The sequence below is a fragment of the Salvelinus fontinalis genome, chromosome 10, assembly GCF_029448725.1.
Source record: "Salvelinus fontinalis isolate EN_2023a chromosome 10, ASM2944872v1, whole genome shotgun sequence".
In the NCBI taxonomy this organism is placed as follows: domain Eukaryota; kingdom Metazoa; phylum Chordata; class Actinopteri; order Salmoniformes; family Salmonidae; genus Salvelinus; species Salvelinus fontinalis.
The window spans coordinates 26,236,140-26,524,497 of NC_074674.1; the positions used below are offsets into that span (position 1 = coordinate 26,236,140).

Below are 288,358 nucleotides of genomic sequence, written 5' to 3' on the forward strand. Positions count from 1 at the left end.
ATAACATAACTTGATGTGCTAGTATTATTTATTTAATGGATGAATTAAATTGTAAATGAAAATATACACACGTGGTGCTATAGGATATAAACATATTTACATTGTAATACGCTACCCCTACATGCCATTGTGTGATGGGGGGTTTATTTTTCCACTGTCACTAGGCCTACACATTCACACTCGAACTGAATTGAATGGGGGATGCATAACTACTTTTCACTGAAGAAGTGAATGAGGTACGACATACAATTTCGATCGAAGACCTTAAAATCATGCCTGACAAGACCAATGAAATCATAACGGTATCCTAATATAGTGTGTGTGTGGTAGCCTATTCTACAATAATGTTTATTATTAAAGTATTATTTATCTAATTGATTAATGAATTTGTAATTGTGGATGGGTAGGCTACTTCATTCAATGATTACGGTATTGTACAAGGTAGATACAGGAGTAGCCTATAGTCTACAATAATAATGTCATTGAATGTGCTATAGCATAACTTATTTCATTGATGAATGAAATTGTAAATGGGGATGTATAGGCTACTTCATTCAGTGAATACAGAATGTCTTGCTATCTCTGGGTGTATGTTAATGAACGCTTTTCAGCTGTTGAACTATTGCAAGGTCGAACTAATTTCTAAATCTATCTTTCTTTATTCAAGAAGTGATGAGCCAGAGCAACCAATCTGTCCCATCCGTCGTATGAATAATTGGTCCAAGGCACAGCGTGAGTAGAGTTCCACATTTTAATGATAGTGAAACTTCCAAAACAACAAAGATATAACGATCGTGAAATACGTAGCGCACATAGGCACTCATCCAAAACAATATCCCATGTAGCAGGTGGGAAAAAGGACACACTAAGTATGATCCCCAATTAGAGGTAACGATTATCAGCTGCCTCTAATTGAGAACCATACACACACACTAACATAGAAATATAATACCTAGAAACCCCCCTAGTCACGCCAGTCACACCATAGAGTCACACCTAGTCACACCATAGAGAACCGCGAGAGCTCTCTATGGTCAGGGTGTGGCACAATCAGCGTCATTGTAGCTGTTCTACTCACCACGACACTGCTCTCCCTCCACAAGCAACCACATCCTTTTCTCCTGTTCAATTAAATTGCCGCCACACTGAAAAGGACTGTACATAAACACCTCTGTGCCCATCTCATTGCAATATGATTCAATCCATCCTTAAAATGTGAAAAATGTAAACAAGATGCTACAGTAGTGTGTGTGTGTGTGTGTGTGTGTGTGTGTGTGTGTGTGTGTGTGTGTGTGTGTGTGTGTGTGTGTGTGTGTGTGTGTGTGTGTGTGTGTGTGTGTGTGTGTGTGTGTGTGTGTGTGTGTGTGCTTCATATGCACATTGGTTGAATAGCGAGGTATCGTCAGTGTTCCCTTCCCATTGCAAGTCCAAAAATCCTCCATTTTGTTTATTTGTGTGTGTTTTTATTTATTGTGAATATGTCTATTTATCTGCATACCGCTATGCTTCTGACTTCAAGCCTGTCATGAAGTTTATAAGGTCTCTGAATAAAATCTGTTATCTGATGAGCAGAAAAAGACATGAGAAGATGGCAATGGAGATAGTGATGAAAGTGAGAGCATACAGTATACAAATAAAGACCCCTTGGGATCTAAAATGAGTGTGGGGTGCCCACTTGTGTCTCCTTTTTGTCCGTTTGAGGATCCTACAGTCACCCCTGGTAGAGGTTCTTGGAACACTGCTATTTAAGTCTGAGCAGAGTTTAAAGAAAAACTTCAAAGGTGGTGGTGCTATTTTGTGTGTTATCCTGAATACCAGGCAGATGTTTGAGTACAGAATGAAATGGTGTAAACTTAACAGGCTAAACTTGTTACGTACATTCTTTGAGAAGGGGGTTCTAACAGGGTCCTTTGGCTGTCCCCAAAGGAGAACACTTTTTTTGGTTCCAGGTAGAACCCTCTGTGGAATGGAGCCCAAAAGGGTTCTATCTAGACCAGGGGTGTCAAACTCATTTCGCATCGTGGGCCACATACGGCCTAGGGAGATGTCAAGTGGGCCGGACCATTAAAATTATACCATACTCTGCTATAAATAACCAAAATATCATGTCTTTCCTTTGTTTTGGTGTAAAGAAGCACAAGAACATTAGGAAAATATTGAAATTTAATGAACTATCCTTTTACAAAACATTTCATGAAACACCTCATATTTCCTTAGACAAATGTGCAATTTACTTTTATCATTCACAAATATGCATTGCAACTGATCCCACTGATTGTACAAAGGCACAAAACTTTAATTGGTACTGAAAAATATAGTAATGCACTTTAAGATTAAATGAGACTTTTAAAGAAAGGAATTTTTAAACCACTTACACATACGCACATAAAATCTAAATGTAATCCCTGCGTACACCTTACAAACTAAGGAGAGTGATTTTAAATGTGTAATGAAGAAAGTGTTCGCCTGTCCTGTAAATCTGTAAACTTCATACATGAAACATACATACACATACAATACATACTGAAAATTTATGGAGTTGTATGAACAGTAGAATTCCATCACACAACTTTTGTTTTGAAGCTGCTGACTAACATTAAAGTGCACATTTTTTAAATCACCACAGTAAGGATTCATCTTCACAGAGCTGTATTCTTTCAATGCAAACAGTATCTAAGGCAGCATTTTAAAGGTGTTAGTCCAGTCTGGACTTGTATTTGTTCCTGAAACTTGGCATCTTTTGGCCTGTACACGTGCATCAACACCAGGTGTCATGTCCCGACTAGCTGTCACTTTCAGAATGTCATTTAAGTGCTTGTTTGTGAGCCTTGAACGCATTTTTGTTTTATTGATATTCATCACTGAGAAAATTTGTTCACAAAGGTAGGTTGTCCCAAACATGCACAAAATTTTAGCAGCCAGGGCTGTTAATTTTGCATCGTTTAACAAAGTCACCGTCGGAATACGGCTTCGATGCTAATGCTATTTCGCTAGCAATTAGGTAGCTGGCTTTTACCGCTGCTTCACTGACTTCTCGGCTCTGGATGAAAGTTGACTGCTGTTTCCTCAGACCCGCCAGCAATTCGTTAATCTTATCTCTTCTCAGTTGTCCTTGCAAGCCGTCATATTTTTCGCTGTGATGAGTCTCGTAGTGGCGTCGAATATTATATTCCTTCAATACCGAAACTTGTTGCAAACACACCAAGCACGAAGGTTTTCCGTGCATCTCTGTAAATAAATAGGACGTGGTCCATTTTTCTTTGAAAATTCTACAGTCCTTATCTACTTTTCTCCGTTTGAAAAACGACATTTTGGCTAATGAGGGTGTAGCGGAGAGGTAGAGACCAAGGTATTAACAACGTCGTAACAAGCAGCAGATGGCGCATTGATACCGTCTGCTGTTTTCAGTCTGTCTCAGTGATGCGGCTTGTCTTCTACTCTGATGGAAAGAGTGCGCCCCTTAGCGGATAATCCATGAATTGCAGCGAATTAAAAATATTAATTCCATGTCTTTTATGCATTTTTTCCACTTTCAAATTATCCTGCGGGCCTGATCGAACCTCCTTGGGGGCCGGTTCCGGCCCGCGGGCCGTATGTTTGACACCCCTGATCTAGACACAGAAGGGGTTCTTCCCTGGAACTAAAATATGTTATCCCATGGGGACAGCGGAATAATCCTTTTAGTTTATAGATAACACCTTTTTATCTGAGTGTAGGCCTATATTGCAGTGGTGGTTCTGTGTTTTCCTTTAAAAAAAAAAACATCATTGGTAGTGGGGAGTTAAGATAATCAGAAATACTAAGGAATTTCCCCACTTTTAGCACATATTTGCAAGCAGGCAAAGTAACATTCTATGTGTGCTGAGGCATGTGACCACTCAACATTGATAGGACTGACAAAAAACAGACATGCTCACATGCAAACAAAAGATAGCGTGTCTAACTTGCACCGTTATGCAATTATTAGGAGACGAGATACAATTAGCTAATCCTGGCTACCAATGTTCTGGCATTAATTTATTGAGGCAAGCAGATCAGAGATGTCAAGGTGGTACCCAAGTATATGCCATGTGTATATATGACACACACATATGTAAGGTCATATTTTTTATGTTTTATTTATTTTGTTATCTTATTGAGCCATCCCTTGTATAATTTGAATAACTCCAGGTTTGGATGGGCAAGTCTCTTGACGGGTAGCAGGAATGGTAGGAGGACAATCTAAAGGTAATTCTCTTTGCATACAACAGCAGCGTCCAGGCCTCCAGAGTACTCACCCTATCGCCTGCTCTATGGACAAGAACCACAGCTGTTAAAACCTCGTGTGGATCCCTTCACGCACCAATCCCTTTAGTGGGATCGATATGACAACATCCAGTGAAATGGCAGTGCGTCAAATTCAAACTACAGGAATATCAATATTCAACATTCACGAAAATATATGTGTAATACATCAAAATAAAGCTTAACTTCTTGTTAATCCAGCCGCTGTGTCAGATTTCAAAAAGGCTTTACGGCGAAAGCAGACCATGCGATTATCTGAGGACAGCGCCGCGCATACAAAACACATGAAAAAAAAAATTCGACCAGGCAGGTGCGACACAGAAGTCAGAAATAGCCATATAATAAATGCCTTATCTTTGAAGATCTTCTTCTTTTTGCATGCAATCCCAATGTCTCATTGACACAATGACTGGTCCTTTTGTTAAATAAATTCCTTCTTTATATCCCCAAAATGTCAATTTATTTGGCGCGTTTGATTCAGAAATACACCGGTTCCAACTCGCCCAACAATACTACAAAGTATCTAATAAGTTACCTGTAAACTTGGTCCAAACATTTCAAACAACGTTCCTAATCCAACCTCAGGTATCCTAAAATGTAAATAAACGATAAAATTTAATACGGAATAAACTGTTTCTAATAACGGATAAAAACAACATGAAGCGCGCTCCAGTTCACGAGCAGCAAAAGACTAAAGCCCTTCAGAGTGACACATACAAAGAACAACCCTACTTCTTCATTTCTCAAAAGATAAACATCAAACAATTTCTAAAGACTGTTGATATCTAGTGGAAGCCATAGAAACTGCAACCAGTTTCCTAATAATAAGGGCATCTCATAGAAAGCCATTGGAAAACACAGTGACCTCAAAAAACAAATTCCCTGGATGGATTGTGCTCGGGGTTTCGCCTGCCAAATCAGTTCTGTTATACGCACAGACATTATTCTAACAGTTTTAGAAACTTCAGAGTGTTTTCTATCCAAATCCACTAATTGTATGCATACCCTAGCTTCTGGGCCTGAGTAGCAGGCAGTTTACTTTGGGCACGCTTTTCATCCGGACGTGAAAATACTGCCCCCTATCCCAGAGAGGTTATTAACTGAGATAAACAATATTGCGTATACCGTGGTATAAAAAACATGTGATTGACTTAGTGTTTGTCTATTGCTATTTTTGTATGACGTACTTTGAGATCACTGAAACTCCACCTGATGTGGTGGAAGTTGTCGAACCAGATCAGAACGCCTTCGAGGACCACCTTTAGGCATGGGCTGGAGGTTTTTGACCAGGTAAAATGTATTGTCCGCTGTAAAAAAAAAATCTGGCCTTCCAAGAGATATATAAGAGATGTATTTGTAATAATATGAAATATAATTGCATTAATTTCTGTTATCAATCAAGGTGAGACTGAACATGGACAAGGCGCAGAAGAAACAGAAGGAGAGCCACCGGAGGAGAATCAAGGGGACCAAGTACTTCGAAATCTGGGTTAATTATTTGGCTTGGAAGAAGGACAAAAGGAAAGCTAGACCTGGTAAATCTTGCTGCTCTTTCGCTCCTAGCTGGGGTCACCATCCGTTAAGGTGAATATAAAAATCTTATATGATAACTGTTTGCATTTGCCTCCTCGTGGTGGTGCTATCAGCAGTACCAACACCGGCCCAGGGGTTTCTCCAAATAGCCAATCTCAAGGCTAACCATTGGGTCACATAACCGCTACTTCCATGTAGGTGCTGTTAAGGTGTATTACTCCAGTGGTTATGACATCACCCTGGAGTTTCTCTCATCTCATCTCTCTATCTTTTCCAAGGACCATCCCTTACCTCCCTCATCAACCCCACTGACATAAAACATTACAGACAGGTATCCTTTCTTTTCTGTCTGCCATTAACATTATTGCATTTCTAATCAAACATTTAAATGAAATCATTCAATAATTGTATTTTTACATACCTGATAATCATTTAACATGTGTGTTTGCTTGTTATGGCTGTTTCCTACCATGTTCCCTTTACTGTGCTCCTGTTCTCCAGGACCTAGGGGTTCTGCCTAACACCCAGACATGGATCCACCTGATGTCCTCCATTACCAACCACCCTCCAACTTTTCATTACATCAGCTACTGTTATTGTCATGTTGTCATTATCTGCTAAGAAAGAGCAAGAAAACTATCATAATGGGCACATAATGTGAGCTGCACAGATTAGCTAAAAACACTAGCACTGCAAACACTCAAAACAAAGAGAGCAGCAGCGCCTGGACTTTGCAGTCTCCTTCTTCAAGTCCCCCTTCTGAGACTGACTGCCTGTTGAAAACAAGTGACATGTAGAACCTCCCATTCACACAGCACCCACCTCCTCTCTATTCCACACACCAGAATTTAGTTTTTCAGTCTATGATTGCCATCAGAGTCTACAAACAATATGTGAAAGTAGATTGACACACATGTACCAAAAACATTTCAATGTTTATATATTTAAATCTAAAATATTGCCAGATTGGTTTTCACAGCTGTTTCATAAGATGTTCATTATTGTAAATTGTAACGTATCCCTTGATGGTATTTGTTAGTTCAACATTATTCATTGTTGTATCAAGGACATACCATAGATATATATTCAACAACAAGGGTGTACTAATGAGCCATGATTTAAAAAAAAATCATAATAGAGGACTATTTAAATAATATTATTTCAGAAGATAAGGGAAGGCCTGTTTAAAATTAAAACATGCCAGCCAGGAAATTAGCTGACTTTGTGATCTATAAGGTAAGTAACATTAATGTGGGGGGGGGGGGGGGGGGGGGGGAAATTATATATTTTTTTACCCCGATGCCTGTTTATTCATAAAAAGCAGTAAATGATAAATAACATTCATCGCTATGGTTAGCCTATACAAATTAATAGGAAAACAAATGCTGATTAATAGGAATACATTTAGCCTAATTGGTAACAAATATGACATGGGGAAAAGTCAGGATCCTAGTCAGGCTATTAATTGTCAAATCCAGATAAAATATAGGTCTTCATGTGTATCAAATCTGTAGGTAATTGTGGGCTAAATCAATGACAAACAGCTGAAATGTTCAGGCTTCATCATGATCTGTGATCATAACGGGCTGGGGTGTTTTTGGTTCTATTTAGGCTAAAGTTATTCTTAAGAAAGCAACTGCACTGAAATGAATAGCCTGATTCAATGGGGTTCTATGGAATAAAAAAGTTTTATCTTTTAAGCTGTTTGGTCTATGCATATACCCATACCGATTCTATATTGTTGGTATTTTGCGGTAGGCATAGCCTGCCACTAATATTCTATATTGCAGAGCATTATAGATAATAAACCAACCAAATGTTCCTGTGATGTTGAGGCTGAGCAAGACATTCGATAGGCTAGTAGACTATGCGGAAATAATCGTGGAATTAATCATTGTTATAGCCTAGATCGCTTTATATAATCTTAACCGTTGTTATTTCTAAGGCTGAGCAAACAAGGGGTAGCATATGCTTTATGCCAGTCTCTATAACAAGGGTTAGGCCTATATCCTCACATACCCCCTCAATTCGAGCCTTGGTTTTAACCATAAGACATCTCCACAGAAATGTAATAGCCTAAGGATTGCATGGTGACAGTGATTGTGTCTGTTAAACCAGTAAACTGGTTTACTGGGGGGGGGGGGGGGGGGGAATGAGACAAATCATGACATCAGTGATTTTCAGGTCAGAGAAGGAAGTCAGAGTTTATGAATTGGAATTTCGAATTGGATGACCCTTCAAAACAAAAAACAATCCCAGTCTGAGCTTGTTTTTCAGTCAGAAGTCAAAGATTGCCGAGTTCCGAGCTCCAGTGGCACATTTTTTAATGTGCCACTGGAGACCTATGCTACCTCTTATTTCTGAATAAGGCTACCTCTAACAAAAAGGCTCTTGTGTCTGTATTGATGTGAGAAATAGGCATATCTACACAGTAATAGTGACTTGCTGCGATATCAACTAGCCAAATATTTTTTTTGTGTTGAGGTGATATGCCTATTTTAGCTAAATCGACAAATGAAATTGATTAGGTTTCTCTGGCTATTAAAAATATGTTTTACAAAATCATGTACATTTAGACGTTTGTAAGGCGTTCATGGTGAGATCTTTAATAATGAACTAAACAGACACTTCAACTAACACGTGACATATGGTAAGATCTTTCATAATAAACTTACAAGCAAACTGACACGTTACGTGTCAGTGCCACATTACACCACATGAACACTCCTAAACACTACTTCTACATGACGTGTACGTGTCACGTGACGTGAACACATGTTGGCACTTTAATGCCTTAGAAAAAAGACGTTAGGTGACTTGGTGAGAGGTATTAGTAGCGTCACGAGGCTTAATTCTGGCACTTATCACCCCCTATAGGAACCTGTAGAGCACGCTGCTGTTGATGTCAGCAAGGTAATAGAACTCCACTCAAGCAGGCGTGGCCTAGCGGGTCTCTGAAATTCGCCTTTTTGTTGAACGCTAACTATTTTTTAAGTCGACAAACTGCTAAAATGAATAACGTTTTACTATTATCGTGAACATTTAAACGGGAGGGGAATTTATATGGTATTTGAGTCTACTTACGGAGCTTTAGCAAAGTCGTTTTCACATGCTCTGAACAAATTAATTGTTGAAAGGGCGTGATGAGGGACCGCCTGGGCGATTTGACAGCGGTGAGTATCACTATCAGAGAGAAGGGAAATAGCTAACGTTAGTTAATATTTCTATCTAGAAACTAGGACGTCTGCTTTGCGTTTCTTTTTCCTTCTCACGTTAAGTTTCAGTTAAATTGTTCGTGAAAATGTGAGTTGTTTCTGGCGAGTCATTTCGAGTCAACTACGACTAGTCTGTTACAGTACAGTAGCTGTAGGCTTTATTGAACTTTAGCATAAAATTAGGGAACTATTGTTATTGTCGGTTTCTTCGATGTCAACAGGTGTAGCGTACGATAACTATCTAACGTTACGGTATATATGTTAACCTTTTAATCCGTGTGCCAGCCGGGTAGGTTAGTCTAATGTTGGCCTACACCTAGCTACTATTGTCAATGTTACATTTGAATTTATTATGAAATGTTCTATTGTGTTTCTTGTCCCTATAAATGGGTTGGTCAAGGTTATTGATGCCTATGACTCCAAAGGTTGTCTCCTTTAAAAATATATATATATTTTTAAATTAACTTTGTTACCCAAGGCTATTCTATTGTGAGTAACGTAATATTTTAGGAATTATTGTATTCTCCCTCTGGCATTACACTTCACAATGGTAGGACTGTACAGTTCATTTTTCACAATGGGGTGCTGAAATAACATGTAATTGGCATGGCAGGCCTAGTATTTCCTTCCACTGATCAGACAATTATTTTCACAGAACAGCAACAATAACCCCTTTAATGTGGATGATGATGGCGCCATCACAGTGGATAACAATTCCCACAGGGACGACTTCTTGAAACAGGTAGTCTACTTGGAGCTTTAAGTTTGCATAGTCATGCGTCTTCTCTAGCTCTGTTTGCCAAAGACTATAGCCAATGTGTGTTAAAAAAATGTATTCTGTTTCTTGCTGACTGTTGATTCCTTTCAAATGTCACTGTAACCCTCAGTGAGGGTAATACAATGTTTTGATTATAAAAGCCTCTTTGTTGTGTGTGAACTAATGTGACATGTTGTGTTTGAAGGTGGGGGAGGTGCGACGCCTCATTGATAAGATCTCTTCCCAGGTAGATGAAGTGGTGAAGAAACACAGCGCTATCCTCTCTGCCCCCAACCCTGAGGAGAGTGAGTATGGCCTCCTCACAGCTGCACACATTCATCCAAATTGTCTTAAAATGTGAAAAGTACAGGAAAACCACATTTTAATGAAAATGGTTCCTCTCCAGGACGTTGTCCAGTCTGGGAAAAGTCACATATTAAATACAAATGAGCCAGGCAGGAAACACTGCCTATAACTCCAGCCCAACCAGCCTGCCCGTTTCCTCTAATAGTCATCTGTTATTACTGGATTAAGGAAGTGCCAGACAACCTTTGGCTGCCGATGACATAATCTTTTTTTTATTGCTTAAATGCTTCATATGTTTTCTGATGGAAATGGACGTCGATTTCACATTGAGAAATCTGCAGTCATATCTAGGCATGAACATTATATTCCACGATGGCTCCAACAGAATAGCCTGCATTGGACTGAATGATATGAATATTAATATTATACAGCACTGTGGTGGAAGGCCAGGTCAATATGCCACCAACAGATTATAGATGTTCCCAGAACAGTTGTAAAAGGCAGCATGTAGTGACTTCAATTGGCAACTCTGACCAGTCACTCGCTGCCTTTGATGTTCTGTCTCCATGTTTCTCCCTTCAGGCACCAAAGATGAGCTGGAGCAGCTCACCAATGAAATCAAGAGGAATGCCAACACAGTGCGGGGCAAGTTAAAAAGTGAGTTAGACTGTTAAGGTAGGGTATGAATGAAATAAATTGTAAGCTGGAGAACTAGAGAGAACTATATAATGAGCTTGGGAACACTTCCCTCAATTCAGAGGGAGTTTAGTTTATAAGGGAGATTTGACTTGCAAATTAGCTGTATGTACGGGAAAGCTACTACTGCACACCTGGTCATAGGTAAACACATGGCTGGAATAATTTGAGCCCCACTGCTAACAATATAGATAAGATATCTGTATGTAGAGGTGTGTGTCTAGCTGCCTCTGCGTGTATGGGAATATGTGAGGATGATGCATATGTTTGTAAGTTGGACTAATTGTTTGCATTCATCTGCAAGTGATGTTTGGGGTAAGTTTAAGGAATGTATTTATGCATACAGTATGTGTGTGTGCATTAGGTAATACACTGAGTGTTCAAAACTTTAGGAACACCTGCTCTTTCCAAGAAAAGACTGACCAGGTGAAAGCTATGATCTCTTATTGATGTCACCTGTTAAATCCACTTCAATCATTGTAGATGAAGGGGAGGAGACAGGTTAAAGAAGCCTTGATAAAATTGAGACATTCTGTATGTGTCATTGAGGGTGAATGTGCAAGACAAAATATTTGAATGGGGGATGTTAGTAGGTGCCAGGCACGCCAGTTTGAGTATGTCAAGAACTGCAACACAGCTGGGTTTTTCGCACTCAACAATTTCCCGTGTGTATCAAGAATGGTCCACCACCCAAAGGACATCCAGCCAATTTGACAAAACTGTGGGAAGCATTGGAGTCAACATGGGCCAGCATCCCTATGGAATGCTTTTGAGACCTTGTAGATTCCATGCCCTGTCGGCTGTTCTGAGGGCAAAAGGGGGTGCAACTCAATATTAGGAAGGTGGTCCTAATGTTTTGTACACTCTGTGTATATTGCGTCATGCTGACCGGGCCTTGCTGTGTGTTGGCAGCCATGCAGAACAGCCTGCCTGAGGATGAGAATGCAAACGCAGCCTCTGTGGACCAGCGCATCCAGACAAACCAGGTCAGAACTGGACCACATGTTAACTACAATACATTTGTTTGTCAGACATAGACCCTAATGGAGTCCTCTGTGTGCCGTTTGTCTCCCCACCTTCAGCAGACACATCTGATGTGCTGGTTTGTGGATGTCATGACAGTGTACAATGAGACCCAGATGTCCTTCAGGGAGAGGTGCAAAGGACGGATTCAGAGACAGCTGGAGATCAGTGAGTGCTGGGGTTGCGCGCACAGAGAGAGAAACATTATTACCTTCTTAGCCTAGACAGCCACCTGTTTTCTGTGTGCTGTACACCTTTATCAGCAAACAGGAGTGTTCTGAGAGGGGGAGGAATACCCTGGCCACGCCCCAGGATTACAGAAAGAGGAGCTTGCAACAGGAGACACCTGTGTTTAGTGTTGCCTTAGCAATGGTTGTCTGGGGGAGGGGTTGCAATATATGTAGTCGGGTGACCAGAGGAACAGGAGGTGTGCTCTTTAGTAACTGGTCTGCTGTTAGTGAGCCCTTGTAGTTAAATTGGAAAACTTATTTCACAAATGTTCTTTCTTGAAGCTGGGAAAGTGACCACTGATGAGGAGCTGGAGGAGATTCTGCACAGTGAAAATCCTGCCATCTTCACTTCTGATGTGAGTGGCATATTCTTAGAACACTCATGTATCACTTTACACTAATAAATCAAGAGATAAAAGTGAATTGATTTCTTGCACTCATTTCCTTCTACACAGTTACAGCTTTGTGGATTATTTTGCCACATCATAAATGTCTCCTCCTGTACTTCTTCCTCCCTGTACAGATAATCTCCGACTCCCAGATCACGCGCCAGGCTCTGAATGAGATCGAGTCTCGCCATAAGGACATCATCCGCCTGGAGTCCAGCATCAGGGAGCTCCACGAGATGTTTGTTGACATGGCCATGCTGGTGGAGACTCAGGTGAGATGGATGTCACAAAGGGAAAAATGACTTGGAACAAAACTGCCTTGTGTATAAATCCTCTATCCGATATAATCACATTTGTCAATGTAATAAGCATATACAAATTGAAATATGGTTTCAAAAATCCCCTGTATAACCTCTGTATTGTGATCTGTGTGTCCAATAGGGGGAGATGATCAACAACATAGAGAAGAACGTGAGCACTGCAGCCGAGTACATCGGCGTGGCCAAAGTGGAAACCAAGAAGGCAGTGCGGTACCAGAAAGCGGCGCGCAGGGTAAGACTTTTCCCCCGTTTCCCCAGCCTTTTCAAGAGCAACACCACCGCCGTCCCCAACGAACCAAAACCCACCGCTGTCAAATGAGCCACTATAACCGTAGCTTGTCCTGCTGCCACTGAACATGCCATTCAAGGTAGCACTGTGAATGAAGCTAACGTCCCGTTCAAGGTCAGCCAATCATTTGTAACGCTGTGAAGCTAATGTCGCACGCCTGAAATTTTTATTAGATTTATCACCGAGCACCTAATCTCTCAGGAGCCTAACGTCACATTTGATGAAGGGAAGATGGTATCACACCATAGAGCTTCCCGATAGGTTAAGCACTGAACTGCTAATCAAAACTGCCTGTAGAAGTGTACAAACTGTGAAGTGTTAGCCATGGCCCTTGCCTCTGTTTCTGTGTGATGTTTGTGCTGTTAACATGTAATGACCGTTGGAAATAAATGTGACTTGCAATTAAAACAGACAATAATTTGAATATTTTTATTAATGCATGTTTGGCCTAGTACACACTATTTTGACATAACGCCTAACATTGTGCTTCTTGTTTGTTTTGGCAGAAGTATGTCATAATTGCCATAGTCGTGGTGATCCTGCTTGCTGTAATCGCTCTTATCGTTGGTTTGTCTCTGGGTCTAAAACTGCCCTCAACCGCACAGCCTTAGGTAATTACTACTGATCTACACAGACAAACACTGTCATGATTTAACATGCACGTAGACAAATACTGTCATGTCCTATAGCAGTTTGCATTTCACTCTCTAAATGCAGTCCCATTAGTCAAATACTGACCGGTTTATTACTATGGCAACCTATACATAAGACTGTCCACCCCTGGCCTGTGGGCTATAGGATGTAAGGGCCCTGAATTTTTCCTTTTTTTACATTTGTCTTTTAGTTCTTAATTCATTGCTTTTTTTAAATGAAAGACTGTACACTATGTATTTGGACAATGCGGCTGATTCAATTTTCCTTTTGTTCCCCACTCCTTTTCCTGGACAGCTCTTCTTTTTCACAGAAAATGCTTTATCTTGCTATCGGTGGGGTTGTTGGTGTCATCGTTTTAGCCATAATTATGGGGTTGAGTGTCTCGTAGTGATTTGTCTAAGCCCCCCCCCCCCCCCCCCCCCCCAAAAAAAACAACCTAAAACAAAAATAATCAGTGTATGTTCAGTCTCAACCTCATTCTTCCATCTGAAATATCTACCATGACGACTAATGCCTTGCTGGGTGAAGTGACTCCTCTCTCATGGAGTGAGTAAAGGCTCCAATGAGGCGTTTCTGCTGTACATTTGAGGAAGAAGACAACTGCACCTGCAGTATCAACCAGAGGGTGGTGCTGAATCTCCTGATTCACTCCTAAACCTTTTCAACCAGACATGCACTATGCACTTTTGACAGAAACGCACATACACACAGCATATGTTTTTCTATCCTTGTGGAGAACTAAAATTGATTTCCATTCTATTTCCCCTAACTCCTATCCTTAATTCTAACCCTAAACGTAAGCCTAAAATAGCCTTTGTCCTTGTGGGGACCTGGGAAATGTCCCCGCAAGGGAGAATTGTCCTTGTTTGACTATCCTTTTGGGGATTTCCGGTATCCATGAGAATATATACACAGAGCCTACACTCAGTTTACTTATAACCTCTGGTATTCTTTGAAATGGCATCAGTAAATCCCAGTTACATGTTTGTATTCCCTCTCCTGAATTGGTTGGATGTACTCCCTACTTGAAGATGTGTTCTATCAATTAATGTATGACTGTTTCTTCGTGCCTCTTATTACATTTCGAGCTCCAGAGCTTTATCAAATATCTTTACACAACTGAACATTGCACATTTATATTTAAGTTTTGTAGAATTTATTTTTATATTCACCTGAACATGTATCCAATGTTACTCGTTATTTATTTGTGCTGTATTTTGTTAACAGCTGTGATAATGAACTTGATAATGATATGACATTGCTGACTGAGTGCTTGCAGAGTTGAGACAAACATCATATTGTACTACTGCACCTGTTTAAAAGATTATAGTTCCATGCACAAAACACTAAGCTCACACTAGCTATTGAGCACAGTGGATGTAATTTAGCCAAGTGTTGCAGTTGTCAGAATTAATTTAGGAAGGTGGGAATGGTGTCAGGACACACATTTTGTTATGCCTTTGGCCTGTGGTTTTGTTCAAGTGCTTTATGACAAAGTTAACCACAGCACTGTCCAACTCTGCAAGAGATGACATCACTTGTCTAAAGTGAATCCAGCTGATATGTAAAGTGTCTCTTTCAATGTTCTTTCACTTCAAAAGTATCTATGATAGCCAACCAAGAGAGAGCAAAAATAAAGCGGTGTAAAAAAATCTTTCCTGTATAGTTCATGTCAATCCTGCTGTTTCATTGAAATCAAATAACCTTAATTCGAACATGTTTTGAGAAAAGTGAGGTTGATATTGCTACTCATCCTTGTTTAACTTTAACAACTCCTTCTGCCTCAATGAAAAGCTGTTTGTCTGTTGGTCACTGAAGAATCAAAGGAGCTGAACAATTATCCATTCTGGCTCCTGTCCTGGCTTTTACACTATCCAACCATCTCCCTTACCCCCTCGCCCTCTTTAGAGGTATCAGCAGCTCTAGCCCATGTATCCAAACACACTTACAAGAGGAGAGAGGGTATTTATCTGTGGAGGCTGGTGGGAGGAGCTATAGGAGGACAGACTCATTGTAATAACTGAAATGGAACTAAATGTTTGACTCTGTTCCTGTTATTCCATTACAATGAGCCTGTCCTATAGCTCCTCCCACCAGCCTCCACTGGTATACAGAGCCAGAACCTGCGCAGCTAAGTCTAGTGACTATTTATAGATCCCACCTCATTATACCAATTCTCATCCTATATCCTTGTAATTTTAAGGTGTGGAACCTTTCTGCTTGAAATAGGACATGGTGTTATGAACAATAATTGAAGGTGCCACTTGTTGTACTGAATGTTGTTACGGCCCATGTCTATGCTTTTGATATTGTAGAAGATGTCAGTAGGGATCACGATGACTATCTTTGACTATGACCTGAAGCTTCATGAGTTCTGGTGATACTGGCATAGGGGCAGTTTCTCTACTGGCTATGATCACAGGTGAGATTCCCCTCTAGAGTCACTGTTTTCCTTTTCTCATTTTCTCATCCCTCTCTTCTGCTCCTGCTGTATATGTGCCATATGGCCACACAGCAAGCAGCTCCGAGTGCAATAATGCTGGGACGGGAAAGACAACACATTGGGCTGTGTTTCAAGAATACAAATCTAATGAGAATCTCCTGCATTAGCACGTACCAACACACACCATAGGAACCATGGAAACTACTGAACCTGCTGTGTTATCTCTGGAGGCACGACACATTCAGACATGCAAATATTCACTCATTTGTATTTAGCTGGATACATGCAGCGATCTGCACACTACATCTTCTTACATTTGCCCTTTCTGCCAGACAGCTACCTTTATTACATGACTAAGGAGGACCAGATCAACTGATATCAAAAGAATACACTGCCAAGGAATGTTGGGTCATCTGCAGCAAAGAAGGGAGGAGAGAGTATAGTGAAAAAGAGTTGATTGACACTGTCTGAGGTAAGACAATTTGAAAAAAACATGGGAATCCATCCTCTGAGGTAATTATTTGTATGTCTATACTGAACAGAAATATACACGTAACATGTAAAATATTAGTCCCATGTTTCATGAGCTGAAATAAAAGATAGCAGAAATGTTCCATATGCACAAAAAGCTTATTGCTCACATTTTGTGCACAAATTTGTTTACATCCCTGTTAGTGAGCATTTTTTCCATTGCCAAGATAATCCATCCACCTGACAGGTGTGGCATATCAAGGAGTTGATTTAACAGAATGATCATTACACAGTTGCACCTTCTGCTGGGGACAATAAAAGAGCATTCTAAAATGTGCAGTGTTGTGTCTTAACACAATGCCACAGATGTATTTTTACGGGACTTGTCCACCAGAGAATTGAATGTTAATTTCTCTACCATATGCCACCACTGTCATTGTAGAGAATTGTAGAGAATTTGAATATTTGTTTTTACTTTTATTTAACTAGGCAAGTCAGTTAAGAACAAATTCTAATTTTCAATGACTGCCTTGTTCAGGGGCAGAACAACAGATTTGTACCTTGTCAGCTCGGGGATTCAATCTTGCAACCTTTCGGTTATTAGTCCAACGCTCTAACCACTAGGCTACGCTGTCCAACTGGCTTCACAAACGCAGACCACGTGTAACCTCACCATTCCAGGACCTCCACATCCTGCTTCTTCACCTGCAGGATCATCTGAGACCAGCCACCTGGACAGCTGATGAAACTGAGGAGTATTTCTGTCTGTAATAAAGCCCTTTTGTGGGGAAAAAAACATTCTGATTGGCAGGTCCTGGCTCCCCAGTGGGTGGGCCTATACCCTCCCAGGCCCCCCCATGGCTGCGCCCCTGCCCAGTCACGTGAAACCCATAGATTAGGGCCAAATTAATTAATTTACTCAGTGAAAATGTTGCATGTTGCGTTTATATTTTTGTTCAGTACATGTTACCAACTACACGGTTGGAGAACAGTCAACACAAAGTGTACATGAGCATTTATGTACACTACATGACCAAAAGTATGTGGACACCTGCTCAAACATCTCATTCCAAAATCATGGGCATTAATATGGTGTTGGTCCCCCCCCTTTGCTGCTATAATAGCCTCCGCTCTTCTGGGAAGGCTTTCCAATAGATGTTGGAACATTGCTGCGTAGTCTAGTGAGGTCGGGCACTGATGTTGGGCGATTAGGCCTGGCTCGCAGTTGGTGTTCCAATTAATCTCAAAGGTGTTTGATGGGGTTGAGGTCAGGGCTCTGTGCAGGCCAGTCAAGTTCTTCCACACAAATCTCAACAAACCAGTTCTTTATGGACCTCGCTTTGTGCATGGGGACATTTGTCATTCTGAAACAGGAAAGGGCCTTCCCCAAACTGTTGCCACAAAGTTGGAAGCACAGAATTGTCTAGAATGTCATTGTATGCTGTAGTGTTAAGATTTCCCTTCACTGGAACTAAGGGGCCTAGCCCGAACCATTATTCCTCATCCACCAAGCTTTACAGTTGGCTCTATTCATTGAGGCAGGTAGTGTTCTCCTGGCATCTAACAAACCAAGATTTGTCCGTCGGACTGCCAGATGATGAAGCGTGATTCATCACTCCAGAGAATGTGTTTCCACTGCCCCAAGCTTTACACCACTCCAGCCGACGCTTGACATTGCACATGTTGATATTAAGCTTGTGTTCGGCTGTTTGGCCATGGAAACCCATTTCATGAAGCTCCCGACGAACAGTTATTTTGCTGACTTTGCTTCCAGAGGCAGTTTGGAACTCGGTAGTGAGTTTTGCAATTGAGGACATACGATTGTTACATGCTTCAGCAATTGGTTGTCCCGTTCTGTGAGCTTATGTGGCCTACCACTTTGTAGCGGAGCCATTGTTGCTCCTCGACGTTTCCACTTCACAATAACAACACTTACAGTTAACCGGGGCAGCTCTAGCAGGGCACAAATTTGACTAAATTACTTGTTGTACCGGTGGGATCCTATGACGGTGCCACGTTGAAAGTCACTGAGCTCTTCAGTAACGCCATTCTAGTGCCAATGTTTGTCTATGGATATTGCATGACGGTGTGCTCGATTTTATACTCCTGTCAGCAAAAGGTGTGGCTGAAATAGCCAAATCTACTAATGTGAAGGGGTGTCCACATGCTTTTGTATATGTGGTGTATGTATGAACATCATTGCTGTTCCATTCTTATTATCTAAATGTAGAATGAAAATATACATGAATCAGGGGTAGGTATCATTGTTTTTACTATTTTGTGAAAATCCTGCCTATAAATAACAACACAAGTGCTAATTGGTGGGTTGTAAAGGAGCAAGGGCTGGGTTGCTGAGGGGTCATTCATGTCTCATGCCTACAACAATAGACCATGGTCGTGTTCAGCAGGCATAACATGGGGACTAATTTGAAATGTAATGAGGTACGCATTTCATTTCCTGCCGTTTGAAAACAACCCCGTGCTCTCTGTTTCTTCTTCTCCCTGCAGCAATACAAAAGCTCTCCATGGTGAGTCATTAAGAAGCTGTGAGGTGTGTATGAATTTGGCAGAGTATGCGTGTTTGCGTGCATGCACGAGTGTGCAGTGTGTGTGTGTGCGTGCGTGCATGCATGTTCAAGGTTTAACGGGAAGGCAGTCTGCTTTGGTTTGGGATAACAGGACAGCTCTCCTCTAAGGCACCTTTTTTTAAAGCCACAAAATATTGGCATCTATTCTAGGCTAAAGAGTCAAATGATAGAATGTCATTATTCAGTGAGAAAGTAGAACATGGAAATGTTCTAAATGACTAATAGGGTGAATGCATAGACTGATGTTTGCTTTCTCACCAGGTAGGTAAAGCCCTGCTGTAAGAAACCCCAGCAGCTGGAGAGAAAAAAAGTTAATGGGAACATCTGAGGATATGTGTGTGAGTGTGTATGAATAAGAGCAGTATTTCAGGGTTATCTGTGCAATCAATCAAAGTTAGGACCTGGAATGAAAATTCTCAGAAATTGTGACACCATGCTGCCATATAGTGTTGTCCTTGTGGTAGTGGAAAAAAAGGTGCTGACCACAATACATACAGTACTTTAGCATTTAGGCAGATAAATACATTTCTCATTTCAAACAGCTATTGTAAAGAACCTTACTCTATTATCAACAATAAAATACACCATTATTTTGAGATTAATCCAAGGAGCATCTGAGTACTGATAACAGATTATATAAAACCTGCGTGAGAATCTTCCATATCATCGTGTTTCCTGGGGTTTTTGTAGCCTAATCTGTATAATTCTTCCCGGGATCTAAGCAGTATTAGCGTTGTGCCTAAGAACAACCCTTAGCCATGTTATACTTAAGCAATAAGGCACGAGGTGGTGTGGTATACAACCCTGAGACGTGGTAAATTGCCAATATACCAAAACCCCCCGAGCTGCCTTATTGCTATTATAAACGTTTTTACCAACGTAATTAATGATCATTATAAACCGGATGGTTCAAGCCCTGAATGCTGATTGGTTGAAAGCCATGGTATATCAGACCGTATACCATGGGTATGACAAAACATTTATTTTTACTGCTCTAATTACGTTGGTAACCAATTTATAATAGCAGTAAGACACCTCTGGGGTTTGTGGTATATGGCCAATATAACACGACTAAGGGCTGTGTCCAGGCACTCTGCAGTATATTGGCAATATACCACATCTCATGTCTTATTGCTTAAATATACCACACTCCCTCGGGCCTAATTGCTTATTTAACCCCTTTAACACCGTCAGTCACCATACAATGGTGTTTGTGATGGCTAATGACAGTGAGTGGATGGAAGGAGGAGGACAGGTGCAGAGCGGAGGGATGGAGAGGAAGTTTTAGTTGTGGCTGATAAAAGCTGACCTGGCTCCAGCGGCTCCTCCTGTCATTGTAGTGCTGTGATACAATAATCCCCCTGCTGCCTCTTATGTAACAGACTAGAGAACACATTAATAATCCCAGCCTGCCTCTGTTTCTGTACACACACACACACACACACACACACACGCATACACAGTCAGTCAGTCAATGAGTGGGCGCAGCGAGCAGCAGAAGCGGCCTGTTGTGGGGATAGCCAGGGAGCTCTGGCTGCATGGCAGCAGCACTGGTAAACTATGGACAGGTATCTGTGTTACAGGGAGGTGAAAGGCTTGAGCACCAGGTCATTGGATTTACACCTAATCCAGGGATGAAGCTGTATTGTGTTTGTAATGTGAGTAGAGTGTGCATATGTGTGAGCATGAGTCTGTTTTTAAATATACAAAGTCTAAATTTGTAGTGTGTCTGTGTGCGTGCCTGTTTTTTTTACAGCATCCATCTCTGTGTGTCTCTGTAATTTACGATGTGTGTGTGCGCCAGACTGCCAGGACATCATGCGAGGTCACAGATCAAGTGACATTGAGGAGCTTCTGAGACAGTCTCACTCAGAGCTGCTGTGGATCCAGAGACAGCTGTCAATCATCGCTGCCAGGAACTCCCATCACCTGCAGGTCCAAGGGAAGGTAAGGTTCCACCCACGTGAGCTCACTTTTGGCCTTCTGACCTTGCTTGATCTTTTATGTTACCTTTTCAGTATAACCCAAATTGTATGCATATCCTTGTTAAAGGTCCATCTGTTCATATGTTGTACAATAAATCAATTGTCAACGTGTCCAGGAGAGGACAGCATAGTTCTCTGAAAACACCAATGACTCTATGGTAAAAAGCAGTGTCTGGATTCACCAATCAGAGGAAGAAAAAGGGTGAAATCCATGTTGACGTGTTATTAGCATCTTTAGTGGGTGTGGCCCGAATGTCTTGTCAAATGGCACCTTTCTTCCTCAGACTCATTTACATTTTGAAGGGAGTGGTTGGAATTTGGCTGTCCAATCCCAACTAGGTTTTGCATTGTGCCTGAAAACCAACTGGCTTATAAAGAACTGTATCTAAGTACAGAGAGAAAGAGCAAGAGAGGGAGATAGTGTGTACACTCAAAGCAGTTGGTGTTGCTAGGCAACAGAATGGAGGAGATTCAGTTTTATCCTCTCCCGCACCATCCCTGTAACATAGAGATCTGCTAACCAATACCTGCAGCTGTTATTTTGTAATCTCCCTAAAAACACCACTCTGCTTTTAGAGGTATGATCTGGAATTGGGGGAGGGCTGATAGGGCACTGATGCTTATTGGTCTGTCAATGTAACGGTTAGTTTTGATTGGTCTGTCCTGGGGGTTTTGGTTTTTCCATTGGTCCTTGTCCTCCAGTACTTTAGCATAAGTGTCTTTTAGAGGTTACGTAGCAGTTAAGAAAATAAATGCATAAAGGAATCGAGATTAAAAAGTGAGGGATGTATGTCAGTGTTTGAATGGGAGGGGGAGGGGAGAAAGGATGATGAATCATGACTAAGAGGATGGAAAAAGGAGCATTGAGCAAGGTTACGTGTACCAGGGGAGGAATCCATTGACGCAGTGGGCTCAGGTCATGCATTTCTCTGTTTTAGAAAGAGAGAGAGAGAGATGGTGAGAGCGAGACGGGTGTGAGGGCTGCTCAGGGACGGCTGCAGGTAGGAGATGCGTGTAAAGGAAACGCTCATCCATGATGCAATCATTTAAACAGGCCAATGATATGAATGCTGACACACTTCAGTGGGTTTGTGTCTGTGAATTCTTGTGACTGGGATGAAGTGGAAGGATGTGGACTGCACTGAGCATGTGCGTGCATCTGTGAGAGAGGGGAGCGAGAGAAAGAGAGATGGAGAAGTAGAGTAGGTGAGGGAGGGAGGGAGGGATTGAGTGAGTGTTGTGGTAGAGAACCTGAGAGAGCTACTAAGGAGGAGAGAGCGCGAGAGAGAGCGGGAACACAAGCAAGTGACAGAAATGGTGTGTGTGTTAGAAAGCACTATTGTGTATCTGACTCTCGGAGGGTGTGTTGTTGCTTGAGTTTTCCTCTGAGAGGGCTGAGAGGCTCTCTCACTGTCTGTCTTTTGGCTCTCCGTTCGGCTACAAGCTGCAGACTGGACCAACCATTAAGCCTGGGGAACGCTCACGCTGCACACACTCGTAGGCACACACACACACACCACTGGGGTGTCAGCCCTGCCGGCCGGTGATGAGAGGGAGGATACAGTCGTTTTGACATAAAGGGTGAACTGCCTTTGAGGTATGGAGCTTTTTTACCCTCTGCACCATAGTGTTGTACCACTGTCTCAGCGGGAATTGTTATTGCCATATTCCTTAGCAAAATGCAGCATACACATTTCTGCAAAAGCATAGGCATATACATACTTGGTTACACTAAACACACACACACAAATCATAATCAAAATGTATTGGTCACATATTTTGCAGATTTTATCGCAGGCGCATCGAAATGCTTATGTTTCAAACTCCAACAGTGCATTAATACATAACAGTACAAAACAATACACACAAATCTGAAAAATAAATGAACTAAGAAATATCAGCACGGGTAATGTCAGAGTCCGGAATATAAATATATACAGTATGTACACTGTATACAAATAAATATGTGGACACCCCTTCAAATTAGGGGACTAGGCTATTTCAGCCACACCCGTTGCTGACAGGTGTATAAAATTAAACACACAGCCATGCAATCTCCATAGACAAACATTGGCAGTAGAATGGTGTTACTGAAGAGCTCAGTGACTTTCAACGTGGCACCGTCATAGGATGCCACCTTTCCAACAAGTCAGTTTGTCAAATGTGTGCCCCGGTCTACTGTAAGTGCTGTTATTGTGAAGTGGAAACGTCTAGGAGCAACAACGGCTCAGCCGCGAAATGGTAGGCCACACAAGCACACAGAACGGGACCGCCGAGTGCAGAAGCGCCTAGCGCGTAATAATCGTCTGTCGTCAGTTGCAACACTCACTACCGAGTTCAAAACTTCCTCTGGAAGCAACGTCAGCACAAGAACTGTTCGTAGGGAGCTTCATGAAATGGGTTTCCATGGCTGAACAGCCGCACACAAGCCTAAGATCACCATGCGCAATGCCAAGTGTCGGCTGGAGCGGTGTAAAGCTTGCTGTCATTGGACACTGGAGCAGTGGAAATGCTTTCTCTCGAGTGATGAATCACGCTTCACCATCTGGCAGTCTGACGGATGAATCTGGCTTTGGCAGATGCCAGAAGAACGCTACCTGCCTGAATGCATAGTGCCAACTGTAAAGTTTGGTGGAGGCCTCCAGAGTGGCGCAGAGGTCTAAGGCACTGCACCGCAGTGCTTGAGGCATCACTACAGACCGGGGTTCAATCCCAGGTTGTGTCACAACTGGCCATAACCCGGAGTCCCATAGGGCGGCATACAATTGACCCAGCGTTTACTTGGATCATCGCGCTCTAGCAGTTGTCAGTTGAACGGTGTTTCCTCAGACACATTGGTGCGGCTGGCTTTTGGGTTCAGCGGGCGGGTGTTAAGAGCTGCGGTTTGGTGGGTCATATTTTGGAGGACGCATGACTTGACCTTAGTCTCTCCCAAGCACCGATGAGACAAGATCGCAATTGGATATCATGAAATTAGGGAGAAAAAGGGGGTAAAATACAACAATAAAAAAAGTTTGGAGGAGGAATAATGGTCTGGGGCCGTTTTTCATCGTTCGATCTAGGCCCCTTAGTTCCAGTGAAGGGAAATCTTAACGCTACAGCATACAATGAAATTCTAGAAAATTCTGTGCTTCTAACTTTGTGGCAACAGTTTGGGGAAGATGGCCCTTTCCTGTTTCAGCATAACAATGCCCCCATGAACAAAGCGAGGTCCGTACAGAAATTGTTTGTCGAGATCGGTGTGGAAGAACTCGACTGGCCTGCACAGAGCCCTGATCTCAATCCCATCGAACACCTTTGAGATGAATTGGAACGTAGACTGAGAGCCAGGCCTAATCGCCCAACATCAGGGCCCAACCTCACTAATGCTCTTGCAGCAATGTTCCAACATCTAGTGGGAAGCCTTCCCAGAAGTTGGTGAGGCTGTTATAGCAGCAAAGGGGGAACCAACTCCATATTAATGCCCATGATTTTTGAATTAGATGTTCGACAAGCAGGTGTCCACATACTTTTGGTCGTGTAGTGTGTATAATGGAGTGTGAAGACAGTATATGAATAGAAAAGTTCTGTGCCGCAGTAGTTATATAGGATGAGCCTTGACTAGAATACTGTATATACATATAAACTGGGTAAAACAGTATGTAAACATTATTCAAGTGACCAGTGTTCATTGACTATGTACATAGTTGCGCACTCGCATCATCAACCAGATGTTATCCGTGACTTCCCTTTTCAATCCACTGAAGAGGAATATTTCACGACTAACCAGGTGTGTGTGTGCTAGCACGCTTACGTGTGTGTGTTTGTGATTTGTACACGGTTGCCCATTGACTTGTTTGCGTGGGCGATAATTCTGTGTTGCAGAGAGAGCGACGTGTCTGTCTGCTGTGAGCCCCTCCTCAGCTCTACTCTGCTGTTATGAAAACTGCTATGGCTGGGACTGCAGAGGAAACACTCTCGCCTAGGCTGGGCCAGCCTGAGTAGCTACATTAGACAGGACCATGGCTCCATGGAGCTGGGAAGGCCTGTGGAGAGCTTGGCTAGGCTACATGCATGGGTCTAAACATGTTAGTCTGTAGGACCGTGCAGGCTTTTGTGCTTCTGTCTAGGGCTAAATGGAGCTAGCCATGGCAGGGCAAGGCAGTGTGGGGTTTGCCAGGGCCATATGCCATTTAACTGGGTTGGCCAAGTCCTGCTGGCACCAGCATGGGCTGTGGAGGGAGTGGGAATAATATAGGCTGGGTGAGGCTTCCTCATGGTTAGGGAAGTAGGATGGGTGGAACTGGGTAGGTAAAGTAGAGTTGAATATACCTGTGGAGATTTGACCAGGTAAAAATATAATATTTGTGGACGAAGCCATTGAGTGTGTGATGACTCCGAGTGAATATCTGTGTGTGGTAGCATGTGATTAGTTGGTATTGCTTTCAAAAGATAAGAAATGGAGAGAGAGCGAGAGAGAGAACGCCCCCACAGGCTGTGTTAGTATAGTAGTGTCTCAAGGTCACAGTGGGTGCTAAAGGTGGCGTTATTGAGGTTGACATTTAGCACATTGGATGTTGCGGCTAACAGACCTCAGGTTTTTTCCAACTCACTCCATTCCAGTCCATCTGCGCTGAGGTTGGCTTTCGCTGGGTTTCACTTCATTACAACCTTCACAGGCTAGTCCCAAATGGCACCCTTATCCCGATATACTGCACTACTTGGGCTCTGGTCAAAAGTAGTGCAATATTGGGAATAGGGTCCCGTTTGGGACACAATCAGACTCCTGAATGCCTTGATAGCACTGTAGTTCCTCCAAAATCAATCTCTGTGTGATAGACAGAATAGGCTTCTAGCCTCTCATAGGGATGTTGAGACTTCCAATTATATTTAGGCTAATTGGTAGACTAGTTATCTCTCTGAAGTAGTAGGCCTAGTGATAGAATGGCTGCCTGGCGTTGTGTTGAAGCATCTGGCTACATTCATTGCTAGCTAAAATTCATGGTTAGAATATCTGGCTATCTGAATGGTCTTGAAGCCTGTTTCTTCCAGCCTGGCAGGCTGGTTTGCTGATTGGGTGTTTGACATATTGGTTTCCTTGCCCTGTATGCAGTCTATGGACAAGGTTCGATAGCAACCCTTATTTTGGTTTTGTTACTCTTAAAAATTGTTTAGTGTTCATGTTTCCCCATATATCTAGTAAGTAATTTATCCTACATGTATATTAATTGTTTGTTTGTTGTCCACTGTTTCAAACCTTTTTAGCATTTGTGGCACAAATCCAATGCAAGTTAATGGTACCAATATTTGCATTGTCACGCTTAATGTTCAAATCATCCCAAAGTATCTAAAAATGGATTGTGTCACTGTATGTTACCTGAGATGATTTGGATATGAAGCGTGAACATACTTATATAGACATGCATTTGAAACAGTGTCCAGGTAAACAAAATCAAAGCACGGGGTGCTGTTGTACCTTGTCCATAGACTGCTTATAAGGTAAGGACATCAATAAATCATTTTGTAATTTGGGTTTAGGGGCGGTGGGGAATAAAAAAAATCACACCTAATAGCAAGAACAACACCATCTTTGGTCAGAACCTGGTCATATCAGGATGTAGGATGGGACCTAAACATAACAACTTCAATTACTAATTTCTCTGAACAGGGGAAAAAACATTTTTATTTTAGTTTTATTTCACCTTTATTTAACCAGGTAGGCCAGTTGAGAAGAAGTTCTCATTTATGACTGCGACATGGCCAAGATAAAGCAAAGCAGTGCGACAAAAACAACAACACAGAGTTACACATGGGATAAACAAACGTACAGTCAAAAACACATTAGAAAAATCTGTATACAGTGTGTTGAAATGAAGTAAGGAGGTAAGGCCATAAATAGGCCATAGTGTCGAAGTAATTACAATTTAGCAATTTACACTGGAGTGATATAGGTGCAGATGAGGATGTGCAAGTAGAAATACTGGTGTGCAAAAGAGCAGAAAAACAAATATGGGGATGAGGTAAGTGACGCTTAAAGTTAGTGAGGGAGATTTAAGTCTCCAACTTCAGTGATTTTTGCAATTTGTTCCAGTCATTGGCAGCAGAGAACTGGAAGGAAAGGCGGCCAAAGAGGTGTTGGCTTTGGGATGACCAGTGAAATATACATGCTGGAGCGCGTGCTACGGGTGGGCGTTGCTATGGTGACCAGTGAGCTGAGATAAGGCGGAGCTTTACCTAGCAAAGATTTATAGATGACCTGGAGCCAGTGGGTTTGGCGACGAATATGTAGCGAGGACCAGCCAACAAGAGCATACAGGTCGCAGTGGTGGGTAGTATATGGGGCTTTGGTGACAAAACGGATGGCACTGTGATAGACTGCATCCAATTTGCTGAGTAGAGTGTTGGAGGCTATTTTGTAAATGACATCGCCGAAGTCAAGGATCGGTAGGATAGTTAGTTTTACAAGGTTTGGCAGCATGAGTGAAGGAGGCTTTGTTGCGAAATAGGAAGCCAATTCTAGACTTAACTTTGGATTGGAGGTGCTTGATGTGAGTCTGGAAGGAGAGTTTACAGTCCAGCCAGACACCTAGGTATTTATAGTTGTCCACATATTCAAAACCGTCCAGAGTAGTGATGCTAGTCGGGCAGGCAGGTGCGGGCAGCTATCGGTTGAAGAGCATGCATTTCGTTTTACTAGCATTTAAGAGCAATTGGAGGCCACTGAAGGAGTGTTGTATGGCATTGAAGCTTGTTTGGAGGTTTGTTAACACAGTGTCCAAAGAAGGGCCAGATGTATACAGAATGGTGTCGTCTGCGTAGAGGTGGATCAAAGAATCACCCGCAGCAAGTGCGACGTCATTGATATATACAGAGAAAAGAGTTGGCCCAAGAATTGAACCCTGTGGCACCCCCATAGAGACTGTCAGAGGTCCGGACAACAGGCCCCATTTGACACACTAAACTCTGTCTGAGAAGTAGTTAGTGAACCAGGCGAGGCAGTCGTTAGAGAAACCAAGGCTGTTGAGTCTGCCGATAAGAGTACGGTGATTGACAGAGTCGAAAGTTTTGGCCAGGTCGATGAAGATGGCTGCACAGTACTGTCTTTTATCGATGGCGGTTATGATGTCGTTTAGAACCTTGAGTGTTGCTGAGGTGCACCCATGACCAGCACGGAAACCAGATTGCATAGCGGAGAAGGTACGGTGGGATTCAAAATGGTTGGTGATCTGTTTGTTCACTTGGCTGTCGAAGACTTTAGAAGGGCAGGATGGATATAGGTCTACAACAGTTTGGTTCTAGAGTGTCTCCCCCTTTGAAGAGGGGGATGAACGCTGCCGCCTTCCAATCTTTATGAATATCAGACAATACGAAAGAGATTTTTGGGCCAGTTGCTTCGGGGGGTGTAGAGCTGTTGGCCGGGGTTGGTGTAGCCAGGTGGAAAGCATGACCAGCCGTAGAGAAATGCTTATTGAAATTCTCGATTATCAGGGATTTATCAGTGGTGACAGTGTTTCCGAGTCTCAGTGCAATGTGCAGCTGGGAGGAGGTATTCTTATTCTCCATGGACTTTAGTGTCCAAAAAACGTTTTGGGAATTAGTGCGACAGGATGCAAATTTCTGTGTGAAAAAGCTAGCCTTTGCTTTCCTAACTGACTGTGTGTATTGGTTCCTGACTTCCCTGAAAAGTTGCATATCGCGGGGACTATTCGATGCTAGTGCAGTATGCCACAGGGTGTTTTTGTGCTGGTCAAGGGATGTCAAGTCTGGAGTGAACCAAGGGCTATATCTGTTCTTAGTTCTACATTTTTTGAAAGGGCATGCTTACTTAAGATTGTGAGGAAAGCACTTTTAAAGAACAACCAGGCATCCTCTACTGACTGGATGAGGTCAATATCCTTCCAGGATAACCGGGCCAGGTTGATTAGAAAGGCCTGCTCGCGAAGTGTTTTAGGGAGCGTTTGACAGTGATGAGGGGTGGTTGTTTGACCGCGGACCCATAACGGACGCAGGCAATGAGGCAGTGATTGCTGAGATCTTGGTTGAAAACAGCAGAGGTGTATTTAGAGGGCAAGTTGGTCAGGATGATATCTATGAGGGTGCCCATGTTTATGGATTTCGGGTTGTACCTGGTAGGTTCCTTGATAATTTGTGTGAGATTGAGGGCATCTAGCTTAGATTGTAGGAAGGCCGGGGTGTTAAGCATATCCCAATTTAGGTCACCTAACAGTACGAACTCTGACGATAGATGGGAGGCAATCAATTCACATATGGTGTCCAGGGCACAGCTGGGAGCCGAGGGGGGTCTATAACAAGTGGCAATAGTGAGGGACTTATTTCTGGAGAGATGGATCTTTAAAAGTAGAAGTTCGAACTGTTTGGGCATAGACCTGAATAGTATGACAGAACTCTGCAGGCAATCTCTAGAGTAGATTGAAATTCCGCCCCCTTTAGCAGTTCTGTCTTGACGGAAAATGTTGAAATTGGGGATGGAAATGTAAGAATTTTTGGTGGCCTTCCTAAGCCAGGATTCAGACACGGCTAGGACATCAGCGTTTGCGGAGTGTGCTAAAGCAGTGAATAAAGCAAACTTAGGGAGGAGGCATGTATGTTAACATGTATGAACCCAAGGCTTTTACGGTTGCAGAAGTCAGTAAATGAGAGCGCCTGGGGACACATAGGGCCTGGGTTAACCTCTACATCACCAGAGGAACAGAGGAGGAGTAGGATGAGGGTATGGCTAAAGGCTATAAGAACTGATCGTCTAGTGCTTTGGGAACAGAGAATTAAAGGAGCAGATTTCTGGGCGTTGTAGGATAGATTCAGGGCATAGTGTACAGACAAGGGTATGGTAGGGTCCTGGTACAGTGGGGGTAAATCTAGGCATTGTGTGAAGATGAGAGAGGTTGCATCTCTGGAGGCACCAGTTAAGCTAGGTGCGGTCTCCACATGTGTGGGGGGTGGGACAAGGGGGCTATCTGAGTCATGTTGAGCAGGACTAGGGGCTCCGCAGTAAAATAAAACAATGTGAGCTACCATAAACAAAAGTATACAAGGCATATTGACAAAAGAGAGAAACATAAAGCAATCACAGGTGTTGATTGGGAGAGCTGAGACAATAATGGGTGAGACAACAACAGGTAAACAGCTAAGACAACAACAACAGGTAAATGGCGATGAATGGGCAGAGAGGGTCAGTTATCTACACACAGGGCCTGAGTTCGAGGCTGGAGCCGACAGAAATGGGTCCGTGGGTGGCTTTCTTTGGAATCTTTATATCTTACTCATTGTTAGAATTGTGGGAATTCAAATCAGATGTTATGCACTATATTTATTGAATATATGAATCCTATCATTTAAAGTGGCCAATTTCAGTGCAATCAATTAGCTTAATTTCCCAGAGATCAAATACATTTCAACAAAATAATGTTGCTTGAGTGCTAATCTTCTCCATTTATAACTACAGAAACAATTTCAGAACAATCTGAGATTGGGGGTGTCATGGCTTGCTGAAAAGACGTGGAACAACCCTCTCTCTGGTCTTAATGGCTTGTGAATCAGATGTCTCGCGTATGTGTCCATCTGCCACTTTTCTGCTATATGAGCTGGTTGGCTGATCCACCCTCCAGTGGAGGTTTGTCTGGCTGGCTTCCTGCCTGGTTTCCTGGTTGGTGTTGTGGCTGTTGGTCTATCTATCAGGGGGGCTGTTGTGTCAGGGGGGCTGGATGCTTGACAAACAGTCTTCCATTGGTAAGTGTTAGTGATTTGCACAGCAGCGTGTGTGTATGTCAGGATTAGGAAATCCTCCCCTGGAAGGTTCAGTTTAAGATCCCAAACACATTCATATCTTAGGAATTAAATAACAAATAGCCCAGATAAAACACACACCTGCGGTCTTGGCTCTTGGTGTTTTCGTGACTTGGTTCATGTGGTTGGAAGACCTTCTAATCAGAGGTCACTGAGGGACCAAAGCTATTTATCTGGAAAGCTTTTAGAGAGACTAAATGGATGTTCTGACAAGCTTGTCTTTCAGACACATTTTTCTCATTATACACTATGGTCATTAAACATTTCAAAGAGAAAGATGTATCACAGAAGAGTGGGCATGAGACAGAACAGGAAGACAGAGCCATTACATCGTACAGGGAGGCTTTCAAAGTAGTGCTCTACAGGTTGCTTTTGTCTAGGTGGATACGTTGCTTTTTATATCTCTCGATATTGGAGTGCCTGAGCCGGCTAAGTGCCTCGCTTAGGGGCTCAACAGGAGCACTACACCTCACTAGGGATTTCAAACTGCAGCTGACCAACTTTCAGCCCTATATCATTCCCCCATAATGCTTTGTGAGAGGCCTGGATGTCTCTTCGGCCCGGCCGGCCCTCTCCCTTTTTCCTTCCACAGAGCTATGTGTGGGGTGAACGGGTCTGAGGGGTATATCTGTTTGCTCAACTACCATTAACACATACACACTACACACACTACACACTACACACACACACACACACACACACACACACACACACACACACACACACACACACACACACACACACACACACACACACACACACACACACACACACACACACACACACACACACACACACACACACACACACACCTCCCTCCCACCCTGAGGGGATGGAGTGTTTAGACGGAGTCATGGGGGAGACGTGTCCACTGAAGGGTGGCTAATTTCAGCAGACAGGGACAGAGGCAGCATTAGTGTTCCCTTGAGTCAGCTGTCCCGTCAGACTGGCCCTGGATCCCTAGTTCCATGCAGTCACAGCCACAGTCACAAACCCTCCCTGCTGTATGACAGTTTCTGGGGAGGACCTATGCCTGGGCACACATGTCATCATGTGAGACTGGCAATTATGAAATCATCTCATCTCCTATGTCTTCCTGTACAGTTGTCTTACAGAAATCATTTGCACTGTAGCACTGGGGGATGCTAAAAACGTTCATTTGGGGTAGGGTCCTGTTTTTGGATTGCATTTATTATGTCCTTGGTTTAATGGATAGCACCCTTTGCAGAGCAGTGTCCCCATCATTGCTCTTGGGCAATGGGGTCTCCTTAGACCAGATGGAGTAGTTTGTCACTCTGCATTAGTGGCCCTCTAAATCTAGAACACCCCACCCTGTTTTTCCCCCCCAGGTGATCTCCCATTCAAATACTGACCAGGCCCAAGCCTATTCAGCTTCCTCTTTCAAAAGCCTGCATGGAGATTCAGGATAAGACTGCTGGCTAGCGTATATCTTTCCCTCCTTCTCTTGCAGCTGAGACATGAGGTTACTCCCCTGCACTCCACAGTTCTTTCATCCCACAACGTCAGTCTCTTCCGCCTTCTGGAGGATAGAAACCGAGCCCTAAAGCTTGAGGTGGCTACCCTTCGCCAGGAGAAACAGCAGTACAGAACACTGGTGAGTCTGGACTCTCTCCTCTCTCCTCCACACAACTAGCCCAGACAGCGCTCAATCACTAAAAGGTGTTTTGTTATGGGCCATCTATTCTCCAGAGTACAGCATATTACACCATATTTGTGTTTTTGATCAGTCTCCATCTATCCCGATAACCCTCAGTTTGGGCCTTCAAGGTAGTGATTTATCATACTCTTTACTGCATTTATTTTGATCACAATATTTGTTCTCAGAGTATATCTATTGTATAGACTAGCGAGTTTATGTTTCGTTCCTTTATGGCAAATAGGTCTTTATGGCAAGCTCTCATGCATAGAAGATGTTGTGCGGTTTGTCGTGCCACTGTGTATTGTGCAGTCAGGTTAGTGTGTAAGATATGGAGGTGAAAAGAAGAGCAGAGGAGAACAGAGGAAGGGGAGGAAGTCCTATGGGGCTCACCCTGGTCCCAGGGGTGAAGGTGCAAAAGCCGTTGTCCTGGCAACAGGGCCACTAGCACGATTGGGACAGATTGGTAAAGGGAAACTGACAGGCCGTAATGGCTGCTTGCTGTTGCAAGCCTCACTTGTTCCAAATCAATTTCACCTAATGGAGATGTGAGGTAGAGAAGGCAGAGATGGGTACTTACTGTACACACAATATTGGCTTGTCATTGGCCAACACACACATAGGCCTAAATCCCGGAACATGCTTTCTGGCATCCATATGACTTGATGATCAGCTGTCACGTCTGTCCAGTATCTTAATGCTCTCATGGTAATTGAATGTGGTTCACTATTGTGTATGTACTGTATGCATATGTGTATGTGCATAACCTGTTAACACATACACATTGTTGTGTGCACCTATCATTTCGTAACTCCATGGTCCTTGTGCAGGAGGAATGCTTTCCCATTCCAGCTGTGTGAAATGTAATGGATGATGAGTCACCAGAGGCTGGGTTGTTAGAGTGGGGATGTGTTAAAGTGACAGCGACTGGTTTTCTATGTGTTATGACATGCTGGATTGTATACAGGTAACTGCCAAAACAAAGGATCAACTTAATAGGGAGTTGGGCCACCATGAACTGACAGAACAGCTTCAATGTGCCTTGGCACATACACTCTTTAAATCCCCTATCCTCTTTTGAGACCCCTCTTTCCAATTTACTGAGATTTATTCTTCTAGCCATGTTAGCCAAAATAATGGGCAACTGGGCGTTTTATACCTGACCCTAATGTGTATGGATGCATATTCAAGAAAGCGTACAGTATTATATGGAGCTATTATTGCATGGGACTCTGTTCCATCTCATATTGCTCAAATAAACAGCAAACCTGGTTTCAAAAAACAGATAAAGCAACACCTCACGGCACAACGCCTCTTATTTGACCTATATAGTTTGTGTGTATGTATTAATATGTAGGCTACGTGTGCCTTTAAAAACATGTAGTTCTGTCCTTGAGCTGTTCTTTTCTATTAATGTTCTGTATTATGTCATGATTTTTTCTACCTACTGAGGTAATCAAAGCTTTTTACATAGTAAGGGGGAAGCTCACCTGATCCATTGTGGCACCCACTTGGGTGATGCACGGTAAACATTTTGTGCCAGAACGCTCACCACATATCAGCCAGCATGGTAGAGAGGTGAGGAGTTATATTTGCCACTTAGGAATCAGTTGCCAGATTGGGTATATTATATGTCAGTGACTAGTGTACTGTGACAGTGACTGGGATCGATGCCATTGTGGTGATTTGTTACGACGCAGACTGGGTTGCTATATTTGGATTAAGTTATGACTGAGGCTGGGTTAACAGTGTGGGGATGTGTTATAGTGACAGTGTTTGGGTTGCTAGTATGGTGATACACTACATACAAAAGTATGTGGACACCTGCTTAAACATCTCTTTCCAAAATCCTTGGCATTAATATGGAGTTGGTTCCACCTTTGCTGCTATAACAGCTTCCACTCTTCTGGGAAGGCTTTCCACTAGATGTTGGAACATTACTGAGGGGACTTGCTTCCATTCAGCCACAATAGCATTAGTGAGGTCGGGCACTGATGTTGGGCGATTAGGCCTGGCTTGCAGTCGGTATTCCAATTCATCCCAAAGGTGCTCGATGGGGTTGAGGTCAGGGCTCTGTGCCGGCCAGTCAAGTTCTTCCACACAAGTCTCAACAAACCAATTCTTTATGGACCTTGCTTTGTGCACAGGGGCATTGTCATGATGAGACAGGAAAGGTCCTTCCCCAAACTGTTGCCACAAATGTGGAAGCACATAATCATCTAGAATGTCATTGTATGCTGTAGCATTAAGATTTCCCTTCACTGGAACTAAGGGGCCTAGCCCGAACCATGAAAACAGCCACAGACCATTATTCCTCCTCCACCAAACTTTACAGTTGTGCTATGCATTGCAGCAGGTAGCATTCTCCTGGCATCCGCGAAACCCAGATTCATCCGTCAGCCTGCCAGATGGTGAAGCGTGAGTCATCAGTCATGTTTCCACTGCTCCATAGTCTCATGGCGGTGAGCTTTACACAGCTCCAGCCAACGCTTGGCATTGTGCATGGCTTGTGTGCAGCTCCTCGGCCATGGAAACCCATTTCATGAAGCTCCCGAGAAACAGTTATTGTGCAGACGTTGATTCCAGAGGCAGTTTGGAACTCGGTAGTTAGTGATTTTTACACGCTTTAGCACTCGGTGGTCCCATTCTGTGAGCTTGTGTGACCTCCCACTTCGCGGCTGAGCTGTTGTTGCTCCTAGACATTTCCACGTCATAATAACAGAACTTACAGTTGACCGGGTAGCTCTAGCAGGGCATAAATTTGACGAACTGACTTGTTGGAAAGATGACATCCTATGACGGTGCCCCTTTGAAAGTCACTGAGCTCTTCAGTAATGCCAATCAACTGCCAATGTTTGTTTATGGAAATTTCAAAGCTGTGTGCTCGATTTTATACACCTGTCAGCAACGGGTGTGGCTGAAATAGATGAATCCACTGATTTGAAGGGTTGTCCACATACTTTTCTGTATCTTGTGACAGAGAGGGCTGCTGTAGCCCTGTTGCTTGTTGCCTGGCGACCCTCTGTGTTGGACAGGGCATGGCAGGAGTGGACCCTGGGTGAGAAATGACCTTCTGTGTGTCTTTAAGGAGGGCTCCCGCTAAAAGGGAACAGCCATCTTTCCGGACACCATCCCCATGGCAACACCTCCACTGTGCGAGCCCCGGGCACAGCCCCCGCAATGATAGTCCTCATGATAAGAACAATGTGGATGCCAACTGGAACAACGGCGAATTAACAATAAAGGCTAATGACAGTGTAGTGCCAGGGTCGTAATTTGCATCACTAATGTGTGTTATTCAAATGCATAAAGACAAAATCACAGGGTTAACATATCCCATTCAAATTCAGTACATTGCAATCCTATTAGATCCCATTAAACTCATCCCCAGGAAATTCATATTGTTTTGGCGAAGGGTTCCTAAAGTGATTTTCGTCACAGTCTGTTTTGGCTGAGGTCTCCATCCTCCCTAATTGAATTTGACCCAGGCAGAGCAGACCTCTTTCAGCTGTTTCTCTCTCTATCTCTCAGGCATCCTCCATAAATCCATTATCCTCTCCAGGAGACAGCTAAAAGTACAGCCCCGTTTACATAGAGGGAGGACAAAATGTACAGGGCCGACACGATTCCTCTATTCCACAATGAGATACACAGTATGGTGACAGAAAGGAACAGGAAGGAGTTACCCATAAAATATTGGGTTAATTAAGCACCACTGTGTGTTCCCCCCCCCCCCCCCCTCCTTTGCACAATCCGTCTGTATCCTACTTTAACCCCCCCCCTTTATTACCAAGCCCCACCACTCCTCTAACAAGTCTCGTGCATTCTGGGTGTAGCCCAGGGATTTATATATACGCTAGATGACTAATACGGTGCACTGTGTTGAAGCCATCTTGCCTCCATCTTGGCACTCCCCCACCATTTCAATTTTTTGGGGGAAGCTATATAAATGCATTTATTAATGTCTACGTTGTTTTTGCCACATTTATTCTATTACAGACACCTTAATGTATACTTTTAAATTATATTATGTGAGCTAAACACATATATATATATATATATATATATATATATATATAATTTAAAAAAAATACATGATTGACATGAAGGTCAGTCAATCTGGAACATTTCAAGAACTTTGAAAGTTTCTGCGAGTGCAGTCGCAAAAACCATAAATCGCTAAGATGAAACTGGCTCTCATGAGGACCGCCACAGGAAAGGAAGACCCAGAGTTACCTCTGCTGCAGAGGATAAGTTCATTAGAGTTACCAGCAGTGTTGGAAAAAGTACTCAACTGTCATACTTGAGTAAAAGTAAAGATACCATAATAGAAAATGACTCAAGTGAAAGTCACCCAGTTAAATACTACTTGAGTAAAAGTCTAAAAGTATTTGGTTTTGAAAATACTTAATTGCTAAAATGTACTTAGTATCAAAAGTAAAAAGAAAAGTATAAACCATGTCAAATTCCTTATAATAAACAAACCAGACGGCACAAATTTCTTGTTTTTTTTATTGATGGAATTTTTGTGTTTAGTAATGTTCTCTTGATAAGTGTGTGAATTGGAAAATGGAGTAAAAAGTACATTATTTTCTTTAGGACTATAGTGAAGTAAAAGTTGCCAGAAATGTACAGTACAGATACCCAAAAAACGACTTAGGTAGTACTTTAAAGTATTTTTACTTAATAAGTACTTTACACCACTGGTTACTAGCCTCAGAAATTGTAGCCCAAATAAATGCTTCACAGAGTTAAAGTAACATACACCTCTCAACATCAATTGTTCAGAGGAGACTGCGTGAATCAGGCCTTCATGGTTGAATTGCTGCAAAGAAACCACTACTAAAGGACACCAATAAGAAGAAGAGACTTGCTTGGGCCAAGAAACATGAGCAATGGACATTAGACCGGTGTAAATCTGTCCTTTGGTCTGATGAGTCCAAATTTTTGGCTTCAACCGCTATGTCTTTGGGAGACGCAGAGTAGATGAATGGATGATCTCCGCATGTGTGGTTCCCACCGTGAAGCATGGAGGAGGAGATGTGATGGTGTGGAGGTGCGTTGCTGGTGACACTGTCTGTGATTTATTTAGAATTCAAGGCACACTTAACCAGCATGGTTACCACATCCCATCTGGGTTGCACTTCGTGGGACTATCATTTGTTTTTCAACAGGACAGTGACCCAACACATCTCCAGGCTGTGTAAGGTCTATTTGACCAAGAAGGAGAGTGATGGAGTACTGCATCAGTTGACCTGGCCTCCACAATCACCTGACCTCAACCCAGTTGAGATGGTTTGGGATGAGTTGGACCACAGAGTGAAGGAAAAGCAGCCAACAAGTGTTCAGCATATGTGGGAAAAGCAATCTAGGTGAAGCTGGTTGAGAGAATGCCAAGAGTGTGCAAAGCTGTCATCAAGGCAAAGGGTGGCTACTTTGAAGAATCTCAAATATAAACTATATTTTGATTTGTTTGACACTTTTTTGGTTACTACATGATTCCAAATGTGTTATTTCCTTGTTTTGATGTCTTCACTATTGTTCTACAATGTGGAACATAGTAAAAATAAAGAAAAACCCTTGAATGAGTAGGTGTGTCCAAACTTGACTGGAACTGTATGTATAATGTTTATATAAACATTTTCCTTTAAGTATACTTTTTTGAGATTGCTAATGTTACTGTCCCCACTAAAACAACAAAAATACTTGAATACATGCAATTTTGTCCTTGAAGAATTTAATTGAAATACTGCAGAATTCCATTTATTCCTATGGAGGACTGCTCCTACTGGGGAGTGCCAATATGACTGACCGGTGGCTTCAAAGCATCTCAATGGCCAATACATAGCATCAGCAATCCAGCGTTTATATTCATCATTGATGTAGCCAGCCAGGGCACTGAGTTCAGCTGGGCAGCAAGGTTTGTGTCGGTATTAATCAAAGCAGACTTGATCCAGATCTGAACAGACTGAGCCAACCCATAATCAAATTGGAGGCAGAGCAGAGAGCTCATTGCTGGCACATAGGCTAAGTAATTGAAAGGTCAGTTTAAATATATAACTACCTACCTAACAACTAGGGCTGAGAATTGCCAGGGACCTCAAGATACGATATTGTCACGATACTTCGGTTATAATACGATATGTATTGCGATTCTCACAATTCTATATGTGTTGCGATTCGATGTTCCAAACATATTGCTCACCATACAGTGCCTTCAGCAAGTATTCATACCCCTTGACTTATTCCACATTTTATTGTGTTACACCCTGAATTCAAAATGTATTACATAGAGCTTTCCATGCCTGGCTTGTGCAACATTTGCCCATTTTTCTTTTCAGAATTCTTCAAGCTCTGCTATACAAACATTTTCAGGTCTTGCCTTAGATTTTCAAGTAGATTTAAGTCAAAACTGTAACTCGGCCACTCAGGAACATTCATTGTTTTCTTGGTAAGCATCTCCAGTGTAGATTTGGCGTTGTGTTTTAGGTTATTGTCCTGCTGAAAGGTGAATTAATCTCCCAGTGTCTGGTGGAAAGCAGACTGAACCAGGTTTTTCTCTAAGATTTTGTCTGTGCTTTTCTTTTGTGTCCTGAAAATCTCCCCAGTCCTTAACTATTACAAACATACCCATAACATGATGCAGCCACCACTATGCTTGAAAATATGGAGAGTGGTACTCAGTTATGTGTTGTATTGGATTTGCCCCAAACAACACTTTGTATTCAGGACAAAAAGTTAATTGCAGTATTACTTTAGTGCCTTGTTGCAAACAGGATGCATGTTTTGGAATATTTTAATTCTGTAAAGGCTTCCAACTTTTCACTCTGTCAATTAGGTTCGTATTGTTGAGTAACTACAATGTTGTTGATCCATCCTCAGTTTTCTTCTATCACAGCCATTAAACTCTATTTTAAAGTTACCATTGGCCTCATGGTGAAACTCCTGAGGCAGTTTCTTTTCTCTACGGCCACTGAGTTAGGAAGGACGCCTGTATCTTTGTAGTGACTGGGTGCATTGATACATCATCCAGTGTAAATAATAACTACACCATGTTGAAAGGGATATTCGATGTCTGTTTTTTTTACCCATCTACCAATACATGCACTTTGCGAGGCATTGGAAAACCTCCCTGGTCTTTGTGGTTGAATCTAAATTTGAAATTCACTGCTCGACTGATGGACATTACAGATAATTGTATGTGTGTGGTATAGAGATGAGGTAGTCATTCAAAAATGCAACTGAGTCCATGCAACTTATTATGTGACTTGTTAAGAAAATGTTTACTCATTTGGGCTTGACATAACTCATTTAGGCTTGACATAACAAAGGGGTTGAATACTCATTGACTCAAGACGTTTCACCTTTTAATTTTTTATTAATTTGTTTACAGAAACGTCAAAAAACATAATTCCACTTTGACATTATGCGGTATTGTGTGTAGGCCAGTGAAAAACATATATATAATTGTATCTATTTTAAATTCAGGCTGTAACACAACAAAATGTGGAAACAGTCAAGTGGTGTGAATACTTTCTGAAGGCACTATATGTCTGCTGCAGACGGACAACCGAGAGCCATGAGTAAATTATTTTTGATTAGTCATGGAAATAAGTCTTGTAAACAAATTGGCTCCTTATTTAAAAAGATGATGGAGAACAAGCTATGAAGGAATAAATACTAGAGTTTTGGTGCAGGTGGTACAGCCAACTAGCGCAAAACTAATATTGCGAAATTGTCAAAACGATAAGATACGATATATCATCAGAAGTAATATCCGATATGTAACTATCTTTCTTTTCTCCCACATCACACGTTTCTAGGCTTGTTGAATGAAGACTGCTTTAATAATGTAACAGATTTACACAAGATCTCAGGTACACACTGCATCTCTAGTACCCACCCACTCCAACGCAGAATGGATTTATGGAAAATGTACTGCAGAATTTACATTGTGATATACTGCAATGGTATGTTAAAGGGTCAAATTATGTAGGCCTATGCAACACTGTATATATTACTCAATGTCTAAGTCAATGAGAGAGAAATAACATTCTTTAAACAAGAAGTCACAGATTTTTCCCAGTAGCAATGCAGGGGTGACTAGTCAGTATTGACATGACTGATGATGTGATGATGATGTCCATAGAAGGCACAGAGGAAGGCGCTGTCCGAATGTAGAAATCCTTAATTACTGCTTGTCCAAATGGCTGTGAAACATGGCCCACAAATCAACACAACTTAGGAAGTGTTTCTAGTTACATTGCCTTGGCAACTGCCTCTTCCTGTCTCTGAGCTGTTAATGACTGAAATGACCCCTCAGAGTGAGAGAGCTGTAAAAGCAGACCCATTTCAGCAATACCACCAGATGTTTCAGTCAAATTTATCAATACAAATGTCTCTGTAGAATCTCCTCCATATGAATCTAATAAGAAAGATCTAAAGCAAGAGCGGTCTCTGTCACCGCAGAAGCAATGTGTGCAAAAATTATGACACCATAGAAATCTAGGGCCTTCCTGAATTATCTCAAATCTGACTAATCGGATTAAAGTAACTGTCCAGTGAAAATCTCACTTTAAAAGTTAATATTCTGTTACCTCAAACGAAAATAATGTTGTTGACTCGTGCTACACTTGTATTTGTGGCCAAAGCATACATTTTAGAGGAGAAAAAAAACACTTAAAAAACTCCACCTCAAACTTGTATCTCAAACAGACCTTTAAAAAAGACGTACTATTTCCTAATAGAGTATGATGACATACTCCTGAGGAGGATGAGCTGACCAATCAATGGTCTAGACGAGGATGAGCTGGCCAATGAGCGGTCTACTCACATTCATATTTTTATGAACGATATACGCCCACACCATTCCAACACAGAAGAGTTGCTTTTTAACATACTTAATTATACTTTTTTTGTAAGGAAAACTATTTCACTCATATTGTAAGTAATGATAGAAATCTGGAAACACTAGACAGTGTAAGTAATGGACTACATTGACTGCAGTATGATATACAGTTATGAGGGGTGTGCGCTAGGGTTGAATGGTGAGAACCCGGTTACCGAGATTTACCAGGATTTACCACCCAAAACACTTCCCTTTTCCCGGGATAAATAACAGCGAGAAACCGGAAATTATAATACATTATTTATATGAACAGCATGGCGTAAAATGGAACTATTACATTATATGCAATGTTGAAATCTGGCATCTCTACGGCCTCTGCATGATGAATCATCAACGCGCAGGGTGGGGACAGACAGCCCATCTCAGTACGGATCACAGTTTGTATTTGTATTTATTTTTGATCCCCATTAGATGCTGCCAAAGCAGCAGCTACTCTTCCTGGGGTCCAGCAAAATTAAGCAGTTTATACAATTTTAAAACATTACAAGTAGGCCCTCAGGTCTCTACTCCACCACTACCACACATCTACAGTACTAAATCTATGTGTATGTATAGTGTATGTATAGTGTGTGTGTGTGTGTGTGTGTGTGTGTGTGTGTGTGTGTGTGTGTGTGTGTGTGTGTGTGTGTGTGTGTGTGTGTGTGTGTGTGTGTGTGTGTGTGTGTGTGTGTGTGTGTGTGTGCGCGAGTGTGCGAGCCAATGTTTGTGTTGCTTCACAGTCCCTGCTGTCCATAAGGTGTTTTTGTTATGTTTTTTAAAATCAATGTAGTCCATGTAGTCATGGCTCTATGTAGTACTATGTGCCTCCCACAGTCTGTTCTGGACTTGGGGATTGTGAAGAGACCGCTTGTGGCATGTCTTGTGAGGTATGCATGGGTGTGCATTCAACATGTAAATACCTCTTATAAATACAAGTAGGGATGAAGTCAATCTCTCCTTCACTTTGAGCCAGGAGAGATTGACATGCATATTATTAATATTAGCTCTCTGTGTACATCCAAGGGCCAGCCGTGCTGCACTGTTCTGAGCCAATTGCAATTTTCCTAAGTCCTTTTTTGTGGCACCTGACCACATGACTGAACATTGACAAAACTAGGGCCTGTAGGACCTGCGTTGTTGATAGTGTTGTTAAGAAGGCAGAGCATTGCTTTATTATAGACAGACTTCTCCCCATCTTAGCTACTACTGCATCAATATGTCTTGACCATGTCAGTTTACAATCTAGGGTTACTCCAAGCAGTTTAGACATCTCAACTTGCTCAATTTCTACATGATTTATTACAAGATGTATTGGAGGTTTATGGTTTGGTGAGTGTTTTGTTCTAAATACAATGGTTTTAGTTTTAGAAATATGTAGGGATAACTTATTCCTTGCCACCCATTCTGAAACTAACTGCAGCTCTTTGTTGAGTGTTGCAGTCATTTCAGTTGCTGTAGTAGCTGACGTGTATAGTGTTGAGTCATCCACATACATAGACACTCTGGCTTTACTCAGTCAGTGGCATGTCGTTCGTAAAAATTGAAAAAAGCAAGGGGCCTAAACAGCTACCATGGGGAATTCCTGATTCTAACTGGATTATATTTGAGAGGTTTCCATTAAAGAACACCATCTGTGTTCTGTTACACAAGTAACTCTTTATCCACATTATAGCAGGGGGTATAAAGCCTAACACATACGTTTTTCCAGCAGCAGACTATGATTGATAATGTCAGAAGCTGCACTGAGGTCTAACAAGACAGCATCAATTTCTCTCAGCCAATCATCAGTCATTTGTGTAAGTGCTGTGCTTGTTGAGTGTCCTTCCCTATAAGCGTGCTGAAATTCTGTTGTCAATTTGTTTACTGTGAAATAGCATTGTATCTGGTCAAAAACAATTTTTTCCAGAAGTTTACTAAGGGTTGGTAACAGGCTGATTTGTTGGCTATTTGAGCCAACAAATTCTTGGGTAGCAGAATGACTTTACTTACCTCCAGGCCTGAGGGCACACGCTCTCTAGTAGGCTTAAATTGAAGATGTGGCAATATCATCTGCTATTATCCTCAGTAATTTTCCATCCAGATTGTCAGACCCTGGTGGCTTGTCATTGTTGATAGACAACAATCTTTTTTTCACCTCTTCCACACTGACTTTACGGAATTCAGAAGTACAATTCTTGTCTTTCATAATTTGGCCCGATATACTTGGATGTGTAGTGTCAGCGTTTGTTGCTGGCATGTCATCCCTAAGTTTGTTTATCTTGCCAATGAAAAAGTAATTAAAGTAGTTGGAAAAAGCAGTGGGTTTTGTGATGAATGAGCCATCTGATTCAATGAATGAAGGAGCCGAGTTGGCTTTTTTCCCAAAAATGTAATTTAAGGTGACCTAAAGCGTTTTATAATGCTTTATATAATTTATGTTTCTTTCATAGTATAGTTTATTTTTATTTCTTAATTTGCAATACGTTTGCCAATCAATTGGGCTGCCAGACTTGATTGCCTTACCGTTTGCCTCATCCCTCTCAACCATACCATTTTTCAATTCCTCATCAATCCAAGGGGATTTAACAGTTTTTACATTCATTTTCTTAATGGGTGCGTGCTTATTAGTAACTGGAATAAGTAGTATCATAAATGTGTCAAGTGCAGCGTCTGGTTGCTCCTCATTACACACCACACACTGGCAAGTATTCTTTACATCATCAACATTTGAATCACTACAAAACTTATTGTATGACCTATTATACACTTTATTAGGCCCAACCTTTGGAACTTTGGTTTTCCTAGATAAAGCTATTATATTGTGATCACTACATCCTATGGATTTGGATACTGCTTTAAAGCAAATCTCTGCAGCATTAGTGAAGATGTGATCAATACATGTTGATGATTTAATTCCTGTGCTTTTTGTAACTACCCTGGTAGGTTGACTGACAACCTGATCCAGGTTGCAGGCACTGGTTACAGTTTAAAGTTTTTTCTTGAATGGGCAGCCAGTCAATATTTAAATCATACAGAAAATGTACTTTTCTGTTGATATCACGTACATTATCAAGCATTTCACACATATTATCCACAGTTCACAATGCATGTAGACCTATCATCTCATCATGGTAACTTTTTTTTTGTGACAGGTAGGCCTGCATTTGTTGCAGCATAGTCTACTCTACAGTAATTTAAAGACCGAAAGAAGGTCTAATTTACCCATCTCCATTTGGCTTTCGGGGGTCACCTTATTTTGTAAAGATTATTATATTTAAATTGCAGCTGCAGAGTTTTAAAACAGCCTATCACTCGAATATCATTGCGTTAAATCAGTGCCCTCGTGAGCACTCTTTCGTAGTCTTTCTCTCTCCATCTCCATGAACTCCATTCAAATTACATCCAAAATAGATAATCCTGTTCTAGATTGATATATAGTGCATTGGGGAGGTATTCAAACCCTTTGACTTTTTCCAAATTTTGTTACGATACAGCCTTGTTAGTAGTTAGTAGTTACTATCTTGTCTCATCGGTACAACTCCCGTACGGGCTCGGGAGAGACGAAGGTCGAAAGCCATGCGTCCCCCGAAACACAACCCAACCAAGCCGCACTGCTTCTTAACACAGCACGCATCCAACCCGGATGCCGCACCAATGTGTCGGAGGAAACACCGTGCACCTGGCGACCTTGGTTAGCGAGCACTGCGCCCGGCCCGCCACAGGAGTCGCTGGTGCGCGATGAGACAAGGATATCCCTACCGGCCTAACCCGGACGACCCTAGGCCAATTGTGCGTCGCCCCACGGACCTCCCGGTCGCGGCCGGCTACGACAGAGCCTGGGCGCGAACCCAGAGTCTCTGGTGGCACAGCTGGCGCTGCGATGATGTGCCCTAGACCACTGCGCCACCCGGGAGGCCGTTTTTAAATGTTTTTTTAGCGAATGTGGGTATGATGCTACAAGCTTGGCACACCTGTATTTGGGGAGTTTCTCCCATTCTCCGCAGATTCTTTCAAGCTCTGACCAGGTTGAATGGGGAGCGTCGCTGCATAGCTATTTTCAGGTCTCTCCTTAGATGTTCGATTGGGTCATTCAGACACTTGTACCGAAGCCACTCCTTCGTTTTCTTGGCTGTGTGCTTAGGGTAGTTGTCCTGTTGGAAGGTGAACATTCGCCCCAGTCTGAGGTCCTGAGCGCTCTGGAGTAGGTTTTCATCAAGGATCTCTCTGTACATTGCTCTGTTCATCTTTCCCTCGATCCTGACTAGTCTCCTAGTCCCTGTCGCTGAAAACCTTCCCACAGCATGATGCTGCCACCACCATGCTTCATCGTAGGTATGGTGCCAGGTTTCCTCCCTACGTGACACTTGGCATTCAGGCTAAAGAGTTCAATCTTGGTTTCAACAGACCAGAGAAACTTGTTTCTCATGGTCGGAGAGTCCTTTAGGTGCCTTTTGGCAAACTACAAGCGGGCTGACATGTGCCTTTTACTGAGCAGTGGCTTCTGTCTGGCCATTCTATCATAAAGGCCTTATTGGTGGAGTGCTGCAGAGATGGTTGTCCTTCTGGAAGGTTCTCCCATCTCCACAGAGGAACTCTTTAGCTCTGTCAGAGTGACCATCTGGTTCTTGGTCAACTCCCTGACCAAGGTCCTTCTTCCCCGATTGCTCAGTTCGGCCAGGTTGCCAGCTCTAGGAAGAGTCTTGGTGGTTCCAAACTTCTTCCATTTAAGAATGATGGAAGTCACTGTGTTCTTGGGGACCTTCAATTCTGCAGAAATGTTTTGGTATTCTTCTCCAGATCTGTCCCTCGACACAATCCTGTCTCTGCGCTCTACGGACAATTTCTTTGTCCTAATGGCTTGGTTTTTGCTCTGACATGCATGTCAACTGTGGGACCTTATATAGACAGGTGTGTGCCTTTTTAAAATCATGTACAATCAATTTGTAGAAACATCTCAAGTATGATCAATGGAAACAGGATGCACCTGTACTCAAATTCGATTCTCATAGCAAAGGGTCTGAATACTTAAATAATATATATATATTTTTTTTATATACATTTGCAAACATTTCAAAACCTGTTTTCGCTTTGTCATTATGGGGTATTGTGTGTAGATTGATGAGTAAAAAAATAATTCAATACATTTTAGAGTAAGGCTGTAACATAACAAAATGTGGAAATGGGGAAGGGGTCTGAATACTTTCCGAATGCATTATTATATACAAAGGTATGTGGACACCGCTTCAAATGAGTGGATTCGGCTATTTTAGCCACGTGTGTGTTGCTGTGTGTCATAGTGTTTGTCTATGGGGTCTACCATGTTCTTGTAACACATCACATCTGGCTTGCTATCCAATCTCTATCCAGGTGTAACTGTAAAATATGTAACGCCTGATTTTGCCATAAGCTGATATGTGATGTTAAATGGATAACATGATAACATAAAATGATAGACACTATATATACAAAAGTATGTGGACACCCCTTCAAATGAGTGGATTTGGCTATTTCAGCGACACCCGTTGCTGACAGGTGTATAAAGTCGGGCACACAGCCATGCAATCTTCATAGACAAACATTGGCAGTAGAATGGCCTTACTGAAGAGCTCAGTGACTTTCAACATGGCATAGGATGCCACCTTTTCAAAAAGTCAGTTTGTCAAATTTCTTCCCAGTCAACTGTAAGTGCTGTTATTGTGATGTGAAAATGTCTAGAAGCAACAACGGCTCAGCCGGGAAGTGGTAGGCCACACCACACAATCTCACAGAATGGGACCACCAAATGCTGACGCGCGTAGCTTATACAATTTGCCTGTTCTCGGTTGCAACAGTCACTGCCTAGTTCCAAACTGCCTCTGGAATCAACGTCAGCACAATAACTGTTCGTCGGGAGCTTCATGAAATGGGTTTCCATGGCTGAGCAGCCGCACACAAGCCTAAGTTCACCATGTGCAATGCCATGCATCGGCTGGAGTGGTGTAAAGCTTGCCGCCATTGGACTCTGGAGCAGTGGAAATGCGTTCTCTGGAGTAATGAATCACGCTTCACCATCTGGCAGTCCGACAGACAAATCTGAATTTGGTGGATGTCAGGAGAACACTACCTGCCCCAATGCATAGTGCCAACTGTAAAGTTTGGTGGAGGAGGAATAAAGGTCTGGGGCTGTTTTTCTTGGTTCAGGCTAGGCCCCTTATTTCCAGTTAATGGAAATCTTAACTCTACAGCATACAATGATATTCTGGAAAATGATGTGCTTCCAACTTTGTGGCAACAGTTTGGGGAATATGGCCCTTTCCTGTTTCAGCATGACAATTCCCCCGTGCACAAGTGAGGTCCATACAGAAATGGTTTGTCGAGATCGGTGTGGAAGAACTTGACTGGCCGGAACAGAGCCCTGACCTCAACCCCATCCAACAACTTTGGGATGAATTGGAATGGCGACTGTGAGCCAGGCCTAATCGCCCAACATCAGGGCCCAACTTCCCTAATGCTCTTGTGGCTGAATGGAAGCAAGAGCAAGCCCACGCAGCAATGTTCCAACATCTTCTTGAAAGCCTTCCCAGAAGAGTGGAGGCTGTTATAGCAGCAAAGGGGGAACCAACTCCATATTAACGCCCATGATTTTGGAATGAGATGTTCGACGAGCAGGTGTCTAGATCATGTAGTGTACTTTATTTCTGGTTTTAGTCATTTAAGTATAGACTGAAAACATTTTTCCTCATGAAAATTATAAAAAATAAATAAATACTGCCGCCCATAAAAACACTATGCAGAAAAAACCCTGCACACACACACATATTTTTGGCCAAAAATGCTTGATTTGGCAATTTTTCCTGGCAATATGCAATGAAAAGTGTTGTTCAAAATTCAAAAGGCACTCGCGTATTTGAGCTCTGACAAAGTCCTTGAGGCTGATACGTAAAGCTTAGTAAATAACAGTGATACTAGCAAGAGCAGTGTGCAGGTTTCTCTTTTCTCTCATGTTGTCCAATTTGTTGTGAAAATGCGCTGAAGATGGAAACATTTGTTGTCGTGTGGTTTGATTGAACCATATTATGCGGTAAATGTGCGGTGATCGGTTGAAATTGCGAGCCCTCATTTTGTACTGTGTGTGATGGGTCAGTTTTATGTGATGAAATTGTGATGATTTGACTGTTTTATGCAGAAAAAGTGCAGTGATTGGTCAAATTTGATTTTGGAAAAAGAATTGCAATCACAGAATCCTGGAGGGACTGAACAGGTTCCGCCCATTCTGACTGAGAACTACAGTAGGCTATGTGTCTACAGTCAAACAGGTTCCACCCATTCTGCTGCTCCTGCTGCAGTCACAGGCAGCATACTCTTTTAGCATGCTAGCAATTAGCATTGGGTGTTTGCTTGCTTGTGTGTGTGACAGAGAGAGCAGTATCAATAAAGCACTGCCCAATTAGCCCCACCCAATCGACTATGCCTGCTTCACAGCTGCATGGAGGGGAGCTGCCGAGGGGAGGAAGGGATCGGAGGAGGGGTCTATCCAGCCTCAGACCAACCCCACAGCAAGCATCTCCAGCCTTCAGTCAGTCAGGCAGCCAGCCCACTGGAAGCCCAGCCCCCGGCAGGCAGGGCAGCTTCCCCCTAAAAGGACAGCTCCCGGAACACTACTGCTGCTACTGCTGCTGGAAGGAGATGAATACAGCACAGGGGATTCTGTAGCTATCTGCACAACCAGAGAGCGTGAGAGAAAGAGAGGGAAGAGAGAGAGAGACAGAGAGTGAGAGTCAGGAGGCAGAGAGAGAGACATGGGGGAAGAGAGAGTCGGGGCGGAATGAGAGAGAGGGAGGAAGGGAGGGAAAGACGCAGGCCTAGGAGCTGCTGCTGCTGATGCAGCCGCCTGACATTTAGCCTCCCAAGATAAGAGGAAGGAACACTAGCAGCATCTCAGTCACAATGCTACAGTGCTAGCTAGCCAGCAGATACGGTAAATACTGGTCCTTCATCACCACTCTGCTTCCACTAACTACTGCATAGTCTCTCTCTCTCTCTTACTCGCTCTCTTCCTCCCTTTATCCTTCCCTCTATCCCTTGGGTGTCGTGCCTGTGTTCTGAGCATGTGTGTGGTTGTATGTCTGTGGCTGGCTGAGGGACGTCTCTCCCATGTACTGTGCCGGAGGAGAGCTGAGAGATGGAGGAGTGCAATAGCACATTGTGATTCTACTGGGACACAGTAGGGATGCTGGGCGCTCCTGCATTGTCACGCTCTTCTTCATTTTACGCTGCCACCTGTTTTTCATAGCTGTGTGTGATCTGTGTGGTTATTAAGGCCTGTCACGTCAGCTCCTAGACTCAAAAGGCAGATGTTCTATAATACCTGTCTCTATACTATCGAAACAATGTATGATGTAATTGTGTGTGTGTTGTGTCTTTTCCTTATTTTGGATGTTGGTTGTGTAACCTGAACCTCTCCCTTTGCCTGGCCAAGGGGTTGCCATGGAGACAATGGGAGTCTCCTCAGCAGAAATGCTATTTGATCCCAATACTGTGTTGTATCATAGATTTACAGGATGTAGATTCCGCTTCTACAACATAAAGACTGACTGCGTTACATTTTTTGGGGGACAGGGTGGAGGCTTTTGGGAATATTGCCTTTCTCCACTTACTACATCATAACTGTATTGATACTGGTCTCGACTACAGCTCTCTTCTCATAGGTGGAGGCAGGTTCTAGAAACAAAGCTAAAAGTAAATAATTTGCTCTAGAATTATATTGACAAAGGATGTATATGTAAGTGTGTGTGTCTTTTTGCGTGGGCGGGTGAAAGGGACCAACGGAAGAGGAGAGTGTAGATGTGAGGGAGGGTATATAACCTAAATTCTCAGTCTGTAGTATTTCGACAGGCATGATTCTCTCTCTCTTTCTCTCTCTCTCTCGTTCTGTTGATGTGAATCCTCAAACAACAGCAGCAGCAATGACGTTAGTGGCTCGTGGGCACCCACCGCCTCTTCTTCCTCATTCTGTTCTTCCTCCCTCTATTTTCTGCGCATACTGGTAGCCACTGCCAGCTGAGCTCAGCCGGATGCCAGGGGGTGAGGGGGGAAAGAGGAGGGATGGAGGGAGAGGGGGGGACTAAACTTCTATTTTGAATCCCCAGCTGGATGATTTTTCCCCCTCTTCTCTTGAGATTAATTTAGGAATAGTCTGCCAGCAAAAAGACAGCCTTGACTAATCTCAATGTTCCTAAGGACACACAGCCAGGGAGAGGGCTCGGAATAGTCACACGCATGCTTGGGCATACACACACACACTTACATCCATATGCTGACACCCACAAGCACATATGCACAAGCATGCATGCACTTACATCTGCAAACACACACACACACACAGACACACACTGAATCCCATCCATGATGCCTTTGCTTGTCAGCACAGCATGTAGATGCATTTTTGTGTACACAGACACGTGCGGTGTGTGGAGTACAGTACAGTGTGTAAGTGAGGCGTAAGCACAAGAAAACATCCTGTCTCTTCCCACTAATCCTGTAGGATCTGTATCAGTGTTTGCAGGTGAGTCAGACCAGATGAATCAATGTTCCCATGCAGACTGCGTATCTGTGATAGATTAATTTACTAATTTAATTATTCCTGCCTGTTTGAATAAAATATTAAATAAGGAGCATTTGCTTACACTGCTGTTCTGCTGGCTCACACTTATAATACTCGAAAGAACATCTGATACTCTGGGATCTGAAAACACTGGCAGTGTAATGGTGAAAATTAGGTTTGTGGAAGCTTAGCACTTTTACCTCCGATATTCTACCTGTAAAAAGGGTATCTGTAGCAACCCCATGGTCTCCTTTCCCCACCTCCTCACATATGTGAGGATGACTGCTCGCAAACGCACCATGAGCGTTAGTGTCATTAAGCCAGTCGGCTAAAGGGAGTGGGTAGCATTTCAGACCTATATGCATAGTAGTAGTAGTAGTACCACAGGCATTGGGCAGTTGCATTTTATAGTAGAATGCTACAGTAGCTTCTTAGTCTAGGCTTGTTTGTAGTTTATTTGGTCGTTTGCAGTCTTTTGGTCATGTTGACATGAGCCTGGCCCGTTTGAGAAGCATGTTGACACAGATGAGAAATGTGTTACTCAGTGTTTTCCACAGGTACATAGAATAGCCCCCCCCAACCCCCTCAATGTTTTGCCGAAGGAGCTCTACTTTGGTGGACTCTGGTACATTCTAATTAGGGCTGTCACCAACAAAAAAAATATTAAATCTGTTCTTTTGACCAATCGGTTGGTCGAAATGTTAAAACGTGTATTTTTCCAAATATGGACACATCCGAAAACTCAGCGAAAAAAAAAATTATCGTCCCTTTTTCAGGACCCTGTCTTTCAAAGATAATTCATCAAAATCCAAATAACTTCACAGATCTTCATTGTAAAGAGTTTAAACACTGTTTCCCATGCTTGTTCAGTGAACCATAAAAAATTAATGAACATGCACCCGAGGAACGGTCGTTAAAACTTCTTCGGGATCGGTGTCCCTTCCACAGGACGGTTGAGCTAATGTAGGCTAATGCGATTAGCATGAGGTTGTAAGTAACAAGGACATTTCCCTGGACATAGATATATCTGATATTGGCAGAAAGCTTAAATTCTTGTTAATCTAACTGCACTGTCCAATTTACAGTAGCTTTTACAGTGAACGAATACCATTATATTATTTGAGGAGAGTGCACAATTTTGAACATCAAAAGTTATTAATTAACAAATTAGGCACATTTGGGCAGTCTTGATACAACATTTTTAACAGAAATACAATGCTTCATTGTATCAGTCTAAAACTTTGCACATACACTGCTGCCTTCTAGTGGCCAAAATCTAAATAGCACCTGATCTGAAATAATAAACTATGGCCTTTCTCTTGAATTTCAGAGATGATGGTAAAAAAGGTTGTTTTTTTCTTTGTATTATCTCTTACCAGATCTATTGTGTTATATTCTCCTACATTCCTTTCACATTTCCACAAACTTCAAAAGTGTTTCCTTTCAAATGGTACCAAGAATATGCATATCCTTGCTTCAGGGCCTGAGCTACATATGTCATTTTAGGCAAAAAATAAATAAAAAGGGGCGGATCCGTAGACACTAACAGCTTACAGACGGTAGGCAATTAAGGTCACAGTTATGAATACTTAGGACACTAAAGAGACCATTCTACTGACTCTGAAAAACACCAAAAGAAAGATGCCCTGGGTCCCTGCTCATCTGCGTGAATGTGCCTTAGGCATGCTGCAAGGAGGCATGAGGACTGCAGATGTGGCCAGGGCAATAAATGGCAATGTCCGTACTGAGGCGCCTAAGACAGCGCTACAGGGAGACAGGACGGACAGCTGATCTTCCTCGCAGTGGCAGACCACGTGTAACAACACCTGCACAGGAACAGTACATCCGAACATCACACCTGCGGGACAGGTACCAGATGGCAACAACAACTGGCCGAGTTTCACCAGGAAAGCCCAATCCCTCTATCAGTGCTCAGACTGTCTGCAATAGGCTGGACTGAGGGCTTGTAGCCTTGCTGTAAGGCAGGTCCTCACCAGACATCACAGGCAACGACGTCGCCTTTCGGCAGAAGTCGCGGTTTTGTCTCACCAGGGGTGATGATCGGATTTGCGTTTATCGTCAAAGGAATGAGCGTTACACAGAGGCCTGTACTCTGGAGCGGGATCTATTTGGAGGTGGAGGGTCCGTCATGGTCTGGGGCGGTGTGTCACAGCATCATCGGACTGAGCTTGTTGTCATTGCAGGCAATCTCAACGTTGTGAGTTACAGGGAAGATATTCTCCAACCTCATGTATTCCAACAAGGTACCGCCAAGTGTATGAATTATGTATTTTCAATGCCAAAATGTGTTTGATGGTCTTTGTACAGTACTTCAGAGAAAGTGTCTTGTAGTTAACACTCTTATTAAATTTACCAACCATTTACCAAAATAAAAAAGGTCACCGAAGTTGACTATCGAGCCACAAATTCCCACCATTAACCATTTATAAATATGGAGATACAAGTTTAAAATGTTAATTTAAAAATAAATCCTGTATAACATGGGAATTTATTCAAGACTTGTTTTTGTCCCGTGTAAATATTCAGTTTTTTGTATAGATTTCAATATATTTATTTTATATCTATTTTTTCCATATTCGGATTAAATATACGTTACGGCAACCCGCCTCATCCAATGTGGTACGGATCTGCTTTTTTTTTTAGACCTTATAACTGTAACCTCCATCAAGAGCTAGCCAGCTAATTAGCTACTAGCTATTTAGTTATTGTTAGCCACTGCTAGTGGTATTTACCTTTAGCTCAGACACCAGCCGCTTTAGCCCGGATAGCCCTGATAATACATGCCAGTCTGCAGAGTGCGATATCAGCCCTGAGCATATCAGACTGCTTTTTTCCACTACATCACTGGATTCCTGCCATAAGCTCTGGACCATTACACCGGATCATCGCAGCTAGCTAGCTGCTACCGAGTGGCTATTGTGGCTAACGCCTTGTCCAGAAGCAAGCACCAATTAGCCTCGAGCTAGGCCCATCTCCCGGCTAGCAAACGAAGTACACCAATTACAATACCTCTCTTACCAATTGGCCTGGACCCTTTGTCAACACGGAGCCCCGCCGATCCATCGCAGCTGGTCGGCTGATGTAATTCGGCCAATGTGCTCTCAACCGGCCTATGCGTTTCGGATGTCGCTGAAGACCCATCTGCTAGCCCTGGCCTGCTAGCTTTTCTGAACGCCGTGTCTCCTTCTCGCCTAGCGTAGTAACGACTACCGAACGGCTCTCTGTTTCATCTATTGCTGCTCATTGGACCCAATGCTCACTCGGCTACACAGCTGATGCCTGCTGGACTGTTCATTAACACGGTACTTCATTTTGTTTATCTGTCGGCCCCAGCCTCGAACTCAGGCCCTGTGTGTAGCTAACTGCCCATTCATCGCCAATTACCCGTTGTTGTTGTCTTAGCTGTTTGCCCGTTGTCTCACCCGTTGCTGTTTTAGATCTCCCAATCAACACCTGTGATTGTTTTATGCCTCTCTCTAAGGTCGATATGCCTTGTATACTGTTGTTTAGGGTAGCTCTCATTGTTTTATTTTACTGCAGAGCACTTAGTCCCGCTCAACATGCCTCAGCTCCTTTGTCCCACCCCCCACATATGCGGAGACCGCACCTAGCTTAACTGGCACCTCCAGAGATGCAACCTCTCTCATAGTCACTCAATGCCTAGGTTTACTTCCACTGTACTCGCACCCTACCTTACCCTTATCTGTACATTATGCCCTGAATCTATTCTACAAAGCCCAGAAATCTGCTCCTTTTCTTCTCTGTTCCCAACATACCAGACAACCAGTTCTTATAGCCTTTAATCACACCCTCAGCCTACTCCTCCTCTGTTCCTCTGGTGATGAAGAGGTTAACCCAGGCCCTGTGTGTCCCCAGGCGCTCTCATTTGTTGACTTCTGCAACCGTAAAAGCCTTGGGTTCATGCATGTTAACACAGAAGCTTCTTCCCTAAGTTTGCTTTATTCACTGCTTTAGCACACTCCGCCAACCCTGATGTCCTAGCCATGTCTAAATTCTGGCTTAGGAAGGTCAGCAAAAATTCTGAAATTTCCATCCCCAATTACAACATTTTCCATCAAGATAGAACTGCTAAAGAGGGCGAAGTTGCAATCTACTGTAGAGATAGCCTGCAGAGTTTTGTCATACTATCCAGGTCTATGCCCAAACAGTTCGAGCTTCTATTTTTAAAAATCCATCTCGCCAGAAATAAGTCCCTCACTGTTGCCGCTTGTTATAGACCCCCCTCAGCTCCCAGCTGTGCCCTGGACACCATATGTGAATTGATTGCCTCCCATCTATCGTCAGTGTTCGTACTGTTAGGTGACCTAAATTGGGATATGCTTAACACTCCGGCCGTCCTACAATCTAAGCTAGATGCCCTCAATCTCACACAAACTATCAAGGAACCTACCAGGTACAAACCCAAATCCGTAAACATGGACACCTCATAGATATCATCCTGACCAACTTGCCCTCTAAATACACCTTTGCTGTTTTCAACCAAGATCTCAGTGATCACTGCCTCATTGCCTGCGTTCGTTATGGGTCCGCGGTCAAACGACCACCCCTCTTCAAACGCTCCCTAAAACACTTCTGCAAGCAGGCCTTTCTAATCGTCCTGGCCCAGGTATCCTGGAAAGATATTGACCTCATCCCGTCAGTAGAGGATGCCTGGTTGTTCTTTAAAAGTGCTTTCCTCACCATCTTAAATAAGCATGCCCCTTTAAAAAATGTAGAACTAAGAACATATATATCCCTTGATTCACTCCAGACTTGACTGCCCTTGACAAGCACAAAACACCCTGTGGCGTACTGCAGTAGCATCGAATAGTCCCCGCGATATGCATCTTTCAGGGAAGTCAGAAGTCAGGAACCAATACACACATTCAGTTAGGAAAGCATAGGCTAGCTTTTTAAACAGAAATTTGCATCCTGCGGCACTAATTCCAAAAAGTTCTGGAACACTGTAAAGTCCATGGAGAATAAGAGCACCTCCTCCCAGCTGCCCACTGCACTGAGGCTAGGAAACACTGTCACCACCGATAAATCCACGATAATCGAGAATTTCAATAAGCATTTCTCTATGGCTGGCCATGCTTTCCACCTGACTACTCCAACCCCGGCCAACAGCTCTGCACCCTCCGCAGCAACTGGCCCCCTGCTTTTCCTTCATCCAAATCCAGACATCTGATGTTCTGAAAGAGCTGCAAAATCTGGATCCCTACAAATCAGCTGGGCTAGACAATCTAGACCCTCTCTTCCTAATATTATTCGCCGCCATTGTTGCAACCCCTATTTACTAGTCTCTTCAACCTCTTTCGTATCGTCTGAGATTCCTAAAGATTGGAAATCGGCCGCGGTCATCCCACTCTTCAAAGGGGGAGACACTCTAGACCCAAACTGTTACAGACCTAAATCCATCCTGCCCTGCCTTTCTAAAATCTTCAAAAGTCAAGTGAACAAACAGATCATCGACCATTTCGAATCCCTCGTACCTTCTCCGCTATGCAATCCGGTTTCCGAGCTACTCACGGGTGCACCTCAGCCACGCTCAAGGTCCTAAACGATAGCATAACCACCATCAATAAAAGACAGTACTGTGCAGCCGTCTTCATCGACCTGGCCAAGGCTTTCGACTCTGTCAATCACCGTATTCTTTTCGGCAGTCTCAACAGCCTTGGTTTCTTTAATGACTGCCTCGCCTGGTTGCCTAACTACTTCTCAGATAGAGTGCAGTGTGTCAAATGGGAGGGCTTGTTGTCCGGACCTCTGGCAGTCTCTATGGGGGTGCCACAGTGTTCAATTCTCAGGCTGACTCTATTCTCTGCATATATCAATGATGTCGCTCTTGCTGCGGGTGATTCTTTGATCCTCCTCTACGCAGACGTCACCATTCTCTATACATCTGGCTCTTCTTTGGACACTGTGTTAACAAACCTCCAAAAAAGATTCAATGCCATACAACACTCCTTCCGTGGCCTCTACCTGTTCTTAAATGCTAGTAAAACTAAATGCATGCTCTTCAACCGCACCTGCCCGTCTGACTAGCATCACTACTCTGGACGGTTCAGACTTAGAATATGTGGATAACTATAAATACCTAGGTGTCTGGCTAGACTGTAAACTCTCCTCCCAGAATCATATTAAGCACCTCCAATCCAAAATTAAATCTAGAATCGGATTCCTATTTCGCAACAAAGCCTCCTTCACTCTTGCTGCCAAACATACCCTCGTAAAACTGACTATCCTACCGATCCTTGACTTCGGCGATGTCACTTACAAAATAGCCTCCAACAGTCTATTCAGCAAATTGGATGCAGTCTATCACAGTGCCATCCATTTTGTCACCAAAGCCCCATATACTACCCACCACTGCGACCTGTATGCTCTTGTTGGCTGGTCCTCGCTACATATTCGTTGCCAAACCCACTGGCTCCAGGTCATCTATAAATCTTTGCTAGGTAAAGCTCCGCCTTATCTCAGCTCACTGGTCACCATAGCAACACCCACCCGTAGCACGCGCTCCAGCAGGTATATTTCACTGGTCATCCCCAAAGCCAACACCTCTTTGGCCGCCTTTCCTTCCAGTTATCTGCTGCCAATGACTGGAACGAAATGCAAAAATCACTGAAGTTGGAGACTTATATCTCCTTCACTAACTTTAAGCATCAGCTGTCAGAGCAGCTTACCGATCGCTGCAGCTGTACACAGCCCATCTGTAAATAGTCCATCCAACCAACTCCCTACCTCATCCCATATTTGTTTTTGTTTTTTTCTGCTCTTTTGCATACCAGTATTTCTACTTGAACATCCTCATCTGCACATTTATCACTCCAGTGTTAATTGCTAAATTGTAATTACTTCGCCACTATGGCCTGTTTATTTCCTTACCACCTTACTTCATTTGCACACACTGTATACATATTTTTCTATTGTGTTATTGACTGTACGTTTGTTTACTCCATGTGTAATGCTGTGTTGTTGTTTTTGTCGCACTGCTTTGCTTTATCTTGGCCAGGTCGCAGTTGTAAATGAGAACTTGTTCTCAACTGGCCTACCTGGATAAATAAAGGTGCCTTGGTGGAAGAGGGGGTTAACACCTCACAGCAAGAACTTGCAAATCTGGTGCAGTCCATGAGGAGGAGATTCACTGCAGTACTTAATGCAGCTGGTGGCCACACCAGATACTGACTGTTACTGACTGTTACACCCCCCCCCTCCCCCCCCATTTGTCCTGTTGTTTCTGTTAGTCACATGTCTGTGGAACTTGTTCAGTTTATGTCTCAGTTGTTGAATTGTGTTATGTTCATGCAAATATTTACACATGTTAAGTTTGCAGAAAAGCAACGCAGTTGACAGTGAGTCGATGTTTCTTTTTTTGCTGAGTTTGTGTTTTAATCAAATTAACTATATGCACTGAGATTGTCTGATGCTTTAAGGGCTCTGTTTGATTACATAATGAAGACACATAAATGACTAGAGGGAGTCCGACCGCAAATGATTTGACTTGCTCAGATTTGCTGCGCTGTTAAAAATAATGACAGCAAGTGACTGTCTGACTAGCACCCGTTGTCTCTCTTTCCTCCATGCTACAACAACCACTACAGAACTTCAACAGTGTTTATCGTGCTCTCTATGTTGCTGAAGCTGCCTCAACCCTTGCTCTCTTTATGTGACACATGTATTCATCGCATGCACGTGACCAATAGGGCCTGACCTATAGCATATCGTAATCACATCAATAAATTGAAACGGGGGAATGTTTACTGGTTGCTCAGAGGGTAAAAGGGAAGTTGGATGTGTGGAATAAATTTTACTTGTTTGGGAAAATACTGGAGATCAAGAAACGTAATATGCATGCAGCCCTTGCTCCTTACCTTATGTGTGCCAAACAGGTGCTGTTAGATTACAATAACATTTTAATGACGGTTTGGAACAATGTAAACAACACAAAATAAATTAGTGTACCAGAGAGTCTGTTGTAATGTTATTTTTGTAAAGCCTTTATTACAGAAAAGACTAGAAACAGTCACATTCATTAGTGAATGCAATTTACGAAATGGAACAGTTTATTTATTGTTTACGCTAATTATTCAAAGTTGCTTTATTTTATTTTAAAATGAAAATGCTTGATTGCATTTAAAATCATGAATGAATATGCTGTGTGATGACATTAACAAATTCATGATTGATTGATACAGTAGCCTATATAAGTATTGAAAAATATTCCTAAGTAAGTTACGGTATTAAGACTAAACAGGATGCGCTCTTTGGCCTACAGCTTGATGGTGGTTATACAAGGCTTTTATGCTAAGCCCGACTAATGATAATGACATTACTTATTATTATAATAATGATCATAATAATAATAATAATAACAATAAGAAGGAGATCAAGAAAAAGGAAGGTTATTATTATTCTAAATGAATTGTTTCTGACAATTTGGAAGAGTGTAAACAACACTAAATAAATGAAGTCGTACCAGAGAGGCTGTTCTAATGAAAGAAAAGTGCAAAGCCTTTATTACAGCATCCGAAGACTAAAAACAGTTGAATTTCTATGACTTTTTTGATCTGACGTGCTGGTTCCAAACCTCACGGATTCAGTAGGCTATAAAACACTCAAACAGACGCAGGATCTGTCTTATTTCAATAGATATATATGGATGATTTATAAAGCCAGACACATTTAAGTTAGGCTATTGATTATAGACCTAATTAAGCTGGCGTTTCCTCTCCTCACTTTTCTTAAACAGGCAAGTGCTGTTTTCTCGTCACCTAACTCCGCTGCTTCCTCCGTCGCGTTGTTCTCTACACCAATATGCTGGTTAACTTTGTTGTTATACACATAGCAACATGGTCTAGGAAAAGGCGCCAATTAGCGCACTGATTTTTCAGAACCGCGGACAGCGACCGCTATCCAACGCAGAAGAAAGCTCATTTGTTACAAAATATTATTTGTTTTATTAGTGTTACACCATTGTTCTTACATAATATAACCAAATACAATTGCAGTAGCACCTCTTAGCGATGGACTGTGCCATCCCCACGGCTTCCACAATGGACAGGCGTAGATCAGACAGGTGTCTTGTTCACCATGAAATTATATATATTTTTTGCTACTGTTCAACTAAAGAAATGTCGGATGACAAAATGGTTTAATGCCTTGATTCCATCTGAAATACACAGCTAAATTATTGCATACTATACAGAGTTTACCTACCAGATTGGAAAAATATGTTGTGTTACTGTGTAGAAAATCATGACTTTACAATTGAAATGACTGAAAATGTATGAATTCATGTATGAACTCTCTCACCGATGCGATTCAGTAGGCTACACTGACTGAAGAGAATCACTCACTTTAGCGTCACTGTCTGGCAAGCCCTGACATCCTAGGAAAGGAAACCTAGGAAATCCATTACTTTACTTGTCCTGATGCGATACCATGGGCATATAATATAACCATACTGCATGATGAATGGCAAAGCAATATAGGAGATAGACTTTATTCAGTCAGTTTGACATTAGTTTGGCATTAGGGGCGATGCCCCCCCCAATTAAAAAAAATATATATTTATGTACAGTATACATTATATCATTCATGGATTATGTTTTAAATGCTCTTAAAAGTACGGTAAATGTGTACATTTTCCTATTTCAAAAATAGATTGTTCAAAACAAGCCGTTCAGTTACTACTCTGTCCCTCAGTGACTGCCAGCAGCAGCATCTCCGCCTCCGTGGGCGCAAAGGCCGTGCAAACATTGCTTGGATTGTTTTCCCAGCTATTTTCTTTGAGGGGGAACTGCCCCAATGAAATCCCAGGATTTCATAGCAGAAATTATAACATAAAGTAAATTAACTGTCCTGGGGCGCTCAAATGTGCGTCCGTTCAGTCAGAACTTCTGGGTCTGTTCTAGTCATGTTCAAATTAATTAGCCAGCTACAGTAATTTTGAGAAACACTGATACATGGTTTTGTAGATTTTTGTTGTTGTTGTCAAATTAACCAGTATATCTACATTTGATAAGCAGCTAACTAGCTATAGCTAGCTGGTAGCTTGCTAGCTAGTTAGCTCCCATGTCAATTTCAAGTCTTTATAAAATAGTATTATTTTAATAAAGTTATTTCAGAAGGAAAGTTAACTGGCTAGTGCCTCATGTTTTGTGACATTATGTTAGCTAGCTATCCCCAGTTAGATAATGTGCATCTGCATTTGTTTTGCATTCTCCCTGGTGCACTCCTTCGTTTGTTCGTGACGTGAGCTGGTTGCTCGTTCTAAATAATATAAAATAATTTGTTCAAAACAGTGGCAGCATATTCGGCAGTGGTCATTCAGTTTTCGACATGCAAAAGTGAAATAAGTGTATTTATGCACAGATCGCTTTATATATATTCTCAAAGAAAACTTGCCATCGTATTTGTGTCATGCTGCTTAGTTGTCATGCTGCTTAGTTGACAACTCCAACCACTTCGCGCCCCGGGTATTCAGCCAATCAGCGGTAGTCAACACTTGCTGTTCAGTTGCCAATCAACACACAGTAAATAGCGTTCTATGCGACACGACTCTGTGTGTCTGACTATGTTAAACACACAATAGAAAACAATAATTAGGCTAAGTTGTGGATTTCAACTTGTTGTTAGTTTTGTCGCACTACTGTCCAGTTGTGTGGTGAGGAAAATTACAATTGGCCCAGAACAGTGCAGCACGGCTGGCTGTTAAATGTACATGGAGAGCTAACATTCGTAATATGAATGTCAATCTCTCCTGGCTCAAAGTAGAGGAGAGATTGACTTTGTCACTACTTGTATTTGTGAGCATTGACATGTTGAATGCACCGGCCTGTCTGTTTAAACTACTAGCATGCTGCTCAGACACCCATGCATACCCCACAAGACATGCCACCAGAGGTCTCTTCACAGTCCCCAAGTCCAGAACAGACTATGGGACGCGCACAGTACTACATAGAGCCATGACTACATGGAACTCTATTCCACATCAGGTAACTGATGCAGTAGAATCAGATTTTAAAAACCTAAAAATACACCGTATGGAACTGAGGGTACTGTGAAGAGGGACACACACAGGCACAGACACATGCATACACACACATGATAACATATGCACTATACACACACGTACACATGGCTTTTGCGTTGTAGATATGTGGTAGTCTGATGACACACATTTAATGTGTTGTGAAATCTGTATTGTGATTTTTTTTTATAGCTGCCTAAATTTTGCTGGACCCCATGAAGAGTAGCTGCTTCCTTGGCAGCAGCTAATGGGGATCCATAATAAATACAAATACATTCATTTCTCTCTCTTCCTCCGTGTAAAGAAATTTGACAACAACCAGAGGTCTGTATATAATGACGAGATCCTATAATGACGAGATGTCTCCACCCTAGCAATGGGAGTCGTTGTCCCAAAGGTGGGAAGGCAGGCGACAAGCTTAGGTCCAAAATAAGCCTATAGAAACACATTGCACTTATTTTGGACAGATTTTGGCGAGAGTGAAACCTCTCTCTTTGCCTCTTCCTCTCTGCTGCGTTTTCCAGTGATTGTTGGCTTTGTGACTGACAGGTGCTTATCTTATCAATAGATTGCTACCAGGTGCATATCATTCATTCTAGCAGGAGAGGGCTAGTACATTTAAATTTAAATGAAAAGTAGCCTAGTTAATATGAAGTGGAAAATGTAGCTGGCTGAAAATGAGTCTGTAACCGGCTGATTAGCCGACAGCCGGCACTAATGGAAAGCACTAGTTACTTCCACAACAGTGGGCTAGCTGGCACTCCCAGCTATATACAAGCCCCTCACCGCACGCTCTCTCTCTCTTTCTCTCTCTCTCGCTCTGTCTGTCTGTCTCTCTCGCTCTGTCTCTGTCTCTCTCTCTCTGTAGCTCTCTCTCTTTTTTTGTTTCTCTCTCTGCCTTAATCGTTATACCTATTCTCTTTCCAGTATCTATCCATCTTCCACTCATCTATCTTCTCTCCATGTTCCTCTCTCTCGCTCCCCCTATCTCCTTGTCCCCAGTACAGTGGTGTTGTGCTTGGCAGTTGAATCATTCATTAGTGGAGGACTGAGCCACAGCAGGACTAAACACAAGCTGAGGGGACCAGGCCATGGGGACATTAGGGAGACTGTATATGGTTCTGTTCAAACACAGCCAACATGATAGCCACATCTACCTGGGACTGCCCCTCAGTCACATAGTGTCACCGAGCTGGGCTCACTAGAGAAGGATGAGGGTCCACAAGCCAAACCGCATGTACTGTAGAGTGTAGAGTCAACAGTATAGGCTTACAGGACCTATTGGGATCCCCTTTTATGTGCTATACAGTACCATCGTCATGGAAACAGTGGGCTAAGCAACATGACAGGGTTCAGTGTATTTATAGCATACGTTTTAACTGTGCAATGGGGTCAACCTTGAATTATTTAGCCGTTCTTCAGTCGTATGTTTTGCTAGAGATTTGGGTCTTGTGTGTTGCGGGATGGAGTCCTAGTCAGACTTTGGTAAGTCCTTGCCATAGGGATTCTTAATCACCTCAAAGTTCACTGATCCACCTAAGTGACTTTCGGGGGGGAAAATATTTTTATTTACCCTTTTATATGCTCCAGTGTGACGAATGGGAGCAATAGGTCCCGGTGATGCCAAATGTATTATGTAATCTTGATTTCATTTGATTTTTAATGTATTAGGATCCCCATTAGCTGATGTCAATGGCGACAACTAGTCTTGCTGGGGTCGAAGACATAACGAAAAAGCCATTACTGTCAAAAAAGACTACAATTTACATACATTACCAGTCAAAAGTTTGTACACAACTACTCATTCAAGGGTTTTTCTTTATTTGTACTATTTTCTACATTGTCGATTAATAGTGAAGACATCAACACTATGAAATAACACATATGGAATCATGTAGTTACCAAAAAAGTGTTAAACAAATCCAAATATATTTCATATTTGAGATTCTTCAAAGTAGCCATCCTTTCCCTTGATGTCAGCTTTGCACACTCTTGGCATTCTCTCAACCAGCTTCTCCTGGAATGCTTTTCCAACAGTCTTGAAGGAACTCCCACATATGCTGAGCATTTGTTGGCTGCTGTTCCTTCACTCTGTGGTCCAACTCATCCCAAACCATCTCAATTGGGTTGAGGTTGGGTGATTATGGAGGCCAGGTCATCTAATGTAGCACTCCGTCCCTCTCCTTCTTGGATAGCCCTTACACAGCCTGGAGGTGTGTTGGGTCATTGTCCTGTTGAAAAACAAATGATAGTTCCACGAAGCGCAAACCATATGGGATGGCGTATAGCTGCAGAATGCTGTGGTAGCCATGCTGGTTAAGCGTTCCTTGAATTCTAAATAAATCATAGACAGTGTCACCAGCAAAGCACCCCCCACACCATCACAGGTCCTCCTCCATGCTTCACGGTGAGAACCATACATGTGGAGATCATCCGTTCACCTACTCTGCATCTCACAAAGACACAGCAGTTGGAACCAAAAATCTCAAATTTGGACTCATCAGACCAAAGGACAGATTTCCACCAGTCTAATGTCCATTGCTCGTATTTCTTGGCCCAAGCAAGTCTCTTCTTATTATTGGTGTCCTTTAGTAGTGCTTACTTTGTAGTAGTTTGACCATGAAGGCCTGATTCAGTCTCAACTGAACAGTTGATGTTGAGATGTGTCTGTTACTTGAACTCTGTAAAGCATTTATTTGAGCTGCAATCTGAGTTGCAGTTAACTCTTCAAAAATAAGCTCCCAAAATGCTCTCAAAATAAGATGGAAATATGAGCATGCTCTTATGGTAAAATTTAGAATGGTCTATTTTCTAGATTGTTATTCTGAAATTGTGTTTTACATATACAAGGATTTATTGTCTGCAGAAGAGGTATCTCTGGGTTTTCCTTTCCTGTGGTGGTCCCCGTGAGAGCCAGTTTCATCATAGCGCTTGAGGGTTTTTGCGACTGCACTTGAAGAAACTTTCAATGTTCTTGAAATGTTCCGGATTGACTGACGTTCATGTCTTAAAGTAATGATGGACTGTTGATTCTCTTTGCTTATTTGAGCTGTTCTTGCCATAATTTGGACTTGGTATTTTACCAAATAGGGCTATCTTCTGTATACCCCCCCTACCTTGTCACAATACAACTGATTGGCTCAAACGTATTAAGAAGGAGAGAAATTGCACAAATGCACTTTTAACAAGGCACACTTCATAATTGGAATGCGTTACTACCTCATGAATCTGGTTGAGAGAATGCCAAGAGTGTGCAAAGCTGTCATCCACTTTGAAGAATCTCAATATAAAATATATTTGGATTTATTCAACACTTTTGTGGTTACTAAATGATTCCCTATGTGTTATTTCATAGTTCTGATGTCTTCACTATTATTCTACAATATAGAAAATAGTAAAAACTTAAAATTAAAACCCTGGAATGAGTAGGTGTGTCCAAACTTTTTACAGGTACTCTACATTTAAAAACATGAATATGCAGTATGTGTGTGTGTGAATCTATCAGTTATACATACAAAACAGTACATGCACTCAACAAGTAGGTCACATGGGGGAGAGGCATTGTGCCTTGAGGTGTTGCTTAATTTGTTTTTTAAAACCAGGTTTGCTGTTCACTTCCGCTATATAAAATGGAAGGGAGTTCCATGCACACATGGCTCTGTCTAATACTGTACGTTTACTTGAATATAATCTGGACCTGGGGACTGGTAAAACCCCCTGGTGGCATATCTGGTGGGGTAAGTGTGTGTGTCAGTGCTGTGTGTAAGTTGACTGTACAATCAATTAGGAATTTCCAACACAATGTTTCTTATAAAAACAAGAAGTGACGCAGTCAGTCTTTTCTCAATTCTCAGCCAAGAGAGACTGGCATGCATAGTATTAATATTAGACCTCTGATTACAATGAAGAGCAAGACGTGCCGCTTTGTTCTGGGCCAGCTACAGCTTAACTATGTATTTCTTTGCAGCACTTAAGTTAACCATATGACTGGACAATAATCAAGATAAGATAAAACTAGAGCCTGCAGGACTTGCTTTTTTGATTGTGGTATCAAAAAGCAGAGCATCTTTTTATTACAGACAGACCTCTCCCGATATTTATAACCCTTGAATCTATATGTTTTCACTATGACGTTTTACAATCTAAGGTTAAAAAAAAGGGAAAGGGGGATACCTAGTCAGTTGTCCAACTAAATATGTTTAACTGAAATGTGTCTTCCGCATTTAACCCAACCCCTCTGGTAACACCAAGTAATTTTGTCTCCTCAACTTGTTCAACAGCCACACCATTCATTACCAGATTCAGCTGAGGTCTAGAACTTAGGGAATCATTTGTACCAAATAAAATGCTATTAATTTTATATATGTTCAGGACCAGTTTATTACTGGTCACCCATTCCAAAACAGACTGTGACTCTTTGTTAAGGGTTTCAGTGACTTCTTTAGCTGTTGTTACTGATGCATATATGGTTGAAACATCAGCATACATGGATACACATGCTTTGTTTAATGCCAGTGTCAGGTCATTGGTAAAAATAGAAAAGAGTAGAGAGCTTAGAAAGCTGCCCTGTGGTACTCCACACTTTAAATGTTTGACATTAGAGAAGCTTCCATGAAAGAAAACCCTCTAAGTTCTATTAGATAGATACATGTTGCTCTGAATCCACAACATGGCAAAGGTTGAAAAGCCATAATACATAGGTTTTCTCATCAACAGGTTATGGTCAATAATATCAAAGGCTGCTCTGAAATCTAACAGTACAGCTCCCACAATCTTCTTATTACCATTTTCTTTCAACCATTCATTTGTGTCAGTGCAGTACATGTTGACTGCCCTTCTCTATAAGCATGCTGAAAGTCATGCTGTTGTTCATTTGTTTACTGAGAAATAGCATTCTATTTGGTCAAACACCATTTTTTCCCAACAGTTTGCTAAGATTTGGCAGCAGGCTGATTGGTCTGCTGTTAGAACCAGTGAAGGCCGCTTTACCACTCTTGGGTAAAGGAATTACTTTGGCTTCCCTCCAGGCCTGAGGAAATCTAGGCTCAGATTAAAGATATGACAGATATGACTGGCTATAGAGTCCTCAGTAGCTTCCTCAGAGTCCTCGTCCCATCCTCAGTAGCTTTCCATCTAAGTTATCAATGCGAGGAGGTTTGTCATTATTGATTGATAACAATAATCTTTCCACCTCTCCCACGCTAACTTTTCAAAATTCAAACTTACAATGCTTTTCTTTCATTATTTGTTTTTTTATGCATGAATACGATGGCTCACTGTTCGTTGTTGGCATTTCCTGCCTAAGTTTGCCTACTTTGCCAGTGAAGAAATCATTAAACTAAATAGCAACATAAAATGGTTTTGTGATGAATAAGCCATCTGATTCATTGAAAGATGGAGTTGAAGTAATTTAATTTACTCAAGTTTTTTTCCATCAATCTTCATATCATTGATCTATCTTGGCTTCAAAATACAGTTTCTTCTTCTTTTTGTTGAGTTTACACAAATAATTTCTCAATTTGCGGTATGTCATCCAGTCAGATGTGCAGCCAGACTTATTAGCTACTCATTTTGCCCCATCTCTTTCAGCCATACAGTTTTTCAATTCCTCATCAATCCATTGAGCCTTAACAGATCTAACAGTCAGTTTGTTAACAGGTGCATGTTTATAAATAATTGGAAGTGCAGTGTCTGGATGCTCCTTATTAATCACATCAGGCCAACAAATATTTTTAACATCATCCAACTAAGTGTCACAGCAAAATCTTTTGTATGATCTCTTATACACTAATTTAATTTAGGCCCAGCTTTTGGAACTTTGGCTTACCTGTATATAGCCACTATATTGTGATCACTGCATCTAATGGGTACGGATACAGCTTTACAGTATTATTAAACATGTGATCAATACATGTGGATGGTCTTGTTCCTGTAGTGTTTGTAAACACCCTGGTAGGTTGATTAAGAACCAAAACTAGATTACAGGCACTAGTTACAGTGAGAAGCTTCCTCCTGAGTGCACAGCTTGATAAAAAAAAGTCAATATTCAGGTCCCAAAGAAAGTAGGTCTCTCTGTTTACATCACATACACTATCAAGCATTTCACACATATTATTTAGATACTGACTGTTAGCACTTGGTGGCCTATAGCGACATCCCCAAAGAAAGGCTTTAGATGTGCCAAGTGAATCTGCAACCACGACACTTTAATAACTCTTGACATAAGATCTTCTCTAAGAATTGCAGAGATATGGCTCTGAATATATACAGAAACACCTCCCCCATAAGCATTTCTGTCTCTTCTATAGATGTTGTTTCATTGTACTGCTGTATCATCAAATGAATTATCTAAGTGAGTCTCAGAAATGGGTAATATGTTAAGGTTATCTGATGTTAGCAAGTTATTGATTTCATGAACCTTATTGCTAAGGCTACATATATTAATATGGGCTATTTTCTGCTCTTTCCTGGGTAGCTGTTTGACTGAAAACTTGTTTTAGTCACGTCATCTGATGCGTGCTCTGCTCTCCCCTGAGGCTTCCTTGCCAGAGTGGAACAGCCCATGTCCCTAACAGCCCCAGGGCCCGTTTGTTCTCAAAAGGGGCCAATGCATGTCACCCTGGCTCCAGGCCCTACATACACACACACACACACAGAGACACGCACACTGCTGGATCCCTTCACTTATACACACACATACTGGCATACACACATACACTGCATACAATCATACTCACATACATGCATACGGACTCACTCGATCGCATGCACAGCATGAACTCAACACACACACACACACAACCTAGGCAGGGAGGTTATGCACGGTAGAGGGAGAGGAGGATGTGAAGGAGGTGTATTATACAGTGAAGAAGTTAATCCTTCATGATTGTAGTGCTGGCCTTTCTCCTGGCAGTACTCTCCTCTGTCTCCTTCGTGAAAGCCTGGCTGAGACTCGTCCTGCTTAGTGGAGGCAGTCGGTGGGGGTCTTTCTCTGTGCCTTTCACAAGCAGCCAGCTCGGGAAGAACAACCTTTAGACGCATAGTTTATTCCTTAGACTGTGTGGTTGTTGAGACGCTAGCGATCTGCAGGGATATATAGGCATACCGCACCCACTACTCATACCAATCCCAAATTATGTTGCTTACACCTGTACGATTCTCTCATCTCTGCAAGTACATATAGTCTAGGTGTTGCTGATTTGTAATCGAGTGTAAAACTCACCCTTCACAAACCTCTCTTAGAATTTGATCCTACTGTCCCCTAAAAGCATTTTTTCTGGCCAACCCCTTCTTATATCTTGTATCTTTGCTCATACAGCTCAACTAAAATACATTAACAATTCAGGAGCTGGGCATATCACTTTACCCCATCAATCCAGCCTCTTCATTTAAGCCAGTGAAAAAAGACAAGGACAAACTCAAGTCTGGCCTGGCTTGTTGTTATGTTGGTGAGTCCAAGGCTAAGGCTGGCTGTCATTTGGTCAAATAGCGAAGATGACAATCAATCCATCAAATTTATTTATGAAGCCCTTCTTACATCAGCCGATGTCACAAAGTGCTGTACAGAAACCCAGCCTAAAACCCCAAACAACAAGCAATGCAGGTGTAGAAGCACGGTGGCTAGGAAAAACTCCCTAGAAAGGCCAGAACCTAGGAAGAAACCTAGGGAGGAACCAGGCTATGAGGGGTGGCCAGTCCTCTTATGGCTGTGCCGGGTGGAGATTATAACAGAACATGGCCAAGATGTTCATATGTTCATAGATGACCAGCAGGGTCAAATAATAATAATCACAGTGGTTGTAGAGGGTGCAACAGATCAGCACCTCAGGAGTAAATGTTAGTTGGCTTTTCATAACCGATCATTCAGAGTATCTTTACCACTCTTACTGTCTCTAGAGAGTTGAAAACAGCAGGTCTGGGACAGGTAGCATGTCCGGTGAACAGGTCAAGGTTCCATAGCCGCAGGCAGAACAGTTGAAACTGGAGCAACAGCACGACCAGGTGGACTGAGGACAGCAAGGAGTCATCAGGCCAGGTAGTCCTGATGACAATGATAGGTGGCATGTATTATGGAATGTATATCAAAGGATCCAAAAATATACATACTTTAGACAGCACAGGAGAGAGATAGTACACACCCTAGGCATGTCAGAAGAGCGAGAGTGCACTAGCAAAAATCTGCGTCCTAACTGACACTGGCCTATTCCCTTTATAATGCGTTATTTTTGACCAGGGCCCAAGTAGTGAACTATAAGGAATAGGATGCCATTTGGGATGCAACCATAGAGATTTCAGGGCAGATGTTGGCTGAAATAGAAGTTGCCCTTTACCACAAGACTGGGTCTTGTTCAAATCCTTAAGTTAAGACTGAGGTTGTAGAAACTGACCCTGGACCAGAGCTTCGAGGCAGCTCCTCCCAAAAGCTGCTGGTTATGCAACCCAAACATATCCAGTGTGCACTGCTCACAGTGCAGATCTTCTTTCTGCTGTATACTGAGCCAGCTGTGTCTTGGCAGCACAGTCCTCATTTCAACCCGGCACTGTTTTAGAGATGCCCCGTAGGCCTGCTACTACTGACACACACACACAGAGCACATACACACTCATGGCGTGCGCACACACAGAGCACATACACACACACACCAAAACACTGGATTATACCCACTCACTTGTGTTTTATGAATGAGCTACCTGTAGAGAGCCAACAGGGAGAGGTGAGAGGAACATTGTTAAGTAGAATCAGCTGAAAGTCCTATCATAGTATGACTGTGGGCACATGGCCTCCCTCACTGCTGCTGAGAGCTGGCTGGGAGGTTCTGAATCTTCCAGACTTGATGGTGCTGAACAGACAACTGATCCTTCTATTAAGGTTATGGGCCATGTCACGTTCCCTTTGCCCTTTCGCTGTCCTACATCATCTACATCACACTGGACTAACACAGAGTGGGGGTGTGACTGGAGGAAATGAGGGCCAGAGTTACGAAAGATGGGCTACGTTCCAACATGCAAACTAGCGTACCACTTAGAATGCATGCCCAATATATTGCTTTATCCTAAATCGTATGTTAGACTTGACACGTTAAAACATGGTTCAGTGAATACTGCAGTGCTCTCTATAAGGATATCTTCTGCTTTTGTTCTACACGAACTCTGATGCCCCTGATGATAGTGCTATGGTATAGCTCCTACACTGCTGTGTATCCCAGTGTGACCTGCCTGCCACTAATCCCATCAAAGAGACAGTATGGAGGCCACCTAGTAGAGGCACTGAAGGTCTCCCTACTGTTCCCGGGAACAAAGCTGAATGTCGTCTCATTAACCTAGGAAATCCTCCCGGGAGTTTAAAGCGACCAGCGGGAAACCACGGGGTCCACAGGAATGAATTTAGTCTGAAGAAACACAGAAACACATACTGTACACTGCGTACTGTCTGTCTAAGACATTTAGGTAAATAGCTGTCTAGGTATAGATAAACCAACCACGTTATATACATTAACACTACACTCTCACCAAGACAATGCTAGTGATTAAATAAGATGGGATTGGTAGACTGGAGTGTATAGGCCTAGGAGACATTCAGTATGCCTTGTTTCTGTCATTGTTTGGAGTGATTGGATGCCTAGTCATTGCTTTAATATCTGGTAAAATAGCATGGCAAGGGAATGATGTCATGCCAGAAGACTGAACTGATCCATACATTTTTCTGACAGGTGCACAGCATCACCCCCCCAGCATAGGATGATGACATCATCACTGCAGCTGCCAAAGCAGTGATGTTACCCTGACCTGCTGAAGGGGTAACATCTGAGGGCCTATGCCAAGTCTTTTCAGCCTCCTGGGGGGGAAGAGGCATTGTCATGCCTTCTTCACGGCTGTGTTGGTGTGTGTGGACCATGTTAATTCCTTATTGATGTGGACACCTGCTCCACTACAGCGCTCCGTTTCCTGTAGTCCACAGTCAGCTCCTTTATCTTGCTGATGTTGAGGGAAAGATTGTTGTCTTGGTATCACACTGCCAGGTCACAGACCTCCTCCCTATAGGCTGTCTCATCGTCGCCAGTGATCATGCAATAAGGTGGCGGATGTGTAGTTGCCTACCCTCACCACCTACTGGCAGACCGTCAGGAAGTCCAGAATCTAGTTGCAGAGGGAGTCGTTCAGTCCCAGAGTCCCGAGCTTAGTGATGAGCTATGAGGGCAATATGGTGTTAAACGCTGAGCTGTAGTCAATGAACAGCATTATAACATAGGTGTTCCTCTTATACTGGTAGAAAAGGGCAGTGTGGAGTGTAATATAGATTGTGTCATCTGTGGATCTGTTGGAGCGGTATGCGAATTGAAGTGGGTCCAGGGTGTTTGGGATGATGTTGTTGATGTGAGCCATGACCAGCCTTTCAAAGCACTTCATGGCTACAGATGTGAGTGCTATGGGGTGATAGTCATTGAGACAGATTACCTTGATGTTCTGAGAGAGAGCGAGAGCGATCACTTGTGGTGAGAGAAAGAGAGAGAGAGAGAGAGAGAGAGAGAGAGAGAGAGAGAACGTGTGTATACAGGTGTTTCTCTCTGTGTGTTGTAAACATTGACTTAGTACTTTAAAATGAGAGACTATCTTGACATGAAGATACTGCTGGAGACAGAGGAGAGAAGAGTAGTCGTGTAGCCTTGAGCCATAATGTGTTTGCTCTCTAATCAGCTCCTACTGACAGAGATTAACCCTATTTTGAATCAGATGCACAGTGACAGTAGTTCATAATTGTAAGTGTGTGGATACAAAACAACAATGCAATGCATTTGATATAATATGAACAGTGTGCGGTGGGTTATAGACAGAGTCCACACACACTATGATCTATTTTTCTCTGGGCCTGTGTCCTGGGAACTGGACAGAGCGTCCGGAGCAGATGCAGTGCCACAGGCTAAATTAAAGGATTGGGACGATGATGAGGATGGAGGAAAACAGCCAGAGATGTCAGTGTGAATTAGTCACTGGGAGTGTTGAGAGCTCTCTCTATTCTGCTCTGTCCACCCTCCACCCAAACGGCTGGCACGCAAATATGGATTTTAGACACACAGACACTGTCTGTCTGTTTGTGTGTTTCTACAGCACGGCTCCTTGCTGGAAATTAATGCGTTTCAGCTCCATTTGCACCCTGGTCTTCTACTGTTTTTTAACCATGTTGCTCCATTTGTCTTCATTTGTTAATCCTTTGTGGAGTGGGTTTTAAAGTATTTTATTGTCAGTGTTTGATTTAGATTTTTTTTACAGCAGGTTTGAAGTGTCCATAGAATGTTCAACAACAGCATGCAGTCTGTACACATCAATGGGATGAAGGAGCATTTCCATCCCTTCCAGAGGCTAGGAATAGAGGGCTGTGCTACAGGTCGTGTGACGAGGGTGAACCTGTGAATCTCTGACTCATAGGAGGAGTTGTTGGAGGATACTTCACTGCCTGCAACTGTACCCAGTCATGCCCATAAAAGGGGGGTCAGACCAGGAACATTCTCTCTCTCAGTCTATCTCCCTCCTTCCCTGTGTTCTCTTCTCGCCCCCCTCTATTCTCGCTGTGTGTGACAGACACCGGTGTTGACTCTAAGGCCTTGTCTAGTCCTCTTAGGGCTAAGGTACAAAGTGGAGCTGTCACCTGAAGTACACTGAGATCAGGATTATCCCTGTAGGGAGAGGAGTCTCCAGAGCCACCGTACAGTGTACAGTACAGTACACCGCAGGAAGAGGGGATGGGGAGAATGTGTTGCACCTCTGTTTCTCCATGTTGTCATCGACACCTTACCATCTACACACACACAAATGCGTGCACACACACACACACACTTACTCACAGTGGCAGTCTGCTGTTTATTGAGTCCCTCCATATGTGCAGACAATTTGTCTATAAGGAGCCTGCTGAGGCTTTATCCTCCTCACAAATCCTCCATCCACCCTGGGTCTAGAGTTGGCATCTACCCTCACAGCTCTCTCTCTCTCTCTCTCTCTCTCTCTGTGTTCAGGACTTAAGTCTGTTACATAATTGTATTAAAGCAAGAGTCACTTCACACCTCTTTCACTGTGTGAGATTTGGCATAAACGTCCCCAGATCTGTCAGAGGGAAGACCTCCGCCTCTCAACATCTTTGTCCAAAATGGTACCCTATTCCCTATGTAGTGCACTACTTTGACCAGGACCCATAGGGTGCTGATTATCTGCTGGGTCATTGGAGATCTCAGGGTGGCACTGTTAATGGTGTTGGTCACACACCAAATGGAAGGTGACGTGTGCAGCGGTGTATTCTGTTGTCTAGATAACAACGGGATGTTGTGACCTGGATACGACAACCTGAGATGAACGTCTATGTGTTGTATAACAGTACACATTTGCAGATGGAGTAAACGTACAAAATGCATTGTAGCCTATTGCTGTGCTGTACACACTATTACTTTATGATTTAATACACCGATATCACCATTGAATGTACTGTCGCATTTAGACTAATTCTCTCTTTCTCCCCACCCTCTCTCTCCCCTGCCTATATTCTTCCCTCTCTCTATCCCTCTGCAGAAAACTAAGCTCCAGGATGCATTGCAGGAGAAAAATCGCCTGAACCTTGAGTTGTCCAGCCTCAGCCTGAAGGTTTCCAAGTATGACCAGGTAGATAAGACTCTCAGCATGCATCCCAAATGGCACTCTATTCCCTACATAGTGCACTACTTTTGACCAGGGCCCACGACAGCACAGCGCGAAAATCTCTTGATCAATGGGCATACAGTTGAAGTTGGAAGTTTACATACACCTTAGCCAAATACATTTATACTCAGTTTTTCACAATTCCTGACATTTAATCCTAGTAAAAATCCCCTGTCTTAGGTCAGTTAGGATCACCACTTAATTTTAAAATTGAAATGAAATGAAATGAATGAAATTGAAATTAAATGTCAGAATAATAGTAGAGAGAATGATTCATTTCAGCTTTAATTTCATCACATTCCCAGTAGGTCAGAAGTTTACATACACTCAATTAGTATTTGGTAGCATTGCCTTTCAATTGTTTAACTTGGGTCAAACATTTTGGGTAGCCTTCCACAAGCTTCCCGCAATAAGTTGGGTGAATTTTGGCCCACACCTCCTGACAGAGCTGGTGTAAATGAGTCAGGTTTGTAGGCCTCCTTGCTCGCAAACGCTTTTTCAGTTCTGCCCACACATTTTCTATGGGATTGAGGTCATGGCTTTGTGATGGCCAATTCCTTGACTTTGTTGTCCTTAAGCCATTTTGCCACAGCTTTGGAACTATGCTTGGGGTCATTGTCCATTTGGAAGTCATTGTCCATTTTAACTTCCTGACTGATGACTTGAGATGTTGCTTCAATATATCCACATAATTTTCCTACCTCATGATGCCATCTATTTTGTGAAGTGCACCAGTCCCTCCTGCAGCAAAGCACCCCCACAACATGATGCTGCCACCCCCGTGCTTCACGGTTAGGATGGTGTTCTTTGGCTTGCAAGCCTCCCCCTTTTTCCTCCAAACATAATGATGGTCATTATGGCCAAAAAGTTATATTTTTGTTTCATCAGACCAGAGGACATTTCTACAAAAAGTACTATCTTCGTCCCCATGTGCAGTTGCAAACCGTAGTCTGGCTTTTTTATGGCGGTTTTGGAGCAGTGGCTTCTTCCTTTATGAGCGGCTTTTCAGGTTGTGTCGATATAGGACTTGTTTTACTGTGGATATATATACTTTCATACCTGTTTCCTCCAGCATCTTCACAAGGTCCTTTGCTGTTGTTCTGGGAGTGACTTGCACCAAAGTACGTTCATCTCTAGGAGACAGAACGCGTCTCCTTCCTGATCGGTATGACGGCTGTGTGTTGTTTATACTTGCGTACTATTGTTTGTACAGATGAACGTGGTACCTTCAGGCGTTTGGAAATTGCTCCCGAGGATGAACCAGACTTGTCCGAGGATGAACCAGACTTGTGGAGGTCTACAATTTTTTTCTGAGGTCTTGGGTAATTTCTTTTGATTTTGCCATGATGTCAAGCAAAGAGGCACTGAGTTTGAAGGTATGCCTTGAAATACATCCACAGGTACAACTCCAATTGACTCAAATTATGTCAATTAGCCTAGCAGAAGCTTCTAAAGCCATGACATAATTTTCTGGAATTTCCCAAGCTGTTTAAAGGCACAGTCAACTTAGTGTATCTAAACTTCTGACCCACTGGAATTGTGATACACTGAGTTGTACGTGAAAAATCTGTCTGTAAACAATTGTTGGAAAAATTACCACTGTCATGCACATAGTAGATGTCCTAACCGACTTGCCAAAACCATAGTTTGTTAACAAGACATTTGTGGAGTGGTTGAAAAATGAGTTTTAATGACTCCAACCCAAGTGTATGTAAACTTCTGACTTCAACTGTATATCATATTGACCTATCAGGGCCACAGGGCCCCAGGGGTAACCCTCACAGATGGGGCTCTGTATTTCACTAACTAATAGAATCTGGGATCCATCTCTAATAGATTGATAGCCACTGAAAGCATCTTGCACAATTTCACTGCCTGTCTCCATGGAGAGATGATGCTTGTCGTGGTTCAATGGAATTGTACACATTCGGTGAGGAGTGTACCATGGATTGCGTACCATGGAAGCTGGGATATCTTTTAGCCGTAACATAATGTGTTAGCCAGTGATAGATGATATTCACAGCAGTATGGAACAGATAGGCTACCATATGGATGTTGTAGAGTTTTGTAGTTGAAGTGCATTGCCGATGGAGGTGGAGAGACCATGCTCATAGCACATAGCCCAGTCATGATGATCAATGCCCACACTTGGCTCTACTACTATCTCTAAACACTGTGATCTGGGACACAAAACCCTGGACACCACAATGTGTATGGTTACTATACATGAACACAATAATATGATTATTGTGGATAGTCAGATTAATATAATAGTTTAAAATATTTGCGTTTTGCAAAAATAAGGATTTCCATAATAATCCTCTTTGCATGGACACATTTGGAATCAGGCTACCTGATGGGACTTACACTGAACAAAAATATAAATGAAACATAAAGTAAAGTGTTGGTCCCATGTTTCATGAGCTAAAATAAAAGATCCCAGAAATGTTCCATACACACAAAGGGTTATTTCTCTCAAATTTTGTCCACACATTTGTTTATATCCCTGTTTGTGAGCATTTCTCCTTTGCCAAGATAATCCATCCACCTGACAGGTGTGGCTTATCAAGAAGCTGATTAAACAGCGTGATCATTACACAGATGCACCTTGTGCTGGGGACAATAAACGGCCACAATAAAATGTGCAATTTTCTCACACAACACAATGCCACAGATGTCTCAAGTTTTTAGGAAGCGTGCAATTGTCATGATGACTGCAGGAATGTCCACCAGAATTGCTGCCAAATAATTCAATGTTCAGAATTTTGCAGTACATTCAACCAGCCTCACAACCGCAGAGCAACTGAAACCACGCCAGCCCAGGACCTCCAAATCCATCTTCTACACCTGCAGGATCATCTGAGACCAGCCACCCGGACAGCTGATGAGACTGTGGGTTTGTACAACCAAAGAATTTCTGAACAAACTGTCAGAAACCTTCTCAGGGAAGCTCATCTGCACGCTCGTCGTCGCCACCAGGGTCTTGACCTGACTGCAGTTCGGCATCGTAACCGACTTCAGTGGGCAAATGCTCACCTTCGATGCCCACTGGCACCCTGGAGAAGTGTGCTCTTCACGAATGAATCCCGGTTTAACAGTACCGAGCAGATGGCAGACAGCGTGTATGGCGTTGTGTGGGTGGGTGGTTTGTTCATGTCAACGTTGTGAACAGAGTGTACCATATGATATGGGTAGGCATTAAGCTACAGACAATCAACACAATTGCATTTTATCAATGGCAATTTGAATACACAGAGATACCGTGACGAGATCCTGAGGCCCATATCATGTTTCAGCGTGATAATGCACGGCCCTGTGTCACAAGGATCTGTACACAATTCCCGGAAGCTGAAAATGGCTCAGTTCATCCATGGCCTGCATACTCACCAGACATGTCGCCCATTGAGCAGTTTGGGATGCTCTGGGACGACGTGTACGACAGCGTGTTCCTGTTCCCGCCAATATCCAGGTGGGAGAACTTTCCACAGGCCACAATCAACAGCCTGATGAAGGAGATTTGAATGAGATTTGTTGTGCTGCATGAGGCAAATGTTGGTTTTCTAATCCACACCCCTACCTTTATTTTAAAGGTATCTGTGACCAACAGATGCATATCTGTATTCCCAGTCATGTGAAATCCATAGATTAGGGCCTAATTATTTCATTTCAGTTGACTGATTTCATTATATGAACTTTAACTCAGTAAAATCTTTAAAATTGTTGCGTTTTATATTTTTGTTAAGTATAAATAAATGCAGAAAATCGGCAATCAAAATAAATGTTCTACCACAGCGACCATGTTATTTTTGCGATGCCTATTTCATTCTGAGTTCGGATATATAATGTTTGTATGTGAACAGTATTTCTAACATGCATACAGTACTTTCAGTTTTTCTGAAATCTCTTCACTCTCGTGTAAGAGGGAGGCTTGCGCTACCCGATGCTGGCACATGTGCAGATCAAATACACAGCTAGAACGCCGATTAAGCTGTTTACATGTCCTAATCATTCAAAAGATTGCTCAGAAAGCCAGGTTTTAATTGCCGTATGCTTACTTCGATTTTGATCTTACGCCAATTAAGATAAGCAAAGTAAAGTGTTTACATGACTATTGCGATGTATGGCCTTACTGCTATAATCAATTTAATATTGAATTATTATTGTGCATGTAATTGTACTCGATGACACAAACATCGAGAGCACCACTCCCAGCCTCTCAGTGCGTTTATATTTATCTCATTCCCGTCTGGCAGGCACGCAGGCACGCAGACAGACAGACAGACAGACAGACAGACAGACAGACAGACAGACAGACATTCACTCACAGACTGACTGTAAGTGAGTGGGTGAGTGAGTAAATGACTGACTGACTGTGAGTGAGTAAATGACTGACTGACTGTGAGTGAGTAAATGACTGACTGACTGTGAGTGAGTAAATGACTGACTGACTGTGAGTGAGTAAATGACTGACTGACTGTGAGTGAGTAAATGACTGACTGACTGTGAGTGAGTAAATGACTGACTGACTGTGAGTGAGTGAATGACTGACTGACTGTGAGTGAGTGAATGACTGACTGACTGTGAGTGAATGAATGACTGACTGACTGTGAGTGAATGACTGAGTGACTGACTGTGAGTGAATGACCGTCTGTGGAGGGAGGCAGCTAGCGCTAATAGTCTCACTTACAGAGGACCAGTTTTAACACGTGTCAAGGGAACAACTTGGCTCTTGGCTCCGTCCTATTGCCCCAACCAGCTCCTTGCGCACACCACCCCCAACATAAAGGAGCTGTCTTTCTCCGCCGGCCAAGACGGGTCTTTGAGATGAAAGACGGGAGGTACCAGAGCCCAAGCCTAGGTCTGATGCTACTTCCTGAGGAGGCATGCTTAGCGTTAGCATCAGAGGCAGTAATCACAGGAGCAGTTAGCATTACTGCTGGGCGCTAGCCAAGGTGCTCTCTCTCTCTGGCTATTGATGAGATTGTGGAGACTCAGTAAATAACGCGCCTCTGTCTAACCCCCGCATCAAAGGGGCGATTTCTCAAAGCGGACGATGTGAGATCGATGGGAGGTGTGAGTGGAGCGGACTTCCTGTATCAGAGGGAGGGGTTGCAGCGGGGGGGACAGAGAGCCCCAGGTGGACGACGGGAAAGGGGGAGAGTGAACGAAGGGGGAGAGTGCTAAGAGGAACTTGTCAGGACTGTCTGATTGATGGGAGGGAAGGCGAGGGACTAGTTGCTGTGGGTGATTTAAGCCAGTCAGTTTGGTCTTTGTCATTATCATTTTCTCTTTATGGTCAACCCCCTCATGAACCCCAGATGAACTTTAACTGACCCCTGTGTCGAGAAAGGATTGTATCACATCTAAGTGGAGTTGTCAGAATACTGGAATTATGGGGAGATATACAGTAGATTTGATTTTATATCAGAACAGAATATCTTGTCACAAACTGTACCCACAACCAAGAATGATTACAGATTAATTTGTTTGAGGGTCTGGCTGAAATCATTTGTTTCAGTGTACAAGTACAACATTATGAATAACTTGTGTGGTGCAATTTCATGGGGTCTGCAAATTACCTTGAATGAGCTAATCTGTTGTGGTAATTAATTAGTGACTTAAGGGGTTGGAAAGCGGTGAGGAATGATTCTGTTCAGATGCAGCCTAACTCCAGAGAACCCAACTGAACTCACCTTCAAGGCATTCAGATTGATGATGAAATGAAGCTACCGATTTTGAGTCAGCAGCTACCTTTCATAGTCACTATGGAAATAGGCTGATTAACTTTACTTCAGTTTGTGAACTCCCACCCCCCACCCCCATGAAACTCTGAGTCATGTAATGGTGTAAGACCAATCTTCATCAATTTTGCATGCCTCTGTTACTTCTGAAATGAATGGATATGAATGAAAAAGAAGGATAAATTGTTAGAATAGAAGAAGAATTGGTTTTCTCCAATTTTTTCTTCCCTCACTCCAAATGCATATACTGTATATTTAATCTCTCTGACTCTCTCTTTTATTTTTCTCTAGGTAAGGTCAGAATATGAGCAACTTAGACACACCTATAGCACTGTGAGTCAGGAGAGAGACTTGGCTCAAGAGGAGAGGAAACAGCTCCAAGGCAAACTGGAGAACCTCGAGCAGGTCCTCAAGGTGAGAATCCATCTGCCTGTCCATCCATCCAAACATCTATCAATCCATCCTAGCTCCACTAAATTCACTGCTACTATTCCTCCAACTCAGCCAATCATGAGATATGGACTAAACATCAGCGGCACGGTTCTATAAGGCCTTTGCAATCTGATTGGTTTAGGTTAACGTAAGGCCAGATCACTTGAACCTTTTGTGAAAGTCTGATTGGACAAATGCATCTATCTACAAAGTCTGTCCTTCGAGTTATAGAATACATATTGTTTTTACAATAAAAGCTTGGAAGAAATTGGTGTAAGTCATAAGCTTTGTTATCTGTTTTGCAGGACACACTTTTTCATTAGACTCTTATTTGCCAATATCAATCAGCAGTAGTCTGATAGCAGTGTGAAAATGCTCTCATTACAAATCACTGCTTCCCTCCATTCCATATTGATTGTATGTTTGTAAGGAGTGGATATGTTTGAGGGAAAAATGTACCCATCAAGAGGAAATTGACTCCTGCTCCTGACAAATGAAAGAAGTGTGTGTTGCTTTCTCATTGCCTATTGATTTGTACAGATGGGTAGATTGCATGTTGGAAAACATTATGGAGAGAGATGGCGAATGCAGAGAAAGACTCTGAAAATGGAGAAAGAAGATTTCCCAAAGTGGAGCATTCTCCTTCGTTTCCAGTCTGCTCAACGTTTCAGGGATAATGACGATGACTATACCAATGACTGCGATTATGAAATTCTGTAGGCTATTGTCTGATCGGTGTGTAGGAGAGCAAGAGGACAGTTCATTCTGGAGCTTTTGAATGACCACCACCACATCTGATAGAGTGTGAGCCTAGCAGATCAAATCAAATATTTTTGTTCACATACACATGTTTAGCAGATGATATTGCGGGTGTAGCGTAGTGCATGTGTTTCTAGCTCCGAAAGTGCAGTAATATCTTACAAGTCTAACAATTTCACAACAATACACACAATACACACCATTTATAAAGTAAAGGAATGGAATTAAGAATATATAAATATTTGGATGAGCAATGTCGGAGCGGCATAGACTAAAATACAGTAGAATAGAATAGAATACAGTATACACATATGAGATGAGTAATGCAAAATATGTAAACATTGTTAAAGTGACTAATGTTCCATTATTAAAGCGGCCAGTGATTTCAAGTCTATGTATATAGGGCAGCAGCCACTACGGAGCTAGTGATGGCTATTTAACAGTCTGATGGGCCTGAGAGAGAAGCTGTCTCTCGGTCCCAGCTTTGATGCACCTGTACTGACCTGGCCTTCTGGATGATAGCGGGGTGAACAGGCAGTGGCTCGGGTGGTTGTTGTCCTTGATGATTTTTTTGGCCTTCCTGTGACATCCGGTGCTGTAGCTGTCCTGGAGGGAAGGTAGTTTGCCCCCGGTGATGCGTTGGGCAGACTGCACCACCGTCTGGAGAGCCCTGCGGTTGCGGGCAGTGCAGTTGCCATACCAGGCGGTGATACACCCTGACAGGATGCTCGAATTGTGCATCTCTAAAGGTTTGTGAGGGTTTTAGGTGCCAAGACACATTTCTTCAGCCTCCTGAGGTTGAAGAGGCACTGTTGTGCCTTCTTCACCACACTGTCTGTGTGGGTGGACCATTTCAGTTTGTCAGTGATGTGTATGCCGAGGAACTTAAAGCTTTCCACCTTCTCCACTCTCGTTGATGTGGATAGGGGGGATGCTCCCTGTTTCCTTAAGTCAACGATCAGCTCCTTTGTTTTGTTTACGTTGAGTGAGAGGTTATTTCCCTGGCACCACGCTCCCAGGGCCCTAACCTCCTCTCTGTAGGGTGTCTTGTCATTGTTGGTAATCAGGCCTACTACTGTTGTTTCATCTGCAAACTTGATGATAGTTTTGGAAGCATGCATGGCCACGCAGTCATGGGTGAACAGGGATTCCAGGAGGAGGCTGAGCACGCACTCTTGTGGGGCCCCGGTGCTGAGGATCAGTGAAGTGGAGGTCTTGTTGCCTACCTTCACCACCTGGGGGTGGCATGTCAAGAAGACCAGGACCAAGTTGCACAGGGCGGGGTTCAGACCCAGGGCCCCAAGCTTAATGATGAGCTTGGAGGGTACTATGATGTTGATTGCTGAGCTATAGTCAATGAACAGCGTTCTTACATAGGTATTCCTCTTGTCCAGATGGGATAGGGCAGTGTGCAGTGCGATGGCGATTGCGTCGTCTGTGGATCTATTGGGGCGGTAAGCAAATTGAAGTGGGTCTAGGGTGTCAGGTAAGGTAGAGGTGATATGATCCTTGACTAGTCTCTAACAGCACTTCATAAGACAGAAGTGAGGCGATAGTCATTTAGTTCAGTTACCTTTGCTTTCTTAGGAATAGGAACAATGGTGGACATCTTGAAGTATGTGGGGACAGCGGACTGGATTAAGGAGAGATTGAAAATGTCCATAAACACTCCAGCCAGCTGGTCTGCGCATGCTACAGATGCCGTCTGGCCCGGTTGCCTTGCGTGTGTTAACACTCTTAAGTGTCTTACTCAAGTCGGCCACAGAGAAGGAGAGCCCAGTCTTTCATAGCTTGCAGTGTCGGTGGCACTGTGTTATCCTCAAAGCGGGCGAAGAAGGTGTTTAGCTTATCCGGAAGCAAGACGTCGACAACGTGGCTGGTTTTCCCTTTGTAGTCCGTGATTGTCTGTAGACCCTGTCACATACATCTTGTGTCTGAGCCATTGAATTGCGACTCCACTTTGTCTCTGTACGGACGTTTTGCATGTTTGATTATTTTACGGCGGGAATAACTACACTGTTTGTATCCGGCCATATTCCCAGTCACCTTGCCATGGTTAAATGCGGTGGTTCGCACTTTCAGTTTTGCGTGAATGCTACCATCTATCCACGGTTTTTGGTTTGGGTAGGTTTTAATAGTCACAGTGGTACAACATCTCCTATACATTTCCTGATGAACTCAGTCACCGTACCGTGTATTCGACAATGTTATTCTCAGAAGCTACCTGGAACATATCCCAGTCCGCGTGATCAAAACAATCTTGAAGCATGGGTTCTGATTGTTCAGACCAGCGTTGAATAGTCCGTAGCACGGGTACTTCCTGTTTGAGTTTCTGCCTATAGGAAGGGAGGAGCAACATGGAGTCATGATCAGATTTGCCGAAGGGAGGGCGGGGGAGGGCCTTGTAGGCATTTCGAAAAGCTGAGTAGCAGTGGTCCAATGTTTTCTCAGAGCGAGTGCTACAGTCAATGTGTTGGTAGTACTTTGGTAGCGTTTTCCTTAGATTAGCTTTGTTAAAATCTTCGGGTACTCTAAATGCTGCCTCGGGATATTTGTTTTCCAATTTGCATAGAGTCCAGTGTAGTTATTTGAGGGCCATTGCGGTATCGGCTTGAGGGGGAAAATACACGCCTGTGACTATAACCAAAGAGAATTCTCCTGGGATGTAATACGGTCAGCATTTAGAGAGTAATATAGAGTAATATACTCGGAAGCAGTGGGTGTTGTGCGCGCCTCCTTAGTTGGACTAGAAGTCCACTCTCTTCTCAGCCGGCGGTGTTTTGGATCAGCCTCTGGAATCAGTTCAATTGCCCTGGGGGGTACAAACAAGGGATCCAATTCGGGAAAGTCATATTCCTGGTCGTAATGCTGGTAATGCTGGTGAGTTACCACCGCTCTGATATTATTTCCGGGTGTATGTAATAACACAAAAGAATTCTGGGCTAATAATGTAAGAAATAACACATATAAAAACAAAATATTGCATAGTTACTTAGGAGCTAGAAGCACTGCTGCCCCAACTTGTCATGGCGCTGACAGAGGTACATGCCCTCCTATGAGAAAAATGCCATTTTGATTGGTGACTATTTTAATGTAATGATTTGATCATCAAGCAAGCTAATTTCTCAAACCCTTGAATGCTGGAAAATACCCTTCCTCGCCCTCCTGCTAGCGTGAGTGCGGCAGCGAGCTGTCCTGTATGCAGAGCATATGGGTGCCTGGTGGCGAGTTGAGCAGTAGGCTACTTTGAAGTTGCATCTCTCACTGTCAGGGACTGGGAAGGGGGCAATTCGACTGTTTGTTGAGGCAGATGTCAGCAGCAGAAAATCTAGTAAAGACTAGTTAAATAACTGATTTATCTACATTATACAGTGGGGAGAACAAGTATTTGATACACTGCCGATTTTGCATGCTTTCCTACTTACAAAGCATGTAGCTTGTCTGTAACTTTTATCATAGGTACACTTCAACTGTGAGAGACGGAATCTAAAACAAACATCCTGAAAATCACATTGTATGATTTTTAAGTAGTTCATTAGCATTGGTTACATAACTAGCTTGGTTACAGTGTGTGATGACGGAGTATGCTTTTGCACAGTATTTACGTATATCTTGAAAATAAATATTTAATTCGACTATAGGAGCAGTAGTAAATTATGCATTTGGGGAGGGAGGTTTCACATTGAGCACTTGCCTCTCACAAAGGAGCCTGGTGACAGTCCCTCAGTCACTGGAGTCCCCAGCAGAGTTTAAGACTATGATTATGCAAAGCAGTGCCTGCTTAGCCCAAAGCTAGTAGGGGTGTCTGGGGTTATTCTTCCCCTACAAAGAAAGTGTAATTTCAGAAGCATGAATTTGGTACACTTTGAGATGAACTTTGAGAGATTAGAACATTGAGAGATTCAATATTTTTTCAGGTGACTTTTCTACAGCAGACACTGCCAGTACTCAATTAGAGTTGCTACTGTGGGTCTCTCTACTCTGGAACACTCTTTAGTCTCTACTCTGGAACACATGCATCTACAGTGTATTGCCAAAAACCACTCAACAATTACAAACATGGACTCTGACCTGTCTAATGAGCCATGCTGATTAAAGAATACCACAGTACCCAAACACCCTCTCTCTCTCTCTCTTGCTCTCTCTCTCACACACACACAGTGCAGTAATTAGAATCCATAGCTGCTTTATGTTTTTAAACTCCAAGAAACATCTTATGTCCCTAACTCCAATTCCTACCGGCGGCAGCGGCAGATACAGTCATAATGACTCAGCTAATTTGGGAGTGACTAGATTTGGGTTTTGTGTAGGTGTCTCTGTGTGATGGATCACAGGTATCAGTGAGTCGGACTAGATGTAGTCAATACAGGTAGACAAATGTTATACCCTCTGAATTAAAAATGAAAGCTTTTTATGTATTGTGTCATTTTTATGTGTTTGGACTGTTGTGTGACCATTCTATGATCCATTTGGAGATTTTAAAGGCATAGTTACCTCACTATGACCATGAACTTACTGTGTTGTGACCTGGTCTCCCCAGTATGTAACCACGTATTGAACATGTTGTGATATGTTTGTGGTCTCCCGAGCATATGACCATGTATTGACTGTGTTGTGACCTGTTCTCCACAGCATATGCGAGAGGCTGCAGAGAGGAGGCAGCAGTTGGAAGAGGAGCATGAGCAGGCCCTGGCTGTCCTCACCACCAAGCAGCAGGAGATTCACCTTCTGCAGAGGGTAAGCCCATAATACCCCACCTCGCCTCCTCCCTAGACTCTAACCACCATGACCACAGTATGACCACAGTGGTCACAAGACAAATCAACATTTATTTGTCACGTGCGCCAAATACAACAAGTGTATACCTTACAGTGAAATGCTTGCTTACAGGCCCTAACCAGCAGTGCAATTTTTAAATAAAAATAGAATAGTTACCTCACACTGTTATCATGGTAACAGTGTGACAGCCTATAGGGAGGATGTCAGAAACCTGGCCGGGTGGTGCCAGAATAACAGCCTATCCCTCAACGTAACCAAGACTAAGGAGATGATTGTGGACTACAGGAAAAGGAGGACCGAGCATGACCCCATTTTCATCAACGGGGCTGTAGTGGAGCAGGTTGAGAGCTTCAAGTTCCTTGGTGTCCACATCAACAACAAACTAGAATGGTCCAAACACACCAAGACAGTTGTGAAGAGGGCACAATAAAGCCTATTCCCCCTCAGGAAACTAAAAAGTTTTGGCATGGGTCCTCAGATCCTCAAAAGGTTCTACAGCTGCAACATCGAGAGCATCCTTACCGGTTGCATCACTGCCTGGTACGGCAATTGCTCGGCCTCCGACCGCAAGGCACTACAGAGGGAAGTGCGTACGGCCCAGTACATCACTGGGGCTCAGATGCCTGCCATCCAGGACCTCTACACCAGGCGGTGTCAGAGGAAGGCCCTAAAACTTGTCAAAGACCCCAGCCACCCCAGTCATAGACTGTTCTCTCTACTACCGCTTGGCAGCGGTACCGGAGTGCCAAGTCTAGGACAAATAGGCTTCACAACAGTTTTTACCCCCAAGCCATAAGACTCCTGAACAGGTAATCAAAAGGTTACCCGGACTATTTGCATTGTGTGCCCCCCAAACCCCTATTTTCGCTGCTTCTACTCTCTGTTTCTCATATATGCATAGTCACTTTAACGATACATTCATGTACATACTACCTCAATTGGCCCGACCAACCAGTGCTCCCGCACATTGGCTAACCAGGCTGTCTGCATTGTGTCCCGCCACCCACCACCCGCCAACCCCTCTTTTACACTACTGCTACTCTGTTCGTCATATATGCATATTCATCATATATGTCACTTTAACCATATCTACATGCACATACTACCTCAATCAGCATGACTAACCGGTGTCTGTATATAGCCTCACTACTGTTATTTCAACTGTCTTTTTACTGTTGTTTTATTTCTTTACTTACCTATTGTTCACCTAATACCTTTTTTGCACTATTGGTTAGAGCCTGTAAGTAAGCATTTCACTGTAAGGTCTACACCTGTTGTATTCGGCGCACGTGTCAAATAAACTTTGATTTGATTGAGAGACAAGTATTGTGCAACTATCATGAAATGATCCCCCCTAAACACTAACTCATGCTCCATGAAAAAAACGTAAAAAATTTGACCATTAGTCCTGGTGAGACTGATGAGAAAGTAAAAGGGGTCATATAATCGGTGGTCTCCTGTGATTGTCTGTCTCTATGGGCAGCAATAATCTGAGCCTCTAGAGAGCTGTGTGTATTCCTGTGTGTATGTGTTCTGTTCAGAGAGGAGCCATGACAGGCAATTAGCGCAAACGGCAAACACAGCACAGATCAGACTCCCCTGAGCCTAAACCGAGCACTTCACTTTAGAGAGACGCAGAGAGAATGTGTGTCAGCTTCTGTGTCTGCACGTCTATCCGTGACTATCTGTGCTTCAATCCATGTGTTTGTATGCATCTGCCTCAGCGTGCTCGTTTGAGTCCTTGTCCTTCCTTTTTCTGTTTACTCCTTAACCTAATTTATTGTGCTGTGATTTCATTCAATTAGCAATTGCACAGATATTATCTCATTGGAGTAGAACAGCAATTTGTCCTTATCGATATCAAAGCCAATCTGGATGAAACAGATTGATTTCATGAGGCTATTCTGATGCACCTCAGTTTCAGGTTTTTCTGTTGGAACTCATCGCGCCCCATCTGTTCTCACCCAGTCTCCCCTGGTCCTCAGATAGCCCTCAGCTGTGAGGCATTAACTGCCTTCTCCTCCTCATGCTGTGCAGAGCTGACATCAGTTGTTGTTCAACCCAGACTGTCTATTCTACAGGTAACTACCAAAATAATTGAAACACCAACATAAAGTGTCTTAATAGGGCCTTTCGCCACCACAAGGCAGCACAGCTTCAATGCATCTTGGCATAGATTCTACACGTGTCTGGAACTCTATTGGAGGAATGTGACACCATTCTTCCACGAGAAATTCCATCATTTGGTGTTTTGTTGATGGTGGGGGAAAACACTGTCTCCGATTCACTACAGAATCAACCCTCTCAATTGGGTTGCAATCTGGTGACTGAGACGGCCATGGCATATGGTTTACATCGTATTCATGCTCATTTAACCACTCAGTGACCGCTGGTGCCCCGGGGAATGGGGGAGTTCTCATCCTATGGGGGCATAGCCATAGTAGCCAAAATAATAGCCAAAATAATGCAATGGCCTACCCAGCATTTGTATACATGACCCTAAGCATGATATGATGTTAATTGCTTTATTAACTCAGGAACCACACCTGTGTGGAAACACCTACTTTCAATATACTGTCTCCATTACTTTGGCAGTTACCTGTATGTCTGCAGTGTACCAAGAGCTATGCCACTTGTATGTTTGATGTAACACTGACAGAGAGATACTGTGCAGTGCTCACTGTGTCACCTGCAGGTCCTACAGTAGTATATCACTGTGTTTCTGTGTATTCTTCAGGCTCAGGTTAAAGCTGAGAAAGAGCATGAGGGAGCGGTCCACCTGTTAGAGGTAAGTGGACATGGAGGTCCGATGGGCAAAATGAGGATGGCTTCGGTGGCTGTTTTCAAAATGTCTGTCAATTGACTGATATGTGGTTTTGTTTGTGTATGCAAGATACATTGATGCATATGAAAAATACCTTCATTGTGTTGTTTGAATTCCACCAAATCCATATTGCCTTTCATGAAAAGCTAGTTTTGAGGTAAGCCTGGTTCATCCCAGGTCATACTCCATACTGTATTTACACTGAACAACAAAAATGTAAAAGCAACGTGAATTGTACCAGACATTTTCCACATGCACAAAAAGCTAATTTCTCAAAAATGTTGTGCACAAATTTGTTGATATCGCTCTCAGTGAGCATGTTTCCATTGCCAAAGATAATCCACCCACCTGACAGGTGCGGTATATCAAGAAGCTGATTAAACCGCATGATCATTACACAGGTGCACCTTGTGCTGGGGACAATAAGAGGCCGCTTTAAAATGTTAAATGTTGTTGCACAACACAATGCCACAGACGTTTTGAGGGAGCTTGCAATTGGCATTCTGACTGCATGAATGTCCACCAGAGCTGTTGCCATTGAACGTTCATTTCTCTACCATAAGCTGCTTCCAACATTGTGTTAGAGAATTTGGTAGTGCGTCCAACCGGCCTCACAGCCACAGACCACGTGTAACCACGCCAGCCCAGGACTTCCACATCCAGCTTCTTCATCTGTGGGATCTTCTGGAGGGGGGACTCATTCTGATTGACTGGACCTGGCTCCCCAGTGGGTGGGTCTGGCTTCCAAGCTGGTGGGCCTATGCTGTCCCAGGCCCACCCATGGTTCCACCCATGCCCAGTCATGTGAAAGCCATAGATTAGGGCCTAATGAATTTATTTCAATTGACTGATTTCCTTTATGAACTGTAAATCACTAAAATCTTTGAAATTGTTGCATGTTGCGTTCATATTTTTGTTCAGGATATATACCTTTTTGAGGCTTTCGTTGAGTGGTGATTTTAGCTGTAATGAGAATAGAACACTTTTACATAGAGTTGGGTCAGCAAAACCTGCTCATAACTCTCTCCTTTACGACTCAGTGAGACCGCTCAACATCACCGTTGCTCAGGCTCAGCTCAGAAGCTCTCATACCAGCCATGGCACTAATGGCTCCTGGAGAAACCTATTTTACAGAAAAAATTCAGAGCCCAACTATCCAGATGATGAAATATCTCCAGTGTAGAAGAGATGCATTAGGAGGACTGGCACTGTTCACAAAGAACTCCAATAGCATACTCAGTTACTGCGTTAAAACGAGTTAACCTAGAGAGGAGATGACACTAAGATTATCTAGGGACATGAGTATTATTCCTTTCCATAATTTCTGGTTCTCAACACTGTGGGTATGATTTTGGGTGTTTTTTATTTAATTTTTTATATTTATTGTAAGTTACTTGATATTCCCCATGGGGGACTCGTTCTTACTTGTTTTGTAATGGTTCTCTTTTCTCATTTATTTACATGATTTTGCATGGATTACTGTTTTACGTATGCATTGATCTCTTACGGTGTAACAGTTTGATTTGGGTGTTTGTTTTCTTTCATCTTTGTTCAATGTCATTGTGTGTTTCTATGTGTTTCTTTTGTGTCTGAACAGAACCATTTGGACAGAATGCAGGTATTTATGTTTCCTACGCTGAAACATCTACAATCCCAAATGTTCATCATCTCCATGGTCACATTCGTCCTATAACCTTTAAATAGTCTCAGTGAATCACTTAGGCTCTAATTCACATTAGTGAATATGTTATAAAAGGTATGGTAACTAAGCAATCAAACGTACTAATATTGTATTCAATTTAAGTATTTCAAATGAATAGAGCCCAGTGCTGGTACTGCATCACACTATAGATCCTCTTTTGCCCTGGATCCTCTGTACTTCAGTCCAAGGTTGTGTCCCAATCACACCATATTCCCTATATCCCTCAAACTCAACTCTGGACCTCCAAGCCAGTTCCACTGCATTTTTTAATTGTTCCACTCTAATCAGGGACTGATTTAGACCTTGGACACCAGGTGGTGGCAATTAATTATCAGGTAGAACAGAAAACCAGCAGGCTCCGGACCTCGTAGGATAAGAGTTAATTACCCCTGCCCTATATAGTGCACTACTTATGACCATAATACTAACCTAATTGACAGAGTGAAAAGAAGGAAGCCTGTACATAATAAAAATATTCCAAAACATGCATCCTGATTGCAACAAGGCACTAAAGTAATACTGCAAAAAATGTGGCAAAGCAATTAAGGTTTTGTTCTAAATACAAAGTGTTATGCTCGGAGCAAATCCAATACAGCACATTATTGAGTACCACTCTTCATATTTTCAAGCATAGTGGTGGCTGCATCATGTCAAAATTAGTGCACTGTATATTAGTCCACTATACAGTGGCTTGTAAAAGTATTCACCCCCTTGGCATTATTTCTACAGTATTTTGTTGCCTTACAACCTGGAATTAAAATGGATTTTTTGGGGGGTGTTGTATCCTTTGATTTACACAACATGCCTACCACTTTGAAGATGCAAGATATTTTTGGGGGTGAAACAAACAAGAAATAAGACAAAAAAATGGAAAACTTGAGCGTGCATAACTATTCACCCCCCCAAAGTCAATACTTTGTAGAGCCACCTTTTGTAGCAATAAAGGAATTTTTGCCCATTCTTTAAGGCAAAACTGCTCCAGTTCCTTCAAGTTGGATGGGTGCCGCTGATGTACAGCAATATTTAAGTCATACCACAGATTCTCAATTGGATTGAGGTCTGGGCTTTGACTAGACCAAGACATTTAAATGTTTCCCCTTAAACCATTCGAGTGTTGCTTTAGCAGTATGCTTAGGGTCATTGCTGGAAGGTGAACCTCTGTCCCAGTCACAAATCTCTGGAAGACTGAAACAGGTTTCCCTCAAGAATTTCCCTGTATTTAGCAACATCCATCATTCCTTAAATTCTGACCAGTTTCCTAGTCCCTGCCGATGAAAAACATCCCAACAGCATGATGCTGCCACCACCATGCTTCACTATGGGGATGGTGTTCTCGGGGTGATGAGAGGTGTTGGGTTCGCGCCAGACATAGCGTTTTCCTTGATGGCCAAAAAGCTACATTTTAGTCTCATCTAACCAGAGTACCTTTTTCCATATGTTTGGGGAGTCTCCCACATGCCTTTTGGCGAACACCAAACGTGTTTGCTTGTTTTTTTCTTTAACTTCTTATGGCTGCAGGGGCAGTATTGAGTAGCTTGGATGAAAGGTGCACAGAGGTGCCCAGAGTAAACGGCCTGCTCCTCAGTCATAGTTGCTAATATATGAATATTATTAGTAGTATTGGATAGAAAACACTCTGGAGTTTCAAAACTGTTTGAATTATGTCTGTGAGTATAACAGAACTCATATGGCAGGCAAAAACCTGAGAAGTTCCACTTCCTGTTTGGATTTTTTCTGAAGCTGGTAGATTTTCAACCAAGCTCCCATTGAAATTACAGCGAGATATGGATGAGTTTTCACTTCCTACGGCTTCCACTAGATGTCAATAGAACTTGGTCTGATGACTCTACTGTGAAGGGGGGCCGAAGGAGACAGGAATGAGTCACTACTGCCATGAGGTGACCATTTTTTCACCATGCGCGTTAACATGAGGAGGTCCTCCGTTCCATCGCTCATCTGAAGTCAATGTAATTCTCCGGTTGGAACGTTATTCAAGATTTATTTGAACAACATTCTAAAGATTGATTCAATACATCGTTTGACATGTTTCTACTGACTGTTTACAGAACTTTTGGACATTCCGTCACGTTTTAGTGAACGCGCTTGTGACTTTGGAATTGTTTACCAAACGCGCTAACCAAAGTAGCTAATTGGACATAAATAACGGACATTATCGAACAAATCAAGCATTTATTGTGGACCTGGGATTCCTGGGAGTGCATTCTGATGAAGATCATCAAAGGTAAGGGAATATTTATCATGTAATTTCTGGTTTCTGTTGACTCCAACATGGCGGCTAATTTGACTCTTGTTCTGAGCTCCGTCTCAGAATATTGCATGGTTTGCTTTTTCTGTAATTTTTTTTAAAAATCTGACACATCGGTTGCATTAAGGAGAGGTATATCTATAATTCCATGTGTAGAACTTATATTATCATCTACATTTATGATGAGTATTTCTGTTGAAACGATGTGGCTATGCACTTTCACTTGATGTTTTTGGAACTAGTGAATGTAACGCGCCAATGTAAATTCTGATTTTTTTATATAAATATGAACTTTATCAAACAAAACATGCATGTATTGTGTAACATGAAGTCCTATCAGTGTCATCTGATGAAGAACATCAAAGGTTAGTGATTAATTTTATCTCTATTTCTGATTTTTGTGACTGCTATCTTTCGCTGGAAAAATGTCTGTGCTTATTGTGGTTTGGTGTGACCTAACATAATCGTTTGTAGTGCTTTCGCTGAAAAGCATATTTGAAATCGGACACTTTGGTGGGATTAACAACAAGATTACCTTTAAAATGGTATAAGAAACATGTATGTCTGAGGAATTTTAATTATGAGATTTCTGTTGTTTTGAATTTGGCGCCCTGCACTTTCACTGGCTGTTGTCATATCATCCCGTTACCGGGATTGCAGCCATAAGTAAGCAATGGAGTGTATGGCTTAAAGTGTACCTATAGACAGATACTCCAATCTCAGCTGTGGAGCTTTGCAGCTCCTTCGGTGTTATTTTTGTTATCTTTGTTGCCTCTCTGATTAATGCCCTCCTTGCCTGGTCCATGAGTTTTGGTGTGCGGCCCTCTCTTGGCAGGTTTGTTGTGGTGCCATATTCTTTCCACTTTTTAACAATGGATTTAGTGGTGCTCCATGGGATGTTCATTTTTTTTTAACCCAACGCTGATCTTTACTTCTCCACAACTTTGTCCCTGACCTGTTTGCAGAGCTCCTTGTTCTTCATGGTGCCGCTTGCTTGGTAGTGCCCCTTGCTTAGTGGTGTTGCAGACTCTGGGGTCTTTTAAGACAGGTGTATATACACTGAGATCATGTGACAGATCATGTGACACTTAGATTGCACAGAGGTGGACTTTATTTAACTCATTATGTGACTTATGAAGGTAATTGGTTGCACCAGATCTTATTTAGGGACTTCATAGCAAAGGGGGTGAATACATATGCAGGCACCACTTTTCAGTTGTTTGTTTTTTAGAATTTTTTGAAATAGGTAATTTTTTTCATTTCACTATTTTGTGTATGTCCATTACATGAACTCCAAATAAAAATCAATTTAAATGACAGGTTGTAATGCAACAAAATAGGAAAAATGACAAGGGGGGTGAATACTTTTGCAAGGCACTGTATAGGGAATATGGTGGCATTTGGGACGAATACCAGATGTCCTGTAAGATCCAAGCACATTTGATGTCCTTGTTTCCTTTTTAAACCAATCATACCAAAGTAGTGGCTCCCCGATGGCTGTTTATTCATCCTCAGTTTCTGTATCTCAGCCCATCTTGCAGCTGAGTGTTCTGACTCTGAAGTGTTCTGACTCTAGTTTTATCGCTGGGTGAAACCAACTTTCCTCGTGACTAGGACCCTGGCTTGCCTTATCTCTTACTGTGCAGTCCATGGTGATTCAGTCTTGTAGCTTTCAGAGAAAACCCAACGGTTGTTAACTCAAGGCTCTAAATGTAATCTCGGAGCTGCTTAGATAATGTCTTTAAAGTACATACTTTTATAAGCCTCTTAACTCGTCACACTGCTTGGCTTTGTTATCAAAGTGTATCAGCGTTGCACAGCCTCTACTTCCAGATCCTTTGATTACTCGGCAGGCAGTGTTTTTGATATGAATGAGCTGTTCTAAGCTAGAAATGGCTCTTTTGGGATCCCGTGCCATAATTGGTTCAGCTTGCAATCTGCAGCACCAGTAAAGGATTTAAGCCAATGATTAGTTTAACTCATATCCATGTAGTGGTATATTACTGACATGTTATTAACATAAAACATGCATTGCCTTGCAATTTAGTGTATCCTGTTCTAAAGATTTGCTACATAGGAACACAGAAACCCTCCTCCCATTGACCGTTTGAGTCTATCTCTCACACATCCCTGTCTATGGAAGGTCAAGGTTCGCGACCTGGAGCTGAAATGCAGGTCACAGACTGAACAGTTTGGCCAGCTGTCCAAGGACCTGGAGGATTTCCGTTTGGAGGCGGATACTGTAGACATTCTCAGCACTGAGCCTTTCTCCAAACACGACGTTCCCTTTCACCCGGAAAATAAACTCTCCCAAATCCTCAACGGACTGGCAGCCCAGGCAGGGAAAGGTGAGCACTCCCAACTCCCAACCCTGCCCACGGTGAGAACATTGTGGTGTCAGACGACATAGATATGAAGCAGAAAAGTGCTTATCACTAGAGAATTAAAGTATATACATCATGTCTGGCATTTGATTCAAACAGTGTATCTCATCAATCAAGACCAAAAGACAGTTCTGAAACACCCATGTTTGTGCTCCAGACAAGGAGGCTCTCAGTCAGTCATTATGCCTGGGTAATTAATTAATAAAGAATTGAACGAGACAGTCGTTTAATCTAGTTGTCACAACAATGACCTTTGCCAGAACCCTGTGGGGTGAGGTTGGGAGAGTGGGAGAAAGAGAGGGAAAGTTGGCAACTAAACGGGCTGGTGTGAGTCACAGTAAGGCCTCGCTTTTCTCTTCAGTCCATCTCAGCAGAACAGGCTTCAAGGCCAGTCTGGATCACTGGAAATGCAAGAAATGCTGCTTTATTCATGATCAATGACACAGCTCATTGATCAGCAGGCTGATACTGTATGTTACTTCTGCTAATGAGAACCAACACGTTAGTTTTCTAACCCCACATACTGTAACCTGCCAGTTGAACACACAGCAGAATCATCGATGTAGATACTGTAGATTAGAAGCCTCTGAGATACTGCTCTAGATATCCTCTTCTCTCGCTTTACTGCAGTGAGAATGCTACTGTACGGTTGTAATCTGGTAGCATGATGAACCAAATCCAACCACCAAGAATTCAAATTTAATATTTTTGTCTAAGATGGGAAATTACCTAGGCATGGCTTTGTGTAGGGGTGTGGCTGCTAGAACTCTGTGATGGTAGAGTCCCGTTCCGTGTCAGTTATGTCTTCAGAGAGTAGAGAGTGTTAAGCATCAGAGAAATGCCTTGCAGATGTGTCAGGCAGAGAGCAGAGCCAGGTCCTGGCCATAAAGAGTGTTTGCTGTGTACTCCCCTGAACAGGAAATCAATAGCTGTGCCATGAATGAGAGCAGAAGGAATGACAGATGCTCTTTATTTGGTGTGGAAATCGATGTTTCCCAGGCGATGAGGGCTCGGCAAACACTCGGCTGATATCCAAGTTCCTCCGCCCACTGCAGATCGGAGACAGAGACAGGCCGGAGCTGCTGTGTGTCAATCCCTCCGCCGTGACAACGAGCTGCCCCAGCAGCCCGCGACGGGCGACTCCCTCAGAGGTGGGTCCTGCTCTCTTCTCTTCTCATACAGAGACAAAGTCCCATTTCTAAAGCATGAGGGTGCTATTGCTCAAGAGATGGGCTATTCATGGACGAGCTGTATACTTGCACTTGATAGCCATCAGCTGAGCAATAGCTGTAAAACCAATTGGTTTACCACCAGACAGCAACATGAGTCTCCTGTGGCAATTGTCAGACAGTAGAACTAGACAGTATAAGAGTGCTGGGAAGTTTTTCTGTGTCAGATCAGTCATTCCACTGCAGACATGATTATGAGTGGATATGATCATAAGCAAAGCCATTGTGTTTGAATTGGTTTTGCCTCAAGGGATCAGAGTTATGGTATTTAGATGCAACTCTGTGATTGCTTCCCTGCCCGTGTGTTTCCCAAGATGGAGGATGAGATCCGTCGTGCACCCAGGTCCAAGCCTCGCTACACTGGCGCAGTCCGTCTATGCACCGCCCGCTACAGGTGAGACCAGTGTGTCTGTCACACAACACCTGGGAAAGCTGAATCACGTATAGCTTGCTGACACCGAGCAGCGCCAGAAATCCACACATAACACTCTGGACCAGTGCTAGATCGCTTAGTACCTCCACATGCACATCAGAAGCACTATTTTCTCCATAAACATCTTGTAGTATATATTGTAGTCAGGAGCACATCTACAGTACCAGTCAAAAGTTTGGACACACCTACTCATTGAAGGGTTTTTCTTTATATGTACTATTTTATACATTGTAGAATAATAGTGAAGATATCAAAACTATGAAATAACACATATGAAATCATGTAGTATCCAAAAAAGTGTTAAACAAATCAAAATATGTTTTAGATTTTAGATTCTTCAAAGTAGCCACCTTTTGCGTTGATGACAGCTTTGCACACTCTTGGCATTCCTTTAACCAGTTTCACCTGGAATGCTTTTCCAACATTCTTGAAGGAGTTCCCACATGTGTTGAGCACCTGTTGGCTGCTTTTCCTTCACTCTGTGGTCCAACTCATCCCGATCCATCTCAATTGGGTTGAGGTCGGGTGATTGTGAAGGCCAGATCATCTGATGCAGCACTCCAATACGCTCCTTCTTGGTCAAATAGCCCTTACACAGCCTGAAGGTGTGTTGGGTCATTGTCCTATTGAAAAATAAATAAGCTAAGCAAAAAACAGATGAAATGGAGTATCACTGCAGAATACTGTGGTAGCCATGATGGTTAAGTGTTCCTTGAATTCTACATGAATCACTGCCAATGTCACCAGCAAAGCACCCCCACACCATCACACCTCCTCTTCCATGCTTCACGGTGGGAACCACACATGCAGAGTTCATCCGTTCACCTACTCTGCGTCTCACAAAGACAAGGCGGTTGGAACTAAATATCTCAAATTTGGACTCATCTGGGACAGCTTTTCACCGGTCTAATGTCCATTGCTTATGTTTCCTCTGAACAGTTGATGTTGAAATGTGTTTGTTACTTGAACTCTGTAAAGCATTTATTTGGGCTACAATCTGAGGTGCAGTTAGCGTATCCTCTGCAGCAGAGATAACTCTGGGTCTTCCTTTCCTGTGGCGGTCCTCATGAGAGCCAGTTTCATTATAGCGCTTGATGGTTTTTGTGACTGCACTTGAAGAAACTTTCAAAGTTCTGAAATTTTCCGCATTGACTGACCTTCATATCTTCAAGTAATGAGGGACTGTTGTTTCTCTTTGCTTATTTGAGCTGTTCTTGCCATAATATGGACTTGGTCTTTTACCAAATAGTGCTATCTTCTGTATACCACACCTACCTTGTCACAACACAACTGATTGGCTCAAACGAATTAAAAAGGAAATAAATTCCACAAATTAACTTTTAACGAGGCACACCTGTTAATTTAAATGAATTCTAGGTAACTAACTCATGAAACTGGTTGAGAGAATGCCAAGAGTGTGCAAAGCTGTCATCAAGGCAAAGGGTGGCTACTGTGAAGAATCTCAAATATAACATGTTTTAATTTGCTTGACACTTTTTTGGTTAACACATTATTCCATATGTGTTATTTCATAGTTTTGATGTCTTCACTATTATTGTACAATGTAGAAAATAGTAAAATGAAGAAAAAATCTAGAATGAGTAGGTTTGCCCAAACTTTTGACTGGTACTGTATGTTGAACCCTCCTCTCTCTTGTTGTGTAGTTACAACCCTTATGATGGACCTAATGAGCACCCAGAGGCAGAGCTCCCCCTGGTGGCTGGGAAGTACCTGTATGTGTACGGCACGATGGATGACGACGGCTTCTACGAAGGTGAGAGGGAATCCAGGGTTACTACACACTTCACCACTAGCATCAGTAGCAACATATGCAATCTCATTAGCATATGTTGGCTACGCTAATCCTCCTAGCATCCCTGGCCCAGATTTCAGCCTGCTTCAGCAGCTCTGGTGAGTCATCACTAGCTGCCATTGTTGGTGGTGGGTGAGATTGCCTAGTGTTAACCTAGCTCCTGCCTCGCTGGCTGCTTGGAAATGGATGATGTTTGTATTTACCACAGGGATACTGGGGCTCAGACCAAGCTGTTGTCAAGATGCAGCCTGATCCCCGTAGCTAGAAGGCTAATCCGGCAACAGGGCTCTGATTAATCACAGACATATTCCCCTGCAGATGGAGAGCCATCTAGGGCCTCCCAGCCTCACGAATGTACTGACTGGAATTACGAGATAGAGAGGGAGAGGACAGTTAGGCTGTCTTCGAAAAGCAAGGACAGTACTGATGAGAGAAAGAGTTTGGTGGTCACTATAGTGAACTGGGTGCGGTTTCATAAGCACCCTCTCCATTGTGCAGGAATTGTTTTTTTCACCCCCTGTACTTCCTAGAGAAATTGATGACATCATATCCCTACCTTCTCTGTTTGATTCAAGAGAACTGTCCCAACCTTGGGGACGGGCACCACAGAGTCTCTCTTTCCACACCAGTAGTACTCACACTCACAGATAACACTTGCATTGAATCACAAGGGCTCTAGTCATTATTTTTCTTTCTCTTTTTTCACTAATGAGATGGTCTATTTTTAGCTGATGGTAACATTTGCAGCAGGCATCATTAAAGGCTTGAGCGTTCCGTAGATTCCCCCTGAGACAGCAGTGCCAGACTGGTGTCTTTACCTTCAGGCTGCTGTGTATAAGAACAGAACAGGGTTCCTGGAAGGTGTTACTGTGTCTGTCTGAATAATCACTCAATAAAATCTTCACAGCCAGCTAATCCTGAGTGATATTACATGTTGCTGACAATTGAAATATCCATATTCTGCTTAACTCTTTTGATCTTGTCTTTACATACCTCATTGCCATATAAATATATAGACATTCCTCTATACATTCTAAAGGTACTTTTTCATTTAATTATTTGGAATATACTGTATGTTTTGGGATGAGATTAATAGAGGAATTTGAAGACATAGGGTTGTGAGTTTGTATTTTGTTGATATTAAAGTAAGCATCTCTTGCTGTCTCTGTCTTTATGTGCTCCAGGGGAGCTGCTGGATGGCCAGCGAGGACTGGTCCCCTCCAACTTTGTGGAGTTTGTACAAGACAAGGAGAAACCATCCATCCAGCCAGGGGACACAGGGGAGGACCTGGGCTCTCTGGACAATACCTCCCTTGGCCTAATGGGGGCCGATGGAGGGCCCCCTCAGGATGGGCTACTGGGCTCCACCAACCCACTGGGCCCCTGCAGCAACGGCACAGGCACCCTGGACCCTGAGGATCTGTCTGATGACATTGTGCCTTACCCCCGGAGGATCACCCTAATCAAGCAGTTGGCCCGTAGTGTAATTGTGGCCTGGGAGCCCCCCATGGTGACCATGGGCTGGGGAAACATCAGCTGCTACAACGTGCTGGTGGACGGCGAGGTGCGTGCCAGCGTGCCCTACGGGGGCAGGACCAAGTCTTTGTTGGAGAAGCTGGATCTGGACACGTATACGCACCGCGTGTCCGTGCAGAGTGTGACAGACAGGGGACTGTCGGACGAGCTACGCTGCACCCTGATGGTGGGAGCCAACGTGGTGGTGGCGCCGTACGGCCTGCGTGTGGACGACATCCTGCGCGACTCGGCCGAGCTCTCCTGGTTGCCCAGCAACAGTAACTATGGGCACACGGTGTTCCTGGATGGGGCGGAGCATGCGGTGGTGCGGCCGGGGAGGTACAGGCTGCGCTTCGTCAACCTCAAGGCCATGACGGTGTACAAGGTGAGGGTGGTGGCCCGGCCACACCAGGTGCCATGGCAACTGCTCATGGAGCAGAGGGAGAAGAAGGAGACTGCTGTGGAGTTCTGCACACAAGCTGCTGGTGAGGCTGGGTGCTTCTTAAGGCTAACTGGTTCTTTTGTCCAACATATGTTATATGTTATTTTGTCCAATACATTGTTTTTCTGTCATCTATAATGTGTTATGGAAAGGTTGGATGAAAGTCCATTGGACTTTAGATATAGACCATTAAGATAGATAGATAACTCATGTCTTTACCCGTGCCATGTATGTCTGTTATGTTTTGTCCAGGTCCTGGACCATATTCCAGATCAGGTCAGAAGGAAGACCAGTTTTTTTATGGGAAAAGTAGGAAGTAGTTTTTGATTGGCATGGGTAACTGACACATTGAATGAAAAGAAGCTAACAGCACTTTTAAACCTAAGAAATGATTATGAGTAACTTTCTCAGCTTTTCCCTGCCATTGGCTTGATGCGAATATACATTTTAAATGAAGGGTACGTCCCAAATAGCCAACTATTCCCTATATAGTACACTAGTTTTAACCAGAGCCCTGGTCAAAAGTAGTAGACTATACAGGGAATATGGTGCCATTTGGGACACAACCCTAAAGCTGCTGAAGTAACTCCCTCCCACTCGATCCTTAACTGAGATGACTACATCAGTATCCGTGTGCATTTCCCTCTGCCTGAGCTGTGACATCACTGTGACGTCCTGCATGGTGTACCCAGTGAACCAGGAGAGAACAGGCTGTACTCATTCAACTCACACTGACGCCTCTCACACATAAGACACACACAGACACAAACATTGACAGACACACAGACAGACTATATAGACGGTCGGCCACACAGACCCATGCACACACACACGCCCACACACACAAACATGCACACATGCATACACACTAACACACACACTCATGCTTTCAGGTGGCCTTGGGCCTCCTTTTGTGCCTTCTACTTTCAATATTTGCATCATGCAATACATGGCAAGCAACAGGGCAATGCTGCACATAAAACATTCCAAATAGCTTAGCTTATAAATGCTATATCAATAAATACACTTATATTCCAAAAAGCTTAGCTTATAAATACTTTATCGAGAAATGCACTTTTATTTGTTTGAGTGTCATTACAAGGAGTTTGATGTTAACCAGATAAGACGTTTCATGAATTTGGGAATCACTCTCAAAACAATCCACTCAAATTTGACCAGATATTGCATGACATTTAAATTATGATTTAATTGGTGTATACAACCAACATTGGGAAAGGGAACTGTTTTGTGTATCATAGACATGTCACAATCATGTAGTTCACAACAAAAAGAGATGGGATTAAACAAGTTAACAGCACTTGGTGTCTTATGAATGCTACACTCACCCCCACTCCCTCCCTGTTTGTGTATGTAAAACCTGTCGAGACAGTATCTAATATTTCATCCCCCCTCCAGGCCCCCCATTACCCCCTCAGGAGGTGCAGGTGCAGTGTGGCCAGGCCCCAGGGGTCCTGCAGGTGCGCTGGAAGCCCCCTGTCCTCTCACCCACCGGAACCTCCAATGGAGCCAGCGTCATCGGATATGCAGTCTGCACTAAAGGACAGAGGGTGAGTGAGAGAGTGGGTGGTTGAGAGAGTGTGCACTGAAGGTCAGAGGGTGACTGAGGGAGTGTGCATTAAATGTCAGAGGGTGAGTGAGGGAGTGGGTGAGTATGTGCACTAAGGGACAGAGAGTGAGTCAGTAACTGTGCGCCAAATGACAGGTGAGTAAGGGAATACCCTAAGTGACAAAGAAGTGAGGGAGAAAGTATGCACTATGTGAGAGTGAGTGAACAACAGTGGCAGAGTACGTGACGTATGTGTGTAATCGTGTCATTGTTGTTGTGCCACTGATCTACACACAAAACCCCACAATGTCAAAGTGGAATTATGTTTTAAGAAATGTTTACAAATGTAATTAAAAATGAAAAGCTGAAATGTCTTGAGTCAATAAGCATTCAAACCGTTTTGTTATGGCAAAACTAAATAAGGTAATACAAATGTGCTTAACAAGTCACATAATAAGTTGAATGGACTCTATGTGCAATAATGTGCAATAATAGTGTTTAACATGATTTCTGAATGACTACCTCATCTCTGTACCCCACACATACAATTATCTGTAAAGTCCCTCAGTTGAGTAGTGAATTTCAAGCACAGAATCAACCACAAAGACCAGGGAAGATTTCCAATGCCACACAAAGAAGGGCACCTATTGGTAGATGGGTAAATACAAAAAAGCAGACACTGAATAGCTCTTTGAGCATGGTGAAGTTAATATTTACGCTTTGAATGGTATAGCAATACACCCAGTCACTACAAATATACAGGCATCCATCCTAACTCAGTTGCCGGCGAGGAAGGAAACCGCTCAATGATTTCACCATGAGGCGAATGATGTCTTTAAATCAGTTACAAAGTTTAATGGCTGTGACAGGAAAAACCTGAGTATGGATTAACAACATTGTAGTTACTCCACAATACTAATGTAAATGACAGAATGAAAAAAAAGAAACCTGTACAGAATAAAGATATTCCAAAACATGCATCCTGTTTGTAATTAGGCACTAAAGTAATACTGCAAAATATGCGGCAAAGAAATACACCTTTTGTCCTAAACATAAAGTATTATGTTTGGGGCAAATCCAACACATCACTGAGTATCACTCTTCATATTTTCAAACATGGTGGTGGCTGTATCATGTTATGGATATGCTCATCATCGGCAAGGACAAGTGAGTTTTATTAGGGTAAAAATAAACTTAATAGTGCTAAGCACAGAATTTGGCAGTACGTCCAACCGGCCGCACAACCGCAGACCAACTGTAACCACGCCAGCCTGGGACCTCCACATCCAGCTTCTTCACCTGCAGGATCATCTAAGACTAGCCACCCGGACAGCTGATGAAACAGAGGACTAGTTATTTCTGTAATAAAAAAACGTATTCTGATTGGCTGGGCCTGGCTCCCAAGTGGATGGGCCTATGGCAACCCATGGCAGCGCCCCTGCCCAGCAGTCGTGAAGTTCATAGATTAGTGCCTAACAAATGTATTTAAATTGACTGATTTCCTTATTGTAACTGTAACTCAGTAACATCTTTGAAATTGTTGCATTTATATTTTTGTTCAGTATATACAAAAATGTGGGTGTTATTTTATCTGTTTTTATTGCCAGCTTGCGTTACCTGGGGTGACAGAGTTCCATGTAGTCAAGGCTCTATTTAATACTGTCCGTTTCCCAGGCTCTGTTCTGGACCGGGGGACTGTGAGGGACCTCTGGTTGCATGTCTTGTGTGGTACTCTTGAGTATCCAAACTGTGGGCCAATTGCTTCAACAGACAGTTCAGTACCTTTAACACCTCGCAACAACACTTCGCACAAAGACCAATAGTGATGCAGTCAATCTCTCCTCAACTTTGAGCCGGGAGAGATTAATATGCATACCACTGACATTCACCCTCCATGTACACATCTATGTGCATGACATTCTGCTCTGTTCTCGACTAACAGCAATTCTCCAATGTTCTTATTTGCTGCACATGACCACACAACTGGGCAGTAGTCCAGGGGAGACAACCTGCCTGGTTGATTTAGATGTCAAGAAAGCAGAGCAACGTCTTATCATGGATTGACTTCTTCCCATTGAGTCTTTATGTTTTGACAATGACAGCTTGCTATCAAGGGTTACACCCAGCAGTTTAGTCTTCTCAATTAATTGCCACATTATTCAGTAATAGATCTAGACTATAGTGGAGCAGGTTGAGAGCTTCAAGTTCCTTGGTGTCCACATCACCAACAAACTATAATGGTCCAAACACACTAAGACGGTTGTGAAGAGGGCACAACAAAACCTATTCCCCCTCAGGAGACTGAAAAGATTTGGCATGAGTCCTCAGATCCTCAAAAGGTTCTACAGCTGCACAATCGAGAGCATCCTGACTGGTTGCATCACTGCCTGGTATGGCAATTGCTCCGCCTCCAACCGCAAGGCTCTACAGAGGGTAGTGCGTACAGCCCAGTACATCACTGGGACCAAGCTTCCTGCCAACCAGTACTTCTATACCAGGCGGTTTCAGAGGAAGGCCCTAAAAATTGTCAAAGACTCCAGCCACCCTAGTCACAGACTGTTCTCTCTGCTAATGCATGACAAGCGGTACCGGAGCGCCAAGTCTAGGTTCAAGAGGCTTCTTAACAGCCTCTACTCCCAAGTCATAAGACTCCTGAACAGCTAATCAAAGGGCTACCCAGACCCCTCTTTTACGCTGCTGCTACTCTGTTTATTATCTATGCATAGTCCCTTTAACTCTACCTACATGTGCATATTACCTCAATTAGCTTGACTAACCGGTGCCCCGCACATTGACTCTGTACCGGTACCCCCTGAATATAGCCTCGCTATTGTTACTTTTATTTTCTATTTTTACTAATCAATTTTTTTACTTAACAGTTATTTTTATTAAAACTGCATTGTTGGTTACTTGAAAATGGCTGTCTAGTAATCAACAACCAACTTGACAGAGCTTGAAGAGTTTAAAAAAGAATAATGGGCAAAAATTGTACCATCCAGGTGTGCAAACCCCAAAAGACTCACAGCTGTAATCGCTGCAAAAGATAATTCTAACATGTATTGACTCAGGGGGTTGAATACTTATCTAATGAAGATATACTGTATTATATTATTTTCCTTTAGTCTTTAAAAAAAAGTTTGAATTTTCTTTCATTTTGACATTGGAGTAGATGGTAAAATTGTGGAATGTGGAAAAAGTCAAGATGTGTGAATACTTTCTGAAGGAACATATAAACTTAACATGTAAAGTTTTGGTTCCATGTTTCATGAGCTGACATTTTCCATACTCACAAAATGCATATTTTTCAAAAATGTTCTGCACAAATTTGTTTACATCCCTGTTCGTGAGCATTTCTCCTTTGCCAAGATAATACATCCACCTGACAGGTGTGGCATATCAAGAAGCTGATTAAATAGTATGATCATTACACAGGTGCCCCTTGTGCTGGGGACACTGAAAAGGACATGAGCAGTTTTGTCATACAACGCAACGCCACAGATGTCTCAAGTTTTGAAGGAGTGTGTGTTGCCAGAGAATTGAATGTTAATTTGTCTACCATATGCTGCCTCCAACGTCGTTTTTGAGAATTTGGCAGTACAACCAAACGTGTAACCACGCCAGCCCAGGACCTCCATATCCGGCTTCTTCACCTGCAGGATCGTTTGAGGGGTGGGTGGGGTGGTGGTTCTGAGGAGTATTTCTGTTTGTAAAAAAAAAACTTTTCTGGGGAAAATCTCATTCTGATTGGCTGGGCCTGGCTTCCAATTGGGTGGGCCTAAATCCCTCCAAGGCCCACCCATGCTGCACCCCTTCCCAGTCATGTGAAATCCATAAATTAGGGCCAAATTAATTAATTTAAATTGACTGATTTCCTCATATGAACTTTAACTCAGTAAAATCTTTGAAATAGTTGCATGTTGTGTTTATATTTTTGTTCAGGATACAAGGGCCTGTGAAAACCCTAGAAAGCACTCTCCCTCCCTCTGCTGGTGAAAAAAAATATTGACATCCTCCCTTTGTAGTCATGCACAGGGTCTGTGTTAGTTAAACTGTGTCTATAGTAGTGGATTTTGCTCTGAATTTAAGAGCAATAGAGGGTAAAGCAGTTGAAAGGAATGCAACAATTAATTCAATGTCAACGGTCTCCAACCAGAGTTATGTGTGTTGTGCTTCCTGTCAGATAGCGGAGGTGTTATACCCCCTGGCTGACTATGTAACAGTGGAGCTGAACAGGATCCAGTGTCTGGAGGCCAGGGAGGTCATCGTCAGGACGTTGTCAGCACAGGGAGAGTCCCAGGACTCCCAAGTCGCCCCCATTCCAAACAACCTACTGGTGCCTCTTCCTCACAATGCCCCCCTGCCCCCTCCGCACCTACACGCAGGGCCCCCTCCACCTCACCCCCATGCCCCCCCAACCCACCTCCAGTCACCTCACCTCCCCCACCCCCAACTACCCATGCCTCACCCCCAGCCTCTCTCACCCCTGCCTCACACACAACCCCTCCCTAACCACCCTCCTCACCCTCAACCCCAGCCACACCTCCAACCCCTGCAACCTCATCCTGTCTCCCAGCCCCAGACTCACCAACAGCCTCACCCCCCTCACCCTGGTGGTCCTCCACAGCCACTGCACCTCCAGCCTCACCCACCTCACCCAATGCCCCAGCACCGCCTACCCCTGCTGCCTCATCCACCCCCCCAGCTCCACCAGAGACCAGTTAGTGCCAGAGACCTGGAACCGAAAGAGCAGGTGGCCCACCATGGGGGAATCCCCAGCCAGCCCTGGGACCCTACCTGCTCCCCCTCCGGCCAGCCTCCTCCTACCCCCATGCACGGACACACCCTGGAGGCGCCCCCCTCTGCTAACCTGCGCTCGCCCTCCCCCCAGAGGATCCTGCCCCAGCCCAGGGGCACCCCCATCCCAGACCAAATGGCCAAAGCCATCGCCCGCAAGGCAGCACAGAGGGTGGCTGCAGAGAGTGGCAGAGTGAGTCATTCATACATAAAATCAATCAATGATACCCTGGTTAGAGCTCTAGTCTGATCATTTTTCTGTTGAATTAAATTACACATATCTGCCTATTGGTTGGGTTAGATGGAGAGGAGAGTCATCTACAATGAGCAGTGTCAGGCCTTCCACCAACAGAATTCAGACGAGGAGGAGGAGGATGAGGAAGGGAAAGGTCGAAGCCGCAGGAGACAGGGGGCCTCAGTGGATGAGTTTCTCAGAGGGTCCGAGCTGGGCAGGCCGGTAAGACACAGAATAAAAAGGATCGAACATACTCGCATCTCCGTAGTTTTGTGCAGATGCTGTATATCTTGGTATGATTTCTTATATGCATAGTCACTTTAACTATACATTCATGTACATACTACCTAAATTGGCCCGACCAACCAGTGCTCCCGCACATTGGCTAACCGGGCTATCTGCATTGTGTCCCACCACCCGCCAACCCCTCTTTTTACGCTTCTGCTACTCTCTGTTCATCATATACGCATAGTCACTTTAACGATACCTACATGTACATACTACCTCAATAAGCCTGACTAACAGGTGTCTGTATATAGCCTTGCTACTCTTATTTTCAAATTTCTTTTTACTGTTGTTTTATTTCTTTACTTACCTACACACACATACCTTTTTTCCCCGCACCATTGGTTAGAGCCTGTAAGTAAGCATATCACTGTAAGGTCTACACCTGTTGTATTCCTCGCACGTGACAAATAAACTTTGATTTGATTTCACATCTTTTGTGTGTGTGTGTGTGTGTGTGTGTGTGTGTGTGTGTGTGTGTGTGTGTGTGTGTGTGTGTGTGTGTGTGTGTGTGTGTGTGTGTGTGTGTGTGTGTGTGTGTGTGTGTGTGTGTGTGTGTGTGTGTGTTTGCGTGTGTGTTTGCGTATGTGTGTGTGTGTCAGGCCCACTACAGCCACAGTGAGGAGTACCACAGTGACAGCAGCCGGGGCTCTGACCTTTCTGACATCATGGAGGAGGATGAGGAGGAGCTCTACTCTGAGATGCAGCTGGAGGAGGGACGACGACGCAACTCCCACAATGCACTCAAGGTAGGAATAACAAAGCTCCTCAACGCTCAACATTGAAATGTTACATTTTTAAATTGAGTTTGGTTCTGATTACCACTCGTACAATGGAAACAAGCAAGCATGCAAACCCCTTTATTACTGTTGGATGATATGGCACGTGTCGAGCCATGTGTCTACAGTAGGACACTTTACTCTATCTTGTTTGATTGATTGACCTTCACATTCTCCTTTATTTGGAGCAATGACATGCACGAAAGTCATCTTTGCTAGTTGTGGGAATATTAACACTGTTTTTGTGGGATCTTTTTAAGATTGGGAACACCCTCTCCGGGGGTCGGCTGGATCGGGAGACGGGGAGAAGAATGCCCCGAGACGGTCCACAGCCCCAGAGACGCCCTCTCATGGTGCCCTCCATTGGTCAGTAGGGTTACATAAACACAGAGAGGACTCTGGGTATTGTAGTCTTTTTGTGCTTTGATGTTCTCCGTGCTCTAGTAGATATTCTGCTTCCTGTTTTAATCCTCCATGAGCTCCTCAGTTTCTACAGATCACCTCTGTGTCTTTGAACCATGTTCAGGCCTTCCCAGTACTGACAGCTTACTTATAGAGATCAATCAACACAGTATTATCAGCTACTAGAAAGTTCCGTGGCTGCTAGGGTGACAGTGGACACAGACACATTTATCACATTTCAATGAATATTCCAATTATAAAAAACTGCTTTTGATGTCTCTGTTTATGGCCAGCGATATGTTAGGATTATCAAGGTTATGACAGGAAGAGACCTTAGAATGAACCAACCAATGAGTGACCTCCGCGCTTTAACCACCACCATCTAATTGGTGTTTCCTGTAGAGATAACCACAGAGAGTAACAGTGATGGGAACCTCTCATCTGTCACGGAGGATGTTTACTATGGCAGTGTAGCACGGCACAGGACATGGTCGTCCCGCCGACACCCCACGGGCTCCAAGCCTTCCTATAATGGTACGTGCAGTGGTTTCTCCCTCGCTCCTCCGCCAAAGCACTGCCAAAATCCACCAGTGCTAGTGGAGAGAACAGTAGTGACATCAACGAGTGGCTTAACATGCCTCAGAACGCCTAGCATGATCCACTGCACTGCACCAAAATGGCGGCTCACTGAGCCACACTGGGCCCATGTTGGCCACCCAATGTTGCGGATTGGAATGACTGCTGCTCAGAGAATGCTTCTCCCCTCCCTCCCTTGCACTGAACTCCATCAGATGCCTGCTAAACCCCTCTCCCTCTCAATCTAACCACCCCCACCACACCTTTACTGGGGTTACTATGCATGACTGGGTGGGAGGAGTCATGGTTGCTGAAGACACAATTATATAGCAATGCTGTCCTTGCTGAGCAAACTCAATGACTGTTGCAGAAAGTTATAGTGAAAATACATTTTTACATCTTACATAGAGACAAACTCATTTGTTTGTTTGGGATTTCATATGTTTACTTTGCTGATGGCCTGGTCTTATTTTATCGTTTCTAAGCAAGGGGTCAACTGAAGGACAGAGAGCGAGTTGTCTTTGGACAAACTGTAGGCCCAGCGTACTTTAGAGGAGCCTAATACAATAGTCAGATCACTACCTCAGGGTTCAATAGTATGCATGCTTAACTCAGAGTCTTGTGGTCTATGTGCTCTTTTCTGTGTGTGTTGCTGTGTGTCATTGTGTTTTTGTCTATGGTGTCTACCATGCTCTTGTAACCCATCACAACCGGCTTGCTATCCAATCTCCATCCATGTGTAACTGTAAAGTATGTAATGCCTGATAACGTCATAAGCTCATATGTGGTGTCAGATGGATATACATAACATGATATACTTTTGTGCTGATAATGGGACCAATTGATGGATTGACCACAGAATTCTGCTAGCATGCTACAAAATGAAGTGTTGGTTTTACGAAGCAAGCTCAATCCATTATGTAGTACTGCATGGTCACCTAAATGGTTTGGCTCTCTCACTTGTCAAACAACACACCTGTCTGTATATGCCTCTTCCCCTTATTCACTCCATGCACAATAGCATGCGTAACTTGCCTCACTACTACTCACTGGTGTTACTGAGTTGCCAAACTCAGTCAAAATATAGATTTGTGTTTCTCATGCTATATGAATCTATGAGTAATGTAATTTAATGTCAGAGTAACATAAAGCCATAGACTGTGACCCCATGAGATGCAGGTGGATGTGTTCTTCTCTCTCTCTCTCTCTCCCGTGTTTAAGAGGGATACAGGGACCGGGAACGCCGCTCCCCTCCTAACTACGATGAATCGGAACCAGAGGAATCCTTCCGGATTTTTGTGGCTCTGTTTGACTACGACCCCCTGTCCATGTCTCCCAACCCGGACGCAGCAGATGAGGAACTGCCCTTCAAAGAGGGCCAGATCATTAGGGTGGGTGTCACACACAGGGCTAGGTCATATGTTTTGAGATATTGTGCTTGTGTTTGAAAACATTGAGGTAAAACATAAAACAGCATTGAAAAGATCATTTTCTTTCCCTCTCTCGTCTCTTTTGTTGCGCTTTCTCACTCTTTTCTTCTCTCTCTCTCTGTCTGTCTGTTCCAGGTATATGGTGATAAGGACACAGATGGTTTCTACCGAGGGGAGATCAGGGGAGGCAGGATGGGGCTCTTGCCCTGCAACATGGTGTCAGAGATCAGGGCTGAGGACGAGGAGACCATGGACCAGCTCATCAAGCAGGGCTTCCTCCCGCTCAACACACCAGTGGATAAAGTAGGAATAGGTAACCACAGATTTAGAATCAGTAGAACAGACATCCTCATTCAAGTCAATGATTCCATAATAGATGGACTGGCAGCCATTTTGACTGTACCCATTTATTATTTTTCTAGGGGTGTGTTTGTAAATTGCCTCCAGTGTGTCAGAGTGTGCTCTGGGTTGTTTGTAAATTCCGAGCCTTTCACTCTCGGAGTAGATAGGAATTTACGAACTCACCCTATGAGGTGAGTCACTATGACTCAACACACATCTGTCACTATATCACCTCCTGGAGTGTCCTCTTGTTTCCTCTCACAGGGCAGGACAGACGAGGCTTCCGCCAGCACCAGGCCACCAGGAGGATGGTGGCCCTCTACGACTATGACCCCAGAGAGAGCTCCCCCAATGTGGATGTGGAGGTATTGCCACACAAACACACAAAACACACAGACAAACATACTGACACTGCACATGTAACCAGATAGACAGACATCGTAAGGGTGTTAATGACATTTCTGTTTCTTGATAGGCTGAGCTGACCTTCTGTGCTGGTGACATCATCTCTGTATTTGGAGAGATTGATGAAGACGGGTTCTACTATGTGAGTATGCCTCTTTTCTTGGTTCCATGATGTGACTAACTTGTTTTATTACACAGGGCCATTCATAGGTTGTTAAAGTCTGGGATGTTTCAGTTATTCATTTTTCAAAGAAATGCCATTGAATGAACCTGGTTCATACACATATTATGTCCAGGAGAGGGCTCTTTCCCTGACCGCCAGAGTTCAGTGGGTCTAGCCATGGTTCTCATCCCCACTGCCCCCTCCTCTCCTCTCTCTGCAGGGTGAAATCAATGGCCACCGCGGCCTCGTCCCCTCTAATTTTCTAGAAGAAGTGCCTGACGACGTGGAGGTGTACCTGACGGACACTCCTTCTCACTATGCCCAGGACGAGCACGCCAACCGGGCAGAGGCCAAAAGGGTACATCGCCGCTCTCAGCGCTAGGCCCTCTGTCCATCCATCCTCCGTCTCTCTTGATTTACGTCTCGCTTTCTCCACTTGCCGTCTGTGTTCTGTGTTTGTGTGTTGTCCGTGTTTGACAGTGACAGTGGTGAACATACAAACCTTATCCCCCGCCTGGTGAAAGGGACAAACACAGTCATACCTTCTGATTGTTAGAAAGGAAGAAGCCAAGGCCAAAGTGGACAGAGAAATAGAACACTTGACCTATGTCAGTACGGGGCAGGTGATATTCACATAGCAGTGACAAAGGACAGTGGATATTTGAAAAAGGTTTAAGTCATTAATTGGGTACCCTCTTTGCACTGAAACACAAAACCAAACGCTGGATATTGTGTCTATTAATAGTGCTTTATGAACACCTCTGAAGAGTTCCTGATTTCTATCAGTTGTTCTCCAATGGAAGTAATGGATTTGAGTAAACTGTAGGGGTTGATAATATAGCAAAGCATGCCTTTTTCAAAAATAAACTTGATACCTTTTCTATAATAGTAGACTTTATTGGCCCATCTGCTGTATTTCCTGGGAGAGGCTTTGTTTCTTTTTGTATACTGCACACACTTAATATATATATTTTTCAGGCCTGGTGAAATTGGATAGATATGCCATGTTTGATCTAAACCAGAAGAAATAACAGCCACAGTGAGACATCCATACTGTAATGGTACAATGGGAAAATAAAAGCAGAAATTGGATATGAATAATTTTCATTTGCGACCTGTCTTCGTGTGTATTGTAGTGTTTGTTTTAATTTTTTTTGTTCTCATAGTTGTGGTGTGGGTTGTACTGAAATGATGATGTCACCACATCTGATTTCCTTTTTTCCTCACCTGCTTGGCAAATACAAACAGAAGAAGATTGTTCATTTCACGTCATAAAATCTGCCTCGTACAGTAAGTGAGCAACTAGAGATACCAGCCTGACAGATCTAATGCTGGGCATTGTGATTATTACACCTGTGTTAAATGGTTTATTTGTAGCCAGTAAACATTCTGCTTACACATTCACAGGTGTATAGCAACATGGTCATTCATCATGCTTGCACATTAAAGTATTACATACCAGTTGGTGTAATGAGGAAAGTGTTTCCTCTTTTCAGTGTAACCAGAATGTTTATTTTCAGCATAAATTAGACATTGTTGCATTTTTTTGCAGTGATTTAATGCCTGCAAAGTAGAGATAGTGCTCTATTTTGCAAGCTCAAAAGTTCCCTATATCTGTAGTCATTGATAAACCATTTACTAATGGGAACTGCAAATCCCCATTTGTTTCAAAGTTAGGATTCCTCTTTAACTTTGAGATACCATTTTAAAGGTCCTAGGTGAACTGTATGGTAGCATGTTTGGTTGCCAGCCCAGTGCATTAGACAAGAGGGATGGTATCTACAGTTGTGTCCCTGAGTGTTGTAAATTACTCTGTGTGTCCCTCATGATCGGTGACCTATCAGAAGCTGTGGTATTGTGATGTTGTGCTCTGTTTTCACTAGTTACCACAGCCACAAAGTCAAAATGGGCTATAACGTTTAAGATTCTGGTAAACAAAAATGTGCTTTTTGGTCTTAGGGTTAGGCATAAGGTTAGAAGTGTGGTTAAGGTTAGGTTTAAATTCAGATTTCAAGAAGATACATAGAAGAAGTAAGTGGGGTTTATGGCTTTGTGGATGTGGTAACTAGTAACGACCTGTTTGATGGCTTCCTACTCAATGTTTGTATGTATAAAATCTCACCAGCCCCACCAACGTCTTCAGTCCCCCATCAACAGAGGGACAGGAGTCTAAAAGGAATAGTTTAAATAACAGTCCAAAAGCAATACCTGATTCATAACCTCTTTTATAAATGTCTTTGTTTCTTCTCTCTTGTTTTTAAACCAGAGGTGCAAGTACAGTACAGTACAATTACACAGTTTTGACATGCTGAATAATTTCACTCCATAGGTGAAAAACGTTATTGGGCTGGTTTCCTGGACATATTCAGCCTAGTCCTGAACTAAAAACCTATTTGAATGGAGAATTGTAATTGAGCATGCCTTTCAGACCAGGACTAGGCTAAATCTGTGTCTGGGAAATCAGCCCATATATATTTGAAATGAGCAATTCACGATAATGGAATTACGCTGAGATTCAGATTTTTTCACTTTAAAATGTATACCAAACAAAAACCATTGATTTCAAAGTTTAATAAACAATATAAATATATGCACAAGGACTAATTTTAACAACTTCCACATAAAATGTTACAAAAACACATTTACAGAAAGAACTGTGCAGATACAAAGTGTGTTAACAGAATAAAACAGAGGGATTCAAAGTAATCATTGTTCAAAGTAATCATTGTTCAAAGTAATCATTGTTCAAAGTAATCATTGTTCAAAGTAATCATTGTTCAAAGTAATCATTGTTCAAAGTAATCATTGTTCAAAGTAATCATTGTTCAAAGTAATCATTGTTCAAAGTAATCATTGTTCAAAGTAATCATTGGCATAGAGTTGCATGGTTTGTTAAACTTTGAAATCAATGGTTTTCGTTTGGCATACATTTCAAAGTGAAAAATTGGAGTCTTAGCATAATTACGTTATCGTGGAATTGCCCAAACATTAATGTTACGTATGTATTTGACACACATTTTAGTGGGAACCGACAGTAAGTATAATGATCTGTAAAGGCATTGTTATGTTGTTTTCCTATGACTTTATACAGAGTTATGTATGCGTGCGTGTGTATGTTGATAGCTATTGTTGAGAAGTCTCAAGGTCAACACACATTGCATATCAAATTCAAGTATCGTTGGAATTGTAATTCGACTCTCTAGAAATGGATATTTTGGCATATCAACCCTTCATTCTATTTCGATGGCTGGGAAACTTTCAGTAATGGATCTACTTGAGCTCTGAACCCAAAGTCTTTTAATGTCCCATTGGATTTATAGTGTGACAGTGGGGTGATAGTGTTATTGAAGGACACAGTGCTGACTGTAGACTGTGTGTACTAGTCCTACCTCAGACAGAGAAAGGGTAAGCCACAAAGGACAACTACTTGCTTTGTAATGCCCTGCCCCTACACCCACCATGGCATCTCTCTTCAGGTAGCCATGGATACCACAGAGAGTACGGCCCCGCCTGTCCGAGCAGCGTCCCCCACAGTGCGTCCCCTGTGTCCTCCAGGTACCATGCGGCCCATCAGCCCCGCCAGGGGCCCCAGGGACCCCCGGGACAACAAAAAGAAAAAGGGACTGCTTTCCAAGGGGAAGAAACTGCTCAAGAGAATCTCTCCGGTAAAATAAACTGTCCCCAGCTGACCCCAGAAAAGATGCTGGGCCCAGTATTGTAAATTGCATACAGTACACACAATCAAATCAGCCAAATCTACAGCACACAACTACAGTGGCTACGTGTTCGTATGTATTACAGGACAATATATGTGAGCCTAATCTAATATAGTCAGCGATACAACATTCATGTTCTAGTGATGAATACACATATTTACGTACATGTACTCAGTGCCAAATTCAATGAGAACTTTGCTCACATACTGTATAACTGTGATATATTTGAGGTGGAGGAAAAAATAGGAGTATAAACTAGGACTTTCATTACATTTTACCACGGGTTTTCTTTAATCAAATGGTTATTAAGGGACTTTGGAAATCAGGACAATGCTGATAATGCATTTGTGTGCATTTGTTACGAGTAGGGTAACAACAGAGTAGCCTATTTTTTTTTGTTACAACCTGAGCTGGTTTCCATGGCAATTGTGCCAATATAAGGTCTCTAAAATACATGGCGTGGCAAAAACAAGTTGTTGTGATAGTCAGATGTCAATACTAGGAGACAGACCATACTCCTGGAACACTAGAGCAACAACTCAACTACACTGTTATTGATGGCATTCTGTCAGTAATGCTGGCTGCTAATACAGAGGCTTTATTCAGTGCAATACATCACAACCATGAGGGTGACAAAGGGTTGAATCACTCACAGAACCTAGACGTCTGCAGGGTGGTTGGCCACAGAGCATTACAGACAGGAGAGGAAGCTACATTGGGTAAGACGTTTGAACCATCTCAGTGGCCTTTATGAAAACAATATGAGCATGACATTCCTCGTTTTCTATGGTTGAACAAGGTTGTTTTTAAACTAACACTAGTCTGCCAAGAACCCCTGCTGCATCTCTGCAGCTTTGTTTGATAAAAAAAAGACAGTTAAATAGAACCTTCTGTGTTTGCCTTTCAATTGCACAAAGGGGTATGTTTTGTCTGATGAATGGAAAAGCATTGTTGTGTGTGTGGGTGTAGGTGCAGGCTGTGTGTGTGCTCAGTGTGCATTCATGTCTGTGCATTCTTTTTTCCAAAAAGAGGACATGTGGTTAGGAGTCATGTGATCTTAGTGGTGTGCCGCTAACTACATTGCCGGTGTAATGTTCAGTTCTGAGGGTTGTGTTACCCACTCAGCCATTTCAGTAAAGATGTCTAGGTGTGCCCTCAAGATTCTGCACCGTTTACTTGTTTACACCTATTGGCAAGAGAAAGGGAGTGATGACCTACATACTGTACCTACAACCTCTAAACCAGTAGTCATGTGGCTTATGGGCTAAATGAGGGCTAAATAGAGAATGCATCCAGCTGATTGTCATTTACTGGGGAGGCTGTTATAGCCACTAGACAAACATTGTCCTGTATTTTTGACAGCTTTTAAAGCCCTATATTAACCCATTTTCATAACCCATGATCCCATTCTGTAATAGTTTAGCATCACTACAGTTGCTGTACAGCCACCATTTGATGTGCATAATCATAATGGACTATATGTCAATCCATGATTCACAATAAAATATGTTTAAATGTGATTGATAGTGAAAACCAGTCGGAGAGAGACCTATCAGACACGTTCTTTAAATGCCCATCAGCTAAGATATTTAAGGCAAGTGTAATATCCCGCTGTATAATGATTACAGGGATCGTCTGTTTATTAAAAAAATAGAAAATCTAAAGATGGATTGCCAAAAAGGAATGTATGAAGTGTTGAGCAGGCAAAATAGTTTATATTTTATTATGCATCCAAAGTTATGCATTATGTTGTGCATTCATTTGTTAAAAGGTGTTAAAGTCATAATACCAGATCATTCATTTGTGAATGCGTGTATGTCTATGTTGTTGCATTTTTGTACTTTTTCCATTTGTAGATAATTTCTAAATGTTTATACTTGATTTTCAGACTGCCTTTTTAGTGCTTTAAGATGTATTCTTACTGTAAACAGTGCAAGCATTCTCCATTGTGTCCTCAAGATAAGATGTTTAAGTCTGTGGTTATGTGCTTGCTCTGTGAATCAAAGAGAAAAAGATAGAAGTCATTGGACAATATTTATGGTGATCAAATATTGTGTGCATGTGCAAAAACTATTTTTTTTTTTAAATCAAAAATAAATTTGATATTTTGTAGAACATCTGTGTTTGGATTACTCTCATGTATGTGTGTGATTTTCTTTTTTATCTCAGTGTCCTATTCATGAATGACAAGTAATTACTCACGCATGTCGGATGAATTAAAACTAATAACATCATTAAAAGTGGATTTTGAAGCATAGCCTACCAGAGATGAAAGGGGAAACCTACTGAAGGGATCAGCTCTACTGCCTGCTATTACACTTTACATCCTCAGGATGGCAGCAGTGATCGATGGCCATTTAAATGTGATAAGAATAATAATAAACTCACATGGAGGAGTGGGAGGGAGCTTCGATGGCACTTGGTGGAGGGAACGGGCCTCGGAGGAAATGGAGTCCCTAGAGAAAGCGAGAACAAGTTGGTTGTCAGGAGTAGTGCAGTATTATCATAAGGAGACATATACTTGGAAAACGGAGCAGGAATGGAGGGGAAAAGAGAGGGAGAAGAGGTATAAGAGATGGAGGGTGAGCTTCCGTCTGATAAAAATTGTGTGAAAAAGGGAGATGGTTTGTTAAAGAAGAATGGTAGAAAGTGCAAGCAGAGGGAGCTGAAGACAGGAGGAGAAATGGAAGTGAGTGAGGGTGAAGTATCGGAGGTGGTAGGTGTGGTGAAGTTATCGGAGACCGAGGTATGCATCGAAAAGTGGACTCTTGCCTTGTGGATGATCCATTTGTAGTTTCATGTTGGGTGAAAAAGAGTTGGGTAATGTGGAATCGGTGAGGGTAACCAGAAGTGGTCTAGTGATAATTGTTTGTGTTTCTGTTGGTCAGAGGGAGAAGGCGCTCAGAGTAAAACGAATGGGGGCAAGAAAAGTGAATTGTTTCACTCTCAAGAAAAGGGCACCAATGAAAGGAGTGATAACTGGGGTAGCAGTAAATATAAAACTTGACCAGCTGAGGGGAAATATTCCCGGTGTATGTGATGCTCGTTGTTTGATGTGACGCAGACAGGGTGGCGAGAGTGGGGAAACAGAAGAGTCATTGTCTGTTCATTTGAGTTTTGAAGTTGAGTCTTTGCCTGACAAAGTGCAGTTAGGATATATAAGTTATCCTGTACAAGCGTATGTGCCGAATACATTTTATAGGTGTCAAGCTTATGGGCATGTGGCAGCAGTGTGTAGGAGGGAGGGCCCAAGGTGTGAGAAATGTGCAGAAATGCATGATACAAAGGAATGGGTAGTATTGGGGAAAGTAGTGGAATGTGTTAATTGTAGGGTTGCCCATGGAGCTGGGGATCAGAAATGTCCCATGCGAGAGAGGCAGGTTGAGGTTTCCAGGGTTAGAGTAGAGAAGAAGTTGTCATGCTGAGGCAGTGAAGAAAGTAGAGGAAGATGGGTCAAGGTGGAGGAGTGATGAGAGTAGTAGAGATATACCAGTACAGATGGATAGACCAAAAAGTGATATCAGTTTCAGTAAGATTGGATTTTTAGCATTTATAACAATGGTTATCAACTGTACTGCAGGGATGGAACAGAAGTTGCAGAAAATTGAGTTTGTGGCGGCAGCTGCAGAGAAGTTTTTGGGTGTGCGAGACTTGACATCAGAAGAGTTACAGGATGTGTTAAGTGGTGATGTCCCATCCTTTCAGGATGATGGCATGAGGTAGGAATAAATACATTTAGTTAGTGGAGTAGGGGGGGGTTAATTTTATTTTGTATAATTGTGAAATTAGTGAGTGTAGTGTTAGATGGTAGGGAATTTATTTAGTACATCTTAATTTTTCAAGCAAAGTATAAGGGAATTGTACTCCAGTCAGGCACAGGCAAGAAAATGGCCTTGACAACCCCCCCCCCCCCCCCTTCTAATTTCCTTAATTTTGTGGCTAGAGTCAAATACTTTCTGTGGCACACACTACTGGTCAACATGAGCTACCAAAATTATTATGAAGTGTGCCAGGCCTTGCGGTCCCAAGATAGGAGGAGGAGGATAATTTTGGCAGGCAAGAAAATGACCTTGCCGAAACCCCCCCACCCCCCTTCTAATTTCCTAAATTTTGTCACTGGGGTCAAATACTTTCTGTGGCACACATCAGAGTCAAATACTTTCTATAGAACAAACTTCACGCCAGGAAAGGCAACCAAAATGAATAATTCATGTATGTGTGTTAGTAAACATAGAGGGGGGGTGAAATGTTTCAGAACAACTACTAGTCGAATAAGACATTGGACATCTAACGTGATCATCGACAGATGCCTTGAAGGACACAAATAAAAAATACTTTCTGCTACTAAGATCAGTGAAATGGAGGCTAAACTGACAATGGAGTGAAGAGCAGAAATCTTAACTAGCAAGCAAGTCGCAGCAATGAAGAATTGAGTGTGTGCGTGTTCTGGGGGGATTCTGTCCGGGGGGAGATTTTCGGTACAACAGTTTATATTTAGGTGCAGGAGCTCCACAAGTTAATATTTTAGGATGAACAGAGCTCAAGCAGTGAAACATTTGAGATGCCAGTACTCAGCTCCTGTGAGATTCTGCCCAAGTCAAGCACTGTCACAAAATAATAAGACGAAAAACAAGGCAGTGAAAGCCACTGTACCTGCATCGTGCCGCCAAGGTCTACGGGACATACTTTCAAGCCAGCTGTGTAGTTACTCACAATCGCAGAGTGGTAAAAGTGGGTCGTTATGGTACCCTCTTGACACGGATAAAAGGGGTGCATAATGTTACTGGCTCCATGCCCTGCAATCTAATTGCTCAATTGGGTTTGCTCTAGATGGGAAAGATTGAGCTTTCTCATTCATTTTGTAATCATGTCTAATTGGTGTTTTATTAGGATGCCACCGGAGATCCTTCTGAAGATCCTGTTATACATGGATGCCTCTCTTCTCCATAGGCTACGTCAACAAGCGCTTCTATGAGATGGTTCACAATAAGTAAGGAGTGAGGAGTGAAGTACTGGTCACATTGTAGGCTATTCTTCCTCCCTACAGTCTTGCATGATCATTTTTGACCCACAGTATTTTCTTGCAGTGGAACGTGGCACAATATGTACTCCGCGGAGTATGTACAGAGTAAGAGGTGGAGGCTCAAGCGTATGGACAAGGGTAATTGAAATTCAATTTTATAACACTCCTTTTTGCTTATCCCACCAGGGATGCTTGCTATGAGCACTATATGCTTGTAAGCACAGTACTTTTTGTGATATCATTGGTGTTTTCCCCCACCAGGTGCTGGACAAGCTGAGTGTGGTGGTGGTGCAGGAGAGGGCTATTGGAGAAGGCTATATTTCAGGACCATGGCTAACTTTAACGACACCAAGTGGAGGAAGCAGTTGAGAGACATCAACCCCTTCACAGGCCTGCCCAGTCAGACTGAGTGTCCTCAGGTTAGACTAACTGCAGTCAGTGCTCAAGTTGTACTGCCTCTGTTGTTAAGTATAGAACATACAATATATAAAACATATGCTACTGTAGTATTGTCAGAACCTACTCATTGAAACTCATTGCACCAGATTCAATTCAATTCAATTTAAAGTTTTTTGCTCTCCTCTCCCCTGCCTCAGGAGCCAGCGTGTGACCTGGGAGATCAGTGTCTGACAAGAGGGGGTTGGAGTGGACTTTTGAGCAGAGCTTGGCTGGATTATGTCCTTTCTATTTCAGGTTTCATTTCAGCAGAAAAGGATGATGGAATGCATGATAGATTAAATAATTAAATCATTCAGTCATTAATTCCCTCATTCCCTCCCCCTACTCCATGCAAGAGGACAAGCCTACTATTGATGACGTGGACCCTAACTTCGGCCTCCATGATTACACGCTCCGCATTATACTGCACAACACTCTAACCCAGATAATGGCCATCCACTTCTCTCAACTCTACTGCCGCAAAAGTAAACTACCAAGAGAGTTTCTATTCTAGAACTACTGTATATACTTTGGGTACCAGAATGCAGTCTGTAGTTGACTTTGGTTGGGGTTGTCCAGCTCAGGTCCATGGTAGTGTCATCCAGCTGAACGTCATCAATAGGGGAAGCCTGTCGCAGCACACGCCTCTCCCTGGCAGAATCAGTATGCCCTGGAAGTGTGAGGCTCTGGAGGGCACCGTGGAGGTACACTGACTCCCACTGGTTGAGGTTACACTTTATAATATATGATAATATATGCCATTTAGCAGATGATTTATCCAAAGCGGCTTAGTCATGCGTGCGTACCACTAGGCCTAGATGATGGGGATATTGTAATAACAGAACAGCAGACATAGATAGTCTCTTGTGCTCTCTCTATATGTCTTTCACTCTCTATTTCTTTCTCTCTATAAGTCTTTCTCTCTATATGTGTCTCTCTCTCTTTCTCTCTCTGTCTTTCTATATATATGCCTCTCTCTATATATCTCTCTCTATATATGTCTTTCTATATGTATGCCTCTCTCTATATATGTCTCTCTCTATATATGTCTCTTTCTCTCTCCCTCCTCTCTGTAGAACTGCTGCATGATGAGCCTGACCCTGATGGATGAGTACCAGAATCCCTTCTGGTGTGTCAGCACGCTCGTTTCAAACAACAAGGAGCCCTTCTCCAACGACTACGAGGGCCAGCACTTCCTGATCAAATACCAGGATATGACCCAGAGGGCAAGGTAAACCAACCCCACATGACCCAGAGGGCAAGGTAAACCAACCTCACATCACCCAGAGGGCAAGGTAAACCAACCCCACATCACCCAGAGGGCAAGGTAAACCAACCTCACATGACCCAGAGGGCAAGGTAAACCAACCCCACATCACCCAGAGGGCAAGGTAAACCAACCTCACATGACCCAGAGGGCAAGGTAAACCAACCCCACATGACCCAGAGGGCAAGGTAAACCAACCCCACATGACCCAGAGGGCAAGGTAAACCAACCCCACATGACCCAGAGGGCAAGGTAAACCAACCCCACATGACCCAGAGGGCAAGGTAAACCAACCCCACATGACCCAGAGGGCAAGGTAAACCAACCTCACATGACCCAGAGGGCAAGGTAAACCAACCTCATATGACCCATGCATCAGAGGATAGATGAAGAGGCCTCTTTGTTTATTTTTGCGTGGCAAGGTTGGGTTGGTTTACTAGACACCATATCAGTGAAAGCATATATGTACTGTATATATCACCCATAACTTAAGTCATTTAGCACATATGGGGAGCAGCAACCAGGAAGTGGATGTAACTTTTTTCTCTATAATAACAGTAATGTATTTATTCTTTAGTATTGTAGGTGTGGCTGGAAAAGCAGAGACAGTACTTCCTCATCAAACTGGTAGTCTTCATCGCCATGGCCAAAGTCAACTAGCACTTTGGGAGAGCCTACTGACGCTGCATGTAGAGGAGGCACTGTACTATACACCTCTGTCATAATGATGACATAATGATGACAAGATGTTCTAAACAGTCATGACAACTGTTTATGACATCTTGTATGTCACTGTTAGGACAGTATTAGCTATGTAGGCCTTCTGACAGAGGTTTCAGTAAAGTGCTTTGTAAATTGATGACTTAGTTGAGTTTTGTTTTTGAGTTGGCTTGAAGTAGTTCAAGCCGGAGGGTTTGCCAATGCAAGTTTTATATTTGTATGCATTGCTTTGTGAATCATTTGTACACATTGGTAAAATGTGATCCTAGATATTATATAGAGTAAAATAAATGTGAAATGTGTTAAGAGAGTTAAGAAAGTTTATGTTACAGATGGATTATCTGATTGTATGAAAACATTTTGATTTATATATTTCGGTGTTGTTTTTTTGTGAGCCATAGTGCATCAATTAAATCACTAGTCAACCTAAATCAAAGGGAATTTTACAGCATAGTACTGTAGTAGCTCATCAGAGGGAACTGCCTGCATACTACTGTGTTAGACTTTACATCCTCAGGATGGCAGCAGTGATCGTCACCCATAATAGCAATATTTCCAGAATGAGTAAAGTGCAAAGGCCTTTGCAGCAAGTGCTCCCTCACAGTGCTGACCATGACCGCTTTCTTCGAAGCTGAGTGAAGACTCATTACACTAACTGTGCATACACCATGCACTGATGCCAACTGTCTAACAGCACAGATAAACCGTCTAAGCATCAACATTATTATTTCGAAATACTGGCTGCAAATGCCCCAAAAATATCAAAGCCTTCATTCATACAAGTATTTTTCAATACAGTACAGAAGCTAGCAAAGAGTTATTGATAGAGTGGAAAGCAGCGAAGCTTCAAACACTTGGCACAGGGGCTCTGCGTACGTTCTAAAAAAAAGCAAGAAAGAGAAAAAGACAGTGGAGATTACACTCATATATCACTGCATCCTGGCTCCTGTGCCTCCCTCCGGATCCTGAGTGAGCTGTTAGCTCCCAGGGGCTCTGAGGCCATCGGATGTTTAAAATGCTCACCGGCTGTGACCTCTCCATCTCTGCCACCCATTCTACCTAGCACTCCACCAGAGGGGCGGGACCAGTCATCCATCTTCTGGTGGCCTTTTCTGATGAATATTTTACAGGGCATAATAGTGCTGTGTAAAACCCCACCATCACATCCCCATTACCCTCCCGGAAAACCACAACAGACAGCTTGGATCTCTACAAGGAGAAAGATGATAAAGATTAGGTAGTGTATTGTGTCAGGTGACCTTCTGGTGCCAGGTGTGTGTTTAAATCCCTCATAGTTCTTTTAACTGCTAACTTTTGGCTTGAGAATGTGCTAATGTTTAAAATAGCTTTTCCAACATCTATTGTGTGTCTGTGTGTGCATGCGTGCATGCATTTGTTTGTGTGTGCGTGCATGTGTGTGTTTGTGCATGAGTTAATGCCATAACTAGTGATGCCATATAAAAAAAGACATATCCCTAAGTCAGCACAAGTGATAGATAGTCAAATAAAAAAGTTTGATCACATTGAATACCCTTCTGCCACTTCAACCCATTAGGTTTCCTTCCCAGGATGTAGCTAAAGGCAAGACTCTGACCTGCATGTCATTGGTGTGTGAGAGCAGGTGCCGGTGGGAGGACCATCCGCTTGGCCTGTAACTCATCCTGGTCTCCCGCGGGGCAGAGGAGTGATGTGTATGGTGGCCACACTCTGAGAGCCACATTCATTCTTCATCCCACACTGTAATGCCATTGACACCAGAAGCAGGCGGCTCAGCCTAGTCCCAGCCATTCATCTTCGTCTGGGCCGTTCACAGTGGGCTAGCCACGAGGCATCGCCTCCCCTCACCCGAGTCTTGAGAGCTCCCAGAGCTACATACTGTATATGGACTGACTTAACTGCTGGACTGAACCCCTTTATGACAACACAACATGGTGCAGATTTGTCTAGAGGTTGTCTAGAGGTTGTCTAGAGGTTGTCTAGAGGTTGTGTGGAGGCCATGATAACAACAACGCATAGGTCTTCATAAATTATTTCACAAATCATATTGTCTTAAGTGATATAAAAAAATACCTCAACTTAATGAGCTAATGACCAATCATGAGATTCCCAATAGCCTACAGCACTGTACCAATAATGAGCGGGCATATTTGATTTACAGTAATCTCTCCGCTCAGGTTTGAAGGACACAATGAAGTCCATCTCATCATCATTCAGCTAATGGAGAGTAATGGAGAGGTTGATGACAGATTAAGGCACAGCAGCTCAATGTCAATCTCTGTACAGGATTAATGTCAGCTAAGGTTAACAGAGCCACCAATCATCCAGTGACCTGGGTCCTTACAGATAATTCATGGACATTCTTCTCATGTTTCATCTCGATTGGGATTGGCAGGGGCAGGGCTGCAAATCAGGAAAAGGATACTAAAGTTTTATGAGTGAGGGGCAATCGTAGGGTTAATGGTAAGTATACTGCTATTTACAATATAATATTACACATATTGTACTATACCTTAGGATTTGTCTTTGGACAGGTTTCCTGAACCATTGATGTAAAAGTATACTTTTTTTTGGTCCGACTAGAAAATGATGTATTCTAATTTCAGAACCAGAAGAGCGGGGAATGAATAAGGAAAGCTCACAGGGTGAGTCACAGCCAATGAATTAAATATACACTAGACGACTAACAGGGGCGCTTGTTTTGAAGCCACCACGCCTCCATTTTAGCACTCTCACCAAATATTTTGGAAGCTATAAAAACGCATTTAATTACATTTTTACATTTGTTTTTGCCATGTTTATTCTATTACAGTCACCTCAGTGCATACTTAAGAATTATATGTGACCTAAACATACAAATAAAAAATTAAAGCCTTTTATTGGCCAATACATAGCATCAGTAATCCAGAGATAATATACCATACGTCATTAGCCACAGCCCCAAACACATAATTTGCTGTTTTTTCTTACACAAATTCGTTCAGCCTCTCTTTCATCCCCACTAAGCTCCTCCTACCAATTACCATGAGGGATTCATTCTTCTCTGCTCATCTGTCTGAACAGCTGGACATCCATCCAGCTTCCTGACAGTAATCAGGGTTGAACAGGGTTGACCCACTCTAGATTACCATTCAACCTTTTGGCCACCTGGCTAGTTTATAAGACCAACAGCAGTGATCAGACCACCTCAGTTCCATCCACATTTTTTTTGCATGTCTAGAGCTGCAAAGCTAAGATCTGGAACAGTTCCCAGACCCAACGGTTGCCATCACAAACACTCGCATTGCAGAAGCTTTAATAAGCGGAGAGAGATACAAATCTCATTCACAAATGAATGCAGGTCGACGTTTGTCATGAATCTTGGCTTGTAGACAGAACTGAGTGATTTCCGCTAGATGGGCCAGCTGCAAACTCAAAATTGGCAATATTATAAAAATTCATGAAAAACATAATGAGCTTTTTGGTCCTAATTTAAGGTTTAGGCATTAGAGTTTTTAGCAGTGTGGTTAGGGTTAAGGTTAGTGTTAGGTTTAAAAACAGAATGTATTTCTTTGTGGCTGTGCCAGCTAGTGATCACTCTGCGCAGCTACCCCAGCACATGAGTCATCCCAAGAAATGCCAAACTGCCACATTAATGCTGATTTAAAACTACCAGGCCCTGTTTGGCTTGTGGTAGAGGGTCTTTTGACAATGTTAAACATATCACACACTAGGGGGTCCAGGATGGATTGCAGCAGACTTCCTCTGGTTCTTTTGCCTGAAACAGTTGTGCTCCATTGGTTCCCCTTCTTTATAGCTGTTTAGAGGCACTTTCATTTCTCTAAGACACATATTTATGCTAAGCTGCTGGCGCTGTCAGGGATGGGATGTTTATTTATTTTTATTCGTCTGTCCCTGCATAAAGCTGCTACCTTGGCAGTGGCACCCCCATTAAAAAGCAGGACGCTCTGCTGAAGCAGAGGGTGGAGGGTCGCGTCGGGTTGGCAGCCATGTTTCCTGGCTAACTGATTTATTTTAAGCATAAAGGAGTGTTGACACGTGTCCTTGCACAGACAAACAACACGCGGCTATCAACCCACAGGACACTGGGAGTCTGGGACATCCTCTGCCACTCAGCCCAAACAGAAAGGGAGTCAAAAGAGATGAGAGGAGTACATGACATGTCTGACAGTATTATTGGCTGATTAAACCCTGTAGGTTTACTGTAAGTTAATGTTCTCTCAGCCAGCCAGCCAGGCAGCCACAGCCTTGGTATGGATCCAGAGGGGATGACACAGCGTTGATGAGACATATCCTCACTTCCACTCGGCCCTTAAAGTGTCCATCTCATCATCTGTCCACTGCCCCAGCAGGGTGACCTCATCATCATCGGAAGCCCCAATGGCATTTTAATTCATATCTTACACACCATGATGTTTAGTGTACTACTACATCGAGTGAGGGCCTGATATTTTAGATCAAGACTGGGTTAAAATTAAATGCAGCACAGACACTGTGCATTTTATGGAATTTCTATAGTATTTGAGACGTGCTTGCTAGGCAAAGGAATGTAGCAATCATACAGTAAATGTTCTGAGAGGATGGGACAGAGTTCAGTGACATCATGCATATCTCCACCAAGCTCTCTGGTAGGTCAGGTCGGGGTTTCAATTGGCATCCAGTTCTTTCAGATCTACTATAGAGAATCACCGAAATGTCTTGTCATGGGGGCTAATGATTTGGTTTGAAACGTGTCCCATTTCTGCTTGTTGTTCTGCTGAAGAACGTGAACAGCGGTCAGTAGATACCACTGGTACTGTAGGCATGCCACTGGCTGAAAAGTGTCTGCCATGCAGGCCCACAACGGTGTCTTCAAATGGGCATCATCTTCGCCTTGCAATAAATCGGTGGTGCCTTATTCGTTGATTTTATGTAACGCTGTTACATTAGTACGCAACGTTTAGGAATTTCATATATATTTTTGGATACGTTTAGTCCTATGTAAGCTAAATGAATCTTGTTTGTCCAGATTTGAGGCGTTTGAACGTCCGGACATCACATTATATGCAAGTCCTCTTTACATAAATCATTTATTACTGTAGGCATGTTAGTCTCAACTCTAACTTTATGATGGGATATTTATTCAAGGCTACAAAAACAGAGGACAATATAACTGATATTAAAAAAAAATGCAGTTAAATAAAATATATAGGCATATAGCCTGCAAAGTAGGTCTATATCTAGGCCTGTTATGAATTGCGTATAGTATTTATACAACATATTCCAGATGGGATAGTCCATAATTCATTGAGAAATCACTAGATTCTATTGACTACTCATGCAGTTCATTTCCTCGCAGCCCCTTTCCCCCACGGCGATTACGCACGAGAGTCGTTAATCGGACGGAAGAAGGGAACAGCCGATCTATGGCATAGCCTGCCTTGATGTTTGCTCATTGTGTATGCAGGACTGAACAGGATATAAACTAGCCACTGTTCACTGTCTACTCTCTGGAGTGTGCAATTAATTGCGTTAACATTAAACGGTGGATTTACTGTAAGAAGCAACAACCCTCAACTAGAACATTTTGTTCTAACCTACAAATTGCCGAACAACAAGCGAAAGTGAATTTGACGCAGAAAAATCAGATGGAGGCAACATACAAAAATTTGCGTAATGTGGATACCAAAGCAGGTGGACGTAAATAACACTGAGTTATTATTTGGAATAGGAATGTACTGTTGCATCTGTTATTAATATAGAGTCATATCTTTCCATCAGAGCCCTTTACTTTGTTGGGAACTGAAGAAATGTAAATTACCAGAGATGTGTGTCAATTGACAGGAGAAAGACAGAAACTCATCCGTCGGTGCGGTGTTAGAGCGCTCCTCTAGATTATCAGGACTTTCCAATTTGCCAAGACACTCTACTTTCCTCTCCGTGTGATGTTGCCAATTGCCATAGTGTTCATTTTCACACTTCTGACAGGTAAGACTTGCACTTTACGTTGATGGATGGTGGTTATTAAATAGTTTTCAATAAATAAATAAATAAAAATCTGTTTGTACATTATCTTTTTCATTTTAATTGTCACCCATATGTACTTTACTGTAGGCTACTTCACTGGTCCTGACAAATGTTTTGTTAAAAGTAAAAAATTGTTCAACAGATCAAAAATGGATGTAGTGTCCTCTTTACAGTTGGAAACACATTTGAATGAAAAGCTTATTTTATGACATTAGCCCCATACTTTGATGTAGATGCACTCATTCATTTAAAACAACAGTTCCTATTTACACACACAATGAAAAAGAGGATACAACTTTTTAAAGAGACAGGAACCATGATATCTCAATCTTTTAGTTTGCACTTACATGTGATGATAATCCTGAAAATAACATGTATTCTATGATGCTTTGAGATACCATTAGGCCAGGGTTTCCCAAAGTCGGTCCTGCGGCCCCCTCTGGGTGTACGTTTTGTTTTTTGCCCTAGCACTACACAGCTGATTCAAAAGACTAAATCATCATCAAGCTTTGATGATTTTAATCAACTGTGTAGTGCTAGGGCAGAAACTCTGCCATAGGCCAATGTTTGCTAGAAAGTAGTCTGGCATGACTACTGTTTATTAATTTTGACTAAGTTGCTTAATTTCCCTTGCTTCACTGAGAGCCCAGCTAGCACATTTGGTTCCATGGAAGTTGTGGGAATGTATGTTTTTGGTTTAACATTGTTTGTGGGGACGAAGCCATACGTTTTCTCACTGGTAAAACATATATTTTTTTTAATGTTCTGAGAATAGAAGTGAAAATGTATCCTGTTCTTAGGTTGCAGGGAGGTTCTGAGAACGTCTTACTCTGATTCCTTGAAAGTTTTCCTCTGAGGTTTTATTAATGCTCTGAGAACGGAAAATATAGGTTATTTGGAGATTTTTTTAATAACTTCCTTAAAACGTTCACAGAAAGGACACATGGAAATGTATTTCCTTAGGTATTAATCATGCAAACACATTATTTTATTGTCTCTTTCATTGTGACACGGCATCAGTGAGATTCAAATCTATAATCACCAGGATGGAGCTAGCATGACATGTTTAAAATAAAAATAAAATAAAATCGGTTAATTTTAGTCTATTCAAATAGACCCCATTACAAAGGAAACAAGCATTTCTGTTTTTCATTTTTAATACATTTGCTAAACTTTCTACAAACCTGTTTTCGCTTAGGCATATGGGGTATTGTGTGGAGATTGATGAGGGGGAAAAACTAATTTAATACATTTTGGAAAAAGGCTGTAACGTAACAAAATGTGAAAAAAGGGAAGGGGTCTGAATAATTTCCGAATGCACTGTATCCTTAAGGTCGCTCAGTCGAGCAGTGAATTTCAAACACAGATTCAACCACAAAGAACAGGGAGGGTTTCCGATACCTTGCAATGAAGGGCACCTATTGGTAGACGGGTCAAAATATAAAAGCAGACACTGAATATCCCTTTGAGCATGGTGAAGTTATTAATTACACTTTGAAAGGTGTATCACTACAATGATACTGGCATCCTTCCTAACTCAGCTGCCAGAGAGTAAAGAAACCGCTTAGTGATTTCACCATGAGGCCAACGGTGACTTTAAAACAGTTACAGACTTTCATGGTTGTGATAGGAGAAAACTGAGGATAGATAAACAACATTGTAGGTACTTAATTATCAGGTAGAACAGAAAACCAGCACGCTCCGGACCTCGTAGGGTAAGAGTTAATTACCCCTTGTAACGTTCGTCTGGTGGTGTATGAACGGACCAAGGCGCAGCGGGTGATGAATACATAACGATTTATTTCAAACAGACAAAACACTGACAAAACACTAGAACAAACTACAAAACAATAAACGAAGGCAACAGACCTGAAACAAACAAACTTACATATAGACGAAGGACGCAAGAACAGGAACAGACTACTTAAAACGAACGAACAAACGAAACAGTTCCATGTGGATTACACAGACACAGGAACAATCACCCACAAACAAACAAACCTACCTTAATATGACTCTCAATCAGAGGAAACGTCAAACACCTGCCTCTAATTGAGAGCCATACCAGGCAACCCGTTAACCCAACATAGAAAACACATAACATAGACTACCCACCCCAACTCACGCCCTGACCAATTAAACACATACCAAACAACAGACAACAGGTCAGGAACGTGACACCCCTGCCCTATATAGTGCACTACTTATGACCATAATACTAACCTAATTGACAGAGTGAAAAGAAGGAAGCCTGTACATAATAAAAATATTCCAAAACATGCATCCTGATTGCAAAAAGGCACTAAAGTAATACTGCAAAAAATGTGGCAAAGCAATTAAGGTTTTGTTCTAAATACAAAGTGTTATGCTCGGAGCAAATCCAATGCAGCACATTACTGAGTACCACACTTCATATTTTAAAGCATAGTGGTGGCTGCATCATGTTATGGGTATGCTTGGAATCGTTAAGGATTGGCATGTTTTTCAGAATAAAAAAAGAAATGGACAGGCAGAGGAAAACTTGGTTCAGTCTGCTTTCCACCAGACACTGAGATGAATTCACCTTTCAGCAGGATAATAACTTAATTAAAACACAAGGCCAAATCTACGCTGGAGTTGCTTACGAAGATGACAGTAAATATTCCTGAGTGGCCAAGTTACAGTTTTGACTTAAATCTGCTTGGAAATCTATTGCGAGTCCTGAAAATGGTTGTCTGGCAGTGATCAACAACCAATTTGACAGAGCTGGAAGACTTTTGAAACGAATAATGGGCAAATGTTGCACAATCCAGGTGTGGAAAGCTCTTATTAAGATTTACTCAGAATGACTCACAGCTGTAATCACTTCCCAAAGGTGCTTCTACAAAGTATTGACTCAGGGGTGTGAATAATTATGTACAGTAAATTAGATATTTCTGTATTTCATTTTCAAAAGATTTCCTAAAGTTTCTAAAAACATGTTTTCACTTTGTCATTATGGGACATAATATTTTGAATCCATTTTGAATTCAGAGTGTAACACAACAAAATGTGGAATAAGTCAAGGGGTATAAACACTTTCTGAAGGCACTGTAAATAACTCTCAATGTAATAACTGTAAACATTAACTCTGTAACCCATTACAGTTACACCACTAGGGCAGAAGCGCAGTGGTCACCTTACCTGCTCCAAAGATGAGATTAACAACAATCTCCGCAGCACGTACAGTGACGCTATTAGAGAGCAAGATCTGGAGCACTGCAAAGCCTTGATAGTTCCACCAGTACAAACCACAGAGTTCAACGAGAAGCCCAGTTGGAAGGAGGTATAGGAGGTTGTCAAGAGGGCAAGAGCTAGCTCAGCCCCTGGACTGAGTGGTGTGCCCTACAATTTCTACAAACATTGCCCACAGCTACTACACCAGCTCTAGAGAATCCTGAAGGTCTTCTGGAGAAGGGACAAAGTCGCTCAACTGTGTAGATATGCAGACGGAGTATGGATTCCTAAGGAGGAGAACTCAAGGAACATAAACCGGTTCAGAACCATCTTGCTGCTAAGTGTTGAATGAAAGATATTCTTCAGAATTGTGTGCAGGCATCTGACAGACTACTTCCTGAAAAACTCCTACATCGACACATCAGTCCAGAAAGGAGGGATTCCGAAGGTGTCAGGGTGCCTGGAGCACACAAGCATGGTCACGCAGCTAATCAGAGAAGCCCGGGAGAACAGAGGAGACATTGCTGTACTGTGGCTGAACCTCACAAACGCTTATAGCGCCATACCCCACAAGCTGTTTGAAGTGGCTCTAGTTCGGCACCACCTCCCAGGCTGGACTACTACAACAGTTTCAGTTTGAGAGTCACCTCTGAGTCCACAGCATCGGAATGGCACAGGCTTGAGAAAGGAATCATCACTGGCTGCACCATTTCAGTGATCCTGTTTGCCCTTGCCATGATCATGCTGGTGAAATCAGCAGAGGTGGAATGTAGAGGCCCGCTGACCAAGTCTGCCATGCGACAGCCTCCTATCAGAGCCTTCATGGACGACCGGTCTGTGACAACAACATCTGTCCCATGTAGTAGGTGGAATCTGAAGGGGTTGCAGAATCTTGTCACCTGGGCACGGATGATCTTTAAACCAGCAAAGTCTAGATCCCTGGTTGTGAAGAGAGGGAAGACAGTGGACAGGTTCCGCTTTGCCATTCAAGACACACATATCTCATCCGTCACAGAGAAACCAGTGAACAGTCTTGGTAAGATGTTTGACATCTAAAAAACTGTAGTTACCCATCATCAGCATACCACCCTGCATCCCACTGCTGGCTTCCTTCTGAGGCTAAGCAGGGTTGGTCCTAGTTGATCCCTGGAAGGGAGACCAGATGCTGCTGGAAGTGGTGATGGAGAGCCAGTAGCAGGCAGTAATTTCTCTGGTCAAAAAATAAATATCCCAATGCCCCAGGCCAGTGATTTGGGACATTGCCTTGTGTAGGGTGTTGTCTTTCTGATGGGATTTTAAACCGGTGTCCTGACTCTCTGTAGTCACTAAACAGCCCATGGAACTTATTGTAAGAGTAGGGGTGTTAACCCTGGTGTCCTGGCTAAATTCCCAATCTTGCCCTCATACCATCCCCAGCTTACAATTGGCTCCCTCTCCCCTGTAACTATTCCCCAGGTTGTTGCTGTAAATGAGAATGTGTTCTCAGTCAACATACCTGGTAAAATACGGGTTTAAATGAAATCAGCAGCCTAAATTAGGAATGCATGGTGACCTTTACAAGGGAAGTGCTGCAATACAGGCAGCCAAATGACCAAAAATCTTCTGTTCTGCTGGAGCAATGTTGATTCACCATCATGTCCTCTGTGCCTGAAGAGAGAAATCTTTGAGCACATCCTCAGCTGCTGCTCAAAAGCCTTAGGTGAGGGTTGCTACTGCTGGTGCCACAACCAGGTGCTCAAAGATTTAGCGGATACTATCTGCAATGGAATCAGCTACTGCAAGCGCCTCTGATCAACGAAGCAGGCAATTGTATTTGAGGTGGGTAAAAGCCATCTACCAGAACCTCTTCTTTCAACAGCTCCAGACTGGGAAAGCAGCTCAGACGAGACCTCCAAGCAGGTTATCTTACTGGAGCTCACTGTCCCTTTGGAGGACCGCATTGAGGAGGTCAATGACAGAAGGAGGGTGAAGTACGAGGACCTGGTGGAGCAGTGCCGCAGGCAGGGGTGGAGAGCAAGATGTGAGCCTGTTGAAGTGGGCTGCAGAGGGTTCGCAGGTCAATCCCTATACAGGGCCTATAGCCTACTGGGTATCACAGGGCCCAACAGGAGGAAGGCCGTCAAGACCAGAACAGAGGCATCACTGATCATGTGTCCAAGTGCATCGCAAGATGTATTTTTCAAAAAGAGAACATGACTTTAAATATAGAACATGAGGAAAACTGTAGGAAACGTTACGCTGAAGTACTGAAATTACCACAGAAGAACAATGTTTCTGAACTATTTGAGAACATTCCAATGTCAAACAGTTGGAGAACATTCCTAGAACATTACCAAAAATGTAATTAAATATAACTTTGTTTTGAAATTTTAGGAAACATTGTGTAAAAATAATGAAATACCAATACATTTTTGTCAAGTTCCTTAAATGTGCTGAGAATGTTTCAAAGCCAAGCAACTATCCTGCACCATTACCAGAAAGTTGTGGGAAGGTTGTATGCAATATAACCATAAGACAACCATGCTCTCACCAAGCTCTAAGAAACATGTGGCTCTCAGAACGTTATGTGCTAGCTAGGATGCTAGTAAACTTCATTTTCAGTATGCATGAGGAACTAAAATGTTGAGATCTCCCTCTATCTACTGATGAAAAGCACTCAAGGAAAGATGGATCAACAGTCTCAAATACTGTACCATAGAGTGCATCAGGACTGTCAAACTAATTTTGCACTGTATGATTGTAGGTACATTATTATTTCTACACAGTTTCGATTTGATTGGACCCCCTCTGGCCCGCTGGCCATATGTTTGATACCCCTGGAGTAGATGAATGATGTGCATTGCACTAAACACTCAACCACACATTGGATGCAGGATGCTTGAACCCCCTTGTGTGAACAGTACCACTCTTCCAACCACAGGTCCAAGTTTAATCATTATAGAGTGGTGCGATCACACGTGGTGGTGATGGTGGTGTAGGTTTTTGTAGACCTGATTTGTTCACTAGGCGTGTGTGTTTTGGGGTCTGTTTGGCCAGAGGATGAGGTGCCAGAGTGAAAATCAAGCCAAGCTGTTTGTCTTCTGTTGATAAAGATTTCAGACTGGTGTGTGTGTGTGTGTGTGTGTGTGTGTGTGGGGGGGGGGGGGGGGGGGGGGCCTTGCTGTGCCACTGTGCTCTTCACGTTTGTATTAAAATGATAGAGCTCAGTCTTTTGATGTCCTCCCTGCTTGGACATGAATATGCATGCATTTATTATCTTCCATTGCTGTGCACTCATTAAGATATCTAAGCTGTGCCTAAACACAGGTCTAGCCTGTAGAAAGATTAAAACGTCAGGCAGTATTCATATTTGCTTTGTGCACAATTTCACCTCATGACCCTCTACAACCCCAGTTTATCCTTGGAAATTAAAATGTGATTTTGATTGACCCTCTTTCGTAAGAGAAAGGTCACATAGGTTGAGCCATGAAGGGCAGCACAACCCTTCCATTTCCCAACAATAATTGGCCAGAGACTGCTTACTCTCCTCTAACAAAATTCTAATGATTTTTCAATGTGTTCGTTAATATTTTGCATGTGTGATCGGTGATTGGCAGCTTTTTTTCATGGTGAAATCGCTAAGCAGGTTCCTTCCACTCCGGCAACTGGGTTAGGAATGACTCTAATATCTTTGTAGTGACTGGGTGTGTTGATACACCATCCAAAGTGTAATTAATAACTCAAAGGGATATTCAATGTCAGCTTCTTTTTTACCCATCTACCAAAAGGTGCCCTTCTTTGCTAGGCATTTATTTTGGCCTTTTCTACTATAAAGCCCATAGACACGCATTGAATAACACATTCATCAAGGTCAAAAAATAAATCATAAGAAACAAGATTTTGAAGTGGCTGTCCTAAATGTAGGCGATATAAAAAAAAAACTCAGGAAATATTTAGTATAATTTTTTACACGAATTTAACCTCTTTTTTTGGCATAGGCACGAAACTACCATCATACTTCAATTCATTTTTTAAAACCGTTACCTTTAGATGAGTCCTGTGACGCTTGTGTGGGTTGTAGAGCAAAACGGTGAACACCATCATGTGAAAGTCTCCCCTTTCCACAGAGTGGTCATAATGTTTTTTTAGGTGAAACCGTTCAGATGCTACAAATGATTACATGAGAAGCTGACATATGGAATTGTTTTAAGATGGTCATACTATGGATCATTAAGCTATTTGATTTAGCTTTACACACTCTTGTCATTCTCTCAACCAGCTTCATGAGGAATGCTTTTCCAACAGTCTTGAAGGAGTTCCCACATATGCTGAGGGCATGTTGGCTGCTTTTCTTCACTCTATGGTCCAACTCATCCCAAACCATCTCAATTGGGTTGAGGTCGGGTGGTTATGGAGGCCAGGTCATCTGATGCAGCACTCCGTCACTCTCCTTGGTCAAATAACCCTCACACAGTCTGGAGGTGTGTTTTGGGTCATTGTCCTGTTGAAAACAAAATGATAGTCCCACACGCAACCAGATGGGATGGCGTATCGCTGCAGAATGCTGTGGTAGCCATGCTGGTTAAGAGTGCCTTGAATTCTAAATAAATCACAGACAGTGTCACCAGCAAAGCACCCCCCACATCATCACACCTCCACCATGCTTCACGGTGGGAACCACACATGCGGAGATCAGCCGTTCACCTACTCTGCGTCTCACAAAGACACGGCAGTTGGAACCAAAAATCGCACATTTGGACTCATCAGACCAAAGGACAGATTTCCACTGGTCTAATGTCCATTGCCCAAGCAAGTCTCTTCTTATTATTGGTGTCCTTTAGTAGTGGTTACTTTGTAGCAATTTGACCATGAAGGCCTGATTCACGTAGTCTCCTCTGAACAGTTGACCTTGAGATGTGTCTGTTACTTTTATTTGGGCTGCAATCTGAGGTGCAGTTAACTCTAATGAACTTATCCTTTGCAGAGGTAACTCTGGGTCTTCTTTTCCTGTGGCGGTCCTCATGAGAGCCAGTTTCATCATAGCTCTTGATGGTTTTTGCGACTGCACTTTTTCCAGATTGACTGACCTTCATGTCTTAAAGTAATGATGAACTGTCGTTTCTCTTTGCTTATTTGAGCTGTTCTTGCCATAATATGGACTTGGTATTTTACCAAATAGGGCTATCTTCTGTATACCGCCCCTACCTTGTCACAACACAACTGATTGGCTCAAACGCATTAAGAAGGAAAGAAATTCCACAAATTAACTTTTAACAAGGCACACCTGTTAATTGAAATGCATTCCAGGTGACTAACTCATGAAACCGGTTGAGAGAATGCCAAGAGTGTGCAAAGCTGTCATCAAAGCAAAGGGTGTCTACTCATAAGAATCTCAAATATATTTGATTTGTTGAAGTGCAACACTGACGGATGAGGTGGATTGAGATGCATCCAATGCAAAAAAAACTGGTGGGAATAATGGTGGGAATTTTTCTATTATGTAACCGGTGTGTCAATCGACTCTGGGGGTTAAACACTATTGTGCAACTTATTAGGAAAGGAAAGGGGAATACCTAGTCAGTTGTACAACTAAATGCCTTCAACTGAAATGTGTCTTCCGCATTTAACCCAACCCCTATGAATGGTTTGGCCGGGGGGGCTTTACTTGCTCATCGTGCTCTAGTGACTCCTTGTGGTGGGCCTGCAGGCTGACTTCGATTGTCAGTTGAACAGTGTTTCCACTGACACATTGGTGCAGCTGGCTTCCGGGTTAAGTGGGCAGGTGTTAAGAAGCTGGGTTAAGTGGGCAGGTGTTAAGAAGCTGGGTTAAGTGGGCAGGTGTTAAGAAGCTGGGTTAAGTGGGCAGGATGCATGACTTGACCTTCGCCACCCCCAATGAGACAAGATCATAATTGGATCTCAATTGGATATCATGAAATTGGTGAGAAAAACGGGTAAAAAAAAATTCTAACATAATTACACTTTGACATTATGGGGTATTGTGTGTAGGCCAGTCACACAAAATATCCATTTAATATTTTTTTTATACAGGCTGTAACACAACAAAATGTGGAAAAAGTAATGGGGTTTGAATACTTTCTGAAGGTACTGACTGTACAAAACATTAGGAAAACCTACTCATTCCATGACATACTGACCAGCTGATTCCAGGTGAAGGCTATGATCCCTTATTGATGTCACATGTTAAGTACATTTAAATCAGTGTAGATGAAGGGGAGGAGACAGGTTAAAGAAGGATTTTTAAGCCTTGAGATAAATGAGACGGATTGTGTATGTATGCCATTCCGAGGGTGAATGGGCAAGACAAAATATTTAAGTGCCTTTGAATGGGGAATGGTAGTAGGTGCCAGGCACACTGGTTTGAGTGTGTCAAGAACTGCAACGCTTCTAGGGGTTTCATGATCAATGGTTTCCTGTGTGTACCAAGAATGGTCCACCACCCAAAGGACATCCAGCCAACTTGACACAACTGTATTGGAGTCAACATGGGCGAGCATCCCTGTGGAAAACTTTCGACACCTTGTAGTCCATGCTCCGAAAAATGTAGGCTGTTCACTCAGTGTATATGACAACAGGATTCAACACATACGGACCTTGAAGTTGTGGTAGAAAAAGACTGCCCAGATAAAGTTGACTCATACTTTGCCTTGTTACTGTATCATTCCAACTACTCTCAGCTGTAAAGCTACTTAGCTGTTCTAGGTCGTGTTTAAATTGAAAGGGATTGTGCTGGATATCAGGATGGGCTGTATAGTGGGGCAGGAGGACAGTGGGCTAGCTAGGGCATTCCTTGTGATGTGTGTTTGATGTACAGTATATTGGATTTCAGCAACCGTACCCTGAAAAGTGGGGTCATCTCTTCTAGACTTCCACTGAATCCACTGAATAACCATGGTCACTGTGCATGAGAATGGTGTCAGCTTTTATTTTATCCACCACCATTATTCAACATTTAAACTCATTTTTTGGGAGAAACCATAATAATGCTGCTACTTTGAATTGACACACATTTACTCTGTGTTTTTTTGCGCTATGCTAACAGCTGTATTTGAATTCTCATTCTCTAGGTGTCCACTGCCAGGAGATGTCAGAAGACACCAAGAACCAAGCTCCCTTCCCTGTCTACCCCTCAGTTGGCTACCAGATCCTCAATGCAGACCACCTACTGCTGAGAGAGAATAGCCAAGAGCTGCTGGGGAACTCCGGCCTGCAGGCCCAGAGGCAGGCCTTCCTCATCACCAACCCCGGGGCGGGCCTCCTGCGGCCGGCCGTCAACGCCACGTACGGCCCCCTGTCTGTGGCGAGGCCTATCGGCCGAGAGCTGCTCCTCAGCGGCCGTAGGATCCTTCCTGTTATCCTGGCTCGCCAGGTCCGGTCCTCCACGCCCATTGTCAGAATCCTCTTCCACATGCCCGATTTGGCCAGTGGAGGTGACGCTGGGATGAAGGGAGGGGAAAAAGAAGACAGGGGTAGTGGTGGGAGGAAGGGAGCGGCGGAGGAGGGGGCGCATTGTGTGACGGGGTATGCCTTCTGGGAGACAAGGGAGGTGCGGGGGGCATGCCTGCTGTCCCCAGGGGGATTCTGTGTGGCCCAGTTGAAGCCTGAGCCAGCCTGGTTCAGCCCCAGGGAAAGACTGGGAGAGGTGCAGGGGAACCCCGTAGAGATCTACTTCCAAAGCCGACGGGACCGGACGGGCCAGTGTGTGCCCCAGGACAGCCTGCAGCGTGTGGGGGTGGGGAGGGGAGGCCCAGTGGGGTCTGGTATACCAATGAGGAGGGTAGGGAGTGTCAACCTCCTAAAGGCCTCACCTGGGAACCCTACATTTCTGCGTCTGAGACTAGGGGGAGTCTTGGTAGTCCAGACCTCCTCCAAACCACTGAGAACCACCGACTTTGCCACTTTCTATGTGTTCCTGTCCAATGTGTCTGCTGTGGAGAGCTTCACTCTTAGGTAAGAACACTGCTTGGATATAATGTTTGTCTGTGCGTCTCTCTCATTGCATAGCTAGAATATCCAGGTCACAATCAGATAGTCTGATAAATTAGCAATGAATGTTGTACGTACTACGTACATAATGTTGTTGACATGACTTTACTGTCTATATATTGTATTGTACTGCTTTGCGTGCAGAACATATTCTGTATACACTGATGCACTCTCAAACACTGATGGCTTTTGATGACTATTGAGGATAAATTCTACATCCTATTTGTTTAATGTGGGTTTACTAATACTACTAATATACTACTAATACTAATGTGTTACTGCGTCCCCTCTGTTAATATGATGCATACTACCATGATGTGCTGTCCCCTGGCTCAGAACATAAATCCATATGTAACATTAAATGTATAAATATGATTTTTTTATTGGATTATGATAACATTCAAAGAACACAGAAATGTTAACCTTTTATGTTAAGCGGATTTTATGAGTACAAAATGCACTATGTATACAAAAGTATATGGACACCGCTTCAAATGAGTGGATTGGGCTATTTCAGCCACACCTGTTGCTGACAGGTGTATAAAATTGAGCACACAGCCATGAAGAGCTCAGTGACTTTCAATGTGGCACTGTCATAGGGTGCCACCTTTCCAACAAGTCAGTTTGTCCAAGTTCTGCCCTGTTAGAGCTGCCCCGGTCAACTGTAAGTACTGTTATTTTGAAGTGGAAATACCTAGGAGCAACAACGGCTCAGCCGCAAAGTGGTAGGCCACACAAACTCACAGATCGGGACCACCGAGTGCTGAAGCGCGCAGCGCGTAAAAATCATCTGTCCTCGGTTGCAACACTCACTACCAAGTTACTTCCAGAGGCAGTTTGAAACGTCAGCACAATAACTTTCAAGAACTGTTCGTCAGAGCTTCATGAAATGGGTTTCCATGGCCGAGCAGCCGCACACAAGCCTAAGATTACCATGCGCAATGCCAAGTGGTGGCTGGAGTGGTGTTAAGCTCCTCGCCGTTGGTCTCTGGGGCAGTGGAAACGTGTTCTCTGGAGTGATGAATCACTCTTCACCAAATGGCAGTCCGACGGACGAATCTGGGTTTGGCGGATGCCGGGAGAATGCTACCTACCCCAATGCATAGTGCCAACTATAAAGTTTGGTGGAGGAGGAATAATGGTCTGGGACTGTCTTTCATGGCTTGGGCTACAGTAGGCTCCTTAGTTCCACTGAAGGGAAATCTTAACTCTACATCATACAATGACATTCTAGATGATTCTGTGGCAAGAGTTTGAGGAAGAGCCTTTCTTATTTCTGCATGACAATGCTCCCTTGCATAAAGCGAGATCCAATCAGAAATGGTTTGTTACGATCGGTGTGGAAGAACTTGACTAGACTGCACAGAGCCCTGATCTCAACCCCATTGAACACCTTTGGGATGAATTGGAATGCAAACTGCGAACCCGGGCTAATCGCCTAACATCAGTGCCCGACCTCACTAATTCTCTTGTGGCTGAATGGAAGCAAGTCCCTGCAGCAATGTTCCAATATCTAGGGGAAAGTATTCCCAGAATAGTGGAGGCTGTTATAGCAGCAAAGGGGGGACCAACTCCATATTAATGACCATGATTCTGGAATGAGATGTTTGACTAGCAGGTGTCCACATACTTTTGGTCATGTAGTGTATGTTGGATTAAGTTAGCAGAAATAAATAAATAAGTTGTGTCATTTTAGGCCTTGTGGGAAAAATGTATCAGCATGATGTATGGGAGAGGCACTTCATGAAGGATAAGTTCCATGCATTTAAATGGTAACTTAAGGCCACTTGATTGGCGCCAGGGCGTGTCTCCAAGGCCATGCTGTGGGATGGTTGAATGCTGGTGTGGCTGGGAATCGTCTTGCAGTTCCGCTCCCTACACAGATTACAGACTTGTTGTATGCTAGTCCCCGTCTACTTCACTCCTGACTGAAAAAGGTTCACAAGTCGCTCTTCCATAGATGGGAAAATAATTGGGAAATTATTCGGCAGCCTTCATATCTTAACATCCATTAATGTTTGAACAGGGATTTCTGGATATTTTAGTTCATAAATAATGCATCAATTTAATGGAGCAAGAAAACAAATAACTAACAGCTGCCTGACTCCTTTGGGCAGAAATTAACTTATTACGCAGGCAGCTCTATCGCGCCAAAACACACAATTCAATCTGTTTTGCAACAGCTCTACTCACTGCCTCGGATGCACATCACAGAGTAGAATAATATTGCTTTTATTGGAATGTTTTAGATGAGTATACTGAAAAACAGCAGAACATACTCTATCTTCTGATACAGTGATATCCCAAAGCGTACCCTGACCTTGTGTTAATCCACAGTTCATATCCTATTATATGACTAAAAGGCACAGGGAGGGATATTCAGTACAGATAACAAAAGATGAAACCTCCACTAGATTAGTTATTGCCCGAAATGGGATCTATGACTGGCTGCCAAAAATGTTACAAGTTTAATCATCTCTGAACCTGAAACTGACCTGGATTTGTTACATTGCGTCGGTGGGGATTGAGGAGAGTTGAGTGAGAGATGCCTACCCTCTCTGGTCACAATATTTATTTGAGAGATCAATCTGTTTGCCACCTGAACTTCCCAGATCCATTGACCCACTGCAGATGCTGTTAGGCCGCTGTGCTTGAGTCCCATTTCTCTTCATAGCCCCATACCAGGATTTAGAGAGGGGAGACGAGTGAAGGGACTGAGCCAAGTGTTTTAAGGCCATGTGGAACCAGTTCTGGATTGGCTTGGCTCAGAGATGAGTGATTCTTCCTTGGGGAAATCCCTGCTCCTCTTCACTCCTCCAGGCCCAAGATTGAGTCCAAACCCCAAGGGTTATGGTAGATAATCCCTGTTCTGATTGAAAACGATTCGAGAGGTTAACCCTTTGGGTGGAGATGATCTGACCACCGTTCCATTACTGCCTCCTGGACATGTGTGTGTGTGTGCGGTCGGAATATGTGTGAGTGTGTGCATTTGTGTTTGTTGGTAGTTCCAGTCCCACAGTCATACTGGAACAAGGCTCTCAATTACAGTAAGCATATTTGCTGCTCTACCTCATAGCCAGTACTGAGACCATCAGGAAAAAGTACGAACTGTCATATTTGAGGAAAAGTAAATATACCTTAATAGAAATTGACTCAAGTAAACGTAAAAGTCACCCAGTAAAATTCTACTTGAGTAAAAGTCTAAAAGTATTTGGTGTTAAAATATACTTACGTATCAAAAGTAAAATATAAATCATTTCAAATTCCTTATATTGAGCAAAACAGATGGCACAATGTTCTTGTTTTTTAAATTACGGAAATCCATGGGCACACTCCAACATTCAGATTGGATAATTTACAAACTAAGCATGTGTGTTTAGTAAGTCCTTCAGATCAGAGGCAGTAGGGATGACCAGGGATGTTCAGTTGAATTTGACTATTTTCCTGTCCTGCTAAGCATTCCAAATGTAACGAGTACTTTTGGGTGTCAAGGAAAATGTTTGGAGTAAAACATACAATATTTTCTATAAATAGTCAAGTAAAGTACAGATACCCCAAAAAACTACTTAAGTAGTACTTTAAAGTATTTTTACCTAAGTACTTTACGCCACTGGAGACCATCCATTCCCAGTCTGTCCAAAGTGGCTATCCCTTTTGCTCTTCCCCTCTATGAAAAAGCCCACAGTACAATATCAGCATATAAAGAGATCGTACGCTACAATGTATATTAAACTTGAACTTATTTGATATTCTCTACAAAGCCTTAGAGAGTTACCTGTGGAATTAATTTCAATATTTTTGGTGACCGAATTGAGTTCTTCCCATATCAGTTTCTTTATAAACACTGTGTATTTCATTTGAAAGAAGAAAAAAAAAACAGAAATTAAACCAAGCTCACTTTTCTAGCCTAAGCTCTTAAGACCGTTAGAATCATCAAAATCAAAAAATCTGAAATTAAAATGTCAGAAGTTAATATGAGGGTAGAGAGTCTTAGCGAGTGTTTACATTAGATATGAAGTGAACTCGGAATACCAAATCCACAGACACCTACTGTAATCTATGAAAATGAGCCCACTCTGTTTGTCCTCCTGCTGCATGGTTGGCTGGGAAAATTAGCTCGGTGGAAATGACGGTTGCATGGCAGTTCATTTTCCACAAGTAATTTACTTTGCCCCGTAGAATTGTGGGTAACCTAAGGACATTTCAGGCAGCCTTATTTTTTTATCTGCAAAACAATTTGATTGCTTAGTCCAAAGGAATTAATACTTTGTCAAATTCAGGCCATGGGATGCTAACATTGTGTATTTTGAAAAGTGCTATTTTAGTGATGAGTTTGTGCTGTGCTTTAAGGGAGGTTCAGAAAGTCTCCGGCAGCAGTCTATTTAGCTGATAGCCTGTTGGCTGTTCCACACTAAATAGATTGTAAATGTGGGATATGTGAAGGTAGTAGATGAAGAGTGGAGCTGTAAAACATCACAAATGAGATGATAGTGAGTTGACTTTGAGGAAGTCACACAGACAGCTCTATCAAGTCTCCCTTCATTTCCCCCATTTTCTACATGATCTCAGGCAAAGGATTTATTTAATCAACCTCCTCATTGACTCTCGTTTCCTTTCCCATCCTGATCTCATACTTAGACTGTTTACTGATCCAGCCAGGCTGAAAATAGACTGTTGTCATCCGGCTTTGCCCCTGTTGGTCTGAATTCCTGCTGGTTCCTGGTACTGGCCAACTAGATTGAGTTATATATGTAAAACAAAATGTCCTAATTTATCCTAATGGAAAAATCCACTCAAACTATTGTAATATTCATATTCAACGAGACAACTATCTTTTAGTATTTTTTTCATTAGTCCACTGTAAATATAGTCCACAAAATGTTTGCATGTCAGCAGTCAAGTTTAGAAGATGTAGGACTTTCAAGCAGGCTGTGTTTCTGCCGTTTTCGACTGAATTTCTCCCAGGAGTAATGATATGTTTGGTTGGTAGATTGTTTGGCTGTGATGCTGGCCTTGCCTCAACAAACCTAGCTGAGAGTTGAGTAGTCTGGCTCCTGACCCATGCCGCGGCACTGCCTGGGTTAGTATTGATCAGAATATCAGCTGTCACAGAGCACCAGTCTTTGTATGTTTGACTGACTAACATACCTCTGCAGGTGGACGGGACAGGGGGAATATGTGTGTGTGTGTGTGTGTGTGTGTGTGTGTGTGTGTGTGTGTGTGTGTGTGTGTGTGTGTGTGTGTGTGTGTGTGTGTGTGTGTGTGTGTGTGTGTGTGTGTGTGTGTGTGTGTGTGTGTGCATGTGTGTGTGTGTGTCTAACCCCTGTTATCATATTTTATGAAGTTGCCTTGCCAGTGTGTTTGTGTTTGTGGAGATTAGGAGTTATATGTCTGGCAGCGTGTGACTTTAAGCCACTTCATGACCACACTAATCTGATGTCCTCCCCATTATCTGAATATTTCCCCTCTAATACAATTGCTGTAATAGACCTAATGGAGAAGTATTTCTGTCTTTGATCCTGTTTGTGCTATTTCAAACAGTCAGCTCAGTTGAAAGAATAATGAGATGTTAGTACCTTATAAGACAACACCCTGCTAAGCAATTAGTATTCCAATCGCCAATTCAAATACCTACCTATGAAAGCAAATAATTTTCTGTCTGACACACACACACACACACACACACACACACACACACACACACACACACACACACACACACACACACACACACACACACACACACACACACACACACACACACCACTGATGGGCGCTATCTGATATTATGATCCACAGTTGCATCATATGCCAGTCACATTTTCCTTTAATGCCACATAAAGAGCATCAGTGATTCCTATCACATGTGCATTTAAAGGTGACAGGCAAAGGTCTCCACAAAACTATAACACTTATTAATAATGCTCATGTAGGCTTCATTAAATAAGCCTCCACACACCCAAAAAATATGACTACATTTTAGCTGTCATTTCTACTTTTTGGTGAATCCCATTTCCTGTCCATAGAATTCAAGGATGACATAATTTGAGGGCAAAAGGAAAATAACAATTGCTCACTGCAAGGAACACAAGCTACAGACAAGGCTTTTATGAGTACATTTCTGGATCAGAAATGAAACAAATGATACTGACATGATCTGGGAAATAAACATGTATGTCAATAATGATTATACTCATATGCAGATACTGCAGCCAGGTCACCCGTGATATAAGTCAGTGTTCAACGTTCATCCATGTCTGATGACGTGGAAACCATACACTAGGGACAACAGTGAGCACTGTTACCTTGAAGTAGATTTTGGTTTTGACTTTGAGGAAGTCACACAGACAGCTCTATCAAGTCAGGTGCAGAGAGCAGGGTAATTCTGTGCAAGTGGAATTTATTATTTCAACCAGAAATAATCTATGAGACGGCTACGCCACACAACAAAGGGCGTGTCAAAAAATACTGTCCAACATAAATTAGGACAGAATCCACTATACAAAAACACCACCACAACAAACAGAATAACAAGCCCGCACGAAAGTCTGTGGGCCAACTGGGTTTAAATAACACCCTACACTAAACACATAACAGGTGAAACAAATTAGACAAACCTAAATGAAAACAGATAAGGGGATCGGTGACAGCTAGTAGGCCGGAGACGACGACCGCCGAGCGCCGCCCGAACGGGAAGAGGCACCATACTCGGCGGGATTCGTAACACTAGCCAAGACCATGGTGTGCACATTTGCTTTTCAACGCAACAGTTTTTGTGACAAAACTGTAAGTAGAGTTGAAAATGAAATGGAAACATATTAAACTTTAGATTTTTATTCGGCACATGAAAAGTTAAGTACATTTTGTGTGCACTACGTCGCCATGCACTGCTTTTCATCCACTAAAAGTCAATTTGGTGGACACACACCACTGGTGGGAAAATGTGCATATTTTATATTCTAGAGTATTCGCATGAAAATCTGTCGCCAATTGGATCGAAACCTAGCTAGTGCAACACAAGTGAAAAATGAAAACTACTTTGAAATAGCTGGATCAAATGTAAAATAGAGTTCTGATTGTTCAACAGTACAATATTGAGCATGTTAGCTCAGAAATGTGTGAAATTGTGCACTAAAATCAGACAACTTTTAACATTTTCCAAGAATTTCAATAGAGCAAGTTGACAGGTAGCCATACCTATTTTAGTGTTATATCAAGGATACAGAATCTACCCTGACCAAAATATTATTGCAGATCATTTTATGATGTATTTAGCTGTTGTATTGTTGTAGAAAGGTTTGGAAAAACAGGGACATCTTTGCCTGTCCCCTTTTAATCCTGATGGGTTCTGACAAATAATCATGATTTAATCATCTTTTCTTGGAAAGGTATTTTATTTATTTTGAGATAGATGACAGCGATAGATCAGTGACCTTTATCTCGCTGATGGAAGATGTGCCACTCCATATTACTTTACTTGATTTAGACAAGTATTATATTAACTAGGCTGCTCTCACATGTATTGGCCTCCAGATCTCAGTGTAATAAATATGTACAAGTAGGGATTTGTAAAAAAGGCACTGACTGCATAAACATTGCTATGGGGGTTTTGACTAAATTCAACTTCCAGGCAGCCCCTGGTCGGCCTTCAAAATCTATCACTAGGTCTCCTCCCACGCCTTGAAGTCTCGTGTGTCCCTGTTCTGTTCTGTCCCCTCTCTAAGCCTTTATGTTCGCTGGGTGGAACAGACAAGCTGTCAGGCCTATGGATTGAGTCGAAAAAAGCTTAAGGCAGAGCGGGGAGAGCTCCAGGGCCATGTTGCACAGCTGGAAGAAACCCAAAAGGAGAGGAGATTAGTGCTTCCTTAGGCCACACAATCAACGGGCCTGATTAAGAAACAATGTTACAGGCACTTCTCCATTTAGACACACACACACACACACACACACACACACACACACACACACACACACACACACACACACACACACACACACACACACACACACACACACACACACACACACACACACACACACACACACACACACACACACACACACACACACACAATGACCATTTAGATACACACACACACAATGACAGAGACAAATGGGCCTGGTCAAAAGTACTGCACTACATAGGGAATAGGGTGCCATTTGGGATACAAACTCAGTCAGCCCAGACTCGGCCAGGACAGAATTACTCCATATAAATAAGCTTGTATGTTTTCACGCAAAGAGAAACACACAGATTACTATATGTATTACATCACATTAAACATATATTGCAAATGTATATACTGTAGTGGACAGTTTGACATACATTTAGGTTATATCGGGTATATCTCACACGCATACACAAGATTAAAGACTTACTTTGACTCCTTGTACTCCTTGTACCCACCCCCACATACAGTGCCGACGTCCAGGTCCTGAACCTCCCCTAGGTTCTTACTGTGGAATGCAGTGTTTGGTTTTCACCAGACATAATGGGATACATCTCGTCCAAAAAGTTGACTGAAGTTTGCCAAAAAGCACCAGGAAGCACCTGGATGATCATCAAGACTCTTGGAAGAATGTTTTATGGACAGATGAGTCCAAAGTATAACTTTTTGGAAGACATGGGTACCATTATTCCTGGCAAAAACCAAACAATGTATTCCACAGTAAGAACCTTATACCAATTGTCAAGCATGGTGGTGCTGGTAGTGTGATGGCTTGGGGATGCTTTGCTGCCTCAGGACCAGGACAACTTGCCGTAATAGAGGAAACCATGATTTCTGCTCTGTATCAGAGAATTATCAAATCAAATGAAATTTGATTTGTCACATGCGCCGAATACAACAGGTGGAGTAGACCTTACCGTGAAATGCTAACTTACATGCCCTTAAGCAGCAATGCAGTTCAAGACACAGAGTTAAGAAAATATTTACTAAATAAATTAAAGTAAAAAATAAAAGTCACAACAAAATAACAATAACGAGGCTATATACAGGGGGTTCTGGGTACAGAGTAAATTTTTTATTTTATTTAACCTTTTTTTATTTAGGCAAGTCAATTAAGAACAAATTCTTATTTACAATTATGGCCTAGGAACAGTGGGTTAACTGCCTTGTTCAGGGGCAGAACGACAGATTTTTACCTTGTCGTCTCGGGGATTCAATCTAGCAACCTTTCGGTTACTGGCCCAATGCTCTAACCAATAGTCTACCTGCCGTCAATGTGTGGGGGTACAGGTTAGTCGAGGTAATTTGTACATGTAGGTAGGGATAAAGTGACTATGCATAGATAATAAACAGCGTGTAACAGCAGTGTAAAAACTATGTGGTGGTGGGGGGGGGACCTAGACTTGGTGCTCCGGTACCGCTTGCCGTGCTGTAGCAGAGAGAACAGTCTATGACCTGGGTGACTGGAGTTTTTGACAATTTATGGGACCTTCCTCTGACACCTCCTAGTATATAGGTCCTGGATGGCAGGAAGATTGGCCCCAGTGATGTACTGGGAGGTAGGCAATACCCTCTGTAGCACCTTACCGTCGGATGCCGAGCAGTTGCCATATTAGGCGGTAATGCAATCGCTCAGGATGCCCTCGATGGTGCAGCTGTAAAGCTTTTTGAGGATCTAGGTTCCCATGCCAAATCTTTTCAGTCTCCTGAGGGGAAAAAGGTGTTGTCGTGCCCTCTTCACGACTGTCTTGGTGTGTTTGGACCATGATAGTTTGTTGGTGATGTGGACACCAAGGAACTTGAAACTCGTGGCCCGCTCCACTACAGCCCCGTCGATGTGAATGGGGGCCTGTTCGGCCCTCCTTTTCCTGTAGTCCACAATCAGCTCAATTGTCTTCCTCTAGTTGAGGGAGAGGTTGTTGTCATGGCACCACACTGCCATGTCTCGGACCTCCTCCCTATAGGCTGTCTCATCGTTGTCGCTGATCAGGCCTACCACTGTTGTGTCGTCTGCTAACTTAATGATGGTTTTGGAGTCGTGCTTGGCCACGCAGTCGTGGGTGAACAGGGAGTACAGGAGGGGCCTAAGCATACACACCTGAGGGGCCCCCGTGTTGAGGATCAGCGTGCCAGATGTGTTGTTGCCTACCCTTACCACCTGGGGGCGGTCTGTCAGGAAGTCCAGGATCTAGTTGCAGAGGGAGGTATTTAATCCCAGGGCCCTTAGCTTGGTGATGAGCTTTCAAATCAAATCAAATTAAACTTTATTTGTGACATGCGGCGAATACAAGTGTAGACCTTACTGTGAAATGCTTACTTACAAGCCTTTATCCAACATTGCAGTTCAAGAAGAGTTAAGAAAATATTTACCAAATAAAGTAAAAAAATATATAATACTAACAATAATATTAAAAATAACACAATAACATAGCAATAACGAGGCTATATACAGGTGGTACAGCTACCGAGTCAGTGTGCGGGGGTACAGGTTAGTTGAGGTCATTTGTACATGTAGGAAGGGGTGAAGTGACTATGCATAGATAATAAACAGCGAGTAGCAGCAGTGTACAAAGAAATGGAGAGTGTGGGTCAAAGTAATAGTCCGGTGGCCATTTGATTAATTGTTCAGCAGTCTTATGACTTGAGGGTAGAAGCTGTTAAGGAGCATTTTGTACTTGGCGCTCTGGTACCAATTGCCGTGCGGTAGCGAGAAAACAGTCTATGACTTGGGTGACTGGAGTCTCTGACACGTTTATGGGCTTTCCTCTGACAACGCCTAGTATATAGGTCCTGGATGGCAGGAAGTTTGGCCTCAGTGATATAGGTCCTGGATGGCAGGACGTTTGGCCCCAGTGATGTACATCTGGCAAATCTGACCATAATTCTATGATTCCTGCTTACAAGCAAAAACTAAAGCAGGAAATACCAGTGACTCGCTCAATACGGAAGTGGTCAGACGAGGCGGATGCTAGACTACAGGACTGTTTTGCTAGCACAGACTGGAAAATGTTCTGGGATTCATCCAATGGCATTGAGGAGTATAACACCTCAGTCATCGGCTTCATCAATAAGTTGTCATGTCTTTACTATTTGTGATGACATGCTATTTTCAAATGGATTACCTAACGTTGAATTATTTGATTAAATTAATCAGGCAATAACTAACTCATTAGGAATCCGGGGCACCACGGAATCATTCGTTTATAGAGAGGGCTATGTCCCGAATCCACTCTTAAAGATCTGAAGATCTTTTATATCAATAGCAGTCAATCATGAATTATTCTTTACCTTCTATCAGTCTCATCTGAAAGTCGTAAAAATTTTGGATATCTGCTCGAACCCTAATATAAATTATGAATCAGCGATGTGCAAATTGGATTAATAATTGATTTACTAACTAATCAAATCACAGACATACATGGAAATACACAGTAGATATTGTACATTGGGTTGCTACATGATACACAGAAAAAGTCCCTAGCGGACAAAACCGATATGATGGCTTGGTAGACAAAAGAAAAGGGGTGTGCAGTTCAAGAGCAGGAAACTCATAGAGGATTACGACACTCATAGAAATTGCTAACACTTTACATGAACGACAGCTCATTCGAAAAGAAATTGCAATTTATATTACGGCACGTATGTCGTTGTTGTCTTCTCTGTTGGAATCCAGTCCGTCTGCTGGAGAGAGTCGACAGAAAAGTCTCTGGTTGCGTTTCCCCGAAGATCAAAGTATTTTGTGGATGTTAGAATGGGTACTTCAGAGTACTGTGTTTCGGCAGTTGACTGTATTCTTGTCCCAGATTTACGTAATTTCGAACTTCAGACTAGTAATTCGTGTGGTCTAGAGTTTCTCACTTATTCAGTAGTGAATCGATAGTCTCAGAGTTTAACCATATCCAGCTGTGTAGCATATGCTCCACGTGGGATGGTTTTCTAGTCTTATAGTTTCTAGAGGTCTTAACCATTCGAGACATTCGGCTTACCGTGTGTCTCTTTGGCACCTTGTAGTTTTAAAACCACTTCACACACCAGGGTCACCCGGCATGTTTTGGTCTTAGAAATTCAACCATTTGCAACCTTAGCTTACCGGGGTTTGCGTGTGTTGGTTTTACACGTTTCAGTATATATGAAAATCCATACTCTCGTTTAGAAGGTAAATATCACATTACATCTTTTCACAAATAGTTTCATGTTTATTCACATACTTTTCACAATATTTAGATGTAAACCTGACAGCTGGGAAATATACACTTTAAGAGATAGAGTTATGTGTGTTTCCTGTCCTTCATGAGATCACCAAATGAAACACACTCAACATTACTGTCCCTTAAGTGTCCAGGGACCATTCATCACTAAGTATTGAATGCTGAGCTGTAGTCAATGAACAGCATTCTCACATAGGTGTTCCTTTTTTCCAGGTGGGATAGGTCATTGTGGAATACGATTGAGATTGTGACATCTGTGGGTTTGTTGGGGCGATATGCAAATTGGAGTGGGTCTAGGGTTTTTGGGATGATGGTGTCGATATGAGCCATGACCAGCCTTTCAAAGCACTTCATGGCTACCGATGTGAGTGCTACAGGAGAATATCAGGCCATCCATCTTTGAGCTGAAGCTGAAGCGCAGCTGGGTCATGCAGCAAGACAATCGTCCAAAACACACAGTCAAGTCAACATGAAAATGGCTAAAAAGAAACACATCGAAAGTTTTGAAATGGCCTAGTGAAAATCCAGACTTAATCCCAATTGAGATGCTGTGGCATGACTTTAAACGAGCAGTTCATGCTTGAAAACCCACAAATCTTTGTTCGGCATGGAAGAGTGGGCCAAAATTCCTCCACAGCAATGTGAGAGACTGATCAACAACTACAATAAGTGTTTTATTGGAGTCATTGCAGTTTAAGATGGCTCAACCAGTTATTGAGTGTAAGGGGGCAATTGGTTTTTCACACAGGGACATTGGATGTTGCATAACTTTGTTTATGAAATAAGTATGCCATTGTTCACTTAGGTTCCCTCTATCAAATATTAGGTTTTGGTTGAAGATCTGATAACATTCAGTATCAAAAATATGCAAAAGTAGAGAGAATTAGAAAGGTGCAAATATTGTTTCACAGCACTGTACATGCTTATTCAATCATCCCAGGAGGTCTGATGACAAGATCTCCATGGTCAGGACATAGAGAGCATTCTTTACCCACACTGGGTCACCCCGTCCTAGGGAGTTTGTATGAGGGCCTCGTACTGCCACCCTGCCTGGTCCTCCCACCCTTAGAGGCGTGTAATGAGGGCTCCTGCACTGCTGTTGACTGGAGAGATAGACGGGATGATTCACACAGCAGATTAAATGATCAGTGGTTCCCCAGCAACCAACTAGTGCTGATGGGAATAAGATGTGCCTGCTGATTCTCGGTTTGCAGGCAGGGAGGTAAACATCACTTCTCCGATGTCTTTCAGCACACCTCATTAGCGCACACACACACACACACACACACACACACACACACACACACACACACACACACACACACACACACACACACACACACACACACACACACACACACACACACACACACACACACACACACACACACACACACACACACTGAGACCAGCCAAACAGTGGTAATAACATGTTGATCTTCTTTCAAATTGAACTTTCACCAACCAGGCAGCTTTAGATGCTGAGCGCAGAGCAGTGCAACCTCCATAGACAAACATTGGCATTAGAATGAACCGTAATGAAGAGTGACTTTTAACTTGGCACCATCATAGGATGCCACCTCTCCTAAAAGTCAGTTCGTCAAATGTCTGCCCTTCTAGAGCTTCCCCGGTCAACTGTAAGTGCTGTTATTGTGAAGTGGAAACGTCCAGGAGCAACAACGGCTCAGCCGCAAAGTGGTAGGCCACAAGATTACAGAACAGGACCGCCAAGTGCTGATGCACATAGCACGTTAAAATTGCCTGTCATCGGTTCCAACACTCACTACCAAGTTCCAAACTATCTCTGGAAGCAATGTCAGCACAAGAACTGTACGTCAGGAGCTTTATGAAATGGGTTTCCATGGCTGAGCAGCCTGCAAACAAGCCTAAGATCACCATGTGCAATGCCAAATGTCGTCCAACATCAGTGCCCGACCTCACTAATGCTCTTGTGGCTGAATGGAAGCAAGTCCCCGCAGCAATTTTCCAACATCTAGTGGAAAGCCTTCCCAGACGAGTAGTCTCTATTACAGCAGCGAAGGGGGGACCAACTCCATATTAATGCCCATGATTTTGGAATGAGATGTTCGATGAGCAGGTGTCCACATACTTTTGGTCATGTAGTGCACATCAGGCTTCTATCATTATCTGACGTTCTCAGGTGACCCACCTCCCCTGCAGCAGATACTCATGCGTCAATAATACTCAAACAGATAGGTGGAGATTCTGTTGATATCAACTCAAGTAGCCTGTTTTTGTACAGTATGTGTGTATGCCAACTGACCTGTGTGTGTTACAGTAACTGTGTGTCTGTGTGTTCCAGAGCCACAATGAGGAAGGGCATGTCATTCAGTACAGCGAGGCCCAGTGACTCAGCCTTATGGGACATCGCCCTGGAGTCTGGCAGAGGGGGCGCAAACACCATCTCTGCAGTGTGTCAGAGGAAAACCACCACCATCGGGAAAAGGTGGGTGTTCAAGAATGAGATAGGTTCCTAACCAACCTCTATTGAATTCAAAAGAATGAAACAACAATTGTTTCTGAACATCTTATTCCTTACAAAACTGAGTGATTGCCAAATTTCTAAAAGCTCTACATTTTCTGCTTTCTTAAATGGCCATCCTCTGTCCTGTTACCACTGACTGATATAAATAGTGTACGATTGTTGATGCACAGCACGTGTCAAAGACAAGGGTAGAAGAAACAAACAGGTTTGTTATAGATTTCTGAGAATTCTCCTTGATAATACATTATGATTTATTTGAACCTTTATTTAACTAGGCAAGTCAGTTAAGAACAAATTCTTATTAACAATGACAGCCTAGGAACAGTGGGTTAACTGCTTTGTTCAGGGGCAGAACGATAGATTTTTATCTGTCAGCTTGGGGATTCGATCCACAAACCTTCAGTTACTGGCTCAACGCTCTAACCACTAGGCTATCTGCCACCCCATCTGTTAAAATAGGAAGAAGGAACAAATTGCAAATCTAGAATGTTGTTTGAGGAATAAAACTATTGAATTTCATCAGTTGCCTTGTTGGTGTGTTCATGGCATTTTTGCGACAGCCTGCTATTGTATGAAGCAGGTCTATATTACATTGTGATGAATCACTCCCATTGTAAATAGACTGAAGGGACTATTCAAATACCTCATTAGGGAACTATTTTAACAGATACAGTTTATGTGACATAGTTATTTGCTTTAGGCAGTAATTCCCCTGATCTACATTAGATATATTATGGGACCCGGTGATTTCCCTGGTCAGGTGAGATCATGTGGTCAGGACAAAACTCTGGGCCCTAGTTATAATCTTATGCAATATGCACCGATTTCCCGGACAGAGATCAAGCCTAGTGCTGACTAAAAAAGCATTCCCCCATGAACAATATTCATTGAAATAGACTATACGACTAATCTTTGACCTGGGAAACCAGCCCTCTAACTACAAGGAATAACATACAGTAGTTGACAATGCAATTCAGTTGTTTGTAATACTCTGAGATGATGATGACATCAGTAAGAACGTTAGTATTCCTGCTGTCTACCACAGTGGTGGACGGATCAACTGGGTTAATATGAACACTATAAAACCCTCAAACTCAACTCTGGACCTCGATGCCTGTTGCACTGCATTTTTTCATTGTTCTCCTCTAATTGGGGCCTTCTTTAGATCTGGGATACCAGATAGGTGCAATTCATTATCAGATAGAACACAAAACTAGCAGGCTTCAGACCTCGTAGGGCAGGTATTACCAGGGGTCCGCGGAATGCTGTCGGGTGTACGCCAAATAAAAATGTGATTCACGTTTTTTTTTAAATACATTTAAAATATGTTATTTATTTTCTCTTCACATTTTCAAACAGTACATTTATATTTTCCAACGGGGCTATACATTTGTGTGTTTTTTCTCTCTCGACTGATTAGCCTAGTTTCACTGCCAAAAATAAAATTGAACCATCTAATGTTTAGCGAAATAGCAACACAATGTCAAATACAGGTAGCCTCGTCAAATAATTAACATCCAATCATATTAACCGTTACACTCTCACGATAAACCTTCACTCTTGCGCAGACATTTAGAAACTAAACATGACAATTGGAAAAATAAGCGACAGGAGTTTTTTGAGCGAGAATAAAGACAACTTTTGAGTAGTAAGACATATAAAAGCAACAGATACCATTAATAAGAAAGGGCTAGAAGCGTCTTATATGGTGAGCTACCGAGTGGAAAGGACAGGCAAGCACCATACTACTGTGGAGGACTTCATTCTTCCTGCTGCCAGGAATATGGCTGGGACAATGCTGGGGGAAAAGTAAAAAAGAAATTACAGACAATTACTTCATCAAACAACACTGTTTCACGACGCATCAGTGACATGGCAGGATATGTTTTGAAACAATTACTGCTTCGAGTACATGCCAGTGAATTATATGTGTTACAGTTGGATGAGGCAATAGATGTGGCGGGCCTGGCACAGCTCCTGGTATATGTCCGTTATGTTTATGGGGGGTCAATTAAGGAGGACAACATGAGAGGATATTTTTAGTACTGGACAGCTTTTTGACATCAAGTGGACTTTGGTGGTCAAGATGTGTTGGTATCTGTACTGATGGCGCAAAAGCCATGACAGGGAGACATAGTATAGTAGTAACGCTCGTGCAAGCAGTTGCTCCCGACGCCACTTGGGTACACTGCAGCATCCACCGAGAGGTTCTTGCTGCCAAGGGAATGCCTGACAGCTTGAAAGACACTACAGTGAAAATTGTTAAGCTTGGTTTAAGCAAGGCCCCAGAACTCTCATGTATTTTCTGGATTATGAAATGATATGGGCAGTGACCATGTAACGCTTTTACAACATACTGGTTATCAAGTGTCAAAGAAGTTATTTTTAATTGAGTGACGAGCTTAAAGTTTTCTTTACTGATCATCATTTTCACTTGTCTGACCGCTTGCATGTTGACGAGTTTCTCACACGACTAGCCTATCTGGGTGATGTTTTTTTCCACCTGCATGATCTGAATCTAGGATTACAGGGACTCTCCGCAACTACATTCACTGTGCAGGACAACAATGAAGCTATGATTAAGAAGTTGGAGCTCTTTTCTGTCTGCATGAACTAGGACAACACACAAGTCTTTCCATCCTTGTATGATTTTTAGTGTGCAAATGAACTCAAGCTTACGTGTCACGTTCCTGACCTATTTCTGTTAGTTCGTTATATGTGTTAGTTGGTCAGGACGTGAGTTTGGGTGGGCATTCTATGTTTTCTGTTTCTATGTTGGTTTATGGGTTGCCTGGTATGGCTCTTAATTAGAGGCAGGTGTTTGGCGTTCCTCTAATTAAGAGTCATATTTAGGTAGGTGTTTTCACAGTGTTCGTTGTGGGTGAATGTCTCCTGTGTTTGTGTATGTCGTTGCGCCACACGGGACTGTTTTCGGTTTGTTTGTTCAGTGTCATTTATGTGTAGGTTTTTTTCCCTGTTCGTGCGTTCTCGTGTGTTATGTGAGTCCGTCGTCCAGATCTGTCTACACCGTTTGTTGTTTTGTTAGTTTATTAGTCAAGTTCGTGTTTTCGTGTTTTTTCTTTAATAAATCATGTCTTCACAATCCGCTGCATATTGGTTCAATCCCTGCTCCTCCTCTTCTGATGAAGAGGAAGAGGAGAGCCGTTACATTACGGACAATGTCAAATGTGATATAGCGAAGCACCTGAGTGAGCTGAGTACGCAATTACTCAGGTATTTTCCCGAAACGGACGACACAAAATACTGGATTCGTTATCCCTTTCATGCCCTGCCTACACTTACCGATATCTGAACAAGAGATCCTCATTGAAATTGCAACAAGCAGTTCTGTGAAAAATGAATTTAATCAGAAGCCAATGCCAGATTTCTGGATAGGGCTGCACTCAGAGTTTCTTGCCTTGGCAAATGACACTGATGCCCTTTGCAACCACATACCTATGTGAGAGTGGATTCTCGGCCCTCACTAGCATGACAACTAAATACAGGCACAGACTGTGTGTGGAAAATGATTTAAGACTGAGACTCTCTCCAATACAACTCAACATTGCAGAGTTATGTGCATCCTTTCAAGCACACCCTTCTCATTAACCTGTGGTGAGTTATTCACAATTTTTGATGAACAAATAAGGTTGTATATGTAAGATGGCTAAATAAAGAGCAACATCGAATAGTGTGTGTGTGTGTGGCAGGGTTTAAATGATGGCAAAAAAAAATATATTTGAGAGTGCACAGCTAGAGGTTGAATGTTTGAAGGGGTACAGGACTATAAAACGTTTGGGAACCACTCTCGTTGGGTAGGAGTTGAATACCCCTGGTTTAGAATATTTCTTCATGATGTGATCTTGTAATCCCCCATCTTTATATCAAACACATCTTGTTAGTGACAACTCATGTCCATTTGTCAATTGTTAATTTGTCATTAAAGGCATTTGATCTATGTACTCAAGTGATGTACACAAGTCACTGCTGCCAAAAGATTTGAGTTGCTATATTATTCATGTATGTATTTAATTGAAAACATTCTGAGAAGTTGGCACCATACTGTATATGACACTTAATTTTTTCTCATGGACACATGAAGAATTGTAACAGGCCAGGTAACGTGATTCTTTACAGATGCACATCTACAGTATTTATTGATGGACTGGACATGTTGGCTTTAGAGGACAGCATCACACAGCATCACGTGTCACATTATCAAAAATGTACCGTCAACATGGAACATTGTGTGCTGCTATCACAGCACTACCTGATCCAGATGGCAAAACAGACCTCTGCCCAGCAACCTCCCAGCACTTGCTCTCCCCCTCAGACAAACACATACACACTCCAACCCGGCTCAGCGTGCCGCCCGTCCGACCCACTTATCTGTAATCATCAGTAATCATCAGTGCGTTATCCGGGCTTAAGCACTAGCTGGCGTGCTCCAGGGAAGATTAGGAGCCCAGATATTCCAAGTCCCAGCAGCGGTATTAACTAGTGAATAACCAGTGAACACCCGGGCGGGTGGACAGAGGTTTCCACCCCCCCATGCACCCACTCTGGAACTGATGATAGGAAGCTTTACAGGCTGTGACCACCAAAGCCCTCAGATGGAAAATGTACACTTTTTTCTCCTCCATTCCTGTCTAGTAGTAATTGAGTGGAATCATAGTGAAAATGGTCCCAATGAACCACCAAGAATCCTGTCCAATCACTTTTATTGAGAAAGAAGTGAATGTAGAGCAAAGCTATCTAAAGGCCCTATCTGAGCGTTAGAGATGCTGTCAAGGCTCTGACTGATTTAAAAATCCTTAGGAGTCGATTGAGTTACCTGTGCTGCCATCAAAATCCATCCGTTTAAGATAGAGATATCAGGGGGGTTTTATGGGCTGCGTCTCAATCCACCGCATCCGCCTTCAGATACGCCGCTGTTTGTCAGACCAGGAGACGTCCCGAAAATCGGTCTTCTCACAAAAACATCTGTAGCGTCTGAATGGTTTTGCCTTAAGGCTAACATGATCCCTCTATGGAAAGATGAGACTCTCACGAACACGATGCTATTCTCCAGGACTCGTCTGAAGGTAACCCGGTACCGGAAGTATGGAAGGAGTTTTATACCAACAAAAAAAAGGGGATAAATATGTGTCCCAAATAAAATATATTTCCTGAGCTTTCTTATATCTCCTAGATATAGGACAGACACTTCAAACCCTATTTTGCCATTTGTGAATGTGTTATTCAATGTGTTTCTATGGGCTATAGTAGTAAAGGCAAAATTACATATTTGTATCTTTTTTTCTAATTATTATTCTATTCATACAGGGGTCCTAAAATTCTAAATCAAATAGCTAAATGGTATGACCATTGAAGTGATGTTGATATCTGCTAGGTTGGAGGAACATGAACAACTATGATACCCAAACTATGACTGTCAACACTTACCTACACTACAGTATAACCAAAGTGTAGATTAAAACAGCATCGTTTTATAATAACATTGGGACTTTGAATGTGCATGTTAGATCTTGTTGATTGCAGCATTCATGTCCATTCATGAGCTGTGAAACATTGTATTGAATGCTTTTATGAAAATCATTAGAATGCAGAATGGGAATGTAACTCTATTCCAGGATTGTCAGGGGTCTGTCGGAGGTATTGCAGCTTGACTTTGAGACCAAGGAGTTGACTGATCAACAATCAGAGAGCCAGATGATCACATGGCGTTTTGAGACAGGAAACATCAAGGATGTCGGCGTCATGAGGATCTTTACATCTCAGAGAGACTACGTGGGTCTGGCACCACTGGTCATGGTGAGGATTGTGTGTGTGTGTGTGTGTGTGTGTGTGTGTGTGTGTGTGTGTGTGTGTGTGTGTGTGTGTGTGTGTGTGTGTGTGTGTGTGTGTGTGTGTGTGTGTGTGTGTGTGTGTGTGTGTGTCAAATCAAATTTTATTTGTCACATGCGCTGAATGCAACAGGTGTAATGTGTGTGTGTGCGTGCTCATGTGTGTGCTCGAGTGCGTGTGTGCATGTGTGGCATTTTATTACTATGTGTGCATGCACATCTTTGTGTATGCCAGTTTGTAGGGCACAGCAGCAGCTGCATTAACAGTAACACCACCACTGTATTCTCCCTGCAGCTTAACTGTGAGTTGAATTAAACTCCCCTGGATGTGCAATTAAGTGTAGGCTGGGTGTACCATAATTTTACCTCTATTGTTCTCTCATCGGGTTTGATGTTTTATGGAAGCGATAAAGGAACAATAAAGCATGTGTGTAAATGATTGGGAGAGCCCTGGAGAGGGGATGTCAGGGGGGTGTCGGCTGAGTGCCAGCTCCCTTGGCCTCTAGCTTTTGTCAATTCTGTCCCAGGTCACACTCTCCCTCAGTCAGTGTTAATGAAGTCGACGTTCATTGAGAGGATCAAACGGCTCACCATAGGTAGGAATGAACCATCTTTTTAATGAAGCCACAATGCATATTGATTTATAAAATGTCTCCCTAAGTATGTACTAAGTACAGATCTGGATTGTCAGAAGACGCTAATACCACCTGCATACTTGTGACAGAAATCAAGCACACTTCCATTACGTTTGTGAGTACTTTACACATTCACAGCAGTGTTTGTGCCACAAATCCCATAGGAATTGCTTCAGTACAGTAGGTTTGTACAAATAGTCAGTTAGGTTTGGGTGACTTTCAGAGGCAGAACTAGAGCTTGTCCTTTCTGAATCGCGGTCAGCAGCTGTTGTGCTGTGCTGCTGAGTTTAGAACGGCTGACAGGCTGCCCTGCAACATCTGGCGAGTGCTTCAGTTAAATCTACACCAGGCCAGGGCATACAGTCATCAGCCACTGTATCCACCCCTACAACTCCTAGATTAGGAAGACATTTTATTAGAGAGCATCACGTCAAGAAAACTGTTTTGAATCAATGTTCAAAGAGAGGTTATGGAGCTATAAGAGAGATTTCATCAGCCGTGGATCAACGTTGACTTGTCTATTCATGTTGAGAAGTTATACCTAGCAGTTAAACACAATAAACAGTACAAGGAAATGTGTGTGCATGTGATTGTGTGTGGGCATGCATTGGTGCATGCATGTGTATGTACAGTACATGCCAATTTGTGTATGTATTTGTATGATAATCTGCCTGCCTGCCTCACACGGTCGCTCTGTCCTGTCTTGCCCCCTGTAGGACAGTGACGTGCTGAACACAGCTGTTCTGACTGCTAAGAAGGTGTCTGTCCCAGTCAGGACTCTGGCTGTGGAGGCTGACGGCTCCGTCACTGATGTCACCAACTACACCAACTGCAGGTCCACTGATGAAAACGTGCTGAAGGTACAGCAATGGAACCCCTTTTTCAATATTCACTGTTTCCCTATGTTGCAAGATTACAAGTTGGGTCTGGGAACCCACAACACAATAAAAACTCATACAAAACCATAGTTACACATCAATTAAAAACACAACACCAAATCCTCCTCCACAGTAACTAAACACAACAGACTCTGAATACCCCATATACTCATAAACAGATCAATATTGTTAACCAGTTTGTGATAGGCTGTACCCGAATACTGTTCTTTCTGGTCTTCCATATTGCTAATTATAGCTGCGCCTAACACAAAATTAAGCAAAATAACTACACCCCTTCGACTAAACCTGTACTTTGGCCCAAATATAAACAGTTGGGAAGAGAAAACCTCTCCCAAAGCTGAGAACCAATTAGTGATCAGGTCAATCATCTCGACCAATCTGGGACACTGTAAGAACAGATGTGCCAGAGTTTCAGACTCAGCACAGAATGGACACCCTTCCCCAACAGTAGGGTCCAGGTGTACCAGATGCATGTTGGTGGCTATAGCTCCATGTATTATCCTCCATTGGAGGTCAGCTGTCCTCTTTTCAATAGGCAGTTTGTGAAAGAGGCTCTTCAAAAAGCCACATCCCTGGTGGCGTGCCGGCCTTACGGGACTTGACAAGAACTCTCCAAGCCTGCATAACAGACTCATAGAATGGAGTCAGGCCAGACAAATCACCCCCCTCCAGCTTTAAGAGGAAAATGTGCTTGTCTAAGCCCAAACAGCCCACTCTCCTCATCAATGTGTAGGCTGTGTCGACCCAGCTAGAACCGTCACTGTACAACAGTCTCTGGGCTGCTTGAAGCCGGAAAGCCATGATCCTGGAAGAAATGTCCACCAGGCCTTGCCCTCCCTCGTGCAGTGACAGGTACAGGGCTGCAGTGTTGTCCAGTGTTGTCCAGACCAGAAGGGTCCTCTGAAGCTCTTGTATCAGACCCCCCGGTGGCTGTAAAATCATTAGTCTGTGCCACAGGGTAGAGGCAGCAAGATTATTAGCTAACAGTACCCTTCCCCTATAAGACAGCTGGGGTAGCAACCATTTCCACCTTGACAGTCTGGCACACACTTTCTCCACTACACCCTCCCAAAACATAACATCATGTAACAACTTAACATTAAAATACCAGTAAGGTGATGACCTTCGTGGACAAGTGAATATCAACAGCAACAATATGGTGATCAGAGAAACCCACAGGAGTAATATCACACCTTCTAACCCTACTACAGTAGTGCTCAGATACATACAACCTGTCTAACCTTCCAACCCTACTACAGTAGTGATCAGATACATACAACCTGTCTAACCTTCCAACCCTACTACAGTAGTGATCAGATACATACCAACCTGTCTAACCTTCCAACCCTACTACAGTAGTGATCAGATACATATAACCATTCTAAACTTGCTGCACTGACACCACCTTCATTAACTTTTAGCCATGTGTACTGCCTAACTTTTGCATTCCTTTCTCTCCACACATCAGAAAGCTCTAACTCAGTTAATAGACCAGACAGGCAAGTGGCTGACCGCAGATGAGGTTCTTCAGCAGTGCGGTCAACAGTAAAATATACTGTACATTTCCAGTCCCCCCCTAAAACCATGCACCCCTCTTGGTCACACTGTCTTAAGGTTTCCTTTATTTGATCAAATACAGCAATACGCTCTGTACCCTCATTAGGAGCATAAACATTAAAAAAAACAAATAATAAACCCATAACATCCAACCTGACCAATAAAACCCGTCCCTTGACGATCTCTGTTGTAGATACCACAGTCACCCCTAAGCCTGAGGAAAACAAAATTGCCATCCCAGCACTGAAATTAGTACCATGACTGAGTATATGCTGCCCCTCCCACCACATACCCCAGTCAACCTCATTAGCCTCATCACTATGTGTCTCCTGTAGAAAAACTACATTAAGCCTTTTCTGTTTTATTACTTCTAATACCCAAGCCCTCTTATTCCTGTCCCTTCCCCCATTAATATTGAGAGAGCCTACCCTTAGTACCTCCATATAGAAAAGAGAAAGGAAAAGCAGAAGAAACCAAAGAGAAAAAAGACACCCTATGAGGCATGATCATCATCATGGTTGTAATTTTCTCTTAACCGGACCACGTTTCCCACTACCTTTTGCTGCAGTGACAGCAGTAACTAATTTCCTCAAGCGAAATTGCTTCTTCTCACTCAACTGGTCTAACCCCACCATCTTCTGTAACATCACAGCTGACCTCACAAACGTATAAATATCAAAAATATTTGACAGATTTCCTAAAAGTCTGATCCAGGAACCCATTTACCTCCTCTAGATTGTAAATTGAGTCATCACCAGCTGTTATCTTATCAATAGAGATATCCATATCCTTATCCTGATCCTCCTCAACTGAGGCCACAGACCACTTACTCCCTTCTACCACATCCCTCTCAGTACTCCCCACTTGCACCCAATCACTCGTACCAGGCATCTCATCCACTACCTGGGAGACTAGCCCCACCTGCACCCACTCCTGTACCCCATTACTCATAGTGGACATCTCCTCCACTACCTGGTAGATTAGCTCCACATGAACCCCCTCCTGTACCCCAGCACTCGTACTTCGCATCTCCTCACCAGTCTGAGGAAATGGCTTTTCAGATGCATCCTTACCTTCTACAACAATAATTTTCTGCTGCATAACATTTTCCTCTGGTACAAGTTACAACTCCGTGCCCTCAACACGGACAACTTGTTCCTCAGCAATAGGTGCTTGTGGCTGCTCTACCGCTGTCGGCCCACCTCTCCCTACATCAGTGGGCCCAGGCGTTACGAGGACCACCTGCGCCCCTCCCTCTGCCTTCTCCCTTTTCGGGCGAGCATGTCGCTTATGGCCAACATCACCACACTCAAAACACCGTTGACTACTCGTGCTAGCATAAGCCATATACAATCTGTTGTCATACTTGACTTTAAACGATAACTCCAAAGTCTGCTCCGGTGAGTCCAAAAACATAAACACCTGTCGCCGAAACGATATAACCTGTTTCAAAGCTGGTTGTTTGTTACTCAATGGGACAATCTTAATTGAACTTGCAAACTTCCCAAAACGCAATAACTCGCGCTCCAATAGCTCATTTGGAATAAACGGCGGTACATTCGAAATTGTTACTCTTGTTGACTGAGAAGAAAGCGGCGTAACTTGAATAAACATTCCTTTAAGAAGTACGCCATGCTCAACCATACGATCAACAAGGCCCTCTTTAAGAAAAAACACCACCGCTTTATTCATCTGTGATGCATAAGCAACATTCTCATATCCTACCTTCTCTCCTACGGCAACCAGAAACTCCTCCACCGTGACAGTAGCTTCAGTAACACACCTAAAGCTGTGTCGAAGTGACAGGGACGGCGTCCCCATGTGGGTCGCCATCCCCGCCAAAACCAGGGTAATTTCGACACTAAAAACAATATACTTAATTCTACCACAACAACTAAATAAAAATAATGATAACCTTAATCATGCATAGGAAGAAAAGAAACGTAAAAGAAAAACCAAGATATCTAACTCTACACAACACTCGCACTCACTCACACAATTCCCAGCATGCACCAAACACTCCCAGCATGCCGAGAGAGAGAGAGAGAGAGAGAGAGAGAGAGAGAGAGAGAGAGAGAGAGAGAGAGAGAGAGAGAGAGAGAGAGAGAGAGAGAGAGAGAGAGAGAGCCCGGGCAGGTCTTTTCAAGGTTAGCCCTTGAACTTTATCAATGTTTCTTTCATATCACTCTCTCTTCCCGATCAGTGACCCCTCTTAGAGTAAAGCACCTCACTGGGTCAGGGTAAAGGATGATCCCCGAGCATGGATACATTTCCATACACATAAACACAGATACAGTAAGATAGTTCCACAGCATGCTCTTTCTGTCTTCTCTCTCTCGGCACTTAGATGGATAAGCCTACAGTGTGTGACTATGGGCAAAGGGACCTCAGGTTTGATAGAACCCTTGCTAACCATTTAAATAACTCCACATGAGAGGTTGTGTTTTTTAACTCAACCTCCCCCTGCCCCCCCAGGTGTCGGATCGTTGTGACTATGTGTTTGTGAACGGGAAGGAGACGAGGGGGAGGATGAGGATGGTGCTCAACTTCACCTACAGCTACCTGAGTGCCCAGCTGGAGATGAGTGTGTGGATGCCCCGCCTCCCCCTGGTCATCGATGTGGCTGACCCCGAGCTCAGCCAGATCAAGGGCTGGAGGGTCCCGGTGGCCGCTGGCAACAAGAGGTATGGTTTTGTTTGTTTACAACTCTCCACATTACGATGTTGGCAGAGCTTTCGTCTCGCTCAATGCTATTTTAAAGCCATAGTACAGAATGGGAGAGCTGATGCCATGACTGATGCCATTTTAAAGAAGGATTTGATCAATTGTGAGTTGCACAAACATCATAACAAATCATCACAAGATCTACTGGTAGTGACCCACTGCATAGTGACAAAGGATGAAATCAAAGAACATTAAATGTAAGTAGGATTTCACAGAGCTATACCCAGAATCCTAAACCCCTAAACCACAAAATAGTGTTTGTTTACCAGCCTCATAAACTAGAGCTGTGCTGTTCAGACAGATAGATGAATTCATAAATGCAAGCAGTACAGTAAGTACTATGACAGAGAGGGTACGGAATGGAAATCCCCCAGCTTACCAGCCTTGCCTAATGCATATTACAGAGAGACTCTATAATAATCAACTATAATCACATCACTGTTAGTTACATAAGTGTGTTATGCCCTGTAGATGGGACTGTATAGACTTGCTCTCAGGAAACAGGTCAGTAGGGTCTCTCTCAATACTGAGTTTCGTACCGCTGCCTGGTTCTCACTCAATACACTGACGTGGATGGATGGATTGTGTAGGGTGTTGTTGTTTTTCTCTGGAGATATCTTAACATGGTTATAGGTGGTGTCAGAGCCAGCTACCCAAATCCATTTAACACTCACTTATTTTTGCAGACGTCTGTCAGTTCTTGGTTTAAGTATACGCAATAAGGCCCTAGGGGGTGTGGTACATGGCCAATATCGTCTCATATACACACGGGTGGGTGGTTGGGTTGAGCCAATTAGCACCCGGTATCAAAACTACCCAGTTTACACAATTTATAAAGCTATGTTTTGTCTTGCATTACTCTGGTCATAGCCATCAATCCCCTGTGTCTCTGTGTGTCTCTGTGTGTCTCTGTGTGTCTCAGGACCAGCTGGGACAGTGAGGAAGAGGAGGAGATGAGGAAGGGCAGGGGCTGCATGCTACAGTACCAACACACTGTGGTTAGGGTGCTCACACCCTTTGTAGCCGAGCCGTCGGACCGAGCTCCAGACCCCATGGCAGGGAAAGTGGGGGGGGCTCTGGAGAGTTTCCTGGGGACAGACTGGCAGGTGGATGTCACCAGGCTGGTGCGTTACTCTTTCAGGGTGAGAGACCCAGCTATAGCCACACTACAGGCTGGGACTGTACTGCAGGGACGCGCTGCAGGGACCACGACTCTACAGGTAATGTGTGTGTGTGTGTTTGTATGTGTGTGTGCGTGCGTGCATGCGTGTGTGCATGTGTGTATACGTGTGTACATACAATTCCTTCAGAAGGTATTCACACCCTTGATTTTGTCCACATTTTGGTGTGTTACAGCCTGCCTTTAAAATGGATTCAATTGAGATTTTGTGTCACTGGCCTACACATAATACCCCATACTGTCGAAGTGGAATTATGTTTTTTTTTAAATGATTATACATTTTATTAAAATGAAAAGCTGAAATGTCTTGAGTCAATAAGCATTCAAACCCTTTGTTATAGCAAGCCTAAATAAGTTCCGGAGTAAAAATGTGCTTAACAAGTCACATAATAAGTTGCATGGACAATGTGTGCAATAATAGTGTTTAACCTATACAGGATCAGCCCCCCCCCCCCCCCCCCCCCCCCCGCGGGACGGTTGAACTAACGTGCGCTAATGTCATTAGCATGAGGTTGTGAAGAGGGCACGACAAAACCTGTTCCCCCTCAAGAGACTGAAAAGATTTGGTATGGGTTCTCAAAGCTTCAAAAGGTTCTACAGCTGCACCATCGAGAGAATCCTGACTGGTTGCATCACTGCCCGGTATGGCAACTGCTCGGCCTCCGACCGCAAGGCACTACAGAGGGTAGTGCGATTGGCCCAGTACATCACTGGGGCCAAGCTTCCTGCCATCCAGGACCTTGGTGTCAGAGGAAGGCCCTAGAAATTGTCAAAGACTCCAGCCACTCTAGTCATAGACTGTTCTCTCTGCTACCACACGGGAAGTGGTACCGGAGCACCATGTCTTGGTCCAAGAGGCTTCTAAACAGCTTCTACCCCCAAACCATAAGACTCCTGAACATCTAATCAAATGGCTACCCAGACTATTTGCATTGCCCCCCTCTTTTATACTACTGCTACTCTCTAATGTCATCATCTATGCATAGTCACTTTTATAACTCATAGAAGATGTCACCCTCCCTAGGACAGGGGGTGACCTTGATAATTTATTCTTAAAACGAGAGGCTGCCTGGATCTTTAATTTAAAGACCCTTGCTCCCTTCGGGTCTCAACGTAGACTTTGATCTGAAGCCATTCTTGTGATTATTGTGACTTTGCCATTGTAATTGTTTGTAAGCTTGTGTAGTCTAAAATAAATCTATGATCGTATGCTATCCATTTGTTTTTTTGTATGCTGTTCTTTGTATGCCATTTTAATATTTGATAATTAGCCAATGATATTAGGCCACACTTGGCCATGATTACAGACACCTGTGTCTTTTGACACTATATAAACGAGTCATCCCGTAATGTTTGATTACACCCTGATGAAGACAGCTTGGCTGTCGAAATGTTGGACATTCAATTTTTGCATCTGAGCTCCTAGAGTGTGCGGCTCTCCTTTATTTTCAACACTTCTATAACTCTACCTACGTGTACATATTACCTCAACTAACCGGTGCCCCCTCTCATTGACTCTGTACCAATACCCCCCTGTATATAGTCTCACTATTGTTATTTTACTGCTGCTCATTAATTACATGTTACTTTTATTTCTTATTCCTTTATGTATTTAAAAAAAGGCATTGTTGGTTAGGGGCTCGTAAGTAAGCATTTCACTGTAAGGTCTACACCTGTTGTATTTGGCGCATGTGGCTTATACAATTTGATTTGATTTGATTTGTAAGTAACAAGAACATTTCCCAGGACATAGACATATCTGATATGGGCAGAAAGCTTAAATTATTGTTAATCTTACTGCACTGTCTAGTTTACAGTAGCAATTACAGTGAAAGAATAGCTTGCTATTGTTTGATGAGAGTGCACAGTTATGAACTTGAAAATGTATTAATAAACCAATTAGGCACATTTGGCCAGAAATGATACAACATTTTGAACAGAAATAAAATGGTGCATTGGATCAGTCTAACACGTTGCACATACACTGCTCCCATCTAGTGGACAAAATCTAAATTGCGCCAAAGCTGGAATAATACATTGAGGCCTTTCTCTTGCATTTCAAAGATGATAAAAATCTATATTTTTTAAATTCTTTGTATTATCTTTTACCAGATCTAATGTATTATATTCTCCAACATTAATTTCACATTTCCACAAACTTCAAAGTATTTCCTTTCAAATGGTATCAAGAATATGCATATCTTTGCTTCAGGTCCTGAGCTACAAGCAATTAGATTTGGGTATGTCATTTTAGGCGAAAATTGAAAAGAAGGGTCCGATCCTATTAACTTGATTTTTGAATGACTACCTCATCTCTGTGCCCAACACATACAATTGTCTATAAGGTCCCTCAATGGTAAAGTTATTCATTACAATTTGGATGGTGTATAAATACACCCAGTCACTACACAAATAGAGACGTCCTTCCTAACTCAGTTGCCAGAGAGGCCAATAGTGATGGATGGATCAACAACATTGTCGTTACTCCACAATACTAACCTAAATGACAGAGTGAAACTAAGGAAGCCTGTATAGAAAAAAACATATTCCAAAACATGCATCCTGTTTGCAATAAGGCACCAAAGTAAAATTTCAAAAAATTTGGCAACTTTATGTCCTGAATACAACGTGTTATGTTTGGGGCAAACACATCACATCACTGAGTATCACTCTTCAGGGTGGTGACTGCATCATGTTATGGGAATGCTTGTCATCGGCAAGAACTAGGGAGTTATCATAAAAAGAAACGTAATAGAGCTAAGCACAAGCCAAATCCTAGAGGAAACCTGGTTCAGTCTGCTTTCCAACAGACACTGGGAGACAAATTCACCTTTCAGCAGGACAATAACCTAAAACATGACGCCAAATATACACTACCGTTGCTTACCAAGACAACATTGAATGTTTCTCAGTGGCCTAATTGAATCCCAATTTGTAATTCAACAAAATGTGGAAAAAAAGTCAAGGTTTTGAATACTTTCTGAAGGCACTGTGTGTGTCTGTGTATATACTGATGTGTGTGTATGATGTTGCAGGTGATGTCTCCTCTGTCTGACTCGATCCTGGCTGAGCGTATGGTCAGGGTTCTGGATGAGAAAGTGAGCGTGACAGAGCTGGGAGTGCAGCTGGTGTCTGGCCTCTCTCTGTCCCTCCAGCTCAGCTCAGGGAGCAACAGGGCCATCGTCGCCATGGCTACCACACAGGAAGTCATGCAGAAACCCAAACAGGTAACTAGCTGTAAAATAAAACCTGTATTAAACCTATTATGCAAAAATATAGAACTTCCAATGTAATACTTTTTCCAAAGAACAAGCCCCAACACATTGTGCCATTCAGAAGTTGGGCCACTGCTAGAAAACTGTACCCTCAAAGCCCTTCACAGATATTAGGCAAGAAAATTATCAATTTCACAGCGTAACCTGGTGGTCTAGTAGCATATGTTTTGTCCCTGTGATTTCTGTGTGTGTGATTGAATGGTGTCCACAGCTCAGGCCTGTAGTACAGTGGCCACGCTGTGTGTCAGGCAGGGAGCACGCACACAGTTTAACAGCTCACACATTAGCCGGGCAGCATGCCCATTCAAAAACACTTCCCAAACTGTGAGCGGGGAAACCATTAGGCAGTTGTCCATACTTCATAGCCAGCATTATGACAGCCCTGTGCTGCCTTGGGGCCTGGTGAACTCCTAGCTTGACCCAGTCAATACTCAAGCTATTAGAATGGAGCTAGCGCACATGCCCATTTGTTTCTGTGATCGGCTGGGTTAATGTAAAAATCTGGGCTATGCATAATGTATTTCCCCTCAGAATATAGGCCAGGCCTCTTGCTCTAATCGTTCATATCAGCTAACAGCTCTCTGGTTCTATGGTAACTGGACTGATTTGTGGTGGGGGTAATTACCCACATTGCGCCCTCTGGTGGCTATTGTTAACAGTGTATATTATGCATCTACTGTATATTGATATTGATCCCCTGTGGTTAAATTGAGTTTCAAAGCATGATTTGATAGGACTGTGGTGTGTGGTACAATAGATAGCCTCTGAGCTAATTATAAAGAGATTAACAGAGGCAGTTCTTAGATACCAACAAAAGGAGGGATTATCTAAAATGGCAACCCAACCGACAAAACACTGAGGCAGGAAATTAAATAACTGTAGAATTGTGAACCATTGGGTTGCTTGAAGATCCTTTGGAAAGATACCAAATCAGATCAGCTCCTGATTTACCACCTACTATTATGCATTATCACAAGATCTATTTATGGGAATATTTGGAAATAAATTGATGAACAAAACTTGGGGAGAATATTGATTTCATTGTTGCATTTTGTCCTACTTTAGGATTTCCGTTGTCCTCTCCTGATCCAGTCTCTGTGTTGTCTCTCCTTAGGAGGCACTGGTCAGCTGCTGGATCCAGTTCAGTGATGGCTCAGTGACCCCTCTGGACCTCTTTGACCGCAGCGTCTACTCCCTGACTGTGACTTCATGGGACGAGAGAGTGGCGACTGTGCGCCGGACCCCCCAGTCAGCGTTTGTGGTGGCGGAGGGCGAGGGTCAGGGGGCGCTGGTGAAGGCAGAGCTGAGGATTTGTGAGGAGTGCCAGAAGTCCAAGAGAAAGAGCAAGCTGGTGGTGGGCAACGGGCTTCTCAGGGTCACTTTCCAGATGGGCAGCAGGCCCGACGGAGGGGACACTGGTGGGGGTGTTGCTGAGTATGGCAATGATGGTTCAGAGTCAGAGGGAGAGCCTAAGCCTGATGTGACATTACCATGGGAGCCCACAGCAGTCGTGGCATCCCACCGAGAGCCTGAGCGCGTTGTGACCTCACCACAGATTCTAACTGAGGGGGGCGGAGACAGACGCTCGTTCAGGAGCACTGTGCCAGACCTCCAGGAGACCATCATGACTGACGTCACCACATCATCTAGCAGGGCTCAGGAAGTGGCTGGAGGTGGCATCTCTACCATCAGCACCACTACCACCAACACTGACAGTAGTACCACCACCATGGGCAAACCTGGCACTGACAAACCTCTGGTGACTGGCAGACCTGGCAGGGATAGAACCCTGGGAAGAGGACAGGGGCTGAGGAGAGACTGGGGAAACCTGGTGGAAAACCCCAACCAGAAGAAAAAGATGCCCAAAGCAGAGGCACCACCCCAGAAAGAGCAGCCCAAGCCACCACTGGTGGTGGAGAGTGACCTGGTGAGGACATTTAGAGCCATGTCAGACCTAGAGATCGGTATCTTCGCCCTGGTGGGGGTCTCTGTGGTGGCCATCCTGGCCTTCCTGCTAAACTGCACCTCCTATAACCTCTGCTTCCGGGGCCACAAGACCCCCATCCAGGGCAACCCAGATCCCAACAGCCCTAAGGAGCACAGGAATGACTGGGTGTCGCTGGGGACCACCACAGGTCCCCAAGTCTCCACCCTCAAGCGGGAGAACCACCGCTCAATGGAGTCCAACTGCAGCCTGCAAAGTCACAGCTCCATAGATACCCACCGGGCCCTGGAGAGCAGTCTGAGTATGAGTGCTATCCCAGAGAGGACAGCCATCCTGGGCAGGAGGACCAGCTCCCAGCAGGTTCCCGCCCTGGACCCCACTGCCCAGCGTTCAGCCACCCTCCTAGCCAAGCCCACCTGCAGCGATCCCCTCCACTCCCCTACCAGCAAGAGGAACCAGGTCCAGTTCACCACCTTCACCACGCTGGACATTAAGCACCTGGCTGCCCTGAAGAGGAACGAAGTGGACTTTAACTGGCCCAGTCAGGCTGGGGGGGCTGGGGAGCCTCAGGGGCCCCTACCTGACATGCCATGGCCTGTAGTCAGACCCCTGGGCGAGCCAAAGTGAGATTCCACATGGGTTGTGTGTGTGTGTGTGTGTGTGCGTGCGCATGCATTTGGCTGTTCTGAACCTGTTTAAGTGTATAAACTGTGTAAGTAGAGTATACACATAATAATAGGTGTATGGACACTGTCATTCCAATATGTCACACATATTATGTCACACACATGAACAAATTACACACATGACCAAATTACCAAATGAATGACCAGACCTCATTAATATGGGATGGTAAAACATGTATATTTCTACAGATTATTGTTTACACTGTTTAAATGCAGTTTAATAATGTTTCATTTCCTTTCGCTTTTATATATTTGTATGACTCCTCCACAAAATAGCTTCAGATTTCACTTTTTACCAGTTGTTAGGGTAATTGCAATATGAAAGACATTATTTGTAGTTGGTTATATACTTTCCAGCCTTTGTATATTTGTATGATTCCTCAACAGAATAGTTTAAGAGCTTGTACAATTGGTCAGAGAAAATACAATATTTATGAATATTATTGGAAAATGATTTTATACAGACCACCCTTTTGAATGGACATTTATTCAAATTGTATGTGCTATGCAAACGCCGTTCATGTTCATGTAGAGTTTGAATTTAATATTGGCACCAACCAAACAATGAAAATACCTCTGCCTCAAGTTCTTCCATTTGAAAAAAAGAAAAAAGAGAAAAACAAGTATAATCTTGTCCTCAACACAGAGCAATGCATTTGAAAAGAGAGGGTCATTTCATGTGTAAATGAAGATGAATAGTGCTCTGTCTGTGCAATGCTGTTTTGATGTTCAATTCCTATGAGATTAACCAATAAATCACTGAATGAAGAACCAAATGGATGGTTTGGGAGCATCATTTCATCAGTATTGTCTTCCACCATTATTCCTTTTTATTTAAAATAATGTGATTATTTTTATATTCAAAACACATAATAATGAATTTGTCCAAAATATACTTTGTTTATTACTATAAAAGCCAATGGAAATTGTGAGATTCCCTGAGCTTTGGTTTGTCTCTGTATGTCATGTGGCATACAGTACAATATGTCAGTGGCATCACAAGAGTAGGTCTTGCTGCAGAGGTCCCCTCCTCTATGTGGCCTGTGAAAATGAAGTAACTTTTCACTCCACTTTGATACAAAGTGATTTTCATAGCAGATTAGGTGGGCATTTTCGCTAACCCTTTTCCTAACCTTAACCTGATCTCCAAACCTGCTACATGAATTATCCTAATGTCACACCCTGGCCTTTGTTATATTGATTTTCTTTATTAGTTTAGTTAGGTCAGGGTGTGCCCTGGGGGATGTTTGTGTGTTTTGTCTAGTTTAGGGTGTGTGTATTGTTTAGGGGGTTTTGTAGAGTGTATGGGGTTGTGTTCAGTATAGAGGTTTAGGAAAGTCTATGGTTGCCTGGTTTGGTTCTCAATCAGAGACAGCTGTTTATTATTGTCTCTGATTGGGAGCCATATTTAAGGCAGCCATAGGCTTTTAGGTGATTGTGGGTAATTGTCTATGTTCTATGTTGCATGTGTGCACTTAATCTATTATAGCTTCACGATCGTTTGTTTTTGTTCGTTTAGTAAGTGTTTGTTTTTCTTCATTAAAAGAAGATGTATTTTTTCCACGCTGCGCCTTGGTCCACTCATTTGTCTCATAACGATCGTGACACCTAACTTGCTGCGTAAGTTCTCCTAACCTGTTACGAAAAAGTCACTTTGGTATTGAAGTGTTTCCCGTTAACTGAAGTCACCCACTGAATGAGGTCCATTTTGAGTGATAGCAGTAAGGGAGAGAGAGTGAGTGAGTGAGTGAGTGAGAGAGAAAGACAGCAAGAGAGAGATCTCCCTTTTGCTTATTGCGATAGCGCCAACACACTCCTGAGGAAATGCTGTTTGTTATCTTCTGCCGAGGTACACAAGTGATAACTCCCTGGCTCCCTCTCTATGGTGTAACCGTGGCAACACATCTCTAAATTACATTTCAACAGTAAAAAAACCTGTACAAGCTTAAACTAACCCAGATAATCTGATGTGCTGATGCGCTGAACCTCAAACTGACAGCAGAGGATTTGACAGCATGTGTCATTTCCTTCTGCTGTAGAGGGGGACGGATTTGAAGTGTTGATAAAGGCTATTTAATAAATTTTCCCAAAATTCTCTCCCTTTACACATCCAGCATGTTTTCTAGCTATGTGGGTAGACTCTCTCCCCATCAGACAGTTTATCTTTCATACAGGAGCTGGAGAGTTAAATACACTTTCACCTGCAACAGTTCCCGTGAATCTCTGCAGTGTTTCTGACCACAAAATTACTGTAATAAGAGATTACATCAACTGGCATTAATGTGTAAAGGCAAATGTAAAAAATTATACTGTATATCAATTTTATATATGTAGATCAGCTTTAATATTGCAGATTGTAGCTACCATCAATGTAATTGTCTGCATCATTTCTAATCGACCATATATATTGTTTTAAATACATTACCATTCAAAAGTTTGGGGTCACTTAGAAATGTCCTTGTTATCGAAAGAAAATATCAAATGTTGTCCATTAAAATAACATCAAATTGATCAGATATACAGTGTAGACAGCTAATCCAAGTTTATCATTATAAAAGGCTAATTGATCATTAGAAAACCCTTTTGCAATTATGTTAGCACAGCTGAAAACTGTTGTGATGATTAAAGAAGCAATAAAACTGGCCTTCTTTAGACTAGTTGAGTATCTGGAGCATCAGCACTTGTGTGTTCGATTACAGGCTCAAAATGGCCAAAAACAAATAACTTTCTTCTGAAACTCATCATGTTTGTAAGAAGCAGAGAAGGTGAATGGATGATCTCAGCATGTGTGGCTCCCATCGTGAAGCATGGAGTATGGAGGTGTGATGGTGTGGGGGTGCTTTGCTGGTGACACTGTCTGTGATTTATTTAGAATTCAAGGCACACTTAACTATCATGGCTACCACAGCATTCTGCAGCGATACGCCATCCGATCTGGTTTGGGCTTAGTGGGTCTATCATTTGTTTTTCAACAGGACAATGACCCAAAACACACTTCCAGGCTATGTAAGGGCTATTTCACCAAGAAGAAGAGTGATGGTCCACAATTACCTGACCTCAACCCAATTGAGATGGTTTGGGATGAGTTAGACCGCAGAGTGAAGGAAAAGCAGCCAGTAAGTGCTCAGCATATGTGGGAAATCCTTCAAGACTGTTGGAAAAGCATTCCTAACGAAGCTGGTTGAGAGAATGCCAAGAGTGTGCAATGCTGTCATCAAGGCAAAGGTTGGCTACTTTGAAGAATCTCAAATATAAAATATATATATATTTTTTTTTTACTTTTTGGGTTACTACATGATTCCATATGCGTTATTTCATAGTTGTGGTGCCTTCACTATTGTTCTACAATGTATAAAATAGTAAAAAATAAAGAGTTTTGACTCATACTGAATAGTGTACTTTATACTTGACATTTTATTTTCCCAAATCGGATAGGCATTTTCAAATGTACCCCAATGTATAAAAAGGAAAGGTAGTTGAGACATTTGTCTAAATAAAAAAGATTTGGGTTTGACAAGCACTTTCCGTTTCCTGTTTGTCCTTCCTCCCTGTTGTTCATGAATGACAATCTCCCTACATCCGCAGTATCATTACAGTGGCCCTTTAATCTGGAGCATCAGCTTCCCTATTGTCAGATTGAAGGGATTGGGGTCGTTATGTTGGGCTGGGATTAGTGTGCATTAGTGGACCCTCTCTATGCCCTTTAATGTTGGCCAGAGACGACAAGGTTGCTTACTTGTTGCTATGTTAACAATACTACCCTGGGTCATATTCATCACGCTCAATGGGGCAAATGCTGTCAAACTGAAATCGAGTAGGAGCGCTCGTGTACTGGACAGGTTTGGATGGTTCCATCTCGTTTTGAACGTGACTCTGCTTCTGATTTGCCATAATAGATGGAATGTTTTTCTAATGTTGTCTTTTCTACTAATGATATACATTGCCTCTAACCGTATGCTTGTTCTTTCATGTAGGCTACAGTATTTCCTTATTGAATCCTCTGATATGCTACTGTTGAAGGAAGTTTAGATGTGAGTGGTGTTTAATAGAAAGGATATTGCCCCAGATGCTGTTTAAGTCTTCAGATGAATAAGCGAAATCACTAACAGTGAAGTGACGCATTGTGCAATGGCAGTTCTGCCTGGTGCTTCATTAACTCACAAAAGGCAGGCATCAACACATCTCGCAGATCTCACTGATCAACAGTCTCCCATTTCACTCATTGATACGCAACGATAATGTCATTCTGTAAAGCAGGGCAGGTTAACTATGGAGCACGATGAGGATGAACACTAATGAAACAGTGGCAGAAGAAAATAAACCAGGCCAGTAGAGCATAGCAGCCAAGTCGACAGACATCTGGAAAACAGAGGAAGGAAGAGAGAGAGAGAGACAGACAGAGAGAGGGAGAAGTTGGGAGCAAGAGAGAGAGGTTAGATATGGAGAGAGAGAGGACACAATAAAACGAGACCATTAAGCTCACAACAGCCTGTGTATAATGAGGTAGTCAGTCAAGCCTGTGATGAGGACCTGAGTGGGACCACAGTCAATGCCCCAAGGGCCCCTGGGACAGACACTCTCAGGTCAGGGGGCAGCTGGAGCAGAACAAACAAGGACATCCATTTTCCTCTCTCTGCGGAACCCGAACCGGCCAATCAATACCCTAGCCTGAAGGGCTGGAATGTGACTGAAAATGTTTTTAGGGAGAGTGAGAGCTCTCACTTACAACGTGTATAGATCGTTTCTGAGGAAGAAGATTTAAACTGCTGGCAGAAACAGTACATATTTTTTGTACCATAAATGTCTTCAGCAGTCTAAATCTATAAGATTATCACTCCATGATTACAATCTCTTCAGAAAGTATTCACATCCCTTGACTGTTTCCACATTTTATGTTACAGTCTGAATTTTAAATTGATTAAATTTAGATTTTCTGTCACTGGCCTACATACAACAACCCATAACGTCAAAGTAGAATTATGTTTTTACACTTCAGAAATATATTGAATAAATAAGTATTCAAGACTAAATAAATTAGTCACAAAATAGGTTGCATGGACTTTGTGGCAAAGAAAGAAATTAACTTTATGTCCTGAATACAAAGTGTTGTGTTCGGTACAAATCCAACACAACACATTACTGAGTACCACTCTTCATATTTTCAAGCATGGTGGTGGCTGCATCTTGTTATGGGTATGCTTGTCATCGGCAAGGAATAGGGAGATATTTAGGATAGAAAATAAATGGAATAGAGCTAAGCACAGGCAAAATCCTATAGAAGAAAACCTGGTTTAGTCTGCTTTCCAAAAGACACAGAGAGACAAATTCCCCAGGACAGCATGACAATTCAGTAGGACAATAACCTAAAACCTGTCGTGACGTTGCTATCGTTAATGTGATGACATACCATTTATTGAATAATTAACTATGTTTATTATTATGTGATTCAACGAGTCATGTAACAATTAAGTCAGTAACCTGGGGCACGACGGGAAAGTTTCTTTAAGGAATTACCATTTCCCAAATTAACTCAAAGAATATCAGAATATATCGATTTCATAGCAGTCACTAATTAATTAATTTCCTCATCAGTCTCATTCTGAACATCTCATAATTTGTAAATCTGCACAAACCCGGGTCTCACTAGTCATTCCGTACCACACAAATTGGGCCGAATATTTATTTACTAACAAGCTAAATGATAACATTATATACATATACACAAACAGTCTGGGTTATTGGTTAGAACTTAATACTGTGACAACAGGTCCCTAGCGGACCAACACAATATGACACATGTTACACAGATGTAGATTTAAAGAGAGAGAGAGAGAGAAAGAGAGAGAGAGAGAGAGAGAAGCAACACTTGGATACATTTGTAAACTATGCTTAGTTTTAACCCTAACACCTTGCCCCGAACTGCCGCTCTTATGGGTAAGAATTGTAATGCCTGTATTTATGTATTAAAGGTGGCTGTTGGGTATCTCTTCGTGTATCTCTGATAGGCTCAGGCCTTCGTGGGCTGTGTTCTTCTTAGTGGGTCTTGTTCTTCGGATGGCCGGGTGTAAGTCTCTGATTGTCCATAAGATGTCACAATTTCCTTTCTCTTAGTTGTCTGTTTCCTTGCACACGTTCTGTGAAAGTGGGCAACGGAGGAGGCTAATCAGCTGTGTCGACACTCCCAGCATGGGTAGGAGGACCGTGTAGACAACCGGTGACTTGAAAAGAATAACCGGGTGGTCCTGCTTGAATTCACCTTCTTAGATACAGTACTCAAACGTAAAATTGATTGTTAAGAGGTTCCTTTGTCCTCTTCAACAACCTCGTGTTGCATTTTGGGGCCACAACTATTCGTAGACCTTGGCTGCAGCGTGTGGTCAACTTAGTCTTGTATAATAATTCTTAACTCTTAATAATTCTAATTCTTAACGCTCTCTGGGTTCCCTGGAGTGTAGCTCGTTACAAGGCAAGGTATTAGAATTTACTATGATCTTGTTAGACAACTAAAATCACAGTTTATCTTTACAAAAACATGCTCTTTAATCTGGATATTTTCTACACAACGTAAAGGATGTAAACATCATATAAACATGATGAAAACTCTTCGTTACAATGTTTTCCTTCTAATGTCCTCATTTAATTTTTTATTTTTATTTATTTTTATTTATTTATTTTTATTTCACCTTTATTTAACCAGGTAGGCTAGTTGAGAACAAATTCTCATTTGCAACTGCGACCTGGCCAAGATAAAGCATAGCAGTGTGAACAGACAACAACACAGAGTTACACATGGAGTAAACAATAAACAAGTCAATAACATGGTAGAAAAAAGAGAATCTATATACAATGTGTGCAAAAGGCATGAGGTAGGCAATAAATCGAATAATTACAATTTAGCAGATTAACACTGGAGTGATAAATCATCAGATGATCATGTGCAAGAAGAGATACTGGTGTGCGAAAGAGCAGAAAAGTAAATAAAAAAAAGCAGTATGGGGGTGAGGTAGGTAAATTGGGTGGGTAGTTTACAGATGGACTATGTACAGCTGCAGCGATCGGTTAGCTGCTCGGATAGCAGATTTTTAAAGTTGTTGAGGGAGATAAAAGTCTCCAACTTCAGAGATTTTTGCAATTCGTTCCAGTCGCAGGCAGCAGAGAACTGGAAGGAAAGGCGTCCAAATGAGGTTTTGGCTTTAGGGATGATCAGTGAGATACACCTGCTGGAGTGCGTGCTACGGGTGGGTGTAGCCATCGTGACCAGTGAACTGAGATAAGGCGGCACTTTACCTAGCATAGCCTTGTAGATGACCTGGAGCCAGTGGGTCTGACGACGAACATGTAGCGAGGGCCAGCCGACTAGGGCATACAGGTCGCAGTGGTGGGTCGTATAAGGTGCTTTAGTAACAAAACGGATGGCACTGTGATAAACTGCATCCAGTTTGCTGAGTAGAGTATTGGAAGCTATTTTGTAGATGACATCGCCGATGTCGAGGATCGGTAGGATAGTCAGTTTTACTAGGGTAAGTTTGGCGGCGTGAGTGAAGGAGGCTTTGTTGCGGAATAGAAAGCCGACTCTAGATTTGATTTTGGATTGGAGATGTTTGATATGAGTCTGGAAGGAGAGTTTGCAGTCTAGCCAGACACCTAGATACTTATAGATGTCCACATATTCTAGGTCGGAACCGTCCAGGGTGGTGATGCTAGTCGGGCGTGCGGGTGCAGGCAGCGAACGGTTGAAAAGCATGCATTTGGTTTTACTAGCGTTTAAGAGCAGTTGGAGGCTACGGAAGGAGTGTTGTATGGCATTGAAGCTCGTTTGGAGGTTAGATAGCGCAGTGTCCAGGGAAGGGCCGGAAGTATACAGAATGGTGTCGTCTGCGTAGAGGTGGATCAGGGAATCGCCCGCAGCAAGAGCAACATCATTGATGTATACAGAGAAAAGAGTCGGCCCGAGAATTGAACCCTGTGGTACCCCCATAGAGACTGCCAGAGGACCGGACAACATGCCCTCCGATTTGACACACTGAACTCTGTCTGCAAAGTAGTTGGTGAACCAGGCAAGGCAGTCATTAGAAAAACCGAGGCTATTGAGTCTGCCGATAAGAATATGGTGATTGACAGAGTCGAAAGCCTTGGCCAGGTCGATGAAGACGGCTGCACAGTAATGTCTTTTATCGATGGCGGTTATGATATCGTTTAGTACCTTGAGCGTGGCTGAGGTGCACCCGTGACCGGCTCGGAAACCGGATTGCACAGCGGAGAAGGTACGGTGGGATTTGAGATGGTCAGTGATCTTTTTGTTGACTTGGCTTTCGAAGACCTTAGATAGGCAGGGCAGGATGGATATAGGTCTGTAACAGTTTGGATCCAGGGTGTCTCCCCCTTTGAAGAGGGGGATGACCGCGGCAGCTTTCCAATCCTTGGGGATCTCAGATGATACGAAGGAGAGGTTGAACAGGCTGGTAATAGGGGGTGCGACAATGGCGGCGGACAGTTTCAGAAATAGGGGGTCCAGATTGTCAAGCCCAGCTGATTTGTATGGGTCCAGGTTTTTCAGCTCTTTCAGAACATCTGCTATCTGGATATGGGTAAAGGAGAAGCTGGGGATGCTTGGGCGAGTAGCAGCGGGGGGGGGCGGGGCTGTTGGCCAAGGTTGGAGTCGCCAGGAGGAAGGCATGGCCAGCCATTGAGAAATGTTTGTTGAAGTTTTCGATTATCACGGACTTATCAGTGGTGACCGTGTTACCTAGCCTCAGTGCAGTGGGCAGCTGGGAGGAGGTGCTCTTGTTTTCCATGGACTTTACAGTATCCCAGAACTTTTTGGAGTTAGAGCTACAGGATGCAAATTTCTGCTTGAAAAAGCTGGCCTTTGCTTTCCTGACTGACTGCGTGTGTTGGTTCCTGACTTCCCTGAACAGTTGCATATCGCGGGGGCTCTTTGATGCTATTGCAGTTCGCCACAGGATGTTTTTGTGCTGGTCGAGGGCAGTCAGGTCTGGAGTGAACCAAGGGCTATATCTGTTCTTGGTTCTGCATTTTTTGAACGGAGCATGCTTGTCTAATATGGTGAGGAAGTAACTTTTAAAGAATGACCAGGCATCCTCAAATTACGGGATGAGGTCAATATCCTTCCAGGGTACCCGGGCCAGGTCGATTAGAAAGGCCTGCTCGCAGAAGTGTTTTAGGGAGCGTTTGACAGTGATGAGGGGTGGTCGTTTGACCGCGGACCCGTGGCGGATACAGGCAATGAGGCAGTGATCGCTGAGATCTTGATTGAAGACAGCAGAGGTGTATTTGGAGGGCAAGTTGGTCAGGATAATGTCTATTAGGGTGCCCATGTTTACGGATTTAGGGTTGTACCTGGTGGGTTCCTTGATGATTTGTGTGAGATTGAGGGCATCAAGCTTAGATTGTAGGACTGCCGGGGTGTTAAGCATATCCCAGTTTAGGTCACCTAACAGAACAAACTCTGAAGCTAGATGGGGAGCGATCAATTCACAGATGGTGTCCAGGGCACAGCTGGGAGCTGAGGGGGGTCGGTAGCAGGCGGCAACAGTAAGAGACTTATTTCTGGAGAGATACATTTTTTAAATCAAAGGTTTGAACTGTTTGGGACCTGGAAAGTATGACAGAACTTTGCAGGCTATCTCTGCAGTAGATTGCAACTCCTCCCCCTTTGGCAGTTCTATCTTGACGGAAAGTGTTATAGTTGGGTATGGAAATCTCCGAGTTTTTGGTGGCCTTCCTAAGCCAGGATTCAGACACGGCAAGGACATCAGGGTTGGCAGAGTGTGCTAAAGCGGTGAGTAAGGCAAACTTAGGGAGGAGGCTTCTGATGTTGACATGCATGAGGCCAAGGCTTTTTCGATCACAGAAGTCAACAAATGAGGGTGACTGGGGACATGCATGGCCTGGGTTTACCTCCACATCACCCGAGGAACAGAGGAGTAGTAGGATGAGGGTGCGGCTAAAGGCTATCAAAACTGGTCGCCTAGAGCTTTGGGGACAAGGAATAAAAGGAGCAGATTTATGGGCGTGGTAGAATAGATTCTGGGCATAATGTGCAGACCAGGGTATGGTGGGGCACGGGTACGGCGGAGGCAAGCCCAGGCACTGGGTGATGATAAGAGAGGTTGTATCTCTGGACATGCTGGTCTCAATGGGTGAGGTCACCGCATGTGTGGGGGGTGGGACAAAGGAGGTATCAGAGGTACGGAGAGTGGAACTACGGGGTCCATTGCAAACCAAAACAATGATAACTAGCCTGAACAACAGTATGCAAGGCATATTGATATTTGAGAGAGACATACAATAAGGCATAAAGTGATTGCAGGTCTTGATTGGGAGAGCTAGCTAAAACAACAGGTGAGATAACAGCAGCTAGTCAGCTAACACAGCAACAGAAGGTAAAAATGGCGACGACTAGGCAGAGAGGGTCGGATTAACTACACACAGATCCTGAGTTAAAGCACAGAGCCGACAGATAAAACACAAATAAACAGAATGGAGTACCGTGAATTAATGGACAGTCAAGCAGGCATCAGCTATGTAGCCAAGTGATCATAGTGTCCAGGGGGCAGCCGTAGATGGAGCAGTGAGGCCTCCACTAAGCTAGCACGCGGCGTTTAAAGTTAGTAGCCCGGGGGGTGGTCTGCTCAGACGGAGGGGGTCTGCTCAGACGGAGGCCGGTTGAGGGCACAGCGGATGGGGTATTCGTCTGCAGACCAGACGTGGTCGTGTCGACAGAGAATCCAAGCCGGATGGCGATGGCAAAAGAGAGGTTGTGAATTGTAGAATTGTGTTTGCTAACTGGTGCTAGCTTCGTGGCAGTGGCGCTAGCTGCGCTAGCTGCAAGCTAGCTGTGAGGATCAGAAGTAGTGGCTCAGGGATTACGGCAGGAATCCGGCGTTGTTGTCGAGAGGCAGTCCGATGCTGGTAAATTGGTGAGTAATATCCAGGCTAATAACAGGGCTGGTGTCTGTGCAGAAGGTAAGCTGCTAGCAGCGGCAAAAAATTGCTAAATTAGCTTGTAGCTGATTAGCTGGTTAGCTACTGGGGGTTCAGGACAGTAATGGACGAGGCATATTGATATTAGAGAGAGGCATGCGTAGCCAAGTGAACATATGGGTCCAGTGAGTGGTTGGGCTGACTGGGGACACGGCGATTCAGACAGTTAGCCGAATGCTAACAAGCTAACAGTTAGTAGGCCGGGGCTAAACAAGCTAGCAGTTAGCAGACCGGGGAAGGCAAGCTGGCAGTTAGCAAACCAGGGCAGATAAGCTAGCAGTTAGCAGACCGGGGCAGGCAAGCTAGCAGTTAGCAGACCGGGGCTAGCAAGTTAGCCTTTGAGGGACGTCGCGATGGGGGGAAGTCTGTTTTTGCCTCTTCGTGCGGTGACGTCGATAGACCAGTCGTGGAATTAGTAGGGTTCCAGGTAGCTCTAGGTAGCTAGCAGGCCTAGTAGGTTAGCAGAATGGGCCTTCAGCGGGCGTCACGCCTGAGGGGCCTGTTGGAGTCCTCGGGCAGATAATAACATCATAAATTAGATATACATTTTCATATTCCATCCATCATTATTTCCACCATTTGGCTGATCAAATATATTGTCCCGAAGTCCATTCATTTGATGTTTTAGTTTTGGGCTGTAAACTCTTCATAAGGCACACAGACATTCCGATCTCTCACATTAGACCAGAAAGGAGTTGGCATGCTGCCATAACCCCACCCCCCCCCCCACCTTCATTTCGCTCCCCCTTTTGGGGTGTTGCTATAGGCCACCAAGTGCTAAGAGTCAGTATGTAAATAATATGTCTGAAATGCTTGATAGTGTATGTGATGTAAACAGAGAGGTATACTTTCTTGGGGAGCTGAATATTGACTGTCCCGGTTTAGGGACACCGATCTCGTAGAGGTTTAAAAAACGGACTGTTAGAACTGTTAAGGCTCCATGGATTGATTAGGAATTGAAAAACTGTATGGTTGAAAGAGATGGGGTAGAAGGAGTGGCTAATAAGTCTGGCTGCATATCTGATTGGCTGACTTAATGTAAATTGAGAAATTACGTGACTGAACTCGTCAAAAAAAGACTGCGTGGCCAGGCACGACTCCAACACCATCATTGAATCTGCCGATCAGTGGTAAGCCTGATCACCGACAACAACGAGACAGCCTATATGGAGGAGGTCAGAGACCTGGCCGTGTGGTGCCAGGACAACAACCTCTCCCTCAATGTGATCAAGACAATGGAGATGATTGTGGACTACAGTAAAAAGAGGATTATTTTCTCATTGACGGAGCTACAATGAGCAGGCTGAGAGCTTCAAGTTCCTTGGTGTCCACATCACCAACAAACTAACATGATCCAAGCACACCAAGACAGTCGTGAAGAGGGCACGACAAAACCTATTCCCCCTCAGGAGACTGAAAAGATTTGGCATGTGTCCTCAGAGCCTCAAAAGGTTCTACTGTTGCACCATCGAGAGCATCCTGACTGGTTGCAACACTGCCTGGTATGGCAACTGCTCAGCCTCCGACCGCGAGGCGCTACAGAGGGTAGTGCGAATGGCCCAGTCCATGGCCCAGTCCATGGCCCAGTCCTGGATGGCAGGCAGCCAAGCTCCAGGACTTCTGTACCAGAGGAAGGACCTACAAATTGTCAAAGACTCCAGCCACCCAGGTCATAGACTGTTCTCTCTGCTGCCGCACGGCAAGCGGTACCGGAGCGCCATGTCAAGGTCCAAGAGGCTTCTAAACAGCTTCTATCCCCACGCCGTAAGACCACTGAACATCTAGTCAAATGACTACCCAGACTATTTGCATTGTCGTCGTCCCCCCTCTTTTCACCACTGCTACTCTCTGTTGTCATCTATGCGTTGTGACTTTAATAACTCTACCTACATGTACATTCTACCTCAACTAACCAGTGCCCCCACACATTGACTCTGTATCGGTACCCCCCTGTATATAGTCTCGCTATCTTTATTTTACTGCTGCTCTTTAAGTACTTGTTACTTTTATCTCTTATTCTTATCCGCATTTATTTGAAACTGCATTGTTGGTTAGGGGCTTGTAAGTAAGCATTTCACTGTAAGGTCTACACCTGTTGTATTCGGCGCATGTGACTAATAACATTCGATTTGAAGAAACTGTATTATGAAGCCAAGATCAAAGATATAAAGAATGATATAAAAAAAACTTTGGAGTACTTTAAATTAAATTATGGGCAGAAAGACAAATTCAACTCCATCTGTCATCGAATCAGATGGCTTATTCATCAAAAAACAATTTGACATTGCCAATTATTTTAATAATTATTTCATTGGCAAAGTGGGAAAACTTAGCCATCGTATTCAGGCATAAAAAAACTAATAATGAAAGAAAAGCATTGCAAGTTTGAATTTTGTAAAGTGTGGGAGAGGTAGACATTTTTTAATCGATCAATAATGACAAACCTCCTGGCATTGACACCTTAGATGGAAAGCTACTGAGAATGTTAGCTGACTCTATAGCTAGTCCTGTCTGTCAATTCTAATCTGAGCCTAGAAGAAAGTCTTTGTCCTCGGTCCTGGAGGGAAGCCAAAGTAATTCCGCTACCCAAGAGTGGTAAAGCTGCCTTTACTGGTTCTAACAGCAAACCTATCAGCTTGCTGCCAGCTCTTAGCAAACTGTTGGAAAAAATGGTGTTTGACCAAATAAATGTTTTTTTCTCAGTAAACAAATTAACAACAGACTTTCAGCATGCTTATAGAGAAGGGCACTCAACATGTACTGCACTGACACAAATGACTGCTGATTGGTTGAAAAACATTGTTAATAAGAAGATTATGGGGGCTGTACTGTTAGATTTCAGTGCAGCCTTAGATATTATTGACCATGACCTGTTGTTGAAAAAACATATATGTTATGGCTTTTCAAACTCTGCCATATCGTGGATTCAGAGCTATCTATCTAATAGAACAGAGAGTTTTCTTTAATGGATGCTTCTCTAATGTCAAACATGTAAAGTGTGGTGTAACACAGGGCAGCTCGCTAGGCCTTCCAATCTTTTCTATTTTTACCAATGACCTGGCATTTAACAAAGCATGTGTGTCCATGTATGCTGATGATTCAACCATATACGTATCAGCAACCACAGCTAATGAAGTCACTGAAACCCTTAACAAAGAGTTGCTGTCAGTTTTGGAATGTGTGGCGTGTAATAAACTGATCCTCAACATCTCTAAAACTAAGAGCATTGTATTTAGTGCAAATCCTTCCCTAAGTTTTAGACCTCAGCTGAATATGGTAAGGAATGGTGTTGCTGTTGAACAAGTTGAGGGGGGAACATTATTAAGACATGGTTTTACCTTATATTTTAAAATGTCTTGGTTGAAACATATATGTGACTCACCACCTGGATTTCATCTTATGTAGCAACATTTGAATTTCAGTTTTTTTTATTTTTACATTTGATAAAAGTAGAGCCTCAGAGCTACATAATGGTATATCATACACTGCATTTGAGGAAACAATGGGAAAGTCATTCTGCTTTGAAAGTTGATCAACTTGTAAACTCACTTCTGAGAAAACCGTCTTTCAATGTTTTGGTACTACTATTGGAGAGCACTTCTTTGTCTACACCCATTCAGCATTGTTCACACCCTCTTAAGCCTTAGCCCCACCCATCTCTTTAAGGGCTGATCCAATCCTTCTGTACTAACTAGCCAGCTACTTCCAGACATCTAGGAGAGAGAGAGCTCACTGAACATTACTCGCCCTATTGCCCTATCTGTGGTTTCGCGTTCAGAGCACACACTGGACCTCAGGCCAATAAGTAGGGTTCCGAAAGCTCTGACCTCACAAATACAGTCAAGAACCCAAGCTAACTGGCTAACATTGGCTAGCTACTTCCAGACACATGATGAGAGAACACCCCACTCTGATCATTTTACTCGCCCTTGCTGAGCTGGTTGGGCTTTTTTCATGTTATCCAGAGTGTTGGTGACTGTACCTGTGCTCCTCGCAACATTTGAATTGTTGCTGACATTTACTGACACCGGACATATTCAACGGGTGTTGAGTGTTCAAAAATGCAAAAGATATTCTGCGCTCTGCCACACTAAGACGATAGGCTTTTGTTGAGAAATGTAGCTAGATAACTAGCTAGGTAAACAGTGAATCCCAACGCATGACGTAACATTAGTTAGCGAGCCAGGCAGCTAACATTAGCTAGATAGCTAACAGTACACTTTAACTTGAAATGAAAATACTTTGTCAAAATTAGAGTGGAGTCTTTTGTTAAGACATGTAGCTAGCTACCAAAAAATTGGACCATAATCACAACTCATGACGTTACTACCCTGCATGAATCTGCAGGTAGCTAACCAACCAGGTTCAATGGCTATAACTAGTCAAGCAAATGTGTCTGAGATACGAAGAATAAGATCATACACATAACATTAGCTAGCGACCCAGCCAGCTAAGGTTAGCTAGGTAACAGTACAATTGAAATGAAACCACTTTCTGTCAAAACTATAAACGTGTAATATCTGAACATCTTACCAGTATACATAATGGTTGGACGCGTCTCCTGTCTGATACCTTAGTTTGACGATGTAATCCAGACTGGTGTTTTCTCCATTTCCTTAGCTATAATACTCGAATTCCACTGATTTCAAAATTCGGGCCTCCAAAAAGTGGCGAGCATACACATAACGTTAGCTTGCGAGCCAGTCAGCTAACGTTAGCTAGCCAACAGTACACTTTAACTTGACATTAGGTTCATGTAGTTTTACTACCCAATACATTTTTTTGAAGCCCCGTTAGACACGATTTACCTAAACATACTGACCAGCTCCAATAGACAGATGTAGGCTGCAGAAGCTGGGGTCCTTGGGATATGTTACCTCCTCCTAACTGGAGGTCTTACCAATGCCTTGCACAGCTCCTCGAGAAATATCCGTCTCATCTGGAGCTTCCCTCTGTTCCAATCTGGTTTCAACTCCATCCAGATGACAATCGCATTGTACGCCGTGATGTCGAAGATGTTGAAGAATATCACAAGTGGCCAGTGTAGGGTTCTTCTTTTGCAGCTGTAGCCAGTCACCAGCTTCTCTAAATTATCCATCCCTCCTTTTGTGGCATTGTAATCCATTATGATTTTTGGTTTTTGATGTTTCTGGCCAAAGATTTTCCTATCCCTATGCAGAGTACTCATGAGTACCACATTTTTGCCTTTCTTTGGCATGTAGGACACTAGGGACGCGTCGGCCTTGAACACAAACATAGAGGAATTGATAGGCCTGTTATGTGTATTCAACAGCTGAGGTGGGACCTCTGGCTTGTATTTTCGTACTGTTCCTACCATCGTCAGCTTCCTCTTGAGGAGCTCCTGTCCCAGCTTGTGCAAAGTAAAAAAGTTATTGCATGTGATGTTGTGGCGACGTAGTCCCTGTGTCAAGTCCAGGACAACCCGCATCCCTTGGTTCTTCTCAGGGGCTCCTCCATCTGGCTTCCCCGTATACACTTGCAAGTTCCACGTATATGATGAAGCAGCATCACAGGCAGCCCAGATCTTGATTATTTTGCGGGTTTAGATGGTATGTACTGCCTGAACGGGCAGCGTCCCTTAAATGGCATAAGCCGATAATCAACAGTAGCGTTGGGCCCAGGGTTAAACAACAGGGAAAGGCGGTCCACCCACTTGTCCCACACTGACCTGATACCTGATTGCAGCTAGCTTGTCTCTCTGCCGCCGAGCTGGTCTGGTGTCTCGTTTATCGAACTGAATAATCCTTGAAACAATGTAGAAGTTTTCCAGAGACATTGTTGCACAGAAAAGTTATCTGCCAGTATCTGCATCCCACAGGGATTCTGTGGATTCCCCATTGGATCTGAAAACACCACCAAGGATAAGAACCCCAATGTGTGCATGTAATTGAGTTTGGTCCATCTCCAAAAACACACCTTCCCTTCAAATTAGTGCAGTCCAGAATGATTTTCTGGATGGTGTCTGGGATGTACAGTTCAAAAGTAGACTTTATGTCCTGCACATAAGTAACTGCTATCTGCGTCGGCCCTGGTTACATCCTTATCTCATTGGCAGCAATGCGGGTTGGCTCATTCCTTGGGCAAGAAGAACATTCAATTTAAAAAAAAAATGACATCCATATTTCTCCTCCTGCAGGCTGCTGATGAGCTGTTTACTGATGGGCTGGTCCTGGGGCTGGCTGAGGGTCAATCTGTCAGGGGTGCGTAACTGGTGGCAGGGAAGTCAAACGCAGGAGAGCAGAACTTGGTAAATAGCCGGAGCCTTTTAATATACACAACTACCGGCATACAAAAACAACAAACACATGGGCACAAAACCCGTATCGCACCAGTCACACAAAGCACACGTACTTACAATAAACAATTCCCGAACAAGGACATGGGGGAAACAGAGGGAACATATACAACATGTAATTAGGGGATTGAAACCAGGTGAGTGTGAAAACAAGACAAAACAAATGGAACATGAAAAATGGATTGACGATGGCTAGAAGTCCGGTGACGTCGACCGCCGAACACCGCCCGAACAAGGAGAGGAACCGACTTCGGCAGAAGTCATGACACAAACTCATCCTTTTCTACAACTCACTGTCAGACTCCGAATTGACAGATACATGATCGTCATATTCTGAAAATTATTCATCTTCCAAAGTAGAAGACACTCCTTCCACACTAGCTTCTCTCTCTGCAAAAAAAACATTTCCAAGGCCCTTTTTATCAGAGATTATTTTTGCCATACTGATTGATTGTGGTAAGGAGCCACACAAGCAAAGCTACCTGTATTTTTTACAATATATCGGAATAATGTATCGGAATAATGTATTGTAAAATCATTGTGCAGGTTCCTGCAAGACAATGTGTAGTTTCACACACTACAAAGGGTAAAGAGTGTGAGAAAAATGAGAGCCAGGCAGCCAGGCACAGAGACAGACAGGTTCTTGGTGCTATGTTGAAACAGCAGGCCCAGAGAGGAGGAAGAGACAGTGAAGGCACACAGCAAACCTTTTTGTTAAATGTTTACTTGTTTTCACCTACATATGTACTTTTCCACACTTTTATTACACTCAGGTCCAGTGGACCCGAACACCACATATGTAATATAAATGTGTACGGGGTGCACAGTCTGCACTCAATGAAAATTTGATATCTGACATGTTCTTCACAGAAAATGAGGGTTAACAGATCCTTCCCCTGTGATAGAGAGACACCACTGTCCTCAACGGTACTCTCGGCGGCTTATTGTCTTTGTCATGGTAGCTAGCAAAGTAGGTTATGCAGTTACTCCTCGTAGTTCCAGACAGGGCAGGTCACAGGGAAGATTGAGAACAAACAGCAGGGATCTAGACATTCTCAAACCTGGGACAATCAGCGGTCCCAGCTACAATGGCTAACCGCGTCGCGGGCTGCTTTCAAGCCCTCAAGAAAACCCTGCTAGTTTGATAGGCAGCTAGCTAGCAGATAGGCTAACTGCTATGCCAAATAGCTCCTCAGACACGGCCTTGGTCGGCAGGATCACTGGACAGAGAGTAGCAGTCCCAGCAACTGATGCCAACTGCTTCGTGGGATCCAAACTCAAAAGTTAGCTAGCTACTAAGAAACTTTTCAAAACAACAAACTTTCCAAAACAACAAACCAAGCTCTCCCTCATTCCGTGTTCAACAGGAAGCTGTTTTCATCCACAGGACTGCCGCTGACTAGATGTTCTTTGTTTGGCGCACCATTCGCAGTAAACCCTAGCCACTGTCAGTTGTGAAAAGCCCAGGAAGCCAGCCGTTAAAATGGAACAACATTTCACCTTTATTTAACCAGGTAGGCTAGTTGAGAACAAGTTCTCATTTACAACGGCGACCTTGCCAAGATAAAGCAAGCAGTGCAACACAAACAGTTACACATGGAATAAACAAACATACAGTCAATAACACAATAGAGAAAAAAAAGTCTATATACAGTGTGTGCAAATGCTGTAAGATAAATAGGCCATAGTGGTGAAATAATTACAATTTAGCAATTAAACACTGGAGTGATAGATGTGCAGAAGATGAATGTGCAAGTAGAGATACTGGGGTACAAAGGAGCAAAACATTTTTTAAATACCAGTATGGGGATGAGGTAGTTAGATGGGCTATTCACAGATGGGCTATGTTCAGGTGCAGTGATCTGTGAGCTGCTCTGACAGTTGCTGCTTAAAGTTAGCGAGGGAGATATGGGTGTCCAGCTTCAGTGATTTTTGCAATTCGTTCCAGTCATTGGCAGCAGAGAACTGGAAGGAATGGCGGCCAAAGGAGGAATTGGCTTCGGGGGTGACCAGTGAAATATACCTGCTGGAGCGCATGCTACGGGTGGGTGCTGCTATGGTGACCAGTGAGCTGAGATAAGGCAGGTCTTTACCTAGCAAAGACTTATAGATGACCTGGAGCCAGTAGGTTTGGCGATGAATATGAAACGAGGGCCAGCCAACGAGAGCATACAGGTCGCAGTGGTGGGTAGTATATGGGGCTTTGGTGACAAAACGGTTGGCACTGTGATAGATTGCATCCAATTTGCTGAGTAGAGTGTTGGAGGCTATTTTGTAAATGACATCGCCGAAGTCAAGGATCGGCAGGATAGTCAGTTTTACAAGGGTATGTTTGGCAGCATGAGTGAAGGATGCTTTGTTGCAAAATAGGAAGCCGATTCTAGATTTAATTGTGGCCTGGAGATGCTTAATGTGAGTCTGGAAGGAGAGTTTACAATCTAACCAGACACCTAGGTATTTGAAGTTGTCCACATATTCTAAGACAGAACCGTCCAGAGTAGTGATGCTGGTCGGGTGGGCAGGTGCGGACAGCGATCGGTTGAAGAGCTTGCATTTAAGAGCAGTTGGAGGCCATGGAAGGAGAGTTGTATGGCATTGAAGCTCATCTGGGGGTTAGTTAACACAATGTCCAAAGAGGGGCCAGAAGTATACAACATGGTGTCGTCTGCGTAGAGGTGGATCAGAGAACCACCAGCAGCAAGAGCGACATCATTGATGTATACAGAGAAAAGAGTCGGAACTAGAATTGAACCCTGTGGCACCCCCATAGAGACTGGCAGAGGTCTGGACAACAGGCCCTCCGATTTGACACACTGAACTCTGTCTGAAAAGCAGTTGGTGAACCAGGCGAGGCAGTCATTTGAGAAACCAAGGCTGTTGAGTCTGCCAATAAGAATGTGGTGATTGACAGAGTTGGAGTCCTTGGCAAGATCGATGAATACAGCTGCACAGTATTGTCTCTTATCGATGGCGGTTATGATATCGTTTAGGACCTTGAGCGTGGCTGAGGTGCACCCATGACCAGCTCGGAAACCAGATTGCATAGCGGAGAAGGTATGGTGGGATTCGAAATGGTTGGTGATCTGTTTGTTAACTTGATTTTCGAAGACATTAGAAAGGCAGGGTAGGATAGATATAGGTCTGTAGCAGTTTGAGTCTAGAGTGTCTCCCCCTTTGAAGAGGGGATGACCGCGGCAGCTTTCCAATCTTTGGGGATCTCAGACGATGCAAAAGAGAGGTTGAGCAGGCTAGTAATAGGGGTTGCAACAATTTTGGCTAATCATTTTAGAAAGAGAGGGTCCAGATTGTCTAGCCCTGATGATTTGTAGGGGTCCAGATTTTGCCGCTCTTTCAGAACATCGGCTATCTGGATTTGGGTGAAGGAGAAATGGGGGAGACTTGGGCAAGTTGTTGTGGGGGGTGCAGGGCTGTTGACCAGGTTAGGGGTGGCCAGGTGGAAAGCATGGCCAGCAGTAGAGAAATGCTTCTTGAAATTCTCAATTGTTGTTGATTTATCGGTGGTGACAGTGTTTCCTAGCCTCAGCTGGGAGGAGGTGCTTTTATTCTCCATCGACTTTACAGTGTCCCAGAACTTTTTGGAGTTTGTGCTGCAGGATGCAAATTTCTGTTTGAAAAAGCTAGCCTTTGCTTTCCAAACTGCCTATGTATGTTGGTTCCTAACTTCCCTGAAAAGTTGCACATTGCGGGGGCTATTTGATGCTGATGCCGTACTCCACAGTATGTTTTTGTGCTGGTCAAGAGCAGGTCTGGAGTGAACCATGGGCTCTATCTGTTCCTGGTTCTGAATTTTTTGAATGGGGCATGCTTATTTAAGATTGTGAGGAAAGCACCTTTAAAGCATAACCAGGCATCTTCTACTGACGAAATGAGGTCAATATCCTTCCAGGATACCCGGGCCAGGTCGATTAGAAAGGCCTGCTCGCTGAAATGTTTTAGGGCGCTTTTGACAGTGATGAGGGTTGGTCGTTTGACCGCAGACCCATTACGGACACAAGCAATGAGGCGGTGATCACTGAGATCCTGGTTGAAGACAGCAGAGGTGTATTTGGAGGGCAGGTTAGTTAGGATGATATCTATGAGGGTGCCTGTGTTTACGGATTTGGGGTTGTACCTGGTAGGTTCAATGATCATTGATTCATTGATTTGTGTGAGATTGAGGGCATCAAGCTTAGATTGTAGGATGGCCGGGGTGTTAAGCATGTCCCAGTTTAGGTCACTAATAGTGACGTAAGCAACTTTGAGTGTGGTATGATAGTCGGTGCCAGGCGCGTCGGTTCCAGTATCTCAGAAATGGCCGGCGTCCTGGGCTTTTTACACATGACAGTGGGTAGGGTTTAACACGAATAGCGTGACAAAAAAAAACTCCAGTCAGCAGCAGTCCTGTGGACGAGAGAGGTAAAAGGAGAATGGCAAGAATCGTGCAAGCTAACAGGCGGGCCACAAACAGGCAAAAAACGGTACTGTACATTAGTGGTGTGCAGAACAGTATCTCGGAATGCACAACTTATCAGTCCTTGTCAGTCCTTGGATGGGCAATTGCAGCAGACGACCACACCTTGTTCCACTCCTATCAGCTAAAAACAAGATGTGGCTCCAGTGGGCACCCGATCACCATCACTGGACAATTGAGGAGTGGGAAACATTGCCTGGTCCGACGAATCCCAGTTCATGCTGATGGCAGAGTCAGGATTTGGCGTAAGCAGCATGAGTCCATGGTCACATCCTGCCTGGTGTCAATGGTACAGGACGGTGGCGGTGGTGCAATGGTGTGGGGAATGTTTTCCTGGCACTCGTTAGGTCCTTCAATTGAGCAAGGTTTGAATCACACTCGGGATTTGTTGGGTGTTGTCTGTCTGAAGAAGACCCTCTCCGGAACAATTTTTTCTCCTTTCGAAATGTCCAAGAGAATCCGACTTTCTCCCCAGACCTTGTGCCGTCGTTCCAACGCTGTTCCAATGTCTAGGTTTCCGAGACTGAAAAATGTAGGGTCATCACGCTTCATTACAACTGTTCCGCTGTATGATGACTGTTTTGCTTCCAGAGATATGTAATACATTACATTCACTACACTAAAGTAATAACTGCAACTGCACATTGAGTGACAGCATCTATGGTTGTGACGTAGCTGTTTTATACTGGCACCAGGCCAAGGAGATTTGGATCATGCATTTAGCACATTGTACTTCACCATTCAGGCTTTTGAAAAAACATACACTATTGTTTTATATACAGTGCTGGTGTAAAGGTGGAATATAGTGAATTATTGGTACCAGACTGGAAATAACATGTATATATATAGCCAGCTAAAAGTTCCGGCATATGTAGCAGCATAAAATATGTTTATTTCTAATGGAAAAGTTACCTTCATCCCAGAAATATGGAGGAACTAGTCTGGGTCTGCAGTTATTTTTCACTTAGCTTCAGATCTAAAGAGCACGGGAAGGTGTGTGTGTATGTTTGTGTGCATTTGTGTTTGCGTGTTTTTATATAAGGATAAGAATGAAAGCAGCAAAAACATACTGGCCTGTCAATGCGAGAAAGACATGGAGTGTGAGTGTAAAGAACACGAGGGGAGACAGAGAGCTGGTTTATTGCAAAGGACCACAGGAGGAGGCAGGTAGATGGGTTCAGGGGAAGGCAGAAGGTCATGCACAGGGTTCCAAAAGGGCAACAGTACAGGCAGGGAAAAGGATAGTTACATAGTCCGGGAGAACAGATAGGTAGATAACAGGAAATCCGATAGGCTAAAGTACATGCAGGGAATAGGCAAAAGGCGTCGTTAGTGAGGCAGGCAAAAACTATCATACACGGAGGAGAAAATGATGGGAAAACCAGCACTCAGCACAACGTGTGTCAGAAAACAAACAATACCTCACAGTAATGGGGTGCAAAGAACTGAACTAAATAGTGTGGGATAATGACATACAGGTGTGTGAAGAGGTGATTAGAATTCAGGTGATTGGGATCTGGAGAGTGAGCTGCGTTCAGGGGATCTAGGTGTTTGAGAGTGTGAGTTGGAAAGTGGGCTGCGTTCAGGGGATCTACGTGTTTGAGGGTGTGAGTTGGAAGCAGAGGTTACAGTGAGGAGGACTCCGGTAGAGAAGCTGGATTTTTTTTCTTTGTTCAGCAGAGGAACATACTGTATTTGGACAAATTGTCAGTTTCAGCCAACCCCATTTCTTTAGAGAACTGCTCCTGTCTTACATGTAGTAAGCAGATTGTGTGTTCTCTATCCCTTTGATCTCTGACAACTGTTATTTTTCTTCTCTCTACCTCCCTCTCTCCTTCCCTCGCAGCACAGTCTGCTATCATCAATGCTGAGGCCCCGAACACTCTTTCTCTATCACTCACTCCTTCCTCTCTTCTTTTTTCTCTCCCACTCCCTATTGCTCTTTTTCCTTCAGATTTCTGAATATTGTCAACACTGTATTTTCTGTCATTTTTGGCCAATGGGTATTTGGGAATTAGGACTTTCAACCTTCTTTGAAAAAAATTGTGCTGGAAGTATGACGCAATAGGTGAAACAGATGGAACAGCTCTCTCTCCCTCATATGAACATTTAACTTTTAAAAATGTTATTGAACATTTAAGTCATTCAGTAGACACTCGTATCCAGAGACTTTCATACTTTTTCGTACTTTTTTATGTATCTACAAAGAAGTACACGATCGATGCGCTGTCCACGGTCCTGAACCGACAGTGCATTACTCTTAATATTTCCTCTCTCTCTCTCATCCTCCCTTCCCTCTCTCTCTCCCTCTCTCTCTCATCCTCCCCTCCTTCCCACTCTCTCTCTCTCTCTCTCTCTCTCTCTCTCTCTCTCTCTCTCTCTCTCTCTCTCTCTCTCTCTCATCCTCCCTTCCTTCCCTCTCTCTGTAACTCTCTCTCTCTCATCCTCCCTTCCCTCTCTCTCTCTCTCATCCTCCCTTCCCTCTCTCTCTCTCTCATCCTCCCCTCTCTCTCTCTCTCATCCTCCCTTCCCCCTCTCTCTCCCTCTCTCTCTCATCCTCCCTTCCTTCCCTCTCTTTCTCTCTCTCTCTCATCCTCCCTTCCCGCTCTCTCTCTCTCTCATCCTCCCATCTCTCTCTCTCATCCTCCCTCTCTCTCTTTCTCTATCTCATCCTCCCTCTCTCTCTCTCATCATCCCTCTCTCTCTCTCTCATCCTCCCTCTCTCTCTCTCATCCTCCCTCTCTCTCTCTCTCATCCTCCCTCTCTCTCTCTCTCATCCTCCCCCTCTCTCTCTCTCTCTCTCTCTCTCTCTCTCATCCTCCCTCTCTCTCTCATCCTCTCTCTCTTTCATCATCCCTCTCTCACTCTCTAATCATCCCTCTCTCTCTCATCATCCCTCTCCCTCTCTCTCATTATCCCTCTCTCTCTCTCTCATCATCCCTCTCTCTCTCTCTCAACCTCCCGCTCTCTCTCTCTCTCATCCTCCCTCTCTCTCTCATCCTCTCTCTCTTTCATCATCCCTCTCTCGCTCTCTAATCATCCCTCTCTCTCTCATCATCCCTCTCCCTCTCTCTCATTATCCCTCTCTCTCTCTCTCATCATCCCTCTCTCTCTCTCTCTCTCTCTCTCTCTCTCTCTCATCCTCCTCTCTCATCCTCCCACGGTCCTGAACCGACAGTGCATTACTCTTAATATTTCCCCTCTCTCTCTCTCTCTCTCTCTCTCTCTCTCTCTCTCTCTCTCTCTCTCTCTCTCTCTCTCTCTCCCTCTCTCTCTCTCTCTCTCTCACTCTCTCTCTCTCTCGCTCATCCTCCCTCTCTCTCTCTCATCCTCCCTCTCTCCCTCTCTCTCTTTCATCCTCTCTCTCTCTCTCATCCTCCCTCTCTCTCTCTCTCATCCTCCCTCTCATCCTCCCTCTCTCTATCTCTCTCATCCTCCCTCTCTCTCTCTCTCATCCTCTCTCTCTCTCACCCTCTCTCATTCTCCCTCTCTCTCTCTCATCCTCTCTCATCCCCCCTCTCTCTCTCTCATCCTCTCTCATCCTCTCTCTCATCCTCTCTCTCTCTCCCTTTCATCCTCTCTCTCTCTCTCTACACAACTCTAGATTGTTTAACTCAGCTCTTTTCTTCATTCAGGTTAGCAGCGTTCAGGTTAGCAGCATTCAGAGGGGAGGAACAACACCAGCAATGCCACAAATTAGGCAAGGTGTTGGGATGCTGTCACATGAAACGAGACTGCATGCTCATGTGTGTGTGTTGGGGAGGTGAATAGGGAGAGGGGAAGCCCTTTTAAGTAATGTTGTCAACACATATTGCATCATCTGAGACTTTAAAATATAATATTTCCCATTCCTTCTTCTGAGAATTGACAGCACAAATCTATTACATGAGTAGACTAGTTTTGAATGACAGAAACATAATGGTGTTCCTTTAGTTGTATAAGCTGTCTAAGCTGCTGGCTTTGGCTTAGTCCCAAACGACACCCTATCCTTTGTAGTGCACTACTTTTGAGCCCTATGGGCCCTGGTCAAAAGTAGTGCACTATATAAAGCATACTTTGTCATCTGTGTTGCATTTGGGGTTAGCGCTGTTCCCCTGCCAGTTTTACACAGCTAGGGCCCCTCCATCATGGCAAGGTCAGTATGTGTCCTCTGTATATGTACTGCTCTAATACCAGCCCACGCACTCTAACTCTGTCTCTGTTCATGTGGGGGATGAGCCATTATCAGCCGGTAAAAAAGCAGCAGGTGATTTATCCCCTGTCGGCCGTGACACATCTTTTCACGGTAGGCCCATTAAGGGTGTTTCCACGACGACATGATATATGACCCCTTTCACTGGTCTGTTTGCACTCAGTAGGTTTTACTGCTGAAGAGCAGTGTATGTAGTGTATGTATGTGTGAGAGAGAGCGAGAGCGAGAGAGAGAGAGAGAGAGAGAGAGAGAGAGAGAGAGAGAGAGAGAGAGAGAGAGAGAGAGAGAGAGAGAGAGAGAGAGAGAGAGAGAATCATCTCACTTTCCCTGCTACTGGCCCCTTTTCTCCCCCATCTTCCCTATCACACCTATCACATCTTCCCCATTCCCCCTATCCCGGACCCAAGGTTCAATGGGTTCTTGCCCCTGGGAAAGAGAATGAAGTCTGGCTACAGTCCAGGGTCCTGGGTCCATCGTTCCATCTACTGCGCTGCAGTGGAGCCACGACCCTGGCAGAGGCTTGTACTGTACCGATCGATAAAGCCCAGAGAGAAAGCTGTAAATTAGACTACTAATCCCATGCTTTTCTCTGGCCCCTCTGCCCTTCCTTCCTCGATCCACAACCTGTGCCGTGACCTGAACAGTAAAAGCTATCTGTTTGTGTTGTTGTCTCTTATTTCTCATGGACCCAGTACTGACCCTGGAGGTGTTGAAACCGTGTTAAAGCTTGGCTAATGTTTGAAGCGCTGCTAGATGGTTATTGGCATTTCCTGGATCTGAGATGAAAGAGAAGAAACGAAAGAGAAAAATATTTTCTCTCTGCGTTCAACTATTCATGTGAAATACCTTCAACACCTGCCTTTGTCACTTGGAACAGTATACAGTACCACACACTATGGAATTGTTTCAGAAACTGGGTAAATTTGGTAAGTGTTCTGGCAAAGACAAATTCTTTGTCAGATGCTTTAAAAATTAACTTGGCAAGGCTAGGCATTAGCTCAGAGATGTAACACCTAGATACATCTTCAGGTCTCAGGGGAATCATCACACAAGCATGATTCACAGTCCGTGTCCACAATTGAAATCTGATTAAGCTATGGAGTGCTAGACCTTCGCCGACAGAGGAAGTGCTCAGCCACAGCAGTGACAACTTCAAAGGTTCTCACACACAATTTTAAAATCTGAGGGGAGAATTGCAATAGAGTGAAAGTCTCCATCTTTCAGCGACATCCTTCACAGCACAACTAATGGCAGGGGCGTGTCCGTGACAGGGACGTATGACTCGGACGCCAGTTTCATCTCTGACACAAGGCTTTGATTACTGTGTAGAACGTCGCAGCCGGTGGATCTCACAAATCGTACCTGATTGGATTTCCTGATCAAGGGGCTCTGTGTGCGGGTGAGGGGGCCTAGGGGGGGGGGGGGCACAGCAGGGGGTCTGGCTCACAGCAGTGTCTGATGTTGTGAGCCTCAGAGACAGGTGTCTCGCTGTCAAATACACTTACTGCACAGTCCAACGGCAGGTAGCGGAATTAAAATGTGTGGCTGGCGTCATAGTGGAGACAGAGGGACGTTATTACTTCTGGGTTGGAGGCTCTCTAGCAGGCAGTCAGGGATGTTTGATGGAAGGTTCTGTGCTCTGTGTGACGTTATCATGTACAATTGTACAACTCATCCATTGAATATTCATAAGGCCATAGACACAATGTTTTTAGGCTAGTTTAAGTTATTTAGATTTTTTTAGAGCAGCAAATCTTGAAATAGTCAATGTTGTCATTAATAGTCTGTCACAATGGAATTAAGAAGATTCGAACACCAATATTTTCCCTAAGTGCAAAATTACTCATATCATCTGTGAGCACATGGATGTGTGAATAGACTGATGGAATTCTTGTCAAATGTGGTCACTTTATCCCACTCTGCGGCACGAGAACACACACACACACACACACACACACACACACACACACACACACACACACACACACACACACACACACACACACACACACACACACACACACACACACACACACACACACACACACACACACACACACACACACACACACAGCAGCAACCAGTGGAGCAGCACTCCTCACTCATGTCTCTCTGAGTGAAAACAATGGGACAATCGGTGGGTGCACCGCAATCAGGCTGATACTGTCACTCAGCCGCTAAGTCAACCAGCCATGACATACAGGAAATACTGAGAGTGTAGCTGTCCGTCAATCCAATACACAGAAACAGTGTCATAGTGTCACAGAGATGTCTCAGGAACGGTCATCTCAGTAGATTTGTATCGTAGAGCAATTTTCTGCTGAAGCCTTAGACAAGATTGTCATAATTGTAATGGTTATTTTAAAGTGACATGCTAACATGACCTCTCTGGTTTTGTCTCCTGGCAGCACTTCATCCTGTCTTGTTGAGTGAGGTAACAGTACATGATTTGATTTATTACAATAGAATGCACTGATCAGATAAAAATACATTCACTGTCTACCAAAATACTCAATTAAAATATATGGAAGAGATTCCTGGGTATGCTTTGCTAGTTAACAGGTTTAGCAATCCTTCTGTATGTCCTTTAACCCATGCATAATTAAAATGTAATAGGGAAAGGGTGATACCTAGTCAGTTAATATGACATGTGACAGAGCGAACCCGTCTTTGTGCTAACTATCAGAACAGGGGTCTTGCTCAGACTTGAGAGAAAGATTCCTTTTTTTTGCTGGAGAGAAAGAAACCTTTTTATTCACACTCGTACATTCACACTCATCATCTTTCTGGAGCCAGGGATTTAACGCACCGCATCCATGTGATGGGCGGGCATGGTTTCAAAGGATTCCGCACAGTAGGTGGGTAGTGTTGGACTCTTGCTAACAAATCAATCAAATACATTTTTATTTGTCACATGCACCAAACCTTACTGTGAAATTCTTACTTACAAGCCCTTAACCAACAATGATGTTTTAAGAAAATCTAGTTAAGAAAATATTTACCAAATAAAGAGTTTTTTTTAATGAAAAGAAACACGATAAAATAACAATAACGAGGCTATATACAGGGGGTACCGTTACCGAGACAATGTACAGGTTAGTTGAGTTAATTTGTACATGTCGGTAGGGGTAAAGTGCATAGATAATAAACAGCGAGTAGCAGCAGTGTAAAAACAAAGGGGGGATCAATGTAAATTGTCCGGGTGCAGTCTTATGCATTGGGGGTGGTGGTTAAGGAGCCTTTGGGACCTAGACTTGGCGCTCCAGAGAGAACAGTCTATGACTTGAGGGATTGGAGTCTTTGACAATTTTTGGGGCCTTCCTGGATGGCAGGAAGCTTGGCCCTAGTGATGTACTAGGCCATACCCTCTGTAGCGCCTTAAATCGGATGCAGAGCAGTTGCCATACCAGGTGGTTCTCGATGGTGCCGTTGTCAAAATTTTTGCGCATCTGGGGACTCATGCCAAATTTCAGTCTCCTGAGGGGGAAAAGGTGTTGTCGTGCCCTCTTCAGTCTTGATCTCACACAGTCATGTAGTACTCTCTGAAGCCTACACGTTCTCCTCAGATTAGGATTCAGGATGTTCAAACAAGCAAATGGACTGAGCCCTTTGAGAGGACCTTCGGTGGCAGTCAGTGTTGTGTTCGATGCCACCTGAAGTGAGACCAATTCAAGACCATGATTGAAATTATGACAAACTACCACCATAATAAGAGTTCAAAATATCCAGTATTTCTGTGTTCATATTTCAGAACAACATGTGGATTCTTTAGACATTGAAAATATTTTTTAAATGCATTCTGAGGGAAAATAGAGCCACTCTACAAATTATTACTTACCCAAACTCAGTGGTAACAATGGGCTTCCTACACTTTCAGATAAGGACTAAAACAATGATTATAAAAAATAATGACAATTATATTCTAATTTTCAATGATGTTCTGATTTAATTTATTCAGTTTTTGTTGGAAATGAAAGGGTTAAGATCCTAAAATGACATACACAAATCTAACTGTCTGTAGCTCAGGCCCTGAAGCAAGGATATGCATATTCTTGGTGCCATTTGAAAGGAAACACTTTAAAGTTTGTGGAAATGTGAAAGGAATGTAGGAGAATATAACACAATAGATCTGGTTAACCTGTTGGGGATGGGGGCGCTGTTTAGACTATTTATGCTAATGTGGCTAATTTTTTAAACGGCTTCCCACAAAATCCTTGATCGTACAATATGCATATTATTATTATTATTGGATAGAAAACAGTCTATAGTTTCTATAGGAGTTGAAATTTTGTCTCTAAGTGGAACAGAGCCCATTCTACAGCAATTTCCCTGACATGGAGTCAGATTTGAGAAACGTTGGCCACTTTTCTGAAGTCATTTAAACGGGCACTGTCGTTGCTATGACTATACGGACACTTCTTACGTCTTCCCCTGGATGCCTTTACGTGATGACGATTCCAACGGGCTCGATTGCTCGTTCACAGGCCCTACAAATGAAAAAAACCTTTAGCTAGCAAGTCTTTTCTTGCTGCGTAACGCGCGTGGAAGACACCGACCCTCTCCTGTTCCAAGCGTTAGTTTAGCCTGTTATATTTCTCCGGTCATCTTTTCACTCGTTATAGGAGTTACAAACATCACAAAGTAGTTAATTTAAAGCGTTTTATAGCAATTTATATCCGTTTAGTGCGATTTTGGGACATTTATTTTTGCAACGATGTGAAAAGTTGGGCACGCTTTTCAGTTCATCCCGAACGTAGTTGACATTTCCACATGGCAAGAGGACAGCTTTCCACCAAAAGACGATTTCTCCCAAGAAAGGATCCTTTGCCCAAGATACTGATGGAAGAACAGCTCAAGGTAGGACATTTTTATTATGATAAATCGTGTTTCTGTCGAAACATTTTAGTGGCTTAGGACGCCATGTTTTTTGACGTAGCTTCGCTTGGCGCAAACTGTATTGAAAAGTAAGGATAAATTAAAAAATGTAATAACGCAATTGTATTAAGAATTAAATTGTCTATCAATCCCTGTCCACCCTATATTTTTTAGTCACGTTTATGAGTATTTATGTATAAGAGTAGATCACTGTCTAAGTGGCGCAAGGACGTTTTCTTTACCAGCTTGTCTACATTTCACATTGTCTAACCATGATTTTGGTGGCTAAATATAAACATTTTCGATCAAACTGTATATGCATGTTGTAATGTGATGTTACAGGAGTGTCATCGGAAGAATTCTGAGAAGGTTAGTGAAAAAATTAATATCTTTTGGCGATGTTGACTTTTATCGCTCACTTTGGCTAGAATCAATGCTGGGCTGCTAATTGCTATGTGCTAAGCTAATATAACGATTTATTGTGTTTTCGCTGTAAGACACTTAGAAAATCTGAAATATTGTCTGTATTCACAGGATCTGTGTCTTTCGATTCGTGTATGCTGTGTATTTTTACGAAATGTTTGATGATTAGTAGTTAGGTAAACACGTTGCTCATTGTAATTATTCTAGTCCATTTGTGATGGTGGGTGCAATTGTAAACTATGCCATCTACCTGAAATATGCACTTTTTTCTAACAAAACCTATCCCATACCATAAATATGTTATCAGACTGTCATCTAATGAGTTTTTTTGTTGGTTAGGGGCTATAAATATCTTAGTTTAGCCGAATTGGTGATGGCTACTGGTGTTGGTGGACAAATAAAAGATGGTGGAATATGCTAATGTGTTTTTAGGTAATAGATGTACATCTTTACATATTGTGTCTTCCCTGTAAAACATTTTAAAAATCGGAAATGTTGACTGGATTCATAAGATCTGTGTCTTTCATTAGCTGTATTGGACTTTAATGTGTGAAAGTTAAATATTTTAAAAAAATATATTTTTTTGAATTTCGCGGCACTGGTTTTTCAGTGGGGGGGGGGGGGGAGTGCCGCTAGCGCCACGCTGATCCTAGACAGGTTAAAGATAATACAAAGAAAAAAAAAACTGTTATTTTGTATTTGTTGTATTTTTGAAATGCAAGAGAAAGGCCATAATATATTATTCCAGCCCAGGTGCTATTTAGATTTTGGCCACTAGATGGCAGCAGTGTATGTGCAAAGTTTTAGACAGATCCAATGAACCATTGCATTTCTCTTCAAAATGCTGTATCAAGACTGCCCAAATGTGCCTGATTTGTTCATTAACTTCTTGCAACTATAGGGGGTGCTGTTTCGCATTAGCATAATTTTCTCTACAGATTAAACTGCCTAGTACTCAATTCTTGCTCGTACAATATGCATATTATTGTTATTATTGGATAGAAAACACTCTCTAGTTTCTATAGCCGTTTGAATTATGTCTCTGAGTGGAACAGAACTCATTCTACAGCACTTTTCCTCCCAGTGAGTGAGTTTTCAGAACTCTTGGCCTCTGGTTCCAGATCAGTTTTAAAGCCACTGTAGATCCTATGAGGATACAAACACTGCCCACGCCTTCCTCTAGATGTCAGTAAGTGGTGACAATTTGAATGGAGTCGATTGCGCAATCATTGGCTCCATAAATCACCAAATACCGGAAGTAGCGTTCCTTTGGACTCTGCGCTCAACGCAAGAAGGATATCTGACTGGCCTTTTTCCAAGCCTTGGTTTAGCCAGTAATATAGCGTCGGTCATCTTTTTACTCGTTATAGGTGTTAGAAACATCATAAGGTAGTTAATTTAAACCGTTTTATAGCAATTTATATCAGTTTAGTGCGATTTTGAGGCATTGCTTTGTAATAGACTTTGAAGCTCCGGGCACGTTTCGGGGTCCCGGTCGTACGTTAGTGGGCATTTCGACGGACAAGTGGACATCTTTCGACCAAAAGAAGATTAGACCCAAGAAAGGATTCATTGCCCAAGATTCTGATGGGAGAACAGCTCATAGTAAGAACAATTTATGATGGAAATCGTGTTTCTGTCGAAAAATGTTAAACGCTTATGCCGCCATTTTGTTTGCTTTAGCTTCGCTTGGCGCAACCTGTATTGAAAAGTAAGGATCATTTAAAAAATGTAATTCCGCGATTGTATTAAGAATTAAATTGTCTATCAATCGCTGTCCACCCTGTATTTTTTTGTCGGGTTTATGAGTATTTATTTATAAGACTAGATCACTGTCTAATATGGTGCACGACATTTTCTGACCAGCTGTGCTACTTTTGTCATTGTCTAACCATGATTTTGGTGGCTAAATATGCACATTTTCGAACAAACTCTATATGTATGTTGTAATATGATGTTACAGGAGTGTCATCTGAAGAATTCTGAGAAGGTTAGTGAAAAAATTAATATGTTTTGGCGATGATAACGATATCGCTCTCTTTGGCTTGAATCAGTGCTCGGGTAACGTTTCCATATGTGGTATGCTAATACAACGATTTATTGTGTTTTCGCCGTAAAACACTTAGAAAATCTGAAATGTTGTCTGAATTCACAAGATCTGTGTCTTTCCATTGCTATGTGCTGTGTATTTTTAAGAAATGTTTTATGATGAGTAAATTGGTAATACACGTTGCTCTCTGTAGTAATTCTAGGAGCTTTGGTGAGATTTGTGATGGTGGCTGCAATGGCAAACTATGATTTATACCTGAAATATGCACATTTTTCTAACAAAACCTATCCTATACCATAAATATGTTATCAGACTGTCATCTGATGAGGTTTTGTCTTGGTTAGTGGCTATCAATATCTTAGTTTAGCCGAATTGGTGATAGCTACTGGTGTTGAGAGAAAATGGTGGACAAAGAAAAATTGTGATTTTTGCTAACGTGTTTAGCTAATAGATTTACATATTGTGTCTTCCCTGTAAAACATTTTAAAAATCTGAAATGGTGGCTTTATTCACATGATCTGTATCTTTCATTAGGTGTCTTGGACTTGTGATTTAATGATATTTAGATGCTACTATTTAATTGTGACGCTATGCTAGCGATGCTAATCAGTGTGTGTGGGGGGGGGTGCTCGCGGACCCGGGGTAGAGGCTCGTGAAAGGTTAATAACTTTTCATGTTCAAAATTGTGCACTCTCCTCAAACAATAGCATGGTATTCTTTCACTATAATAGCTACTGTAAATTGGACAGTGCAGTTAGATTAACAAGAATTTAAGCTTTCTGCCAATATCAGATAAACCCAGCAAAAAAAGAAACGTCCCTTTTTCAGGACCATGTCTTTCAAAGATAATTCGTAAAAATCCAAATAACTTCACAGATCTTCATTGTAAAGGGTTTAAACACTGTTTCCCATGCTTGTTCAATGAACTATAAACAATTAATGAACATGCACCTGTGAAACGGTCGATAAGACACTAACAGCTTTCAGACGGTAGGCAATTCATGTCACAGTTATGAAAACTTAGGACACTAAAGAGACCTTTCTACTGACTATGAAAAACACCAAAAGAAAGATGCCCAGGGTCCCTGCTCATCTGCATGAATGTGCCTTTGGCATAATGCAAGGAGGGATGAGGACTGCAGATGTGGTCAGGGCAATAAATTGCAATGTCCATACTGTGAGACACCTAAGACAGCACAACAGGGAGACAGGACGGACAGCTGATCATCCTCGCAGTGGCAGACCACGTGTAACAACACCTGCACAGGATTGGTACATCCGAACATCACACCTGCGGAACAGGTACAGGATGGCAACAACAACTGCCCGAGTTACATCAGGAACACACAATCCCTCCATCAGTGCTCAGACAATAGGCTGAGAGAGGCTGGACTGAGGGCTTGTAGGCCTGTTGTAAGGCAGGTCCTCACCAGTCATCACTGGCAGCAATGTCACCTATGGGCACAAACCCACCGTCGCTGGACCAGACAGGACCGGCAAAAAGTGCTCTTCACTGACGAGTCACGGTTTTGTCTCACCAGGGGTGATGGCCGGAGTCGCGCTTATCTTCGAAGGAATGAGCGTTACATCGAGGCCTGTACATTGGAGCGGGATCGATTTGGAGGTGGAAGGTCCGTCATGGTCTGGGGCGTTGTGTCACAGCATCATCGGATTGAGCTTGTTTTCATTGCAGGAAATCTCAACACTGTGCATTACAGGGAAGACATCCTCCTCCCTCATGTGGTACCCATCCTGCAGGCTCATCCTGACATGACCCTCCAACATGACAATGCCACCAGCCATACTGCTCATTCTGTGTGTGATTTCCTGCAAGACAGGAATGTCAGTGTTCTGCCATGGCCAGTGAAGAGCCCGGATCTCAATCCCATTGAGCACATCTGGGACCTGTTGGATCGGAGGGTGAGGGTGAGGGCCATTCCCCCCGGAAATGTCAGGGAACTTGCAGGTGCCTTGGTGGAAGAGTGGGGTAACATCTGACAGCAAGAACTGGCAAATCTGGTCCAGTCCATGAGGAGGAGATGCACTGCAGTACTTAATGCAGCTGGTGGACACACTAGATACTGACTGTTACTTTTAATTTTGACCCCCTCTTTGTTCAGGGACACATTATTCCCTTTCTGTTAGTCACATGTCTGTGAACTTGTTCAGTTTGTGTCTCAGTTGTGGAATCTTGTTATGTTCATACAAATATTTACATGTTAAGTTTGCTGAAAATAAATGCAGCTGACAGTGAGAGGACGTTCCTTTTTTTGCTGAGTTTATGTCTGTGTACTGGGAAATGTTCTTGTGACTTACAAGCTCATTGTCACGTTCCTGACCTTATTTCCTTTGTTTTGTCTTTGTTTAGTTGGTCAGGACGTGAGCTGGGTGGGCATTCTATGTTATGTGTTTCTATGTTGGGTTCATGTTCAATTAGCCTGATATGGTTCTCAATCAGGGGCAGGTGTTCTACGTTTCCTCTGATTGAGAACCATATTGAGGTAGTCTGTCTCACTGTTTGTTTGTGGGTGATTGTTCCTGTGTCAGTGTTTGTGCCACACGGGACTGTTTCGTTCGTGTGTACGTTCCTGTTCGTGCGTTCTTGTTATATGTTCACAAGTTCAGGTCTGTTCACGTCGTTTATTGTTTTGTAGTTTGTTTAAGAGTTTTTCTTCTTCGTCTTTCTTTAATAAACAAATATATATTCAACCCACGCTGCGTCTTGGTCCGATCCATGCTCCTCTTCAGACGAGGAGGAGAACGACCGTTACACTCATGCTAATCGCATTAGCCTACGTTAGCTCAACCGTCCCGTGGAAGGGACTCCGATCCCGAAGAAGTTTTAATGGGTGGGACCATTTTTACAAAATGACTTGTAAGACATCTCTTTGAAAATTACTTCTGTGTGTGAAACAATGTTGCATTTAAAATGGAATTGACAGTGTTTTAGCAACATAAATCTTATAGAAATCTGTTCATATACACCCCCTGGAAGAGTATGACACTTTTTAAAAACATTTTCTAACAAGCGACCACTTAGATATGGTCATTTTCACGTTTTCATAAATTCTTAGAATGCTTGGGAATTACGTATACTAAGGCATTTGTGAAAATTCTATAGCAATATAGAGTGGGAAAGCGGCTGTGCATTTGGACAATTAATAGACAATGCAGTAAATAAAACTGTATAAAAACATCTGTCTTGTCCAGGACCGTAGTCTACAGAGACCGGTGCACTATAGCCAATCAAAGCTACAGTAGACCTTTATACAAACAACCTATTTGCCACACAGGCCTGCCATTCTGTCACGTATACTCCCTCTCCGGCGCTCGACGTCGCCAGTCTGCTTATTATTACGCACACCTGTCACCATCGTGACACGCACCAGCGCCTCATCAGACTCACCTGGACTCGATCACCTTCCTGATTACCTTCCCTATATCTGTCACTCCCTTTGGTTTTTCCCTAGGCGTTATTGTTTCTGTTCCAGTGTTTCATGTCTGTACGCTATTCGTGTGTCTTGTTTTGTTCCATGTTCGTTTATTTATTAAGTACACTCCCTGTACTTGCTTCCCGACTCCCAGCGTGCATGTTACACATTCACTTTGAACTGGACTGTGTGTTTACAGGAAGTTGCTATAGTGCAACTTTAGATCATTAAAACGCATTCACCAAAAGCCCCAAAATACACCCCAATGGATTTCTGCAAGTATGTAAACACCACGGGAGTCCTCTTACATTTGGCAACTTTACAACCATGAAAAGGTAGGCACTCTCTCTCAACCTGATTGCAATAATGTTTGGACTACCAAGAAATGTATTGTGAATTATATGAATCCTGCATTGAAGAGCATCCATCAATTCTGTCAACAATACCTTAGTGTACATCATGGAACGTTGAGTCAAATATAACCTATTTTTACAACCTCTTATAAGGCTGGTAGCATAAACTGGGAATTATACTTTTTTTTACTGACATTATGATTGTCTGTTTGTTTCATATCTGCAAAGTAGGTAAAACGCTGTCAGTTCCACTTTAAACTTTAGGTCACCGGTTACTTTGTGTGCTAAATGTGAAATGTTTTTTTGCAATGGAAAGTAATAGCAGCACATTTCGTTTGGGAAATGCTTAATGGTTGTGTTTTTGTATTCTTATGATTGGGACCTACTGGCTTATTATGTCAGAGTTTATGGACTGCTGATCCTTTAACATCATGCTGTGTGTGTGACTGCTGTCTTTCCATCGGCCCTATGCAGTGGTGCTTGGAGAAGTGGGTATACTCAAATATTGCAAAAAAGTTCCCAAATGACCCATCCAGAAAAGGAAATGCACCCTGTGTAAAAAATCTCATGTTGTCATGTTTTTTAAATTAATTTTCCTATAGATTTTTCAGATTTGCAATCTCAAATCACACTTTTTTTATATAAAAAAATGTCATGGTCAAAAACCAAAACAATCTGATAGGATGGGCCTGTAACGGTCTGGCTTCCCAATGAGTAGGCCTCTGTCCATCCAGGCCCATCCATGTTTAGGCTCAAATCAAATCAAGCTTTATTTGTCATATGCGCAGAATAAAAAGTGTAGACCATTCCGTGAAATGCTAATTTACAAGCCATTAACCAACAGCGCAGTTCAAGAAACGCTGGCACTAAGACCGCACTGAGTCAACTGTATAAGGAAATAAGCAAACAGGAAACCGCTCACCCAGAGGCAGTGCTCCTTGTGCCCGGGGACTTTAATGCAAGGAAACTTATATCAGTTTTACCTCATTTCTATCACCATGTTAAATACTTAACCAGAGGGGAAAAATTCTAGATCACCTTTACTCCACATACAGAGACGCATACAAAGCTCTGCCTCGCTCTCCATTTGGCAAATCTGACCATAATCCTATCCTCCTGATTCCTGCTTACAAGCAAAAATTAAAGCAGGAAGCCCCAGTGACTCAGTCTATAAAAAAAAGTGGTCAGATGAAGCAGATGCTAAACTACAGGACTGTTTTGCTAGCACAGACTGGAATATGTTCTGGGATTCTTCTGATGGCAATGAGGAGTACACCACATTAGTCATTGGCTTCATCAATAAGTGCATCGAGGACGTCGTTCCCACAGTGACTGTACATACCCCAACCAGAAGTCATTGATTACAGGCAACATTCGCACTGAGCTAAAGGTTAGAGCTGCCGCTTTCAAGGTGCCGCATTCTAACCCGGATGCTTATAAGAAATCCTGCTATACCCTCAGACGAACCATCAAACAGGCAAATCGCCAATACAGTACTAAGATTGAATCGTACTACACCGGCTCCGACACACGTCGGATGCGGCAGGACTTGAAAACTATTACAAACAAGAAAGGGAAGCACAGCCGAGAGCTGCCCAGTGACACGAGCGAACCAGACGAGCTAAATCACTTCTATGCTCGCTTTGAGGCAAGCAACACTGAGGCATGCATGAGAGCATCAGCTGTTCCGGATGACTATATGATCACGCACCAGACGAGCTAAATCACTTCTATGCTCGCTTTGAGGCAAGCAACACTGAGGCATGCATGAGAGCATCAGCTGTTCCGGATGACAAAAATTGGATGTAATAAATGTATCACTAATCACTTTAAACAATGCCACTTTATAAAATGTTTACATACCCTACATTACTCATCTCATATGTATATACTGTACTCTAAACCATCTACTGCATCTTGCTTTTGCCGCACGGCCATAGCTCATCCATATGTTTATATGTACATATTCATTATTCATTCCTTTACACTTGTGTGTATTTAGGTAGTTGTTGTGAAATTGGTAGTTGTTGTGAAATTGTTCGATATTACTGCACTGTCGGAACTAGAAGCACAAGCATTTAGCTACACTCGCATTAACATCTGCTAACCATGTGTATGTGACCAATAAATTGTGATTTGATGTGAGTAAGACCTTTAAACAGGTCAACATTCACAAGCCCACTGGGCCAGACGGATTACCAGGACGTGTGCTCCGGGCATGTGCTGACAAACTGGCAGGTGTCTTCACTGACATTTTTAACATGTCCCTGATTGAGTCTGTAATAACAACATGCTTCAAGCAGACCATCAAAGTCCCTGTGCCCAAGAGCACTAAGGTAACCTGCCTACATGACTACAGACCGGTAGCATTCACGTCCATAGCCATGAAGTACTTTGAAAGGCTGGTAATGGCTCAAATTAACACCATTATCCCAGAAACCCTAGACCCACTCCAATTTGCATACCGCTCAAACAGATCCACAGATGATGCAATCTCTATTGCACTCCACACTGCCCTTTCCCACCTGGATAAAAGGAACACCTACGTGAGAATGCTATTCATTGACTACAGCACAGCAATTAACACCATTGTGCCCTCAAAGCTCATCACTTAGCTAAGGATCCTGGGACTAAACACCTCCCTCTGCAACTGGATCTGGACTTTCGGACGGCCCTCCCCCAGGTGGTAAGGGTAGGTAGAAACACATCTGCCATGCTGATCCTCAACACTGGAGCCCCTCAGGAGTGCGTGCTCAGTCCCCTCCTGTACTCCCTGTTCACCCACGACTGCATGGCCAGGCGCGACTCCAACACCATCATTAAGTTTGCAGATGACACAACAGTGGTAGGTCTGATCACCAACAACGATGAGACAGCCTATAGGGAGGAGGTCAGAGACCTGGCCGTGTGGTGCCAGAATAACAACCTATCCCTCAACGCAATCAAGACAAAGGAGATGATTGTGGACTACATGAAAAGGAGGACCGAGCACGCCCCCATTCTCATCGACGGGGCTGTATTGGAGCAGGTAGAAGGCTTCAAGTTCCTTGGTGTCCACATCACCAACAAACTAGAATGATACAAACACAACAAGACAGTCGTGAAGAGGGCATGACAAAACCTATTCCCCCTCAGGAAACTGAAAAGATTTAGCATGGGTCCTGAGATCCTCAAAAGATTCTACAGCTGCAACATCAAGAGCATGCTGACTGGTTTCATCACTGCATGGTACGGCAACTGCTCGGCCTCTGACAGCAAGGCACTAGAGAGGGCAGTACGTACGGCCCAGTACATCACTGGGGCTAAGCTTCCTGCCATCCAGGACCTCTACACCAGGCCGTGTCAGAGGAAGGCCCTAAAAACTGTCAAAGACCCCAGCCACCCCAGTCATAGACTGTTTCCTCTGCAATTGCATGGCAAGCGGTACCGGAGCTTTTACCCCCAAGCCATAAGACTCCTGAACAGGTAATCAAATGGCTACCCGGACTATTTGCATTGTGTCCCACCAACCCCCCCCCCCTTACCACCACCAACCCCTATTTTACACTGATGCTACTCTCTGTTTATCATCTATGCATAGTCACTTTAACTATACATTCACATACATATTACCTCAACTAGCCCGACTAACCGGTGCTCCCGCACATTGGCTATCAAGACTATTTGCATTGTGTCCCGCCACCCGCCACCCCCCACCCGCCAACCCCCTCTTTTACGCTGCTGCTACTCTCTGTTGTTATCATCTATGCATAGTCACCTTAACTATACCTACATGTACATATTACATCAATTAGCCCGACTAACCGGCACATTGACTCTGTACAGGTACCACCTGTATATAGCCTCGCTACTGTTACTTTCACCCTCATTTTACTTTTATTTTGTAATTTTTACTTATCTATTGTTTACCTAATACCTATTTTTTACTTAAAATGTGCACTGTTGCTTAGGGCTTGTAAGTAACCATTTCACTGTCAGATCTACACCTGTTGTATTCGGCGCACGTGACAAATGAACTTTGATTTGATTTGAAAGAGTTAACAGCCCATGATGACAATTGTGCATCACAAATAGCCTACTAACTAGCACTTCCCACTGAGAGAAAAAGTGGGTATTCGGCTTATACCTGCATACAGCCATGACATCGCTGGCCCTTTGTGTTTTAGTGCACTCCTACATGAGTGCTCTGGTTCTACGGTTGCGGTCTTTTCAGCATCACAAACCTGTCACACACTGAAGGCCTACAGGTTTGCCAGTGTGAAAACATGTCTATAATATACAGTACCAGTCAAAAGTTTGGACACACCTTCTCATTCAAGGGTTTTTCTTTAATTTCACTATTTTCAACATTGTAGAATAATAGTGAAGACATCAAAACTATGAAATAACATATGGAATCATGTAGCAACCAAAAAAAGTGTTAAACAAATCAAAATATATTTTAGGTTTTAAATTCTTCAAAGTAGCCACCCTTTACCATGATGACAGCTTTGCACACTCTTGGCATTCTATCAACCAGCTTCATGAGGAATGCTTTTACAACAGTCTTGAAGGAGTTTCCACGTATGCTGAGGACTTGTTGGCTGCTTTTCCTTCACTCTGAGGTCAAAATCATCCCAAACCTTCTCAAATGGGTTAAGGTCGGTTGATTTTGGAGGCCATCTGATGCAGCACCATCACTCTCCTTCTTGGTCAAATAGCCCTTACATAGTCTGGAGTTGTGTTTGGTCATTGTACTGTTGAAAACAAAGGATAGTCCCACTAAGTGCAAACCAGATGGGATGGCGTATCACTGCAGAATGCTGTTGTAGTTATGCTGGTTACTTCTGGCTGCAATCCCGGTAACCGGATCGATATGACAACACACAGTGAAAGTGCAGGGCGCCAAATTCAAACAACAGAAATCTCATAATTAAAATTCCTCAAACATACATGTGTCTTATATCATTTTACAGGTAATCGTGTTGTTAATCCCACCAAAGTGTCCGATTTCAAATATGCTTTTCAGCGAAAGCACTACAAATGATTATGTTAGGTAACCACCAAACCACAATAAGCACAGACATTTTTCCAGCGAAATATAGCAGTCACAAAAAGCAGAAATAGAGATAAAATTAATCACTAACCTTTGATGATCTTCATCAGATGACACTCATAGGACTTCATGTTACACAATACATGCATGTTTTGTTTGATAAAGTTCATATTTATATCAAACAATCTGAGGTTACATTCACTAGTTCCAAAAACATCAAGTTATTTTGCATAGCCACATCGTTTCAACAAAAATACTCATCATAAATGTAGATGATAATACAAGTTATACACATGGAATTATAGATATACCTATCCTTAATGCAACCGCTGTGTCAGATTTCAAAAACACTTTACGGAAAAAGCAAACCATGCAATAATCTGAGACTGCACTCAGAACAATAGCCAAATTAGCCGCCATGTTGGAGTCAACAGAAACCAGAAAATACATGATAAATGTTTCCTTACCTTTGATGAACTTCATCAGAATGCAGTCCTAGGAATCCCCGGTCCACAATAAATGCTTGATTTGTTCGATAATGTCCGTTATTTATGTCCAATTAACTACTTTGGTTAGCGCGTTTGGTAAACAATTCCAGTCACAAAGCGTGTCCACTACAACGTGACGAAATGTCCAAAGGTTCCGTAACAGTCAGTAGAAACATGTCAAATGATGTACTGAATCAATCTTTAGAATGTTGTTAATTAACATACATCTTGAATAACGTTCCAACCGGAGAATTACATTGACTTCAGTTGAGCGATGGAACGGAGCTGCCTCTCACATGAACGCGCGTGTTCAATGCGTGGTCACCTCATGGCAGTGGTGAATCATTCATGTCTCCTTCGGCCCCCCTTCACATTAGAGTCATCAGACAAAGTTCTATTGACTGTTGACATCTAGTGGAAGCCGTAGGAAGTGAAAACTCATCCATATCTCGCTGTAATTTCAATGGGAGCTTGGTTGAAAATCTAGCAGCCTCAGAAAAAAATCCAAACAGGAAGTGGAACTTCTCAGGTTTTTGCCTGCCATATGAGTTCTGTTATACTCACAGACATAATTCAAACAGTTTTAGAAACTTCATAGTGTTTTCTATCCAATACTAATAATATGCATATATTAGAAACTATGACAGAGGAGCAGGCTGTTTATTCTGGGCACCTCTGTGCACCTTTCATCCTAGCTACTCAATATTGCCCCTGCAGCCATAAGTTAAATGTGCCTTGAATTCTAAATAAATCATAGACAGTGTCACTAGCAAAGCACCACCACACCATCACACCTCTTCCTCCATGCTTCACGGTGGGAACCACACATGCGGAGATCATTCGTTCACCTACTCTACGTCTCACAAAGACATGGCGGTTGGAACCAAAAATCTCAAATTTGGATTCATCAGACCAAAGGACAGATTTCCACCGGTCTAATGTCCACTGTAACGTTCTTTGCTTCACGGAAACATGGCTCACGAGAGAGACGCTATCGGAGTCGGTGCAGCCAGCTGGTTTCTTAATGCATCAGAAACAAGAATCTTTCTGGTAAGAAGAGGGCGGACGTGGTGTGATCATAACAACATACAGGAACTCAAGTCCTTCTGTTCACCTGACTTAGAATTCCTCACAATCAAATGTCGACCGCCGTATCTACCAAGGGAATTCTCTTCGATTATAATCACAGCCGTATATATTCCCCCCCAAGCAGACACATCGATGGCCCTGAACGAACTTTAATTGACTCTATGTAAACTGGAAACCACATATCCTGAGGCAGCATTCATTGTAGCTGGGGATTTTAACAAGGCTAATCTGAAAACAAGACTCCCTAAATTCTATCAGCATATCGATTGCGCAAGCAGGGCTGGTAAAACCCTGGATCATTGTTATTCTAACTTCCGCGACGCATATAAGGCCCTCCCCCAACCTCCTTTCAGCAAAGCTGACCACGACTCCATTTTGTTGCTTCCAGTCTACAGACAGAAACTAAAACAAGAAGCTCCCGCGCTCAGGTCTGTTCGACGCTGGTCCGACCAATCTGATTCCACGCTTCAAGACTGCTTCGATCACGTGGATTGGGATATGTTCCGCATTACGTCCAACAACAACATTGACGAATACGCTGATTCGGTGAGTTCATTAGAAAGTGCATCGGCGATGTCGTACCCACATGTCACGATCGTCTTTAGGTGAACAAGAGGACCAAGGCGCAGCGTGATATAGATACATCTTCTTTTATTTTGAGAAGATGAAACGAACACGAACACTAATACAAACTAAACAAAAACAACAAACGACCGTGAAGCTAACAAACGAAAGTGCAGACACAAGCTACTAACGTCAAACATAGACAATTACCCACAACCTACCTAATGCCTATGGCTGCCTTAAATATGGCTCCCAATCAGAGACAACGATAGACAGCTGTCTCTGAGAACCATTCCAGGCAACCATAGACTTACCTAAACACCTACACTGAACACAACCCCATGAACTCTACAAAAACTCCCTAGACAATACAACCACCCAAGACTAGACAAAAAACACACAAACATCCCCCATGTCACACCCTGACCTAAAATAATATAGAAAACAAAGATAACTAAGGCCAGGGCGTGACACCACAGCAACTATAAAAACATTGATGGCAGCATTCGCGCAAAACTGAAAGTGCGAACCACTGCTTTTAACCAGGGCAAGGTGACCGGAAACATGACCGAATACAAACAGTGTAGCTATTCCCTCTGCAAGGCAATCAAACAAGCTAAGCGTCAGTATAGAGACAAAGTAGAGTTGCAATTCAACGGCTCAGACACAAGAGGTATGTGGCAGGGTCTACAGTCAATCACGGATTACAAAAAGAAAATCAGCCCTGTTGCTGACCAGGATGTCTTGCTCCCAGACAAACTAAATAACTTCTTTGCTCGCTTTGAGGACAATACAGTGCCATTGACACGGCCCGCTACCAAAACCTGCGGACTCTCCTTCACTGCAGCCGACGTGAGTAAAACATTTAAACGTGTTAACCCTCGCAAGGCTGCAGGCCCAGATGGCATCCCCAACCGCGTCCTCAGAGCATGCGCAGACCAGCTGGCTGGTGTGTTTACGGACATATTCAATCAATCCTTATCCCAGTCTGCTGTTCCCACATGCTTCAAGAGGGCCACCATTGTTCCTGATCCCAAGAAAGCTAAGGTAACTGAGCTAAACGACTACCACCCTGTAGCACTCACTTCCGTCATCATGAAGTGCTTTGACTAGTCAAGGACCATATCACCTCCACCCTACCTGACACCCTAGACCTAATCCAATTTGCTTACCGCCCCAATAGGTCCACAGACGACGCAATCGCAACCACACTGCACACTGCCCTAACTGGACAAGAGGAATACCTATGTGAGAATGCTGTTCATCGACTACAGCTCAGCATTTAACACCATAGTACCCTCCAAACTCGTTATCAAGCTCGAGGCCCTGGGTCTCGACCCCGCCCTGTGCAACTGGGTACTGGACTTCCTGACGGGCCGGCCCCAGGTGGTGAGGGTAGGTAACAACATCTCCACCCCGCTGATCCTCAACACTGGGGTGCGTTCTGAGCCCTCTCCTGTACTCCCTGTTCAATCCTCAACACTGGGGTGCGTTCTGAGCCCTCTCCTATACTCCCTGTTCATCCACGACTGCGTGGCCATGCACGCCTCCAACTCAATCATCAAGTTTGCGGACGACACTACAGTGGTAGGCTTGATTACCAACAATGACGAGACGGCCTACAGGGAGGAGGTGAGGGCTCTCGGAGTGTGGTGTCAGGAAAATAACCTCACACTCAACGGCAACAAAACAAAGGAGATGATTCTAGACTTCAGGAAACAGCAGATGGAGCACCCCCCTATCCACATCGACGGGATAGTAGTGGAGAGGGTAATAAGTTTTAAGTTCCTCGGCGTACTCATCATGGACAAACTGAATTGGTCCACCCACACAGACAGCGTTGTGAAGAAGGCGCTGCAGCGCCTCTTCAACCTCAGGAGGCTGAAGAAATTTGGCTTGTCACCAAAAGCACTCACAGACTTCTACAGATGCACAATCGAGAGCATCCTGTCGGGCTGTATCACCGCCTGGTACGGCAACTGCTCCGCCCACAACCGCAAGGCTCTCCAGAGGGTAGTGAAGTCTGCACAACGCATCACTGGGGGCAAACTACCTGCCCTCCAGGACACCTACACCACCCGATGTCACAGGAAGGCCATAAAGATCATGAAGGAAATCAACCACCCGAGCCACTGCCTGTTCACCCCGCTATCATCCAGAAGGCGAGGTCAGTACAGGTGCATCAAAGCAGGGACCGAGAGACTGAAAAACAGCTTCTATCTCAAGGCCATCAGACTGTTAAACAGCCACGACTAACATTGAGTGGCTGCTGCCAACATACTGACTCAACTCCAGCTCACTTTAATAATGGAAATTGATAGGAATTGATCAAAAATGTATCACTATCCACTTTAAACAATGCCACTTAATATAATGTATATGTATATACTGTACTCTATATCCTCTACTGCATCTTGCCATCTTTATGGAATACATGTATCACTAGCCACTTTAAACTATGCCACTTTTATGTTTACATACCCTACATTACTCATCTCATATGTATATACTGTACTCGATACCATCTACTGCATCTTGCCTATGCCATTCTGTACCATCACTTATTCATATATCTTTATGTACATATTCTTTATCCCTTTACACTTGTGTATAAGGTAGTAGTTGTGGAATTGTTAGGTTAGATTACTCATTGGCTATTACTGCATTGTCAGAACTAGAAGCACAAGCATTTTGCTACACTCGCATTAACATCTGCTAACCATGTGTATGTGACAAATAAAATTTGATTTGATTTGTTTGTGTCTTGGCCCAAGCAAGTCTCTTCTTATTGGTGTCGTTCAATAGTAGTTTCTTTGCAGCAATTCGCCCATGAAGGCCTGATTCATGCAGTCTCCCCTGAACAGTTGATGTTGAGATGTGTCTGTTACCTGAACTCTGTGAAGCATTTATTTGGGCTGCAATTTCTGAAGCTGGTAACTCTAATGAACTTATCCTCTGCAGCAGAGGTAACTCTGGGTCTTCCTTTCATGTGGTGGTCCTCGTGACAGTCAGATTCATCATAGCGCTTGATGGTTTTTGCTACTGCAGTTGAACCAACTTTCAAAATTCTTGAAATGTTCTGCAACGACTGACCTTCATGTCTTAAAGTAATGGTGGACTTTTGCTTCTCTTTGCTTATTTGAGCTGTTCTTGACATAATATGGACTTGGTCTTTTACCAAATAGGGCTATCTTCTGTATACCACCCCTACCTTGTCACAACACAACGGATTGGCTCAAATGCATTAAGATGGAAAGAAATTAGACAAATTAACTTTTAACAAGGCACACATGTTACTTGAAATGCATTCCAGGTGACTACCTCATGAATCTGGTTGAGAGAATGCCAAGAGTGTGCAAAGCTGTCATCAAGGCAAAGGGTGGCTACTTTGAAGAATCTCAAATATAAAATAAATTTTGATTTCTTTTACTTTTTTGGTTGCTACATGATTCCATATGTGTTATTTCATAGTTTTGACGTTTTCACTATTATCGACAATGTAGAAAATAGTAAAAATAAAGAAAAACCCTTGAATGAGTAGTTGTGTCCAAACTTTTGACTGGTACTGTATATGCACGATATAAAGCAGTAGCGATTGGTGTCATTTAAAATTAGGGGGATGATTTTTTCCCCACAAGCATTTCTATTACAGCTTATTGGATGACTGACATTCATAGTCCATTCACCCAGTTCAATGTAACATCGATAGGTTTTGACTACTACATTATACTCAAATTTTCCCTATAACCATCATGAGGTTGCTACAACCTAGCCTATGAATGAAAGTTTACAGCGTAACGTAGGTGCTCTGAGGTCGAGATAAAAATTTCAGATGACACATGGACAGACATTGCCATATTCAATACCTCTTTGCACACTCTTGCCTGCATCTATCTTATATAGGGTGTAGTCATTAGTCCAACAGTTGCAAACGAGTGTTTCTATTGGACAAAATCTGTTATGTTTATCCCTGTTTCATTCAGTTTGCTGCTGTTTAAGAAATGTTTTTCAACAGAATCGGTGGCATGAATACCCCTGATCAAAGGTAAACAGTTCACTTTCATAGCAGCCACGTTGTATTCGTTCTCGCATCTATGAGCTCTCCTCTTCTCACCTCTTCCCTACGCTTGTGGACTTCAATGCACAACACATCAGCTGTATGTGACCAGGCGAAAAAACCTTTCCAAGCCAAACCACATCATAACCGCTATACTCAGCCTACATCCTTGTCACCATCTTAGCTAAAGTAATGTGATAGTCAACATAGGTAATGTAACTAACACCCTAGTAAACCTGCTACAATCATGCAGAAACGTTACAGTGCACAGTCAGTAAGCAGTTTAGCAGTTACACCAGCTTACCCTAACTTGGAAGAGTTCCAGTGTTGTGTTGGATAGACATAGCTAGCTAGCTAACATAGCATCCCTCTGCTTAAGCCGGGTGTTTGAGTATGTTAAACTCGCTGGCTGCAGTTGCTAGCTAAGTAAGTGACAGTGAAAGTGAAAATGACTAAATATGTTTCTCTCTCTTTCTTGCTTTTCCATTTTTGAATAAATTAATTTGTTCAAAACTGTTCACTATTGTCGTTCTCTCTCTTTGAGTTAACCACTCACCACATTTTATGCACTGCAGTGCTAGCTAGCTGTGGCTTGTTCTTTCAGTACTAGATTTATTCTCTGATTGTAACGTTTGTCGTCGGGAGAAGGAGAGGAGGACCAAGAGGACATAGGATACCCACTCACATCACACCCTGACCAAACTAAAAATAGAAACATACAAAGCAATCTACGGTCAGGGTGTGACACTGATCCTTTGATTGGGTGGACAACATGTCAGTTCATGCTGCAAGAGCTCTGATAGGTTGGAGGAAGTTGTCATAATCACTGTGTAAGTCTATGGAAGGGGGTGAGAGCCATGAGCCTCCTAGGTTTTGTATTGAAGTCAATGTACCCAGAGGAGGACAAAAGCTAGCTGTCCTCTGGCTACACCATGGTGTTACCCAACAGAGTGCTGTTTAAGCTACTGTAGACCTTCATTGCCAACAGTGTGTTTTAATCGATTATTTGGTGACGTGAACATATTTAGCATAGTTTTATCTAAAAATTAAACTTTTAAATGTTTTACAATTTGTATTTTTATAAATGTCACTGAGGAGTATGGTCCTCCCCTTCCTCCTATTAGGAGCCTCCACTGCTGTTAAGATACTGTATTAATGATTTAAGAAAGGAGTGTATATGTTTGGCCTGGCGAAGTAGTTTTTTACTTCGCTGGTCTCTGGAAGAAATTACGAGTCCTCACTGTCCGAGACCAAGTCAAGACCGAGTACAAATGTATCCAACACTGAGACAACACCGAGACACTCAATAGGTCGTCTTGAGACCGAGACTAGCACTACAACACTGGTGGCAATATAAGGGAAGTAAAACGATGACTGAACGTTGGTGGCTCAAACCTCAGGTGACACAGAGCTGAAATGTCAGTATAGAAGTCTGGGCAAAGTCAGAGTAAATTTTGCTAATCTTAATTTTTTATGTCATTAAGTTATTTTTATGCCCATCACCTTTCAAGATGCCCACCTTTTCCCACCCTATGTACTTACTGCATAATAACATTAGACAACAATGTGATTTCTTAGCCTATTTCAAAATGACTTGATTGCAATTCAAATATTTCTCTATCATGTTGATTGCATGCAAATCGTATACAACCTACACAAGAAGTACAGGTGTGGAGCAGAAATGTAATCCAGGTCCAAATGAGGCTTAATAAAATGTCCACCACTTTCTCTAGTCTCCCGAGAGGTCTCCTGTGGACCAGACGAGAACATCCTCTAATGAGCCCTAGCTGATTAACACAGAGCTTCTTTCTGAGTCCCAGCCTCCACATCGTTAACACCCACCTAGGCACATCAACAGCTACTGAACAAACTAACTGTGAGCCCAGCTGAGGAAACAGCTGCTTTAACCAAAGCCAGCTCGTCTGTTAACTGTCAATTAGCTTGTTTTTTACATTGTCAAACACAAGGAACGCTTGACAGAAAGTGTAAAGGCAGACAAACAAATACGATAGTTGAGTGCACAAATAGGTCGACAGCGGACTCCTCAAAGGTACTCTTCTACATTAGCCCTTGTTTACCAGTGAGATGTTAGTGAGTCCTCAGAGGATGTCAATAAATGTGTTAGAGCTGAAAATGCTCTATAGCACTTAATGAAGGGCTATCACAGCATAGAATGTAATTTAATTACTACGGTAATCAGCCTCACCACATTCACACTTGTCTGGTGTTATGCAGATGCATCTCAGTGAAGCTATGGACAATCCATAATCTTGTTGGACCTGTTTTGTAGGTTTAACATTTCATGGCCTTCAATGTTTTCTTATTGGGTTGTTATGGGGTGTTAAAGGTAAAACCAAAGGTTCGATCTAGTACAATAGCTCTTCTCGACTTGAGCCATATAGGCTTCAAAAGATGTTGTTCAATTCATTTGAATGACCTCATACTGTATCTCAACTCAGCGTCCTTGTCATGAGTGGCCATGCAGTTCCCCTAAAGCACTAGAGTAGTCAAGTAGCGATGTACTATACTAAGTAGCTATGATTCAGTCAGCTATCACACGGCCAAAACACAAACACACAACTGTTATCCAGAGAGGTGGACCAGAATGCACCTCTCAGAGGTTGTGTCCTTGTGGCGAGACAGTGATAAGCCAGTCGTACACAGTAAAGGATGCTAAATGGAACTGGTCCACTGGAATGTTTTCCTGCTCAGTTAAAGGAAAATACCACTCAAAAACTATATGTTGGTATTTGTTTCACTGGTCCACTGTTGATACATTCACAAAATGTTTTGTCAACAATCACGTCAGCAATGTCAACAATCACGTGTTCAAGATATAGAACTTTGAAAAAAAATGTTGGGACCGTGTCAATAGCGGACTAATGAAACAAATACCAAAATATCGTTTTTGAGTGGAATTTTCTTTTAACACGCTGCTAGCAAATATTTCAATGATAAATTAAAATTGCACAGCATTCAAAATAACCACAATTTCCAATGATGTATATGATTATTATTATTATATCTAACGGAGTGACACTGTGTGAGAGTATGAGTTACGTGTGCATTACTTAAGTACATAAATCTCTTCGGTCTAGCCCTTCTTCTAATGCCATCGCCTGCAGGGAAACCCTGGTCTGTCTAATGCAGCTGTAGTCTGAGGGGTGTGTCTGGATTGTGTGTCCTGTCCTCTGCAGTGCTGACCTCTCTGTGCTCTGTCTGCATTCTACCACCCAGCAGGAGGCCTGCAGACAGAGGGGCATTAACATTCCCTGTGCGGAAACACAAGGCTCCCACATTGAGGCCCAATCACACGCCGCAAAGACTAAAGGTATACCTTTTTTCCAGACGCTGGTGGAGGTGGGGTCACCCCCCTGCCTGTGTTTGTGTATGAATGAGACTGAGTCTGGGCATCTGTTTGTTGTACCCACCCAGCCTCTATCACAAACACTGTCCAAAACATACACAGGTCCCCGCCCAACTGTCTCAGAGCTCTGTATTGCATTAGCTTAGCAAAGGAGACATGGAGAGAGGGAGAGACGAGACTGAAATGAGAAATAAGGGCAACACACAGACGCTACAGAACTGAGATATGAGATTAATTTCCAGAAGTGAACGATGGCTGTAGCCAAGGTAACTTGAGAGATGGAGAGAAGCTTTGATTCAAAGTGTTGGTGGATGGTAAGAAAATATCGTTTTTTCTTCCTACCCAGGAATAGTGTTGAACATGATTACGTCATGTTTTGATCATATCTTATTCAACCAGCTACCTCTGTACACAGACATTGATAACACACACACAGGCATTGCAAACACACACACACACACACATCCAATTAAACAGACTTTATTCACATCTTTGGTCAGGTAGCATTCTTTAAAAAATGCTATTCAAATCAGCCGTCTGGCTGGGCTCCACTGGGGAGAAGAAGAAAACAAAGGGTATGCTCGCTGTGTAGTCGTTTCCTCTCTGTTGGCAATCCTCTCACGTTGTACTGGTTGGTACCAGTTAAAGGGGCAGTTTAAACAATAACAAAGCTCACCCTGCTACTGTTTCAGTAAACGACTGAGGGATGGAGCTGGAGAAATGTCAGCGCTATGCCTGTAAGGACTGACTATATCCACAATATCAAATCATATCCCTGATATCAAAATGATAGTTTTATCCATGTTTTGAAGCTATACAGTGTTAATTTACAATGATATTGTTTAAAGACAGTGGAGTAAAACAAGCTATTTTTTTGGGTTCTGATGGGGTACGACAGTTGAACTAAGCTCATAAAGAATTTCTAAGTTATATTTTTCAAGATGAAATGGGTATATATCATTCATTTATGAGTCTAAAAATGGATATAGCAAAAGCAGATTTCCCCTTTTAAGGGCCAACCTGCCGTTTTTCACCTAGTAGATTGGTAATTGCACACTGTTTAATTCTGTATTCACAATTTTGTTGACCCGCCCTCCCCTCCCACTGCTCCTTGCCATTCTCTCTCCCTGCTGTCTCTTCCTTTTCTCCACCTCTCCTGCACCTGTGCCTTCCTGAATAATGATATTAGGTTCTCTCCAGCATTTGAACCTGATGCTCGGTAGGGAAAGGGAACAAATGCAAAATCTAGGAGAAGGATCTATGGTAGCCAGCTGGGTCCATCTCTGCCACAATGCACCCCAGTGCCTATGAACCCTGACTCTTGTTGCCCCATGTGATACCTGGGGAGAGTTGGCCTCTGTAATAGCCCTATTCCATCCCCACATGCTATCACTCTCTCCGCTCTCTCCACTTTCCCTCTCAGACTGACTGACAGGCATTTGTTGCCTTGTGAGACAGATGGTTTGAAGCAGATGTCTGTGGATAGAGGGAGAGAGGGAGGGATAGAGGAAGTGAGAATGAGTGAAAGGGGGAGAGAGAAGAGGGATTTAGAGAGAGGGAGAGAGGGAGAGAGGGAGATTAAATCCCCAGATCTAGAGCTCAATTTTTAAATCCTCTGATTTAAAAACAAGTTTGTTGTGGTGAGGGTGAGTCTGGTACTTTCACTGGGTGATGAGCTAGCAGGAATCCCAGCCTTTGTCTGTGAAAATGATTCCTGCATGGTATTTCTTTATGAAGGTACGATTGGTCTGGCCTTTACGATTTGACCTTATCTAGCGTTCGTAAAATGAACTTTTTGGCCCACCTGTAAATGTAGTTTTAACTGAAAATTCTCTAATTGGAAATGGGGCTATAGCCGGGCGTTGAGGTGAGGAATGGAGGCTCCTGATTGGCTGTAAGAGCAGACTAGACTGTGCTGTGTTATAGGCTCCTGAGTCACCACAGCTCTCATTAGCCACATTAGGAAAATATATTGCTCCACTGCTGCTTTCCCCCAGGCACCTCCGCAAATGGCATGAGAAATTATCTTCACATTTTATGCTTTTAGCCCAGCAAGACGGCACCGACAGATATGGCAGCTCTGCATCTAGCTCCTAAGCAACTATGCAGTAGTTTGTTTCTTCCTGTGTTATTTCTTACATTATTAGACCAGAATTTTCTTTTGTTATTACATACAGCCGGAAATAACTTTTAGATATCAGAGAGGCGGTAATTGCATCCTTTGTTCGTACCCCCCAGGGCAATTTAACTTATTCCAGAGGCTGATCCAAAACACCGCCGGTGGAGAAGAGGTATTCGGAGTGGACATTATGCCCGACTTAGGCGTGCACACCATCCACCGCTTCCGAGTATATTACTCGCTAATGTTCAGTCTCTGGATAATAAAGTAGACGAGCTCAGGGAGAGGATCTCTTCCAGAGAGACACCAGGGATTGTAACATGGCTCTCTCGGGATATACTGTCCCCGTCCATTCAGCCATCTGAGTTCTCAGTACATTGCACAGACAGGAATAAAGAACTCTCCGGGAAGAAGAAAGGTGGGGTGTATGTTTCATGATTAACTACTCATGGTGTGATTGTGGTAACATACAGAAACTCAAATCCTTTTGTTCACCCGATCTTGAATACCTCACAATAAAATGCAGACAGTATTACCTCCCAAGAGAATTCTCTTCGGTTATAGTCACAGCCGTGTATATACCCCCTCCAGCCGATACCACACCGGGCGAAAAGTACTACACTGGAATTTATGCAAACTGGAAAACACATATTGTAGCTGGGGATTTTAACAAACCAAGTTTGAGGAAAACGCTACCGAAGTTCTACCAACACATTGACTGTAGTACTCTGGTATAATATTGGACCACTGCTACTCAACATTTCAAAATGCCTACAAGGACCTCCCCCGCACTCTTCTTTGGCAAATCTGCACACTGCCCTATCCCATCTGGACATGGAGGAATACCTATGTAAGAATGCTGTTCATTGACTATAGCTCAGCATTCAACACCATAGTACCCTCCAAGCTCATCATTAAGCTCACGGCCCTGTATTTGAACCCCGCCCTGTGCAACAGGGTCCTGGACTTCCTGACGGGCCACCCCCAGGTGGTAAAGGTAGGAAATAACACCTCCACTTCACTGATCCTCAACACAGGGGCCCCACAAGGGTGCATGCTCAGCCCCCTCCTGTACTCAAGTTCAAGTTCAAGTTCCTCTGCGTACACATCACTGGCTATTTTAAATTGTCCACCCACACAGACAGGAGGCGGAAGAAATTTGTCTTGGCCCCTAAAACCCTCACAAACTTTTACTGATGCACAATTGAGAGCATCCTGTCGGACTGTATCGGCACCTGGTACGGCAACTGCACCGCCCACAATCGGAGGGCTCTCCAGAGGGTGGTGCGGTCTGCCCAACGCATCACCAGTGACAAACTACCTTCCCTCCAGGACACCTACAGCACCTGATGTCACAGGAAGGCCAAAAATGTAATCAAGGACATCAACTACCCGAGCCACGGCCTGTTCACCCCGCTATCATCCAGAAGGCAAGGTCAATATAGGTGCATCAAAGCTGGGACCGAGAGACGGAAAAACAGCTTCTATATCAAGGCAATCAGATAGTTAAATCGCCGTCACTAGCTGCTTCCACCCAGTTACGCAACCCTGCACCTTAGAGGTGGCTGCCCTATATACATAGACTTGGAATCACTGGCCACTTTAATAATGGAGCACTAGATACTTTAATCATGTTTAAATAATGTTTACATTCAGCTTTACTCATCTCAAATGTATATACTGTATTCTATTCTACTGTATTTTAGTCAATGCTACTCCGACATTGCTCAATCTAATATTTATATATTTCTTAATCCCATTCTTTCACTTTTAGATTTTTGTGATACTTTTGCACTTTTAGATACTACTGCACTGTTAGATACTACTGCACTGTTGGAGCTAGGAAAACAAGAATTTCGCTACACAAGCAATAACATATGTGTATGTGTCACGTTCCTGACCTGTTTTCTGGTGTTTTTTATGTGTGTGATGGTCAGGGCGTGAGTTTTGGGTGGGCAGTCTATGTTTTCCGTTTCTATGTTGGTTTTGGGTTGCCTGGTATGGCTCTTGATTAGAGGCAGGTGTTTTGCGTTTTCCTCTAATTGAGAGTCATATTAAGGTAGGGTGTTCTCACTGTTTGTTTGTGGGTGATTGTCACTGTGTCTGTGTTTGTTACACCACACGGTACTGTCTCGTCTCGTTCGTTCGGTCGTTCCTGTTTATGTGTTCCTCGTTTCATGTAAGTTCATAGTTTAGGTCTGTCTAGTTCGTTTTGTTGTTTTGTAAAATTATTCAAGTGTTCTTCGTGTGTTTAGTTTCGTCTTGTTTAATAAAGTTCATTATGTATTCACAACCCGCTGCGCCTTGGTCAACTCACTCACCGAAAGAGAGCCGTTACAGAATGTGACCAATACAATTTTATTTTATTTTTAAATTACCATCTATTCTTACTGGTGGTCTAGATCCAGCATCCACCCAGATGAGTGTGACTCTGGGTTTGAGTGGAAAGGGTAACACGGAGAGACAGGACTCTTTGTTACCCCAAAAAGCCGATTTTGCCCTCCCTTTTAGTGGTTTGGGGTTAATTAAATCGGCAAGCCATTTGCACACCAACTATTGACTCCATTGAGTGCTGAGTCATTGTGAGGCCCAGAGAGTCACTCTACCTCCTGAACAATGGCCACCCTTACCCAGCCAACAGGATGCTAATGCCAACACATGGGCTGTGTCCCAAATGGCACCCCTATTCCCCATATAGTGCAATACTTTTGACCAGAGCATTATGGGCCCTGGTAAAAAAAAATGCACTATATAGGGCATACTGTACAGTAAGGTAACATTTGGGACTCAACCAGGAAGTAGGATTCTGTGGAGCTAGCGGTGTTAGCATAGCTGTATCTGTCAACTGACAGACAGAGAGGGGGTGTTTGACAGGCGACGTCAGGTCAGGGCAGCAAATAAATGTTTGAATGTGAGAGAGAGCACACGTAAAGAGCAAAGACAGACAGGCAGACAGGATGACACCACCAGGGTAATGGACCTGCCAGAGGCTCTCCTCTGTTCTTCTCTCACAACATGCCACATACACACACAGGCACGGCCAGACAGACAGACACACACACACATGGACAGACATGCATGAAAGAACACATGCACAAACACACACACACAGGTGCACAAACACACCTAGGCACATACACATTATTAACGATTCGTAACGAGCTGCAGTCATTTGAAAACAGATACCTGAGAGAGCGTGAGAGAGAGAGAAGAGTGAAAAAAAGATAGCTAGAGAGAAGGAGACGGAAGCTGAGGTGAGGACTGAGTCGACTGGAACTCTGGAGGTGCTCTGAGATGCACCTCTGCTTTAGAGCGGGCTGGTAATCTCCCCTGTCAGCCCTCAGCTACAGGCTGTAATTTGACAAATCGCAGGCCTAAGATGAAGTGAAATTAGGCTTGGCAGCGCAGGGGCCTCCTATCCTCTGACACAGATCATCTGATCCCTTTTTTACAGCACATTAAATATTGAGAGACCTGTTCTGCTGCGGCGGCTCAAATTAAAAGATGCCTCACTAACGATTTGTGCTGCCACAAGAAAGAGTGCCCTGTTGTCACCGAGCAACAGGGAACGTGTGGGACCTTAGGTGGAGAGGGTAATAAAACATGATCTGAAGTGCTAGTTAGTTTGAACACCTGTCAACATATCTCCAGAGCACCAGACATATTCGTCACTCTGTGTTGACGTCAGTGTCAACGCATTGGCAGACCAGGTAATGTACAGTTCGGACGCCAAATGTATGGCGTTTCGAAATGAATAGAAATGAATTGCGGGTTGGCACGACTAGAGCTTTGCTTGACGTACAGATGTATAATCTTAATTTGCACCAGTTTGCTACAGCAGGAAAATAATATTGCAGCAACAGAAAATGTGAATTATTATGTGGATTGTCAAAGACTCCAGTCACCCAAGTCATAGACTGTTCTCTCTGCTACCACACGGCAGGCAGAACCGGAGCACCAAGTCAAAAGGTCCAAAAGGCTCCTTAAAAGCTTCTACCCCCAAGCCATAAGACTGCTGAACAATTAATCAAATGGCCATCTGGACTTTTTACACTGCTGCTACTCAATGTTTATTATCTATGCATAGTCGCTTTACCCCTACCTATATGTAAAAACCTGTACCCACACACATTAACTCGGGTACCGGTAGCCTCTGTATATAGCCTTGTTATTGTTATGAAATCTAATTGTGTTACTTTTTAGTAAAATTTTTACTGTAGTGTTTTTAGCGAATATTTTCTTAACTGTATTTCTTGAAATGCATTGTTGGTTAAGGGCTTGTAAGTATGCATTTCATGGTATAATTTACACCTATTGTATTCGGCGCATGTGACAAATAAAATTAGATTTGATTATAATTAATAAAAATGATATGTTGAGTTTGATACCTTTTTCATTAGGGCAAAACGTTTTAAAGTGTAAATTCCAAACTTTAGAAGCCTTTTAAAACATTGAATCCACAACAACTTTGCATTTCCTTCTGTCCAGCAAAATTCTCAGCAACAAAAGACTGATCGAATTAAGATCCTACATCTGGCAAATTGGTTTCATACAACAGCTCTAAACACTGCAGCAGACTTCCTCGTTGGATTTGGGTCGAATTCAGGCATAACAGCGACCTGTCACAGAAGTCCTCCACCTGCAAATCCGATACCATGATTGTGCTTCCGTTGTGGTTGAGAGATAGACAACAAACTTTGGGGACTTGTACGTATGTAAGATCTTAATTTGAGCCAGTTTGGTACAGCAGGAAAAGAATCCTGCAGCACCAACAAATGTGAATTATTGTGTGGATTATAATTAATGTAAAAATGTTGTAGGGATTGATAATTTTATGTTACGGGAAATCAAGTCTGACCTTTTTAAGTGGAAATTGCAAACTTTAGAAGCCTCAAATATACTACAAGTTTACATTTCCTGCTGTATAGGAACATTCTCAGCAACAAAGAGTAATCAAATGAAGATCCTACATCTAGGAAATCAGCCTTTATTTGGATGTAATTAACATATGTTAATATGCATGACCATTTCTCCTGACAGTGGAAGAACTGCTCTGGCGCACTGCATGAAACAGAGGCTTCACCCGCACCGCAGTGGTTTCAGATGGCACTATCCCCTCTCTTCACAAGACAAAGTGACATATTTATATTTCAGTGTGGCAATAGAGCAGTGATAGAACTAGAGCTAACTATTGCAGCTGTGTGGTTTCTGTGGACAATCTTATAGCTTTGGAATTATTAGATGTTCCCCTCACGGATAGACTCTCTCTCTCTCTCTCTCTCTCTCTCTCTCTCTCTCTCTCTCTCTCTCTCTCTCTCTCTCTCTCTCTCTCTCTCTCTCTCTCTCTCTCTCTCTCTCTCTCTCTCTCTCTCTCTCAATTCAGTATCAAGGGCTTTAATTGCATGGGAAACATATGTTAACATTGCCAAAGAAAGTGAAATAGATAATAAACAAGAGTGAAATAAACAATACAAAATGCACAGTAAACATTACACTAACAAAAGTTCCAAATTAATAAAGACATTTCAAATGTCATTATGTCTATATACAGTATTGTAATGACGTGCAAATTAAAGTACAAAAGGGAAAATAAATACACATAAATATAGGTTGTATATACAATGGTGTTTGTTCTTCATTGGTTGCCCTTTTCTTGTGGCAACAGGTCACAAATCTTGCTGATGTGATTGCACACTGTGGTATTTCACCCAATAGATAATGGAGGTCATCAAAATGTGATTTGTTTTCGAAATCTTTGTGGGTCTGTGTAATCTGCGGGAAATATGTGTCTCTAATATGGTCAGACATTTGCCAGGAGGTTAGGAAATGCAACTCATTTTCCACCTCATTTTGTGGGCAGTGTGCATGGCAACCTTTCTCAATAGCAAGTCTATGCTCACCGAGTCTCTACATAGTCAAAGATGTCCTTCATTTTGGGTCAGTCAGTGTTTAGGTATTCTGTCACTGTGTACTCTCTGTTTAGGGCCAAATAGCATTCTAGTTTTGCATTCTTTCCAATTATCTTTTTGTATTCTCATGATTTGGTTGGGTATAATTGTGTTGCTGACCTGGGGCTCTGTGGGGTCTGTTTGTGATTGTGAACAGAGCCCCAGGACCAGCTTGCTTGGGGGCTCTTCTCCAGGTTCATTACACTGTAGGTGATGGCTTTGTTATGGAAGGTTTGGCAATCGTTTCCTTTTAGGTAGTTGAAAAATTGAACGGCTCTTTTCTGAATTTTGATAATTAGCTCTGCATGCTTTTTTTGCTGTTTTACGTTGTACACAGATGATATTTTGGCAGAATTCTGAATGAAGAGCCACCTCCCGGGTGGCGCAGTGGTCTAGGGCACTGCCTCACAGTGCTAGCTGCGCCACCAGAGTCTCTGGGTTCGCGCCCGGGCTGGGTTCGCGCCCAGGCTCTGTCGCAACCGGGAGGTCCGTGGGGCGACGCACAATTGGCATAGCGTCGTCCGGGTTAGGGAGGGTTTGGCTGGTAGGGATATCCTTGTCTTAGTATGTAAAATGTAATAAAATGTATGCACTCTACTGTAAGTCACTCTGGATAAGAGCGTCTTCTAAATGACTAAAATGTAAAAAATGAAGAGTAAAACAAGAGAATTCTTGTTTGGTGAGCGGACCCCTTACCTCACAACCATAAAGGGCCATGGGTTCTATAACTGATTCAAGTATTTTTGACCAGATCCTAATTGGTATGTCGAATTTTATGTTCCTTTTGATGACATTGAAGGCCCTTCTTGCCTTGTCTCTCAGATCGTTCACAGCTTTGTGTGCTCTTGGACAACGGTGTCTAGATGAAATTTGTATTCGTGGTCCTGGCAACTGGATGTTTTTTGGAACACCATTATTTTTGTCTTACTGAGATTTACTGTCAGAGCCCAGGTCTGACAGAATCTGTGCGGAAGTTCTAGGTGCTGCTGTAGAACCTCCTTGGTTGGGGACAGAAGCACCAGGTCATCAGCAAACAATTAACATTTTACTACAGATTCTAGTAGGGTGAGAATGGGTGCTGCTGACTGTTCTTTTGCCATTGCCAATTTGTTGATATACACTACTGTTCAAAAGTTTGGGGTCATTTAGAAATGTCCTTGTTTTTCAAAGAAAATCAATTTTTTGGTCCATTAAAATAATATCAAATTGATCAGAAATACAGTGTAGACATTGTTAATGTTGTAGCTGGAAACGGATGTTGATTTTTAATGGAATATCTACATAGGTGTACATAGGCCCATTATCAGCAACCATCACTCCTGTGTTCCAATGGCACGTTGTGTTAGCTAATCCAAGTTTATCATTTTAAAAGGCTAATTGATCATTAGAAAACCCTTTTGCAATTATGTTAACACAGCTGAAAACTGTTGTTCTGATTAAAGAAGCAATAAAACTGGCCTTCTTTAGACTAGTTGAGTATCTGGAGCATCAGCATTTGTGGGTTTGATTACAGGCTCAAAATTGCCAGAAACAAATAACTTTCTTCTGAAACTAGTCAGTCTATCCTTGTTCTGAGAAATGAAGGCTATTCCATGCGAGAAATTGCCAAGAAACTGAAGATCTCGTACAACGATGTGTACTACTCCCTTCACAGAACAGAGCAAACTGCCTCTAACCGTAATAGCAAGATGAGTGGGACCCCGGTGCACAACTGAGCAAGAGGACAAGTACATTAGAGTGTCTAGTTTGAGAAACAGATGCCTCACAAGTCCTCAACTGGCAGCTTCATTAAATAGTACCCGCAAAACACCAGTCTCAACGTCAACAGTGAAGAGGCGACTTCGGGATGCTGACCTCCTAGGCAGAGTTGCAAAGAAAAAGCCATATCTCAGACTGGCCAATAAAAATAAAATATTAAGATGGGGAAAAAGAGCAAAGACACTGTACACAGGAAGTTTGGAAAAAAGTGTTATGGACAGACGAATCTAAGTTTGAGGTGTTCGGATCACAAAGAATAACATTCGTGAGCCACAGAAAAAAATGAAAGGATGCCATCTGTCAAGCATGGTGGAGGCAATGTGATGGTCTGGGGGTGCTTTGGTGGTTGTAAAGTGGGATATTTGTACAGGGTAAAAGGTATCTTGAAGAAGGAAGGCTATCACTCCATTTTGCAACGCCATGCCATACCCTGTGGACAGTGCTTAATTGGAGCCAATTTCCTTCTACAACAGGACAATGACCCAAAGCACAGCTTCAAACTATGCAAGAACGTTTTAGGGAAGAAGCAGTTAGCTGGTTTTCTGTCTATAATGGAGTGGCCAGCACAGTCACTGGATCTCAACCCTATTGAGCTGATGTGGGAGCAGCTTGAACGTATGGTACGTAAGAAGTGCCCTTCAAGCCAATCCAATTTGTGGGAGGTTCATCAGGAAACATGAGATGAAATCTCTTCAGATTACCTCAACAAATTGACAACTAGATTGCCAAAGATTTGCAAGGCTGTAACTGCTGAAAATGGAGGATTCTTTGATGAAAGCTAAGTTTGAAGGACACAATTATTATTTCAATTAAAAATCATTATTTATAACCTTAACATCTTGACTATATTTCCTATTCATTTTGCAACTCATTTCATGTATGTTTTCATGGAAAACATGGAAATTTCTAAGTGACCCCAAACTTTTGTACGGTAGTGTATATGTTGAAGAGGGTGGGGCTTAAGCTGCATCCCTGTTTAACCCAGCGGCCCTGTGGAATGAAATGTTTCTTTGTTTTGGATTTTTTGTCATTTAGGGTGTGCAGGGTGAATATGTGGTCTGTCGTACAGTAAATTGGTTAAAAGACAATTTGACATTTGCTCAGTACATTGTTTTTGCTGAGGAAATGTCTGCTGTTTATGATAATGCAGAGAATTTTCCCGAGGTTGCTGTTGACACATATCCCACAGTAGTTATTGGGGTCAAATTTGTCTCCACTTTTCTTGATTGGGGTGATCAGTCCATGGTTCCAAATATTGGGGAATATGCCAGAGCTGAGGATGATGTTAAAGAGTTTAAGTATAGCCAATTAGAATTTGTGGTCTGTGTATTTTATCATTTCATTTAGCATGCCATCAACCCCACAGGCCTTTTTGGTTGGAGGGTTTGTATTTTGTCCTGTAGTTCATTCAATGTAATTGGAGAATCCAGTGGGCTCTGGTAGTCTTTAATAGTTGATTCTAAGATTTATATATGTATATGTTTTTGCTGTTTGTTCTTTGTTATAGAGCCAAAAGGATTGGAGAAATGGTTTATTAAAACATCTCTGTTTTGTATAGATAACTCTTCATGTAGTTGTTTGTTTAGAGTTTTCCAATTTTTCCAGAAGTGGTTAGATTCTATAGATTATTAACCTGTTTGGGCTGCAGGGGGCGTATTGAGTAGCCAGATAAAATGTGCCCATTTCAAACGGCCTTGTACTCAATTCTTGCTCGTACAATATGCATATTATTATTACTATTGGATAGAAAACACTCTCTAGTTTCTAAAACCGTTTGAATTATATCTGTGACTCACACAGAACTCATTTGGCACAAACTTCCTGACCAGGAAGTGAAAAGTCTGAAATCGAGGCTCTGCTTTTCTTCCTGCCTATACATGGGCATGAAACGTAAGAGTCTTTGTGCACTTCATAGACCTTCCCCTGGGTGTCAAGAGGCTGTGAGAGAAGACATTTCGTGTTTATCTTGGTCTGACGTTGAATACAGGCTCTTTGTATGACGTGTCCCTCATTTCCGGTACTCTGAGGAGTGTGCGCTGGACAGTGGGATTGCCTTCTGTTTAGCTGCCGTTATGGACAACCAATATCTCCAGCTTTGATTTTATTTGATACATGTGACCATATCATCGTAAAGTATGTTTTTTCAATATAGTTTAATCAGATTATTGAAATTTTTTCGGGAGTTTGCCGTGTTCCGTTCTCTGACTTTGTTGACGATGGAGCGATTCGTGCCACCCGGCTAGCGCGCGTGCTAATTCAAGAGGGAAAGAGTCCGTTCTAATTCCAAACAACGACTGTTCTGGATAAAGGACACCTTGCCCAACATTCTGATGAAAGATCAGCAAAAGTAAGAAACATTTTATGATGCTATTTCATATATCTGTCGTGCATGTGAACTAGTCGTCGACGCCCAACGTTTGGGTACTCTAGCTATACCAAAGCTGGATGTCGTAATGAAGTTATTTTTTTAGAATTCTAACACTGCGATTTCATTAAGAACTAATGGAGCTATCATTTCCTATACAACATGTATTTTTTAGTTATGTTTATGAATAGCTATTTGGTCAGAATATGTGTGTCAGAAAAAGTGTCAGGAAAAATCTGGACGTAGTGGGGAAAAGTAGCTAAGTTAGCACACGGTGTAACCATTGATTTCAGCTCTAAATATGCACATTTTCGAACAAAACATAAGTGTATGTATAACCTGATGTTATAGGACTGTCATCTGAGGAAGAAAATCAAGGTTAGTCAAAAATTATATATATTTTGCTTGTTTGTTACGATCGCTTACTTTTGCTACTGGGAAATGGCTTGTCTTTCTGGCTATTGTGCTAAGCTAATATAACGCTATATTGTGTTTTCGCTGTAAAACACTTGATAAATCGGAAATATTGTCTGGAAACACAAGATGCCTGTCTTTCAATTGCTGTACACTATGTATTTTTTCACAAATGTTTTATGATGAGTAATTAGGTATTTGACGTTGGTGTCTGTAATTATTCTGTCTGCTTTCGGTGCAACTTCTGATTGTAGCTGCAATGTAAACCATGAGTTATACCTGAAATATGCACATTTTTCGAACAAAACATAGATTTATTGAATAACATGCTATAAGACTGTCATCTGATGAAGTTGTTTCTTGGTTAGTTTTGTTGGTTCTTGGTTAGTTAGATTGGCTTTGTGCATGCTACCTGTGCTGTGAAAAATGTCTGTCCTCTTTTGTAATTGGTGGTGAGCTAACATAAATATACGTGGTGTTTTCGCTGTAAAACATTTTAAAAATCGGACATGTTGGCTGGATTCACAAGATGTGTACCTTTCATATGCTGTATTGGACTTGTTCATGTGTGAAAGTTAAATATTAAAAAAATAATAACAATAATTGAATTTCGCGCCCTCCACTTGAGCTGGATGTTGTCATAAGTGTACTGACGTCGGGCTGCAGCCATAAGAAGTTAAATTACATTGAGCTGATTTCTGACATGCTATTCTTTACACCTTCACTATTACAGTGACACATTTTGTCCAGGAAATTGTATAGAAGAGAATACATTTGTTGTTGTCTTATTGTTTTTTTTGTAGATTTCCACACTCCTTTCATCTATAGTATTTCTTTATATTATTCAGTTCCTTTGGCTTTGATGCTTCACGGTTGAGCATAGCTCTGTGATTTCGCTGTGATCTGATAGGGGTGTCAGTGGACTGATTGTGAACGCTCTAAGAGACTCTGGGTTGTGGTCAGTGATAAAGTAGTCTACATTACTACTGCCAAGAGATGAGCTATAGGCGTGCCTACCATTGACTATGTACATACCCAGTGTGCAACAGAGCTGCAGGTGTTGTGACCCATTTTTGTTGGTTATGTTGTCGTAGTTGTGTCTAGGGGGGCATATGAGGGAGGGAATGCTGTCACCTCCAGGTATGTGTTTGTCTCCCTGTGTGCTGAGGGTGTCAGGTTCTTGTCCAGTTCTGGCATTTAGTTTGCCACAGACTAGTACATGTCCTTGGGCATGGAAATTGTTGATCTCCCCCTCTAGGATGAAGAAGCTGTCATCGTTAAAGTATGGGGCTTCTACTGGGGGGATGTAGATAGCACACATGAGGACATTTTTTTCTGTTGAGATCATTTCCTTGTTCATTTCTAGCCAGATGTAAAATATTCCTATTTTGACTAATTTAATAGAGTGGCTTAGGTCTGCTCTATACCAAATTAGCATACCCCCTGAGTCTCTTACCTCTTTCACACCTGGTAGTTTGGTGGATGGGACTACCAGCTCAGTGGATCAGTCTCCTTTATACCATGTTTCTTGTAGGATGACAATGTCTGTTTTTCCAATTTCTTTGAAGTCTGGGTTCCTTATCTTTAGGCCAAAGGCAGGTGACCTCAGACCTTGTATATTCCATGATGAGATAGTAAAAGCTTTGTGTTCCATAGTGTCTAGTGTTGTTTTTGTGTAGTTTAGGCCTGGACCATCACAGTAGGTGTGAGCAGAGCATGTTGAGCATCTGATACATACCTCTCAGGTCACAGGATGTGGCTTGGGCGGGTGAAAATGTGGGGTTTGGGCCTGTTGCTTTGTTAAGGGCCTGGGCATGTCCTGCTGTCATGTTAAGGTCCTTGCTGCAGGGGCGGTGGGCATGGGGTGTGAAGAAGGGGCATATGTCTGATATGGGGGGGGCCTATATAGGGTGTGGCCTGTGTTTGCTTGGGGTTGTCTTAGCTGGTTGGGGTGTGGCTGATGATGCTGTGGTCTGGGTGTAGGGCCTCTTGGCGTGGGTTCTCTCGGTCATTCAGGAGGGGCTTTTTCAGATCTGGGAGGGTGTCTCTCTGGTCTGTGCGGGGTGTCCGTTGCTCTGTTGCTCCTGTGCCTCACACAGGTAGCTGGGGCTACTGTTGAGGGTAACGTCCTTCAGGGTCCTGGCAAAAGTTGGGATTGCTGCCTTGTAGAGGTGGACCTGTTCGTAAAGGCTGTTCAAGTCCAGGGTGGAGTGGTGGGCTGAGTGCTGTGGCCACCCTTTCTTGCTGGGCCCTGAGGTAATTTGTGCCCATGTGATTATGATGTGGCTAGGGGACCCTAGGGCATGCCTAGTGTTCGGGCACCAGAGTTTAGCCACTTTGTGTTCGGGAAAAAGTTTATCCTTTTGAATATATTTGCCATTTGAGTCGAGGAGCACAATCTCTGGCTTTTTGTGTTCTCAGTGGATGTGTGGGGGTTGTCAAGAGAGCTGTTAGGGAAGCTGACAGGGTGGCTGTTAGAAGGGGGTGGGGTCTGTTGCGTTGGTGGGTCCTGAGTTCTCTCCAATTGTGGTGTTAAGGTGTTGGTCCGGGTATGAGGTTGGCTGTTCTTCTGGCTTCGCTGGGGGACTGTCACACCTTAGCTTTATCACCTCCTCTTTCAGTGCCATGTGTGCCTCTTTAAGTTCTCTCACCTCTCACCTCAGTCCGTAGAGCAGCCAGCTCTGTCAGACAGCCGTCCATTTCCACCTTCTGCCATCCGGGTGTTGTTGTGCTGGTCTGTTTTGTGGGTTTGTTCTGTCTGGCTTATGTGGACTAGTTCTCTGAGCTCCATGTCTCTCTCCAGCTCTGTAAATGTATCCCTCTCAATGATGGATGAGCAGTGCAGTTGTGGGACCTGGGTGTATTCAGTGCTTGTTGTGGTTACTATCCTCGTCTGCAGGACAGTTTGAAGAGGTGTGATCAGACTGACTCAGGATGCGGAGTCGTCACAGAGAGAGAGATTTTCCTGCTGTACTCTCTCTTTGATCATGTACAAGTCCTGCTGGAACTGCTTGAGGATGCCTTGTACCATTACTGTCCCAGACTTGTACACGTTGACAGAGGTTTTTTCAATTTCCTCAATGTCTAGTATTCTGAGTTTCCACCCTGGGCTAACACCATCTGCCTTCATATAGGGGTAGTGTGCTCTTATAGCACTGTGCCATGCCAGGGGATGGTCTGTGTGGAAAATTAAGTTACTTACGTTCGCCGCTTTGTAGCAATCAGGAAATAGTGTCTCTATTGTCCTTGAGGAGCTTTTTAAAAAACAAAACGTATTCCGTGCAGTAATATTTTTAATATCCATGGGGTATTGTTTTGTAATGACGCGCAGGACGAGGACACCACTCTACCACTGTCTTTGTCCCCCTCCTTAGCGTCCTTTGAGTGGCGACCCTCGCCCGCGACCTTGGTCTAGGAACCTTCACCCTAGATAGAGGAGATAGCTCAGGACAGAGAGGTAGCTCAGGCCTGAGAGGTGGCTCAAGACAGAGAGGTAGCTCAAGACAGAGAGGTAGCTCAAGACAGAGAGGTAGCTCAAGACAGAGAGGTAGCTCAAGACAGAGAGGTAGCTCAAGACAGAGAGGTAGCTCACGACAGAGGGGCAACTCCGGACTGAAAAGCAGCTCCGGACTGAAAAGCAGCTCCGGACAGAGAGGCAGCTCTGGACTGAAGGGAGCTCTGGACTGAAGGGCAGCTCCGGACTAATGGCAGCTCCGGACTGAGGGGCAGCTCCGGGCTGAGGGGCAGCTCCGGGCTGAGGGGCAGCTCATGACTGGAGGACAGCTCATGACTGGAGGGCAGCTCATGACTGGAGGGCAGCTCATGACTGGAAGGCAGCTCATGACTGGAGGGCAGCTCATGACTAGAGGACAGCTCATGACTAGAGGACAGCTCATGACTAGAGGACAGCTCAGGACAGAGAGGTAGCTCAGGCCTGAGAGGTAGCTCAAGACAGAGAGGTAGCTCAAGACAGAGAGGTAGCTCAAGACAGAGAGGTAGCTCAAGACAGAGAGGTAGCTCAAGACAGAGAGGTAGCTCAAGACAGAGAGGTAGCTCACGACAGAGGGGCAACTCCGGACTGAAAAGCAGCTCCGGACAGAGAGGCAGCTCTGGACTGAAGGGAGCTCTGGACTGAAGGGCAGCTCCGGACTAATGGCAGCTCCGGACTGAGGGGCAGCTCCGGGCTGAGGGGCAGCTCCGGGCTGAGGGGCAGCTCATGACTGGAGGACAGCTCATGACTGGAGGGCAGCTCATGACTGGAGGGCAGCTCATGACTGGAAGGCAGCTCATGACTGGAGGGCAGCTCATGACTAGAGGGCAGCTCATGACTAGAGGGCAGCTCATGACTGGAGGGCAGCTCATGACTGGAGGGCAGCTCATGACTAGAGGACAGCTCATGACTAGAGGACAGCTCATGACTAGAGGACAGCTCATGACTAGAGGACAGCTCATGACTGGAGGGCAGCTCATGACTGGAGGGCAGCTCATGACTGGAGGGCAAGCTCATGACTGGAGGGCAGCTCATGACTGGAGGGCAGCTCTGGCAGCTCCTGACTGGCTGGCGGCTCTGGCAGCTCCTGACTGGCTGGCGGCTCTGGCAGCTCCTGACTGGCTGGCGGCTCTGGCAGCTCCTGACTGGCTGGCGGCTCTGGCAGCTCCTGACTGGCTGGCGGCTCTGGCAGCTCCTGACTGGCTGGCGGCTCTGGCGGCTCCTGACTGACGGACGGCACTAGCGGCTCCTGACTGACGGACGGCTATAACGGCTCCTGACTGACGGACGGCTCTAACGGCTCGAGACAGACGGGCGGCTCTAATGGCTCGGGGCAGACGGCACTGGGCAGACGGATGGCTCAGACGGCGCTGGGCAGACGGATAGCTCAGACGGCGCTGGGCAGGCATGCAGCTCAGACGAGCAGTGCAGGCGGCGTTGAGCAGACGAACAGTGCAGAAGGCGTTGGGCAGACGGCCGACTCTGACCTGCTGAGGTGCACAGGACGCCTGGTGCGTGGTGTCGGAACTGGAGGTACCGGGCTAAGGACACGCACCTCAAGGCTAGTGCGGGGAACAGGTACAGGGCACACTGGACTCTCGAGGCGCACTATAGGCCTGGTGCGTGGTATCGGCACTGGTGGTACCGGGCTGAGGGCATGCACCTCAGGGCGAGTGCGGAGAGAAGGAACAGTGCGTACAGGGCTCTGGAGACGCACAGGAGGCTTGGTGCGTGGTGCCGGAACTGGAGGTACTGGGCTGGAGACATGCACCACAGGGAGAGTGCGTGGAGGAGGAACAGGGCTCTGGAGACGCACTGGAAACCTGGTGCGTGGTGTAGGCACTGGTGGTACTGGGCTGGGGCGGGAAGGTGGCGCCGGATATACCAGACCGTGCAGGCGTACTGGCTCCCTTGAGCACCGAGCCTGCCCAACCTTACCTGGTTGAATGCTCCCCGTAGCCCGTCCAGTGCGGGGAGGTGGAATAACCCGCACTGGGCTGTGTTGGCGAACCGGGGACACCATGCGTAAGGCTGGTGCCATGTACACCGGCCCGAGGAGACGTACTGGAGGCCAGATATGTTGAGCCGGCTTCATGGCACTTGGCTCAATGCTCAATCTAGCCCGGCCAGTGCGGGGAGGTGGAATAACCCGCACCGGGCTATGCACAAGTACAGAAGACAGCGTGCGCTCTTCCGCATAACACGGTGTCTGCCCGTACTCCCGCTCTCCACGGTAAGCATGGGAAGTGGGCGCAGGTTTCCTACCTGCCTTCGCCACACTACCCTTTAGCCTCCCCTCCAAGAAATTTTTGGGATTTCTTCTCGGGTTTCCGTGCTAGTCGCGTACATTCATAACGCCGGTACCTCTCTCCGGTTGCCTCCAGCTGTTCCCATGCGAGGCGATCCTTTCCAACCTTAGCCCAGGGTCCTTTACCGTTCATAATTTCCTCCCATGTCCAGGAGTCCTGTGTAGTAGGCTGCTGCTGCTGCCCGTAGCCACGCTGCTTGGTCCGAGTTAGGTGGGTGGTTCTGTAACTGCAGTCTAAGTTGTCCTCCTCCTCAGACGAGGAGAGGCGAGAAGGATCCGAGGACCAATGTGCAGCGTGGTAAGTTTCCATGATTTAATGAACATGAAAACAAGACACTACAAAATAACAAACAAACTAACCGTCACAGTCCCGTGTAGAACAAACACTGACACAGAAAACAACCACCCACAAAATCCCAACACAAAACAAGCCACCTATATATGATTCTCAATCAGGGACAACGATTGACAGCTGCCTCTGATTGAGAACCATATTAGGCTGAACACAGAAACAGACAAACTAGACACACAACATAGAATGCCCACCCAGCTCACGTCCTGACCAACACTAAACAAGCAAAACACATAAGAACTCTGGTCAGGACGTTACAACTTCACACTTCAGTGCTAATTAAAGTTGCAGGCAGGTCTGTTCTGTCCTAGCAGCTTGGTAGCTTAGTAGCCTTATTTATTAAGCTTTATTCAACAAAATTACCTAGAGATTATCTTTTACTTTTTGGCTTCAGAAGTAGGTTCAGACTGAACATTACTCAGTCAGTTTTTTTGTTGGATGGTTTTTCCAGGTTCCACTGTGTTTCTTCTGCAGGTTTTGGTTTGTTAGAAGTTTTTTATTGATAGTACTACTTTTCCGAACCTTTTTATGTACCTACAGAGTAGTACACAATCAATGCACTGTCCACGGTCCTGAACTGAAAGTGCATTACTCTTAATACTGAGCCTCTCTCTCTCTCTCTCTCATCCTCCTCCTCCTCTCTCTCGCTCATCCTCCTTCCTTCTCTCTCTCTCATCCTCCTTCCCTTTCTCCCGCTCTCTCTCTCTCTCCCTTCCCTCTCTCTCTCATCCTCCTTCCCTCTCTCTCTCTCATCCTCCTTCCCTCTCCTCCGCTCTCTCTCTCTCTCTCTCCCTTCCCTCTCTCTCCCTTCCCTCACTCTCTCATCCTCCTTCCCCCTCTCTGTCTCTCATCCTTCTTCCCTCTCTCTCATCCTCCATATCCTCTCTCTCTCCCATCCTCCTTCCCTCTCTCTCTCTCTTATCCTCATTCCCTTTCTCTCTCATCCTCCTTCTCTCTCTCATCCTTCTTCTCTCTCTCTCTCTCTCTCTCTCTCTCTCTCTCTCTCTCTCTCTCTCTCTCTCTCTCTCTCTCTCTCTCTCTCTCTCTCTCTCTCTCTCTCTCTCTCTCTCTCTCGCTCTCTCTCACTCACCAGGGTAGAGAGACTGAGTTCTGTCACCTCTTAGAATAAGAGATGAAAGCTTCTCAAGGTCCTGTTCTTCTTACATAGAAAAAGCTGTCCGACACCCTGAGAGATCCTATTCTCTCTCTCACACACACATGCACGCACACATACACACAACGTTGTGCATCACTTATCAGTGTAACAAAAATCATGTCACGCCAATGTAGATACACACCGCTCACTTTGCTTTTCTTTAATCTCAACTTCTTCTTCTTCTTCAATTATGCAATTACCTTTACAAATCCCACGCCTCCCACACAGCACAACTGTTTGAAAGACTGCCTTATCCATGTGATCACTGTCTGATTTGTCCATATGTGTTATTGTCTGTGTACAGCACAGAAGTAACCTCTGAATCCCTTCTCACATCCATATGTTATGTTCTACAGTATATGTATGTCTCTGATGTATCTCTCCAACATACTGGCTTTGAATGATGAAAGGATACAGTATCATCTGACATACAGATGATCCGTAGAGCACTGAGGTACCAGCAAACAGGAACACCAACATTTCATCAGAAGGACATATCTATATTATTTATTGGAACTGTAAAACAGCATGATTATTTTGTATCAGTTGCTGTGATTTTATACCACCCCCAAAGTGTGTACACAATACTGTACACCTGAGTGTTGGTGTTTCTCATGGTATAGCAATGAAATAATCTGTTCAGAGACACTTATCACGCCTGCCAAGGCATTCTACAGAACCAGCCAAAGAGAGATGCTGTTCCAATAACAAGCATTGACAGTACTGTTGGCACTGTCTCAGTAGTCAACAAACAACGGCACAGAGGGAGAGAGAGAAGAACACAGCACATTTCCTCACACACCTGTTAGGTCAGACTGCATGAGAAGATGTCTCTACCATGTCCGAGATCTGAGCTAGACGTTGTATTATGATCCTACAGTACTGCTAGCACATAACGTTCTGAGAGCAACATGTTTCTTAGAGCTTGGTGAGAGTGTGGTTGTCCTATGATTATTTTGCATTCAACCTTCCCACATAGTTCTGGGAATGGTCCAAGATACCCAGCTAGCCCATAATGTTCTGAGAACCATATGTTTCTTAGGTGGGAATTTCAGTACTTCACCATAACATTTCCTACTGGTTTCCTCACGGTTCGAGAATGTTAAGAAACAACATTTGTCTGTGGGAATTTCAGTATTCAGTATAAAGTTTTCTGCATGGTTCTATTTAAAGTCATGTCCATTAGTAACATTCAATGAACATTCTAAGAATATTACTTAAAAACATACATTCTGTTCTCAGCATCAACAAAACTCTCTCTATCCTCAAACAGATTACCGACCATTTCGAATCCCACCGTACCTTCTCCGCTATGCAATCTGGTTTCAGAGCTGGTCATGGGTGCACCTCAGCCACGCTCAAGGTCCTAAACGACATCATAACCGTCATCGATAAGAGACATTACTGTGCAGCCATATTCATCGACCTGGCCAAGCCTTTCGACTCTGTCAATCACCAAATTCATATTGGCAGACTCGACAGCCTTGGTTTCTCAAATGATTGCCTCGCCTGGTTTACCAACTACTCTCTGATATAGTTCAGGGTGTCAAATCGGAGGGCCTGTTGGCACTGTCTCAGATCGGAGGGCCTGTTTCCGAGGGAGGGCCTGTTTCGGATCGGAGGGCCTGTTTACCAACTACTCCCTGATAGAGTTCAGGGTGTCAAATCGGAGGGCCTGTTGTCCGGACCTCTGACCGTCTCTATGGGGGTGCCACAGGGTTCAATCCTTGGGCCGACTCTCTTCTCTGTATACATCAATGATGTTGCTCTTGCTGCAGGTGATTCTCTGATACACCTCTACGCAGACAACACCTTCCTATATACCTCTGGCCCCTCTTTGGAAACTGTATTAACTAACCTCCAGACAAGCTTCAATGCCATACAACTCTCCTTCCGTGGCCTCCAACTGCTCTTAAACGCAAGTAAAACTAAATGCATGCTATTCAACCGATAGCTGCCCGCACCTGCTTGCCCGTCCAGCATCGCTACTCTGGACGGCTCTGACTTAGAATACGTGGACAACAACAAATACCTAGGTGTCTGGTTAGATTGTAAACTCTCCTTCCAGACTCACATTAACTTCTCTAGGGTAGGGGGCAGCATTTTCACGTTTGGATGAAAAGCATACCCAGATTCAACTGCCAGCTACTCATCTCCAGGAGATAAGATAAGCATATTATTAGTAGATCTGGATAGAAAACACTCTGAAGTTTCTAAAACTGTTTGAATCATGTTTTATTTAGCAGGCGAAACCCCGAGGACAAACCATTCAGATTTATTTTTTTTGAGGTCACTCTCTTTTCAATGAGGTTTCATTGGGAAACCAGATTTCTAAGCGAATTGCTTGCAGTTCCTACGGATTCCACTGGATGTCAACAGTCCTGAGAAATTGGTTGAGGTTATTCCTTTGTGTAATAAAGATATACGGGCATCTTGAAGTCGAGTCACTCTAGGTGTCCTGTTTGATTGAAGCGCATGACCAGAAGGCATGCTACTTTTGGTTTTCATCCTGTATTGAACACAGATCATCCCGTCTTCAATTGTATCGATTATTAACGTTAAAAAATACCTAAAGTTGTATTAGAAAAGTAGTTTGAGATTTTTTGGCAAGGTTTACAGGTAACCTTTGAGATATTTTGTCGTCACGTTTGAGCAAGTTGGAACCTGTGTTTTTCTGGATCAAACGCGCCAAATAAATTGACATTTTGGATATTAATCGAACAAAAGGACCATTTGTGATGTTTATGGGACATATTGGAGTGCCAACAACAGAAGCTTGTCAAAGGTAAGGCATGAATTATATTTTTATTTCTGCGTTTTGTGTCGCGCCTGCAGGGTTGAAATATGCGTATCTCTCTTTGTTTACAAAGTTGCTATACTCAGATAATAGCATCATATGTTTTCGTCGAAAAGCCTATTTGAACTCTGACATGTTGGCTGGATTCACAACCAGTGTAGCTTTAATTTGGTATCTTTCATGTATGATTTAATGAAAGTTTGATTTTATAGTAATTTTCATAGTAATTAATTTGAATATGGCGCTTTGCATTTTCTCAGGCTTTTTGCCAAGTGAGACAGTAGCATCTTGAATAAACTCTGATTTTTGGATATAAATATGAACTTTACCGAACAAAAAATACATGTATTGTGTAACATGAAGTCCTATGAGTGTCATCTGATGAAGATCATCAAAGGTTAGTGATTCATTTTATCTCTATTTCTGCTTTTTGTTACTGTTCTCTTTAGCTGGAAAAAGGGCTGTCTTTTTCTGTGACTTGGCTCATGCCTAACATAATCGTTTGGTGTGCTTTCGTCGTAAAACCTTTTTGTAATCGGACACTTTGGCTGGATTTACAACAAGTGTAGCTTTAAAATGGTGTAAAATACTTGTATGTTTGAGGAATTTCAATTATGGGATTTCTGTTGTTTTGAATTTGGCGTCCTGCAGTTTCACTGGCTGTTGACGAGGTGGGTCGCTACCGTCCCACATACCCTAGAGAAGTTAATAAGCATCTCAACCCAAAATTAAATCTAGAATCGGCTTCCTATTTCGCAACAAAGCATCCTTCACTCATGCTGCCAAACATATCCTCGTAAAACTGACCATCCTACCGAGCCTAGACTTCGGTGATGTCATCTATAAAATAGCCTCCCAGCCTTTTGTCACAAAAGCCCCATACACTACCCACCATTGCGACCTGTACGCTCTCGTTGGTTGGCCCTTGCTTCATACTCGTCGCCAAACCCACTGGCTACAGGTTATCTACAAGTCTCTTCTAGGTAAAGCCCCGCCTTATCTCTGCTCACTGGTCACCATAGCAGCACCCACTCGTAGCATGCGCTCCAGCAGGTATATCTCACTGGTCACCCCCAAAGCCAATTCCTCCTTTGGTCGTCTTTCCTTCAAGTTCTCTGCTGCCAATGACTGGAACGAACTGCAAAAATCTCTGAAGCTGGAGACTCATATCTCCCTCACTAGCTTTAAGCACCAGCTGTCAGAGCAGCTCACAGATCACTGCACCTGCACATAGCCCATTTGTAAACAGCCCGTCTATTTACCTACCTCATCCCCATACTGTATTTATTTATTTATCTTGCTCCTTTGCACTCCAGTATCTCTACTTGCACATTCATCTTCTGCCCATCTACCATTCCAGTGTTTAATTGCTATATTGTAATTACTTCGCCACCATGGCCTATTTATTGCCTTAACTCCCTTATCCTACCTCATTTGCACTCACTGTATATAGACTTTTTGTTTTCTACTGTATTATTGACTGTATGTTTTGTTTATTCCATGTGTAACTCTGTGTTGCATGTGTCGAATTGCTATGCTTTTTCTTGGCCAGGTCGCAGTTGCAAATGAGAACTTGTTCTCAACAAGCCTACCTGGTTAAATGAAGGTGAAATAAAAATGAAAAATAAAAATATCTTGTTAAGTGTGTTCAGGTGTTGGCTGTGCCCACTAATTGGCCACACCGTATCTTAATGTGCTTGTTTCCTATGGTATTTACTTGTTGTTTCCCATAGTCTGTTTGAATAGACAAAAATGAACAGCTTTGTATGAATTTAAAAAACATGGCCTGCTAGTTCAAACCTGGTGGTGCAGTGGACTGATTCCATTGCTAGAGAACAAAAGATCATAGGTTTGAATCTCACTGAAGCCATGCCAAAAAAATATATACTGTTCGTATGATTAACAGCTTCTACCCCAAGCCATAAGACTGCTGAACAATTAATCAAATGGCCACTGGACTATTTACATTGACCCCCTCCTCCATTTGTTTTGTACACTGCTGCTACTCGCTGTTAATTATCTATGCATTGTCACTTGACCCCTACCTACATGTACAAATGACCTCAACTAGCATGTGACCCCACACACTGACTCGGTACCGGTAACCCCTGTATATAGCCTCGTTATTGTTATTTTATTGTGTTACTTTTTATAATTTTTTAACTTTAGTTTATTTGGTAAATATTTTCTTAACTCTTCTTGAACTGCGCTGTTGATTAAGGGCTTGTAAGTAAGCATTTCACTATAAGGTCTACACTTGATGTATTCGGCATGTGAAAAATTAAGTTTGATTTGAACACTCATATTTACCACCCTCCAGACACTGACAGCGTAGACCTAAATACAGAAATACCATCTTAGATCAAATGAGAAACAGAAAATAAAACAGACCAACTTCTTCCACAGAGGGGTCCCTCGGAGGGAGAGGGGGGTGTTAGCGGCAATACCTCAATTAGGATCTCAATAAGGCCGGTACCACAGGGAATAGAAGTGAACCACAAGCATCTAAAAATGCTGCGATTAATCATTTTCCTTCATGAACTCTACATGGTTTCTACACCTCCCTTGACACTGCAGGGACTTCCTCAGAGGGCTGCTTCATTGTGGTGCATTGTACACAGGGCTAGGATAAAGCAGTCTCTTATAGGACACTTCGGTGACTGTCTGCTTAGCTATGCCATGTTGACCCTGGGTAGAGATGCAATGTTGAGGGAGGAGAGAACAATAGCGCAGTCACAGCTGCATTAATTGCACTCGTCTAACTCATAAATCAACTCTCATACAAACACACACATACACATAGAAATAGCCATTTGTACACACACGTTTCTACACACATTCTCATCCACACTCTCTCTCAAACACACACCAGCAGACAATGGAAAGCCTGAAAGGGCCTGCCAACTTCGATAGCTTTCACATAATGCCTGTAGGATCCAACATCAATCCTGCCACTGATAGGAATGCAATATAATCAGAATCAAAAGGGGGGACGAAACATTTGTGAAATAACCACTTATCATGATGTATCACACACACACACGCAAAACAAGTATAGGGTGGGAAAGTGGGGCGAGTTTAATCTGTTTTGGTGTTTTCATTAAACATAGAGGCCAGGATCAATAGAGAAAGAGCGGTGAGTTGCAGAAAGAGAACTTGACTAACAACAGCAAGGTAGGCCTTACTCATACTCACTTCACAAACATGTGCCCTCTGCCACTTACTCACCCAGGATTTCAAAATGGTCTACAAACTCATTCATCCCCACTCATCTTTTACTCTTCTTTTTCATTTCACTAAGAAACACTATGTTCCAGAAACACTTTACTGCTCTTCAAATGAAACCCAAACATTTTAGTAGAATATCCTCTAGCTTATTGTATCGGTGCAGTCTGTTGCCTCAAACCCACACAGAATACACAAAGTCCAGTGAGTTGGATGGGGACTCATTGCTTCCCCCTCCCTCTTCTTCACAGGTGCTGCAAGGGGCTAGTGCTTCATTAGAATATCATTGACATCTGGGTTGTTAAATAGGTACAATCATTTAGCTTGAAGGGCTGCATAGAAAATGGCACATTAACATGTAGTAAAACTCGTCCCAGTAATCATTAATTAGCTTGCCCTTTCACAAAGAGGAGCCAGGCCAGTGTTCTAGGGGAGATATACTAATTGTCTAGGAGCGGTAAAAAAGGCTTTTTAATATACTAGAGCTGGAGATGGAGCTCTTCTGTTGTAGTGGAATCATAACATACAATATGAGAAGCATAAAAGTACATTATGGAAATAGTTGTGATACTCATCATTAGGGCCAGGAGCTTTTCCTGATCACATGACCTGACCAGAAAAAACTCAGGCTATAACATGTCTTGAGGAAAAAGTTAAAAAGATGGTAATATATGTCATAATTGTAGTGTTGTAAAACAACTTTAATGATTCAGCCAAGTTTGAAAGTAGTACTTTGGGAAGGCAGGCATCAGAATTACTTATTTTGCCAGCTTACTGTCTGGCAGATGCACTGACAGGAGGCCCATCTTGGTATTTGATAGAGCGGCTGTCTGTTTGCACAAACGTGAATGGTCGGATGGGTACCTCAATCTGGCCAGATAGACAGGGGGATGAATTTAACGTCTAGACAAATGAATCACACAGAAACAGGAGAGAGAGGTATCACCTTTAGTTTTAATCAATCCAGAGGCCATTCTGAAAACAGTAAGGGATGGACATCTATGGATCTGACTGATGGGAAAGGAGGGGATGGGGATATGAAGGGGAATAGGGATAGGGAGGGGATGGGGATATGAAGGGGAATAGGGATAGGGAGGGGATTGGGATATGGAGGGGAATAGGGATAGGGAGGGGATGGGGATATGGAGGGGAATAGGGATAGGGAGGGGATGGGGAATAGGGATAGGGAGGGGATTGGGATGGGGGGGGGGTCAGGAGTTGTGCCATGTAGCCGATTACTATTCAATCTGGAACTCAGCAGCTCATGTCATTGAAGTGAAGTTTAGTGTATCTGTATACTACTATCCCTATACTACAATTCAAATTGTTTAAATTATGTCATAACAATGTTATTTCAACCAGTTTGTGGTTGTAATGATGTCATTTCAACCAATTTTCTCCACTGGGATACTATACGTATCTACTCCAACCATTAGTTATGATAATACACCTGAACTATACTGTGTGTTTAGGGTTTATGGCTGAGTGTTAGTGTAATAATCTGCAGTTATTATGGTCCTTCTGAAAGAGAAATAAATAGATCCAAAATGGGGATTAGAACAAGATATCAGAAGTTATGCTCAACAACAATTACATGTCATGTAGGTTCAGAATTAAACTAATGACATAAGGAGTGTGAAAACCTGCATGTAGGCTACAGGTTTAAACTAGATATTCAAATCAGTTGAGTGAATCAACAAAATAACAAAATAATGTGACAAACATTGAGGAGACGTTGGTGTTGCTTTCTATTAATAAACAGATAACGAAAGAAAATACAAGTAAAAAAGTAAAGGAGAGAAAAAAAGGAAAAAGGAAAAAAAAAAAAAAAAAAAGATTAAAAAAATTATACCTGGAGCTCAGCTATAAAACGAATGTCATGTCTTTGACAGGGAGGTGTGTGTGAGATGCATGTGTCTCATAGGGAAGACTGTGCAGTATGTACACATTTAATTCTGATGGATCAACAGGAACTAAGCCAGGCTTGGGCTTTGTTTTCACTAACATGCATGTTGGTCTCTGGAGAAAAAAATGTAACTCAAAAAGAAGGACAGACTAAAGAAATATGTACAAAAATACAGAATACTTTACAAAATGTTGTCTCACGTACTCCAAACCAGTATTTCTGCTCGACTTATTTACAACTTTGATAGCTTTGAACACTATTCTCATAGAATCTATAATTGCTTAACATCAGAAAATCCGAGAGCTTCATGTAGACGCAAAACAAATGTACATTTTTTATGACTATTTTACAGATTTTAAGTATTTTCATGGCATGACTAGAAAAAAAGCAGCCACATCATGTACAATAGTATAAGGAAATCATGATTTAAAAAGTTAACAAAGAGAGCCGCGCATAATAACAAAATGAAACACAGTGCATTCGGAAAGTATTCAGACCCCTTCACTTTTTCAACATTTTGTTACGTTACAGCCTTATTCCAAAATGTATTAAATTGTTTTTTCCCTCATCAATCTACCCACAATACCCCATAATGACAAAGCAAAAACAGGTTTGGCAGCAATTACAGCCTTGAGTCTTCTTGGGTATGACACTACAAGCTTGGCACACCTGTATTTCGGGAGTTTCTCCCATTTTTCTCTGCAGATCCTCTCAAGGCCTGATTGCTGGAGTGCTGCAGAGATGGTTGTCCTTCTGGAAGGTTCTCCCATCTCCACAGAGGAACTCTATAGCTCTGTCAGAGTGACCATCGGGTTATTGGTCACTTCCCCGACCAAGGCCCTTCTCCCCGATTGCTCAGTTTGGCCGGGCAGCCAGCTCTAGGAAGAGTCTTGGTGGTTCCAAACTTCTTCCATTTAAGAATGATTGAAGCCACTGTGTTCTTGGGGACCTTCAATGTTGCAGACATTTTTTTGGTACCCTTCCCCAGATCTGTGCCACGACACAATCCTGTCTCGGAGCTCTAAGGACAATTCCTTCGACCTCATTGTTTTTTTCTTTCTCTGACATGCACTGTCAACTGTGGGACCTTATATAGACAAGTGTGTGCTTTTCCAAATCATGTCCAATTAATTTAATTTACCACAGGTGGACACCATTCAAGTTGTAGAAACATCTCAATAATGATCAATGGAAACAGGATGTACCTGAGCTCAATTTCGAGTATGATAGCAAAGGTTCTGAATGCTTATGTAAATAAGGTATTTCTGTTTTTTATTTGTAATACATTTGCAAAAATGTCTAAAAACCTATTTTTGCTTTGTCATTATGGGATATTGTGTGTAGATTGATGAGGAAAAATATTATTTAATCCATTTTAAAAATAAGGATGTAACGTAAAAAATGTGGGAAAAGTGAGAGGGTCTGAATACTTTCTGAATGCAATGTAAGCTTTTCTTTTAATTCAAGTCAAGGGAACAGACATCTAAACTAATTAAAGTGACATTCAAGTTCACAAATTCCCACATCCAATGTGGTGTCATGGCAATTCCCACCCCCCACCTCATTTATGATCATCAACTATTACAACAGTTACCATGGAAACAACACTTGCTGGAATGTTCCGTCTTGTTGTCATGGCGAGATACAGTGCCAACCAGTTTCAGTAAAAAGCACCCCTTACTCCCTTCTTACTCTGAAGGCATTCGGGTGAGTTAGAGTTACTCATTTGTCCACAAAAAATCAAGCCCTCTATACAATGTTTTTTGTAGCATTCTCGTTCAACCTCTCCATGTAATTCCGGAGCTCTTGCGAGTCCCCCAGCTCGATGTCAGGACATACCCACTTAATGTCGCTGGTCTGTCCGAGTGCCAGCGGGCTTAGAACTGGGCATCCGTTACTGGGCTTGATGTTGGCGAAGGTGGTAAATTTGACCCTCTTCCTCTTGGTGGTGGGTGAGTTGAGTGACTCGTTCCTGCCTCCCGGGCAGCCTCCCTGGGCACTGCCCTTCAGAACACCGCCGTTCAGCAACTGGCTGCCCTCTTCCAGGGTGCTGCCCAGCTCGTCCTGCTGCTGCTGCAGACACAGGCCCTCCTCCTGGCCAAGCCACACCCAGTCGTGGGCATGGGGCATGGCCTCGGGGGCCTCCAAGGGCAGCTCTTTATGGCGGTACTTGAGGGCGTAGGAGATGCAGTTGATGAGGAAGACCAGGATGGCCAGGCAGAAGACCCCCAGCAGTGCGTACATACCGATCTCCAGGTCAGTGAGGCTGCGGCGTGATGACAACAGATCCTCGTCCGTGCTGCGGCCCCGCGGCAGCTCTTCCTGGGCAGGGAACTCAGAGAACCCCCCAGGGACTCTTCCGTCGGCCGACAGCCTGTCCCCATTGGGCCTCACCGGGATAGGGGTCTTGACTGTTGTGGCCCCCCGGTTCATGATCCCAGCCTCAATGTCAGAGATGGAGCCTCCGTAGTAGGGCGGGTCTGGTCGTGTTTTGCCTCCAGGGTGGCTGTATGGCTCCTCAGAGCGGCCAAACCTAACGCAGACATTTCCCACCCCGGCTGCCAAAATGGTGCGTCGCTTTGTCTTCTGGCAGAGCTCTGATGATGTCATCTCCACACGCACCAGTAACCCCTGCCCTTCTCCGTTTGCCACAATGACCGGCCACTTCCACTCCGCGCTGCGCCGTACCGACACCACCTGCTCGTCCAATGAGGTTGCTGTGAGCACAAAGTGGGCGGGGTCGTAGTGGTCCAGAGGGGTCATGGAGCCGTCGCTGAACTGGAGCCAGGCACTGATAAGGGACTCCTGAGGACACACACAAACAAACACACATGAATACACATGCACACACAAAGACATCAGAGTTCTTCTATCATACGGGTAAACTACAAATAAACCTGTCTTAGTAGTGCTTCAACAAAACCAATCTCCACCCACATGTCTACTGTAAAACACCAACTCCCCATGGGACACATAACTACTGTAGGTATAAAAGGAAAGCATGCTTCCCTGTCATAATATAAAGTGCTACTATGTTACTACACAGCAGAAAATGGTATCAGCAGGAGTCTAATCTTTTCATCATCAAGAGAGAAAAAGAAAGAAAGAGTGAGTGTAGAAGTAAATAGAGAGAGGGAGAGAGAGAACCCCTGCAGATGTGAAGATATGTTTAAATAGACAGTTTAAAAGCAGAGGAGAACTTCAGATGAGAAGAAGGACTCTGCAGCTGTTCCTCTGAAAATATGTCATAGTTTCAGAAGCAGACATCTTCATTGAGATTAGATCAAAGATTTGACATTACAAACACATCCTATTCACTATAAAGGATCAAATGGCAACAAATGTGACTCCACCTACTCTAGGTGAGAAAGTTACAGTTTAGCCTTACAGATTGCTCATATATCACATATAATTCCCCATATATCATTTCTACCTATGGGTGAACATATTATATATTTGATGCATTAGGTTGCTGAGGCATGTGTGCGTGGTAACCTGTTTGAGTTTCTGCATGACTTCCTGTGTGGTAGCAGTGGCGACTATGGCCCTGTTACTCCCTGGGCTGAGCTGGAGGGACAGAGAGAGGCCAGACACCAGCTGCACTCCCAGCTCTGTCACGCTCACTTTCTCATCCAGAACCCTGACCATCCGCTCAGCCAGGATCGAGTCAGACAGAGGAGACATCACCTGCAACATCATACACACACATTAGTATACAAACAGTCACCCCCCCTACACACACACACACACGCTTGTATTGGTTTACATCACCTGCACAAGCATTTACATTCAACCCATCATGATCAATGACAGGGATGCGCGAAGACGTCAACATGACAAGCTTATATTGGCACTCAAGAAATAACATAATTGACCTCCTTAGAGGAAACACCATGACCCAAGCTCTATTACTGTTCAGTGATTATATGACCCAAAACAAGATGATGCATGTACTGTACCCTCAATTGCATCTGCGATCGCCAGCCACACTCTCAAAGACGCACACACACACAAACTCCGCCTGCGTCTGTCTGACTGGCAGTTCCCTGCCTCCCGGGGCCGCTGGAGATGTAAGCATGTAAATGTGTGTGATGTGTGATGAGAAGGGAAGCACTCCCATCTGCTCCCATTAGGCCTGAGTCTCTTCTTTTCCACCACCAGCCCTCACACAGACCCACGCTTCCACCCTTCTCCTTCTCTCCAACCAGCCCCCACACAGACCCACGCTTCCACCCTTCTCCTTCTCTCCAACCAGCCCCCACACAGACCCACGCCACCACCCTTCTCCTCTTCTCCACCACCAGCCCCCACACCTCAACTCTTCTCCTCTTCTCCACCACCAGCCCCCACACAGACCCACGCCTCCACCCTTCTCCTCTTCTCCACCACCAGCCCCCACACAGACCCACGCCTCCACCCTTCTCCTCTTCTCCACCACCAGCCCCCACACAGACCCACGCCTCCACCCTTCTCCTCTTCTCCACCACCAGCCCCCACACAGACCCACGCCTCCACCCTTCTCCTCTTCTCCACCACCAGCCCCCACACAGACCCATGCCTCCACCCTTCTCCATCACCAGCCCCCACACAGACCCACGCCACCACCCTTCTCCTCTTCTCCACCACCAGCCCCCACACCTCAACTCTTCTCCTCTTCTCCACCACCAGCCCCCACACAGACCCACGCCTACACCCTTCTCCTCTTCTCCACCACCAGCCCCCACACAGACCCACGCCTCCACCCTTCTCCTCTTCTCCATCACCAGCCCCCACACAGACCCACGCCTCCACCCTTCTCCTTTTCTCCACCAGCCCCCACACAGACCCACGCCACCACCCTTCTCCTCTTCTCCACCACTACGCCTCCACCCTGCCATAATGAACTGTCAGCACTGATCACTGCCTCATCTGTACAGCAGTGGTTCCTAAACTGTGGGGCGCACTGGGTTGCGCAAGGCAACCCACCCCCCCCCCCCCAAAAAACAAAAAATATGTGTTTTTAAAGGATTATTCTTGATAGTTGTAATAGTAGAATGCAGAAGGTGCAATTTCGAAATTGGGTAGTGCATCATCAGTTTCTCTTGTCATGTTAGTCATTGTATGCTTTAGAGAGCTATTAATAACTTGTCAGAAATGTCCAGATCAACTAGCCCAACGTTTTTTTATTTAGGCTTTTTAGCCCATGGATATTGTTGTAATTTTTTGGTCACTCAAATATCACATGTATACACATTAGACATGGCAACATGTATAGAATTGCAAGAAAATTTGCGAAAGATTTTTTGCATCCCATGACAAAATGTGTAGAAATGCAGGAAATAAGCTGTATACCTGCACAATTCTCTCCACCAACAAGAAGGGTGTGATCAGTTTGTGTCTTGAATAGTTCTTATACCTATAGAAATAGATGTGGTGCATGTTGTTCCCCAATGCTGGAAGGGGGGCCCATAGTGAAACACTTTGGGAACCCCTGCTGTACAGGACCACAGGCTGGGCCAACACACTTCCCATCCACAGCACCGTACTGTTAAAGCTGCACGGTCGCATGCTCGCCACATAGATAAACACACTGGGAACACACAGGGCCAGCCGTGTAGATCTGTGTACTGTGACACCTCTAGGGCTGGGTCATAGATCAACATATGCTGTCATGATCATATAGGTAGAGTTACCTTGTTGTTATCTTGTTGTTACCTTGGTGCGTTTAGGTCTATTTAGGACAATTTTATTATCTAAGTGGGTACATTGTGTCACTGGTCAGATTAAGCCAAAAGCTTTATCCTAAAATCCAGCAGAACACATACCACCACATTCTCATCCAATGTCCTTTAATCTACTCTAGAATAAAGTGAAATAAAATAATAATTAAATAAAAGTAACTAACAAAGTAAAGAGGGGGACAGAGGGGGTTTTGGTAATGAGGCCCTTTATCTATTTCCCCTGAGTCAGATGATACCATTTGTATGTCTCTGTGTCCAGTATGAAGGAAGTTAGAGGTAGTTGGAAGTCTATGGGAAGTCTATGGGTACCTGCTGGCATGCTATGACTTCCAGTCATTGTGCTAACGTTAGCTAGCATTGTCTCGCAAAACTACCTGTAACTTCCTCAATATCCTCAAGATTATCTCAATATCAAACAATTTGTGGGTAACGATTAAGTTCTATACTGTGTGTGGAAAACTGAAAACTGGCCGTTATTGGCAGAGAGGTTTGAAACTCTCTTTCTTTTTGGTTTTATAACTCATTTTCCAGCTGGGGGTGTCACCAGGCAGGCCAAAACTCCATCCCACCAAAAGAGGCTGAAATTTCAGGCGGTCTTTTCAATAGCTCTTACACCAGTGGAGGCTCCTCAGAGGAGGAAAGGGAGGACCATCCTCCTCAGTGAATTTTATAAAAATAAAAATTGCAAAACATTATAAAAGTTATCATTTTTAGATAAAACTATACTAAATACAGTACCAGTCAAAAGTTTGGACACATCTACTCATTCAAGGGTTTTTCTTTACTTTTACTATTCTCTACATTGTAGAATAATAGTGAAGACATCAAAACAATGAAATAACACATATAGAATCATGTAGTAACCAAAAACTTGTATGCCACCCCTACCTTGTCACAACACAACTCAAACGCGTTAAGAAGAAAATAAATTCCACAAATTAACTTTTAACAAGGCACACCTGTTAATTGAAATGCATTCCAGGTGACTATCTCAATGTAGAAAATAGTACAAAATATAGAAAAACCCTTGAATGAGTAGGTGTGTCCAAACTTTTCACTGGAATTGTAAATTAATTTATTATTACACACTGTTTTGCGATGAAGGTCTACAGTAGCCTCAACAGCACACTGTCGGGTAACACCATGGTGTGGCCGGAGGACAGCTAGCTTCCATTCTCCTCTTGATACATTGACTTCAATACAAAACCTAGGAGGCTCATGGTTCTCAACCCCTTCCGTAGACCTAAACATTAATTGTGACAACTTCCGGAGGATGTCCTCCAACCTATCAGAGCTCTTGCAGCATGAAATGACATGTTGTCCACCCAATCAAAGGATCAGAAAATGAATATATTACTGAAAGCATAAGCTACAGCTAGCTACCACTGCAGTGCATAATATGTGGTGAGATAGAGAGATTGTCTTTTTTTTGCACTTTCAGTATCAGTTACTGCAAATGCAGCTATCTAATTTATCCTACTCAAGCACCTTGCTCAAACAGAGGGATGCTGTGTTAATTATGACTATCCAACACAACACTGAAACTCTTCCAAGTCAAGGTAAGCTTTTGGTTTTACTAATTTATTGCCACCGGGGCCCGCCAGTGTAACTGCTAAACTGCTAACTGAGTATACACTGTAACGTTACTGCATGTTGTAGCCGGTTTACTAACACGCTAGTTCTATTAGCTATGTTGACTATGATGTTACTTTAGCTAATATGGTGACAATGATGTAGGCAGTGTGGAGCACTTGATATGATATGGTTTGGCTTGGAATAGTTTTTTTGCTTGGTCATATACAGCTGATAAGTCGTATTGAAGTCCACAAACATTAGGGAAATGTGAGAGGAGGAGAGCGCACAGATGCGAGAAGGAATATAACGTGGCTGCTATGAATGTGAACTGTGTTTAGTGTGACCCGAGGTGTATTCATTCTGCCGACTCGGTTGAAAAACGTTTCTAATTAAACGGTCTGTCAATGTCTGTCAATGTGTCACTGTCTGTCACCTCAACATTTTCTCTCGACCTGTGTGCACCTACGGTGTAATCTTTCATTCATAGGCTACGTTGTAGCAACCTCATGAGTGTCATGTAGTAGCCTAAACCTATCGATGTTACATTGAACAGGTGAATGGAATATGAATGACAGTCATCCAATATGCTGTAACAGAAATAAGGCCATGCTCATTAAAAAAATATATTGCCGTCCCTCATCTTAAACAGCATTGACCACCACTGTCTTACACTAAAAGGGCATTATCTTAATGTTCACAATTTCACAGTATTATTCCAACCTCATAGTGTGCAAATATATATTAAACACAGGTAAATCATGTTTTACTGCACTGGGTCTTTAATTGCATCTGTTGGTGACATTGTAAAAACATGAATAACAAAACATTGAACCAACCAATGCTGCGTTTGAAGCTTTCAGTGAGCTTTTCCCTGCCGTAGTTACTAATGGAAGTGTTAGGGCTTGAGAAAAGCAGTGATTGTGCCTTTTAAAGCTAATAACCGGTTTGTCTGAGGTAGAGTGATTTATCAATTTAGCGGCAGCGCGGACCGCACTGCAGGCAGAGATGTATCTGACACATGAAATGGGTTGGATATTTGGTTACTGTGACTGTGGAGACCCAGGGCAATCTGCTCCCCTTTCATCAGAATTCCATTTGATAGTTTGATTCCAAGACCCTCCATGCCAATTGCAGTGATTGCTCTGCTTTTTATCTGCATTTAATTCCAGACAATTGAAGACCCTCTTGTTTGTAGATGGATCTAAAATCACTCCAGTGAACAGAGGCAATTTTGCTATCAAATAAAACTTCACAGCTTCTCTAACAGCATTGTCAATACTCCTTTGAGGCTGCTGCATGTGGGTTTCTCTGAGTGCCAGTGTGTGTGCGCTTCAGGGGGGAAAGGAAAACATTGATAAAGAGAGATCGAAAAGCATAGTGTGTTCTATTTTGTGTGTTTCTATGCATGTGAAGGATCAGCATAAGGAAGGTATAAAACATGACATTTTTTTACTTTGTGTGTGTGTGTGTGTGTGTGTGTGTGTGTGTGTGTGTGTGTGTGTGTGTGTGTGTGTGTGTGTGTGTGTGTGTGTGTGTGTGTGTGTGTGTGTTTGGGTGTAATAAGCCACCTATAATAGCAGGGCAGGGCAGGGACATGATGGCTTCGTAGCAGAGTGAATGATCACAGGGTAAACAACTTTGACATCATACATTGCCTCTCCACTGTTATTGAGTCATAGTTATTCTCAAACCATCCTAGAGAGCACACACAAATAGAGGGACAATACAGTGCAACCATTGATATAATTTCCATCCATTTCCCAATAGATATCTTTGCTGTGTGTTTCTGTCTGTGGGCCAGGGTCTCCAATGGAAATGAGAAATGGTTCTGAACTGACCAACCTGGGTAATGTAAAGGTAGTAGGGTATTGTACACCCACAACAATAAGGAGATGATATGTATATCCATGGATCAGGCCTTGGAAGAGCTGTAGTGTTGTTGGGGAAAACCTTGATCGATTGTATTTTACACCTTAAGTGGGCACCCCTCAACGTGTCTGGTGGTGTGTGTGAGCCTACACGCCCTCTGAGACTTAGCAGCCTTTATTGGGCGTGCCGCAGGCTCACGTTGCTTTGTCAGTCCCTGATTGGCTAAGTGTTTGTGCTGTGCCGAGATCGATTCGGTAACCTTTTTTAAAAGCCCCACTCGCAAAGAGCCTCCGTTTTCTTTGTGTTTTTCCAAACGTTCCTTTTGCACTGCCCATCCTCTATTATTTTGTCCAAACAGGCACTCTTTATCTCTCACTCTCGGTTCATCATAAGGTTTCTCTCTGTTCCTAGCTCTCTCACACACACTAATGCTCTCATTACCACTCTTTCACCCCACGATCTCTGTCTCTCCCACTTTCGATCACACTCTCGCCATTTCACTCACACTCAAAAGTTCAGACTGCTGTATCACTCTTTAATCACTTCTCTCTCTCCCTTCATCTCCCTCTCTCTCACACCTGTAGTTTGGCTGTGCCAGTGTTGAGGCCCATCAGGACCTGTCCCTCCAGTAGATAGGCCACACGTTGGTCCTCCACCCTCAGTAAATCCTGGACCAGGTCAGTCACGTCCACCTGCCAATCACTGCCCAGCAAGAAGTCCTGTTGGCCATTTCCATCAACTTCCAGGGCCACAAAGTGTGTGAGGACACGCACCGTGGTGCTCTGGTACTGGGGGACACAGCCACTCTCTGTCCTCTCACTGTCACTTTCATCACCCGCACTCACCCTCTCATACCTGGAGAAAATAAGAAGAAAAAAAAACAGCTTGGAAAGAAGCAGAATAAAATGAGCATTTAAATAGGAAAATGTAGAGCAAATCAACAGTTTACTGCAGTTAACACAGACCTATTTGGACGCTGTATTTTACAGTATATATCAAATAGTTCTCTACTCTGTTCTATTCTATTCCTGTATGGATTGACGCTGGTAGAGATGAGAAGCAGGTGCAGGGAGTGAACATTTAATAGCAACGGACATGGAAAAGGACAGGACAGCGTCTGGACATGAACACATAATGACAATAATGCTGACACAGGGAACAAACGGGGGAGCAGACAGTTATAGACGTGGCAAACAACAAAGGGAAGGAGTCCAGGTGAGTCCAATGGGCGCTGATGCGCGTAATGATGGTGACAGGTGTGCGTAATGAAGGCGCCAGAGGGGGAGAGCGGGAGCAGGCGTGACAATTCCTCCATGACTCTAACTTCACTGTCTCTATTTTCTCCTCCATTTTATTCCATTGTTTGAATTAAACAAGGGATTGAAACCCTGTTACTTTTCCTACTAGCACTGTCTTTGCTGATAACTACTTTATTGAGGGAAAATATACTAACTACAACTGTATACAGTATGTTGTTGTCTCCCCTAGCTTTCTTAAGATGAATGCACTAATTGTAATTCACTCATGATAAGAGCGTCTGCTAAATTACTAAAATATAAAATGTAAAATCTATAGGGACCCAGTGTTCTTTATTTACTGTGATTAGACCCATTCAGCAGCAGTAGGATGAGGTAAAGTACAGACCAGGGAGAGGTAGCCCTGTTCAGCCCAGTGATAGAGAGCGTGGCCCAGGGAATCTAACCTCCTGTAAACGGTGGAGCACTGTAACAGACAGTCAACAAAGAGGCTATTACACTGACGCCACTCAACTCTCCATTCTCTCTAAACTCTTTACCTCCCATTCTCTCGCTCTACTCCTACATTATGTGTTTTCTCATTCAAGTCTCTTTCTCGCTTTTCACTGAATTCATTCTCTTTCACTGAATTCAAACACCTTTCTCTCTCTCTTTCTCCCTTTCTCTACTCCCACCCTCCCTTCCTTTTTGTGCCCTGGGCTAGGTCAGGTGGCCGGGGGGGAAGTGTGATACCGACAGCTTCCATTAGGTTAATGAGGTGTGGCCATCCAGGCAGAAAAACAGGCTGACAGGTTAACATGCTGGACCTGCCCGGGCTCTCTATGCCTCCCCCATTCATCAGCGTGACGACACTTACATGGCAGCCTAACTCAGGTGCCATTAGCGGCGGGCAGCAAAAAAATAAAAGAATTGGGCGAGGTATGTTCTCACGGATGGCCGTCAGGTCAGATAAGGTCTGGCCGTGTAATAAGCTCGCTTCCAGAAGCACAATATGACTCGACTGGCTCTCTCACCTCTCCTACTCACTGGAGTAAACCGCTCAGGGGCAGATGTGTTAGAGTGCCACCTGGTGGCCTGGCTACTGAAAAGGCTATAGAACACATGCCTCAAGCTAAAAAATATATGCATCAAGCTAGGATGTCATATTTCCTAGAAAAAACGGTTATTTCTATAACAACGAGAGAAAATGAAATACAGACTCCAACTCTAGTCTTTGCTCTCTTTCTTCCTTGTTCAGACATGCCTTTGCCACCAATCATTCTCGCCTTCACAACAACAGGAACAAGGTTGCCTGCCTTTGTAAGGACTTTTACAGAATGTTGTGGAGGTGAGAACAGAATTGTCAGACGTGTTAGTCTTGCGTCTGGCTGACAGAAAGTGAGTGACAGAGAGAATTGACTGAGAGTCACAACAGTAATTGAAAGCCATATTCTTAAGCCTCTCACAACCCCTCGGAGAGAGTATCTGAGTCACCGGCGTCACCTGGGTATCCAGGGAACAGCGGTGGCCATAGATAGGGAGCGTAATACCGGACAGGTGTAGGCGTCATGGTTAAGACATTAGCATCATCACAGTTATTCTAAACTTCCAAATGAGGATGGACTTATATGTGGGCAGACTGGTGCATTAGGTTCCAAAGCTACTTAGAAAATAAGTGGTAAACATATGAGAGGTGATGGTACGACCACTTTAATTAACATGATGTTTGAAGATGATCCTTGAATCTTAGTTTTTTACTCTGCACTGCAATTATTATGAACATCTGTTTCCCAAGCAGTATGAACCAGGTAACACATCTCACTGTCTGGTAAAACCACACACCTCTTGTTGCCAGCGGCCACCGGGACCCTCCAGCCCTTGATCTGGCTGAGCTCGGGGTCAGCCACATCGATGACCAGGGGGAGGTGGGGCATCCACACACTCATCTCCAGCTGGGCACTCAGGTAGCTGTAGGTGAAGTTGAGCACCGTCCTCATCCTCCCCCTCGTCTCCTTCCCGTTCACAAACACATAGTCACAACGATCCGACACCTGGGGGGGAGAAGGAGGAGAAATAGGACAAAAATGTTATTAAGAGAAAGAGCAACTAAGCGCAACAAAAGCAACTAAATTTGACATTTAGGCTAATGCTTTATGAAAGAATACGATGCAACATTCCGTATTATTTTAAGGGCCAAGAGTTATAAATTATTTCTATGCAAATATTAGTCATGCAAGTTTGAATGGCTAGAGGAAGAAAATGTTTTTATTTTTATATCCTTCAAAAGAAAATCTGCCATTTCCAAAGATTTTAAATCTCTCCCTCTGCTCTGTAATGATTTTGATGACAGACTTGGCATTCTTTGACCGAACCCTTGAAGTCTCCATTCAAGTGTGTGTGTGTGTGTGTGTGTGTGTGTGTGTGTGTGTGTGTGTGTGTGTGCATGCAGCCAGATCGTTCAAGGTTGACTTTGAAATTGGACGTCTAGGGCAACAGTGAACGCCATCAATTAGGCTTGGGTTTTGCTAGTACATTGTGGACGGGGGTGGTGGACCGGGGGTGGTAGTCTCATGACTCCCGTGACTCTGGATCCGAAGATCGCGTTTTCAATCCCAGAGGAAGAACATTTTTTTTTTTGCCTATCCCAAACCTTTACCCTTAACTTAACCATTTGTTATGAATGCCTAAACTTTGTTTTAACCCTATCCAAACCTTAACCCTTAACTTGAAAACATTTTGAAGTTTGACGTTTGGATATATGGATCGATGCTGAGCAGGAGGATCATCCCAGGGTGTAAAAAAACCATAAAGATGTTACGTGCGGAGAAACGCGGGTGGGAGTAAACATCAGAATCTGAAGTGAAATGGGTAAAAACGGGATATATTGTTGGTGTGTGTGTGTGCATACTGACAAGGCCAGTGAGGAGAAACGGGCTTCAAATTATTAACAGATGAAACAGAGAAAGATACAAATCCCAAATGCCAATCAAAAAACAAAACCCTAGCTTCAAGCCACTTCACTATTGGCTGAATCCGCCCCGTCTCCTCCAATCAGCTCCAAAGCCACTCGCATACAGTGCCTGCAGAAAGTATTCACAAGCCTTTTCCCACAATTCGTTGTGTTACAGCCTGAATTCAAAATGTATTTCCACTTCCACATCTGCTGAAAGGTGACAGAGCTAGTGCGGTGTTTGTCAGACCATGAGACATCTTCTCACAAAATCGTCTACAGCGTCCAAATCGTTTGGCGTATAAACGAAATATCCCTTTATGGAAAGATCAGACTCTCACAAACACAATGGTGTTCTCTGTTTTGCTATATGACCCTACAAGCATCTTTGGACTCGTCTGAAGTAGATACAGCCGATCTTCCAATTTCTTTCTGTAGTGTCCAAATGGTGTGGGCTACATACATATGACCCCTCTGTGTAAAGCTGAAACTCCCATGAACACATACATTTTGGTTGTTTAGGACGCCCACAGGCATCACAAGACTCGCCTGAAGGTCCCCCATTACCAGTTGAAAAAATGAATGGAAGTACAGTGCATTTGGAAAGATTTCAGACCTCTTGACCTTTTTCACATTTTTTTATGTTACAGACTAATTCTAAAATTGATTCAATTGTTTTTTTCCCTCATCAATATACACACAGTACCCCATAATGACAAAGCAAAAACGTTTTTTTTAATGTTTGCAAACGTATATAAAAAAATATATATATATAACATTTAAATAAGTATTCAGGCCAAAGACTTCAATCTTGGTTCCATCAGACCAGATTCTTGTTTCGCATTGTCTGAGGCCTTTAGGTGCCTTTTGGAAAACTTAAAATAGGCTGTCATGTGCCTTTTACTTCCGTCTGGCCACTCTACCTTAAAGACCTGATTGGTGGAGCGCTTCCTTCTGGAAGGTTCTTCCATCTCCACAGAGAAACCATCTGTTGTTCCGTGTAGTGAATCTGTTATTCAATATGTTTCTATGGGCTAATAGCAGTAAGGCCAAACATAATTGTTAATTAAATAATTATTTTCTACTTCAAAAGGCCTTAAAATTCTAAATCAAATAGCAAAAATTATCCTTGGTATGACTGCCTTAAAACAACTCCATATGCCCCCCCCCCCCCCAGCTTAGACTGGGCATAGACTGTTTAGTGTCAAAAATAAAGAGTTAAATATTAAATGGCAAAAATTGTTTTCTTATATCATTCAGATATAGGACAGACAATTCAGAACAAACTTCTTTAGATTTTTTGGGGGGACTATCTTTTGTTCTATTTAGTGAATCTGTTATTCAATGCTTTTGTATGGACTAATAGCAGTAATGCAAAATAAAAAAATTCATAAAATAATTTTTGGATATATATTTATTGATACTCCAATGGGTCCTAAAATTCTAAATCAAATAACAAAATGATCATTTGCATGACTTCCTTAAAACAATTCTATAAAGCTTTGTAGACAGTGCTTGGACTGTAACGGGTTAACATCATTTTTGAATGACAATAAGGACAATAACCTAAAACACATTGCCAAATCTTCACTGGAGTTGCTTACCAAGAAGACGGTGAATGTTCCAGAGTGGCCTTGAAGCATTTTGAAAATAACAATGGGCAAATGTTGCACAATCCAGGTATGGAAAGCTCTTCGAGACTTACCCAGAAAGACACAGCCGTAATCACTGTCAAAGGGGCTTCTACAAAGTATTGACTCATGCGGTGTGAATGGTATTTCATTTTCAATACATTTTCTAAGATTTCTAAAAACATGTTTTCACATTGTCATTGTGGGGGATTGTGTGTAGATGGGTGAGAGAAGAAAACAATTTAATAAATGTTTAATTTTGTAACGGCTGTCTAATTCCTCCTCCTCGGATGAGGAGAAAGAGTAAGGGTCGGACCAAAATGCAGAGTTGTTAGTGCTCATATTGATTTAATCAAAACGAAACTGAACACTTACAAATACAAAAAAACAACAAACGTGACAAAACTGAAAACAGTCCCGTGTGGCACGAACACTGACACGAGATACAAACACCCACAAACACACACGTGAACCCCGGCTGCCTTAGTATGATTCTCAATCAGGGATAACGAGTGACAGCTGCCTCTGATTGAGAATCATACCAGACCGAACACAAAATCCCAACATAGAAAATCACACATAGACAAACCCACCCAACTCACGCCCTGACCAACTAAATAAATACAAGACAAAAGAAAACAGGTCAGGAACGTGACAAATTTAGGCTGTAACACAAAAACATTTGGAATAAGTCAAGGGGTATGAATTCTTCCTGAAGGCACTGTATGTGGCCACTGAACCACAGATGGACCAATGGCATCGTAGGGTTAAATCACTTGATCAGGCATGTCTTCTTTCACAGAAGCCTGGAGGACAGATGTTGTTTTAGTGTCTCCATATTCAACAGCTTGTCAAAGCCTTTTATTTATAATAACAACCATTTTCCATTCATTTGAAGCTTTGGATGGAGTGATAATGAACATGGGCATCACTGTTTATCTCAGCATATGCCCACAGTTTGGATGTGCAATTAGTCTTTTATAAAACTAGTCAAAAACAGACTATCATCACTCTTCGCTGGATGTGTCTTGGCAGTTTTGTATACAAATTATTTTAGACCACCCACTCCTCATAGCACCAATCTGACAGTTTAGGCTTCTCTGTCAGCTCAACCTCTCTCTCTTCTCTTGCTCTCCTTTACTCTCTCCTTCTTACTCTTGCTCTCTCTTCTCTCTGATTCTCTTCTCAGTCTTGTATCTTCATTGAACTGTCATAAAAGCAGGCTGTGCCTTAGAACCTACATTAACCTGGGTGAAGCTTCTCTCTCCCTCCCACCCACCCACCCACCCAGGTGGCGAAACGCATCTCTGCATACCTGACAGCTCAAGCTCAGCTCAAGCTCAACCTCAACAACATGGAACTGCTCAGGGTCTCCCTAGTGGCACAACGGTCTAAGGCACTGCATCGCGGTGCTAGAGGCATCACTACAGACCCGGGTTCGATTCCAGGCTGTATCAGAACCTGCCGTGATCGGGAGTCGCAAAGGGCGGTGCACGATTGGCCCAGCGTTGTTCGGGTTAGGGGAGGGTTTGGCCGGGGGAGCTTTACTTGGTTCATCGCGCTAGTGACTCCTTGTGGCGGGCCAGGCGCCTGCAGGCTGACCTCGGTCGTCAGGTGAACAGTGTTTCCTCAGACACATTGGTGCAGCTGAGTTAAGCGGGCAGGTGTTAAGAAGCGTGGTTTGGAGGGTCATGTTTCGGAGGACGCATGACTCAACCTTTGCCTCCCGAGCCTGTTGGGGAGTTGCAGCAATGTGGCAATATCGAAATTGGGGAGAAAAAGAGGGTAAAATACAAAAAATACAAAAAATTGACGGAACTGCTCTTGGCGTGATCCTGGACAACACCCTGCCGTTCTCTGCAAACATCAAAGCAGTGACCCGCTCCTGCAGGTTCATGCTCTACAACATCCGTAAAGTACTTCCCTACCTCACACAGGAAGCGCTGCAGGTCCTAATCCTGGCCCTTGTCCTCTCCCGTCTGGACTACTGCAACTCGCTGTTGGCTGGGCTCCCCGCTTGTGCCATCAAACCCCTGCAACTTATCCAGAACACGACAGCCCACATGGTTTTCAACCTTCCCAAGTTCTCTCATGTCACCCCGTTCCTCCGCACAATCGACTGGCTTCCCCCTGATGCTAGAACAGCAGAGTCCCTGCTGGAAAACATCTGAAACCCTACCTCTTCAAATAGTATCTTAAATAATCCTACCCCCCAAAACAATAATTTAAAAAAACACAACCAGAACTTCCACTTGAACTTGCACACTTCTAGCTCTAACTCTACTGATGGCTACGTTATTGAGGAAGAATGTACTTTCTATGCCTGTGATATGTGGTTGTCCCCCATTTTAAAATGAATGCACTATCTGTAAGTCACTCTGAATAAGAGCATCTACTAAATGACTAAAATTGAAAAGATTAAAATGGAAAAGGAAACTATTGAAATAACTCTGATGACTTTTATGACCCACAATCAAATAGTGGATCAAACCTAATCCCTATTGTTGCTCTGTTTACTAATCTGAGACTATCACAATTTCATTTTGACTTGCACAGTGTAACCTTCCATTAACACCGAGACGCATTAGACTCGTAGTCACCGTCTTCAAAGGTAATTTCACATGAAAGTACGGTACATAAAGTTTGTATAATACAAACGGAAACTACCTTGACACCAGATCTGTTTTCCAATCAGAGGAAAGGGGCTCCTTAACACACTGGCATGACCTTTGACCTTTCTGAGCTGTGAGACAGACAATAGGGAAGTCACAGTCCTCAGTAACGACACTGGGTGCAATTACGGTTGGCCATGGCTGCTTTCACAATGCTCATCAAAAAAGAATGCCAGAAGTCAGGCAAAAATAGACGGGAGAGAGGGAACAGACACTCCCCAATCAACACTGCTGGGGAGCTAATATGAGAAATGCTTAATAGATCTTAACTATAATTTGGGTGGGAGGCGAGGAGAGGGGGTACAACGGACTGTTCCTAAAGCCTCTCTAATGGGGGTGCTGTGGGGAGGGCTTCTCTCCAGAGGTCAACATATCTCAGTGGATAATTAAACCTACTGAGAGCTCTCACTCTCTAACTTTCTTTCACACACACAAATAAAAATCTACACACACAAAATACACACATACTGTGCATAATCATACGCATACACAAATGCACACACACATAGAGACATCCCCCCTCTCACATTATCATAACCTAAGCAATTATCAGTGTGAATCCAGCCAACATGTCAGATTTCAAAAAGGCTTTTCGGCGAAAGCATAAGATACTATTATCTGATGATAGCACAACAGTAAACAAAGAGAGTATAGCATATTTCAACCCTGCAGGCGCAACACAAAACGCAGAAATAAAATATAAATCATGCCTTACCATTTTTGTTGGCACTCCAATATGTACCATAAACATCACAAATGGTCCTTTTGTTCGATTAATTCCGTCCATATATGTCCAAAATGTCCATTTATTTGGCGCGTTTGATCCAGAAAAAAACATCTTCCAATTTGCGCAACATCACTACAAAATATCTAAAAAACTACCTCTAAACTTTGCCAAAACATTTCAAACTACTTTTGTAATACAACTTAAGGTATTTGTAAACGTCAATAATCGATCAAATTGAAGACGGTCTATCTGTTTTCAATACAGGAGGTCAACAAACTAACGCTACTTTTCTAGTCTTGCGCAACTCTCAAACAGTACACATAACGTTACACTGATTCCAGATGGCCGTTCTTCTTCATTGCACAAAGGAATAACCTCAACCTATTTCCAAAGACTGGTGACATCCAGTGGAAGCAGTAGGACCTGCAAACAGGTTGATTAGAAATCTAGTATCCCAATGAAAACTCATTGAACAGACGGTGACCTCAAACAAAAACAAAAATCTGAACGGTTCGTCCTCGGGGTTTAGCCTGCTACATAAGTTCTGTGATACTCGTTACTCAATCATGTCTGTGATACTGTTTGAATCACAGACATGATTCAAACAGTTTTAGAAACTTCAGAGTGCTTTCTATCCAGATCTACTATTAATATGCATATCTTATATTCTGGGGATGAGTAGAAGGAAGTTGAAATTGGGCACGCTATTTATCCAAAAGTGAAAATGCTGCCCCTATCCTAGAGAAGTTAACAAGGTTAGAGTATGGTGTTACTCAATATACATACGTAAATGTTCACACCAGATTTGGGTTTAAACAGTATTTACAGGTAGGCCGGGTTGCACTTTTTCCATTTATTACAACAAGCAAGCTTAATCAAGCACAGATAGGTTTGAATATTATATAAAATTATTTCAAATACTCTAAGTTGGGTACACACAACCACGTGTTGTTTATTCTGTGTTGTACTAAAGGGCACAGCTTTCACTTATCAAAGCCACTCTACATGTGTCAGATCATAATATGACCCATTTCATCGCAGGAGGAAAATAATCCTGCAGTAGGAGGATTTGAATAAATATTTAAAATGTATAATTGCCGCCAGGGGGCAGCTGGAAGCGGTGTTTGTAGATTATACAATGGAGTACCTACTTTAGGGGACTATGGTGTGAGGAAGGCTCTGCAAACCAACCGACCTCATACATCATGGCTTGTCAAAGCATTGTGACCTGCTGTAGGGCAGTGGTCTGAGCAGCACACTTCATCTCTGAGCATCATGAGTTTGTGCCCAGCGCTGGGCTAATGTTTTAACACTTTGTATGAATGGAAACTTATTTTGGTGTAGCATACCTTTATTATTTATCCAATGCGAAGGCTGCTCCCTGCCTGCCTCCAAAAAGCACTTACCCTAGTAGGTAGAACTTTTCCAGTAGGTTACTGCCATTTGAGATGGGATTAGTAGGCAGCATCACATGATAATGCGTTCACATTCCGCCAAAAGCGAGATGATTGTTGCCACATTGTAGCCCCTGTAGTAGAATGAGCAACTATTTCAGTAAACAACTATCCCAAATTGGAAATATCTGTCACGAACAATAAGTAAGCAATTAACAGAATCAATCTCCTCAGTGCCTGTTAATGAATGAAGTTGACACCGACCAGAAAAATTATCCAACATTATAGGCTCCTCGTCTCGCATATTGCTTGGTCTGCTGCTCTATCGTTGTGGACATAATCGGTAAGCTTGCATGCATGATATCATACAGGCAAAATTATTTTATTGCTTTAAGCAATTTACTGACTGTTTAAGAATGATTAAGGGGCTCCCGAGTGGCACAGCGGTCTAAGGCACTGCATCTCAGTGCTAGAAGCATCACTACAGACCCCGGTTCAATTCCAGGCTGTAACACAACCGGCCGTGATTGGGAGTCCCATAGGGTGGCGCACAACTGGCCCAGCGTCTTCCGGGTTATAGCTAAGCCCGGGGTAGGCCGTCATTGTAAATAAGAATTTGTTCTTAACCACATCATATAGGTGACAACCTCTTAACTTTAGCTAATTTTTATTCATTATTACAGGAAAATAAACTCACCACAAGATCATTATTTACAAGTTAATGGCAAGCTAATTACAGAAAATAACTTACGGTTGTAAGTGTGATGAAATAAAAGCCGGATATTCTACCAGAGAATTTTTGAACTCGGACACTGTCTCGTTGGCCTAATGTATATCCTAATTTGACTTTGATGCAGGTCATGTTCTTCCTCACATTACTGTCTCTGGTAAACACACACTATATCAAATAAAATCACTGTTTTGTCACATGCACAGGATACAGAAGGTGTAAACGGTACAGTGAAATGGTTACTTGCATAGTGGAGTCTTTTGTTAAGACATGTAGCTAGCTAGCTAAACAATGAACCATAGTCCCAATTTATAACGTTACTACCCTGCATGAATCTTCAGGTAGCTAAAGTTAACCAACTACATTCAATGTTAGTTAGCTAGCTAACATTAGGCTATAACTAGCAATGGAAATGACTCTGAGATACGAATAATATTAATACACAGATCATACTCGTAACGTTAGCAAGCAAGCCAGACAGCTAACGTTAGCTAGCAAGCCAGACAGCTAACGTTAGCTAGCTAGCTAACCGGACACTTTAACTTGCAATGAAAACAACTATGTGACAAAATGTGAAATGTATATTATCTGAAAATGTAGCGAGCTGGACTCTTTTTTTGACTCCCACCGCATATTTGCAATCAAATGCAGAATTTTCTCCATCTCCTTAGCTATCATACTCTGCTTCCACTGGGCCTTCCACGGGCCTTCCTTCCTTCCACTTTCAAAACTCGGTCCTCCAAAAAGTGGCGAGGATTAGCAACACTTTTTCCCAGTTCATCGTGATACAGTATCTTTCAAAAAAGCTTAGTCTCTTGGCATTATCTCAGCCAATCATGGCTAATGGGATTGTTCCTGACTTTCTGTGGCTAAACCAACTAGGCTTGTAATTTAACAATTGTATTTGTATTTACAGATGTCATACAAGTTTGTTATTATGAGACATGAAAGTTCACATGTTCCAGAAGGCATTTCTGCCAAGGCATTTTGATAAAAAAAACTCATGTTTACATTCAAATGCCTCTCCTGTGAAGTTTTGTGCACCTGGTGACCCTCCCGCTTTTATCTGCTCAGAGACTAAGTCCCCAACCCAACCTCCACAGCCTGAGTGCTGTCACCAACCCCTGAGTCAGGCCGCCCCTGCTCGGACTTTGAAGCCCACCAGCCTTGGGGGAAGCCTCCTCGTGCACCTGGTGACCTTTTGACTTCCACAGCAAGTCACAACCTGACTCACAGTCCCACCGGGAGGATGGGCGACCACCACCTAGCCCACTACCTATCCAGAGCCCAATGTCAATGTCTTTTGCCTTCTACCCACCTGCCTAGGCTCTCTCACACTCTGTGTCTGGCCTCTGGCCCCTCTCCGTGCACGTGGTAACCCATAAGTAAAGAAGGAGGATGGTGGAGGAAGATACCTTCTGTCCCCGACAAAAGCTTGGATCGAGGGCTGAATTTCAATAGATTGTAGTGGGTGAGCTGCTCTGCTACGTATGAAACCCTGACCCAGAATCAGGTTGTCTACGAGTGATTTAGCACCAGGTTCCCCACAAACATGCAGTGTGCACCAGGAGAGGGGCGGCAACTCATCCGGCCACACCCTAACTCCGTCACAAACCACTCTACTCACCATCCAAAAGAGGCAGGCTATCCCGGGCCAACCGAAGAGCCGCTGTGCTACGGTATCGTTACGTTTAGGGGGGATTCTGACTTAGAGATGTTCAGTCATAATCCCACAGATGGTAGCTTCGCACCATTGGCTCCTCAGCCAAGCAAATACACCAAATGTCTGAACCTGCAGTTCTTCTCGTACTGAGCAAGATTACTATTGCAACAACACATTATCAGTAGGGTAAAACTAACCTGTCTCATGGCGGTCTAAACCCAGCTCTCGTTCCCTATTAGTTTGTGAACAATCCAACGCTTGGTGAATTCTGCTTCACAATGATAGGAAGAGCCAACATCGAAGGATCAAACAGCGACGTTGCTATGAACGCTTGGCCACCACCAAGGCAGTTATCAGTGTGATAACATTTCTGACACCTCCTGCTTAAAAGCCAACAATTCAGAAGGATTGTGAGGCCCCGCTTTCACGGTCTGTATTTATCCTGAAAATCAAGAACAAGAAAACTTTTGCACTTCTGCTCCACGGGAAGTTTCTGTCCTCCCTAATTGGAGTGGGTCGCACCTGGCTCGAAAAACAATAAGAGTAGTGGTATTTCCCCCAGAGGCCGAGGCCTCCCACTTATTCTACTCCTCTCATGTTTCTTCACAGTGCTAGACTAGAGTCAAGCTCAACAGGTTCTTCTTTCCCCGCTGATTCCGTCAAGCCCATTCCCTTGGCTGGGGTTTTGCTAGATAGTAGGGAGGGACAGTGGGAATCTCATTCATCTATTCATGCGCATCACTAATTAGATGACGAGGCATTTGGCTACCTCAAGAGACTAAATTATGTCCCGCCGTTTACCCCTGCTTCATCAAATTTCCTCAATTTGACATGAGGGGGTCACAGTCACCCCACGGGTGATTTGAGTGCGACGGCGACAGGTGGGTATGCTCCTTTTGAATTCCATCAAGTTGACATTCAGTGATCCGTGCCCAGTGGGAACCTAGGCTTCTTCCGTCCGTTTTATGGTTCCACAGCAAATCAATGGGCGTGGATGGTACTACCCAGATCAAATGTAGGCCTCCCTCCCCAGACAAGCTGTAGATACCTCTCCCCACTTCGTAGGGAATGAGCCAGATCCATGCAATGCCCGATCACTGCGGGGCTAATTTAGTTTCTGCCTCAAGTCTAGTGAGCGTAGAGGAGACCTCCCCACCTACAATGTGTGGGGCCGGTGAGCGCCATAGCTGGGGAGATCTGTGAGAAGGGCCCGACGCGCGTCCAGAGTTGCCACTGCCAACCGCGGACCCAAACCTCCACCGGTCCGCCTTCGGCCTGCTGACGGACACCACCCCGACGAACCCCCACATGCAGCCCCTTGCGAGACCACGCATGAAAGACCGCACAACGAACTTCCAATGGTGACGAGAGGAGGGCGACAGAGCGACTGCTCCCCCAACCGAAGCTCGAGCCCAGCCCCGCTCCGCACCCCAGCCCAACCAACTCAGCCCTTAGAGCCAGGGAGAACTCACCGGATGCCGCCGATACCGCAAAGCTTTCCAGGGCTTGGGCCCCTCTTTAGGGGCGAACCCATTCCAGGGCGCCATACCCTTCACAAAGAAAAGAGAACTCTCCCCGGGGCTCCCACCAGCTGCTCCAGGATCGGTCGCGTTACCGCACTGGATGCCTCGCGGTGCTGTCTCCGCCAGTCCGTGAACATTTTGAAAGTAGTTTGAGGTCAGTAGGTCACATTACCAAGGAGCTACTAAAATTTGAAAGTTAAAAAAAATATATGTAAAAACGTGCTAGATGACAATGGAAAAACTAAAGGCTGTGCAATACGGAAGGGTAGTCAGTGGACATTCTGAACCTTGTTTGAGGTTAGTAGGTCACATGACCAAGGAGCTATTAAAATTCAAAAGTTTACAAGGACACTGTGTACTGGTCACGCCTAACTAGATAGCAGCCTCCTTCAGTGGTTTTTTTGGGGGGGCGGTTGTCATCCAACGTGCATTACCACCACCTACCAAAGAGAAAGCCAACACAATTTCTTTACAACACGCAACAATTTATACAATTTTACCGCGTTATGCTTCATAGAAGGAAATCAGTCAATTTAAATCAATTCAATAGGCCCTAATCCAGTGGTTCTTAACCTGGGTTCGATCGAACCCCAGGGGTTCGGTGAGTCAGTCTCAGGGGTTCGGCAGAGGTCAAGACACACATCCGACTCATATGATTCGTGATGACACCAGGCTATGGATTTTAAATGACTTGGCAGGGGTGCAGCCATTGGTGTGCCTGGGAAGGCATAGGTCCACCCACTGGGGAGCCAGGCCCAGCTAATCAGAATGAGTTTTTCCACAGAAAAGGGATTTATTTCAGACAGAAATACTCCTCAGTTTCATCAGCTGTCTGGGAGGCTGGTCTCTTCACTCGCAGGTGAAGAAGCCGGATATGGAAGTCCTGGGTTAGCATGGTTACAAGTGGTCTGAGGTTGTGATGGCAGTTGAACGTACTGCCAAATCCTCTAAAACGATGTTGGAGGCAGCTTATCGTAGAGAAATTAACATTACATTATCTGGCACAGCTCTGTTGGACATTCCTGCAGTCAGCATGCCAATTGCACGCTCCTTCAAAACTTGAGACATCTGTGGCATTGTGTTGTGTGACAAAACGGCACATTTTACAGTGGCCTTTATTGTCCTTTATTGTCCTTAACTTGGCAAAGGAGAAATGCTCACTAACAGGGATGTAAACAAATTTGTGTAAACAAATTTTATTTCAGCTCATGAAACATGGGACCAACACTTTACATGATGCGTTTATATTTTGGTTCAGTATATTTCACAACAGGCATAACGTTTGAGGGAGCGAGAGAAAACATCATTTTGATAGCAACCCGTGATCCCAATGACTCGACTGCCCTTGCATGGAGAAAAAGAGAACTGCTCATTTTCAGCCACTTACGAGACTCATTTGAATTGATGCATCAGGAGAATTCTCTGCGACAAAAGAGTGATCAAGTTAAGATCCAACATCTGTATATGGCCTTGTGCTTGTAAAGGATGAGAAACTAAAACGATATAAAGATGAGGCATTATTGTCATACTGTATGTACTGTACTTGAACTCAAGTCCTATGTTGGGTTGAAAAGGACAGATTCCACCTAGTCTATCTCCTCAAGGTTTCCTCTCAAGGTGTTCAAGGTTTCCTCTAAAGGTGTTCTAGGTTACCTCTAAAGGTGTTCAAGGTGTCCTCTCAAGGTGTTCAAGGTTACCTCTAAAGGTGTTCAAGGTTTCCTCTAAAGGTGTTCAAGGTTTCCTCTAAAGGTGTTCAAGGTTACCTCTAAAGGTGTTCAAGGTTACCTCTAAAGGTGTTCAAGGTTTCCTCTAAAGATGTTCAAGGTTACCTCTAAAGGTTTTCAAAGTTTCCTCTCAAGGTTTTCAAGGTTTCCTCTCAAGGTGTTCAAGGTTTCCTCTCAAGGTTGCAGCCTGTATAGTGTACACTCACCTTGACCACCTCTTCATCGGTTGACCGACACTCTACCGACTCTGTTACATCCGTAACTGTGCCATCTGTTCCTACGGTGACCACCTTTACTGGCACGGCAACTGTTCTCCCGGTGAGCACAGCTGTATTCAGAATCTCAGTGTCCTGAGAAGAAGAAGAAAAGAGTAGTTCAGAGTTAAGTTCCACTGAGGAGAGCAACCACACTGACATGCAGATGCGTTGTTTACTGTGCCTATTGCAATATAAGCTGCTCACATTATCATCTAATTGGAATTAGCCTACAACTGTCATAGAGTTCAATAAATGAGTCAGTATGTACAGTAAATGCTTGCACATCTGCTGTACATCCTCATTTCCCTGTGAATAAAGCACCAACAATCCAGTCAAATCCCTATACAGTAGTTAAGGTTTCATTAACACCCTAGATTGCCAGTCTCTAATGATACAATATATCATGAACATTGTAATCATAGATACTGCAAATTGCTGCTTTCATTAAATGATGTGAACAGTGATGATAAGATAGTGTAATCTTGACGCTGTGACTCAGACGAAGCAGAAGAAAGATAATTAGATGAATGAATCTACTCTTAATCCCCCCGGCTCTGGGTTCGCTACCATCATGTATAGGCACACACACACACACACACACACATAGGCACGCACACAGACACCCCCACACACACACCTACATGCAGGCACGCACACAGACACACACACACACACACACACACACACACACACACACACACACACACACCTACATGCAGGCACGCACACAGACACACACACACACACACACCAACACACACACACACACACACCAACACACACACACACACACACACACACACCAACACATAGGCACACACACACACACACACACACACACACACACACACACACACACACACACACACACACACACACACACACACACACACACACACACACCTACATATAGGCACACAAACAGACACACACACACCTACATTCAGGAGCCCACACAGACACACCCACCCACACAGACACACACACCTACATGCACGAACCCACATAGACACACACACCCACACACAGACAGACAGACACACTTTGTCACTTTGGTACTTCCGTTGGCCCTCTCCTTTTGTGCAACACAGATATTATTTTATGCTCTGCTGTGGATAATGGAATATCAGATCTCTTCCCTCTTGTTTCTCTCTCTCTCTCTTTCCCAGTCTCTCTAGCTCTCCCTGCTGATTCCTCTTACCAGGATCCAGTCTTTTACCCCTCTCTATCGTTTCACCTCTAACATTCTTTAATGGGAAGTAAATATATTGGCTCACCTCTCTGAATTCAAACCAATGATTATTAAGATAAAATATTGTTAGACTCCAGAGCTCTCCCCATGAAATAACTAAAAAGTATAGTTTTGCTTTGATTGCAAAATTATGCTGAGGTGAGTCAGATGACCAGCCAGGGCTGTCTGTGCAAACACAGTGATGAGAACAAGTCTGACTTGATCATGTTTTAATTGCACGATGAGCCATTGACATCTGAATAATCAGCCTGATTAGTAGTAATAACTTGTTATTGGTTAGGATGTTGAAGCTTGTGTGTAGTATTGCAGTGAAAAGGGGAAGTACAGAAAGTGTCTGTCCAGACATGTTCTTGCTTTTCTGGTTATTAATATTGCTAAGGAAGTAGGCAAAGGGCAACATTTGAGTCTCATTTCCTGACAACCTAGGCTAGTCTCTGTGAAACTAGGGTAAAGAGAGATGTGGAACTCAACATCGAGGTCAAGGTGAGGACAACAGTGGAAAAGAGACGAAACCAACCTAAGAATGCTCTTACTGAACTCTTATCACACACACACACACACACACACACACACACACACACACACACACACACACACACACACACACACACACACAAACACACACACACACACACACACACACACACACACACACACACACACACACACACACACACACACACACACACACACACACACACACACCTCCCTGCCCATGAAAGTTCTTGGCTCAGGCTGGCCAAGACAATACCAATAAGTGGAACAGACTCAGTTCATGCCGAGCAACAGAGAACAATTGTCTATCTTAGACATACAAGGAGATGACTCCTCCTAGTAGGAAGCCATAAATATGTGTTTGTGTGACTTGTATGTTGTGTTATGCAGCTGAAACATCCTGTTTGGTGTAATAAATCTAGTTTGAGCCTGCCTTGAAGTCCGTCTGGATGTGTACCCGAACTTAGAACCTAACAACAGTGCTGACAGTCTAACAAGGAGTTTGTCACACTGTTTCATTTACTGTCAAAAATATCAATTTAACAAGACCTGGGAAATGGCTCCGATTAAAATGGGTGGAGGAACCAACCTCCCTAGTAAATTAAAATCTGGGGAAGACAGTCGTTTAAAAAAAAGGTTTAAGGGGTAGAATAGTTTAATATTGCAGAAAGATTGTAGATTCCATCAATGTAATTGTCTGCATCATTTCCAAACCCACCATATATATTTTTTGTAAATATATATATTTATATATACAGTACCGATCAAAAGTTTGGATACACCTACTCATTCAAGGGTTTTTCTTTATTTTTACTATTTTCTTCATTGTAGAATAATAGTGAAGACATCAAAACTATGAAATCATGTAGTAACCAAAAAGTGTTAACCTCTCTTGGGAAGGGGGCAGTATTTTCACCTCCGGATGAAAAGCGTGCCAAAAGTAAACTGCCTGTTACTCAGGCCCAGAAGCTAGGATATGCATATAATTGGTAGATTTGGATAGAAAACCCTCTAAAGTTTCCAAAACTGTTAGAATAATGTCTGTGAGTATAACAGAACTGATATGGCAGGTGAAAACCTGAGAAAAATCCATCCAGGAAGTGGAATTATTTTCATGTGGCTGTTTTTCAACTCAATGCCTATAGAGAATCCAATGGGTTAGGAATCAGATTGCAGTTCCTATGGCTTCCACTAGATGTCAACGATCTTTAGACATGGTTTCAAGCTTTTATTTTGAAAAACAACGAGAAAAAAGCCATTTTGGTCAGAGGACAGAGGAAGTATGCAGACCTGATTTGAGCGTGCCGTTTGTTATTTTTCCTTTCTGTTGAAAACGGTATTGTCCGGTTGAAATATTATTGATTGTAAAGACAATAAACAACCTGATGATTAATGATAAACATTGTTTGACATGTTTCGGCGAACTTTACCGGTACTTTTAGTATGTATTCGTCTGCCTGTTGTGACTGCCTTGGAGCCATTGGATTACTGAACAAAACGCGCCAACAAAACTGAGTTTTGGGACATAAAGAGGGATTTTATCGAACAAAACTAACATTTACGGTGTAACTGTGAATGGGCCTGGGCTTACCTCCGCTGAACAAGCACCCCACCATACCCCTGTCTGCACATTATGCCCTGAATCTATTCTACCACGCCCAGAAATCTGCTCCTTTTATTCTTTGTCCCCAACGCTCTAGGCGACCAGTTTTGATAGCCTTTAGCCGCACCCTCATCCTACTCCTCCTCTGTTCCTCGGGTGATGTGGAGGTAAACCCAGGCCATGCATGTCCCCAGGCACCCTCATTTGTTGACTTCTGTGATCGAAAAAGCCTTGGTTTCATGCATGTCAACATCAGAAGCCTCCTCATTAAGCTTGTTTTACTCACTGCTTTAGCACACTCTGCCAACCCTGATGTCCTTGCCGTGTCTGAATCCTGACTTGGGAAGGCCACTAAAAATTCTGAGATTTCCATACCCAACTATAACATTTTCCATCAAGATAGAACTGCCAAAGGGGGAGGAGTTGCAATCTCCTGCAGAGATAGCCTGGAAAGTAATGTCATACTTTCCATGTCCATTCCCAAACATTTCGAACTTCTAATTTAAAAAATGTATCTCTCCAGAAATAAGTCTCTCACTGTTGCCGCCTGCTACCGACCCCCCTCAGCTCCCAGCTGTGCCCTGGACACCATTTGTGTATTGATCGCCCCCCATCTAGCTTCAGAGTTTGTTCTGTTAGGTGACCTAAACTGGGATATGCTTAACACCCCGGCAGTCCTACAATCTAAGCTAGATGCCTTCAATCTCACACAAATCATCAAGGAACCCACCAGGTAAAACCCTAAATCCGCAAACATGGGCACCCTCATAGACATTATCCTGACCAACTTGCCCTCCAAATACACCTCTGCTGTCTTCAATCAGGATCTCAGCGATCACTGCCTCATTGCCTGTATCCGCTACGGGTCCACGGTCAAACGACCACCCCTCATCACTGTCAAACGCTCCCTAAAACACTTCTGCGAGCAGGCCTTTCTAATTGACCTGGCCCGGGTATCCTGGAAGGATATTGACCTCATCCCATCAGTTGAGGATGCCTGGTCATTCTTTAAAAGTAACTTCCTCACCATCTTAGATAAGCATGCCCCGTTAAAAGAAAATGCAGAACTAAGAACAGATATAGCCCTTGGTTCACTCCAGACCTGACTGCCCTCAACCAGCACAAAAACATCCTGTGGCGGACTGCAATAGCATCGAATAGTCCCCGCGATATGCAACTTTTCAGGGAAGTCAGGAACCAATACACGCAGTCAGTCAGGAAAGCAAAGGCTAGCTTTTTCAAGCAGAAATGTGCATCCTGTAGCTCTAACTCCAAAAAGTTCTGGGACACTGTAAAGTCCATGGAGAACAAGAGCACCTCCTCCCAGCTGCCCACTGCACTGAGGCTAGGTAACACGGTCACCACCGATAAATCCATGATAATCGAAAACTTCAACAAGCATTTCTCAACAGCTGGCCATGCCTTCCACCTGGCTACTCCAACCTCGGCCAACAGCTCCGCCCCCTTCGCAGCTACTCGCCCAAGCATCCCCAGCTTCTCCTTTACCCAAATCCAGATAGCAGATGTTCTGAAAGAGCTGCAAAACCTGGACCCATACAAGTCAGCTGGGCTTGACAATCTAGACCCTCTATTTCTGAAACTATCCACCGCCATTGTCGCAACCCCTATTATCAGCCTGTTCAACCTCTTTTTCATATCGTCTGAGATCCCCAAGGATTGGAAAGCTGCCGTGGTCATCCCCCTCTTCAAAGGGGGAGACACCCTGGATCCAAACTGTTACAGACCTATATCCATCCTGCCCTGCCTACCTAAGGTCTTCGAAAGCCAAGTTAATAAACAGATCACTGACCATCTCGAATCCCACCGTACCTTCTCCGCTGTGCAATCCGGTTTCCGAGCCGGTCACGGGTGCACCTCAGCCACGCTCAAGGTACTAAACGATATCATAACCGCCATCGATAAAAGACAGTACTGTGCAGCCGTCTTCATCGACCTGGCCAAGGCTTTCGACTCTGTCACTCACCATATTCTTATCGGCAGACTCAGTAGCCTCGGTTTTTCTGATGACTGCCTTGCCTGGTTCACCAACTACTTTGCAGACAGAGTTCAGTGTGTCAAATCGGAGGGCATGTTGTCCGGTCCTCTGGCAGTCTCTATGGGGGTACCACAGGGTTCAATTCTCGGGCCGACTCTTTTCTCTGTATATATCAATGATGTTGCTCTTGCTGCGGGCGATTCCCTGATTCACCTCTACACAGACGACACCATTCTGTATACTTCTGGCCCTTCCTTGGATACTGTGCTATCTAACCTCCAAACGAGCTTCAATGCCATACAACACTCCTTCTGTGGCCTCCAACTGCTCTTAAACGCTAGTAAAACCAAATGCATGCTTTTCAACCGTGCGCTCCCTGCTCCCGCCCGCCCGACTAGCATCACCACCCTGGACGGTTCCGACCTAGAATATGTGGACATCTATAAATACCTAGGTGTCTGGCTAGACTGTAAACTCTCCTTCCAGACTCATATTAAACATCTCCAATCCAAAATCAAATCAAGAATTGGCTTTCTATTTCGCAACAAAGCCTCCTTCACCCACGCCGCCAAACTTACCCTAGTAAAACTGACTATCCTACCGATCCTCGACTTCGGCGATGTCATCTACAAAATAGCTTCCAATACTCTTCTCAGCAAACTAGATGCAGTTTATCATAGTGCCATCCGTTTTGTTACTAAATCACCTTATACCACCCACCACTGCGACCTGTATGCTCTAGTCGGCCTGGCCTTCGCTACATATTCGTCGCCAGACCCACTGGCTCCAGGTCATCTATAAGTCAATGCTAGCTAAAGCTCCGCCTTATCTCAGTTCACTGGTCACGATGACAACACCCACCCGTAGCACGCGCTCCAGCAGGTATATCTCACTGATAATCCCAAAAGCCAACACCTCATTTGGCCGCCTTTCCTTCCAGTTCTCTGCTGCCTGTGACTGGAACGAATTGCAAAAATCGCTGAAGTTGGAGACTTTTATTTCCCTCACCAACTTTAAACATCTGCTATCTGAGCAGCTAACCGATCGCTGCAGCTGTACATAGTCCACCCAATTTACCTACCTCATCCCCATACTGTTTTTATTTATTTACTTTTCTGCCTTTTTGCACACCAGTATCTCTACTTGCACATGATCATCTGATGATCTATCACTCCAGTGTTAATCTGCTAAATTGTAATTATTCGCTCCTATGGCCTATTTATTGCCTACCTCCTCATGCCTTTTGCACACAATGTATATAGACTAATTTATTTATTATAATTTTTGTATATATTTTTTCCTACTGTGTTATTGACTTGTTTATTATTTACTCCATGTGTAATTCTGTGTTGTTGTCTGTTCACACTGCTATACTTTATCTTGGCCTACCTGGTTAAATAAAGGTGAAATAAAATAAAAAAATAAAAACTGTGAGTCTTTTGAGTGCAACCATATGAAGATCATCAAAGGTAAGTGGTTAATTTTAGCGCTATTTCTGACTTTAGTGTCTCCTCTACTTGGCTGGTAAATGTTTGTATGCTTTTTAACACGGGGCGCTGTCCTCAGATAATCGCATGGTATGCTTTCGACGTAAAGCCTTTTTGAAATCTGACACAGCAGCTAGATTAACAAGAAGTTCATCTTTAAGCCGATGTATAACACTTGTATATTTTATGAATGCTTATTATGTGTATTTCTGTATTTTGAATTTGGTGCTCTGCAATTTCACCGGATGTTGGCCAGGTGGGACACAAGCGTCCCAAATACCCTAGAGAGCTTTAAAACAAATCAAAATATATTTGAGACTTTTCTAAGTTGCCACCCTTTGGCTTGATGACAGCTTTGCACACTCTTGGCATTCTCTCAACCAGCTTCATGAGGTAGCCACCTTGAATGATTTTCCAACAGTCTTGAATGATTTTCCAACAGTCTTGAAGGAGTTCCAACATATGCTGAGCACTTGTTGGCTGCTTTTCCTTCACTCTGCGGTCGAACTCATCCCAAACCATCTCAATTGGGTTGAGGTCGGGTGATTGTGGAGGACATGTCATCTGATGCAGGACTGCATCACTCTCCTTCTTGGCCAAATAGCCCTTACACAGCCTGGAGGTGTGTTTGGGGTCATTGACTTGTTCAAAAACTAAGCGCAAACCAGATGGGATGGCGTATCACTGCAGAATGCTGTTGTACCTATGCTGGTTAAGTGTGCCTTGAACTCTAAATAAATCAAAGAGAGTGTCACCAGCAAAGCACCCCCACACCATCACACCTCCTCCTCCATGCTTCATGCTGGGAACCACACATGCAGAGATAATCTGTTCACCTACTCTGCGTCTCACAAAGACACGGCAGTTGGAACCAAAAATGTCAAGGTTGGGCTCATTTAACCTGTCTAGGACTGGGGTGCCGCTAGCGGCACACCCCCCCCCCCCCCCCACCCCCACTGAAAAGGCAGAGCCGCGAAATTCAAAAAAAAATTTTTTTTTAAATATTTAACTTTCACACATTAAAGTCCAATACAGCTAATGAAAGACACAGATCGTGTGAATCCAGCCAACATGTCCGATTTTTAAAATGTTTTACAGGGAAGACACAATATGTAAAGATGTAAATCTATTAGCTAAACACATTAGCATAAGACACCATCTTTTATTTGTCCACCAACACCAGTAGCTATCACCAATTCGGCTAAACTAAGATATTGATAGCCACTAACCAAGAAAAAACCTCATCAGATGACAGTCTGATAACATATTTATGGTATAGGATAGGTTTTGTTAGAAAAATGTGCATATTTCAGGTAGATGTCATAGTTTACAATTGCACCCACCGTCACAAATGGACTAGAATAAATACATAGAGCAACGTGTTTACCTAATTACTAATCATCAAACATTTCGTAAAAATACACAGCATACACTAATCGAAAGACACAGATCCTGTGAATACAGACAATATTTCAGATTTTCTAAGTGTCTTACAGCGAAAACACAATAAATCGTTATATTAGCATACCACATATGCAAACGTTACCAGAGCATTGATTCTAGCCAAAGAGAGCGATAACGTAAGCATCGCCAAAATATATTAATTTTTTCACTAACCTTCTCAGAATTCTTCCGATGACACTCCTGTAACATCATATTACACAATCCATATACAGTTTGTTCGAAAATGTGCATATTTAGCCACCAAAATCATGGTTAGACAAAGACAAAAGTTGCCCAGCTGGTCAGACAATGTCGTGCGCCATATTAGACAGTGATCTAGTCGTATACATAAATACTCATAAACGTGACTAAAAAATATAGGGTGGACAGCGATTGATAGACAATTTAATTCTTAATACAATCGCTGATTTACATTTTTTTAATTATCCTTACTTTTCAATACAGTTTGCGCCAAGCGAAGCTACGTCTAACAAGATGGCGTCATAAGCGATTAACATTTTTCGACAGAAACACGATTTATCATAATAAATTGTTCCTACTTTGAGCTGTTCTTCCATCAGAATCTTGGGCAAAGAATCCTTTCTTGGGTCTAATCGTCTTTTGGTCGAAAGCTGTCCTCTTGCCATGTAGAAATGCCCATTGCGTTCGGCATGAACTGGAACCGTGCCCAGAGATTCACAGTGTCTCAGAAATAAATGTCCCAAAATCGCACTAAACGGATATAAATTGCTATAAAACGGTTTAAATTAGCTACCTTATGATGTTTTTAACTCCTATAACGAGTAGAAACATGACCGGAGAAATATAACTGGCTACACTAATGCTTGGAACAAGTGCAGGTCGGTGGCCACCGCGCGCCCGACGCATCTGGAAAAGAGTTCCTACCTACACGTGTTTTTGTTTTATAGGGGCTGTGATTGCGCAATCGACGCCATTCAAAGCGTCATCACGTAAAGGCATCCAGGGGA

General features: G+C 43.2%; 4 protein-coding genes and 1 pseudogene across 17 annotated transcripts in view; 4 read left to right on the plus strand and 1 right to left on the minus strand.

Annotated features, from left to right (window-relative positions):
* The first annotated feature begins 8,710 nt into the window (after nucleotides 1-8,710).
* On the plus strand, nucleotides 8,711-14,105 carry LOC129863877 (syntaxin-2-like). The gene is made up of 11 exons (XM_055936231.1): nucleotides 8,711-8,990; nucleotides 9,688-9,774; nucleotides 9,995-10,094; nucleotides 10,678-10,752; nucleotides 11,704-11,777; nucleotides 11,874-11,982; nucleotides 12,327-12,400; nucleotides 12,568-12,705; nucleotides 12,875-12,985; nucleotides 13,549-13,653; nucleotides 13,991-14,105. Exons 1-10 carry the CDS (start codon nucleotides 8,961-8,963, stop codon nucleotides 13,651-13,653), a joined length of 903 nt encoding a protein of 300 aa, XP_055792206.1. The 5' UTR covers nucleotides 8,711-8,960; the 3' UTR covers nucleotides 13,991-14,105.
* Nucleotides 14,106-16,309: 2,204 nt separating this feature from the next.
* Nucleotides 16,310-117,940, plus strand: LOC129863878 (RIMS-binding protein 2-like). 14 transcript variants are annotated; one of them, XM_055936240.1, is made up of 28 exons: nucleotides 16,310-16,611; nucleotides 19,119-19,138; nucleotides 20,955-21,145; nucleotides 32,438-32,581; nucleotides 74,687-74,776; nucleotides 80,845-80,967; nucleotides 86,377-86,481; nucleotides 88,509-88,604; nucleotides 89,261-89,311; nucleotides 95,459-95,663; nucleotides 96,699-96,850; nucleotides 97,243-97,322; nucleotides 99,026-99,135; nucleotides 100,359-101,174; nucleotides 101,384-101,407; nucleotides 102,548-102,699; nucleotides 106,879-107,685; nucleotides 107,794-107,949; nucleotides 108,615-108,761; nucleotides 109,052-109,157; nucleotides 109,596-109,727; nucleotides 110,991-111,160; nucleotides 111,335-111,512; nucleotides 111,806-111,906; nucleotides 112,017-112,088; nucleotides 112,330-112,467; nucleotides 113,358-113,399; nucleotides 115,586-115,676. In XM_055936240.1, the coding sequence occupies exons 3-27, from the start codon at nucleotides 21,017-21,019 to the stop codon at nucleotides 113,382-113,384; spliced, it is 4,311 nt and encodes a 1,436-aa protein (XP_055792215.1). In that variant the 5' UTR covers nucleotides 16,310-16,611; nucleotides 19,119-19,138; nucleotides 20,955-21,016; the 3' UTR covers nucleotides 113,385-113,399; nucleotides 115,586-115,676. The 14 variants fall into 14 exon arrangements, with proteins under 14 accessions (XP_055792215.1, XP_055792214.1, XP_055792208.1 ...); XM_055936233.1 differs by lacking the exon at nucleotides 113,358-113,399 and adding an exon at nucleotides 20,782-20,856 and having other exon boundaries at nucleotides 16,311-16,611; nucleotides 21,003-21,145; nucleotides 115,586-117,940; XM_055936239.1 differs by having other exon boundaries at nucleotides 113,358-115,679.
* Nucleotides 117,941-120,716: 2,776 nt separating this feature from the next.
* Nucleotides 120,717-123,660, plus strand: LOC129863257 (F-box only protein 15-like; annotated as a pseudogene).
* Nucleotides 123,661-128,605: 4,945 nt separating this feature from the next.
* LOC129863879 (transmembrane protein 132D-like) lies at nucleotides 128,606-174,630 on the plus strand. The gene is made up of 9 exons (XM_055936248.1): nucleotides 128,606-129,237; nucleotides 139,539-140,421; nucleotides 154,938-155,081; nucleotides 160,754-160,934; nucleotides 162,318-162,461; nucleotides 166,533-166,741; nucleotides 167,704-168,001; nucleotides 170,997-171,188; nucleotides 172,351-174,630. Exons 1-9 carry the CDS (start codon nucleotides 129,195-129,197, stop codon nucleotides 173,806-173,808), a joined length of 3,552 nt encoding a protein of 1,183 aa, XP_055792223.1. The 5' UTR covers nucleotides 128,606-129,194; the 3' UTR covers nucleotides 173,809-174,630.
* A 77,819-nt stretch (nucleotides 174,631-252,449) lies between these two features.
* The window catches only part of LOC129863880 (transmembrane protein 132C-like), a 216,571-nt gene continuing 180,662 nt past the window's right edge, over nucleotides 252,450-288,358 (minus strand). The window contains exons 5-9 of the mRNA XM_055936249.1: nucleotides 279,043-279,186; nucleotides 265,665-265,873; nucleotides 263,166-263,442; nucleotides 256,919-257,110; nucleotides 252,450-256,228 (exon numbers count right to left, since the gene is read on the minus strand). Of these exons, the coding sequence (XP_055792224.1) occupies nucleotides 255,173-256,228; nucleotides 256,919-257,110; nucleotides 263,166-263,442; nucleotides 265,665-265,873; nucleotides 279,043-279,186 (1,878 nt within the window). The 3' untranslated portion in view covers nucleotides 252,450-255,172. The remainder of the gene's footprint in view (nucleotides 256,229-256,918; nucleotides 257,111-263,165; nucleotides 263,443-265,664; nucleotides 265,874-279,042; nucleotides 279,187-288,358) is intronic.

Coding starts and splice junctions, on each gene's coding strand:
- LOC129863878 (XM_055936233.1), top strand. CDS start 21,017: ATGCGAGGTCACAGATCAAGTGACATTGAGGAGCTTCTGAGACAGTCT. Junction 86,482..88,508: donor AGATTCACCTTCTGCAGAGG/GTAAGCCCATAA, acceptor CCTGGTCCTCAG/ATAGCCCTCAGCTGTGAGGC. Junction 107,686..107,793: donor TGGCTGCAGAGAGTGGCAGA/GTGAGTCATTCA, acceptor TGGTTGGGTTAG/ATGGAGAGGAGAGTCATCTA.
- LOC129863877 (XM_055936231.1), top strand. CDS start 8,961: ATGAGGGACCGCCTGGGCGATTTGACAGCG. Junction 9,775..9,994: donor GGGACGACTTCTTGAAACAG/GTAGTCTACTTG, acceptor TTGTGTTTGAAG/GTGGGGGAGGTGCGACGCCT. Junction 11,983..12,326: donor TCAGAGACAGCTGGAGATCA/GTGAGTGCTGGG, acceptor TCTTTCTTGAAG/CTGGGAAAGTGACCACTGAT.
- LOC129863879 (XM_055936248.1), top strand. CDS start 129,195: ATGTTGCCAATTGCCATAGTGTTCATTTTCACACTTCTGACAG. Junction 155,082..160,753: donor ACCACCACCATCGGGAAAAG/GTGGGTGTTCAA, acceptor ACTCTATTCCAG/GATTGTCAGGGGTCTGTCGG. Junction 171,189..172,350: donor TCATGCAGAAACCCAAACAG/GTAACTAGCTGT, acceptor GTCTCTCCTTAG/GAGGCACTGGTCAGCTGCTG.